At 45.2% G+C, this 287,071-nt stretch overlaps 4 protein-coding genes, 1 non-coding gene and 2 pseudogenes across 14 annotated transcripts; 4 read left to right on the top strand and 3 right to left on the bottom strand.

The window, feature by feature from the left end:
• Window positions 1-815: 815 nt before the first annotated feature.
• On the bottom strand, window positions 816-3,668 carry LOC138834940 (lebercilin-like; annotated as a pseudogene).
• An 82,717-nt stretch (window positions 3,669-86,385) lies between these two features.
• Window positions 86,386-87,270, top strand: LOC138834938 (olfactory receptor 10AC1-like). Its single transcript, XM_070033733.1, has one exon. It carries the CDS (start codon window positions 86,386-86,388, stop codon window positions 87,268-87,270), a length of 885 nt encoding a protein of 294 aa, XP_069889834.1.
• A 5,851-nt stretch (window positions 87,271-93,121) lies between these two features.
• Window positions 93,122-107,811, top strand: Rbak (RB associated KRAB zinc finger). 4 transcript variants are annotated; one of them, XM_070033489.1, is made up of 6 exons: window positions 93,154-93,191; window positions 93,465-93,608; window positions 94,772-94,817; window positions 102,211-102,337; window positions 103,555-103,650; window positions 104,803-107,809. In XM_070033489.1, the coding sequence occupies exons 3-6, from the start codon at window positions 94,803-94,805 to the stop codon at window positions 106,671-106,673; spliced, it is 2,109 nt and encodes a 702-aa protein (XP_069889590.1). In that variant the 5' UTR covers window positions 93,154-93,191; window positions 93,465-93,608; window positions 94,772-94,802; the 3' UTR covers window positions 106,674-107,809. The 4 variants fall into 4 exon arrangements, with proteins under 4 accessions (XP_069889591.1, XP_069889590.1, XP_069889592.1 ...); XM_070033490.1 differs by lacking the exon at window positions 93,465-93,608 and having other exon boundaries at window positions 93,122-93,191; window positions 104,803-107,810; XM_070033491.1 differs by lacking the exons at window positions 93,154-93,191; window positions 93,465-93,608 and adding an exon at window positions 93,270-93,401 and having other exon boundaries at window positions 104,803-107,811.
• LOC138834973 (U6 spliceosomal RNA) lies at window positions 101,337-101,443 on the bottom strand. Its single transcript, XR_011374319.1, has one exon. It is a non-coding gene; the product is annotated as a U6 spliceosomal RNA (small nuclear RNA).
• Window positions 107,812-134,061: 26,250 nt separating the features above from the next.
• Rnf216 (ring finger protein 216) lies at window positions 134,062-266,391 on the top strand. Of its 7 annotated transcripts, none has more exons than XM_070033487.1 (18): window positions 134,062-134,170; window positions 140,108-140,213; window positions 157,815-157,980; window positions 165,264-165,397; window positions 167,938-168,786; window positions 172,289-172,365; window positions 174,171-174,273; window positions 175,389-175,553; window positions 179,420-179,534; window positions 184,071-184,210; window positions 189,856-189,906; window positions 191,287-191,424; window positions 196,657-196,805; window positions 197,963-198,041; window positions 250,476-250,573; window positions 255,974-256,196; window positions 263,950-264,019; window positions 265,302-266,391. In XM_070033487.1, exons 3-18 carry the CDS (start codon window positions 157,914-157,916, stop codon window positions 265,424-265,426), a joined length of 2,583 nt encoding a protein of 860 aa, XP_069889588.1. In that variant the 5' UTR covers window positions 134,062-134,170; window positions 140,108-140,213; window positions 157,815-157,913; the 3' UTR covers window positions 265,427-266,391. The 7 variants fall into 7 exon arrangements, with proteins under 7 accessions (XP_069889588.1, XP_069889587.1, XP_069889582.1 ...); XM_070033486.1 differs by having other exon boundaries at window positions 134,063-134,170; window positions 168,106-168,786; window positions 264,518-265,393; XM_070033481.1 differs by having other exon boundaries at window positions 134,063-134,170; window positions 264,518-265,393.
• LOC138834778 (proteolipid protein 2 pseudogene) lies at window positions 204,172-213,817 on the top strand (annotated as a pseudogene).
• Window positions 266,392-275,590: 9,199 nt separating the features above from the next.
• Window positions 275,591-286,549, bottom strand: Fscn1 (fascin actin-bundling protein 1). The gene is made up of 5 exons (XM_070033480.1): window positions 285,596-286,549; window positions 278,240-278,396; window positions 278,025-278,146; window positions 277,642-277,809; window positions 275,591-276,847 (listed from the first exon to the last, which is right to left on the bottom strand). The coding sequence occupies exons 1-5, from the start codon at window positions 286,425-286,427 to the stop codon at window positions 276,645-276,647; spliced, it is 1,482 nt and encodes a 493-aa protein (XP_069889581.1). The 5' UTR covers window positions 286,428-286,549; the 3' UTR covers window positions 275,591-276,644.
• Window positions 286,550-287,071: the final 522 nt, after the last annotated feature.

Raw genomic sequence — 287,071 nt, 5'->3', positions numbered from 1 at the left:
TCTAGTGGTTTATTGGAGATAAGAGTCCCATGGACTTTTCTGCCCGGGATGGCTTTGAACCATGATCCTCAGATCTCAGCCTCCTGAGTAGCTAGGATTACAGGCGTGAGTCACTGGTGCCCGGCTTAAGTTTTTTCTTTATGTCTGGGGCTGACTGAGAAAATGAGAGGCCAAAAAGCTTGCCCCAGCTGGAGAGGTGGGGCCCAAGCAGGTGTATACTTAGTAAGTCTAGCTTGAGTAAGTCTAGTTGAGTAATTTCCCACAGTTTGTCAAAGTTAATAACCTTATGGGAGGCTGCTTGTAATCCAGCCAAAAGGCACGGAATCATCTCTCTGCAAGCGGCCATCGGGACCTTCAGCTGTGTCTATCTGATATTGCCAATGAGGGTCCTGTCTGGGGACTGCCTCAGCTCCCACGGGCATGGTTGTATCTGTAAGGGGGATCTCATCCCCATGAACCTGGGCAGCCTGATAGACTAGCTCATTCTCCTCCCCAGTAAGAGCATGGAGGTCATGCCAAGTGAGATATTAGACCCTCAGCCCAGTGGGGTCAGATGGAGCATCGGGCGGTGGATGCACCACAAGTGGGAAGGATAACTCAGAGTCGAGAGGGTCAGGAGGGGAAGAGAGGGGGAGAGCTTTTGGAGGGATCTGGCCACATGAGCAAGATTTGAAATAGGGGGCAGGAGAGACAGAGGGACAGAAGCATAAGTAGAAGAATCCCTGGACATAAGGAATTTCAGCCCATTTACAGTCCGCTCACAGAAATTGCAGAGATCAGTTAGTATATTGAAATTGAAAGTCCCATTTTTCAGGTCAACACAACTGGTTATTGAGCTGGTACACAAGCCATTCCTGGTTACAGAGGAAGATTAAGGTCAGGTCTTAGGCCTATAGGTTCAGAGTAGCCAATAAGCAACCCAGAGGAGAATGTGGGTTGGGTTTGGGTGGGTTGGATTTGGAATTTTGGTTTCCCACGATGTCCTGGCAGCCGGGGTAAAACTAAGGCTTAAGAAGGTGTCCCTGTCTTAGCCAAATTACCAAATAAAAATGGAAGCGACAGAGGTGTCCCTCGATTGTTCTCAGCATCTAGACCAAAGGCCGGAGGGAGACTGGGACTTGAGTTCGGAATTGTACAGAAACAGAATGGAAGGAGCCGAGTTCCCGGAGAGCAAGCCCGGACACACTGGGAGGGAAGGTGGGGACTCACCCATTCCGAATGTGGTGGATGCAAAGAAGAGAAGGCCGGCCGAGGTCCTGGTCTGGTCCAACGGAGAAGAGAGGAGAGAGGGGAGAGGAGAGAGGAGAGAGGGAAGAGGAGAGAGGGAGAGGGAGGGAGGGAGGGAGGGTGGGAGGGAGGAAGAGAGAGAGAGAGACAGGGAGAGAGAGAGAGAGAGAGAGAGAGAGAGAGAGAGAGAGAGAGAGAGAGAGAGAGAGAACAGTACAAACCCTGTCAGTTTGTAAAGAGCTGTAAAATTATTCTGGCATTCAGCATTCTTTCTTGAAGAAAGTTCTTTTTCTTTCTTTGAAGAGGACTTGGGAAGACAGAAAATAAGTTTTTATATCCAGTTCTCTCTCCTTTTCCTTTCGTTCGTGGTATAGCCATTGTAGCTTCTTTGGTAGAACTTCTTTTGTAGAACATCATGAACCTCATATACCCTTTTCCTCTCAGCAAGCAACTGGACATGGGAAACTATTAGTGCCCAGCTCAAGGTTTTTTGAAAGCATAAGGTATATTAAACAGGTAGGTTTCACTAGGTAGCCAATGAAGAGAATACCACACACTATTCAGGCAGGAAAAGAAGTTTATTTACCAAACTGTTGCTCCGAGGAGACCCATTCCTGGGCCAGGACTTATCTAGGCCAGAGACAGGAAGAGGTGTGGCCAGGTGGGGGAAAGGTGTGGCCACACTGGATCTGGTTAACCTCAGGGTCTGCGACCCTCCTAAGGTCAGATGGGAGGCATGTGACCAGAGGTGGCCCAGGTTGTGACCTAGCAGGAGGGGAAGGTGACTGCTTCCCGGTGTGTCAGTTACCTAGGTAACAGATACTGGGCAGAAACTTAGCCAAGAGGTAGGGAGGTGTCCCTGTGTAGACCTTACAGAAAGTTCCTTAATTCTTCTCTCGGTATCATTTAGTTTTAACTTGGCTGACACTAGCTTCTTTGCCAAATCATCCTGTTCAGTCAGGTGTCTGGCTTCTGAGATCTTTTTCAGTATTCGTAAGGAAAATTTTGTCCTAAATAGTTCACCTTCTGTGTCTTTTACTCTCTTCTACATGGTGTACTTTCTCTTGAGATTATCTTAAGCATTCTTTGAGTACTGTAATCTCATCATTATGACGAAGTATAAGTTGAGCAAGTTCATTTTCTGCATCTTCAAATTTATTCAGGGCTTTCTCCTATGTATACTGAAGCCCTTTCAAAGCCTTATTTTCTCTCTCTTTTTTTGGGGGGGGGGTCCAGTCATGGGGCCTAAACTCTGGGCCTGGGTGCTGTCCCTCAGCTCTTCAGCTCAAGGCTAGCACTCTACCACTTGAGCCACAGCGCCACTTCTGGCTTTTTTCTTTTTGCTTATGTGGTGCTGAGGAATCGAACCCAGGGCCTCAGGCATGAAAGGCAAGCGCTCTACCAGTGAGCCACCTTCCCAGTCCCAAAGCCTTATTTTCTTTTAGCAGCTTAGCTAACTTGACTTGGAGTTTACATGCTTCATTCTGCAACTCACTGATTTTTAGCAGTCTTGCTGAGACTATGTTTTCTAACAAGATCAGGATCTTTCCTGCAGTGGCTCTTCATTGAGATTCTGGAAGCAAAATCTCATTCAGCTGCCCTTTTTGTTTAGTCCAGCCTTAGGGCTTGGTTTCCTAGGGGCTTGCTGATGTACTTGGTTATCTGATAGTAGTTTTTTTTTTTTTTCTTTAATATGTCAGTGCTCCATTGGTGTCACAGGATTGCCTCACATTAATCTAATGAGCTCATCAAGTTGAGAAGCTGCACTGGTAATAGTTGTTCTTGAGGTGATTACTGTGATTTCTTCTTGAGTAGCACCAAATACTTAATTATACCCTCTGAATCATCAATAGAGATTCCTGTCTTCTTTATTGGAGGTTTAGCAAGTGCAGATTCTATATCCTGATCATGTAGTGTTGAGAGAGATTCTTTTGTATTGCGGTAGTCTTTGTAGATATGGTCTAGCCTTCTCTTTCTGGAGTTGGAAACTTTGAACAGGTTTGGATAACCAGCAGCTTCGAGCTCTCACCTCCAGGTAAACACAGCGCTTTGATGTAAGGGAAAAACTTCATGGCTGTGCTTCCGCCGCAAGTCTGCCTCTGCTTCATGGAATTTGAGAATATCACTTCCAACATCTGGGAATGCTGCAGCATGAGACAACCCTGCTTGTATAAACTCATTACTATGTATGGTGTCATTTCCACATAGGCAGAGAACACCTTGACTTGATTGAGAAATGGCTTTGCGGTTGGCTGAAGATCGTCGTAAGTTGAAAGGTCCAGCAGATGATGTCTCAGTATTCCTTATTTATTTTAGCAGTGTTTCCCTAGAATCTGTACGTAAAGGACTGGCCGGAGAGGACTAGCCAGAAGACTGTGGTGTAGTCCCAAAAAATCAGACGAATAGCCAGAGTAATTGTATTTGCCACTTTATATTTCTTGGTCAGTTTATGAACTTTCCACTCTGCTCCATTGTTTGGAAAAATGGTCTTGCTTCATGTAACTTTACAGATTTGTGGCAATACTGAAGAACAGTTTCACAATATGCATGTCTTGACAATAATATCTACTTCTGTACAATTTGTTTTCCCCACAATGTATCCACAAGTCCACAATTCACGTCACTAAGAAGATTCACGTAATTTCTTTTGCCACCAGAGCTCAACATGGTGCTGAGTAGGAGTGGCTCACTGGTAAGACTCTCATAATGTGGAGAATTCTGCAGCCTCTGGTATCAAGATCTGTGGTCAAGTCCCACCAATGGTGCTCACATACAGTATGTGGTAGGAAGACTGGAACTTTTATTCCCCCAGAGATGTTCAAATAAATAACAAAAACACCAATAAACACAAAAACCAAGGATCTACATTTAAAACTAGTACCAATTCTAAAACAGGACAAAACAAGACAAGAACTGAAGGCTGAGTTGGGGACTAATGGGCTCCCAGTTCATTCCTACCAGAACTCTGTGCTGCTCCCACTCAGCAAGCTGAATCCAGAGTCTGCTGAGTGAGCTTCCACTCTCACCCAGAACTTTCCTACCTCAGAAAACATAGAACAGAAAACACACTAAACAAGACAGACAAGTGGCCACAAAGACAAAATCAGGTCTCAGTGAATGGGGCGACATCTCACCACCATTCACTTACCAGGGGACTCAAACTCCCTCTCTTCACCTCTGGAGGATTTTTCTTTTAGATTCCTGCAAACATTGACCAGGGGCCTTCCAAGGCAGAGGAGAATTCCCAGTCATCTTGGGGCAAGGGAAAGAAGTCCCTGGCATCCGTCCCCTCAGACTGACAGGTTCTCCCCCATGCTCAGACCCCCTGAGCCAACGCCTGAGCCTGAGATCTCACTGGGGCCACTTGCAGGTGGTCAGTGGCAGTTTCATAATTGACTAAGAAGCAAGTTACGAAAGCAGAACCAGCCGTTTTTGGGTTTTGGTTTTTTTTTTTTTTTTTTAAATGAACTAGGACAAGGTCTAGGGGTGTCCTGGGAGTGGGCTCACTTTGTCCCATGTTTTTCCTGTAAAGTAAATCCAATTACAAACATGGCAAGCAAAAGCAAAAGCACAATGAGACACAATTATAAACAGAACGAGGAGGGAATCCCAAAACCAAAAGTTACTTTCTTTCTCAAACTATTTTCTCCACAAGCAAGCCCCTGTCCAACTAGGACTGGTGGAATTGAGGGGTCCAGGCGTCCCTGGACCTCCTCAGCCATAGGAGACTCTGCTGCATCCAGCCTCACTCTACTTTTGGCCTCACTCTGGCGCCTTCTCTACCTAGGTCGATCACGCTTCCCTCAAGGCTTTTCTCGGAACTTCTCTCCAACAGCCAAGTGCCTGCACACTATCCTCCCAGCCAGGGACTTCAATCCCCCTCAGGTTGGAGCAGCTAAGAGCTCTATCCTGGACGCCCCATTGAATGTAGTAGGAAGACCCCTACTCAGGCAGGCAAGCCCACCTAGTCGTCCAGAGTGACAGAGCCCACCACAACAAAGTTGTTAATAAAGAAGCAACTTTATTGAGAAGGTTCCTACACTGACCGGCCAGGGCCGCAGCACAGGCTTGGGAGCTGACACTGTGACCCCAAGCGGCCCCCATTCTTTGGTTTTTAAAGGCAAAATCCGTGAGGTCAAGCGCAGGTGACCAATGGGATCGTACCACACAAAAGGATTATATAGTCATCCCAGGCCAAATAGGTGGCCAATAGATGGAGTTTACTGTAAGCATGTGCAAAAGACAGGGTTTACGGTAAGCGGTAAGCACGTAGTGTCGCCAGTTGGAGCCAGATTACAACCTATCTATTTTATGGGTCAGTCCTTAACTGAACAATCAAGGTGGGTTAGCTTGTTAAGGGGAGGGGGACTTAGAGGCATTCTTTCCATTTCAGGAACTGGGCTGGTTGGAGCCAAGGTCTAGTTAACCTTGTTTAAAGGTTTTTTTTTTTTTTTTCTAAAATCCCTAAAACAAAGGCAAAGCCTGGAAAGAAACTGTACCAGCTCAAGTCTCCTCTCAGGGCCCACTTCAAGTAGAGAGTTCTGGATATGGTTGTGTTGTGTGTGTGTGGGGGGGGTCCCCACTCATGGTGGGAGAGGCCCCACCTCAGCCGGCTTTTTTCTGTGTTTGTCTTGGTCTTGAGTGCCTTGTTGTGTTTGGTCTCATGTCTCTATGGGGGAAATCAGAGCCTGCTGTGTGAATTGTCCCTTTCTGCTGGGAAGCAGTTGGGAGCGTTCAAGCAGCTGAGGGCCTGGTTCAAACAACTAGCTAATCTTAAAATTGTGAAGTGCTCCCAGCTAAAATTGACAAAAGAAAGTCAGGCCACCAGGTTGGCTGAGAGATTAGCTTCTAGTAACCTCTCCCTTCTCGCAACTGAAGGTCAATTGATATGTAAAAAGCTCTAGACACAATTGGGACAAATACTAGAGCCAAGTACTGGGTGGGCTCTAGGGAATCCATACCCAGCATTCTTCAGCAATATTTGATATGTAAATATGCTTTGGTAGAATGAGCTAGCCCTGGAAAAATGTTGCCCAGCTAAAGTGATTTATTGAAAAGTTTGTCTTAAATCTTGGTCATCTGCAAGAGTAAGATTGGCAAAAAGATCTCTTGCCACGATAAATTCAGGAAAATGTATGGCTGGTATACATTTTGCCCACTTTAACATGTTTGTGCACAAGAATGTTATATGTATATAAACTTATTAAGATAAAAACTGTCATGATATAAACTGGGCACTGATGGCTCCCATCTGTAATCCTAACTACTCAGGAGGCTGAGATCTGAGGATCGTGGTTCAAAGCCAGCCCGGGCAAGAAAGTCCATGAGATTTTTTATCTCCAATAAAGACCACTAAAAAACCGCAAGTGGCACTGTGGCTCAAGTGGTAGAGCACTCTCCATGAGCTGAAGAAGTGAAGGACAACACCCATGATGGACAAAACAAACAAAAAAACCTGTCATGATGTAAAAAATAGATGTAAAAAATGCCCAAGAAAAGTGAGCAAGTTTGGGTGTTATCAAAAGTCTAAAAGGATTATTACTTTGTTTTAAAGGGACTTCAGTTAAAAGGTTTCCTAAGGATTCTTTCATTTGCAAATGAAAAAGAAAAATATGGTATTTTAATGCATAAAGCTGTTCATATTGTAATCAAATTATCTGATTTAGCAAAAATGCATTGGGAACTTGATTTATTTCCCACCTTTGCTAAAATTTGGGGCTAAGTGTTAGGGATTTGAATGTAAAGATTTGCTTACCACTGCCAAGACATTGCTTGTTCTGGCTGTCTATGCTGCTTGATTTCTCAGTCAGAGAAAAAAAAAGGACAGGAAAAACTTAGGATAGTCCTGTGTGCCTATCTTTGGGGGTGAGGGGTGATCTGGCAAAGGTGCAGTTCAGAAGCTCCATGCGTGGTAGGACAGGCACTGGGGGGGAGTCCACACATGGTGGGACAGGCCCTGGGGGGGAGTCCATGCATGGTAGAAGAGGGTAAGTTGGTACAAAGGCAGTTCATCTAACCTGAAAGAGTTAGATGGGTACATGCCCATTCTGTAGGATATGCCTAGTGGACCATTTTTGTCTTGTCTCTTTTCCTTGCAGATGGACACTGAAAACCTGATGATAAAAATTGATGTTGTGATTAATATTTCTAAAACTGATCCTTAGAATGTATTTAAATTGAAAAGGTTTTAAAGGAGAGTTTAAAAGAGTTTATGTAACATAACTTGATTTCTATGCTATTTTGCATTTGGATGTATTTTTAAAGGTCAAAAAGATGCTAAGTCTAGATTCCTGGTATAGTGCTGGTGCTTGTAATTCTTGCATTAAGGAAAAACTGCTATTTGAGTTCAAAATTTTCTAAAGGTAACTCAGACTACAGAAAAAGAAAATGGTCATTTTAAACAGTAGGCCAAAAGGTAATGGGTGTTGTCCAGTGTTTCAAAGGGCATTTAAATGCAAGTTAAAGTGACTTGGGGAAAAGGTGTTAAAATGGCATCCCCTTTGTAAAAATTTAGGAAGTAGTGGGGAGTGGCTGGCTTCCTAGACAAAATTTAAAAGTAAAATTGTCCTAAATGTTTGTTTCAAAGTGGAAAAAGATAAATTAGGACTACCAAAATGATTGTTTAATTGCTATTCTAGTTTTCCCTTATAGCTTTCCCTTATAGTTTCCAGCAGGCTCACAGCAAAGGACAGATACAAATTTGTCAGATGTAACTTTGGCCCTTGATAGGTTCTAGGTAAGACCATGCTTATAAAACTACTTCCAGGGGCTGGGAAGATGGCTCAGTGGTAGAGTGCTTGCCTTTCATGCACGAGGTCCTGGGTTCAATTCCTCAGGACCATGTAAGCAGAAAAAGCTCGAAGTGGTGCTGTGACTCAAGTGATAGAGTGCTAGCTTTGAGCTGAAGAGCTGAGGGATAGAGCCCAGGCCCAGAGTTCAGGCCCCACAACCAGAAAAACAAAACAAAACAAAAAAAAAACCAAAACAAAAACTACTTCCAGTGACCATCTTTGTTGCTTTCAATTGGAATAAGTGGCCTTTTGTGAAGACTCAATCTGAGAACTGCTGTTTGAAGCCAGCCCGGGCAAAGAAAAGTCATCTTTAATTGGGCCAGCAGAATGCTCAAAAGTGGAGTTGCTTTGAGACTCAAAGTGGCAGAGTGCTAGCTTTGAGCTGGAGAGCTGAGTGACAGTGCTCAAACTCTGAGTTCAAGTCCATTGACTGACCAAGGAAAATGCCAAAGGTGCATTTATCTCAGCATGGAGAAAGACACTCCTGGGACCCTGGCAATGACAGAACATCCAGAGGCAGTTACACGCCAGTGCTCAGATGGCAGAGATGGTGTCAGATCCTGGAGTCACTTGTGCTTGCCTCTTCAAAAATTGATCAGAGCTGCGAGGTCATGAGAAGGTAGTTGATAAGCATGCCTTTCTAATTCTCATGTCTGTCTAATTCATAACTGGACAAGAACTTTCAAGTCATCGGGGATAGTGGGTAGTAAAAAGCTAAGGTTGTAGCCGGGCGCTGGTGGCTCACACCTGTAATCCTAGCTACTCAGGAGGCTGAGATCTGAGGATCGCGGTTCAAAGCCAGCCCGGGCAGGAGAGACCGTGAGACTCCTATCTCCAATAAAACCACCAGAAAACCGGAAGTGGCGCTGTAGCTCAAGTGGTAGAGCGCTCGCCTTGAGCTGAAGAGCTAAGGGACAAACACCCAGGCCCAGAGTTCAAGCCCCACGACCGACAAAAAAAAAAAAAGAAAAAAAAAAAAAGAAAACCCAAAAAGCTAAGGTTGTAAAATGTGGGGGATAGTTAAAATCTCAAAACCCCTTTATCTGCTCAAAGTCCTAATTGGCAGTCACTTTTGGGCTGGCATCAGCCACATAAATTCATTTGTTCAGGAAAAGAAAAGTTCTGTGAACCTAAGATTGTGTCCCTATTGATAGCTGTCTAAAGGCCTGCACAGGTAACTTAGGAACTGTTAAGGTAACTAGAGATCAGGTTCCTCAGCCAGCTAGAAAAATGATTTTACAAACCAGAGTGCTAAACAGGCTACACTGCTCAAACCCAAGGAAAGGTTTGTACACTTGTTAGAAGCTAAATGTTATGTATAATTTCTAGTTTGGAGTAAAATAGTGCTGTTAATGACATCTAATTTTGGCAACCCTTTGGTAAAATAGGCTAAAGTTATATTTGGTTCCTGGTTAGGTAGGGTCAATGCCCCTGAGTCAGCTTAAAGAAGATACAGAAGATGGATTGAAGATCCATCCTCATACTGCTGCCACCCCTTTGGGTAAAGTTCAAGGACATCCTGACACCACCTGGAGGAAACTATGTCATCATTCTGACCACCTCCACAATGGTGAAAGTGGACTGGACTCTTGCCTACTCCATCATATGCAGCTGATTCCTGGTGAAAGACTGCTTTGGATCTGCAAACCTAAGACTTTGGTTATGGGACATTCTTTCTGTGGCACATAGATTTGTAAATCATACCTTACCTGACACTGGAAAGTTCAAAGTCCCCTGACTATATGAGTACCAATCATATGGAGCCAACTTTAATTGCTGGAGACTCCTGAAGTTACAGGAATAAATAGCCCAGACAAAAATTTGGCTCTCCTACAGAGAAATCAGTGATTTGGTTTTATATATATATAAGAAAAAAAAGGAGGAATGAAGTGAGGAGGCTGATACTGTATTGGCCACATGGTGGATGGTAGGGTCTGGCATCTTCATGCTGGGGAAAGGAAATGCTGGCCTCCCAGGTGATGGGTGTGCCTGGAATCCTGGAGGCAGGGCTGGGCACTTGGCTGATAGGTTACTGAACCTGTCAGTCTAGTGCCTGGGACTGGGAATTTCCTGTGGACCTGACCCCTGCTTGGACCCTATTTAGGCCTGGAGTAGCCCAGCAGCCATTACGCCATGCCACATGTGTCTCCATGTCTCCTGTGTCCTGTCTCCTGGCTTGTCTCCAGTCATCATGGCATCCCAATTCAACTCTACATTGGAGCTGAATTGGTTTGTTGATATTGTTTTTGCTCTTTCCTCTCTGGCCTGTTCCCTAGCTGTGTTATGTGTATTTGAGGGCTGCAGGCCTTTTGTAACAGCAGGATTCTTGCAGCCTGCTCACTGTGTAATAAAGACTCCAAAATTCCATCTTCCAAAATGTGGCTTCTAGGATAATTCATGTTACAACAGATAGGCGCTCATCTGGGCTGAAGGGTCGATGCCATGCAGTAGGCTGCAGGTGGACACAGGATGGCTGCGGTGAGCGTGTGAAGTCTGGACAAGGAGCTGGGGATTAGGCAGGGACCGGGACCTTGTTGGAAACTTTTTTCATCGTTTGTTTGCTTATTATTGATCTATTTAGGGTTTTATATATCTTCTTCATTTAATTTTGGTAATTCATATGTGTCTCAGCATTCATCAATTTCTTCTATGCTTTCTAACCTTTTGGAGTGGGAGCTTTCAAAGTATCTCCTAAGGATCCTTTTGACTTCAGTGACAGTTTTTGAAATATCACCCTTTCATCTCTAATCTTTTGTTTTCTTTTGTTGGTCATGGGGCTTGGGGCTTGAATTCAAGGCCTGGGCACTGTCCCTGAGTTTTCTTGATTGAAACTAGTGCTCTACCACTTTGAACCACAGTGCCACTTCCAGTTTTCTGATGGTTAATTGGAGGTAAGAGTCTCACAGACTTTCTGCCCAGACTGGCTTTGAACCAAGATCCTCAAATCTCAGCCTCCTGAATAGCTAGGATTGCAGGTGTAAACCACCGGTGCCTGGCTTTTTTTTTTTTTTTTTTAATGTAGACATTTGGAGCTATAAACTTCTCTCGTAGAACCATTTAAAAATTTTATCTGGCATTGTTAGTAGGGGTTGATGACAGGAATTCCACAAAAGAATTGAAGTGACCAAAAAGCAGGACTTTCAGAACCTCTTTGATGAGAGGAGTTTAGCAATCATTACTGGTTCCTCCAGACTGCTGAGCTTTTCTGAAGTCATACTAGCCCATTACAAACTCACAAAGACCTAGGTTACTATGAAAACATTACCTAGAGGAGAAATCCTCCCATCACATGAAGTTGATTTGAAAACTTTAAGCCATCTGAATGTAGTCAGAGCATTGAACAACTGAAAAATCCTCCTGCTGGCTCCCATGAGGTGAAGAGACCTTAAGGACCATGTCCTGCAGCATGGCCTCCTAGGAGAGGAAGAAGTGCAGATTCACAGGTGTTCCTTCAGATAATGTGTGGCCTTTAGTACTGCCATGCCAAGGAAATTGAGCCCTTACAATGCAGGAATACTATGGTTCTTATGAAAGTGTTGAAGCACACTGATAGAGCCAAAGTCAAGTAGGAGAGTAAGGACAGCTGTGCTTCTGCATTATCTGTGTTATTAATGTCTCTTTCAACCAAAAAAATCATTAATTGCATGTAAATTATGGTCTGCAATGGAAAGTTCAGATGTATCAATATACTATGAGATGAGTCAGTCATTCTCTTTAATATATCCTGAAACCCAGGGCCTCATTCATGTTAGGCAGATATTAAAATAAATATAGCACTAGAAATAATAATGCAAATATAACAGGCACAATATATTTTAAGGTAAAATATACTCTCACAGGATATGGCAATTATAAATTAACTTATGTAATAAAGCATTTCCAAAAAATATGAAGTAAATTAACATTCTTATTTACTCATTCATCTGCTTTTGATTTTTTTGCAGACAAGTTTTCACGATGTTCCTCAGGCTGGCCTTGACCTTGTGATTCCCTTTACTTCCTGAGTGCTAGAATTACTGCTCTATACCACAATTCTTTGATTAACAAGCACACCTACACTTCAATATTCCTAGGAGTGGACTGTGGAGCTGGCTTGGGTTTCAGTTTGAGGTCCCAGGCATAGAATCTAGATGAGGATTGGTGTGAAAGTAAAAGAAAGTATCTTCTGTTTGGCTTGGCATGGGAGTTACAAGATAGGAATGGAAGGAAAGAGGCTCCATCATCAGCTGACACTCATAGCTCATAGGGCCCAGTCAGCAGTAGCAAGGCCTCTGGTACTTGTAAGACCCACATGTCATTCTCTGGATAAGCACTGTTTGTTCCACACATTTCCAGCCCTCCGAGGTCCAGGGAACGGTTCTCTGAAGCTCAGAGAAAAGTGTTGAGATGAAGAGCTTGCAGCTCAGTTGGGCAGGATGGTGGGCAGATGCTCAGACATGGGTAGGGCACCATATTTGCTACAGTTAGAATACTGCAGCAATGTAAGGTTTTATAGAACAAATGGAGACTGTAATTGAGCTGACCCAGACCAGACAAGCTTACTACCTCAGGGTCTCCTCAGCATACTCATACTTAGCATAGGCTACCAGCAACTGGACGTAATGTTTGAATGGCTTTCCTCTAGTAGATACCATTTAAGCACAAACTTTCCCACCCTCAGATACTTTTATTTGGTTCAAAACCTCAGGGAGTCATGCTTGCTAGTCAGGCACTCTCCCACTTGAATCACACTACCAGTTCATTTTTACTTTAGTTATTTTTCAGATAATCTCTTTTTTTAAATGCTGGCTTTTAAACATGAGCTCCCTACCTATGTGTGCTGAGGGGTATGTACCACTATGTTCGGCTTATTGGTTGAAATAGAGTCTTGCTAACATTTTCCTCCTCATGCTGTCCTGGGACTTTGATCCTTTTGATTTCTGCCTCCCAAATAACTGAAAACAAAGGCATGAGCCACCATTCCCCCACTTCCCCAATAGATGAGCCCTTAAAGGATAAGCAGGTTAACAGTGAAAAGTGACCACTGAGCAGGAATCAGGAATGGCTGGCCTAGAGCCACCACACCATTTCCTCTCCCTATATTTCTACTTCACAAAGTTTCCTACATAGTGGGCCAGCTCACTTCTGCATTTGTGAGAAGCCACTTCCCCCACCTGAACTTTGCCTCCATTCAGGCAAAGGCTAGTAGTTGGGTACTACTTGGAGATAAAGGAACTGACAGAACACTTGTTCCCCTTCACACCACATCCTCCAAGATGCAGTTGCTGTAAATGGCCTCTTTACGTGCCCCTACCCACTAGGAGCTGCCACCTAGAGGTTCCCTGTAACTCAAAACAAGATAAAAACTAAAGTATAACTGTACTTAAAGTCTTTTGTTTCCACTCATCTCCTTTCCTACTTGTATTTCACACCCTAATCCCATTGGGAGGTATTTTAGGAAGGGTAAGGAATTGGGCTTAAGGTCATAGGTTTGGTCAAGAGGGCTTACAGAGATGGTGGGAGCAAAGAGGGTGGGTAGGAATCAAATGTTTGGAAATGGTCAGAGAAGTGGAGAGATGTCAGAGAGGTTGAGAGAGGCTCATGGAATTGAGTAGGAGTCACAAAAGTAGAGAGTGTCAGGCGGTGAGTAGAGTGGATGAGAGGTTTGGTAAGTGGGGTCATGGGAGTTGTGTAGTTTAACTACTTTGTTTTTCCACATGGACTTGCTATATCTGCTTTTATTAATCCACTTTTTTTCCTGGTTGCAGCTAGAGTAATAACTCCTTGGACACAGGAACATTTTCAGTCCTGTTGATTCCTAGACCTAGAATCTAGTAAGGGCCTGTCACATAGCAAGTCAACAAAGTGTAGTAACTGAATAATGGATTGCAACATCACACAAGAAACAGGTCTAGCTGGGATCAAATCCCAAATCCCACCTTCGCACAGCAAGTTTCACTATTTTGGGAGGGGAAATGGTGCCTGGGAAGGGGAGAACTGCCATGAATACTGTGAACAAAGGATAGTGGGGTACATGGTGTGGACATAAGCAGGCACACCCAAAGAAATGAGACAACACTTAATTATCCCTGTCCTCTCAGGCATCACAAGATTCCTTACCAAGAAGCAGAGCACAGGCCACCCTGGAGAAGGAGGGCATGTGACTGACACCTAGACAATTAGCAGAGACTATCTTCTCTGCCCAGTGTGATTGGCTAAGACTTAGCCATGTGACCAGTCAGGTCTTATAGATGAGAACTGTCTTGGAACCCTTCTAAGCCAGTTGTTGAGGCAGTTGGTGTCTCTCGCAGTTGCTGACAGGTAGTGTTATCTTATAACCTGAAACACAGAGCCCAGGAGAGACATGAGGTCAGCAGGGGTACTCTAATGTAATACTCTAATGTAGGGCTGAAGCCCACCCCTCACTGACATCCTCACCCCACAGGCCAGGCCACTGGAAGGGGCATGGCATTGAGCAGTTAGACAGTGGGTGTCTGGGGGGGGGGCATGAGTGGTGGTTGAAACCACTACAGGTGTTGGAATGAGGGGGGCGTTCCACCTATACATAGGCTGCATGTTCCAAGGAGCAGTGGGTGGAGAGAGAGATGGTGGAGAGAAAGACGGCAAGAGGTAGCTACAGAGCAGAGTAGGGCAGGCCTGCGGAGAAGCCTGAGGTCTGCGGAGAGGCCTGCGGTTTGCAGAGAGGCCTAGGGAGAGGCCTGTGAAGAGTGGAGAGGACTGCAGAGAAGGAGGAAGGAAGGAAAAGGAAAAGCCTTCCCCTTTGGAGCTTTGGAACTTTGGAGGTCTGAGGTTTGAAGGTTTACAGATCTACTAATTGGAGGTTTGTAGACCAATTAATAAAAGTCTGCCCTTTGGAGGCTTGGAGGCTTGGAGGTCGAGGCTACTCTTGGTTCTGGGTAGCTAGCCCATGACAAGGCCCCCTTGCCTGGTGTAAATAGAGTAAATAAAACTCATTTGTCACTTCTTTTTTTGTCAGTCATGGGTCTTGAACTCTGGGCCTGACACTGTCCCTGAGCTCTTCAGCTCAAGGTAAGCACTACCACTTGAGCCACAATTTCACTTCCAATTTTCTGATGGTTAATTGGAGATCAGAGTCTCATGGACTTACTTGCCTGGGCTGGCTTTGAACTACGATCCTCAGACCTCAGCCTCCTGAGTAGCTAGGATTACAGTCATGAGCCACCGGAGTCAGACTTCCTTTATCACTTTTAACTGTGCCTCCAAGGATGGTCTACTCCCAGGTCATAATACTTTCTGGTACCATCATCCATCACCCAGGTACAGCTTGACGCACCTGACATTAAATTCCTTAGTCTCTTTTTTTTTTCAGTACTGGAGATTAAACTCCATAGCTTGAGCTTGTTAGGCTTTACCAAGTGCTTTACCACTTGTCCCACACCCTCAGTCATTTTTATTTTAGTTTTGCTTTTCATATAAGGTCTCCTGCTAATTGTTCCCAGGATGACCTCAAATTTTTGATCTGCCTGTCTCTCCCTCTCAAGTAGCCATCATCACAAGGCTAACACTACCACGTCCACCAAACTTCTTAGTTTGATCAGTTCTTCCTACTTCATTTGGTGGTTTAGTTCTTTGGGTTTTATTCCAATAGCCAACCAAGGTCAGCCAGTTCCTCCAGCTGTCTAAGGGGTTGAGCCAGGGGCTGCAGGAGCATGGACTTAGGCTAGATACCAGGATGGGCATCCTGGGCTGCCTGTCCGGTGCAGGGTGGGACTGCCAGCACTCATGCCCATAAAGCTCTAATCTGGAGGATTCGAGCAATGTCAGTGATGGGAGACAGAGGTCCACTCACCCAAGTTTCCCTGAGAATTCTCTGAGGATGAACCCAACCTGGACTTACTGAGAGGACAAAAGTGAGGCTCATGGAAGGAAGAGCAGAGAGGTCAGAAAGAGTAACGAAAGTTCTAGAGGTAGCAACAGGAAAGACACATGCAGACATACTGGATAGAGGGAAGACAGTGACCTCTGAACCCTTCTCAGCTGGCTATTGCTTGTCATGTTGAACATGGGGGCCGTAAACCCTAAAGTATGAATGGACCTTATGTGCAGAAGCACTATTTTTTTTTTTTGGTCAGTCGTGTGGCCTGAACTCTGGGCCTGGCCGCTGTCCCTCAGTTCTTCAGCTCAAGGCTAGCGCTCTACCACTTGAGCCACAGCACCACTTTGGGCCTTTTTGAGCAGAAGCATTTTAACCATTAATGAGGCAGGTACCCAAATGACAGTCCCATTTGTCAGATGAATAAACTGAGCCACAGAGGGGTCAAATACTGGGGGTTAGAACTTCAACAAACTCACTTGGGAAGAAAAATGGAGAAAGAATATTGGAATAAACTGAAAAACATTGATCATATCCAGACAGAGTCAGGCATGGTGGTACATGCCTGTAATGTCAGCTATGCCTGAGGGAGGGTCAACATTGAAGACAACCTAGAGGAAAAAAGTGAAACCCCAACAAACTAGGTAAGTATGATTCTGCACCTCTATAATCCCAGTTATATGGAGGTAAGAGTAGGAGGATCCAGCCCTAGGCCAGTATAGGGGACAAAAACTCACGAAAAAGCACACGAAAGGGATGGAGTTGTGCCTCAAGTAGTATTTCACTTGCCTAGCAAGGGTAAAGCCCTGAGATTAAACCTCAATACTGCCAAAATTAAGACAATGTCACAGAGATGTATACAAAAATACATCTTAGTACAGAAGTTAATTAGCTATTCCAAAAGTTAAAAGCAAAATCATGGAACTAATAAGTGGGAAACTTCCATAGCCAGATGAAAAAAAAAATCACCAGAAAAAAACGAATGACAGCTTTCAAAAGTGATAAGAATTCACTAAAAGAAACTCACCCTGCTGGTGGCTCATACCTGTAATCCTAGCTGCTTAGGAGGCTGAGATCTGAGATTGCAATTCAAAGCCAGCCTGGACAGGAATATCTGTGAGACTCTTATCTCCAATCAACCACCAGAAAACTGGAAGTGGTGTTGTGGCTCAAGTAGTAGAGTACTAGCCTTGAGCTGAAGAACTGAGGGACAGTGCCCATGCCTAGAGTTCAAGCCCAACTACCAACAACAACAAAAAAAGAGCCGGGTGCCAGTGGCACAACTGCCAAAATTGTCCCCATTAGCAGCATCACTCTGAACAGAACTGGGTTTGGTACCAGTAATCACTTCAAGCAAAATTTAGCAAATCCTAACATATCAGAGTCCAACCACCTTTGCTGGGCTTCATGCTAATAGTTACCAGGAAGGGTCTAGGGATGCCTGCTTGAGGGAAAGAGCAATATGGTTCTAGTGTGGAAAGCTCTCTAAGAGCCTGTTTATTCATGTCATGAGATCTAAAAATGTGCTTCCTTCTGCTACTCCACCAGATGTGCAACTGGCCAAAGGTGGAAGCAACAGCTACTTCCTTGCATGTGGCCAGGCTAAGATCACTCTGATTAGCAAGTTCCTATCATGTAAAAAAAAAGTAGCCTGAGGTTTAATATAGTCATCTGCCATCCTGGTACTTAGCAGCTCATTCACAGCTTCCAGGAAGCCGGGAAGCAGGTATCCTGCCAAGCTGCAGCAGACTGTTGCCTTCAATGCTCTGATGGTCTCTTGCTTGAGGCCTTTGTCAGCTTTCATCTGTGGTCTCCTTGCTCCTTGAAATTGTGACCTTGGGTTTTCCAGTAAACAAATCACCTGAGATGCGTCCACAAAGCCTGCACTGAATGCTCACAGAGCCATGCTTTTCCCATTATAGTTGCAGCTCTAGGTTCTGCTCATTCATCTATATTCTTAACTAAAATAGTACTCTAAGGTAGAAATGAGTATAACTTGTTCATTTATTTTTTATTAGAAAACATTAGTTGTACAGAGGGGAGTTTCATTGTGACATTTCCACACATGAGTGTAGCTTGTTTGTTGCTGTAGCCCCTAGAAGCACACTGAAGAGTGGCTAAGAAAGCCATTCTCTCAGGCTAACCTTCTCCCTCCCATCACACTCGGTGTGCTCTTCACTCTAAGTCCCCTGACCCAATTTCCTGTTTTCCCAGCCTAGCTAATATCCCTGGCAGAATCCTGAAAGTCCTTCTAGATTTCTCTCACCCCAGTCTCTCTTGGCCTCTGTCACTTGCTTTGTAATTGTCTTCCTGCCTTTGCTCTCAGTTTCTTCAGTCTGTACTTCAAAGTATCCTGAAGTATAGCCCAGTGCTTTGCCCTGTCTACACCCCTGTCCTCAACCTTCCAGTCTCCCTAGCAGCAATTTAAAAGTTGCTTACCGTACTAGACAGTCCTATGGAGCACAACATACCCCAATATCTATGCTTATTTATAAATTAGATGCATGAGCTGGGCGCCGGTGGCTCATGCCTGTAATCCTAGCTTCTCAGGAGGCTGAGATCTGAGGATCACAGTTCAAAGCCAACCCGGGCAGGAAACTCCGAGAGACTCTTATCTCCAATACACCACCAGAAAACTGGAAGTGGTGCTGTGGCTCAAGTGGTAGAGCGCTTACCTTGAGCTGAAGAGCACAGGGACAGGCCCAGGCCCAGAGTTCAAGCCCCACAACCTACAAAAACCAACAAAAAAAAAAAAAAGGAAAGGAAAGAAAGAAACTCACCCTATTCTCTGTTTCTGAGAACTGCTACTTTATCTGGATAGTAAGAATAGATGACAAGCCATTTTGTGTGTGTTCCTATATTGGGGCTTGAACTCAAGGCCTCACATCCTTGCTTAACTTTTTCACTCAAGGCTGGTGGCACTCTACCACTTAAGCCACACCTCCTCTTTCAGCTTTTTGCTGGCTCATTGGAGATAAGAGTCTTACTGACTTTCATGCCTGGGCTGGCTTTGCACGTCAATCCTTAGATTCCCAGTCTCTTGAGTAGCTAGGGTTGTAGGCATGAGGCACCAGCGCCTACCAGTGGTGATTTTATTATTTCTTTCCTTCATTGTTTCTTTCCTTCTTTTGGGTTTGGTTTAGTTCTTGTTTTTCTAAGACCTTGAGGTAGATCATTAGGTGGTTTATTTGAGGTGTCTCTGATATTTTTTTTTCCAGATAGATACTTTTGGTTACACACGTCCCTTTTCTAACCACTATTAATTTTCAACTTATCTCCCACTGTTGGCTGGCAGTGATGACACAGTCTGCCAAACAGGAGGCTTGGTGACATATACCTGGAGCATACATCATCTATTGAGGAAGAACCCGACAAACATTACAACGGTCCTGTAGACTACAGGAAAGAGAAATTGGCCCATGGTAGACTGAGGGACAACCAGGTGGAGGATGAAATCCTGAGCAAGTTAGAGTATACCCCCATCTCGCGTGAGGCTGATATACTGAAATCCTTATTCTACCCTGATATGGTGAGGTTATTTTATGTCCCTGAAATAACTGAGACAATCTGAATAGTGTTGGAATATACTGGCCTGGGTGACCTGTAAGATCACCTCATAGAGTCTGCTGCCGAGGGCAGGTCCTGTGTGCCTTGCAGTACGGCCATGGGGGTAGGGGGAGTCTCTAAGACCGGAAGCAGGAGAACATCCTGCAGCCACAATCTTAGGCTCAGCAGCTTTGCCCTGAGTTTCTGTTTTACAGGTGGACAACCACTCAATATCCCAATACCATCCACAGCACAGAGTGCCTGGCCCCCACCTGTTGGAGGGAGAGCCCTTTTCTTAGCTGAAGCTGCAGTTCCTACAGCTAAGCAACAGCCTACCAGATGACCTCTCTGTCCAATCACTAAAAAACATCATCTGTGACATTTGAAAGATGACCCCAGGGAGAGACCCACAATGGAACAGGCCAGAGTGACAAAAGCAGGTAGGTGGGAAAGCCAGCTCTGCTTTTGCATTTTTCTTTTCTCTAGGCTATCATTAAGGGACCGATGAAATATATATTGTGTGGTTTGCCAAAACAAGTTTAGATCTCTCTATAAGCTGTGAAATGGTGACATGATTCTACGCATCTGTCACTTCAGACAAATCCTGCTACATCCCACTTAATGGAGATGGTTAGGCATATAAGTAAATTGTTGGGTGGCATACGAGTGCATACAGAAGTATTCACTGAACTACTGTGTAATTCCTTAGAAAGACAAAGTCATCATTCAAAATAAACAGCAGGAAGCTGGTGATTGAAAGGGAGGGGTGGGGTGGCGTCAAAGGGAGAAGGGTAGAATGAAGAGAAGTGGGAGAGAACGCACTCAAGAATTCAATCCATAGCCTACAAAATTGAGAAAAGTGGGAGAAGAGGAGGTGCATTGGGGGGATGGGTGGAATGTTGAAAGGGGTGACATTGATCAAGATCCGTTGTATTCACAAACTGCCTTGCTTAATGGCAGCTCCTTTGTACAGCTACTTAAAGATAATAAAGTGATCACAATAAAAGAGAAGTAGACAGTGGAATGATGCTTTCTAGGGACTGGGAGGGGGAAGAGATGGATTAGGAGGGGTAAATTGTAGGTCAAAGGAAATAAGAGTTTCAGACAGGAGGACTCAGTGACCACAGTCAAGAATAATGTCCCTTATATTTATTTCAAAGTCTCTGAGACAGTCAATTTTATGTCTCTCTCTGCATTGTAGTGATGAATGAAAGAACCCTGTGTTCTGGGGATCCCGACTCCACGACGTGTGGGTTTGGTCAGGTGTGTACTCGAACACCAGCAGGAGGAAGGCAAGCATGGAGTTTACACTGCCATGTGCTGTGTGTCAGAGGACTGCTCCAGATAGTCCAGGCAGAATTCTTGCCAAGAGTGCACTGGGAAATCTGCTGGCCTTACAAGTCTTCCAATGCAGAGGTGAGCTGAGCTAGGCTGAGCTGAGGCTAGCAACATTACCTGGACTTGAGAAGCCCTTCTGTCCTACCCACGGGAAAGCCAGAGATCAACATTTCTGGGACACCTGCTCCTGACTTTTTCTTGGTTGTACTATGCATGTGTTTCTTGGGAAAGAAATTGGTCCTTCTCAAGTGGTGGGGCAGACATGTGACATCACTTCTTGTCACCAAGGAGACTAGTCCACTTGGCCCAAGGCAGGTTTAGCCAGATGGAGTGTGCAGCCTCAAGGTGCCAGCAAAGTCCCTGGGTCAGGTCATCTTTTGCAGAGGCCTCAAAAGGTGTGTATGGCTTGGGTGTCGGAGAGGGCTGGATTGCAGTGTGAGGCAGAGCTGGAAAGGCACAGCTGGGCACTGTCCCCTGGTAGGGACATATTTCCCTTCTCCACCCATGCTGTTCATTAGCTGCCTTCCTTCCTCATTCCCCATAGAGGCAGACTCTCCCCAAACACTGGATCTGACTCCACAGCATCTAACAATGACCAAGGGTCCGGGCCCAGGGTCAATGCCATACTTATGGCTGTTCTTTTAGCTTAGCATGGTTGTGAGGGTGGCGTGGCAGACCTGTCTACTGAGAGAAACTGAGACTCCAAGGGCCGAGGACTTTAACCCAAGTCCCAAAGAGGGCATAGGACCTCGGTCAGCACGCCTGCAGTGATGGCCCCAGAGAGCAGAGCGTCTCTTAGGGAGATAGGCTGAAGGAGGAAATTGCCATCAGCTGAGGTCAGCTGAGCGAGGAAGAGGAGGGTGCTGCACTGGCCAGCGGAAGCAGGGGCAGGAGCAACTGTCCTTGAAGATCAGGGTCTAGAAGCTTCAAGAACAATGGACAACTGATGAGAGAGGTGGAGGCTGTTCCTGATGGAGGACCAGCTTGTGCAAACAGTGACACTATTTCATGCCTTCATTCCTTCCTTCCTTCCTTCACTCATCCATCCATTCATTCACACATTCATTCCTTCATTCACTTGCTCCTCAGACCAAACCTTTGGAAGCACCCAAACTTAGGACTGTCTAGAGGGACCAGTGGTGTTGGACATGAGACCTTTGACCTCCTTTCAGGCAGCCAGCCTCACAATGACATGACCCAGTATCCCAACCTTCCTGAAAACAGTCACCTCTTATTGTCTGCATCCCTCTCCAAACCATCTGTCTGTCTTTTATATTCTCTTTTAGCAGTACTGGGGTTTGTAAGTCAGGGCCTCCCACTTTCGAGGCAGGTGCTATACCACCTAAGCCATACAGCCAGCACGTTTTTGACATTGGGGTGAGAAGGCGGGACAGCACTGCAGAGACTTTACACCATCAATGGAGAGTCACAGCTCCCAGCAACAGCAGCAGGGGGTGTGTGTGACTGGCTATTCTAGGCATTTCCAGAGCTTCAAGGAAGCTCTGAGACTCAAGAGTCAGGTGTTTGGATGATAGAGCTGTGGCTTGGGTGGGCAGGGGGGTGGACGGATGATCAGACCAGAACAGGCTCACTAGCTCAGTCTCCTGCTCGCCATGGCTGGGAGCTAGCATCAGCCTCCAGCAACCAAGCTAGGAGTAGTGAGTATCTTCTCTTCATAGGTGTCATGAACTTTCTCCCACCTCTTGGTATTAGTGTGTTTTATACTGAAGCCCTCTTGTTAACATTCTTCTTCTACTACTACCACTTTGAACCACACCTCTGGGGCATTTTCAGTTGGGGTTCCCCTCCCCTTTTTTTGCACAAGGCCACTTTAATATTGTCCTAGCCATGTCTGACTTGTTAGTGGTTGAGGTGGGGGAATCTCTTAGATTGCCACATACCATGATCCTGCGGGTCTTAGATTACAAGAGTGAACCAGCTCACTGGGTCAGATACTGTTAATAAGTAGAACAGTAAACGTGGAATGCTGGCCGCCAACCACTATGCAGGTTGTCCCCCCCCCCACATCCCTCCTCCTCCTAGGCCTCCACTGTACTTCCAGCCAATTGGATGGGATGGGTCACTTCTGTACCCTGGGAGATGCTGCCTCCTCCCCCTGAACTAGGGGCTCATCTACGACAAAGGCTTCTGGCTGTATGGAGGGCTCTTGGCCAGTCAAGAGACTGGCAGAACACTTGTTTCCTTTTCTTCAAGTTCCCAAGATGCAGTGACCCTTCTGAAGGTCCCTGTTTGCCTGGTTGGCAAACAGCTCCTTTCTGTTTTGTCTCTGAATATTGCAAAACAGGGAAACCATGACCCTTATACACATTCTTTCACTTGGTGGCTGCCTCCAGCAAACCTGATCCCTAGCCGTTCTCTTCCAGCTGAATCAGCAGGGTCAGGCACCTCCTGCCAGCCCAAGCCAGAGTCACTCACTGGGTCATCTCAGCTGCATCCACCTTTGTGGGGTGACCTCCGTGCCAGTCACTCTTTCTCCAGCCCCCTCCACACACACACACACCGATGTCTCTTCCAGGTTGAATCATCTGCATGTCAGTTTCTGTAAGGTAGCCATTTAAACTCTTCATTCTGTCCATCACCACAGTCAGAATGTCTTTATGAATGGGGAGGCGTGGGAAGGTGGAGAGGGGGAGATGGAGGGGGGACTGGCAAGGATCAGAACAAATTCCCAACTGCCAAGAAGGATGAAGCTTGGCTGGCGGTGGCTGCGCCTGGAGGTCGGAGGTGCATTGCCTGCCACCGGGAGAGCAGGATTCCTTTTGAAGTTCCGTTTCGGGTGCCCTTCACTCTGATTGCGAATCCACAAATCCTCTCCTTCGACTGGAAGTGGAAAGGTGCCTGGCTCCATGGGCAAGCGCACATCCTCATGCCTCCGTGGAACAGTCTCTCCTTAGCAGCTAGGATTATAGGCATGAGCCACTGGCTCATGCCCCAACCTGAATTTTTTTTTTTTTTTGTCGGTCATGGGGCTTGAACTCCGGGCCTGGGCGCTGTCCCTCAGCTCTTCAGCTCAAGGCGAGCGCTCTACCACTTGAGCTACAGCGCCACTTCCGGTTTTCTGGTGGTTTATTGGAGATAGGAGTCTCACGGTCTCTCCTGCCCGGGCTGGCTTTGAACCGCGATCCTCAGATCTCAGCCTCCTGAGTAGCTAGGATTACAGGCGTGAGCCACCAGCGCCCGGCTCCCAACCTGAATTTTTAAAGTGGGTATTGTAGACATAAACGTTCCTCTTAGAATCACTTTTCATTTTTATTATCTAGAATTGTTATTTGATGTTGTTACTGAATAAAAAAGTAAGGTGGTAACAGTAAGGCAAGACCCTCACAAATACTTTATCTTGGGAGGGAAAACAGACTTTTATTGGGTCCTTCCATATTAATGGAAAAGGATGGCATTTTGTCAAGTGAAAATGGACTGGCACAAATTCAGGACCCCAGCTGCCTTTGAGAACCCCACCAAAAGAAGAGCAGAATTCCTTCTGTATTTCATATGAAGTTGACCTTACAAAATATTTAGTATCTCCTAAGATACTAAAAACATCTTTCTAATCATGGAATGTGCAAGCTACGGAGTTGGACCTACAGAGGGGGGAGTTTTCCAGCAATCCTGGAAATATGAGCTGATGGCTCTCTCCCTCCCATTCCTACTCATGGCCGTGCACCTCTGCAGGCTCCAGTGAGGATGACAGGCAAAATGATGGTGCTTCCGGCATCCTCCGTCCCTGACTTCTTCCCATCTTCAGGTGCCTGTGTCCTGAGGCCAAAAAGATGGAGGGCTGGGAAGGTGGCTCAGTGGTAGAGCGCTTGCCTTGCATGCCTGAGGCCCTGGGTTCGATAAGCAAAAAGAAAAAAGCCGGAAGTGGCGCTGTGGCTCAAGTGGTAAAGCACTAGCCTTGAGCTGAAGAGCTGAGGGACAGTGCCCAGGCCTGGAGTTCAGGCCCCATGACCGGACCAAAAAAAAAAAACAAAAACAACAAGATGGAGTGGTGAAGGAGGAGAGGTTAGCTGGCCCCTCATGTTTGTAAAGTAGAAGAACATTTGGGGGCAGAGGCATGGCCTATCCCTAGATGCCCAGCCTTGACCCGGTTGGTATATCTGTTCCCTTGCATACCTGGTTTTGGAGCATTAGGTGCAGAGCCATCACCCCATTAATCTTACCTTTCTCACAGCTTATACTAGAGAACTAGGAAGGAGATCGCAGACGGTTCAGGATATACAAAGCTGGGCACACACTGAGAAAGAGATGCGTGTCACACAGCCTTCCCAGAATCAAAACACAGCCTTCCCAGAATCAATCTGGAACCATAAGGGCCATTGCTGGAATGAGCTTGAACCAGAACTCGGATGAAATTTGCCCCCCACCCCACTCCTCCCCCGACAGCACCAGGGCCCAGCTTCTCCCTCTGTGCTTTGCCTCTACAGCTCGCTGGCCCTGTTTAAAGGCCACTTACTTTGTGAGTGCACAGGTGTGCTTTGTAAGTGCATCTTCCTTATTGGAGCATAGAAGTTCGGTGTCCACTAAGGAGGTGGGCTGAGTGAGCTGGTGTGGGACACCTCACCCAACAGCTGGAGAAGGAACCAGGTGGCTCTGGTTCTCCCCCTCCAGCCAAGTAATGAGGGTAGGCAGAGAAGCAAGGAGGGAGATATGGGTTAGGTTAGGTGTGTGCAGCAGCCTGCACCTGATGGACGCGCAAGATGGAGGGAGTAGGGCTGCGTGCTGTGACCTTGTGCTCTTGGACTTGACAATCGCATTCACGCTATTGTACAACTCATGTCCATGAAATACCACCATTACTGAATAAATCTCCAGTGCTCTGAGTATTGCCAAGCATGTTCCCTATTGTGGAGTCTCTTACCAATGGGGCACTAGAGCCTGAGAGATGTCACAGGACATCCACAAGAGAGAGCCCCTCAAAGTTCCCCAAGACAGGTTCAGGTGTTCTATGTAACCTGGACCCACAGCCCAGTTGGAGATCCCAGGTAGATACTGTGGGGAATCTGTCGGCCTGTGAGCTCAGCTGCTCACCTGAGTCAGCACCTGGGGAGGAGCAGGCATGGAGGTATCCTGGCCCTGGACAGGTGGGGAGAATGTTCTGTAGATTCAAGCCTGACCTAAGTTAAGATAGGTTTCCATGTAGACAGACACACCCCATAAGGACTGGGTTGAACATTGTCCGTGGTCAAGCACACGTCCACCTGGCTCTTGGGAATAGAATGAATGGAAACAAGATCTGTGGCTGGGGACCAGTAGCTCATATCTATAATTCTAGTTACTCAGCCACCTAAGGATTGCACTTCAAAGCTATGAAATTCTGAGACTCATATCTCCACGTAACCACCAAAAAGCTAGAAGTGGAAGTGTGTCTCGAGTAGTAGAGCACCAGCCTTGAGCAAAAAAGCTAAGACCCTGAGTACACACACACACACACACACACACACACACACACACACACACACACACACACACACACACACACACACACACACACACACACACACACACACACACACACCCCTGAAGTATCCACAAAATCCTTAACCTTCATCTGAAAGCTGGGCTGCCTTCCTGCCTTCCTGGATTTACTGACCCCACCACTCACCTGTCAGAAAGGTAAACAGGTAGATTTTACCCCAGAGTTACATTTATCCCTGCTCAGTGCAAAAAAAGACCGTAGGGCCCATTGCTGGACAGAGGCCTCCTGGCACCCCCTTAAATGCCATGATAGAAAAAGCCCTGGAGATCCTGAGGCTGTCTTCAGCTACTATCATGGCATGCTTTGTGTGTACTTCTTGCAGGGAGCCGGGGCGAACGCCATTACAAGGCGCCGCCCACTCCCTTGCAGCTTTGAGGTCCATATTAGACAGTGCTTGGCGGGACGGTGGGTCCTGGGCTTTGCGCATGCGCGAGCCACGTAGAGTCCCCAGCCAATCCCGTGGCACCTGGTGACGGTGAAAGGCAGACGACCAATGATAGAACGACCCGTGTTCCTATTCCCTATATAAGCGGCCATGTTTTTGGTGCACGCTCTCTCGCGCTCAAGTTCTCCTACAAGTAAGAAGGCTCTCCAATAAAGTGTGATCTGAGAAGACTCCTGGTGTGGTGGTCGTTCTTCCTCGCTGGTCAAGAAGGCGTTCGCCGCACTTCTCTCTCTCTGCTACAGTGAAAAGGACCCATGAGGAGAGTCTAAACCAGGTCAGACTTTGCTGTCCAAGCAAATGATGGAGAGCATTAATGATTGAGATGCATTCATTCATTGAGTATGCCTCAGATTGCTGCTCCCCTACGCAATACTGCTGGCAGAGATTGCTCTTCAAGAAGCCATGAGTGGTAGGGCATTGAGCCTGGCCCCTGACCCTCAGTCACTGTGAGATGCTATTGGTGCCAACCCTGGAGTCTGGGACCCTGTGTTTCTGGGGTGTGTGTGGCAGGGAGTGGTCTACCTTTATGGGGAGAATGGATGGGGAGCAGTTAGTGAGTAGCATGTGGTTGGGGGTAGAGGAGGAAGCATGGCCCTCCTGGGGGACAGCATCCAGCTGTGCCTTTCCCAACCCAGGCCTCTCCCAGCCACGCCCTTTTCTGCTGCCTTTGAGTCCTCTGAACAGGATGGCAGGAGGGGGCCTTACAGGGACCTTTCTGGGCATCTTTGGCCTGCATGCTCTACTGAACCACCTGCCTTAGGATGAGTCAGAAGTCATCCCCATGGCAATGGGAGTGACTTCACATGCCTGCATCACACCTTCAGGCAGGCCAAACATGAAGGAGAGATGGAGTGTCATGGTGACATGTCCTAGGTAAACAGACATTGATGTTTCCTGCATGAAGGGGAAGAGAATCAGCACCAGACAGGATTCTCATCCTGGCCACTTTTTGGCATCCTTTGGTCACCCTGCCTCTACATAGGACAACTTGGGAGATGGGCAGAGTGTCAGATCCTCTTGGCTGAAAGTTCACATGGAAAGGTGTTGAGAAGTTTGTAGACCTCTCTCCAGAGCTGGGCAGAGCCTCTGGTCTGGATTACTGGCATATACTTCATGCCTGGCTTCCTTCTGTTTTGAGTGTCTACCCCTGGATGATTTCCCAATACCATGAAGTCAGGGTCCCCTTACCCCTGGGTTGAATCTTTCCATTGAAACATAGGGACACATGTCAAACACAATATCTAAGTGATTCTGAAATAAATATACAGGATATTATTGAGTGTGGTCACTCTGCTTGGTGATAGATCTCTAAGAAGATTATACCTCCTATAAAATAGTGTCCTTTTCTTTTGCCAGTCCTGGGGCTTGAACTCAGGGCCTGGGCACTGTCCCTAAGCATCTTTTGCTCAAGGCTAGCACTCTACCACTTGGGTCACAGCACCACTTCCAGCTTTTTTCTGAGGAACTGAACCCAGCAAGCACTCTACCACTAAGCCACATTCCCAGCCTAATAGTGCCCCTTTTGACTCTCAACTCCCTCTTTTCTTCTCTCCTCTTCTACCTCCAGGCCCTACTAGTCATCATTCTACTGTCTACTTGTCATTCAATGTTTTAAAACTTTCTACTGAGATCTAACAGGGTAACTCTTTCTGAAGTCCTAGATACCTTTTTTGTGTGTATGCCGGTTCTGGGGCTGAACTCAGGGCTTAAACATTGTCCCTGAGCTTTTTTGCTCAAGACTTAAGCTCTACTACTTGAGCCACAGCTCATCTTCCAGCTTTTGGGTGGTTCATTGGAGGTAGGAGTTGCACAAACTTTTGTGCCTGGGCTGGCTTCAAACTACAATCCTCAGACCTCAGCCTCCTGAGTAGCTAGGATTACAGGCGTAAGCCATTGGCATGAAGTCATACTTTCAGAAGAATTATTTAATCATCCCAGGGTATAGAAACATATCTCTACTTTGCATTTCACCCTTTAATTTATACAATTATGATTTGTCAGATGAAAAAGACATTAGTAAGGACAATCAAAGGAATACGCTACAGAAGCATAACAGGCCTATTTGGCCAACTTGGGTTTGGCAACTGCGATGCTGTTTTCCCCTTTCATTGGAAGCACTTGTTTCTGAATTGGTGTTTATTTGGGGGTGGTTAGACAGCGGCACAATGTTAGAACACTTAAGGCCATTTTTCCAGTCTCCTCCTTCTACCTCTTGTCTTGTCTTCAACAGAGGTGGCAACTCACCACCCAGTTGCCGTCTTGTGCCGAGACTCACCAGGTCTGGTTGCTCTCCGGGTCCCTTGTAGAGGGAACAGTCACACCATGGTGTTTCCCAGTGAGGAAGGACTTCTCTTCTCTGTACTTGTACTGGAAAGCCTGTCGGCTCTGTGGGGTCATGATTCAGAGGCTCAATCATGGGAGAAATGTACCTGGGGGAGGAGAAGTCCCTGAGGATACTCTTACAAATTAAGTGTGCCCTGCACTGCTGCTGGGAGAATTGAAGCTCCTGCACGCCACCCAGAGCTGGCCCAAACTGGGTGCCTCAGAGTCTGCAATGTTGGCCTGGGTGCCCTGCTCGGAATAGGGCTGAAACTAGATCAATTCAATGCCGTTGTTCCATTAATGGCACCTGAACTTCTAAAGAGTAAAGAGAATGATGGCCTTGGGATTTATCCTCTATCTTATGGTAACTGGAAGCATTCCATTCGAAGTCCAGCCCGATGAAGCCAGAGCACAACTTGGAGATTAGAGAAGCAGAAGGTATCTTGCATCCATTATTCACCCAAGTTGACCCCAGGCAGAGGCCCAAGTCAGAGCACAACAGTGCTCACCAATTCCTTGTTAGTGACATTCTCACTAAGTGTTTCTAGAACAAGATCGTAGCCCAAGATGTGTGACCTGAGTTGCCATGGACATGAGACCCAGCAGTCTAAGAAAGATAAAATTGAATGTCATCCTGACTCCATACCTAATGCTCCAACATCAGATACTTGGGGGAGTCCAGGCCAGGCATCTGGTAGGATAGAGCTTTGTCTATTTCCCAAAAGTTCTTCCAATGTTTCCAAATGGTCAGAGCTACTGAACCTGTCCTATACTTTTCCATCATTTTTGCCCTCGGAATCTCAGGTGTCTGAGATTGTCTAGTTGTGATGCTGAGGTTGCACCTTGTGGTAGTGACTGCAGACAGACAAGTCAGCTCAACCAATCTCCTAGTACACCTGGTTGGAAAATTCTCTCTTCTTTAGTCAGCCCCCACAACTTCCATATTATGTAACTAGACAGATGCTTCTAGAATCTTCTAGAACATGGTCCAAAGGTCATAGGCCATGATAATAAGGCCAACTTCAGGTGAAAACCCAAGAGGCGTTCTATTCTTCCTTTGGCAGAATTTTCACAACAGGTTGGGTCCTGAGCTTGTGCCAAGCCATTTTAAGTTTGCAAAACTCCATCTTTTCCTATGTGGAGAAGGGCCCAATAGTAGTCTGTGAACTCATCCTCAAATGACAATGAGGTTCTACTCATTGCCACCTTATTTTTTTATTTTTATTTATTTTTGCTCAGTAGCAACACCCAATAGCAAAGCCAGGTCAATACAAAAAAATGCTTCTAAAAGAGAAGTTTATATACATAAGCCTACATGAAAACATCAGAGCTGAGGATTCAAATGGAAGAGCACCTGCCTAGCAAGCCTGAGGTCCTGAGTTCAAATTATTGTACCACTGAAACAAAACTAAAACCTAAATCAAGAAAGAGATCTATTCAAATAACCTAATGATGCATCACAATGTCTTAGAAAAACAACAAGAAATCAAACTCAAAAGTAGAAGGAAAGAAATAATGTTAGAGTTGAAATGAAACAGAAACTAAAAGAATACAAAAAAGGAAACAAAGAGTTGAACCATTAAATGTATAAGTAAAAACAACAAATGTGTGGCAAAACTAACCAGGAAATAAAAAGTATGCAAAAATGTTAGAGACATAAAGGGTGTTATTACAAAGGATGCAACTGAAATCTAGAGACTCATTAGAAGATTTTGAATACTTATACTGCAAGAAATTGCAAAATCTAGAAGAAATGGATGAATTTGGAGGACACTTTTGAAGAGTTGTTTAAAATAAAACAAAACGGTAATGACCAACAATATTGAAGGGGAATGGAAGTCTCCCCACAAGGAAAAGCCTTGGTCTGGAGGAATACACTGGTATTTAAAAAAGGGCTAACACTAACCATCTTCAAACTCTTCCACAAAATACAGAAGGACAAATATTGTCCTAAAATCAAAAGCACATTAAAACAGGACAAAAGAGAAAGAAATTTACAGGCTAATATTCTTCATGAACACCTAGAGGAAAAATCCTCAATAAGATGAAGTGGAAGGAAAGGATACAAATAGAAAATGAAAAGATCAAGTTATCCATGTTATGATTTCATAATTGGGAGATGCTATGGAATTAAAAAAAAATCGAGGGCTGGGAAGGTGGCTCAGTGGTAGAGCGCTTGCCTCGCATGCACGAGGTCCTGGGTTCGATTCCTCAACACCACATAAGCAGAAAACTGGAAGTGGCGCTGTGGCTCAAGTGGTAGAGCACTAGCCTTGAGCTGAAGAGCTGAGGTACAGTGCCCAGGCCCAGAGTTCAGGCCCCATGACTGACCACAAAATACAAAATAAAAACGCTCAAACTCTTATTTAAAAAAACACTTTCAGCAAAGTAGCAGGATACAAAATCCACAAACAAATATCAGAACCTCACTATATACACACATAGACACATGCAGATACATACACATTAAAAACAAACAACAAAAAGACAAAATTCATTCCATTCACAATAATGTCAAATTGCTAAGAATAAAGAAAGTCTATACGAAAAAGTATGTAACATAAAACAAATATAATAAAAGATGGCAGAAGATGGACAGACTTTCTGATTATTAGGAATGACTCAGTGTTAAATGGCCAAATTACAAAAAAGTGACACACAGGGGACTTGGCCTAAAGGAGAGAGTGGTTTAGACTGATCTGGCTAAGAGGAGAGCAGTTCCAGTTGATTTGGCTTCAAGGAGATGAAGCTGACTTGGCCCAAAGGAGATTGGGTTGAGCTGAGTTGGCCTGGAAGAGAGGAATTCCAGTGGACTTGGCCTGGGGAGAGGGTGGTGTCTGCTAAGGTGGCCCAGAGGAGACCAGTTTGAACTGCATAGGCCACGAAGAGAGAGGGTTTAAGCTGACTTGATCCAAGGGGAGTTGGATGTGAGCTGACTTGGCTAGAGGAAAAGGGTTCCAACTGAAGTGTCCTGGAAGAGAGCAATTCCAGCTGAGGTGTCTCTGGGGGGAGAAAGGTCTTGAGCTGACTTGGCCAGAAGAAGAGTGACTTGGCTGGAAGTAGAGGGCTTAAGCTGTTATAAGCCAGGAATAGGTAAGTTTGGTCTGACTTAGCCCAGGGGTGTTTGGCTAGAGCCGAGTTGGCTCATTAGGGAAGGGTTAGAGACAGGTTCTAGCCGATTTGATCCAGAAGAGAGCAGTTCCAGATGACTTGGCCCACCAGAGAGGGTTTCCAGTTGAGCTGGCCTAGAGTAGACCAGTTTGAACTGTGCAGGCCAGGAAGAAAGAGGTTTGAGCTGCGTGGCCCAGAGGCATTTTGTTGGATCTGAGTTGGCCCACAGGAGAGCAGTCGGGAGTCAACTTGGCCCAGAGAAGAGGGCTTCCAGCCGCGTTGGCCTGAGGGAAGGAGGATTCGTGGTGAGTTGGTCCAGCAGACAGAAAGTCCCACTGACTGGGCCTGGAGGAGAAGTGTTCAAGCCCCAATGATCTGGAGGAGCCTAGTTTCAGCCGAGTTGATCCAGAGGTGAGCAGCTGGAGTTGAGTCTCCTCAGGGCGGGGCCTGGTTCCAGCCAACATGGCCCAGTTAAGAGTGGTTTGAGTTGAGTTTGGCTCACAGGAGAGCAGCTGCAGAGGTCTTGGCCTAAAGGAAAGAGGTTTTGAGCTGAGAGGGCCACAGGGCAGCAGTCCGAGCTGAGGGGGGCAGAGGAGATGATGATTCAAGAGGAGATAGGCTAAAGAAGGTGGACTCAGCTGAGCTGACCCAAAAGAGTGTGCCCCGAGCTGAGACGACAGAGAAAGGGAATCTACTTTGGGTTGTCTGGGAGGTGCCTGCCTACAATTAACATGCCCATGTGCATGGAACCTGGGACAAATTGGCTGTAGGTGAAATGTGCTGGATACAACCACCGAATATATGATAGATACAATATCGTGGTTTTATTGTTTTGCCATATCTGAGACTCAACAGGAAAGAGCTGCTTGGCACCTACGGAGGGGCCTTCAGAGAGGCCATTGCATCTTAGTGACTTGAAGGAAATAAATATTCTGCTAAGTCACTTGCTGGCCAAGAGCCCTCTCCACTCAGCCACTGGCCTGGGCTTAACAGAACCTCTAGTTCAGGTGGGAGAAAGCAGTGACTCCTAGAGGACAGGAGTGGCCTGTTCGGAAACACAGCAGGGGATAACCTGTATAGTGGCTGTTAGCGAAACGAAACGAGCTCCCTTCCCATAGCTTAGTCCACTCCTTCCCCTCTCCACAGCTTAGCATGCTCCCTTCCTAGGCAACACTTGGTCCCTGTAGGAAAGGCAGTAAATAATCAACTTCCAACCCCCTTTACCTTGGGATGGCACTTCTCTAGGTGCAGCTACCACTATGTAAGGCAACAAGAGCCCCTTAGACTGACCTTCAGGTCTGGGCAGCTGCAGGATCCCTTATCTATTATTTGGACAGCAGCCATAAATCCTAGTCTGCCATGATGAAGCCCCTGGCCCACATGTCCACACCATGGTCTCTGCCTCCTAGCCCTTCCTAAACCTCCTAGGTTATATAGATCACCTCAGACTATAGCCTGTGCTTCTTCTCATTTCTCCCTTGTGAGAAGGGGTCTTACCAGCCCCCTTTCCCAGCAATAAACCTTTCTTTGTTCTCTATACCCGGATGTCTGCGTGGTTTTCTGGCAAAGCCCAAATAATCTAACAGTGACTGTTGGCGGACTGGTCAATTTCCACTTATTTCCAAGTGAGCTAGTTCACTTTTTTTTTTTTTTTTGTCTGGTCGTGGGGCCTGAACTCTGGGCCTGGGTGCTGTCCCTCAGCTCTTCAGCTCAAGGCTAGCGCTCTACCACTTGAGCCACAGCATCACTTCTGGCCTTTTTTTCCTGCTTATGTGGTGCTGAGGAATCGAACCCAGAGCCTCACATGCATGCAAGGCAAGCGCTCTACCACTGAGCCACCATCCCAGCCCGAGGTAGTTCATTCTTATAATCTGAGCTACTGGGAGAATGGGGGAAGGTGAGGGAAGGTAGTACTTAGGGGAATCATTGTCTGTGACCATCCAGGTAAAAAAAAATTATGACACACTGGGCGCCAGTGGCTCACGCCTGTGGTTCACTCCTGTAATCCTAGCTACTCAGGAGGCTGAAATCTGAGGATCGAGGTTCAAAGCCAGCCCGGGCAGGAAAGTCCATGACATGCTTATCTCCAATAAACCACCAGAAAACCAGAAGTGGCACTGTACCTCAAGTGGTAGAGCACTCACCTTGAGCTGAAGAGCTGAGGGACAGCACTCAGACCCAGAGTTCAAGCCCCATGACCGACAAAAAAAAAAAAATTATGACACACCTCATCTCAACCACCAAAAATCCAGGCACAGCGAAGCATGCCTCCAGTCCCAAGTTACTTGCACACCACAGCCAGGAAAATCTTGATAAGGCTGGCCTTTGACGGGGGAACCCAAAAAACAGGAGATGCCCTATCTGAAAATTGATTATTAAGGCAAAAGTGTCCTGAAGGTGTGTGTTGATAGTAGAGTTACCTGTCTAGCAGGAGTTCAAACCCCAGTGGTTCCAATAAAATAAGTGTAGGGGAAAGGCTGACATCTAATTGAGAGAAGCTGTTCAGTTTAGTTGCTGGTGGCTTTACACCAGGGTCCCGCTGTAGTAGTGTGACAGACAGACAGCGAGCTTGTTTTGGTCAGTATTAGCTGACCTCAAGTCTCCTCTTGTTCTAGATATACTGCCAGGCTTGTGACTGAACATCTTCCAACCATCTTATCCAACCAAACTACCAGCTCTTCCTCCAAGCATCCTTCCTCAGAGCCTCAGAGAACCTTCTCCAAGTGTCTGGAGGCTGGAAATGCCCAGAATAGACAGTCAATTTGCAGAGAATGACATGTGGGTCATACAAGTGGGCCAGACCCTTTGCTGCCCCTGGCCTGGCCCAGTGCACTGTGACTCTCAGCTGGCAGTAGAGCTGAGTTCCTTCATATAGGACCCCTGGCTTGGGTCCTGTCTTCTCATTCCCATGATATAAAGAGCTGAGGGTGTGGCTCCAGTGGTACAGCACCTGTCTAGAAACTGAATGCAAACCCTAGTACTACCAAAAGAGAACATAAAAGATGAGTTTGAGTGGGATAATGGTTGCACGCATAGATCGGCTAAGAGGTAAACATCCTCAGGAAGGCAAGAAGCTTGGATGATAGGCACTGGGTTGGGCCATTGTGGTAGTGACCAATCCTGAGAGAGATCAAAGGTCCCAGGACAAGACCACGGGCCCCTAGACTGTACTAGTAACTATAGACATGTCCAAAGGTTTGTGGAATTAATGCACAAGTAAATGAATGAATATGTGAGTGAATGAATGAATGAATGCACTGTTAAATGCTATTCTTCACACAAACTGGAAATGCCATTCTTTATACAAACTGGGCCACTACCAGGAGCAGTCTCCCTGTTCCTACACACACACACACACACACACACACTCATTGTCTCTCTCGCTCTATCTCATTCTCTTTCTATATATCTCTCTCTTTCTCTCTCTCTCTTCTCTGATCACCTCAATTTCCTCACTCAGCTTATCTCCCTAGAAGATGCTTTGCTTCTGGAGGACAACATCATAGGTGGGTTGACCTAGATTCAAAGTCCTCTTTATAGCTTTGGTCTAAGCCCTTGTCTCTTAGAGCCTCAGTTTCTCCCAGTACTTAGCTGTGACAAGGCCTCGTCACAGCCATGCTTAACTTAAAAGAGCAACCTTTAAGTGAGCCTCGGCAAGTAGCCCTCATCACCACGAGATGCTATAGGACCCAATATATCGGGGAGCGATGGTTCCCTTCCGCGGGGAGGAAGGCAGGCAGGCAGTTAGGGGACAGCATGGGACGACAAATAAAATGGGACTTTCCTCGAGAGAGCATTGAGGCCTCTGCAAAGGATTGGCAAGGGGCAGCCTGGCAGTTAGGCCTCACTGGGGACATTGGTGGTTCACACTCAGCCTGGCTAACCTACCTGAGATAGGGTTTCCAGTATGAGTAATCCTCATCTTTATGATGACAGACAGATTAAGGGGTCAAGGGGAAGTGTCCCAGAGAATCAGTTACCTCTAACTTTTTCCCCAGGGAGAGCAGAAGGACATCTCAGAGTAACCTTGGCATCCCCAGCTTACCTCACTTCACTTCTGTATTGGACAACTTGGAAAGCTGGCAGGTTTCCCAATGTACTCTTAAAAAAAAAAAAGATTAAGTAGTTGTGCAAACAAACTACCATTTAACAACGCACTACGAATACAATGCATCTTGATCAGCATCACCCTTTGCAACACTTGTCTACCCCTCTCGCCCCACCCCTTCCCTTTTCTTAATTTGTAGTATATAGATTGAATTATTTTTTTTTTGCCAGTCCTGGGGCTTGAACTCAGGGCCTGGGCACTGTCCCTGAGCTCCTTCTGCTCAGGGCTAGACCTCTACCACTTGAGCCACAGTGCCACTTCTGGCTTTTTCTGTTTGTGTGGTGCTGAGGAATTGAGCCCAGGATGTAATGCATGCTAGGCAAGCACTCTACCACTGAGCCACATTCCTAGCCCTAGATTGATTGCATTCTCCCCACTTCTCTTCATTCATCTACCCCTCTCCCCTTGGCCCCATCCCTCCTCTTCTAAGTACCTGTCTCTTGGTACTTATTTTGCCAATGCACTCAGCAAGAATTCTGCATGGAGTATCTGGAGCAGTCCTCTGACACACAGCACACAGCAGTGTAAACTCCATGCTTGCCTTCCTCCTGCTGGTGTTCGAGTACACACCTGACCAAACCCACACATCGTGGAGTCAGGATCCCCAGAACACAGGGTTCTTTCATTCATCACTACAAGGCAGAGAGAGACATAAAATTGACTGTCTCAGAGACTTTGAAATAAATATAAGGGACATTATTCTTGACTGTGGTCACGGAGTCCTCCTGTCTGAAACTTTTATTTCCTTTGACCTACAACTTATCCCTCCCAATCCATCTCTTCCCCTCCCAGCCTCTGAAAGCACTTTTCTATTGTCTACTTCTAATTCAAAACTTGTATAAGTGGGATGCAGCAGAATCTGGCTTTCTGAGGTGACAGAATCTCATAGAATGATTTAATCATCTCAGTGTATATATAGGTCTAAACTTTGCAAACTGGCCAATATATATTTAATTGGCCAACTTGTAAGTGGCATTATTGACACCCTAGATAAAATAAAATGCAGAAACAGAGGTGGCTACTGTTAGGTTTTTAAAAAGAGGTAGTCGAGTAAGAACTGCACCACGCATGTGGTATTCAGGTAAGGGGTAGGTTTATTCAGTAGACCTGCTGGGACCAGGCAAGGTTGGCACTCTACGGGGCTGGCAAAACAAAGAGAGCGTCTGGCCCCGATTAGGCCTTATATGGGGGGGGGGGGGTGTGTCCAGGTAAAGGGAAGTGGGATCAGGTGGGAGAAAGGTGTGGCCACATCAGGTTAAGATGTGACCTCAGCGGATGCGGATGTGACCTCTTCCAGGTGTCCCAGTTGCTTAGGTAACACAGGTACTGGGCGAGGTCTGTTCGACGTCCAGGAATGGACCTTACAGCTACCACACCTATCTACTCTTGTCATTCTTCTTGTTAAACATCTCAGAGGATACACTTCCATATATGACTTTTGGGGATTTCTTTTCAGCCATTGGACAAGAGCACAGTTTATGAAAGTAAGATGAAGGCCTCCTTGGGACACGTTTCCAGGTTGTTGGTTTTTAACCCAGGGTACAGTGTATGGTCTGTACACCAATGGGTTCACCCATTTTTTCCATTGACAAACCCTGAATAGGCTTGATGCTTGCTATATCTTGAATGTCAGCTATGTAATTCAGTGGCATTGACCACTGAAGTCATCTTCCAGGCATATTCTGTAATTGCCAATATGGTTTATATCTAAGCCATGTAAGAACATGACCCAAAAATACTACAGGATAACTTTTGATGACTAGAGATAGAAACTTCTCAAAATATAAAAAAAATAAATAAAAGGGCTCCAAATAGAGAAGGAAGAGGTCATATTGTCCCTCTTTGCAAATGATATAATCCAATGCTTGAAAGGTATTTAAGATACCAGAAAACTCTGAAATCTGATAAAGACAACCAGCAAAGCAGCAGGATACAAAATCCTTAACTAACCTCACCTCCTTATTGGACATTAACAGCAAACTCACTGAAAAGAAGTCAGACAACAATTTCATACCCCAAAATGTGAAAACTCTCTAGTAAGGAGGCAAAAGACCTCTGTAATAAAAATCATAAAGCATAGAAGAAAGAAATTGTAAAAAAACAAAAGAGGATGGAAAGGTCTATATTCAGGATCAACAGAACTAATGGTATCAAAATGGCTACATTATTGATAGTGAAATAAAGGTGCCATGCAATCTCCACTAAACTTCTAATGTCACTCTTCATAGAAAATCCAAACAGGAATCCCAATATTTATATGGAAGCAGTGGTGGCTCCTGTAGCCCTAGCTACTCAGAAAGCTGAGATCTGAGGATTGTAGTTCAAAGCCAGCCCAGCAATAAATTATCTCCAATTTACCACCACGAAATCAGAAGTAGAGCGGTGGCTCAAAGTGGTAGAGTACTAGATAGCTATGAGCAGAAAAGCTCAGGGAAAGCACCCAGGCCCTGAGTTCAAGCCCTGTGACACAGTAAATAAATAAATAAGAGCAATGCTGGAATTATCACAATATCTGACTTTAGATTATACCACAGAGCCATTGTAAAAGAGCAGCATGATACTAGCACAAAAACCCACACATAAAGTGAGTGGAAAAACAGAGAAGACTGAGAAATAGACCTCCCACAGCTACAGTTATGTGATTCTTGACAAAGATGATAGAAAACATACATTGGGAAATGATATCTCAGCAAATTGTGCTCCACTTGGATATCTACCTACAGAGGACTAAAACTAGACACCTATCCTCACCTTGTGCTCAAGAGAAAATTATGTTAATATCTTAAAAATATATGTAATAAAACATATCAATTGTCAATGTTTCAATGTTACATATATGCCATGAAAAATTCCCCAGCCATAAAAAATGAAATTATGTAATTTGCAAAAAAAAAAAAAAATAGATGGGACAGAAGATCATCATGTTGAGTGAGATGAGTCAAGCTCAAAAAGTCATTTGAGCTTTTACAATTCCTGAGAAAAATAAAATGATAGGAAGTGGTGATCCTGTTTCATAAGTGGGTGTGGGCAAGAAAGTTGCCAGTGTGGCCGGGCGCTGGTGGCTCTCGCCTGTAATCCTAGCTACTCAGGAGGCTAAGATCTGAGGATCACGGTTCAAAGCCAGCCCGGGCAGGAGAGACCGTGAGACTCCTATCTCCAATAAACCACCAGAAAACCAGAAGTGGTGCTGTAGCTCAAGTGGTAGAGCGCTCACCTTGAGCTGAAGAGCTGAGGGACAGCGCCCAGGCCCAGAGTTCAAGCCCCACGACCAACAAAAAAAAAAAAAAAAAAAAGAAAGTTGCCAGTGTGGAGATTGGGAGCACCAGCAAAGCAACCTGGGAAATGGGAGCCTAGAAAAGCATCCTGGGAAATGGGAGCACCAGAAAACTATTCTGAGAAATGGAAGCCCAGAAATAGGCCCGATTTCTCCACTTGTATAACCTAAACCTGAAGTGATGGTGATGGTGGTGGTGATGTTGAGAATGAGGATGACAATGACAATGATGATGATGAGATCATTGGCTTGTCTAGGAGAGTCAGCAGAGGAAGAGGTAAAAAAAGGAATTTGGGGTGTGAGGAGGACTGATGTATGTTACATAAGTATATGTGTATGTATGTGTGTTATATAAGCACATATATACATATCTGTGAAGACAAAATGGCGAAACTAGTCAAATATTGACGGGACAGTGGCAGAGTGTGCAAATAGAATGGAGGGGTGACTGTGTTCAAAGTGCACTGTGCATATCTTTGGAATTACCAAAATGAGATGCCCTATTGATATATACTCATTCAAAAATAGAATAAAAGTGAAATAACAAATTCTGGTTTTAAAAAGATATTATTTTTGTATTGTACTGGTAGATCCATTATAGCAAGAAGTAATACCCCAAAATTCTTGGGAATATATATATATATATATATATGTATACACACATATATATATACACACATTTATATTTGATGTCTAGCCTTCATTATTGGATAATGAACCTTGAGCTACATTTCTTTAATTTGCCTGGACCAATTTGTATGCCATTTAAAGGACATTTATTTTGAAAGGGCAAGCATGTCTCAGGTTATTAAAGAGGACAAGGTCACACTTCCCTTAGGAGGAGTACAATAAAAATTGAATGTCTACTCACCTCATAAACAGATGACCATGACAGTCTCCGTAACTTCCTTGCTGTCAAATGTTACTGTTGTACAGTAACATACACAATTGTGTATGTTTGACCAAATTCCCAGCTCTGAAAAGGGACCATAGATTATTTCTTTACATGGAAAAATAAACAAAAGGTAGCAGAGTTTGAAGTAGCAGAATTTGAAGCCAACAACAAATGGGAGATACAGAAGAGGAAAACATCAGGAAAACTAGAAAAAAAATTCCATGGCTAGCAAATACTCCTAACTCCTAAAATAAAGGTGGATCTACAGAGACATCTACCAGGAAAGGGTCCAGGAGAGGGAAGACACAGAGAGAGACACAGCTGCTGTTTTAGTCAGACTAAGAGTCTTCCTCACAAACTCTCAGCCAGTCTTACCTAACACAAGGAAAATCTAGAAGTTGTGATGAAATTGAAAACAGTCATGTGTATTGGTACACTTCCTGAGTGTAGTGGTGCAATTCCTGAGAAAAATAAAGTAATAAGTGATGGTGCTGCATCGGTGGGTATAGACAGCAAAGAACTGCAAGTGTGGAGGTTGACTGCAGAAAAGCATCTCGGGAAATGGGAGCATCAGCAAAGCATCCTGGGAAATGGGAAGCACTGTCAGATATGGGAGCAGCTGGGAAAAGCAGCAGGCAGAAGCCAAGTGTGAGATGGAAGCAAAGACACGTAAAGAGGCAGACAACAGGGCCACCAGCTTTCGAGGGGAAAGGGTCGCTGATGAGAGGGGGGGGTTGGCTCAAGATAAAAAGGGGGCACAATTTTCAGGGACAGGGCTAACAGAGAAAAATGAGTTTGAGGAGTGATGGTGGGCTCATTACAGAGGTAGCTGGAATCTCAGCTATCCCAGAGGCACAGGCAAGAGGTTTACAGTCCCAAGGCTAGCCCCCAGACAACAAATGAAAAACACTGCCTGAAAAACAACTAAAGCAAAAAAAAAAAAAAAAAAAAAGAGCTGGGGCAGGGCTCCAGATCACCTGCCTAGGAAGAGTGTGGCTCCAAGTTCAAACACCAGTCTCACCACCAAAGAAAAGTCACAAATGATTTAGAGAAGGATGGTGGTGTAGTGAAGAGGCGAGTGTTCCTGGGGAAAAAAGGCTCATTACAGATATGCACCGTGCAATAAGGTACTAAGAACCCCACTAGCCAGCTTGGAAGTTCCCAGTCTACATAAGAATGAACAGAAAAGCCAGAAGTGGCGCTGTGGCTCAAGTGGTAGAGTGCTAGCCTTGAGCTGAAGAGCTGAGGGACAGCGCCCAGGCCCAGAGTTCAGGCCCCACGACCGGACCCCACCCCTCAAAAAAAAGAATGAACAGAAGTAGAATTATGAGAGAACTGACTGCATTTACTTACACAACTGCTGGATGAATAGTCCAATTTGGTCATCTGCGTGCTAGAGAGACAGAACCTGGGAACTGATCCGTTTCAGAACCTGGACACCTCCAACAAAGGACAACCAATGAGGACGCACTGTTCCATGGCTGAAGTCTTGCGAGATCCCTGGAGTGAAGGGTGTTGAGTCCAAGGGGAAAGGCTAAAGAAGCTGGGATCTCATGTCCACGCAGGATGGCGGCAGGAACAGACATACCCACTCTGGGAAAGTGTCCTCTTTCTCCACTTGTGTCTCATCCAGGTGTCAGGAAGTCAAGGAATGAACTTAGAATGGAGGAGCTGGGGAAGGGTCAGGATTTTAGGCAACAGGTGATAGTGCAAGTGGACAGGGTCCAATGAGGGGGACAGACATGGGATGCGGGCAGTGATCGAGGTTCAGGGAGCTCAGTAGAGGTCAGGCAGGTGGGAGAGGTCAAGCAGATGAGTCTCACCGAGGTGAAAAGGGGTCAAGGAGACACCGAAGGACACAAGCATGTGGGGAGGATTTCAGGAGATGGAGAAGTCAGTAGGGCTCCTAGAGGTAGATGGAGGGGTATGGAAGGAGGTAGGGTAAAGAGGTTAAGATCCAGGTCAAGGATGGAGGATAGAAAGGGTGGGTAAGAAGTGGTCAGGGGGCAGGGAGGTGAGATGGTGAGATTGGTCAGGAAGAGGAAAAAGGGGTCAGGACAGGCAATCGAGAGGTTGGAGGGGTGTATGGAAGGGTCACGGAGATGTGGAAATATCAAGAGGACAATCAGGAGACTGGGAAAGTGGGAAGTTGGGAGAGATCAGGCACATGGGAATAGGGGTGGTAGAGATGGAAAGATGGTGGGGAGGTGAGGGTCAGGCAGATGGGAATATGTGTATAAAGAAGTGGAGAGCCGGGCACCGGTGGCTCACGCCTGTAATCCTGGCTACTCAGGAGGCTGAAATCTGAGGATCCCGGTTTAAAGCCAGCCAGGGTAGGAAAGTCTGTGAGACTCTTATCTCCAATAAACCACTCAGAAAACCAGAAGTGGTGTTGTGGCTCAAGTGGTAGAGCACTAGCCTTGAGCTGAAGAGTTGAGGGACAGCGCCCAGGCCCAGAGTTCAAGACCCATGACCAACAACAAAAAAAAAGGAGGTGGAGAGAAATAGAAATGTGGGGGAGGGGGTCAGGAAGAAGGTGGCAGGGGAGATGGAGAGGTATGGTGGGGTCTAAGAGTTGGGAATCGGGTGGTAGGGATGTCAGGCTTAGGAGGGTGAGTGAAATGGGGATGGGGTGAGGATGATGGGGCAGGGTGGGGAAGTATGGAGATTAGATTAAGGGAAGGGTATGGGTGTTCAGGGCTCTGGGTCAGGGTTCTGGAGACGGAAAGGGGTTTGGAGAGTTGTGCATGGTCAGAACACTGAGCATGCACCCTCAGGGAGGAGGGTGGTGGTATGGGGAGAGAGCTGAGGATAGGAAAGGAAAAATGTTCACCTGGGTTTTAGTGGTTCACACCTGTCATCCTAGCTACTCAGAAGGCTGGGATCTGAGGAGAATCATGGTTCAAACCAGCCCGGGCAGGAAAGCCCCATGTCTCTAATTAACCACCAGAAAATGGGAAATGGTGCTTTGGTTCAAAGTAGTAGAGCACTCGCCTTGAGCTGAAGAGTTTAGGGACAGTGGCCAGGCCCTGAGATCAAGTCCCAGGACTGATAAAATAAAGGAGGGGGAGGGAAGAAAAATGTTCCAGAAGCAGATAAGACTCAAGGGGTATCAATCAGGTGATGGTCAGACAGGTAAGGAGGCATGAGGAGGGAAAAATCATGGAAGAGGAGAGGATTCAGAGAAACTGGTAGAGCTCAGGTGGGTACTCCTGGGTGAAGGAAGTGGCTATGGCTTTGGGGTTGCAGAGGATTCTGGGAAGAACACAGCAGTCAAGAGGGGAGATCAGACAAGTGGGTAGGGGGAAATAATGTGGTTTGGGGAAAGCAGAGGGGCCAGGGAGAAAGGGAAGCATCAGAGCAGGGGAGGAAGAATGAATGTGGGAAGGTGTCATGAAGGTTCCAAGGGACAGGGGTGTGAGGAAGATGTGGAGAAGACAGAGAAGTTGGGAATGCCTTGAATATTGGAGCCCACAGAAGGTAACAATGATTTGCCAAGACACAGTACTAGGAAAGCAAGGGTTTATTCTGTGAAGGGAGGCTACGAATATAGCAACGCTCCTGGGTTGACAATAGCTGGCAGGAGACAGGCATGGGTGGGGTCACTGGGGAATTGGCTGCTGACTGTGTCCTTTCTCTTGGGTCTTGTGGATGGCTTCTTTCTTCTTTGGACCATGGTCTGAGTTTCTCAGGGGCAGGAACGTGTCACCTACTTGGCACTTACTTCCTCATCCCTCCTGGCCATTGGCATTTTATTTCTACCATGTCCCTAAAAGAGGGACTGTCCTCCATACTCCCCACCCCCTGACAGAGCAACAAAACTAGTCCTGGTTCCAGTGGGACGGAGGTCTCTTCTTCTTGGAACTGCTTCAAGCTGGGCAGGGCCGTAGAGATGTCCCTACCTATTTATTTGTTGTTCTGGCAGAGGGGTCTGGGGTAGTCTGGGAGGCCATGGCAGGGCTAACGGGGCTCTAGAATAAGACTGGACAGAGCCTTGGTCCAGGTGGATGAGGGGCACCAGGCAATGGATGGCACTGCATGGAATCCATGCTGTAACATGCTTTGTAGTTGTGTGGCCTGGAAATGAGAGGAAAGTACAGTGAGAAAATGGAGGAGGCACAGTCCAGTAAGGAAGAGTAAGAGGGCAATGAAAGGTCCTGAGGAAGAGTAGCCAGGAAACCCATGGACAGGAGCTTTCCCATGAGGTCTATCGTGGAGAGATGATTGAGAGGCCAGGTAGGATAACGAGTGAGTGTTAGACTGACTGCACCTTCCCAATCAGCCACCTCCCCCAAGCATTGCACTGGCTCCCCTGAAAACCCTCTTGTTCTGTAGGATCATGTCTGCTAGGGCATCGATGTGTGCCTGGATATGGGTGCGGGTTTGGGCTATGGTGTCTAGGGCACTGGTTACCTCTAGGGACAGGTGTTCATAGACCAAGGAAGAAGACACATTGCCACACGTGTCCCTGTGCCCGATCTCCTTGCCAGGCATTGTATGAGCAGGGGATTCCGCTGGACAGCCCTCCTGTTTCTAAGAGGCTGCCAATGCCCAGGCACTGGGAGGGCACAGGGTTTCTCCTGGTGCTACAAGGAACAGCAGATGCTAGAGAAGCAAGGTGGGAATCCCTCACCAGATGCAGGGGAGAATACATACATAACATGGGCTTTAGCACCAGGCAGCTTGATAACAACTCAGCCTTAGTGACTTCAGGAAGGGCTGGCAGACAACTGCCTCTTATGTAGAAGACTTCTGGTGCACATTGTCTGTCTCTAAATGGTGTCGTCTGAAGGTATCTTGGCCGGTCAGCCTGAGGTGGCCTTTCATGACCCCCACACACTGGGATGAGATTTGTCCTAGTGGGTCTTTCCTCATTGCCAGGAAAACACGTCTTCCTTGCTCTGCTGTGATCCTCTGTCACAGAGGAAGGACACACTGGTCATGTGAGAATCTGCCAGGAAGACTTGTGTTCTGGCCAAATTTAAGCAGCAAAGAGGCTTAGGAGAACAGTCTCTTAGCCTGAGCTTACCTGGCGCACATCCCTGGGTCTAATTGTGTCTGCTTTATAGGTGATGTCTGAGCAGGTCAAAAATGCGGTTCTGGTGGCTGTTGGTAGAAGCTGTACATTTGCAGAATGTCAGCAGACATCACTTACAGAGCTGTATAAGGACACTACAAACAAAGTTTCCACAAAAGGAGATGACTTGAAAGGATAACTGTTTCCTAACAAGTACTTTCTAGAGGCGTCCACTGTAATTCTGACAATACACTCCAGAGAAGAATCACAACTGAAATGACAAACAGCTCAGACCAGCCATGATCACAATGCCAGAGAAAACCAAAACACGTTAGAAATCGGCAAACAGCCAGGTATTTTGTTGCAGTCAAATGAAACATCTATAATTATGATTGGCAGAATTAGTTCAGAACCACCAAGTTATCCTCATTACAACAAGAGCTTCAACCAAACTGCAAAGCCTCTTATCACTATTTTAACAGGAATAACGCCCCAAAAAAAGTAAAGCATGTGATTTAAGTGTTCTATGGAGTTCCCATTTTCCTGAAGTTTTACATAGTGTTGGTAAGGAGGATTAAAAGGAAAGAAGACAGGAGGGAGCAATGAGGCAGGAACCCAAGAACATATCTTCTGACAAGGAGAAATCGCAGATCGGTACAGGATCCTCCAGACTACAGGGAGAACACTGTCCCCAAAGTCAACCTGGCCCACTACAAAGTCATCAAGGCCGGGGTGACCCTGAAAAGCTTGACAGAGGTAGAGCAGAATCCCTCCACCCACCCCACATCTGAAAGGAACATCAGGAACTATTTGGAGCACTCCAAGGTGACTTTGGTCACATTTGTGGATCAATAGAATTGAATCAAGAGGAGACTATTTCTCATCAAAGGAAATTGGAGTCCTCGAGACCAGCTCCCCATACCCCGGTGGAAGTGTCTGGGCCAGTGTCCCTGCAGCTCACATGTGCCTGGCGGTACTGCCCTGAGAAAGGCATAGGAAAATACAATGCTGAAACAAGACAGCATTTTGTTCGACACTGAGGCAATGCCAAGGTTAGTGACTTTGGCTTAGTAGTGAGTGTAGAGACAAGCAGAAACTAGACAAGGAACCATTGGCTGCCCCCAAATTATTCCAAGGCACAGTGTGTGATGGGCCTGTGGCTGCTCCCTGTGGCCTGTGGGCTATCTTATGTAACAGGGTCACACAGGACCTTCTGTTTTCTGGAGGCAGCTCTCGACAGCTGGAACAGAGGTTTCCAACATGGAAACTTTCAGATTCCATTTCTGCAGGAATTCAAACATCATTCATCAGTTACTAACCGAAGACACCAAGGAGAAGCCCGTGTGACAGCCCAAGATGTGTGGCACCCGTGGGTCCCACAAGAGGAGAAATAGTCACAGGCAATGCTGGAGACAGTGGCCGTGACATGGGGCATGCGTCATCCTGCACAAGAGACACGGACTCTCTGAAGGAAGAAAACTTGATTAGGCGATGGCACCATGGCGCCTGGCTGAAGCCAGACACTGGGGTCACAGGAGAGCCTCTCGTGTCCAGGTCAGGCATCAGCTGGCTGACAGCGCACCTTTGGCAGAATCTCTTACTTCCAGGAAGGTGATGATGCCTTTCCCCACCTTTGATTTCTCAGATCAGGAGCCACCTGAGAATGAAAAGCAGTCAAGGCCAAAGAGTAGGAAAACAGCCACCACGAGGGCAAAACTTCAATGGAGTCTAAAGATGAGGACACCAGCTTCCAGCACACTCTCCTCTCTCTGTGTGGTCATCCACATTGCCCCCTGCGTCCCAGGGACAGCCCAGCCTGAGTACCAGCCAGAACATCCTGGCTGCTCTCCCTCAGGACCTGCTCAAAAACTCTATCTCCCCTGGGGTAGCTGCTGCTGGCGCCAAGCCAGTCCCCGTGACATAAACCGTAGCCTGAAAACTAACAGGAAATGTGCTCACACAGTCATTCCCTCTGCATGGGAGCCCCACGCTGGGCACCAGAGCTCCACTCTGGGGCACTACAGGGAGTGGCTGAGCCTCCTACTCAAGACCAGACAGCAGCAAGCTCTCCCAATGCCATGCCATCGTCTGAGGTCGTGTGTGTCATGACAAACGCCAGTCCTCAGGGCACAACCCAATTGTGTGAGCCAAGGTTTTGTTCATGACATGACTTGAAACCAGAAAACAGTGACCAGGATGATCAGTGTTATCACTTACTACTGCAGGAATGAAATTGCTACCTCTTCCAACAAAGGAGGAGACAGAGCAAAAACAACCAAAAAGCAGGTAGGAATGTTGGGCCCGCTCTGCTTCTGCATTTGGTTTGATCTTTGCCACCACTAATGTCATTCCAAATGACACCTCATACTGGTAGCTATGTAGGTGGGTGTCAGAGTACAAAGTGGACATACATCTACACACTGTGGGACAATTACATCATTCTCCATAACACATCTATCATACCGGAAAGTCATTGATGTGTCGTGCAAACAGCTGAAGCTGAAGTGAATGTTAAGAAAACCTCCTCTGATTGAGAGGACATGAGGCCAAAACATATTCCTCCAGACCTTTAGGGAGGGGGTTTACGGAAGTATCCTGAGGTCAAACTGACCTGCCACTAACTCACAAAGACCCAAGTTGTCGAGAAAATCATGTTAAAGTTAGAGCAGAATCCTTTAAACCAAGTGAAATAGACATAAAACTTTGGGATCCTTCAACCGCAATGATGCAAAGCATGGCCACGTCTCCTCACATGGAAAATGCAATCATGGAGACCTTATGGACTTTGTCCTACAAGATGGCAGCCTGGGGTTGTTGCAGAACTGGGAGATGAAAGAGCAATGGATCGCTCCTGTCACCACCTCTGGGCCTTCCATCACTCACATGGTCAGGAACAGTACCCGAGACATTTTTGTGATCTTAGCTGCTATGAGAAGAGTTCTCTGATATTTCTGACCAACAGGGTCCTGGGTAAGCCAGCCCTTGAGTCCTAGTCATCAAACCCCTAGCATTTGCCACTTCCCCAGCAGACTTAAGGCTCTGCCCATGTTCTTCCCCTATACCCTCGCCAGGCAGCCGCTTATGCATGCTGACCTGTGGCTAAGGGGGGAGGATGTCCAGGACCTCAGCAGGGCATGCCTCCATCAGTGTTCAATCAGGGCAAGGATGCTGCCTATGGGAGCTGGTGAAGGAAGGACAAGGCAAAGGGAAAGACCTGGCCTCTCTCCCTACCTCCCTTCAGGATGAGTCTGGTCACAACCACACTCTGATCTGGATGCCTCACACACAACTGCCCACTATGGATGGCACCCAATGCCTGAGCTCCTTCACAGGGAGGCAAGAGAAGGACCGTAACTACCAGACACAAACATACACTGGCCATGGTTCACATTTTAAAACACAGTTTAACAACTGTCAGGAGAGGCCGGCTCTTTTCATTGCCTACAGCACTTTAGGTTAATGACCATAGAGAACAGTTGTACATTAGGACCTTCAAGCTCTCCTTGTTAAGGGCGGAAAAATGGACATAAGTCAGAAAGGGGCTGAAACTACTCATCATTCTGATTGGGAATATACCAGTGTCATCAACCAGACCTTTACCTGCTTCTTTTCCTTCCAGTTTCTCTTTACCCGGCATTGTTCTTGGTATTGATGCTGAGGATTTCTAGTGAAAGAAGTGAGGAGTCGACAGAAAAACTGGACACGGAATGAAAAGAGGAAAAGAGTCCCATCGTTAGAGGCTTCTCCACACCACCACCAGACAGGGTCAGCGTGGATAGGTGAATACCTGCCAACTAATCTAAATCTAGGTGTCTAATGCTGAGCAAAATGAGCTCCTTTCCTCTCAAGGGGCATTTGGAAAACCTGGGACCACCCAAATGTGATCAAGTTGCTTCATGTCATCAAAAGCATTGGCAACACATACCTCATCCGGGGAATTGAAAGCCAAGGATCTGCCAGACCATAGCTTGTAGATGGTCACCTAGGGGCGGAGAAACCATGGGCTCGGTCCTGTGGAGCACACGTACCTTGATCTACTGCCCGGCCACAGGCAGAGGAGTGCAGAGATCTGAAGCCACTAAGCATCCTGGTGAACCCAAGAGGAGAGATCAGGCCAGAGACCTGGGCACTGAGTGCCAAGATCTGAGCTGAGCAGTATGGTGACATCTCGTCTGGCACAGCACACTCTGAGCCCCTTATGTTTTTGAGGGTAAAGCACGTAAGAGAGCCAGGCTTGATTTTCAGAACCAAGAGGCCTGGGCTATAGACACGCTCACAGGCTCCTTCCTATCTCCTGTAGGTGGCTTTTTGCCTAGAACAGCAGTCTCCAGCCAGCATGCAGTGTAGACATTCCCTCTCACCTTTTGCACAAGTTCAGCCATCATCTGGGAGTTATTCACTGTGGCTCTCAGGCAGAGGCCCACGTGATAGCATCGCTGCCTCAGCCACGGTGAGAAGCCAATGGGCACCCTCGGGAGGCTGTGATCCTCGCCTGCACCATTGGCTTCACAAGAGAGCCAGATCCTCAGCTACTGAGAAAATCCAGTGAGCTGATAGTCATGCAGGTCGTGGGTCACACCAGACACCCACGGGAGGGAGAGACATCTGTGGGATACACACTATGACGCTCAAAGGGGCCCTTCGTCCTCTGTCTCCCCACTAAGAGGAATGTCAGTTATGGTGCTGGACACACCTTGGTGTTCTCATCCTCAGATCAACATCTGCCTGAAGATGACAAGCAGTCAAGGCAGTAGGCACACGATGGAGCCCACCTTGGTGGTGATAGGCCAGTGCCTCTCCAAGATGAGGATGGCAATTTCCAGCAAAGCCTCTTCATGTGGTCCTAAAGCTGCCCTCTTGTTCCTTGGCCCCCCTGGCTGAGTTGCTGTGGGTGTGGGACACAAGTCGGCACATTTGGCAGAACAAAGGCTCACACAGCAACTCCTCCCACAGCAAACTCCACTCTGGTGGCCACTGCATGTCCCTGTGTCACAGGAACAATGGGTGTGGTTAGAAAATCTACTTGTCCTGACCCAGCAATCACCCCGTCCTGGCAAGGGACCTCAATGGAAGGACAGTCAGTCCTTGCTAGGCAAGTTCATGTTATGATTGTGTCCCTGTCTGAAACCAAGGGAGCAGCAAGTTGTCTCAAATGCCTATCAGGATTACTATTACCCTTATGGGACAACCCCCACCTTGAGATCCAAGGTTCTATTTATGACAAGACCGAAGGCCATAATAGGCATACTGCGACAACTGTGCTTTTTTATTACAAGATCATGTAGCTAGCTATTAAACGGGACGATACCATCCAAATTTAGTAATGAACTTGTTCTGGTGAAAGGAGTGGACAGAAGCAACAGTGACGAGAGCAGGTATGAATGAGTGGTGGGCCAGCAAGAGCTCTGCATTTCACCTGTGTCATAATGAATGTCATTTTCAAATGACAGATCATAACTGCATATGGGCAGAATGCAAGCTTCATGTTTATCTATAAGCTGTGGGATAATGAAATCATTCTCAACTTATCTGCCACTACAACAAGGCAAACCACACTGAATCCTAATGGCTAATGCAAATAGGTTGAACTCATTGTGGACTCCAGGAAAACCTCCTTTAAGGAGAGAAAAATCACAGACCATTACTAGTTCTTCTAAATCATTTGGAAAGGCACCTCTCTGAGGTTAAACTGGCCTATCACAAACTCACAAACACCCATGTTACCATAACTGCATGCCAAAGTTAGACCAGTACCTCTTAACGTTAAGTGAAGTGGAAATAATGAAAAGTTTAGATCATCCAAATGTGACCAGTCTATTTCCTGCTATCAGCACCATGGAAAGTTGCCCTTCATGGAAAATACAAGTCATAGAGACCTTGTGGACAATTTACTGCAGGAGTTGGAGACCTCCTTCACAGAAGGACAGTGTATTCCTGGTGTCCCCATCTGGACCTTTGTCACTCCTGTCATCATGAATACTACACTGAATGCTTTTGTGCTCTAAGCCACTACAAGGAGGGTTCTCTGAAACTTTAGACCAACACCCCCCTAAGTGATCCAGACTTTGGACTTTGTTTACAGATTCTCTGGCCTTCACAAATTCCACAACAGACTTGGCTCTATCCCTATCCCTCACCTTTCACACAGGCTGTAGCTCAGGTGTGTTGTCTGACTTGTGGTGAATGGAGGATATCAGAAGGCTCCCATGGACATGACTCAATCATTGTTATAAACAAGGTGAAGGTAGAGGATGCTGGGTATTGGTATCTGGTGAAGTAAGGACAAGAAAACCATGTCATGGCAAAGACTAGATCACTCTCTTCTGAGTGGTAGATACCTTTGTGAGTCTTATCACAGCCACATGGTGATCACCATATCTTAGACCCCCCATAGACCACTGGGGATGGCATTGAATGCCTGAGCCCATCAGCAAGGAAAGGACCAAAACTCTAATGACAAAAGACTGAGAGTTGTTATGGCTAAAATGTTAAAGGAAAAAATTATCAATTAGTTATTATTGCAGACAGCATTTTAGGATAATAATTATGATTGCTACCTTTCATGTTAGGCTCATATAGCTGTCTTTGTTATAATTGGGAACCCCTGGGCATCAGGTTACAAAGGCTGAATGACTATTTTAAGTCTTCTACATTTTAATACCATTTTTATTTACCTAGCATTGTTACTTGCTTGTAGCATTTGTAGCAAAAGAATTGAGGTGACAATGCAGACCGTGAGTATGATGACAAGGAATCCCATAACATTAGAGATGTCTCCAGACCATGGGACAAGGCAGCATCTTTGTGACTAAATGGCCTGCCCCACCAATCAGGGTGCAAGGGGCTTATCCACATCCTGCCAAAGGTAGAGCATAACTCCTCCCTCATTTTCTCTAAAATGAGCATCAAGAGAAACTTTTGCACCATCCCAGAATGATCAAGAAGTTTGACTGAAATGAAAACATTTTCGTCATCATTGAAAATGGAATTCAAGGTGGCCTTCTGGGCCTATAACTTTGGAGGACAACTACCTAGAGCAGGAATAATCCTAGAAAAGGCTTTGCCGAATACATGTGCTCTGAGGTATTGGCTTCACAGCACAGAGATCTGAGGCTAGAAAGCATATGGGACATGGCAGAGGCATTGCCAAGATGTGTGATCTTGTTTAGTATCAAGATTGTCACTGGGCAGAAACTAGACAGTTTGTATGACAGGATTCTGTTCTGTGTTCCCAGAATCTTTTGGGGGGAGTTGAAAAGTATGATGGATAGATCTGGGGGACTGTCTTAGATGACATGCTCACAGGCTCACTCCCACTTTCCTGGAGGCCACGTTTGAAAGCTGAACAGCAGTCTCCAGTGGACAGTGAACACAATTCGTCTCACCCTTCTGTGTAAGTTCAAACATCATCCGGGAATGATTCCTTCACATTATAACATTATAGCATATGATAGAGAACCCCTGGCTCTACAAAGGGAACAAATGTTCACCAACAGTCATTCTAGGGAGATGGTGGGTTCTACCAATCTCCAGATCCAGGTTCTCCACCATTGCACCCAGTTCCCAGTTATCCAGTCTCTCGGCAATTCCAATGATGTGACAGTCACATTGCCTTCATATCATAAACCCAATACCCACTGGTATAGCTTTATGGCTTTACCACCTATGGCAAGGACAGGCATCTAGGAGATGTACTTTGTTGACCTCCAAGAGATCCCTTCCATTTCTCTCCCTTCCCACACATGAACAAGAGAGCCAGTGTGCCTATCCTGAATGCATCCACATCTTCCTGGGAACGACAAGTCAAGGCAAAAAGGTCACAACGAAAGAGCCGGCTGGCCTGTGATACATCAATGCACTCTGAAGATGAGGGTGGCAATTTCCAGCATCACCTCCAAGTATGGTCCTGAATCTGCCCCAAGTTCCATGAACCCCTTATATGAGTAGCAGTGGATGTGAGACAGAAATTAGCACATTCTCTCAAATACCTTCCCCATTTAGAAAGCCCACAGCCTCTCTGCCAGGTTATGTGGTCAGAGCAACCCCAAAGGCAGTTCAGGGATCACCCCTTGTCTTCCAAGACTCCATCACCAGAAGAAAAATGTCTGCTAAACTGGGAAACTTTGTGAGGGGACAGAGTCCGCTACCAAAGGCCCAGGGAAGTGCAAGTTCTCCTAAATACGTCATCGGGAAAAACATCCACTCCCCGTAGGAAAACCCAAGGGTGTGAGCCAAGGTTGTACCAAGACAAGACTGAAGGCTGGAAGAGGGTAACTAGAATGGTTGCCTCACAGTGTGTTCTAAGACTCAGTTACTACCTGCCAGCTGGAAAGAAACTACAATTCAGAAATGAACTATTTGCAACAAGAGGGAGGAGATCAGAGACTGACACAAAACCAAGTGGGAAGCCCACATGACATCACATAATAGGACAGCCATGGCTAAGTGCAGGTGAGAGGGACTCACCAATATTCATCTAAGGGAGAATGTGGCCAGGATGGAGGACATACATTTTGTGCCCAAGAGATCCAGATTCTCTGCTATCGAGAAAATGTAATTCATGCTCCAAACCCAGACACCTGGTCTGGAGATAGGCAGGGAGGCAAGCTCAACCTTCCAAATTAGGGCCAAGCTTCAGATAGATAGGTCTCACAGAACCTTCACATAGCTTTATTAGCTACCTTCTCTCCATAAGAAGAAAGCCAGGAAGTCTGCCTTTAATCACTTCAGGTTCTCTTCAGTTTGTGAGCTGCTGAGGATGACAGGTAGTCCATACAGAAGATAAGGACGATAATTTATAGCATGGCCTCTTAGTGGGATTCTGAATCTGCCCCCTGAGACTCCTGAACCCCTTCCAGGAATGGTAGCAGTGGGTGTGCTGAGCTATCTTCATGTTTTCCCCAGAAGACACACACACTCCACTGAGAAACCCTCAGTGGGGACACATTCTTACCCTGTTTACATGGAGAATAGCACTGAAACTCACAAGTGGGTAGCCAGAAAACTCCCAGCCTACTGAACAAACACCACCTAAGGGTCCCCAGCCTCTACTCATGACACAATTCCATGGAGTGACCAGGTCCTCACCAGAGTCCCAGGGAGCAGCTAGTTCCCCCAAATATATCACTAGAAGAGGCATCAATCCCCAGGGGGAATAACCCAAAGGGAAAAACCCCTCACGGGCCAACAATCTACTTGTAACAAGTGGCATGTGCTGGGAGGGAGACTGTCTCAATCACTTCCTATAATCTATGTAGTTACCTGTTGTCAGGAAGGAAACCAACACAATTCAAGAATGAAGTGGTTCCAATGAAAAGGGCAGACAGCAGAGACACAAACCAAGTAAATGAGGGCAGGGTGATAATGATGCTATACTTTATAATATGTGTGTGTGTGTGTGTGTGTGTGTGTGTGTGTGTGTGTGTGTGTGTGTGTGCGTGTGTGATCACTGATGTCATTTTCAAGTGCTGAATCTTATTTGTACATACCAGCTGGGCACAACACAAGATTTACATATATCTATACATGTGAGATGATTAAATAATTCTTCTTGACATATCTATCTCATCAAAAAGACAAATTTTGCTGAGTGACATTTATGTGGAATTTAAAAAAAAATTGTAAAAGCTAACCTGCTCTGAGGAGAAGAAATTAGCCCCTTATCGGTTCTTCCAGACAACTGGGAATGCGCCAGTTGGTTCCAGTAAAATTTACAAAGACAGATGAGTCTAGACTATCATACCAAAGTTAGAGCAGAATACCTCATGAGTTTGGTCATCATATAAAGTTGGATCATCAAAATATCTATTTCATATCATCAAAGCCATGGGAATTTTTTCCTGGAGAATGTACATGGCAGAGACCTTGTGACTATTGTCCTGGACAACAGCTTCCTAGAGTAGAAGTTCTGGAAGAAGGAATTCTGTTTCCACTTCTGGACCTCCCATCACTCACCTCATCAAGAACTTTACAACGGAAAATGTTTTGTGGCCTAAGCCGCTCTGAGGAGAGTTCTCTGATATTTCAGGCTAACATGTCCCTAAGTGAGATGGCCCTTGGGGATTGATTAGCAGTTCTCTGGACTCTCTTGACAGTTGTCCCATCTCTTCCCCGTCTGTTACCCTTCACACAGGCATGCTGCCTCTGCGGGGGCATATGGGGACTAGCCAGGAGGTGGGAAGAGTATGTCTCTGTCATAGTCAAGCAAAGTAAGGGAAAGAGATGTTGGGGATTGGGAACTGGTGAAGTAAGGACAAGAAAACCATGTCATGGGAAAAACTAGACCTCTCTCTCCTTCCCTCCTCCTCCAGGGTAGATACCTTTGTGAGTCTCATCATAGCCATATTGTGATCACCTGGCCACACACACACACACACACACACACACACACACACACACACACACACACTCACACACACACACACACACACACACACACACACACACACACACACACACACACACACACACACACACACACACACACTGCCCAAGTGGGGATAGGGCCAAGCGCCTGAGCCCCATCAGAGAGAGAAACAATAGAAGGACCAAAACTGCAATGACAAAAGACTTAGAAGCACCATAGCTAAAATTTTTTAACACATTTGAGCGATTTTTTTTTAAAGAATCTATTTTTTTCATTGCCTACAGCACTTTAAGTTAATCATTTTGACTGAAGGCATTTTTAGGGCAATGAAGCTTCCCCTAGTTACTATTAAATCTGTAAAAGGCCAGAATTGACTAGCCCTGTAATTAGGAAGACAGCAAGGTGATAAAGTATTTAAATATTTATTTAAGTCTAGTGTACCAGGCATTGTTACTTGGTATTGCTACTAAGGAGGCAACAAAGCAGAAGCAGACCAGATGTGAAAGAAAGAATATCGCATATTACTACAAGTTTCTACAGATTATGGACAAGGCAGCATTACCCTGGACAAACAAATTCCCACAAACTGATCAAGGCCCAGAAGACTGCAAAAAAAAAAATCCTACCAAAGATGAAACAAGACCCCTCCCACACACAGAAAAGTGAGTGTTATGAAAACAGAATCACCCAAATGCAGTCAAATTGTTTCATCTGTTTGAAAATACTGAAAACAAAAACACTCTTCCTCATCATGGAAACTCAAAGTCAGGGAGATCTTCTGGACCCTAACCTGAAGGACAGTCACTTAGAGAAGGAAGAGACCCCGAACATGTTCTTGTAAAAATATATGTGCACTGAGTATGCATGTGCCATGGGAATGGCACAGTAGCACAGCGCTGTGAGGCCACCGAGAGGAGATATTAGGGTGAGACACCATGGGTTGAGTGCCAAGATTAGAGCTGAGCTGTGTCTTGTCTGGCACAGTCCTTCTCTGAGCTCCAGAAAGTTTTTGAGGATGAAGACTATAATGGGCCTGCAGTGGCTATCTGGAGCCAAGAGGACTGTCCTATAAACATGCTCAGAGGCTCACTCCTATTTCCTGAGGGCAGCTTTTGCCAGCTGGAGCAGCTGCAACTACGCAGCATGCAGTGTATTTCAACCCTCACAAAAGTTCAACCATCATCTGACAGTTACTCCCTGTCAGTCCCAGGCAGAGGCCCACATGCCAGCCTCCTGTGGCTCAGCCAAGGTGAGAAATATTGGCTAATAATCATCCTAGGGAGTCTGTAGCCATGACATGTGAGATGGGTTACTATGCACAAGGGATCCAGATTCTCAACTATAGACAATATGCAAGAGGTGATAGTCATGTGACTATGACTTTGAACTTGACTCTCATGGGAAGAGCTGACTTGCAAGTCAAGTCTGGGCTTCTGAGGGATATATCTTAAGACCCCTAAGAGGATCCTTCCACCTCTGTCTCCCCACTAAAAGGAAAGCCAGTGATCCGGCTAGGCACACCTTCAAGTTGTTGTCCTCATATGAACATCTGCACGAAAATGACAAGCAGTCAAGGCAGAAGGATCATAAAAGAGTGCATCTTGCCTATGATGTCAGTGTAGCCTGAACCAAAGAGGAAGATATCAATTTCCAGAACTGCTTCTCCCTGTGTTCCTAAAGCTGCCTCCAGGTTCCTATGAACCTCTTGGCTTTGAAGTAACACATTCTTCCAGGTTATGTGATCAGAATACTCCCTCCTCATGAAGAAGCCCATGATAAGGACACAGCTTTTCCCTTTGACACAGAAAGCAGCCTGTGTATTCACAGGGAATGTGGTCAGAAAACTTGCTCCCCATTGGACAATGCCACAGTGAGTCCCCAGCCTCTGTGCATTACCCATTGGTCAGCCTCCAAAGCTCATAATTGGGAGGAAAGCTGCTCTTTGTTGGCAACTCCATAGAATAAACATGTCCTCTCACCAGAGACCCAGGAAACAGCAAATTCTCCCAAGTACATCAACAGGAGATCGCCAAGGTCGCAGGACCCCCCCCCCCCCCCGCAAGAAGACCACCGAGAGTCAGACTCTACAGCTGTTTTATTTAAACGGGCTGCAGCTTGGGCCTCGTCCTACACTCCGACACAGCGGAGCCTAGGAGGAGAGCCCTGAGCTAAGGATTTGCAGGTCTTATAAAGGCACACAATCAACCAGGTGTTTTGATTACCACCACGTGTTGCTTTGCTAGACAGAAACAAGCAACAAGTGGTCACTGCCTCAAACTTTAACCTTTCAATCTGAGCCCCTGGGTAGACCCTACTGTTTATGCCAAGGTTCTAACCAAGACAACACCAAAGTCCTGAGAAGGGTAACAAGGACATTTTTTTCTCTTTTCTCTGAATTTTGTTCTTATCTGCCAGTAGGAAACAGACAATCACAATTCTGAAGTGAACTAGTTTCCATGAAAAGAACAAACCACATAGCCTGACACAAAAACCACGTAAGTGAGATGGGCCAGGTGCCATCATAATACTGTTTGCCAGTAACCAATTTTATTTGCATGTATTTAACGGGTGTACTGTAATCTGCAGATATATAGATAGGCTGTGGACTGATTAAATCATACCACTTAACTTCCCTGTCACCTCAGGAAGACAAAATTTGCTGTCACCCACTTATCTTTAATCCAAACAACTTAACCTAGAAGCCGAAGCCAAAAACATCTCCTCTGATAAGAAGAAATCCCAGGCCATAGATTCCTCCAGATGTTTGGAAAACACATCTTTGCCCAGGTCAAACTGGCTTTCCACAAACTCACAAAACACCCAGACTATTTAGAAAATCATACAAACACTAGAGATTTGGGTCCTGGGCTATTGAGAAAATTCAATGAACTGATAGTCATGCAGCTCGTGTTCCAAACCAGACACCAATGTGTATAGTTTCAACACCCACCTCAGGGACACATTATGAACCCCGAGAGGACCTTCTATGTCTGTCTCTCCACTAAGTGGAGAGCCAGTGAGCCTGTCCTTCACACCTTCATATTCTCATCCTCGGATCAACATCCACCTGAAGATGACAAGCAGTCAAGGCAGAAGGGTTATGAAAGAGCCACCTTGCCTGTGATACTCCCAATGCAGCTTGAAAAGTAAGACCTCAATTTTCAGCCTAGGCTTCTAACATAATCTTGAATCTTTCACCCTCTACCTTGAGGACATTGTCCCCCACTCCCCTGGCTGGCTAGCAGTGGGCAGGGGGCAGAAATCAACAGGTTCCTACGTCTCCCCTGGTACATGCTAGGAAAACCCCTTCCCCACCTACAGCCGGACCTTCTGAGATAGTCACAGGGTATGTCAGAAAACTTCCTCCCTGTTGTACAACCCAACATGACTTCCCAACCTCTTCTCGTGACTCAGTAAGCAGCCATTTCTCCAATTTCATCCTCAGAACATCACTCCTGCATTGCCAGCTGCATACATGTCTATATCCTCTACCTGAGACCCAGGGAACCAGCAAAATTTTCCAAATATACCATCAAGAGAAACACACCATTCCTGTACGACAAACCAATCATGTGATTCATGGTTCTAGCAGTGACAAATACCAAGGTTGGAGGAGGGTGCCTGGGATGGTTGCCTCTTGTATTTTAAGATTATGTTGCTTGAAAGAAACAACCACGATACAGGAAATGAACTGGTTCTGATTTAAGAGGCAGTTGTGTTGGGCCTTATATTTTTATCTTTGCCATCCCTAATGCCATTTTCAAAGGACAAATCATAATTGTGTGTGTGTGTGTGTGTGTGTGTGTGTGTGTGTGTGTGTGTGTGTGTGTGTGTGTGTGTGTGTGTGTAAGGCCAACCACTGGACCTAAAAGCTGACCTGAGGGAATATTTCCTCTGATGAAATCACAGACCATTATAGCTTCCTCAACTTCATTAGGAAAAGGCAGCTTGGGCCTAACAGACTTTCCATCAACTCAAAAGGACATAGATTGCCAAGAAAATCACACCAAGTTAGAGCAGAATCTCCTCGGTCATGTGGAGTGAACATCATGAAAAGTTTACATCATCCAAATGTGATGAGTCTTACTTCATGTCCTCAAAAATGATGGAACTTGTGTCGGAAGATGTCTGCCTGGAAGAGCTGGAGGGACTCCCAGAGGAACAGTGCATCTTTCCTGTGTCCACCTCTGGACTTCCTGTCACTCCCACCATCACGAACACTACAATGAACGCTTTTGTGCTCTAAGCCACTATTCTGGAGGGTTCTTTTGTAGTTCGGGCCAACAAGCTGGCCTTTGCAGCTTGGTAACAAACCCTGTGATCTTCACAACACCACTAATAAACTCAAACCTCTGTTCTGCCCCTCCACTCATCATCCAGGGAACTTTACATATACACCATCTGACATGTGACATATGGAAGACACACAGGAGGTCACAAGAGCATAACTATCATGGTCCAGCCTGGTCCAGTGGGAGAAAGGGGTGCTAGGTATAGGAAACTGGCGAAGTAAGGCCAAGAAAACCAGGTCATGGAAAAAGACTAGGCTTTTCTCTTTTTACCCCACCCCCCAGGGTGGATACCTTTGTCTCATTCAGGGTCACAGAGTGATCACCACATCTCAGATACCCACAGTACATGGAGGATGGCTCAGTGCCTGAGCTCCATCACAGAGAGGAAGACCATAACTGCAATGACAAAAGAAGAAGAATCACTCTATGAAAATTGTTTAAAAAACTTTTTAACAATTTTTCAAAGATGAGAAAACTCCATATGGCATTTTCCCTTAATAATTATGACTGGCTGCATTATGGGAGGGGCCTCAAGTAGGCTCTCCTTTTTATAATTTGGAAGCCAGACTTAATCTGGAAGTGGCTGGATTATCAGCTTTAATTGGGAGGGCAACAACGTGTTAAAGTGTGTCTTGAATTTTATTTTTCTTCACCAGTAAACATTGTTACTGGTTTTTGCTTTGGGGATTTCTAGCAGGATCTAACATGGCCACAGGGTAACAGGGGGAAAAAGAATCACAGATCCTTCTAGAATTCTCCACATCATTAGACAGGACAGTTTCCCCATGGCCAAATTATCTGCCACAGAATCAAGAAGATGGAGATGGCTGTGAATATCCAGTGTGGAGTAGAACTCTTCTCATTTCATCTGAAGGGAGTGTCCTGAAAATTTCAGTCCATCTGATTTTATGTCATCAAAAAAATCAATGAGAGGGGCTGGGAAGGTGGCTCAGTGGTAGAGCGCTTGCCTTGCATGCATGAGGCCCTGGGTTCGATTCCTCAGCACCACATAAGCAAGAAGAAAACAGCCGGAAGTGGCGCTGTGGCTCAAGTGGTAGATCGCTAGCCTTGAGCTGAAGAGCTGAGGGACAGCGCCCAGACCCAGAGTTCAGGCCCCATGACCGGACCAAAAAAAAAAAAAATCAATGGGAAATTTTCACCATAGAAAATGCACCTTGTGGAGACCTTCAGGACCTCATCATGTAAACTTCTGCCTGGCAGAGCTGGAGGACCCCCAGACAGAGGAGCAGAGTATCTGTCCTGTTTCTACTTCTGGGCCTTTCAGCATTCACACCATGCTGAGCTCTACACCTAAGAACTTTAGTGGTCTAAGATGTTACTGGAAGCATTCCCTGATACTTCAGACTAACACCTCCCTAAGTAATGCTGCCTTGGGACTTAGTTACAATGCTCTGGCCTACACAATGTACCCAGAATGTTCCCTTCTCAATCTCTGGCCCTCACCCTCACCCAGGCAGCATGTCACCCATGTTGTCTTGACTTATAGCAAACAGAAGATATCCAGGAAGTTACAAGAGCATGACTCCCATTGTGAAGTGAAGTGAGGGCAAAGAAAGCTGAGTGTGGGGAGGTAGTAAAATAAGGACAAGAAAAACAGGTCATGGGAAAGACCAGCCCACTCCATTTCAGGTGGATACCTTTGAATGTCACCATGACCTCATGGTGATGACCACATACCAGACACCCAGAGAGTGTACAGTTTTCCTGAATTCATACTGGGTCTATACCACAGCTCTGCACCTGTTCTTTCTGACCCCACTCTTCCTTCCATGAGCCTCACTTTTGTCCTCTCAGTGAGTCCAGGTTGTTTTCTGATCTGGGTTCATCCTTAGAGCATTCTTGGGAGAACTTGGGTGAGTTGGCCTCTGCCTCCCATCACTAACATTGCTTGAATCCTCCAAATCAGAGCTCTGGAAGTCTCACCCCACACTGTGACCAGGATGCTCATTCTGGTATCTAGCCTAAGTCCATGCTCCTGTCGCTCCTGGAAGCTCCTTAGACAGCTGGAGGAACCAACCAGCTGACCTTGGTTGACTACTGGAATAAAACCCAACCCAAAGTGGCATAGACCACTAAATGAGCCAACAAAGTACAGTAACGATCTGTAACATTACACTCTTGCCTGGCATTGTCACTCATGCCTGTCTTCTCAACTGCCTCATTGGCAAAGGCAGGAGGATCCCAGGTTTGAGGCCATCCCAGGTACAGTTACACGAGACTCTGAAAAACAAAAGCAAAAAGCAAAATAACAGAGATTTCACAAAAGCGGTTACTAAGGAGATTGAGATCTGAGGATCATGGTTCAAAGCCAGCCCGGGCAGGAAAGTCCATGAGACTCTTATTTTCAATAAACCACCAGAAAACTGAAGTGGTGCTGTGGCTCAAGCGGTAGAGCGCTCACCTTGAGCTGAAGAGCTGAATGACAGTGCCCAGGCCCAGAGTTCAAGCCCCATGATGGACCAAAAAAGGAGGAGGAGGAGGAGGAGGAGGAGGAAGAGGAGGAGGAGGAGGAGGAGGAAGTGGCCTCATCATGACAAAGAAGGAAAGGAAGGAAGGAAGGAAGGAAGGAAGGAAGGAAGGAAGGAAGGAAGGAAAAGAAAGAAAGAAAGAAAGAAAGAAAGAAAGAAAGAAAGAAAGAAAGAAAGAAAGAAAGAAAGAGAGAGAGAGAGAGATAAAGAAACAAAGAAAGAAAGAAAGAAAGAAAGAAAGAAAGAAAGAAAGAAAGAAAGAAAGAAAGAAAGAAAGAAAGAAAGAAATCACCTCTCCTGATTTCACAGCTCTGTTTACTGCCCTCTATGCTAGCTCTGTCCACTTAGGAAGGCATTGGCTCTGCCTTTCAGATAACAAGACCCCAACTGTCGCAGCAACTGCAAGAGGCACCAACTGTCTCAGCAACTGCTTCTCCCAGCATTCCAACATGAAGGACTCACCTACCAGAATCTGATTAGCCATGGGCCTAAACCTTAGCCAATCACACTGAGTAAGTAAGATAGCTTCTGTGGATTGGTCAGGTGTCTGCCAAGTGACCCCTCCTTCCAAGGTGCTCTGGGTTCTGCTTCCAGAAAAGGCATCCTGTGAAAGGGCAGGGTTAAGGGTATGGCCTCTACCTCCAGCAGTGAGGCTGCTTGGGACCACCCCCCTCACATCCCACTACCTTCTGTTCACAAGAGAATTCATAGCAATCATTCTTCCCTTTCTAGCCCCCCATATCTCCAGTATGATGCTGAAGTCCATTATCCAACCAACAAAATGTAATAGGAGCAGACACTAAGTATGTTCACATACAACTATAGCTTCAGTTCAATAACCAAGTTACTTTACAAGGTCTGCATGCCTTCAGTTATGCAAGCCAGAAAGACTATTTTTTTTCCTTTTTCTTGTCCTGTCTCCCCTTTTATCCCATGTGAGAAAACTCAAGAATGTCTTCACAGCCCCAAGAAGTTCACCATACTTCTTATTTGCTTACATTGGAAATAAAATGCTTCTGGGAGGCAGAACTGGTAGATTAATAAGGGAGCACAAAGGTTTTGGCCAGTTATGGTTTGATTGTTTTGAGATGGGTGTTACTGTGTTGCCCTGGCTGATCTCTCCTGGCTCAAATGTTTCTGCCTCAGCCTCAGAGTGACTTGGGCTACAAGTGAGCCTCGTGACAGTCAAATAGTTTTTCATCTTTGAACTGACTTTAAGGATAGGAAATTGTCTCTAGATACTGTTGGTTTAGCCAAAAGGAAACTTCCACATGGTTCAGGCAGAAAAGAGTTCATGAGGGGGTGGGGAGGGGAGCATACTGCCAGCTTACAAGAGAGTTGTTGTCCAGTCTGGAAGAAGACAGTAGTGACTGTTCGTTGGTGGTGAATACACATATGTGTCTTTGGATGAAATCTGAAAGAAATCTTACAAGGCAGGAGCTGAACAGTAAGAAAAAATATTAGAGGGTACACAAATGGCAGAAGGAAGGGTTCAGGAAAGAAAATAAAAGATTGGATGACTTGGCTAGTTCCTATTTTCTGCATTACAGGCAGTCCTGGAGTTGGTGGAAAATGTCCCCATTTACTTCTGACATCTGGCATGGTCCACTGGTTAGGAATAAGCAGTCAGAAGCTGTGGCTGGATTGGAGTGGTTAAGAGCCTGACCAGAGGCCTTGGTAGATGTCTAGATTATAGTGTATGTATTGAGACCCACAAAGCTACCAAGTCTAACTGTCCTGAGTCTAAGACTCATTTTAAGTTCCTGTCCAGTTAGAAGACAGATATGAATATTAGGCATGTTCATTAACTATTTTCTTTTCATTTCCCAGCTCTGGTTAGTTTTGAAAGGGCAGGCACAAAGTGACTTTGATTGGGATATGACACCATCCCTTCTTAACTCTTCTCCATCATCCCTGTTGCCCAGATAGGTTTTGTTCTGGGGGTCTAGGTGCTCACTACTGGGCTGGCTTGTCCCAGTTGACATTTTTGCTCATTGGTCTGGATGCTGTTCCTGAGCACTCAAGGCTAGTGCTCTGCCATCTTTTTTGCCAGTCCTGGGGCTTGAATTCAGGGCCTAGGCACTGTCCTTGACATGCTTTTGCTCAAGGCTAGCACTCTGCCACTTTGAGCTACAGCACCACTTCCAGGTTTTTCTGTTTATGTGGTACTAAGGAATCAAACCCAGGGCATCATGCATGCTAGGTAAGTTCTTTACCACTAACCCACATTCCCAGCTCTGCACTCTACTGCTTTGAGCCACAGTGTCACTTTTGGTTTTTTGAGTAGTTTATTCAAGATAAGAGTCTCAGAGAGATTTTTCTGGCTGGGTTGGCTTTGAACTGCAACCCTCAGATCAAATAAGTCTTTACCACAAAAATACTTTTTATTTCTAATTAAAGCAACAGAAAGATCAAAAGAAAGTTAAGCAAGGCTTACCTGTAACTTGTCAAGAATTGACAGGTACTTGCCAGAATTATTCCTCTGTGGGTCTGGCTAAATCTGCAGAGGGTAAAATCGGCAATGACAAAACTCAGTAGACGTGATGAGAGTTTTAAAATAGCAACTGCTTAACTGAATATAGCACTTCAGGATACTACTGAAGATTGAAACCTTTGTCAACTCTGTATCCAGTGTGGCTTAAATACTTGTAAAACACGTATTAAAAACTTGACAAACTTAATAGTGCACAAACAATTACTTTCATAGATGGACATAAAGAATGAGATGCTGATTTTACATCAATATATTAATCTTGACTTTATTTAAATCACAGCCAACTTAGTAACATACTAACTTTACTCACAAATTCTATTTTATAAAACTTTCCATTTCGCCCCTTTTAGCCTGCAGAGCCAGGTACCAGAAAACCTTTAAAGGATTTTTGTAAAGAGACACATTAGCATACAAACTGACTTTTGAATACTTGCTAGATGGGTGGGAGGCGCATGAAAACTCCACCACTGCGGCCAAAATGGAAAAATTCTGGGTTAGCATACAAATTGGCCGTTGATTACTTGCTAGAAGTGTTGAGGTCATGTGAAAATCACCACATGGCCAAGATGACAAGCAAGTCAGGATGGTAAGACTTGGTGGAATTTTATAAAGTAAGCAAATAAGCAAACAGGAAAGAGGAGGGTGGAAGGAGGGAGAGGGGTAGAGAGAGGAAAGAAGAGGGAGAGAGGGAGAAAGGGAAGGAGGGAGGGAAGAAGGAGATTGAACTCCTACAAGGCAAGTTAAGTTTCTAGAGATGGCTGGAAGGCTTATGAGACAAGAGACAGACAGAGAGAAGGATGGGTCTGAACATACAGATCTTCTGGCCATTTATCATTGTGTTAGCAGAAAGTGTAAGGTGTTTTACAGTCCTTAGTGCAAAGGACATTTAGAGAATGTAGAAGATATCCCAAAGGAATGTCCCAGCTAGGAAGGGAACAAGAAACATGGGGAGGGAGTCTGGTGAGTGTAAAGAGGTTACAGACTAAAGGTGTAGCTGTAAGAAGCCACTGACATGGAGAATCAGAGGGCTCATAGAGTAGACACTTACCAGAAGTGGAGAGTGGTAGGAGCCCAATGTAGTGGATGCAAGGCAAGCAATGTTAATGGTGAGAAGTCTGAGGTGGGATTCTTTCAGCTTTCAGCAGCTTGGTCCGAGGAGGGGCAGTCAAGGAGGCAGATGGTGGATTGACCCTCAGAAAGAAAAGAGGGGAGGATCCAGTGGTTCCTAACTCTTTCCTCTCCTAGGTCTCGACATCATTATGTTAGGTTTCGCCAAAAGAAAATTGCCATATGGTTCCAGCAGAACAAAGAGTTTATTCAGGGGAGGGGGTGATTATGTCAGTCTGAATGAGATGGAGGAATGCAGAGAAAGGAAGGGAAGGGAAAGAAGAAGGAGTGGAGAAGGAAAACAGGGATAACTTCTGGGGAGCTTGGGGTTAATGTAGGCAGAGGGCAGGCCACAGTGGATGCAGACATGACCTCAGAGTCTGGGAACCTCCCATGGTCTGAAGGAGGCATGAGCAGGGCAGTCCAGGATATGACCTCAGAGAAAGGGGAGGTAACTGCCCCCAGGTGGGCTGGCCACCTAAGTAACACAAGTGCTCAGCAGAGACTTCTTGGGAAAGGACATGTGCAGTCCTACATGGAAAACAAAGGGGAAGAGGAAAGATTAGCATGGAAAAAAGCGGCCCTTTTCCCAGGCAAACCTAAACAGGCACATGTGTGTGAAGACAGCTGCATAGAAATCACAAGATACAAGTTGAGGGAATGGTACTGGAAATGGTCTGCAAAAGGAAAAATGGCCACTAAGCACCAGTAACTCATGCCTGTAATCCTATCTACTGAGGAAGCAGAGATCTGAGGACTGAGGTTGGAAGTCAGTCTGTGAAGGAAAGTCCACAAGACCCTTATCTCCAATAAACCACCAGAAAACTGGAAGTAGGGTTGTGGCTCAACTGGTAGAGTGCTAGTCTTGTGCAAAAAAGCTCAGGGACCACACCCAGGCCTTGAGCTCAAGCCCTAGCACCTGTACACACACAACACACACACACACACACACACACACACACACACACACACACACACACACACACACACTTAGTATAAGAACACCAGCATTAAAATTGTCCTTTTAATATGGAGAGTACAGAGAGGTATTAAATGGCTAAAAGCTCACAGTCCATTTTCCTAAACCCTCACAAGGCACTGGAGACTGAAGGACAGGAGGAGGCAAAATACTCATACAGCCAGGAAGAAATGGATTTGCCTAAATATCCAGGCGAAGAGGCCAGCACAGCGGAAATAAGCTATGACCATAGCTAGGAGGTACTGATGGAGACAGAGGAAAAGAGAGGAAAAGAGATGTCACACCTGGAGAGGAGGACTTGGGGACAGAGGAAAGGGAAGCTGAGGCAGGGTTCTTTAATATGAATTAACAAGTTAATTCTAATGTACAAGAGAGCTGTCAAAAAAAAAAAAAACAACCAAAGTAGTCAGGGTTACCTTGTCAAATAGAACAATTTATGGTCCCAGATATTAAGACCTAGAAATTAGGATGATGTGGTCTTGGCACTAAGATAATGAATCAGTGGAACAGAATATAGAGATTCCAGAAACCAACAGGTACATGCGCAGTCAGCTGTCCTCAAAAAGCCATAGTACAGTGGGGAAAAGGATGTTCTTTATAATATATGTAATATGTAATATATTATATATTATATATAATAAAATATATATATATATGTGTGTAATATATAAATGTGTGTCAACCACACTTCCCAGTTGAAAAACTCAGTATAGAATGCACACAGGTACTGGCCTTGAACTCAGGGCCTTGCAGTCTTGTTTGGTCCATCACTCAAGGCTGGTGATCTACCATTTGCATCACAGCTCCACTTCTGGCTTTTGGCTGGCTAATTGGAGATAAGAGTCTCATGGACTTTCCTGCCCAAATTAGTTTTGAACCAGGATCCTCAGATCTCAGCCTCTGGAGTAGCTAGGATTACAGGTGTGAGCCACTGGTGCTGGACTAACTTTTCAGGACCACTTCTTAATAAGACACCATTAAGAAAGTAAATAGAGGAACCACTTTCTCTGCAGAGGTGGAACCTGAGACTGGTAGAAGCTGGGGATTGCTAAGACCATAGTAGAATGATAAACACCAATAATAAACTTCCTAATGAAAGAAAAAGCCCTGATTCATGGCACCTGCTAATTTCCATAGTGTAAATAATCCCACTGTGGCCAATTTGAAGTTGATCCTTCAAATTAAGAATTGACTCTTGGGAGGAAGTATGGGCCAGCTGTGGCACACCTCTGGCTGCCATAGTCACAGATAATGCCAACTTCTATGCTCTGGGGTGATGTCCTCCAGGCATTTCTGCAAACACACAGAGGGGCAGTCATCACTAGAGGGTTGTGAAAATGCTTGTGTTGAAAAAAGCAAGTAGGCTTGAAGTCTGACATTCTCTAGAAATCATAATTCCCATGAACACTAGTCTTTAGAGACCTACTCAGAATCTGTACTTTATATCAGCCATTGCAAGAAGTACTTACGTACTTGATTGAGGAATTCTCAGAGTCTGGAGCTAGACAAGTGTTTTACCTACTGAGCAATGACCCCAGTCCTTTTTTTTTTTTGCCGGTCATGGGGCCTGAACTCTGGGTCTGGGTGCTGTCCCTCAGCTCTTCAGCTCAAGGCTAGCTCTCTACCACTGGAGCCACAGCGCCACTTCCGGCTTTTTCTGCTTATGTGGTGCTGAGGAATCGAACCCAGGGCCTCATGCTTGCAAGGCATGCACTCTACCGCTGAGCTACCTTCCCAGCCCGACCCCAGTCCTTTTGCGTTTAGGAGTTTTGTTTTTTTTTAAGTGGGGGAGGATTGGTTTTGTTTTCTGTTTTTTTAGACAGTATTTCTTGCTTTTACCCAGGTCAGTCTCAGACCATAATCTATTAACTCTTGAGCTGGGAACCACAAGTACCCATCGCCAAGACAGTTCAATTATTTTATTTCTAACGCTAGATTTTTTAGATATAGGAAATGAGTTGGGAAATCAATCAGAATCTGGAACATTTTTATGTTTGGGCTCATGATCCCTTGTCTTTGCAGAAAGGGATTTTCACCCCTTCCAGGAAGTATGTATGGAAGCCTATCTGGTCCCTTTGTCCTCTGCTCACTTGGGCTCCCCCTGCTGGTGAGTCTGGTAAAATCCATGCGGATCCCTGCCTAGCCCTGCCCCCCAGGGCAGCTTGTCCTTAGTCCTGGTTTTTTGTTTTTTTTTTTTTTTTTTTTTCCTAGCAGAAGACAACGGTGGTTTCTCATTCCACCTGGGACTGTCAGTATGGGGAAACCCACCTGGCCCCAGATCTAGTTACCTTTTCCAATCTGTTGTTCTGTTTTGGTTTTGGTTATACTGGGATCTGAGTCACAGACTCTAAAATTGCTAGACAGGTGCTCTACCACATGAGCCACACCTTCAGCCTTTCTTGCTTTAGTTATTTTGCAGATAGGGTTTGTGCTTTTTTTTCAGGGCTGTCCATAGACCATGATCTTTCTATCTCTGCCTCTGGTGTAGCTGGGATTAGAGGCATGAACTACCATACCTGGCCCCAATCGATTATTGTGAAGATTCAACTGATGTTCTGTCTCTCAATGGCCTACAAAATGAGGAATGGGAGGGAGGGAGTATCAACCACCTCCAAATACCCTCTCCCCTACATGTTATAACTGGTCCCCAAACCTGCAAGATGCAACTGCTAACCTTTCCCCCAGACCCCCTACCAACCTCCCAAGGAGCCATTGTCTTGAGGGTAGGCAGACTTTGCTAGAAAGGCCCTCCCACTGCTGAACCCTGGGAGCTAATGACATCCTCAAATATCACCACCACCACCACCACCCAGGCAGAGTGGACAATCCCTGGCCAGAAAAAGGACTCCCCCTTTGGTTGAGATGGAGTCATCCAAGCACCTGCAGCTGTCCCAGAGGACAAATGTGGGTTCTTCTGCCTTCTGATGGCAGCATGCAGAACTGCATCGCAAGCACTCATTACTCCCAGAATGTCAGTGATCTGTCTGGAATCTGAGACACTGATCCATGTAAGTGCTTGTGGCTTTCCAGTATGATAAGGAGAACAGGAAAAGCTTCTGTAGAAAACAATTTGTGCTGTAGGGGAAACAAGGCATGTAGGGAGGCCACAAGAGAGGGACCACCTGAAAACCAGAGTCAGGCTGCTCTATAAGATGGGTAATTGGTAGATTTGAGGGTAGTCTTTGGGCTCTGGACAGGGACTAAACTCACGTGGCTGGGCTTTGTCACTGGTGACTTTCTGAGCTCCAGAACTGAGCTCCTCATTCCAGGGTCCTGCCTCTGCCTTCCGGGCTCTAAGTGGTAGGTTAGAGATTCCAGTCCAACCAGGTAGAACTAGGAGCTTGTGCTGGTCACTGTCAGTAGCCTAGGCTCACCTAGCCTCAAACTCAAGAGTTTGGGTTTGGCTCCTGGGCTCCTGTTTTGTTGATTCTGACCCTAAGGTTAAGACCAGGTTCTAGGCTCAAGTTCTCTCTGGGACTGAGAGGACCTGGGAAGGAAGAGACGGGAACTAAGTGATGGTTTAGATACAACACCATGGGAGATGCTGGGGTGGGCTAGTGTGGCATGTGCTTGATAAGGACAGTTCTCCACTACCGCCAGTCCATCCTGAGGACATTCATCCTTCAAGATCCCAAACTACCTCAGCAGTGTCCGTGCTGAGTGAGAATTGAGTATCCCCAAAGCTACATGGGGAGTTCCTGTGATGGTTCTTCTTCCTCAGGACCTGTCACCAGGATCCATGAGCACCCAGAAAGCAGAGCTGGGGAAAGTAGGATATCATACTCACCAATGCCAGAGCTCAACCCCAACTCAGACAAATTAGAGAGGAATTTGCAGAGTCAAGGACAATATCAAAAAGACCTCCTTTGCCACCCCCAAGCAAGACTGCACTGGAGAGAAGTCCAGGGACCATGAAGGGTTGAGGCTAGGGCTGAAGGGGATGGCTGGTGCCCCCTCCTCTGAGAAGCCTGGCCAGGAACCCACAGATAATGGAAATAACACACAGGTCAGAAGTGACTGCCTAGCAAGAAGTTCAAATCCCAGTAAGTAGGATAACAGGTGTGTACTGCTGCACCCAGCCATTGGTTGAGATGGAGTCACATTAAGTTTATTCCTGAGCTGGACTCGAACCTCACTTTCCCCAATCTCTGCATCTCAAGTAGCTAGGCTTTTTGCTGGTTCATTGGAGATAAGAGTCTCACAGATTTTCCTGCCCACACTGGCTTTGAATTATGAACTTCAGATCTCAGCTCCTGAGTAGCTAGGATTACAGGCATGAGCCACCAGTGCCCACCTTGATTGTGTCATTTTGATCTTTAATTTGGTTGACATTGTGTTTCCTATTTGTTGAGCCACAAATATTGAACTATCTTTGCATTCTGGCCATAAATCCCACTTGATGATGACATGGGATCTTTCCAATATACTGTTGAACATAATTTTTGAGCATTCATTGAGAATTTTGTGGGGGTTTTTGCATCTGTGTTCATCAGGAACATTGGCCTCTAGCTTTCCTTTCCTGTGGTGTCATTGTCTGGCTTAGTGTTGGGATGGTGTTAACCTAATAAAAAAGAGTTTGGAAGTGTTCTTCCTTCTTAAACTTTTGGGAAGACTATAAGAAAGCTCAGTCATAATTCCTTTTTGATTGGTATAATTTGCTGACAAAGCAATCTGGTTCTGGGCTTCTCTCTGTTGTTGGAGGTTTTCAACTACTGAATCTTATTTTTGTTGATCCATTCTGGTTTTCTATTTCTTCTAGATCCAATCTTGGCAGGTCATGTATAGTAATTTAACTACTTCTTGTAGGTTATCCAGCTTATTGGCATAAAATTATTCACAATGTACATCTGAAGTACCATGGTGAAATCTCTTGGTGCCATTAATACAAACTAAAAGAAAAAATAAACAAAATGAAGGACAGGAATATAAAATAGGCCTAGGCTCAGATGAGGTGGATACCAGCAGGAAAAGGAGGACTAACAAAGATTTTGAAAGAGCATGAAAACAGAATAATGGGACCTGGTGACATTGTTTTAAGAAGAATGATGGGGCTGGGCACTGGTGGCTCATACCTATAATCCTAGCTACTCAAGAGCCTGAGATATGAGGATCACAGTTCAAAGCCAGCCCTATCAGGAAAGCTGTGAGACTCTTAGCTCCAATTAACTACCCAAAATGCCAGATGTGGAGCTGTTGACTCAAGTGGTAGAGCATTATCCTTGAGCATAACAGGGATAGTGCTGAGGGCCGTTGAAGTACCAGGACTGGGAAGAAGAAGAAGGAAGGAGAAGGAGGAGGAAGAGGAAGAGAAGGAGGAAAAAAAGGAGGGGAGGGAGAGGAAGAGGAAAGTGTTAGCGGGAGAGGTTGATCAGGACACATTGTTCACCTGTATGGAAATATCACAATGTAACTTATACTACTAGTATATGCTAATAAAGCTGTTTATAATAGTCCTTTGTGATCCTCTTCTAAGGCACATGCAAGGCAAGAGTTCTACCACTGAGCCACCTTCCCAGCCCCCTAAGGCACCTGTTCTAACAATGTCTCCTCTTTTTTTCCTTTTTTAAAAAATGGTTATTATGGACTGGGAAGGTGGCTCAGTGGTAGAGCGCTTGCCTTGCATGCCTGAGGCCTTGGGTTCAATTCTCAGCACCACATAAGCAAAAAGAAAAAAGCCAGAAGTGGCGCTGTGGCTCAAGAGGTAGAGCGCTAGCCTTGAGCTGAAGAGCTGAGGGACAGCACCCAGGCCAGAGTTCAAAACCCACGACTGGCAAAAAAAAAAAGGTTATTATAAAGGTAATATACAGAGGGATTACCATTACAGAGGTCAAGTAATGAGTACATTTCTTTTTGGAGTGTCACCCCTTCGCTCATGTTCTCCTAGTATTTCCCTCCACATTTATGTAATTTATTTTCAGCATAGTGTCTAATGAGTACTACTGCTGTCTCATTGTTCTATTTGTCCCTCCATTTCTGTGCCCCCTTACCTTCCCAAAGACAGATAAATGAACAAACAAGACAAAAGGAAAACAAAAACAGTAACAAAGAAAAAAACCTTCTTGGGGCTGGGAAGGTGGCTCAGTGGTAGAGCACTTGCCTTGCATGCATGAGGCCCTGGGTTCGATTCCTCAGCACCACATAAGCAAAAAGAGAACAGCTGGAAGTGGTGCTGTGGCTCAAAGTGGTAGAGCACTTGCCTTGAGCTGAAGAGCTGAGAGACAGTGCCCAGGCCCAGAGTTCAGGCTCCATGACTGGACCGCCCCCCCAAAAAAAAAGAAAGAAAAAAAAAAAACTTCTTGTTTCCAGTTTGTTTCCTCTTTTTACTTCTGACTTTGAGTCTTCTTTCATTATTCCTAGTTCATTGAGCTAAGGGTTTGTCACAGCCATTTGTCTTTTTAAAAACCCAACTGATTTTTGTTTTTAGTTTTCCATTGTTTTTCTATTCCCTCTTCCTCTTTCCTCTTCTTCCTTGTCCTCCTCCTCCTCTTCCTTCTTGTATTGAGGGTCAAACACTTGCCAGGCAGGTGCTCTATCACTTGAACCTTACCCCTAGTCTTTTTTGTGTTGGTTATTTTCTTTTTTTGGGGGGGGGGGTCCGGTCATGGGGCCTGAACTCTGGGCCTGGGCGCTGTCCCTCAGCTCTTCAGCTCAAGGCTAGCACTCTACCACTTGAGCCACAGCGCCACTTCCAGCTTTTTTCTTTTTTCTTTTTTTTTTTTTCTCATGTGGTGCTGAGGAATCGAACCCAGGGCTTCAGGCATGCAAGGCAAGCACTCTACCACTGAGCCACCTTCCCAGCCCTGTGTTGGTTATTTTCAAGGCAAGGTCTTCCTTTATGCCTGCAATTCTCCTACTTGTGCTTCCTGTGTTGCTGAGTGTTGGGAGCCAACTATCTCATGGGAACATCTTGAGGCTGTTTCACCTTCTCACCCTGCCCTAAGTAACGACCACCTTTTCACTTTGCCCTAAACAAGCACCCTGCAGCTGCTTCGGCCAATGAAAAAGCTTCCTTATTCCAAGCATATAAATACCCTTGTGTGAAAAATAAAAATTGGCAGCTTGATCAGAATCCTTGTCTTGCTGTCATTCTTCGTGTCTCTTGTCCCTTCATTCCTTCTCTCAGGTTCATTGCCCTCGTTGACATCCTGGGGGTAGGGACAGCTGAAGATGTCAGGAATGTGCCATTATATCCAACCATCATGCTGCCCCTTATAGCCGGGCTAATAGGCATGTACCATTGCTCCTGTTTATTGAGATGGAGTCTTTCAAACTTTTCTGCCCAGGTTGGCCTCAAACCAAGATCTCCCAGCTGCTCAGTGTCAGTGCAAAAGAACTTCTGGCCTGTAATCCTAGGTTCTCAGAAGGCTGAGATCTGAGAGATGAGATTCAAAGCCAACTGGGCAGATATGTCTATGAGACTTATCTCCAATCAACCAGGAAAAAAACAAACAAACAGAAGTTTGTGCCAGCCCTGAGTGAAAAAGCCAAGCCAGAGGACTGGGAATGTGGCTTAGTGGTAGAGTGCTTGCCTAGCATGCCTGAAACCCTGGATTCGATTCCTCAAAAAAAAAGCCAGAAGTGGCGCTGTGGCTCAAGTGGTAGAGCACTAGCCTTGAGCACAGAGAAGCTCAGGGACAGATCCCAGGTGCTGAATTCAAGCCCCAGCACTGAAAAAAAAAAAAAAAAAAAAAGCAAGCATGGGACCATGTTCAAGCCCCAATATTATCACATCAAAACAAAACAAACAATATATATTGGTTAGAATTCCTTTTCAAGCAAGTTCATGGATCTCCTTTGGTGTCAATAAGTGGAAATTTATTGTTTTCCTTAACTGGAGTCATTAATCCTTGATTTCTGAGTTTCATGGTCTTATTCTAGGACTATGTAGTCAGGGTTTCCAGATTTTATTGACTGACTTCCAAATGTAAAGACTTTGACCTGCAGGTTACCTGGCAGTGCTAACTGTGTATGTGTCGGGGAGTTGGGGGGGGGGTTCTTTTTGCTGTGGACTTAGGGGTGTGAGGGGGGGAGGCAGTTATGGTAGCTTTGGCTTCTGGAAGATATGGTGGTGTAGACTCTCAGAGACTACAGAAGCTGGAGTCCTAATCAATGACGTCTGTGGGTACTTTGGCCATGAAAAAAGTAGGGCTTGGTGGCTGTAGTGAGGGCTGGTTGGTGTGAGTGCTGTTAGGATCTTCCTGCTCCCTTTGCCCTGTGAAGGAATTTGTAGCTAAGGAGATCCCTTCATCCCTGAGCTCTGCAGTCTTAGAAATCAGATGACATTGGAACAACATAAGTATTCTTCCTGTGCAATTTGATGACGTTATTCTCAGCTTTGGGGTTATATTGGGGCCATCATAGTTAGACTCTCTAGCTCTCCTGGAGCTATTTCAGTCCATGGGTTGCTTCTTGATCATTGCTTTCTGTAGGGGTACAAAGGTCTAAAACCTCTTAATTTATCATCTAAGTGATATGACCCCAAGTCTGAAATCATCATTCTCTTGGCTACTCCATGGTTCAAATTTTGGAAAAATGGTGGATAAAGCAGCCACTGTTCTTTCCTTCCCCCAAGGAGATGCTATCAAAGTGCTTTGGATAACTCAATCCCTGAGTTCAAATTTATCCTTGCTCTTACTACATAGTTTTGGTCTCACTCTAGGAAAATGGTATCCTCTCCTGGTCCTCTCCTCCTGTCCTCCTCCAGGATAGCACGGTTCTGATTTCCCCATGTTGTCCACTCCTTCTTGTCCCTCTACAGCCCTGACCTTCTGAGATAAGGAAACTCCTCAGATGACACAATGAAGTATAGAACTCACTAACAAGACCCTGGGGCTTAGACTCCAGCCAGACCCTTAAGTGGGCCCTGGGAAACCTATTAGCTAACTCTTTCCTTACTGAACAGAAAAATTCCATCCTTATTGGGAAGGGAATCTGGAAACATCAAGGGAGACAAGAGTATAGATGTGGCACAGTCATCCGGTCTCGTTTTCCTCAAAGCCTTTCAGTAATTGACTCTGTGATTTTATTATATTTGTTCAGAAAGGGCTGATATTTACTCTGGACCTTGAAGGAGAAGTATACTAACAGGTGGGCAAAGTTGAGCATTTTGGTATTGGAGATGCATGCGGAAGGGTCAGGGAGAAAATGGGGGACTGCTGTATTGCTGGAGAGTAAACACGAGGCACACTGTAGCCAAGGGAGAGATCTCAGAACTTGGGAGGGTTCACATTATGGTGGATGGTTGGGACTTGAATTTCTAACCAGGATCTAAGGGACCTCCTGAATCCAGACTTGATCTCTTCTTCCACGAGGATTCACTTATTAGAACTTGTTTTCCCTCCAGGGAAAATAATTGGCTTAGCCAGCCAATAATTAAGAGTTCAAAAGGGGGTGGTATTCAGGATATGGTAGTCCAGGGTTTGGATATATTCTTTAATATTCCATACTCCAATGAGTAGAATAGTTTACATCTATAATCCTAGCTACTAAGGAGGTGGATTGTATTTGGGAGGACAAGGGCTCAAGGTGAGCTTAGCTGAAAAATATTAACAAGGCCCCATTTCAACCAATAAAAAGCTGAATGTAATAACGCATGCCTTTCAACCCAGCTACACTGGAAGCATAAATAGGAGGATTGAAGTCCAGCCATCCTGGGCAAAAGGGAAGAGTATTGTAGGGAATGGCTCAAGTGGTGAGCACCAACCTAGAAAGTACAAGGACCTGAGTTGAAGCCCACAACCACCAAAATAATATTCCATATTCTGGTCTATTCCCTCCAAGGAGCAAGAGAAGACATGACTCTTTGTGGGTAGTAGGTGCTGGGGGTTGAAATTCCAAGTTGCTGGAAGAATTTAGCAACTGAAACCGACTTTGTAAGACAAGAGTCTAAGGTTCAGAAGCCAGAGTGGAAGATTTCTAATCTCTGTCTCTGTCTCTCTGTCTCTCTCTGTCTCTCTCTCTTTCTCTCTTTCTCTCTCTCTCCCCTTCCCTCCGAGTCCTTCTGTTCTTCTGTGCCTCCCATCTCCATCCCGCCTCTGTAGCCCAGAGGCTAGAAGCTACCTGAGCTGGAAGTGCTTAGTTAAGTGCAGCAGGCCTCCAGCCATTATGTGTTTGTAGCTTCCTGCCAGCCGGCACACTTCTGCCCAAGCAGACTCTGCTGACTCCTCTCTTGGGTCTTTACCTCTTCATCTCTATGTGTGCTGTGGCATCCGCTTCTGTCTCCTTCATTCCCTTGTGCTTTTCCCCTCCTTAGGTTGAGACAGACAGTTAAGTCCAGAGGGGAGCAAGGTTCCCCGCCTTAGAGTATACACATTGATATCTATCCAATCTGTAGACAGGTGTGACCTCCTTTATTGCTCTCCAGGTCTCAGCTCCTCATCTATAAATCAATGATAATGCCTATTACACAGTTGGTGTGTGTGTGTGTGTGTGTGTGTGTGTGTGTGTGTGTGTGTGTGTGTGTGTGTGTGTGTGTGTGGACTGGGATTATCGATAAGGATTGGGGTTTGAATTCAGGGTTTCATGCTTGCTAAGTAGATGGTCCACTTGAGCTGCATCCCTAGCCCTTGTCTCCTTTAGTTATTTGTGAAATAGGGTCTCTCACATTTTTGACCAGAGCCAGTCTCAGACCACCCATGCCTCCCGTGTAGCTCAGATGATGCTCAGCTTATTTGTTGAGATGGAGTCTTGCTGACATTTTCCCTGGGCTGGCATCAAACTGTCATCTTTCCAATCTCTGCCTCCTGAGTCACTGGGATTACAGGCATGAGCCACTGTGCCAAGTACATATTAAATAATATGCCTGTAGAGTGCTGGAAATAACACTTGCACAGTGGGGGGAAAAAAGATGAGCAAACAAGAATAATAGTAGTGGAGTAATAGCAATGGCAGCAGTTGGAGCTGTTTCCATTCTGTCATGTTTGTAGGGAATGTGAGGACACTGACAATGGTGGGCCAGAAGAGCCTGAACAAGGAGTTAGGGGATGGGTTCAGGATGGGAGACCAGGCTGGGGCTTTAAAGGCTTTCATCTTGACACAAGAGAGCAGCAGGTAAGGGGCTCCTGGTGTATTACAAACCTCTGCCCATCCATGCGCTCTCTCTCTCTCTCTCTCTCTCTCTCTCTCTCTCTCTCTCTCTCTCTCTCTCTCTCTCTCTCTCTCTCTGTCTCTCTCTCTCTCTCTCTCTCTCTCTCTCTCTCTCTCTCTCTCATACACACACACACACACACACACACCATAGTTTCCTCTTCTCTCTCTCCCACTGTATCTATGGATGCTATGGGTATCCATAGATTTCCAGCCATGGAAAGGATTTAGCACGTGGTAAACAGGAAGCAAAGAGAAAGGACTAAACGCATTGTTTATATATTCTCCCACGATATTCTTTTTGAGGTTAAATAATCATATAGCTACCAGATGTTTATATTTATATTATTGCATGTTTGTGTGCCAGTACTGGGGGCTCGAACTCAGAGCCTTGCACCTCACTTGGCTTTTTCACTCACAACTGCCTGTCAGCGTCACTGCCAGCTTTTTGCTTGTTACTTGGAGATAAGAGTTTCTCAGATTTGTCTGTTTGGGCTGGCTTTGAACAGTAATCCTCAGATTCAGCTTCCCAAGTAGCTAGGATTACAGGTGTGAATCACTGTCACCCAGCTAACCATATCTTTGAAAATGAATTAGAAAAGATTATACACTAAAAGAAGATACATTTGTTTTTGTTGGTATTGGGGCTTGAACTTGGCCTCAGCACTGTCCCTTAGCATTTTTTTGCTCAAGGCCGGTGTTGTATCAGTTGAACCACAGCTTTTCTTCTGGCTTCTTTGTGCTGGTTAATAGGAGATAAGAGTCTCATGGAGGAAGTGGCGCTGTAGCTCAAGTGGTAGAGTGCTCACCTTGAGCTGAAGAGCTGAGGGACAGCGCCCAGGCCCAGAGTTCAAGCCCCACGACTGGCAAAAAAAAAAAAAAAGAGTCTCATGGAGTTTCCTGCCTAGGCCAATCTCTGCCTCCTGAGTAGTTAGGATTATAGACATGAGCCACAGGGTGGGTGCTCAGTCTCATTATTCTATTTTCATGCATGCATTTGGATACCTTGTTTATTTACACATACATGCACACACACACACACACACACACACACACACACACACACACACACACACAGAGGAAGGAGTTCTCATCTTGGTATTTGCTCATTTCTTAGTACGTCCTAACTGTAGAGCTCCTTCTGCATTCACTGGCCCAAACCTAGGACTGAAGGACTGACAGCCATTAGTGAAGTGCTGGGACTCCTACTTAGATGCACGTGGACTCAGTTCTCCTGTTTGTTCCATCCGTGTCACCGGCCTCCAAGAACAAAAGGTGGGTTCCTGCTGCCAGCACATGGGAACAACATTAGATTTAGGGGTGCTTTTAGGAACCACAGAGCCTGGAACCTATATCAAAGAGAACAGATGAGAAATCGGAGACCCAAGGAAAAACAGGTGGGGGCTGGGAAGGTGGCACAGTGGTAGAGCGCTTGCCTTGCATGCATGAGGCTCTGAGTTTGATTCCTCAGCACCACATAAGCAAAAACAAGAAAAGCCGGAAATTGTGCTGTGGCTCAAGTGGTAGAGCACTAGCCTTGAGCTGAAGAGCTGAGGGACAGCACCCAGGCCCAGAGTTCAGGCCCTACGACCAGACCCCCCCTCCCCCCAAAAAAAGGAAAAACAGGTGATCTGGGCTATGTCCTCTGCCACAGAAATAAAGCCCAAACCCTGACCCAGTCCCAGATTCCTCTGCTGCCTACAGCTGCTCCAGAGATGATGAAGCAGACCGCATCCCAGGACACAGTACACTGCACACACACACACATGCAAGCACAGTCCCTTCTAAAGTCCATTAGTAGCCTCAGCCATGTTATTTCTGATTTTCTATTGTCTTGCCAACTTCCTATTCTATATGAAACTAGTGTCCTCACGTTCCTTCATGCTCTCTTGAAACATCAAAAGACCATTTGAGCTTATTTTGTTCTGGTTTAGTTTTTGCAGTGCTAGTTTTTGCAAGTACATCTCCAGTACCCACTAAAATGTCTTTTTACATTTTCTGTATGCTAGCACTGGGACTTGAACTCGGGGTCTTGGGGGTTTTTTAATAAGTTTTTTTATTGTGTAAATATTGTACAGAGGGGTTACAATCACATGAGCAAGGTAATGCGTACATTTCTTATCAAGCATTGTTGCTTCTGGGATCTTGGTTTTTTACTCCAGTAGTAGGCTAGTACTCTACCACTTGAGCCACAGCTCCATTTCCAGCTTTGGGGCAGTTAATTAGAGATAAGAATCTCATACTCACAAGACACTATGTTGGAAATGAACTTTACAACTTGGCGGGGGAGGGGATTTGGCGAGGAGGGAAAGTGGGAGAAAATGAAGGAGGGAACAACACTATTCCACAAGAAATATACTCATTACCTTACTTATGTAACTAACCCCTCTGTACATCACCTCTTTAATAAAATAAAATTAAATTTAAAAAAAGAAACGTCAGGGGCTGGGAAGTTGGCTCAGTGGTAGAGCGCTTGCCTTGCATGCCTGAGGCCCTGGGTTCGATTCCTCAGCACCACATAAGCAAAAAGAAAAAAGCCGGAAGTGGCGCTGTGGCTCAAGTGGTAGAGCACTGGCCTTGAGCTGAAGAGCTGAGGGACAGTGCTCAGGCCCAGAGTTCAGGCCCCACAACCGGACCAAAAAAAAAAAAAAAAAAAGAAACGTCACATCTGACATCTAACAGACAGAAAAAAAAAAAATCTCAGCCAGGCATTGGTGGCTCACGCCTGTAATCCTAGCTACTCAGGAGGCTGAGATCTGAGAATCGTGGTTCAAAGCCAGCCTAGGCAGGAAAAATCCATGAGACTCTTTATCTCCAATAAACCACTCACAAAACTGAAAGTGGTGCTATGGCTCAAGTGGTAGAGCCCTAGCCTTGAGCTAAAGTGCTGAGGGACAGTGCCCAGCCCCAGAGTTCAAGCCCCACAACCAACAACAACAAAAGAATCTCACGGACTCATGCCTAGGCTAGCTTTGAACCTTGATCCTCAAGTATCAGCCTCCTGAGTAGCTAGGATTACAGGCATGAGCTACAAGCACCCAGTTATCTTTTATTTATTTTAAGAAACAGTGGATAGTTTGGTTATAAAAACCATAACTACAAACTCCTCGTGTGTGTGTGTGTGTGTGTGTGTGTGTTGGTACTGGGGTTTGAGTAATGAGTAATAGTCCTCACACTACCACTAGGCATTTTCTCTCACAGCTGATGTTCTACCACTTAAGCCATGCCTACAGTCAGGCATTTTGCTGGTTAATTGGAAACAGTCTTGAAGACTTTATCTGCCATTACTGCCCTTGAACCATGATCCTCAGATTACAGACATGATCCACCAGTGCCTGGTTTGGAAACTTCAATTCTGGTCATGCCACAAAAGAGCAGACCTGGAAGACACACAGCTTATCTATTCCTCTCTCCTTCCTCAAGAGATGGAGCACGTAGATGCAGTTCTCTCTTAGTGGATGCTGAAGGTTCTCAGTGCAGGGGCTGATGTTCAAACTCTACACAAGGACCTTCATGTGCTGCAAGCTTCCTGGGAGGAGAGGAACCATAGCTAAACATCAGGAAATGGTTCTGGTGGGGGTAGGATCTCCCCTAAACCTGCTCTGAGGGTCTCATGGGCTGGATGGCAGGTGAAATACTTTGAAGGAGACAATGACCCAGCCTAGCCAGGTGAGGCTGGCTCCCTTCCCCCTTCCCTCCCATACCTCTTCCTCTCTTTCCTCCCCTCCTTCCTTCCCTTCTCACCTTCTCTCCTTCCCTCCTTGCCCTCCCTCCCTCCTTCCCTTCTTTCCTTCCTTCCTTCCTTCCCTCCTTCCTTCCTTCCTTCCTTCCTTCCTTCCTTCCTTCCTTCCTTCCTTCCTTCCTTCCTTCCTTCCTTCCTTTTTCCCTCCCTCCCTCTTTTCTTTCCCTCAGTACTGAGGCTCAAGCCCAGGACTTTGAGCTTCCTGGACAGGCACTCTAGTGCTGAACCACGCCCCTAGCCCTTTTTGCTTTTAATTCTTTTCTTGGATAGGGTGCTATGTTTTTGTCCTTGAACCAGAGAAAGATCAAAGCCCAGGCAAGCTGGTGTATAAAGTGAGACTACTTTGAAAATAACCAATGCGGAAAAAGAGCTGGAGGCATAATTCAAGAGGTAAAGCACATATATGCCTAGAAAGTTCAGTGTCCTGAGTTTAATCCCAGTCCTGCCAAAAACGAAAGGGTGGAACAGGGGACTTTTCTCCTTGGAAATCTAATTCAAGCTGAGTGTAATGGCACATACCTATGTTCCCAGGTACCAAGAGGCAGAGGAAGGAGGATCAAAATCTGAGGCTTGTCCAAGGATAAAAACATAAGATCCAGGGGCTGGGAAGGTAGCTCAGTGGTAGAGTGCATGCCTTGCAAGCATGAGGCCCTGGGTTCACTTCCTCAGCACCACATAAACAGAAAAAGCCAGAAGTGGCGCTGTGGCTCCAGTGGTAGAGCGCTAGCCTTGAGCTGAAGAGCTGAGGGACAGCGCCCAGGCCCAGAGTTCAGGCCCCATGACCAGCAAAAAAAAAAAAAAAAGTAAGATCCAATCCAAGAAGAAAAAGAAAAAGACAATTTTTAAAAGGGCTAGAGGTGTGGTTCAGCACTAGAGTGCCTACCTTGAAAGCTCAAGGTGGTTTGCAAACAATGAAGACAAATATCTTTGATTCCAGGAGACTGAGTTTCGTGGCCTTGCGGTAAAACAGTGGAATCAGAAGGTGACACCACGCCTGCCTGGAGGGACAGGATTCTTTACACAGGAAGTGGTAATCAGAGCACCACATTGGAGAGAATGAAGAGAATGTTTCCAGGTAGATAATTGGTGACTGCAGAGAATTCCAGGAAACAGGAACAGCATGTGCAAAGATAAGGTGCATAGGAAAAGGGCATCCCAACTACTTAAAGATAATAATAATGATGATGATGATGATGATGATGATATTTTTAAAAAAGAAAGAAAAGAGCATCCCTCATTCCCAGTGGGGTTGTGGTACATTGAGGAAGCCAAAGGTATTTGTCTTTATTTTATTTTATTATTATTATTATTTTTTTGTCAGTCGTGGGGCTTGAACTCTGGGCTTGGGCGCTGTCTTTGTGCTCTTCAGCTCAAGGTGAGCACTCTACCACTTGAGCCACAGCACCACTTCTGGTTTTCTAGCTGTTTATTGGAGATAAGAGTCTCACGAACTTTCCTGCCTGGGCTGGCTTTGAACCATGATCCTCAGATCTCAGCCTCCTGAGTAGCTAGGATTACAGGCGTAAGCCACCGGCGCCCGGCTAGGTACTTGGCTTTCTGAGCCTGGCTTCTTCACTTATAATGTTCTTTGGTTATATCCATGTTGTCACAAATGACTGGAGTTCATTTTTGTTTAAAAATTTTATTATAAAGATGTTGTACAGAGGGGTTACAGTTACATAAGTAAAGTAATGAGTACATCTTGTTGAGCATTGTTACCCCCTCCTTTGTTGTTCTCCCACTATCCCTTCCCTCCCCCACGAGTTCATCCTTTTTTATGGCTATATAGTGTTCCACTGCATACACATATCACATTGCCTTTACCCACTCATCAGTTGATGGACACTTAAGGTTGTTTCCATTCATTGGCTCTTATAAACAGTACTGTAATGAACATGGTAGTATGTTTCTTCACCATGATTTCATTTCTATTTTGGTAGGACTGTAGTTTGAACTCAGTAGGCAGGCACTCTACCACTTGAGCCACTCCTTCAGTCCTTTTTGCTTTTAGTTTTGTTTTTCAGATAGGATCTTGTGTTAACTTGATTTGGACTGACTTGTACTATGGTTGAACTGCTTCTGCCTCCTAAATAGCTGGGAGTAACAGGCATGTGTTGCCACCTAAGCCCTGATTTTATTTTTTTTGGAAATACACTATAGATAACATATTAGCTCTGCCTATAATAGCAAAAGAGGAGAATGGAATGAAAGAAAACTTTGAAGGACCCCAATTGGGATACTGAGCAGTGTTGACTAATCTTAATAGCCAACAGGAAATAGTTATGTGAAAAACTGTCCTTGGGAAAAAAGGTCAATGTAGTTGGTGGCTTGCAAAATAGAAGAGTCAAATATGGTTATAAATGCCTATAATCCCATCCCTTGGGAGGTTGAAGCCAGAGGATTGTAAACTCAAGCCCAGCCTTGCAACAGAGTATAACCCCTTCTCTCTCTCTTTTTTCCTCCAAGATGGGTACTCAAATTCAGTATCTGACACTTGCTTTTGCTCATTGGCTGGCACTCTATGACCTGAGCCACTCCTCCAATCCCAAGGGTTGGTTATTTCTTTCTTCTTCTTCTTCTTCTTCTTCTTCTTCTTCTTCTTCTTCTTCTTCTTCTTCTTCTTCTTCTTCTTCTTCTTCTTCTTCTTCTTCTTCTTCTTCTTCTTCTTCTTCTTCTTCTTCTTCTTCTTCTTCTTCTTCTTCTTCTTCTTCTTCTTCTTCTTCTTCTTCTTCTTCTTCTTTCTTTTTTTTTTTTTAATGAAACACCTTCTCACCAAAAGAAAAATGATTAGAAAGAGACTGAGTAAGAAGCAGAGGGCCGGGGGTTTATACCTACACACCTAACTACTCAGGAAGCTGAGATCTGAGGATCTCAATTTGAAGCCCAGACAGACAAGTCCAAGAGAGTCTCATCTCCAATTAACCAGCAAAAAGGGCTGGAGGTGTGGCTCAAGTGGTAGAACATCACCCTTTAGCAAAAGAAAAAGAAAACTAAAAGAGAGCATCCTGACCCTGAGTTCAAACCCCAGTACTGGCACCAAAAGAAAGTGGGGTGGGGAGAATGAAAGAGAACAAAATATCAAAGATCGATGAAACAAAGCAGCCTAGGGAAGGTGAGGAGGGAGATGATCTATTTGCACAGAGCTGAGAAGTTGTGTGTGTCTTCCTGCAGGGACAACAGGGGCAGAGGGAGTCGGGCAGACTTTTGTGAACAGAAGAATCTTGCTCTATTCTATATGTGCCACTTCATCTTCATGATTTTATCTATAGGAATGCCCAGCTCTCTCTCTAAGAACCTGCTGACTCTATGTGGCAGTCATCGAGAAGAAACCTGAACCCCTCCAGCTATCTTCCCACCCTAGGAAGGTCCCTGGTCCTCAGAGCTAAGAGTTGGAAAGAGGATGCCTGTCTCCTTAGGTATGGATCATGGGGGACTGAAAAAGGAAAGAAGCAGGCCAAGTATAGAGGCATATACTTGTAACCCCAGCTACTCAAGAGGTAGAAATTGTGAGGATTGTGTTTTAATGCTAGCTCAGGCAGAAAGTTGTTGAGACTACCCCCATCCCAACCAATAAAAGCTATGCAGGGTAGCATGTGCCTGTCATACCAGCTACACAGGATGTGTAAATAGGAGGATCACTTTCCAAGCAAAAAACATGAAAGTCTATCTAACAGAAAAAAAAAAAAAAACTGAAACAACTAGGGCTGAAGGCATAGTTCAGCTGGTAGAGTGAGGCCCTGAGTTCAAATCCCAGTACCAAAAATAAAAGAAAAAAGAAAGCTCAAGAAGAAAAACCAGCCAGGTACTGGTAGCTCACGCTTATAATCCTAGCTACCCAGGAGGCTGAGATCTGAGGATCACATTTCAAAGCCAGCCCAGGCAGGAAAATCTGTCAGACTCTTATCTCCAATTAACCAGGAGAAAACCGGAAGTGGCACTGTGGCTCAGGTGGCAGAGCACTCACCTTGAGCTGAAAAGTTCAGGGACAGTGCCCAGGCCCAGAGTTCAAGGCCCAAAACTGACACAAAAAAAAAAAAAAAAAAAAAAAAAAGAAAAGAAAAGAAGAAGAAGAAAATCCAGGGATACTGAAGAACCCAGGTCTGAAGCAGACATGGAGTTCCTAGAAGCACACATGACCAGCAGGAAGGGTAGATAGTGGTAGCGTGTCAATTCCTAGAAGACTTTGGAACTTTCTCCTGAAGGGACTCCAAGACCCTGGAGGCGGGGTGGTGCATAGATAAGCATGTAGAAAGCCCGACAAAGACTTCAGATGGCTGATGTCATGTTCTGGGGCCCCAAGGTGGGGGGGGGGTAATACCATGCTACCTCTCTTCTAGGCCCCAACACAAGCTACTGGCCTGAGTCTAACTGGACATCCCCACAGGAGTTTGTTATCTTGGGCTTCTCTGGGTGGCCACAGGGCCTTCGCATGCTGCTCTTTGCCCTCCTGCTGCCACTCTACCTGGCCACCCTGGCAGGGAACCTGCTCATCCTGGGCCTAGCCCTGGCAGAGCCCAGCCTCCACACACCCATGTACTTCTTCCTGGCCTCACTGTCCACAGTGGAGGTGGCTTACACCCTGGTCCTCACCCCACGAATGTTGGCTGGCTTCCTCCTGCCTCCAGGAGGCCAGGCCGTGTCTCCCTCCACTTGCGCTGCCCAGATGGGCCTTTTTGTAGCTCTGGGAGGTTCTGAGTGCCTATTGCTGGCAGCCATGGCCTTGGACCGCTACCTGGCCATCTGCCACCCACTCTATTACCCCCAGCTCATGACCACAGGACTCTGCTGGGGCCTCCTGGCCTCCTGCTGCGTGGGTGGCTCTGTGTTAGCCTTAGGTCTCACAACTGCCATATTCCGGCTGCCCTTCTGCCGAGGTGGTCTTGTCAACCATGTCTTCTGTGACCTCCCCGCGGTGCTGGTGCTGGCCTGTGGGAACAGAGACCTGCAAGAGCACGTGCTCCTGGCGGCCTGCCTGCTGCTGCTGGTGCTCCCGCTCATCCTCATCCTGCTATCCTACACCAGGGTGCTGGTGGTGATCCTGGGAGTAGGGGACACAGCTGGACGCCGCAAAGCCTTCAACACAGTAGCATCCCACCTTACCGTGGCCGTCCTCCACTACGGCTGCGCCACGGCCATGTATGCCAGACCCCTAAGGAGCCGCTCCTTGGAGGAGGACAAATTGGTGTCGCTCATCTACATCAACCTCACACCATTGCTCTACCCAGCCATCTACACGCTTCGCAATCGGGACATTCAGGGCGCCCTGCAACGGGTAGTTGGCCATAGGATGGGCCATGACACAGATCTCACCTAACTTGGGTTGCCAGGCAATGGACGCCATGAAGTTGCCCCCTTCAGATGGATGTTGCAAAGCCATCCAGGGCTCCCCAAACCTGCAGAAGGTAAACTGACTGTGGCACCCACACCTCGAAATCAGACTCCAGCCCTGCCCAGCTTCTATAGATACGCCGAGTAGATAGTCCCTTCCTTCCTTCCTTCTTTCCTTTCTTCTTTCTTTCTTCCCTACCTCCCTTTCTTCCTTCTTCCCTTCTTTCCTTTCCTCCCTTCCTTTTCCCTTCCTTCTTTCTTTCCTTCTTCCTCCCTCTATTTTTCTTCCTCCCTCCTCTTTCTCTTTCTTTCTTTCTTTTTTCCTGCCTTCCTTCCTTCCCTCCCTCCCCCATCTTCATTCTCTTCCTCATTCTCTACCCCCCCTCTTTCCCTCTCCCTCCCTCTCTCCCTCTCTTTCTTCTTTCCGTTTCCCCTCCCCAGTTCTTCCTTCATGTAGTACTGAACACTGAACTCAGGGCCTCATGCCTGCTAGGCAAGCACTCTACCACTTAATCCAGGCCCCAAACCCCCCCAGAGCTTTTGCTCTGAGTTTATTTTCCAGATTAAGGTCTCAGAAGAACTCTGCCCCAGCTGGCTTTGAACAGAGATCTACCTAAGAAGCTGGGACCATAGGTGTGTCCCACCATCCTCACTTTGTTTTTAAGATAGAGTCTCATTAACTTTTGCCTAGACTGGACTCAAACAATGATTCTTCTGTCTCTGCCCCCCAAGTAGAGGCAGGGTTATATAGTCTTGAGCCACCCTTGCCTAGCATTCTTTTTGGATACAAATGGCCACAGTTAGAGACTAGATAAACAGCCTGTTATTTACACAATGAAATTCTATGTGCTAACAGAAAAGAATGAACTACTGATATTAGCTTCTCCCCACCAAAACCAAGTAAAGACAACATGGATATCACATGAAGGTCTAAGAAGAAGTAACCAGACTGTAAATACCATGGTGTTCCCTCTAGACAAAGGACAATGACAAACTGATCAATGGTGTCTGATGGTTAGTGTCCTAAAAGTGGTTGGCTGGGTTAATGACTCTGGTAGGCCCAGCACAGGGGAGACTGCCTGGGTGTTGGAAAGGTGCTATATCTTGGTCTGGGTGGTAATTCTAGAGGCATGTTGACATACAAAACATGATCAAGATGCACACTGAATATCTGGGTTCCTCACAATGTGTAAAATAAACTACAGCTTATTCCAGCTACTTCTAAGGCACAGTAAGACTACACATATTCTCATAGCCTCTGCCCCAGTTTCAGTGTCCCTTCTCTTTCTTCCTGTGTAAACCCCTGTGTGATTCAAAGATCCACCAAAGTACTTTTTCCTCTGTGAAGCCTTCCTTCCCCTTCCTCCTCTGTAAGGGGAATCTGCAATCCCAAAAATGTGAAAGTCTACTCTCTGCCCCCCACCCAGGTAACAGACACCTGAATTCCCCCAAGCAAGCCAGGGCCTGCTGAACCAGGGCCTGCTCAGTGGCTTTGCCCTACAGCTTCCTGGAACCAGGCATGCATAAATTATTTCAGGCCAGAACCACAAACTTGCAAAACTCCATCCCAAAACGCTGTACCTTCCAGCCACCCACCTTTACCCAGGACCCTACTTAAGTCCCTTCACCCCTGGCCCCCCAGCATACCTCATGTCTCCGTCTCTCCTCAGGTCACTATAGTGTCCATCTTCAATTTTCCATTAAAGTTGATCTGGTCTGTTGAGGTTGGTGTCTCTGCCTGCTTTCAGTCTTCTTGTCCTTTCAAATTCACCCTTTTACCTAACACTCCCTAATGACACCTAAAATGAATTGTAGCATCTGCCCCAGTCCCTCACCGCCAGCACCTTTAATATCTATCTATCTATCTATCTATCTATCTATCTATCTATCTATCTATCTATCTATCTATCTATCTGTCTGTCTGTCTGTCTGTCTGTCTGTCTGTCTGTCTGTCTGTCTGTCTGTCTGTCTGCCTGCCTGCCTGTCTGTCTATCTATCTATTTCCATTCCTGGGGCTTGAGCTCTGGGCCTGGGTGCTGTCCCTGAGCCTTTGTGCTCAAGAATAATGCTCTGCCATAGCTCCATTTCTGGGGTTTTTTTTGTAGTTTAGTGGAAATAAGAGTCTCACCAACTTTCCTGCCTGAGCTGGTTTTGAACCATGATCCTCAGATCTCAGCCTCCTGAGTAGCTAGGATTACAGATGTGAACTGTCAGCACTTGGCTCAGCTTTTGTGTTTGTGTGTGTGTGTGTGCGTGTGTGTGTGTGTGTGATTGGATTGAACACAGTACCACATGTGTCCTTGAGTGCAGGATGAGGCAGGAGGTCTGGAAGAAGGCTTTCCCACATTCACTAGCCTTATGGCTTGTCCCCTGTTTGCATTCTCCAGTGCAGGAAGAGGTGGGACTTCTGGAAAAAGACTTTACCACATTACTGCACCTATATGGCTTCTCTGCTCTCCAGTGTAGGATAAGGTGAGACTTCTAGGAGAAGGCTTTCCCACACTCACCACACATGGAGTGCTTCTCATCCATGAGGATGTGGTGATATTCCATGAAACAGGACTTATGCAAGATGCTTTTCCCACACTCTGAACAACTGCCAGGCTTCTCCCCAGCAAGTACTAGCTCAAGCCCAGATACCATATCTGCAATAGATTTCCCTCTCATGTAACTGTCCTCTTTATGGGAGTTGAAGCAAGATAGATTAGGAAAAATGAGACTCGGTGGTAAATTGCAGCCAGAAACTCCAAAATAAACAAGGTATTTGAAAACATAGATGCACTCCTTATCTCAAGGATTAGCACCTGTTTGGTGGCAGGATGCATTCCTTCCTGAGAGAAATGCCCAAGCATTAAACAGAGTCACAGAACAGGAACAGAAAGAATAATACCAACTCTCCCTTTGAGAGCACCCGCCCTCCCTTAGAGTGTGCTTTTTGCCTTTGTGCTTGTCTGCTTGGTCACTTACTCAAGATCTGCCAAATTTTCTTACAATTATAACTTGTTTGGAAATTCTTATTTTGTGATTGAAGTCAAGGACCCTAAATGGAGAGTCCCTACTTCTAAAGAGAAACTTCACAAACCCTCATCTAGACCCAGTAACAGAGTGAGTCTTCCTCCTAACTCCTCTTCCCTGAATATTGGCCCTGCAGGAACTGTCACCTCTGTACACCCAGTAATAGACAATGAATTCTGATCTGCACGAGATTTTTCCCACACTGGGGACATTTGTGAGGTTTCTCAGCACCATTGGGTCCCCACTCAACAATCATAGCTACCTGCATTTTGACTTAAAGTTCTTCTGCACTGGGGACACTCCCAAGGGATTAGTGTGGATGATGGAATCTCAAGCTTAAAGTAGAGAAGTAAGATCCAATGGATATCACACTCAAATCTCCTTCTGACAAGGTAGGCATTGGTAGTGAACTCTACACTCAGCTTCAAACTCTACCCACTTAAACCACGTGTGTGGGCCGGCTGCATGGGTGGAGTAAGGAATATGGTCAGAGATTTGTATTCCAAATATTTCCATTTACTGAGCACTTTGTTGGTTAGTTTTTTTTTTCTCATCTGCAACTTGCCCACCATATTTGTCTCAATGTTTCTGACCCCTGTCTACTTGGGTATCAACTTGCCAAACTTCCAGAAAAAAATAGTTCAGATTTTTACATCTTTCTAGTGTTGTATCATAGATTTATTTCAGAAATGTTTTGAGAGAGGATTTATTTGGAGATTTCAAGCTCATTTGCCCAGACTGAAAATACAAACTGTGCATGGTGCCTTACACCTATAATACCATCTACATAGAAGGTAGAGATTGGGAAGATCATGGTTCAAAGACAATCCAACTAAGTAATATCCCAACAAACAAGATAGGTATAGTGATTGACACCTGTAGTCACAGCTACTAGGAATGAGACATAGGTAGTAAGATCATGGTCCTGGACCAGCCCTGGGTAAAAATGTGAAACCTGATCCAAAAAAAATAGCTAAAGCCAGAAAGAGCTGGAGGTGTACAGCTCAGCAACAACTAGCAAGTGAAAGCTTTGAGTTTAAAGTCCCAGTACCACCAAAATTAAAAAGCCCTCCTCACTCCTCCCTCATCTACAAACAGGAGATGATGACCATGTATTAGGAGAACAAAGTAGGCATTGGCAGTGAACTCTATACTCAGTTTCAAACTCTCCACATAAACCACATGTGGGCCTGCTGCATGAGTACAGTAAGGTATGTGGTCAGAGAGATTTGTATTCCAAATCTTTCCATTCACTGAGCACTTTGTTGGTTAATTTTTTTTCCCATCTGCAACTTGCCCACCATGTTTGTCTCAATGTTTCTGATCCCTGTCTACTTAAGTATCAACTTGCCAAACTTCTAGAAAAAATAATAGTTCAAAATTATTGAACTATAAGCAACCTGCTAAAGCCAGAACATTCCTAAGCAGATACTTGGTAAAGTGGGAGGAGTCGGAAAATCTGGGAGGAGCCATGGAATCCGGAATTATCATCTGGAATGTAAATGGGCCCTTCTGAACCAAACTTCTCCCTTATACCCTGAAAACCTTTACTGAGCTTTGATTTGGATTGGATGGATTATATATTTACTATAATCAATAAAAGTTTGTCAACTATACCAGAATGCAGTCAAGGGAATAGCCAAGCAATTTGATGCTACCAGCTGCATGGCCTAGAAGAACAAGCTAGCATTAGACATGATACTGGTGAAAAGTAGGGGTAGGAGAGGTCTATGTGATGATTTGGGTGCGATGTTGGACCTTTATACCCAACACTACCACTCCCGACAAGACTATAACTAAGACACTGCAAGGCTTGATCACTTTGGCCAATGAGTTGGCCAAAAATTCAGGGATAGATGATCCCTTAACCAACCTTATAGAACAGTGGTTCCGGAGGTGGAAAGGACACCTAGCCTCTATGGTGACCTCGCTAGTCTGATAATCTATGTATTCTAACAACCGGATGTTGCCTAATCCCAGGTCTTGTCCAAAGGCTCATAGAAACTGCCTTACTAAACAGTTACCCCCACCCTATAGCAATAACGCCTTCCTCCTAGAGAACGACCCCCCTTCTACCCCAGCACCAAAGCCAGCTACTCCTCACGGAATTTTAAGAAAAGAATAGGGATGTGTAAAGAAGAGGGGGGAATTGTGAGAGGAAAGTAATCTTTTCTGCCATTTTGTACTTATCTTTTCTGTTTGCTCCTTTGCGGTTAGGGACTTTTCATTTATGGTTTTTTGGGGTTTTGTTTTGTTTTTTGTTTGTTTGTTTGTTTGTTTTTCCCAACTTCCTTGCATTGTTAACTGTCAGTTCGGCGATCTGGAGCCTTCCCAGTCCAAAAAAAAAAAAAAAAAAAAGTGAGCCTTTGCCTCCGCCAATGAAATTAAATGAGAATGGACCCTCCCCTCCCCCAGTAGGGAACCTTTGATTGATGGTCAGAGCACTTTCCATAGAAACCAAGCGGACCCCCCTCCCGGTGTGCCTACAGACAGCGCATAGAACGGTTATGCACCCCTCTACCCAGAAATAAATAGCCTTGAGAGCTCCTTGGCCTCTCCAGTGTTGAATTCCCAACCCTAGTAACAACACAGAGACCTGGGAGTAAGGACATGAGTGTGATTGCCGGCGTCCAGCAGTTCCGTGCAGCCGAATGAGGTATGAATTTGCAGGACGGTCCCTAAACTTAATGTCGCATAGACTTTTGGGAAATAGAGTTCTTGTGGTGGTTCTGAGCATCGCTGGCAACCTCGAATGCTAACTTCCGGTGTGCTGCTGCGCAAGCGCAGGTTGCCCTGCGTGCGTGTCTGCGCTTGCGCGCCTCTGACGCCCTACCAGCTTTCCTGTCCGTGCGGCGGTCAGCTCAGCCCTCAACTCCCGGGCTCTGGCCTCCGGTAGGCGAGCGTCGCAGAGCCTGCGAGACTGAGGGGCGAGCGGCCGGGCCGGCACTAGGCGAGCGTGACCGCACGGACCAGGGCTGGCCTGCCCGGCTCGCCGGGAGCGCGAACGCCGAGCCCGCGGCAGAGGCCTGAGCCCCGGCCGTCAGTGGCAGCGGGGACGGCGGGCGGCAGGGTCCGGGGCGGGCGCGGCGTCTCAGCGGGTCGGTGAGTCCCCTGAGGCTCAGGCCAGATCCGGGGAGGGACGCCCGCCTCGAACTCATTCCCCAGGCTCAGATCCGCCGCTCTGGAGGTGGAGGACCGGCGGCGGCCACGAGGACGTACCCTCGGGAGCCCCTGGAAGGGCGGGAAGTCGTAGCCCCGAGGACGGGGTGCGCAGGGCCTGCGTGCAGCTAGCGCCCGGCGAGCACACAGGTGCGGGGAGCGGGCGGCCCGCGTCCCCAGAAGGCAGGTGGGGTGAAGGCGGAGCGGCTGCGCGGGCCTGGATGCTTTGTTGGGGTCTGACCGGGCCGGGTTCCACTCCTCCCTCCTCTCCTTGACGCCGCTTCTGTCTGCGCCTTTCCCCAGGGGTGTGTAGGTGCACCTCGGTTCTTTCTGCTGGTTCCCCCAGTTCTGCCTTTACTAATAGTCCCTGTGTGGGGCAAGAGAAGTCTATTGTGTTACCTGTGTTGATGGATGGAGGTGATGGATGACAGTGCTGGAGTGGTCGGCCAGAGGATTAAAGTCTGAAGGCACTGTTCCTCTGTCCATTGTAGTCTAGTTTTTCTTTCTTCCTTCCTTCCTTTCTTTCCTTTCTTTGTGTGTGTGTCGGTCGGTCTTGGGCTTGATCTCAGGGTCTGGGAGCTTTCCCCCTGAGCTTTTGTTTTGTTTTGCTCAAGGCTAGTGCTCTACACTTGAGTCATAGCTCCACTTAAGGCTTTTTGCACATCAGTTGGAAGTACGAGTCTCATGGACTTTCCTGTCCGGGATGGCTTCGCACCATGATCCTTAGATCATGGTTAACAGGCATGAGCCACAGGCGCCCAGATTCAGTCTAGTTTTCTTAAGCGCGAAAAAACAAATTTAGGCGAATAATTTGAGAAATAAGCTAAAATATACCGTTCCTTATGCCCAGCCTAGCCAGTAGAATGCAGAGATCACAGAACGGCACTACCATACCAGCCATTAAATTGATTTCTGAGCTATCAAATTCTCTGTTCATATGGATTGTTTGATTATAAGCAATTTGAAAAGAGGATAAACTAGAGGTCTACTCTGTAGTCTAGCTTGTGCAAAGCCCAAGTTTAATATTCAGCACTACAAAACAGAATGGAAAATAGGAATATTCTAAGGGAACTTTATTCTTTATTTTGTGCCTTGCATTTAATAGTGGCTGAATACCGTGTTTAGAAAGGAGTTCTTTGTTTATATTCATCTTTAAGAGCCTAAGCCATCTATTATCACCTGCTGGTGTTGGAATTAGAAAGGTGTATGCTTCCTCTGGCTCATATGTTTGGCCCTTTCTGAGAATTGCCTGGGTATTTCATGTGGTTGGGATACTTAGCTCCTGACCCAGTGATCTGCTTCTCCTCCAATAGGTTCACCATCAACTTCCAAGACCAGTGGAAAATGAACAAATTGAAGGTAAGTTGTCCTGTGGATTGCCTCTCACTGTCCTTTGTAATGAATTTGATGAAGCTTATGAAGATCTGTTCTTTGGACTAGAAATTAGAAATAGAAGAAAGACGGTGCATAAAATTCAGTCAAAGGATTTACACTGAAGCTTTTGTCAGTGTCTTTTGTAGGTGAGGGATAATGTTAGGTCTTACATAGTTCAGTTGCCAAGATGATGTGATGTTCTTGACAATCGTAAAAAAAGGAAAAATAATATCCATTACATCATCTGCATCAACTGTATGTTTGGAAGATTTCCCAGGACTTGGATCATTTTCTCTATTAAAGTTGATCAGATTGTGAATAGCTGCCTGATAACCATTATATCAACAGCTTGTGTTTATGATTCATTTTGTGGTCCTGGGGATTGAACTCCTTGTTGCCAACTCCCCAGAGCAAACTTGATGCCTGTAGAAAATGAGCATTTTCTTTGTTGACTTATGAAATCTAGAGGTAAAATCAAAAGCAAGGGAGAATGACCAAATGTTTCTTGTCTGTCTGGGGTTGCGCAAAAACAGAACAAAAATATATATTCTTGGAAAGATTTCACTACGTATTCACATTTCATTTCTTAGCATTTTAGTTCCCACTTAGCACTTTTCTGATGCTGTCAGTAACTTTTTTTTAACTTCTGGGCCTGGGCGCTGTCCTTGCGCTCTTCAGCTCAAGGTGAACGCTCTATGTCTTGAGCCACAGAGCCACTTCTGGTTTTCTAGTGGTTTGTTGGAGATCAGAGTCTCACGGACTTTTCTGCCCGGGCTGGCTTTGAACTATGATCCTCAGATCTCAGCCCCCTGAGTAGCTAGGATTACAGGCGTGAGCCACCTGCGCCCAGCTTGCTGTCAGTAACTTAAATACAATCAAATCCAGTTGATAATCTCACATGACCTTTCACACCTGTGACTTTTAAGCTCATAACCTTTATCATAGCATCTTTTTCTCTCCTCTTTTTTTTTGACCTTAAAAAAATTCACTCTGAGGTTGGGGCTGTAGCTCAGTGGTAATGTCAATGAAAAACCAGTCCTTGTATCCAGCAAGAGATAATGAAAGATAATAAACATGATAGGAAATTTTATTAGGAAAGAAATAAGATGGAGAAAGGAAATTATTATTACATGACATGATACCAGCAGAAGGTAGCACTTTAGTTTATTTTTAGCTATCTTTAAGATACGAACAAGCTGCCAGGCACTGGTGGCTCACACCTGTAATCCTAGCTACTCAGGAGGCTGAGATCTGAGGATCATGGTTCAAATCCAGCCCAGGCAGGAAAGACCATGAGACTCCTATCTCCAATAAACCACCAGAAAACCGGAAGTGGTAGAGTGCTGGCCTTGAGCTGAAGAGCTGAGGGACAGCACCCAGGCCCAGAATTCAAGCCCCACTACCAAAAAAAAAAAAAAAAAAAAAGATACAAACAAGCATAAGTGTTACTATTAATGCTAGTGAGGCTCTCAAGGATGGGTTTCCCATCTAGGTTTTGGTTGCAGGCCCTCAATTCCTAAAAGAATTGAGCAGGATACAGGCAGGCAGCATCAAAATATCAGTTGAAAGCAAAAGTACATGCCTAAGAAAGATCAAGGATGGACTGAGCTAGACTACTGCAGCCTGGAGCAGGACATTCCCTCTTGCCCTTATGGGGTAGAGGAGGTGAATCAACAAAAGTAGGTTTGCAATTGGATGGATCTAAGGCAGTCTTGTTTAGCATGAGCCCTGATGAACAAGTTGATTGACAAGTGAAATTTAGCTAACAGATGGCCTGATAGAGATTGGGAAGTCTCTAACTAGGATTCTGGGCATCATTGGGCCATTATGTGTTGAACTACTGTTGTTGGACCGCTGTCCTTGTCCCTGTACATGTGTCCTAGTAAGGACTCTCCTTTGCTGGGTAAACATACTAATTAACAGCCACAGGAATTTTATCATCACCTTATTTATGGTAGTCTTCAGGCAGTCCTTCCTTGTAAGTAATCTTGGGGTTGTTTCTTAGGCAGGAGCAGATCTATGGCTCCATCCCTGTGCCAGTCTTGTAAGCTGCCCTGGAAACCATGGGCCCTATTCTATGTGTCTGTCTCTGTAGAACATGCAGTTGACTTAGCAGCACCCATAGACACACACCTGTGTAGCTGGAGGAAGGGAAGGTGGAGAGTCTCTCAGCTTTCCAGTTTTCCACATAAAGCAGAGGAACTTAAAAACTACAATGAAAAGCACTTCAGAGGGTCTTACAAGGTGAAGTGTAGCAAGATTATGGAGAAATTAACTTGTGGTTTTTTTTGTTTTTTAACTTTAGCTTACTGAGCAGTTGGAGTTTACTCTTTTGTAGTACAAGGTGTAGGTATATGGGTATAGCCCAAATGGTTATCACTTGCTTTTACACCATTTATATTCGCCTATAATAAAATACTGGAGGCAGCCCATTTATGAAGAAGAAAAGTTTATTTAGCTCCTAGTTTTGGAGGTTCAAGGGCATGACTTATAACAGCTTCATTCTCCCCCCCACCCCACCCCCAAGTCAATTATGGGACTTGAAGCCTAGCTCTTGTACCTGAGTCTCTTTGTGCTCAGGCTAATGCTCTACCACTTGAGCCACAGCATTACTTCCCATGTTCTGGTGGTTAATTGGAGATAAGAGTCTCAAGGGCACTTTTCTGCCCGGGCTGGCTTTGAACCGTGAGCCTCAGATCTCAGTCTCCTGAGGGCTAATATTACAGGTGTGAGCCACCAGCACCCTGCATAACAGCTTCATTCTTATATCTTCATTCTTCATTCACATTACAGTTGAGGGTCATGTGTGTAAGAGCTTCCTTATATTACTAAATAGAACATCAGAGACAGGCATCCTGGCATCCTACAGTCCCATCTTAGGACATATCCCTAGGGATTTAAGGTCTTGCCAGGTCCCACCTCCCCAAGTTTCCACCAACAGTGCCACCCTGGGGATCAAGAACTTATTCTTGACTCCTGAGGACTCTTGGTTTATTTATTGACTTATTATTTCTGTTGCTTGTGAGGCTTGAACTCAGGGCCTGAGTACCATCTCTGAGCTTTTTCTGCTCAAGGGTAGGGCTTTACTGCTTTGAGCCACAACTGCTTACTGAGCAGTTGGAGTTTACTCTTTTGTAGTACAAGGTGTAGGTATATGGGTATAGCCCAAATGGTTATCACTTGCTTTTACACCATTTATATTCGCCTATAATAAAATACTGGAGGCAGCCCATTTATGAAGAAGAAAAGTTTATTTAGCTCCTAGTTTTGGAGGTTCAAGGGCATGACTTATAACAGCTTCATTCTCCCCCCCACCCCACCCCCAAGTCAATTATGGGACTTGAAGCCTAGCTCTTGTACCTGAGTCTCTTTGTGCTCAGGCTAATGCTCTACCACTTGAGCCACAACACCACTTCCCATGCTCTGGTGGTTAATTGGAGATAAGAGTCTCATGGACTTTTCTGCCCAGGCTGGCTTTGAACCATAATTCTCAGATCTCAGCTTCCTGAGTAGCTAGAATTACAGTAGCTAGAGTTAGCATGAGCTACCAGTGCCTGGCTCATGAGGGAAAACTTTGGCGATACCCAAACCATAGCACCATTTATTAGAATTCAGTTTTGCTTCAGTGGTTTGTAATATCCCCATTATCCTTTAGTCATAATTCTTTCTAGTTTAACACTGGTCTGTCTATATTCATAATATTATTACCAAACCTATATAAAATGGGAGTTTGGAGGGAGGAGGATAGATATTGAATCTGAGTCTTAAAGCATGTTAAGCATATACTCTGCCACTGAGCTGTACTCCCAACTACTTTAATCATAGTTAAAATCCAATCAGACAAAGGCCTAATATCCAAGAAATTTAGCTGTCCCAAACTTAATACCCCAATTACTAAATGGGCAAGGGAGCTAAGAAGAAACTTCTCAGAAGTAAGAATGGCAAAAAAACACATGAGGAAATGCTCATCATCCCTAGCCATAAAGGAAGTGCAAATCAAAACAACCGAGATAACATCTTACTCCAGTTAGATTGGCCCGTGTTGTGAATTCAAACAATAACAAATGCTGGTGGGCATGTGGAGAAAAAGGAACCCTACTGCACTGCTGATGGGAATGTAAACTAGTACAGCCACTCTGGAAAGCATAGATCTACCCTACGACCCATACTACTCCTAGGCTTCTATCTACCCTGAGCATTATGAGACCAGATATAATAAGGACACCTGCACATCCATGTTCATTGCTGCACTGTTCACAATAGCCAAGATGTGGAAACAGCCTAGATGCTCCACAACAAATGAATGGATAATAAAAATGTGGTACCTATATACAATTTTACACAGCCATTAGGAGGATTAAAATAATGTCATTTGCAGGGAAATGGATGGAACTAGAACAAATCATGTTAAATGAGGTAAACCAAGATCAGAGAGAGAAACAGCACAGGTTCTCCCTGTTATGCGGAAGTTAGATATAAAATGCACTGGGGTAAATTACACAGGATTCTAGATACGCACAGAAACACTAAAAGAGGATCATCTCGGGAGAGATAATCACAAAGGTGAAATACCCAAGCACCTCTCCATATATATAAAATAATATACATAAATAATATACATACTGAAACAAACTCCAAAGATATGGAAACAAAGGACTTTTTTCTTTTCTTTTTTTTTTTTGGGGGGGGGGTTCAGGCATGGGGACTGAACTCTGGGCCTGGGCGCTGTCCCTCAGCTCTTCAGCTCAAGGCTAGCGCTCTACCACTTGAGCCACAGTGCCACTTCTGGCTTTTTTCTTTTTGCTTATGTGGTGCTGAGGAATCGAACCCAGGGCCTCAGGCATGCAAGGCAAGCGCTCTACCACTGAGCCACCTTCCCAGCCCAGGACTTTTTTCTTAATTTGTTTTTTCTTTCTCTGATGACTGTATTCTTTACCTTCTATATGTATTCATGTGAACCTGAATCTGCACATGTGGGAGAGTGGAAAGAGGGCACAGAATCCTAGGAGAAAGGGTGAAAAAGTACAGCAGTAGAGTGTGCTGGACATTGATGAAAGTGAACTATGCAACTTGCAGGTAGAGATGGGAGGGAGGGAATTGGAGAGGATAAGGGAACAGATGACACTACAAAAGGAAATGTACTTATTACCTGACATATGTAAATGTAGTCCCACTGTATATAACTTTTTAATGCAGTAATATTAGGTTACCTTCATAGCTTATTTTTCTTTATGAAGTTTTCTTAGGGTAACTGACATCTTTGTGATAAGAGCTTATCTTTGTGTTGTTATTATAAACCCAACATACACCTGCATTCTATATTTTTACTTCTTTTTAGGTAAAAAGGGCTATTAATTTGTATGTGCCACCAGGTGCTGGCATCTAATGCCTATAATTGTAGCTACTCAGGAGACTTAAGACCTGAGGATCGGGGCTGGGAAGGTGGCTCAGTGGTAGAGCGCTTGCCTTTATGCTTGAGGTCCTGGGTTTGATTCCTCAGCACCACATAAGCAAAAAGAAAAAAGCCAGAAGTGGCACTGTGGCTCAACTGGTAGAGCGCTAGTTTTGAGCTGAAGAGCTGAGGGACAGTGCCCAGGCCCAGAATTCAGACCCCATGACAGGACCCAAAAAAAAAAAAAAACCTGAGGATCATAATTTGAAGTCAGCCCAGGCAGGAAATTCCATGAGACTCCTATCTCCAGTTAAGAAAACTAGACGTGGTACTGTGGCTCAAACTGGTAGAGTAAGAGCCTTGAGCAAAAACAGCTTGGTGACAGTGAGTGCCCAGGCCTCAGGTCAAGCCCATGGCCAACAAAAATAATAAATTAATAAATTTATGTGTACCAATTTTATATCCTATTGCATAACAATTACTCTACTGAGTTGGATTTGTCATCAGTTCTATGGATTTCATCATCTGCACATGGGAATAGTTTTATACCTGTAACTATGTTTTCATCCTTTATTAAAGATAATTAGCATTATACCTATTTCTGATTTTGATGAGGTTGTATGTCATTTTCCTTCTGCTGTCTCCAATATACTTTGAAAGCCAGGGGGTTCTCATCTAGCTCCTCTGTTTGCTAAACCCAGCTCATCATGTATGCCCTGGGTTCATTTCTCTGTACCCAATCTTGGAAGAGCCCCAGGAAATATTCAGGGTCTTGTCTGGAGTCTGGCAGCTTTGCCTGCCATACTGCAGCCCCTATATAAAGCATGGTCCATGGCTCTTGCTTCTTTTGTCTTCTACTCTTCACTATTACCTTGGATGTTCATTGAGAAATTCCTGCTGTGGAACCTTTGCATTCTAGTGCTCTTAGAAAAATGGAGTTCATTTTTTCAGTGTATTTGAATTGACCTTTCTTCATAAGGCAGGAAAATAACTATGTGTGTTTGACTTACCTTCTTGAGTTAGAATTGATCCTTGTCAATGGTTAGAATCTGTCCTTAGGAAAGTGCCTTCTTGGTGTGTTTTGGCCTATTTTCTTTTTTTTTTTTTTTTTTTTAAATATGGAACGCTTCACGAATTTGCGTGTCATCCTTGCGCAGGGGCCATGCTAATCTTCTCTGTATCGTTCCAATTTTAGTATATGTGCTGCCGAAGCGAACACTTGGCCTATTTTCTGAACCAACCTCTTAAACATTCACACTGCTTCAGTTTTAACCATCAGTACTTTCCTCTTTTGATCCTGTAGAATAGCCAGTTCATCTTTAGGAACATTTAGAAGCTTAATTAGAGCATAAAATTAAAAGAATTGAAGCCTCTTTTGTTAGTCTTCTCTTCACTGCATGCATCACTCATAGCACCTGTGGGTGTTCATTCAGTCAAACATGTTGCAGCAAGAAGGGAATGTTTGAGGTAAGATGTTTATAGTGAACATTGAAAGAAGTAAGAAATTCAGCCAGAGGTAGCAGTAGCTATCCATCTGCAAGAATGAAAGAAGCAGAATGATTCAAAGAGCTGACAGGGTGAGAGCAGTGATGGAGAGGAAAGACACAAGACCTCAGTTGGGTGCTCAATCATGAAGGGACCTGAAAGGGGAGGCAGTGGCCAACAAAGGAGACCAAAGAAACTAACTAGGAGTAAAACATGCATGTTTGTTTATACATGCATCTCCTCATTTGGCTATCTACTTTTCAAGAACAAAGAACAGTGCTATATATCTCCAAAACTCCTAATTCTCGGAGAAAATGGAAACTAGATTGGGTTTTAGTCTTGTTGTTTTTATTGTATATTAAAATTTTCAAAGGTAGTGTGCTTCCTCTGTGGTTTGTTTTCCTTCCACAGTCTTTACATACAGTGAGATATACAATATTCATGCCTGTTAGCTTGGGAAAATCTTGTCTTTTCCATGTTACCCAACTGTAATCATGACAGGGAGCAGTGTCTTTCAACGATGTGGCTGTGGACTTCACCCAAGAGGAGTGGCAGCAGCTGGACGCCGATGAGAAGGCAATGTACAGGGATGTGATGCTGGAGAATTACAGCCACCTTGTCTCCCTAGGTAAGGACAGCTTGCATTCTGTGAAGTACTTTCAATTTTCTTCCTAAGCTTGAAGAAACAAACGATAAGAGCCTTTAGTTCCTTTGGGGTGGAGAATGAATGAATACTTCTCCTTTGAAAGGCTCTAATTTTGATAAGATTAAAAAATGGGGCCTTAAGCCAAACACCAGTGGCACATGCATGTAATCCTAGCTACTCAGGAGGCTGAGATCTGAGGATCACAGTTCAAAGCAGTCCAAGCAGGAAAGTTTGTAAGACTCTTATCTCCATTAAACCACTCAGAAAACCCATGGTAGAGTGCTAGCCTTGAGCTGAGGATCACCTAAGAGACAGTGCCCAGGCCCAGAATTCAAGCCCCATGGCCAAAAAAAAAAAAAAAAAGAAAAAGAAAAGAAAAAAAAAATGGGGGGTGGGGGCTGGGAAGGTGGCTCAGTGGTAGAGCGATTGCCTTGCATGTATGAGGTCCTGGGTTCGATTCCTCAGCACCACATAAGCAAAATAAAAAAGCCAGAAGTGGTACTGTGGCTCAAATGGTAGAGTGCTAGCCTTGAGCTGAAGAGCTGAGGGACAGCGCCCAGGCCCAGAGTTCAGGCCCCACGACCAGACCCAAAAAAAAAAAAAAAAAAATGGGGCTTTAGTTGCTGGGCACCGGTGGCTCATGCCTATAATCCTAGCTGCTCAGGAGGCTGAGATCTGAGGATCAAGGTTCCAAGCCAGTCCAGGCAGGAAAAACTGTGAGAGTCTAATCTCCAATAAGCCACTCAGAAAACCAGAAGTGGTGTTGGGGCTCAAGTGGTAGAGCACTAGCCTTGAGCTGAAGAGCTGAAGGACAGTGCCCAGGCCCAGAGTTCAAGCCCTATGATCAACCAAAAAAAAAAAAGAGGCCTTAGCTTGGCACTAGTGGCTCATGCCTCTAATCAGCTACTCAGGAGGCTGAGATCTGAGGATCAAGGTTCAAAGCCAGTCCAGACAGGAAAGTCCATGAGACTTGTGTGTCCAGTTAATCACCAAAAAAACAAGTAGAGCTGTGGCTTAATTGGTTGACTGTCTGCCCTGAACAAAAGGAGTTCAGGGTATACATTCAAGCCCGAGGACCAGCAGCAAAAAAAAATAACAGAGGACCTTTATTGTACAGTCTGTAAAGCAGCACCCTCCACACCACAGAGATTCCAAAGCAAGCCGGCTGACTCAAGCACTTACCTACTTTTTGTTAACAGGGTATGACTTTATCAAACCAAACATGATTATTAAGTTGGAGCAGGGTGAAGAACCATGGATTATAGAAGATGACTTTCCCTGCCAAAATCACCCAGGTAAGTGAATAGAGTGTCATTAAGAAAAAAAAAAAAAGTATTATCCCAGTTCCTTTAGGAGCTTGATGTTTAAGGTTTTACACCAAATATAACCCACTAGTATGGTAACTCTTGTATGTATTCAGAATGAATAATTATTATGCTAAGAATATATCTAGTTTGGAGAGCTTTAAATCAGCATATTCAAACAAAATTAATGCCTGACATAGTAAGTATTATATCAGGGCTGGGAAGGTGGCTCTGTGGTAGAGCGCTTGCCTTGCATGCATGAGGCCCTGGGTTCGATTCCTCAGCACCACATAAGCAAAAAGAAAAAAGCTGACAGTGCCCAGACCCAGAGTTCAGGCCCCACCACCAGGACCCCCCCTCCCCGCAAAAAAAAAAAAGTATTAGAAAAATTTTCTAAGCCTGGTTGCTATCTAAATAGAAACAAATGTGAGGTTTTAGACTTTGAATTTCTGTGTACAGTAGAAATGCAAAGGTTTCTGAAGACTACACTTGAATATCTATCATCTTTGCATATATGACCAATAACTGTTCTCCCACTTGATCCCCATTTGCTCTGAGTCCGTCTTCGTCTTCCTGAAATTAGCACCTTTCAGTAACTTCTCTGTTCATTTTCTAGGTTTGTTTCACCTTTTCTAAAAAGTTTAAAAGTAATATTTTTAAAGTAATAAAGGTGTTTGTATTAATGTGAATTTATTCTTTGTGTGTGTGTGTATATATATACTAGTCCTAGGGCTTGAACTTAGGGCCTAGGCACTGTACCTGAGTTTTTTTGCACAAGGCAGGTACTCGACCACTTGAGCCAAAGCTCCACTTCTACTGCTTGGTTAATTATAAAGCCACAGACTTTCCTACCTTATCTAGCTTTGAGCCATCATCTTCAGTTCTCAGCCTCCTGGGTAGCTAGGATTACCATATGAATCACTGGCACCCAGCTACTTGCACTTTTTCACTACTGTCCCACATTCTTCCTCCTCCACAGTCATAACTCAAGTCTTTTACAAAGCAAAGAGAAAAAAGAGATCTGTAGACTTAGTTATTCTTATTTGTGAAGATTGATCCTAAAGCCAGAGACTGCCCCACAAATAAGGCTTTCAACTACCTGTCCCATTTTATAGCTTGTATATTCATCTTATTTCTTTTCAGAAGACATCTGGAAAGTTGAGGACCTGATAGAGGGAATCCAAGAAAATAAAGACCAATATTCAAGGCACATGGTTACTATCAACAACCAAACGTATGGTATAGAAGCACATTGTGTTTCTTCAAGCACAGCAGCTCACAACTGTGTCTCTTGTGGGAAGAATGTAGAATCTGTTTCAGAATTAATTAGCACTGATGGAAGCTACACAAAAAAACTGGATGAGTGTCTTGAATGTGGAAAAATATGTCAGGAAGAGAAACCCTATGAGTTTAATGAGAATGGAGACACCTGTCCTCAAAGTGAAGAAAGTGCTCTGCAGAAAATTAGCATATTGAAGAGACCTTTGAAGTATGAGTGTGTGCAAGCTTTAGACACTGAAGCTGTTCTCATTGTTCATGAAAGAGCTTTTATGGAGGAGAAACCCTATGAATGGAATGAATCCAGACCAGACTTTATCCAGATGTCAAATTTTAATGCATACCAGAGATCACAAATAGAAATGAAGCCCTTTCAATGCACAGAATGTGGAAAGTCCTTCTGTAAAAAGTCAAAATTCATCATACATCAGAGGGCTCACACGGGAGAAAAACCCTATGAATGCAGTGTGTGTGGGAAGTCCTTTAGTCAAAAGGGCACCCTCACTGTACACCGCAGATCACACTTAGAAGAGAAGCCCTATAAATGTAATGAATGTGGGAAAACCTTCTGTCAGAAGTTACACCTCACACAACATTTGAGAACTCATTCAGGAGAGAAGCCCTATGAATGTAGCGAGTGTGGGAAAACCTTCTGCCAAAAGACGCATCTCACCCTACACCAGAGAAATCATTCAGGAGAGAGACCCTATCCATGTAACGAATGTGGGAAGTCCTTCTCCCGCAAGTCAGCCCTGAGTGACCATCAGAGAACACACACAGGAGAGAAACTTTATAAGTGTACCGAGTGTGGAAAATCCTACTACCGCAAATCTACACTGATTACACATCAGCGAACACACACAGGAGAGAAGCCTTATCAGTGTAGTGAGTGTGGGAAATTCTTTTCCCGGGTATCGTACCTTACTATACATTATAGAAGTCATTTAGAAGAGAAACCTTATGAGTGTACTGAATGTGGCAAAACCTTCCATCTAAATTCAGCCTTCATCAGGCATCGGAAAGTACATGCAGAAGAGAAACTCCGTGAATGCAATGAATGTGGGAAATTCTCTCAGTTGCCATATATTCCTGACAGTGATCCAGCCCATGTAGGAGAGAAACCTTATGAATGTAATGAGTGTGGGGAAAACTTCCTTGAAAATTCAGCTTTCAGTGAGCACCAGTCACTTCCAGAGGAGGAGAAAACCTATGAATGTAATATATGTGGAAAATCATTCTCCGAGTTGTCATGTTACACTGTCCATTACAGAGGGCATTCAGAAGAGAAACCCTTTGGATGTAACGAATGTGGGAAAACCTTCTCCCATAATTCATCCCTGTTTAGACATCAACGAGTACACACAAGTGAAAAGCCGTATGAATGTTATGAATGTGGAAAATTCTTCTCTCAGAAGTCATATCTCACTATTCATCATCGGATTCATTCAGGTGAGAAACCCTATGAATGCAGTAAGTGTGGGAAAGTCTTCTCCCGGATGTCAAACCTCACTGTGCACTATAGAAGCCATTCAGGAGAGAAGCCCTATGAATGTAATGAATGTGGGAAGGTCTTTTCTCAGAAGTCATACCTCACTGTGCATTATAGAACTCATTCGGGAGAGAAGCCTTATGAATGTACTGAATGTGGGAAAAAGTTCCATCACCCATCAGCCTTTACTAGCCATCAGAGAATTCATAAAAGAGGGAATCTGAATGTACTCAATGTGGTAAATTAAGACTGAAGTCAGTATAAAAACTCATCTGACTATTACAAATAGGGAAAATCAACCAGTGAGTCAAGAGAATTTTTTGTTGTTGAGTCAAACCCATGCCTTGTGCATGCTAGCAAGCATTCTACCACTGAATTACATCCCCACCCTGGGGATCAAACATCTGAGCACTGTGCTCCTAGATGGGGAGAAGCATTGAGGAAGAGATCCATTTTCATCTGAATTTTCAGAGAAGAGTTCCTAAGAGTGCAACAAGAAGCAAAGCCTTCAGCAAGACCATATATCTCACAGGACACTAGATAATTTATTCAGGAACAAATTTTATAAATATTTAATATTTATTTTAGATTCAAATTGTATTGACATCAGGGAATCATACTAAACAAAATCTGTCAACATGACAAATGTGGAAAACATCTTAGAAATTACTATACTTAAAGCCATATTTCCAATGTAAACAGGTATTTATAGGAAAGATACAAGAAGCTATCAGTTTTGAATAAACCTTTATTGTGTAAAGTCTTAAAATCGTCAGGAGTTGGTTGTGAGGACTGTACTTAAGTGTGTGACATTTCCTATTGTATTTTAAAAATGCAATCAAATGCTATGCAATTTTATCAAGCTTAGATTTGAGTAACTCATAAAAAGACAATTTGTATCAGAGTAGGAGAATGCCAGCAGGATGTATTATTGGTGGGTTGTGATTAATAGCCAATAAATCTTCCTACTGAGGGAATCTCACAAGTGGGTTTTTGTGAAGGCCTCTTCTGTAGAGGAAGGATTGATTTTTTTTTTTTAATCACCTGAACTGGAGCAAAAAATATTTTCAAAAATACTATTACGAAAAACTACATAGATAATCTGGAGTTGTTTTTAAGTGTTCATTGGTGAAAAAGAGTTGCACAGTTCGTAATCCAAAGTACACACCTATTACGTACTCCTGTTTTCTGATCCACAGATGTCTAGAGCACCAGTACTAATTTAGAAGATATCTGAATATGTCATTTAATGTGTCATTTTGTCTTTTGCCCTTTTTCTCACTGTTTTGGAATTAATTAGTATATTTCTAACAGTTATTTTCTGGTGTATTGGTGTCTCTTCTCTCATCCCTTTCTGGAAGACTTTGGCTACATACCTTTCTCCATATGACATAGTAAATCCTGTATGGTAATTCCACCTGATTGATAATATAGTATACCCCATTCTTCACCGGGGATACAGCCCAAGACCTCAGTAGATGCCTGAAACTGCAGGTAGTGTTACTACCCAGTAGGTACTATGGCTCTGCAGTAGCCAAGGCTGTGAATGCAGTGTGCCTGTGGGGAAAGAAGTCAGGTATGAAAGATCTCAACACTACTCAGAATAGTGTGTGATATAAGATTTACAAATTATCTATTTAATGTCTGGATCATGGTTGACCCCAGAAAGCTAAAACTACTGGAAGTGAAGCTTCAGATAAGGGACTACTATATCATCTGACTGTTTTGATCATATGACCCAGTCCTAGACAAATCAAATAGACATGTACTTGTTCTGGAAAATGGCCATCAAATGGGTCTTGTTCTAAGAATGCATGGGATAGTTAGATATTCAGAAGTCAGGTGGCTGGGTGCCCGTGGCTCATGCCTATAATCCTAGCTATTCAGGGTGTTGAAATCTGAGGATCAGGATTCAAAGCCAGCCCGGGCAGGAAAGTCCATGAGACTCTTTATCTCCAATAAACCAGTAGAAAACCGGAAGTGGTGCTGTAGCTCAAGCAGTAGAGTGCTCGCCTTGAGCTGAAGAGCTGAGGAATAGTGTTCAAGCCCCACAACCAACCAAAAAAAAAAAAAAAAGAGAGAGAGAAAAGGTGAATTTTAAGGAAAGTATAGAGTAAAACTCATGTTCGTTTTTTATTTCTGCAAACTACAGAAGGGAACTTCCTTAATTGGGTGGAGAGTAAAAGTAGAATACCTTTTAAAGCATTACTATCATTAGTAGCATTGTGCAAAAAAAAAAAAAAATAACAGGAAAGTCACAAGGAAAGGCAAAGTCAAATTGTTTTTGCAGGTGAAATGAATTTGCACATACTGAGGCGTATACTGGCAGTTAACTGGTATTGAGTAGAGGGAGCAAGTTCTGTACCTATAGGTCATTTTACAAACAAACCAAAAACAACAACAACAACAAAAAAAAAAAAAAAAAACGGTTTTCAGGTGCCTGTGGCTTACACCAGTAATCCTAGATACTCAAGATGTTCAGATCTGAGGATCAAGTTTGGAAGCCAGCATGGGCAGAAAAGTCCATGAGAGTCTAATCTCCAATTAAGCACCAAAAGCCATAAGTGCAACTGTGGAGCAGAAAAGCCAAGTGCTAGCACCAAAAAAAAAAGTTTAAACTGTCACCCACCTGCTCTCCTCCAATCAGCAAACCAAGGTGCTCACTAGTGTCCCACCTGCACTGCCTTTCTAGATTTTACACCCACCTCTGACTCAAATTCTCATTGCCGTAACCCAGCCTTCATTTGTGCAACCTGCTGCAGCCCTAGGGTGACCAGACCCCAAATTCAGCTTCCTAGTGCACTGCAGCATTGACAGCTGGACTGGGAGACCACTTCCTCATCCCAGTATACCCTCTCTGGTCCTCAGTTTCACCTGTGCTTCGCCTTCACATAGCACCAGGTTCCTTGGCATTAACTCCATTGTCAGACACCTTATCAAAAGCCTTTTCCCCAGGCTAGGAAGTTTGCTCAGTGGTATAGTGCTTGCCTCGCATGCATGAGGCCCTGGTTTTGATTCCTCAGCACCACATTGGCAGAAAAAAGCCAGAAGTGGTGCTGTGGCTCAAGTGGTAGGGCACTAGCCTTGAGCTGAAGAGCTGAGGGACAGCACCCAGGCCTAGAGTTCAGGCCCCACGACCGACCAAAAAAAAAAGACGAAGAAAAGCCTGTAACCTTGGTCTGTGGTCCCCTGAGACTCCTTTCCACCTGCACAGACTATGGAATCTAATTTGTAGTTAGCGCTGCTGGAGTGGGAGCTGGCCTTCTTCCCCTTGGGAGCCCCCTTCATCCATCACTGGCAGTGGTCGCAATGCCTCCTAGCCTTGGTCACCCTTCCTTGTTAACCCAGGTAAGGAGGGGACCCACACTGGATCAGAATGCTGCACTCTAGTGTTTCAATGAGCCCAGACCCCTGAGGTAACTACTGAATGTCTATTGCTGTCTCAAAATGGGGTCAGCAGGGGCAAGGGAAAGACAGGAGGGGTCTCCCCACAAGAAAAGTGGCTTTGCTCTGCAGTCCCCCCCATCCATAAAAAAACCAGCCTCTGAAATAGGAGTAGCATTCATGGACCTGAGCTACGGGGGCCCTGCAGGTCACTGTTCGGGAGTGAACAGTATCTTCAGGGAAGGACAACAGCCACTAGTCAGCTCATGGGGTCCACAGGGAGTTAGTGAGCTTGGGTGAAGCAGAACTTCTGAAGGACAGGGTCTGTGAGCTGCCATACCTACTACCTTGGGTGTCCCCACACCAGTGGGACAGCACCTCAACACTCCTTGCTGGATGTCCCAAACCCCTGGCTGTCCCAAACCACTGCCAAACTCCTCTTCATCAAGTAGATGCCAGTCCCATCACACTCCCACACAGCCCTGGAGCAAATGCAAACTTCTGCTGAGGTACAGCCTTGGGGGATGGGTGTACACCTGAGTCTAGCACCTCCAAACACTCCACAGGAACCCCTCCCACCAGGATGGGCAGGACTAGAACTACAATTCCTGTGCTAAGGATTTAGGGCCAGCCATGATGCACATATTGCCATGGCTCTGGCCTGATGGACTTGGCAGCTGTTTATCCAGGCTGGGTGACTATCTTCCCCATCTTCCTTGTCCCACGCATATCTGACCTGAGATCTCAGCACTGACCCATCTTGTGGAGTATGGCTGCTCAAATTTGAAGTCCAACCCGTAACTGTTGTATTTGGGGTAAGTTTTATTGCTGGAGAGAGTCGCTTTTAACCAAGGGACTCTGTGTGTGTGTGTGTGTGTGTGTTTGTGTGTGTGTGTGTGTGTTTGTGTGTGTGTGTGTGTGTGTGTGTGTGTGTGTGTGTGTGTGTGTGTTTGGGTCCGGTCATGGGGCCTGAACTCTGAGTCTGGGCACTGTCTCTCAGCTCTTCAGCTCAAGGCTAGCGCCCTAACACTTGAGCCACAGCGCCACTTCTGGCTTTTTTCTTTTTGCTTATGTGGTGCTGAGGAATCGAACCCAGGGCCTCAGGCATGCAAGGCAAGAGCTCTACCACTGAGCCACCTTCCCAGCCGTGTGTGTGTGTGTGTGTGTGTATGTGTGTGTGTGTGTGTGTGTGTGTATGCTGAGCCTGGGGTTTCAACTCAGGTCAGGGCCTGGGTGCTGAGCGCTCTACCACTGAGCCACCTTCCCAGCCCCGTGTGTGTGTGTGTGTGTGTGTGTGTGTGTGTGTGTGTGTGTGTGTGTGTGTGTGTGTGTGTGTGTGTGTGTGTGCGCACGCGCGCCTGGGTGCTGTCCCTGAGCTTTGTCACTCAAAGCTGGCACTTTACCACTTGAGCCACAGCTCTACTTCTGACTTTTTGGTGGTTAATTGGCAATAAGAGTCTCAGACTTTTCAGCCCAGGCTAGTTTTAAATCACAATCCTCAGATCTCAGCCTCCTGAGTAGCTAGGATATCAGGTGTGAGCCACTGGCACCAGGCTTTAAACATACTTTTAATTAAAACCTATCCTCATCCCTCACAATAAAAGCCAATTTTTGACCAAGCAAGCATACAAGACCAAGCTCAAATCCCAGTACCATTCCCTACAAAATGTACAGAATGACTATGTAGAAAGAGCAAAATGAAAGTATAATCTATAAAAGTATTTTTGAAGTAGAATAAATCTTTGAAATTATCTAATTTAAAAAAGAACCAATTTTATAGAGGTATCAGAGGCAGTCTGATTTTATGTAACTTAGAGGAACCCTTGGATAAAGATTATATCCATTGGGAATGTGACTTAGTGGTAGAGTGCTTGCCTGGCATGCATGAAGCCCTAGGTTCAATTCCTCAGGACTACATAAACAGAAAAAGCTGGAAGAGGTGCTGTGGCTCAAGTGGTAGAGCACTAGCCTTAAGCAAAAGAAGCTCAAGGACAGTGCCCATTCCCTGAGTTCAAGCCCCAGAACTGGCAAAAATAAAATAAAATTAAAAAAGCAATACAAATTAAAAAGATTATATCTGTGATTATAAAGTTATACATGAGACACTGAGTGGACAAACCATCTGGACAGACAAGTCCAAGAAATTCTTTTATCTCCTATTCAGCAAAAAGCCAGAAGTGGAGGCACAGCTCAAATGGTTGAGGACCAGCCATGTACAGCCATGTGTATGTGTGCATGATGAGCACATGCTGTAATTTCAGCACTGGAGAGACTGAGGCAGGAGGATGTAGAGTTGGAGACCAGCCTGGGCTGTATAGCCAGACCCTGGCTCAAACCAAAAAGGAAAGAAGGGAGATTTAAAAAGACAAAAGATGGGGCTGGGAAGGTGGCTCAGTGGTAGAGTGCTTGCTTCCCATGCATGAGGCCCTGGGTTTGATTCCTCAGTACCACATAAGCAGAAAAAGCCAGAAGTGACACTGTGGCTCAAGTGGTAGAGTGCTAGCCTTGAGCTGAAGAGCTCAGGGACAATGCCCAGGCTCAAAGTTCAGGCCCCATGACTGACCAAAAAAAAAAAAAGACAAAAGATGACCACTATTCCCTATAAAACTAATGTAGCAATACCTTCAGGGCTTTTTTACATGCATGTGCCTTCAGTTAGTTAAATCTAACAAATACCTATTAGAAATTATATAGATGGGTTGGGGGTGGAAGGAGAGAGCTCAAATGATAGAGCTTTTCCTAGCATGTGGGAGGCCCTGAGTTCAATCTAACTCCAGTATTTACTTACCCTATAAGTAAATAGACAGATAAAAATATCCAGGAAGTAAATGGACAAATGAGAAACTGACCAAAACAGAAATTTAACAAAACTAGAAGGTACTATTTTATCCAACTTTATAAAAATAACTCCCACTCCCACTATATAAAGTCTACCTAGTATCATAAAAGAAGTTATAAAAAAACTTTGAAATATCATATAATGAATGCCAACCTGTTTTCAAACTGTTCCAAACATAGAAAAACAAATAGAATTTGCAAAATATGTCCATGGAACAAGAGTGTCATTTATGTCAAGTGATAAAAGATTTTGTACACACAAAAAAATCACCCTTCCAAACCAAGTGTCTGTGGCTCAGATTTGTAATCTTAGCTATTTAGGAGGCTGAGATCCCATCACAGTTCAGTCAGACCAGTTGGAAAAGTCAGAGGAACTCCAGCTTCAAAATAACAAGCAAAAAGCTGGACTAGGGGCATGGTACAAATGGTAGAGCATCAGCTGTGAGCAATCAAGCTAAGCAAAAGCATGAGGTACTCAGTTCAAGCTACAATACAAGCACAAAACAGGAAATTTTCAGATTAATTTTAGAGGATATTTATGTAAAAATTTCAAGGTATTAGTCAACAGAATCCTATTTTAAAGATAAAACATGGGGGCTGGTAAGGTGGCTCAGTGGTAGAGCGCTTGCCTTGCATGCCTGAGGCCCTGGGTTCGATTCCTCAGCACCACATAAGCAGGAAAAAAAAGCCAGAAGTGGCGTTGTGGCTCAAGTGGTAGAGCGCTAGCTTTGAGCTGAAGTGCTGAGGGACAGCGCCCAGGCTGAGTTAAGGCCCACAACTGGACCCAAAAAAAAAAAAAAGATAAAACATGGGAACTAAGCTGAGTTTCCTTGGGTTGGCTAAATATTGGGCAAGTTAATAATATGATGCACCAAGTGAACAGAACTAAGGAAAATAGGTGGGATTGGAGGCATGGATCAGTTGGCAGAGCCCCAACCAGTGAGCAAAAAGTATCAAGTACAGAGTTCGATGTGAGTGGCCCTTAACCTAGAGGCAAAAGAGGCTTGAACTCAATGCCTTGCCACTGTCCCTGACCTGCTTTTGGTTCAGGCCAGCACTACCACTTGAGCCACAATCACTTCCAGCTTTTTCTGAGTAGTTTATTGGAGATAAGAGTCTCATGGACTTTCCTCCCCAGAATGGCTTGGAACTGCTCAGACCTCAGCCTTCTGAGTATCCAGGATTATAGGCCTGAGTCTAACATTCCTTTTTTCTTTTCTTTCTTTTTTTTTTTTTTTTTTTCAGTTGTAGGGCTTGAACTCAAGGTCTAAGTGTTGTCCCTGAGCCTCTTTGTGCTCAAGGCTAGCACTCTACCACTTGAGCCACAGCACCACTTTCAGTTTTTGAGTGGCTAATTGGAGATAAGAGTCTCACAAGGACTTTTCTGCTTCAAACTAAAATTTTCAGATCTCAGCTTCCTGAGTGGCTGGGATTACAGGCTAAGATCCCTAATTTTTAAAAGGCCTTGTAAATAAGGTTAATGGCTATTTCCTTGAGAAGATGAAGTATGTATATATATCAGCCCAAAGCCAACATGTGTCACTTAATGAGGAAAATCTAAAGGCTTTCTCACTAAGGTAAGGAATGATACAAGCTAGCCACTTTACTACACTTCATTGGATTTATTCTACTATCATGTTAATTTCTTTGTTTTTTCCATTGCACTGTAGAAGACAACCAAATACTTTTAGGTATATTCATACCTGCGAGAGAGACAGAGAGACAGATGTGGGGGGGGAGGGGAAATCCACTACTATCCCTTTGAATAACTGGTAAGTGTCCTCTACATTGTTTCATTTTTGTTTCAGGTATGGCTCCTAGAAGAAACCTATAAGGAACCAACTAAAAGGTGAGTCAAAGCCGGGCTCTGGTGGCTCATGCCTGTAATCCTAGCTACTCAGGAGGCTGAGAACTGAGGATTGCGGTTCAAAGCCAGTCCGGGCAGGAAAGTCCATGAGACTCTTATCTCTAGTAAACCTTAGAAAATGGGAAGTGGGGGCTGGGAAGGTGGCTCAGTGGTAGAGCGCTTGCCTTGCATGCCTGAGGCCCTGGGTTCGATTCCCCAGCACCACATATGCAAAAAGAAAAAAGCCGGAAGTGGCACTGTGGCTCAAGTGGTAGAGCACTAGCCTTGAGCTGAAGAGCTGAGGGACAGTGCCCAGGCCCAGAGTTCAGGCCCCACGACTGGACCCAAAAAAAAAAAAGAAAAGAAAATGGGAAGTGGCGCTGTCGCTCAAGCGGTAAGAGTGTTGGCCTTGAGCTGAAGAGCACAGGGACATCACCCAAGCCCAGAGTTCAAGCCCTGGGACAATAAATAAATAAATAAATAAATAAATAAATAAATAAATAAATAAATAAATAAATAAATAAAAAGTGAGTCAACATGACTCACTTCTAGCTTGACCTAGAATCCATTTTGCTCCTTATAATAATACTAAATTCTTCACCCAGAAGGCTCCATTCCCAGCCACCAGTTTTGAACTGGCAATGTAGGAGGCAGCTCCAACTGAGAAAGCTCAGGAATGTGCCCAGCTCAGCTGCTGGTGACATGAGTCATTCCAAGTAGAATATGCATGAATGTCTCCTTGGAAGTTAGCTCCTGTGTTCCTCTTTCTTGCTGCAGGCAATAGCTTTACTCTTCTTTTCTTTAACTATATTTCTTTTTCTTTTTTTCTTTTTCTGGTACTAGGGGTTAAACCCAGGATTTTGCACTTGCTAGGTCAAGTGCTTTGCCACTGAGCTATATCCCAGCTCTTCTTTGCTCTTCTTTCTGTCTGGTTGTGCCATTGTACAACCTTTTGCACCCAAGGGAAAACTCTATATGTTGGGTTGCAAAGTGATCCTCCTGTTTCAGCCTCCTGAGTAGTTGAAACTACAGTCATATACCACTACACCCTTTAAAAATAAACCCACATGGGGCTGGGAAGGTAGCTCAGTGATAGAGTGCTTGCCTTGCATGCATGAGGCCCTGGGTTCAATTCCTCAGCACCACATAAGTAGAAAAAGCCGGAAGTTACAGCCGGTGCTGTAACTCAAGTGGTAGAGCGCTAGCCTTGATCTGAAGAGCTGAGGGACAGCGCCCAGGCCCAGAGTTCAAGCTCCAAGACTGGCAAAAATAAATAAATAAATAAACCCACAGTGTCACCATGCACTAACATCAACTCAAAATGGATAAGACCTTAATCAAACCTGAAACTCTGAAACTACTGCAGGACAGAGTAGGAGAGACACTTGAACTTATAGGCACAGGCAGGAACTTCCTGAACAGGGTCACAACAAATTGGAGAGAGACTTGACAAATGGGACTACCTTAAAAAGTTTCTACACAGACAAAAACATAGATGCCAAACTAGAAAGACAGTCAACCAATTGGGAAAAAATATTTACCAGAAATATATTAGACAAGGGCCTAATATCCATTATAAACAAGGAACCCAAAAACTAATCCCTCCCAATTCTAACAAACCAATCATTAAATGGGCAAGGAACTAAAGAGAGACTTCTCAGAAGAAGAGATAAAAATAGCAAAGAAACACATGAGGAAATGTTCGATATCCCCAGCTTTAAGGAAATGCAAATTAAAAACAATCCTGAGATACCACCTTACCCCAGTCAGAATGGCCCACATTCTAAATTCAGCCAATGATAAATGCTGGCAGGGATGTAGAGAAAGAGGAACACTATTGCATTGTTGGTAGGAATGTACACTAATACAAACACTTTGGAAAGTAGTCTGGAGTTACCTCAGAAAGATAAATATAGACCTCCCCTATGATCCAGCCATACCACTCAGGCATCCACCCTGAGCAACAGGAATCAGGATACCAGGATACAAGGACACAGGCTCCTCCATGTTCATTGCTGCCCTTTTCACAATAGCCAAGATATGGAAACAACCCAGATGCCCCACTACTGATGAATGGATCCAAAAATTGTGGTATCTATATACAATGGAATATTATGCAGCCATTAGAAAGGACAAAATAATAGCATTCACAGGGAAATGGATGGAACTAGAACAAATCATTTTGAGCAAGGTAAGTCAAGAGCAGAGAGGCAAATGGCACATGGTCAGCTGATATGTGGATGTGAAATCCAAAATGCAAGGAGATATGACAAAGTAAACAGGACTCAAGAAACAAAGGACCTTTACTTAATTTGTCATATCATTTCTAAATGACGCCATATTCTTGACCACATTGTATGTTTCCTCTAAATCATGGTCTGTTTCCAAGGACAAAATGAAACAAACTTATTGAAGGATTGACTCCTGCCCAATCTAGTAAAGCACCAAATGCATGTTCATGTGCTTGTCCACAAGCAGGTCATTCTGACCTTGGCCCCCAGGAGACAAGAGCCTCTTACCATAGATAGAGCATTCATTCTGGGCCACCCTTGGCCCCAAAGAAACCATAGGTCATTTTAAATTTTTTTTCCTACAAGCCCACCCCAAAATCCAGTCCCTCACATACCATGGAAAGGTCTGTGCCCTCGCTGGCAATAAACAGTCCTCACTTGTTGACGATTGAGTCCAGTCTATTCCTTTTCCATTCTGCATTTTCCTAACATTTGGTGCTAAAACCCAGGAAAGGAAAAGCTCCAGGAGTAACTGGGTCCCCTCCACTGAGGGGCTACTGGCCTCCTTACCACCTCTCATCAAGCCTTTCTGTTACCTCCTTCTCCTTCCCAGGCCTTTCTCCATCAGGAGCGCAGAGCACTCTGAGCTTACTTTGGGCTAAATAGCTGCCTGAATGACCTTGTGGCCTTTGTCTATGTAAGTGGTACATGCTTCATGGACAGTCACCCCATGTGGCTTGAGGTATTATTGGCTCCTGCGTAAACTCAGAAAAGGCCTTTTCTCTCCCCCTATTCTCTCTCCCTCACCCTGTCCCCTGGACTCTTGATCTCTAGGCAGGAGGCTCTTTGTATTTGGTAACCGACTCCACCCACCATCTAAAAGCCTTCAGAAAAAGGGCAAGCAGCCACAGTCTGTGGCAGATGTGCCATAGACACAGACCTGGGGATGCCAGGAATCCCCAGAGATTTCAAGAGTTTCTCCCTTGCTGACCCCCTGACACTCTTTACTTTTTTTTTTTTTCAAAATTTTTATTGTGATTAAGTGGTTACATAATTTCCCAAATTTCACAGTATTGTGGGATAGTGATGCTCAGTTAAAGTCACAAACACCTTCTAACTTTTCTGGAGCCTGACACTCTTTAATTAGGACTTTGGGTGATACCCTCTCCTAATTATTGGGATCCATCATCCCAATATGGGATGCATCCATTTGTCTTCCCAAAGCCTTGGGGATGCCTGAAAGTGGCAGGACAGGTCATTCTGTAGTACTACCAAATTTTCAAAATGGGCTCCAAATTATGTGTTTCCAGAGACATCCCATTGGCTTGCCTCCAGTCTTAAGACTTGGACTGACTGGGCTGGGAAGGTGGCTCAGTGGTAGAGTGCTTGCCTTGCATGCATGAAGCCCTGGGTTCGATTCCTTAGCACCACATAAACAGAAAAAGCCGGAAGTGGCGCTGTGGGCTCAAGCGGTCTAGTGCTCGCCTTGAGCTGAAGAGCTGAGGGACAGCGCGTAAGCCCAGAGTTCAGGTCCACGACTGGCAAAAAAAAAAAAAAAAAAAAAAAAAAAAAAAAAAAAAAGACTTGGACTGACTGATTTATAGTTAAAAAAAAAAAAGTTGGGGGGGGGGCTGGGAATGTGGCTCAGTGGTAGAGTGCTTGCCTTGTATGCATGAAGCCTGGGGTTCAATTCCTCAGTACCTCATACACTGAAAAAGCCAGAAGTGGCGCTGTGGCTTAAGGGGTAGAGTGCTAGCCTGGAGCCAAAGCAGCTCAGGGACAGTGCCCAGGCCCTGAGTTCAAGTGCCAGGACTGGTCCCCCCCCCAAAAAAAAAGGACTCGTTTGTCTACCAAAATCTGGTCCCACTATCCTTTAGACAATGGCCACTACTGGCCTGTATTCTGAACCTTCCATATTAATATTCTTACTGATTTAAACAACTTTCTCTGACAAAAAGGTAGGGAGTCCAAGGTACCATATGTTCGCGCCTTTGTCCTCTATTTGTTGGGTCCTCCCTCCTAAACTCTCCTTTGTGGCTTGCCCTCCTCAAAGGATAAAATACTGCCCAAATGGCCTCTACCTTCACCTAGCCTTCTGAATTTCAACCCTGCCAACTCACCTCCTCCTTACTCATCCCATCCTTCCCCTTCCACTCACTCTGCCCCCATTCCTGAGGCCCACCAACCTCCAGAGCCTCCATCCTCCACCTCCCAATTACCCTCCATTTCAGCTCCTCCCTCCACCCTGCTCCACCCTCCTCTACCCCCTTCCATTCCATTGCCACCTGTCACTCTCTCTAAAATGGCTCGTTTCCCCTCTGTGAGGTAGCAGGACAGGACAGACCTCTCTGAGTCCATGTTCCTTTCACCCTAAACGAGATGGATTCTATTGAACAAAGATCGGAGTCATTTTCAAGCAGTCCTCTCCATTATAAAGAACAGTTTACCAGGATTGCCCAATTGTACTCTCTCACCTAATGTGATATTTTAACACATTCTTAACTGGACCCTAACACCAGATGAGAAAGAGCACATTTTTAAGTCAACCAGGACTTATGCCAATAGGCTAAATGAGGAAAATGCCCACTCCCCATCGGGAATAGACACTGTCCCTACAATTGACCACCACTGGAATTATCAGAACAATGCCAGTAGTTCTGAATGCCTTGAGTTCATGGTAACCTGTCTGGCAGAGGGCATGCATCAAAATGCTCACTTAGGGGCTGGGTGTTTAGCCCAGCGGAAGGGCGCCCGCCCTGTGCACGCAAGGCCCTGGGTTCGTTTCTCAGCCCTGGGGTGTGTGTGGGGGGGGAAGCTACAAAATGCTCACTTGAGAGTTAATTATCAAAAACTTAATGCAATCACTAAAGGCCCCGGTGAAAACCCTGCCCTCTTCCTCAACTGCCTCTCAGAAGCCATCACTCAGTATGCTAATGTTAATATTGAGTGCACACAGGACACCCTATTCCTTCATCTCCTTTTATGAGCCAGTGCATACCTAACATAAGAAAAAAAATTACAACACCTGGAAAAGGGGCCTTTTACCCCACCCACCCCCAGAATGAGCTTCTAGACTTGCCTTTAAGGTTTTTAACATCAGGGAGGAAGATGCCCTCCCTTTTTTCATCAAAACAGCAACTTCCCTTACCTTCCTCTTGGGACTAATCCCAACCATTACGGGTCTGGGGCGGAAAGAGCTTTTCACATCACCTTCCCAAAGCTCTCCTAAAGCTTTCTGCCTCTAAGATCCCCTGCCCTTGAGCCTTATCACCATAACCTTTGCAACCACTTTTTTATTCTTTGGATTCCACACTCTAACACAGCCTATGTTCCACAGAAACTGGTTTGGTCAGGCACTCTGACCTCGGGACTCACTGTCCTGGGCTAGAAGAAATGCCACCAAGGCAACCTTCCCCCCTTCCCCCCCCCCCCCACCACTGGGACTCTGTACTTTTCCTTCTAACATTGTAGGTCCAGTGCAGGGGCTTGTCTAGAGGAAAGGTTCAGATTCATCCCTCCCTCTCCAGCATCAGGACAAGCGGTTTCTTCTCTAGAGAGACAGAAGGGAGATACAACTAAAGGAGGCATACTGTGGGAACTGATCATTTCCTCCTCAAGTACATGGGGAAAGCGGAGTTTCAGGATCGGCTGGTGGCTTAACTGTACCTATTACCATCTATCTTTGCCCTCCCTTCAAATCCTTCAACTATTATCCCTACCAATGTTGCTGTAAGCAAAAATCACCCTTTAGATCCTTGGAACCCACAGCCAAAGCATCTAGATCTCCACCCTCAACTGCCTACATCACCCTCCAACTTTGCCCATACTACAACTCCTAGCACTAGCAAACTCCAGCTATGTGCTTTTTAAAACAGGCAAGCCCAGACTTAGCCAAAAACTGCTGGATGTGTGTATGGGCAAACTATCCAACATGAGAGTAGGGCTCACCAAACTCATACTTTCCAATGCCACCACCAGTAGCCCACGTACCTCGGGACCTCTAGTCCAAGTAACTGGGCAGAGACACACACCCTGGGGCCCTGGCCCCCAATGGCACATACTTTGCCTGCCCTAAAGGGGTCCACACTTGTTATCCAAGAGAATAGTATAACATGGTTTTCTAACCCCAGACCTAAACGTCTGGTCCAGTACAGAGGTTGGTGATTATCTCACACAACGCCCAAGGCAAAAACAGGTCCTAGTTCTTTCTCTTGCCTGTACTTCTAGGTATGGCTCTGAACAACTCCATAGCTCTGGGAGGCCTGGCTATAGGATTACAACAAATCCAGCATAGTCACTTATCAGCCCAGATAAGCAAGGACTCCTCTTTAGTCCAGGAAAACCTTGAAGTCTACCAAAACCAATTAGACTCTCTGGCTGAAATGGTTCTCCAAACCTGGAGAGGACTAGACCTAATAGCAGCTGAAAAGGGAGGGATTTGTGCCTTCCTGGGGGAAGAGTGCTATTTTCATGCTAACCAATCGGGCCTTGTAAGAGAAAAATAATAAATAACTATTAGAAAATATAAAGGGGCTGGGAAGGTGGCTCAGTGGTAGAGTGCTTGCCTTACACACATGAGGCCCTAGGTTCTATTCCTTAGCACCACATAAGCAGGAAGAGCTGGAAGTGGCACTGTGGCTAAAGTAGTAGAGCACTAGCCTTGAACTGAAGAGCTGAGGGACAGTGCCCAGGCCCAGAGTTAAAGCTCCACAACTGACAAAAAAAGAGAAAGAGCCGGGCGCTGGTGGCTCACGCCTGTAATCCTAGCTACTCAGGAGGCTGAGATCTGAGGATCGCGGTTCAAAGCCAGCCCGGGCAGGAGAGACCGTGAGACTCCTATCTCCAATAAACCACCAGAAAACAGGAAGTGGCGCTGTAGCTCAAGTGGTAGAGCGCTCGCCTTGAGCTGAAGAGCTGAGGGACAGCGCCCAGGCCCAGAGTTCAAGCCCCACGACCGACAAAAAAAAAAAAAAAAAAAAAAAAAAGAGAAAGAAAGAAAGAAAGAAAGAAAGAAAGAAAGGAAAGAAAGAAAGAAAGAAAGAAAGAAAGAAAGAAAGAAAGAAAGAAAGGAAAGAAAGAAAGAAAGAAAGAAAGAAAGGAAAGAAAGAAAGAAAGAAAGAAAGAAAGGAAAGAAAGAAAGAAAGAAAGGAAAGAAAGAAAGAAAGAAAGAAAGGAAAGAAAGAAAGAAAGAAAGAAAGGAAAGAAAGAAAGAAAGAAAGAAAGGAAAAAAGAAAGAAAGAAGAAAGAAAGAAAGAAAGAAAGAAAGAAAGAAAATATAAAAACCCAGGGCTGGGAAGGTGGCTCAGTGGTAGAGTGCTTACCTTCCATGCATGAGGCCCTGGGTTCGATTCCTCAGCACCACATAAGCAGAAAGAGCCAGAAGTGGTGCTGTGGCTCAAAGTGGTAGAGTACTAGCTTTGAGCTGAAGAGCTGAGGGACAGCGCCCAGGCCCAGAGTTCAGGCCCTAGGACCAACCCCCCAAAAAAAGAAAGAAAAGAAAAGAAAATATAAAAACCCACTACAAGACTTCCCATTCCTCCTCCTCCTCATGGAAGGACTCCTGCATGTCCTGGAGTCCCTGGCTAACCACCCCCTCCCCCTCGCCCCCACCACCGGCCAACTTACGATCCTACTAGTAATTCTGTAGGATACTGTCTTGTCAAATGACTCTTATTTTCACATCCCAGAGGGTGACTGAGTTGTTCATGGCCACAGGATACAAACTCAATGGAGAAGAGATGCCCACAGAGCTCCTGCCCCTCAACAGAGAGGAGACCTAACCCACATGCAACCTGATGAAAGACAAACACCTAAAATGATGCCCGCATGTCAACAGGAAGTAGCTAGAAAAGACAACCGATGACCCCTTTCCCAGTCTCTCCTCATGGCCCAATACCAAAGACCCTATAGGAAGGACTTGCCCCAATCTTTTTATGTATCTAAAGATGGAATATGAAGGATTGAGTCCTGCCTAGTCAAGCAAAATACCGGGTGTGAGCTTTATCTGCTTGCTCCCAGGAAGGTCATTCTGACCTTGGCCCCCAGGTGACAATAGCCCCTTATCCCAGGTGGAACATTCCACTCTGGACCTGGCCAAGGGCACTGCACTTGACCCCAAAGAAACCATAGCCCATTTTTCATTTCTTCTGATTTGTTGTTAAGACCTATATAAGCCCACCCCCAAAATCCAGTCTCTTGTACAACCTCCAAACCTGTGGGTAGGTCTATACCCTTCACTAGCAATAAGTCCTTGCCTGTTGACAATCAAGTCCAGCCTGTTCCTTCCATTCTCCTGATGCTTATATTTTTGTCAGGACCATGTTCTGGGAAAATCCTTAAAGTTAGAATAAGACCCAGCCACTGACCTTTGACACGACAGCCTCCAAGATGGCAGACCAACATTCCAGATCCCCTTCCTTCATCGTCTAGTCTTATCAGCTCACACCTCCTCTGTCAGCTAGAGAAGCAGTGTCAGAGCCCAAGTTAGTGCAGCTGGCTCTAAGGTACAGGGTGAGAGGGGGCTTCTCCAATTTTTGGGCTCATGAAGCCTCCACCAACTCCTGCCTTTTGTTCTTTTCCTTGTGGGGTTGTAGATGTGTGGTTTCTCCCTTCTGAAAACTCCAATACATGGAAAATCCCCAACATTTATCCTTGCCCACATTCATGCTGAACATAGAATTGAAGCTTGGTTTCTTGAGGAAGGCCTCTGGCTTAAATGGGCTCCTCTACTTCTCTCTTTTGTCCCAGTGACTTGGCACTTTTACCTCTACATCAATCTATGATTCAGTCCAAGGCTTTAATTGAAGGAGCATAGTCCCCCCCACAAGCCCCACCTGTGAACTCTGAATGAGGCTACAAAGGAAGTACAGTACAAATCACAAACTGGACACCAGTGGCTCATGCCTATAATCCTAGCTGATACTCAGGAGGTTGAGATCTGAGGATCATCATTGTTAGGAAAATGGAAGAGAATGGAAAAGGAATAGGCCAGATTTGATCCTCAACAGGCAAGGACTGTTTATTGCCAGCGAGGGGCACAGATCTTCCCACAGATTTGGAGGTTATTATGAGGGACTGGATTTTGGGGTGGGCTTGTAAAGATCTTAACAAGGAAGCAGAAAATAAAAAATGGGCTATGATGTCTTGGAGGCCAAGGGCAGTGTCCTTGGCCAGGCCCAGAGTGGAATGCTCCACCTGGGGTGAGGGACTACTGTCCCCTGGGGGCTAACACTGAAATGACCTTCCTGTGGACAAGCAGGTGAGCATGCACCTGGTGCTTTGCTTGACCTGGGGAACAAGGTAGGAGTCAATCCTTTAATCATGGTTCAAAGCCAGCCAGGGTAGTCCATGAGACTCTTCTCCAATTAACCACCAAAAAGTTGCAAATGGAAATATAGCTCAAATGGTAGCATGTCAGCCTTGAGCAAAAGAAGCTTAGGAACAGTGCCTAAGCCCTGAGTTCAAGTCCTGGGACTTGAAGTCAGGGAAGAGGCTCATGAGTTCAAGGTTAGCCTGGGCTAAATACCAAGAATGACAAGAAACTCCAGAGATACTCAGACGTCCTGGACTGAGGCTGACACTTGTTAGGTCCAAGTGGCCAGATATCTTGGGGCCCCAGAACAGTGCCCTGATTCACTAACACATCTGCCTTGCCCTCTTTCCCAGGCCAGATAAAATCAGGCACCAGTCCAAAATCTACTCCCAGCTTGGACCTTGAGCAGATACTGGGGCTCCCTTCCTGCCTCCACTTGTGACCTATTTCCACCATTTGTCCCTTTTGTTCCACCATTAGTTACTTTCAAACCACCTCCACTAGACAATGCTAAAGTTCTTTCAAACCCACAATAAATGCTTGAGATTGTGAGCAAGGAGTGAGTCTCTAGCTGTGGCTGGAGGCTTCCCCTCCCCGGTTTTTACCTCTAATAAACCTGTACTGGTGTTGAGCTGTCTTTTTGTACTCTTTCTCTTGCTTTTTCTTTTGCCTTTCTTTTCCTCTTTTTGAACCTGTCTCTCTCAGAGGCGTGAAATAAGCCAAATTTTGGGCTCTGCCTTGAAAAATCACAGGCAAGAGTCCCATATGCCATTGCCAAACCATCTCTGTAAATGTAAAACCTTTGAAAGAAACATTCTAGGGCTTTTCTCTGTTCTTCAATGGTGTCTTCCTGCCAGTACAAAGGATTTCTTTTAAGGTAAAAATGTAAATACATGAATGCACACATTATGAAAGTACAGTTGGGTGAATTTTGACTAATATTTGCATCCATGTAACTAAAACCCAAACAAGACACAAACTTACCCATCATTTCAGAATGTTCCTTTGAGTCACCTTTCATGACCTCCCCCTTCCACTTTGGCTACAAGTCTGGAAGGTTCTGGTACCTTCTAGAATATCCAACCACTCACTGGTGGTTCAGAGCTACTAGTTATCTATATATCAGGCCACCAAGCTGCAGAGAAATGACAGCCACAAGTGACTGTGTTATCCAATTTTGCTGGCTGTCATTTATGAAGTCATGTAGGGACAAGCAGTAAGCATTTTTTTCTACTTATTCTAAAGCTTTCCATAAAGCTGATTTTTTTCTTCTTCTCTCTCTTGGTCTCTGAGACCACCAATTCATTTCCTCTACAGCTAAACTCTAACAAGACAGCCCTTGATGGAAAAAGGGTGAAAAAGCTTATAGAATTCCCTTAGCAACTGATTGTGCACTCAAATCTCTTGTAATCTCAGCCCCATAGCAAGGCAGAATCAGGGTCTTCTTGACACCCACTTAGTCCACCTTCTTAGATTAAAACAACAAACCAAGCAAGTCATTTACTGCTGACCTGACTTTCATAGCCCTGTGGGAATTCTCTGTTTGGAAAGACAACAAGTTATTGGTATAAATAAGGATGGGTATGGGAAGGTTCACTTTTGGCTTGCTGAAGCTCAGGCTGATTTAAATCTGAGGTTTGGATATTATTAGAAACAAATAAATATATATGTATACATACACTCACATACATACAAATATATATGTGTGTGTGTGTGTGTGTGTGTGTGTGTGTGTGTGTGTGTGTGTGTGTGTGTGATCCTTTGGGCTTGAAATCAGAGCCTGGGCACTGTGCCTGAGTTTCTTTTGCTCAAAGCTAGCACTCTACTGTAAGGTCCGCTCCTGGATGACGGGCAGACTCCACTCTCCGGCAGCAACGTCTCCACCCAGTACCTGCATTACCTAGGCAACTGGCACACCTGGAAAAGGTCCCATGTGCATCCGCTGAGGTCACATCTGAATTTGATGTGGCCACACCTTTCTCCACTCATACCCTAGATAAGGCGTAGCCCAGGCCCAGTCACCCTCTTTTCCCAGCTCTTTCCTAGGTCTTTCCCAGGCCTTTCCCAGCCATATGGAGGACCAAGATGGCCCGGTGCCAGCCAGAACGATGACTAAATCTACCCCTTACCTGAATACCACGTGTGTGGTGTGATTCTTACTTGGCTACCTCTTTTTAAAAACCTAACATCTACCACTTGAGCCACAGTGCCACTTCCAGGCCTTTTCTGTTTATGTGGTACTAAGGAATCAAACTCAGTGCTTCATGCATACTAGGCAAGAACTCTACCACTAAGCCACTTTCACAGCCCATACACACACACACACAATTAAGCAAGCTTGCTAGTGATGTTAATATTGGAGGTCACAGAGCAGTAGCAGCAAGGATGTCCCAATTTATTCATCCCTTGATGTGTTCCCCATAAATAAGAATGCATCCACCTCTGCTTTGGAGGACTGTCAGTAGGAAATTTAGTTCCTTTTTTATTAGCTCCAGCTGCAGATTATAATAAGAAATATTTGTTCTATAGTCAAACAGCATTTTCTGGTCTCAAAACAACTCTAGAGCAGAGGGTAACCTTGGGGTTATAAATGTGAAATCTGAGAGTGAAGACACACTTCTTCCTGATACTCATTCTACCTTGTTGTTGTTTTTTTTGTTGTTGTTGCACCTGGGTGCTGTCCCTGAGCTCTTTTGCTCAAGACTAGCATTCTACCACTTGGAGCCATAGCTCCACTTCTGGTTTTCTAGTGGTTAATTGGAAATAAGAGTCTCATGGACTTTCCTGCCTGGGCTGGCTTTGAGCCTCAGTCCTCAGATCTCAGCCTCCTGAGTAGCCAGGATTATAGGTGTGAACCACTAGCACCTGGCTTATCCTACCTTTTGGATGCATAGTGATCTAATTCTCTGCCTGGAGTGGGGGGAAGGGAGAAGGCAGAGATTGGGAAGATTATGCCTAAGACTAGTCCAAGCAAAAAGTTAGCAAGACCCCATTTTAATCAATAAAGTTAGGCATGGTAGATGAAGGATTGACTCTCCTTATTTCTCCAGGTCAAGCACAACACCAGGTACACGCTCCCATGCTGGTCCTCAGGCAGGTCACTCTGACCTTGGTTTAGCTGAAACCTTCCTCATCCCAGAAGAGCATTCCACTCTTGGCCTGGCCAAGGACACCATCCTTGGCCAAGAGACCATAGCCTATTTTTTTCATTTCCTGCTTCCTTGTTAAGACCTACATAAACCCAGTGGAAAATCCAGTCCCTAGCACAACCTCCAGACCCACAGGAAGGCCTGTGCCCCTCGCTAGTAATAAACAGTCCTAGCCTGTTGAGAATCAAGTCCCATTTATTCCTTTTCTGTTCTCCTCCATTTTCCTAGCATTGGTGCTGAAACCCAGGAGAGGAAAAGCACCAGAGTAACTGGGTCCCCTTTGCTGAGGGGCCACCTGACTCCTGGCAGCGAGTCTTCCTGTTACCCTCCCTCTCTTTCTGAGGCCTTTCTCCACCAGGAGCACAGAGCCCTCAGAGCCTTCACTTTGGGATAAACAGCTGCCTGAAATGACCTTGTGGCCTCAGGCCTACATAAGTAATGCATGCCTCCTGGATGGCCACTTCACGTGGCCTGAAGTAGTATTGGCCCCCTGGTATAAACACAGGGAAGCTTTATCTCTTTGCATATTCTTTCTCCCCCATCCTGTCCCAAGACTCTTGAATTCACAGTAGGAGACTCTTTGCCATTTGATAACCGATTCCACCCATCCAAAAGCCTTCAGGACAAGGTGACCAGCTGAGGTCCATGGTAGAGGTGCCCCAACCCAGACTTAGGGACTCCCAGAGTACTTCCTTTCCTGTCTGTGGGGTCCCCAGAGACTTCAGGAGTCTCTCTTTTTTTTTTTTTTTTCTTTTCTGCCAGTCCTATGGCTAGAACTTGGGTCCTGGGCACTGTCCATGAGCTTCTTTTGCTAGCGTTCTACCACTTGAGCCACAGCGCCACTTCCTACTTTTTCTTTTTTTTTCTTTTTTTTTTTTTTCCAGTCGTGAGGCCTGAACTCTGGGCCTCAGCGCTGTCCCTAAGCTCTTCAGCTCAAGGCTAGTGCTCTAGCACTTGAGCCACAGCGCCACTTCTGGCTTTTTTCTTTTTGCTTATGTGGAGCTGAGGAATCGAACCCAGGGCCTCAGGCATGCAAAGCAAGCGTTCTACTACTGAGCCACCTTCCCAGCCCACTTCCCACTTTTTCTGTACTGAGGAATCTAACCCAGGGCTTCATGCACTCTACCACTAAGCCACAGTCCCAGCCCCTAGGAGTCTCCTCTTTGCTGACCCCCTGACACTCTTTAATTAGGACCTTTGGGAAGGCCCTCCCCTAATTATTGAGATGTAGTTGTTTGCCTTCCCAACGTCTTGGGAATGCCTGAAGCAGTGGGACAGGTCCCATAGTCCTACCAAATTTCCAAATTGTCCCCCATAGACACCCCATTGGCTTGCTCATAGTCTAATCTTAAGGCTCTCTGGCCGACTGGTTTACAGTCAAAGAAAACTGGCTTGTTTGCCTACCAAAATCTGGCCTCACTAAACAATGGCTACCATTGGCCTGAATTCAGAACCTTCTATTTTACTCTTACTGGTTTAAATAATTCTCCAATGAAACGGAAAGGAGTCCATGGTCCCCCTCACCCAAGCCCTCCTCCATCTCTACTCCAGAGCACCCCTCCCCTCTACTGGTCCTGCCCTGCTCACCAAGTTCTTCTCTGCCATAAAACTCCCAGTCATCTGCTCTAACTTTCCTTGTCTTGTAGCAGGTCAATCTGTCTCTCTCTCCCCTTTTGTCTAAGCCTTTTTCCACTTTGCTCTAGTAGCTACCTTCTTTCCCTCTGCAGTCAGTAAACTGTCCTCTCTAAGCAAACTCCCTCTGTGCCAGTTTGTCATATCTGAGTGGCTGATACACAGGTGTGGGGTGGGTGCAAGCCTCCAAAGGTAGAGCAACTTTCTTTGTCTTGTAAATGCAGTCACAGTAACAATCTAACAGCCTTGCTTGAACTTGAGCACTTCAGTGGCTGGCCAACAAAACACACTGGGACTAGCTTCTCCCTCTTACTTCTCTTTCCTTTTCCCACTCAAAACTCCCATAATAGGAGCAGTTAAAACAGTATTATGCCCTGCCCCCCCCCAAAAAAATAAACAACTTGTCTTCAGGACTCATATACTAATCTATTCCTTTTCTCTTTCCTGAGTCTACTCACTTCAAAATGTGGTTTCCTAATTTCTCCCTTAAAAATGAACTCCTCTTGGAGACTGATAAATGCCCCCAGGAAGAACACCTTCCTACTCCAGTTCTCTAAAGACCCTGGAGGTTGACACCTACCTAGGAAGAGACCAAGGCTACGTGGGGGTGTTCCATCTCAATGTATTCAGTCCCTCCCTCAAAACCAATTGATCTAACCAGGCCTAAACACAACTGGCTATCCTGTCCTGTTGTTCCTCCCACTTCACTTCCCAGAGCCACATGTTATCTCTAGCCTCCAGCTGCAATCATAATAATAGACCCATCACAATGCTCAGGTCTCCTGTATTCCACAACTCACATGAACCAGAATACAGGTTACTCTTGCCCCCAGTGAAACTTTCCTGCTTCTAGATCCCCTTACACAAAGACAGGCTGCTACTCTCTATCCCATGAGATCTAGCCTGTCAGCCTCTACTGACAATAAACTCCTTTGTTGGAGGTGACTTGACGTCCATGTGGTTTTTCTGGACTGAGGCTTTCACAGTGGATTTTCATCTGACCTCCACTCTCTCACCAAATAATACCAAAATTGCCTTGAAGGTTTTCTGTTCTGGTCATTTTGTTTGGTTTAGCCTGTTTTTCTATCATTGACCATGTGGTTCTAAACTTATGGGCAATTTTCTTTTAAAAAACAAAAACAAAAACTGAAGTGCACTTTAAAACCTTTGGGCAGAAGTGTATGTGTGAGATCATGTTCAAAGTAATCATGTTGTAATACATAAATGCTCATCATGGTATAAAAAGTAATCTTTTCAATTTTTGGTACTGATATCTCCTGAAATTAGTTGTTTCTTGACTGAAATTGTAAATCTTCTGTTAACAGAGTTAATTGTCAGTTGTGCTGCTTGTTAAAAGGAGAAATCTTCATCAACAGAAGTAGTAAAAGGAATGAGACAAAGATCTGCTCCTAACCAGCTGTGATGAAGATAATCAGTAATGAGAAACATAAAGAAAGAGGGACGTTAGTAAAGAAATCCTTGAGAAAAGAATTTAGGAAATAAAAAATAGTTTTCTCTGGATAAGAAAGGACTTGGAAAGTAAGAATTGTCTTAAATGGTTGTTCCAAAAAGGGAGGAAGACAAATCCCAGAAGGTTCAAGTTTGTAGCAGATGGAATAGTTTGTTGTTTAATTAAGCTGGCTGTGGTTTAAATAAGGTCAAAATTAATACACATGTAAAATCAGCATCTCATTCTTTATAAGTAACTGTTTGTGCGAACCAAAGTTCACTTAAGTGTTTGTTTATGTCAGTGTCCTTCAAATGAACACCTTTTAACTTGAATGCCATTTTCCTTGCTTAATATGTAAGCTGCCTTGGATATAGAGATATAAAAGGACATTAACTCCTGCATTCCTCATTGTAATCACAAAGGCTTAGTGACACCTACAATGTCTTTTTTTTTTATTTAATTTTATTTTATTTGTGAACATACTGTACAGAGGGGTTACAATTACATGGGCAGGATAATGCGTACATTTCTTACCAAGCATTGCACCCTCCTCCTTTGGTTTACCCTTCACATCCCTTCCTAGCCTCCCCCCTCCCCTTGAGCCACTATCTTACCTTCAAGCTTTATTCTGGATAATTCTGGATAATGAGTCTCAGATTTGTCTGCCTTGGTTGGCTGAGATTCTCAGGTGTCAGCCTCCTGTTTAGCTAGGATTACAACTGTGATCTATCAGTGCCCTGCTTCTTTTAGTTATTTATTTATTTTTTTAACTTAAAAAAAACTTTATTACCTAGGGATAATTGATTCTCATCAGCCATTAGGAATTAAATTGGACTTTCTAAAGATGTGAGTTTTGCTACTTTAGCTCCCACCTTTGGAAAGTGACTTGTTGCAAATGATGAACTACATTTCTTCAAGGACAGAAAACAAACGCAAATGTATCTTAACAAAAGATCCAATCCTAGCAGGGTTGATGGCTAAAGCCTGTCAACCTAGCTACCCAGGAGGCTGAGATCTGAGGTTCAAGGTTCAAAGCCAATACAGGCTGAAAAGACCCCATGAGACTCTTAGCTCCAATTCACCACCACCACCACCACAACAGAAGTGGCGCTATGGCTCAAAGTGATAGAGTGCTAGCCTTGGGCAAAAGAGCTCAGGGACAGCACCCAGGCCATGAGTTCAAGCCACACAATGGACCAAAAAAGAAAAAAAATCCAATCCTCCTTACGTCTCAGGAGGGTTTTGAGAGGTCTGGCTAGGCTAGAAGACCAAGATACTTCTTATTCTGTCACCATTGATCAAGCAGCTTTTCTAACATCAGAAAAATCACAGCCATTTCTGTCATTAGCCATCTTCACAGCAAAGTTATCAAGTAATTAGAAACTGTCAAGTTAACAGGGGTGGACATAAATCTTCTCAAATTCTATCTTCTCTTGAAAGCATGAATGTTATCTCTGGCAGCAAAATACATAGTTATTTCCCTACAAGGAGAGTTATACTTTGTTTCATTTTGAGAAAATGTTTGCAACATCCCCAAGTCTAAATTAGCAAGTTATTCTTTCTAGACCCTTCTTGCACAAAGACAGGGGCCAATTCCACTCACTGAACACAGACAATTACACAGGGCTTTTCCTTGACCTTTCCTGCATGCCTCCATCTCATTATTAAAAAAAATAAATAGATGTGTACTTGGGGCTCTAGATTTCATAAAATTGATACATCTTACAGCTTAATAGAGGGTTTTTTTGGCTTTGTTTTGTGCTGGTCATGGGACTTGAACTCAAGGCCTAGGCACTGTACTTGAGGTTTGTGCTCAAGGCTAGTAAAGGATTGAGTCCCAGCTAGGTCAAGCAAAGCACCAGGCAAGCACTCACCTGCTTGTCCGCAGGCAGGCCATAAGGACCTGAACTTAGCTGAAAACCAGGGTGGACATTCCACTCTGGACCTAACCGAAAGTACTCATCACTAGCCCCAGAGTAATTACAGCCTGATTTTTTTTTTACTCCTTTATTTCCTTGTTAAGACCCATATAAGCAGGACCCCAAATCTAGCCCCTATACAACCTCCAAATCCTTCACTGGCAATAAACAGTCCTAGCCTGTTGAGAACTGAGTCTGGTCTATTCCTTTTCCGTTCTCCTCCATTTTCCTAACGGCTAGCTGTTTGCTATTTAAGCCACAGCTCCACTTCTAGCTTTTTGCTAGCTAATTGGACATAAGAGTCTCATGGACTGGGGGGCTGGGAAGGTGGCTCAATGGTAGAGCGCGTGCCTGGCATGCATAGGTTCGATTCCTCAGCACCACATAAGCAGAAAAAGCCAGAAGTGGTGTGGGGAAATCTGTGGGGAACACAGGTAGCAAAGATGGCCCTGAGAGGAAGTTGAGTGGGCAGAGCTGGATTTGTTCAGGTTCAGTGTGTAAACAACTCATGGAAGCCTAGGTGCATGTTAAGGTGTGGCCTTTCAGTGATTGGTTGATCCCATTTCCTCTCCTCCCACACAGTCTTTTGCTTTAAAAAGGGGATGCTCCCTGTTAATAAACGAGTTCCTGCTTGGTTTGACTCCCGGCTGCATCTGATTGTCTCCTGGGCTAAGGGAGGCTGCACTTCGCACTTACCTCTCCTCGGACCCCGTCTGTCCAAAGACAGACAAAGACCCAACAAAGTGGTGCTGTGGCTCAAGTGGTAGAGCACTAGCCTTGAGCTGAATTGCTGAGGGACAGCGCCCAGGCCCAGAATTCAGGCCCCATTACCAACCAAAAAAAAAAAAAAAAAAAAAAAAGTCTCATGGTTCCCTATCAGAGCTGGTTTCACACCACAATCCTCAGATCTCAGCCTCCTGAGTAGCTAAGGTTACAGGCATGAGCTACCGGTGCCCAGCTTCCAGTTCATTTTTTTGTTTTGTTGAATTAGAGACCACTGGGTCTATAAACGCTAGAGGGGAGCTCAGAGAGGCAGCTGCAGGTTGATATCATGGGTGCAAAAGTCACCCAAAAGTCAAAGGATGGGAAGGTTGCACAGTGGTAGAGTGCTTGCCTCCAATGCATGAGGCCCTGCGTTCGATTCCTCAGCACCACATAAGCAGAAAAAGCCGGAAGTGGTGCTGTGACTCAATTGGTAGAGCACTAGCCTTGAGCTGAAGAGCTGAGGAACAGCGCCCAGGCCCAGAGTTCAAACCCCACGACCAACCAAAAAAAAAAAATTAATAAAAACTTTTTAAGCCCAAGGGTGACCAGCTGTCTGGTGTCACACATTTTTCTTTATTTTCTGTCACTCATGGGGCTTGAACTCTGGGCTTGGGTGTTGTCCCTGCGCTCTGCAGCTCAAGAGGAGTGCTCTATTGCTTGAGCCACAGCACTACTTCCAGTTTTCTGGAAGTAGTTATTGGAGCTAAATGTCTCATGGACTTTCCTGCCCAGGCTGGCTTTGAACCGCGATCCTCAGATCTCAGCCTCCTGAGTACTTAGGATTACAGGCGTGAGCCACCAGCGCCTGGCTTGGCACACATTTTTCTACCACTATAAAGGTATTACACACACATGCGATCGCGTGTTTTGTTTCCCTTGAGTGTTAAGGAGGACCTTCCGGCCCTTGGTTCCTTTCGACCTCCGACCTCATGGGGAAGTCAAGTTTCCGAGACGGTGAGCCGAGCTAGCCGCCTTCTCTATGGTCTCGCTCCCAGGGCCCCTCCTCCCCCGCACCCTGCGTGCCTCTATGGTTCTTCCTGTCATTAGTCGGGAGGGGGCGCTACGCGCAGGCGCGAGTTGACGCCGGAAGGAGCGCGGCGGCGGTGGCTGCGGCGGCAGTGCTGCGAGGCGGCGGCGGCGGCACCTTCCGGGGGGGCCGCTTGAGGTGCTTAAACGGCCGGTTGAGGAGGTGGCGTCGCTCGGCTCGCTGAGCGGCGAGTAGGTGTCGGCCATAGGCGGGCTGCTTTGCGGACCCCGGGTCGCAAGGGGAGGGGGGAGGCCTCTGGTCTGAGGAGGTGGGCGCGGGGCCGGGCCGTGAGGCCGCTGGGGGCTCCGAGCTGAGGGGCACGGGCCGGGGTCCGGGACTGAGGTGGGAGCGGGGTGCGGAGGAGCGGGGCGGAGAGAACAGCGAGGCGGGAGCGGCCGAGGCGCCGGGGGTCCGGCCGGAACCCGTACTTGGGGAAGTTTGGCGGGTCAGTTTCCCGAGAGACCGAGTCCCTTTCGGCTGCCGCTAGGTCGCTTTCTGTGTCCGGGCCCGAAGGCGCCCGGTGTCGGCGGCCTGGACGCGGAAGAGGTGGACTCCGCGGACTGAACTCCGGCCCGGGCTGAGTAACGGCCGCCGCTCGCTCGGTATCTCCCTCCCCCCCCCCCCCCCGCCCTGTCTCGCCTTAAGCATTTGGGACTGAGTTGGCGTCTGTCACTCTCGATCCTTGCCTCGGTGTCAGTCCCTGGTGCAGCGCCCAGAGTGCTGGTGCTGCCGGCGTTCACGCGGGGCCTGGCACGTGCTGGAGCGTGGGGTGGCTGGCTCGCGAGGTCTGGGACCCCCCCCCCCTCCCCCGAACGCTGGGTCATCGGAAACTTCTAGAAACTTCGGACCCGTGTCCGCGAGTTTCCTAGCTGCCGGGGGAGGGGGGGGGGCGCTTACAAACCTAGTAGACTTTGTGATGAGTGTGTGCGTATTTTGATCGTTACAAAGATCAAAGAGCTGTAGAATCTCTACCAATTGAGCCATATCCCAGTCCCTGCCCCCTCTCCCTCCGACCAGTTTGGTAATCTTGGGAATCATATCCAGGACTGAGCTACATCACCAGCCAACCCACCTCAGGTTAGTAAGGGAAAACGGCTAAGTAGCCTGGCTTTCCGTTGCAATGCAAAATTTATGGTGCCTGAGGATAAAAGAAGTGAATTTGGAGAATGGGAGAACACCGAGCCTAGATATTAGAACCTTGTAAATTTCCTTAGAGGCTTTAGATTTGTAACGTGAAGGTTAGCAGCGGCTAATAAAAGAAACCGCTGAAAGCCCCTGTAGAAGTACCTAATATAGAAGTTGAAGGGCTGGGAAGGTGGCTCAGTGGTAGAGCGCTTGCCTTGCATGCCTGAGGCCCTGGGTTCTATTCCTCAGCACCACATAAGCAAAAAGAAAAAAGCCGGAAGTGGCACTGTGGCAGAGCCACAAGTGGTAGAGCGCTAGTCTTGAGCTGAAGAGCTGAGGGACAGCTCCCAGGCCCAGAGTTCAGGCCCCACGACCGGACACTCCCCCCCCCCCCCGACACTCCCCCCCCCCCAAAAAAAAAAGGTTGAAGCCGGCTGCTAGTGGCTCATGCCTGTGAACATAGCTACTAAGGAGGCTGAAATCTGAGGGTCAAGGTTCAAAGCAGCCTGGGCAGGAAAGTGCCCAAGACTCTTGAATCTCCAGTTAACCACCAGAAAACCAGAAGTGGAACTGTGGCTCTACGTGGTAGAGCACTAGCTGTGAGGACAGTGCCCAAACCCTGAGATGAAGCCCCACAACCGACCAAAAAAAACACAGCACACAACTCAGGGAAGACACCCAGGCCCTGGGTTCAAGCCCAGAAGCAGCACACACACACACACACACACACACACACACACACACCATGCACACACACACACACACACACCATGAATCAGAGGGACTGAAAGTTTATGAAGTAGGAGATAGAAGAGCATGATGATAACTACAGTATGGAGCTTACTATATTTACTTTTTGTGTGTGCCAGTAATGGGGCTTGAGCTCAGGTCCTGGGTGCTGTCACTGAGCTTTTTCACTCAAGGCTGGCACTTTACCAATTGAGCCACAGCTCTACTTTGGCTTTTTTATTAATTAATTTTTTATTTAATTATTTAGGTGGTTGACTTATGATGAGAGTTTCATAGACCTTTCTAATGGGACTTGTCTTCAAGATTCTTAGATCTCAATCTGGATATATAGGTGTGAGCCACCTGCACCTAGCATGTTTACTGTCTTCGTGGTTTTGCTATATTCTAATTTTTTGTAGGGGGTTCTGGGTATTGAACCCTATGCCTTGGGCATACTAAACAAGCTCTTCCCCACTTGCACCACACTTTTTTTTTTTTTTTTTTGAGATCTCACTAACTTCCCTCTGCTGGCCACAAACTCAGTATCCTCCTACATCCACCTTTTCAGTACTACTACGCCTAACTTTCCAGACATCAAAGCTATTCCATATATTAATTTTTTCTTTTCTAAAATTGTTATTATAAAGGCAATATACAGAAGGGTTACAGTTACATAAATCAAGTAAAAAATACATTTTTTACCCACACGTAATAATAACTATAAATCTTGTTCAATGTTGTGGGCTCTCTTACTCACTTTTATCTTAAAAGGGATAACAATGAGATGCTTAAAAAGAACATACCTAGTCACAAAGCTTGTAAGCCGTAGATCTGTGACTGACTGAAGCTCAGCTTGAGTGCACAGTTCTTGCTCTTAATTATCCTGCTACATTTGTGCATGTTATTTATTCAGAAAGTACTTGTGATCCTCTGTTTTGTGTCTGGTTTTAACCTGGGTTCCAAGGCTGTGGAAATGAATAAGGTACATGGTCCTATGTTCTTCAACTTAAGTTGTAGCAGAGGAGACAAATATTCAGCATGGTTTTCTAAATAACTGTGATATTAGTGCACAGTAAGTACTTTTCACGAAATGAGGGATGTGTGAATTAATCTGGTAAAGGGCATCTAAATATAGACTCAGGAAAGGTTTTCCTCTCAGGAATGAAGAACTTAAGGATGAATAGAGGTAATTGGGTCAGTGAGAGGGAGTGAAGAAGAGTAATCCAGCCAGAGAATAACTTGATCAAAGATTCAAGCCATTGTCACTGGAGAATGGTGGATGAGGGATGAAATATGAAGTTACTCTGCCTGTATCAGCGAGGGTCAGCTAATACAGCAACTTGCTGACCACATAAAAACATTTATGTGAGGCCTTGAGTTCAATTCCCCCACCACACACAAAGAAAGTATTATACCTGCTGTGAATTAAAATATGCTTACTTACCTGTCTCATTTCTAGATCAGTTTTCAAAATCCTCAACCAGTCTTAAAATCGTTAACCAGCTTAAAGATTGTGGATTTAATTTCTGGTTTAAATCCTTTCCTATTGTAGAAAGCCACCAATATAGGATTTTTAGTGCTGTTTAAACTTTGCTTAAATTTCAGTAAATTCCAGACTAATAATATGTAGTTATATCTAATTATAGATGTTTCTAAACATTACTTATTTTGTCTTTACATAAAATTAACACACTGCATTGTCTTATTCTGAAGTCATGCTTCGCGTGTCCTTCTCTAAGTCACCTGATTTCAGCATCTAGGTCAGCTTGGACTCCTTTTTTCCTCTTGCATATGATGACTAATTATATACAAAATCACACTGAAACTAATTCTGTCAGTATCCTGCACTTTTTTTCTCCACTTGTTCAGGCTTTGCTAGATTCTGTTTCCTGGCTCCAAATATCTTCTATAGACTTATTACATATTGCAACTAATGTACAACTTTTTATATTGCTTCCCATTGGCTAGAAAAGAAAATTTGACCTCTACGTCAGTTATCCATCAATATATTCCAAACTATCCCAAAACTTAACTGGCTTCATAAAGCAGTTTTTTTTCTTGGTTGGTCATGGAGCTTTAACTCTGGGCACTGTCCCTGAGCTTTTTTGCTCAAAGCTCTAGTACTCTACTATTTTGAGTGACAACTCCACTTCTGGTTTTCTGGGGATTAATTGAAGATAAGAGTCTTTTCTGCGTGAGCTAGCTTTGAACCACAATCCTTAAATCTCAGCCTCCTGAATAGCTAGGATTACAGCGCCTGGCCATACAGCAATTTTATTTGTTAACAGATTTATGGATATTTTTGTTATATTTTTGCCAATCCAGGGGCTTGAACTATAGGCTTGGGTGTGCTGTCCCAGAGCTTTTGTACTCAAGGCTATCCCTCTTGCTTAAGCCACAGCTCCACTTCTGGCTTTTTGTGGTTAATTGGAGATAAGAGTCTCATGCACTTCCTGCCAGGCTGGCTTCCAATTGCCATCCTCAGCTCTCAGCCTCCTGAGTTGCTAGGATTATAGGCATAAACCAGTGGTGCCCAACTTAACAGATTTATGAATCAGGAGATTGAAAAAGGTTCCCTTGATTATTTTTCTCTGATACATACATACTGTTTGCTGGTAGCCAAGAAGAAAATGAGATTTAAAAAGATCGTTAGGACAATTGTAAGAGTTTGAAGAGGGGCTGGGAAGGTGGCTCAGGGGTAGAGTGCTTGCCCTGCGTGCCTGAGGCCCTGGGTTGATTCCTTAGCACCACATAAGCAGAAAAAGCCGGAAGAGAAGTTATGGCTCAAGTGGTAGAGCACTAGCCTTGAGCTGAAGAGCTGAGAAGCAGCACCCAGGCCCAGAGTTCAGGCCCCATGGTCGACGAGGGGGAAAAAAAAAGTTTGAATAGAACATGGGACTGTCAGCTGATTTTGTTAAAATTTGACACCAGCATGAGGTGATAGAGCATTATCCACTGTATGCTCCAACTGAGATACTTTGTCACCTTAGATCTAGAGCCTTTTAAGTTGTTTTTTTTTCTTGGGTATTTTGTTGGTGGTGATGGTCGTGGGGCTTGAACTTGGCCTTGGTACTGTCCTGAACTCATTTTGCTCAAGGCTAGTGTTCTACCACTTTGAGCCACAGCATCACTTCCTGTTTTCAGGTGTTTATCTGGGGATGAGTCTCACAGACTGCCAGGGCTGGCTTTGAACCTTGATCCTCAGATCTCAGCCTCTGAATAAATAGGATTACAGGTGTGAGCCACCAGTACCAGATTTCTCTTGGGTGTTTCATCACAATGATGGGTTAGTCCAAAAGGGAAAAGAAAGAAGTGAAACATTTTTTTCATGAGAAGCATTTCTGGTTTCTATACTCCACTTCTTAATTTTAACTGTCCGATCATGAAACAAATGATAAGACTTGAATATTACTTTTTGCTCCTTCTATAGGGAAAATGAAGTTAATAGTAGGAAGTAAAATTTTTCCTGTATGTAGTTATTTGTAGTAGTGACAAGTAACTTAAAAGGCATAAGATTGGCAGGTGCCGCCAGACACCAATGGCTCATGCCTATAATCCTAGCTACTCCGGAGGTTGAGATCTGAGGATTTCGGTTCAAAGCCAGCCTGGGCAAGAATGTTCGTGAGACTCTTATCTCCAGTAAACCACTAGAAAACTGGAAGTGGCACTGTAGCTCAAGGGGTAGAGTGCTCACCTTGAGCTGAAGAGCTGAGGGATAGTGCCCAGGCCCACAGTTCAAGCCCCACTACTGACAAAAAAAAAAAAAAAAAAAGATTGGCAGGTGCTGGTGGCTCCCACCTTACAGCTACTTAGGAGGCTGAGATCTGAGGATCACAGTTTGAAGCTAGCGGGGGCAGGAAAGGCTGTGGGACTTCTTTTTGCCAATTAATCATAGAAAAAGCCAGAAGTGGAGCTGTGGCTCAAGTGGTAGAATGCTAGCCTTGAGCAAAGGGAGCTCAGGGACAGCTCCCAGGTCCCAGAGTTAAAGCCCCAGGACCAGGAAAAAGAAAAGACAGATTTCTTTCCTATTTGACTGCTGAGAAATTGTAACAAAACTCCTTATTATGATGGCATTTACCATACGTAAAGTGGTTTCTCACATTTAGTCATCAACTGACTTCACAAGGTAAGAAGACAGCTTGCATTTCAGTGGGAGAAATAGCCATGATGTCTTGCTTGCTGTGTGCCAGGTGCCTTGCTAGGTATTTATGCAACTTAATTATTTTTAAACAACTTAATTATTTTTAAACAACCATGTTATTCTTGTTTTATAGGTGAGGGAACTAGGTTCTGAAGAATTTAACCGACTTACCCAAAGGTACTGATATATTAAGCAGCGAGGCCAGAATTCAGACTGAGGCCATCTGATCTGAAGTCCAGGTGAGAGGACCAAATGTTGAGAGATTAACTGCCCTGATACAGAGACTTTCCAGGCAGGAGAAGAAATACCTTCACCATACTATTTCTTACCACGGTATAGGAGCTCTGATGTGTATTCAGGAAGACTTTTATATTGCCACTAGAACTGTTTACAGCTTGGCTTTTTTTTGGGGGGGGGTCTGGTTAGGGGGCCTGAACTCTGGGCCTGGGCACTGTCCTTCAGCTCAAGGCTAACGCTCTACCACTTGAGCCACAGTGCCACTTCCGGCTTTTTTCTTTTTTCTTATGTGGTGCTGAGGAATCGAACCCAGGGCCTCAGGCATGCAAGACAAGTGCTCTACCACTGAGCCACCTTCCCAGCCCGACAGCTTGGCATTTTAACCAATGGAAATGACCTGTTTTTCTTTGCTTCCTAGTGAAAAATTGAAGGAAGCTAGTTTTAGTGAATTTTTAAAAAACACAAATTTGGCTATTGTAATTAGTGCTCAAAATAATTCCTAAAAACCTAATTGGAACTGGGTGCTGGTGTCTCACACCTGTAATCCTAGCTACTTGAAAGGCTGAGATCTGAGGATTACGATTTGAAGCCAGCCCAGGCAGGAAAGTTTTTGAGACTAACCTCCAATAAACTACTCAGAAAAGCCTCAGGCAAAAAGAAGCTCAGGGATAGCACCCAGATCCTGAGTTTTTTTTGACAAAAAGCAATGCCTAATTTTTATTTTTTATGGTGCTAGGAAACACAGGACTGCACCTGCGCACATGCATATTCTACTGCAGAGCTTCATCTTTCATTTCCTCAAGGGTCCTCTCACATAAAAACAATTGAATAAATTTGTATTGGTTTTTTCTGTTAATATAACAGTTTAATTTTTAGGCCCTCAGAGAATATATGTAAAATTTTGCTTCCCTTAAAGAATTTCATGCTGGGGGCTGGGAAGGTGGCTCAGTGGTAGAGCGCTTGCCTTGCATGCCAGAGGCCCTGGGTTCGATTCCTCAGCACCACATAAGCAAAAAGAAAAAAGCCGGAAGTGGCGCTATGGCTCAAGTGGTAGAGCGCTAGCCTTGAGCTGAAGAGCTGAGGGACAGCGCCCAGGCCCAGAGTTCAGGCCCCACGACCGGATCCAAAAAAAAAAGAATTTCATGCTGCTGGTCAGAGGTGGCTCACCCCTGTAATCCTAAGGGGCTGAGATCTAAGGATCGCAGTTCAAAGTCAGCCTGGGTGGGAAAGTCTGTGAAACTCATATCTCTAGTCATAGAAGAAAAATGGAAGTGGTGTGATAGCCTTTTTTTTTTTTTTTTGCCATGCTGATTTTTTGGGTAACTATCATATGCACCATATAGGAATGTCAAATTTTCAAAAGCAAAACATTTGAGTATTTTAAAAGATACTATGGTCTTAATTAAATCTTTGATTCAGAAGTAACTTTCAGTTAAAGTTTTTTTGCCAGTCCTGGAGCTTGAACTGAGGGCCTGAGCACTGTCCCTAAGCTTGTTTTGCTCAAGGCTAGCACTCTACCACCACTTGAGCCACAGTGCCCCTTCTGGCTTTTTCTGTTTATGTGATGCTGAGGAATCAAACCCAGGACTGTGTACATGCGAGGCAAGCATCTACCACTAAACCACATTCCCAGCCAGGAACAGTATTCTGTTTTATACACTTCTGTATGGACAACTTTATTAACTTACAATGAAAATTAGAATTTTTCTGAGTTCTCCTGACAAGATTTTTTTTTTAAATCTTACTTTCTCATCAGTGAAGCCATCTTTGGAGTTAAGCACTCTTACCATATCTGCCAGCTTGATTACAGTTCTGATATATTTCTCTTCATTTCGTCTAAACCCTCAGACTTTAAGAAGCCCCCAAGTTGAGGAAAGGTCTTTTTTCTACAGTTCTATGAAAAACTTCCATCTACCACTTGAAAGTCATAGTCCAGGAGTGACACTATCACATGGTAGAACTTCAGAGCCAATTGGAAAGTCTTTGATTGATTGATTGTACCTAAAATCGTAGTCTTGAAAAATGTGGCCTCTCTGTGCACCATCATTTTTAAAAATGAGAGGGCAGTGTGAAGGGAGCTGAGGTTTGACCATCAAAAATCAGCACAATGAAAACAAGTGATAGTGAATAATGAACAGTAGAATTCATATTAACAGATATTTTAAAGAGAATAGAGTGCCAGTATTGAGTTCCATTTTAAACACCACATTACAAAAGAACTATTTTTAAAAATAAAATATCTAGGGAAAAGAAAAAGAATACCTAGACCATTGAATGACTTTTAAGTTTAATGTATTTTCCTTCTTTGTTATCCCCCAAGTCCTCAGTTGGAAGTTTTGCCTTCTGGTCAGACATGCTGACAGTAGCTTCACCTGAAAGTCTCCACACAGCAGCAGTCTCAGGCAGACAGAAACTCCAGAAATTGCCTTCTCTTTGTTAGAACTGAACTGGACAGATACAAAGGAAAATAGTAATATTTGCTTGAAACTGGTGCTCTACCACTGGTGCTCTACCTTCACTTCCAGCTTTTTGGTGGTTAACTAGAGATAAGAATCTCACATTCTGTTGGGGGCTGGTTTTGAACATTGATCTTCATATCTCAGCCTCCTCAGTAGCTGATGTTGTCTTTTTTGGGGGGGGGGGGTTCAGTCATGGGGCCTGAACTCTGGGCCTAGGCGCTGTCCTCAGCTCTTCAGCTCAAGGCTAGCGCTCTACTACTTGAGCCACAGCACCACTTCTGGCTTTTTTTTTTTGTTTATGTGGTGCTGAGGAATTGAACCCAGGGCCTCAGGCATGCAAGGCAAAGCGCTCTATTACTGAGCCACCTTCCCAGCCCGAGTAGCTGATATTGTCTACTTTGTGTTATCGTCACCAAAATGCACACTTGGTACAGCCAGATTAGATGGCAGTTTGTCCTTTTCTGAATTATTTTGAGTGAAAAGACCTAAACTCACCATTGCTTAATAGTTGTTAATTACAAAAGATTCCAAATAAATCAAGGTGCCCCTATTTTATTGTTTCCTGTTGATAGGCTTCATAAGATTTTACAAAGACGAATATCATCGTGAAGGGAAAGCAAAGAGCAGGACAAGGAATAGGTTACCAGTAGACTGGAGAAGAGGTGGATTATTTATGATTTGATTTTTTTTATTTTTAATCCTTGGGCTTGAATTTAGGGCCTGGGTGCTGTCTCTGAGCTTTTTTTGCTAAAGGCTAGCACTCTACCACTGAGCCACCTTCCTAGCCCCTTTTTCTCAACTTTTTTGTTTAAGTCAAGGCTGGCACTCTACTATTTAAAGTCACACCTCCATTTCTAGTATTTTGGTGTTTAATTGGAGATAAGAGTCTCTTGAATTTGTCTGGGCTGGGGCTTTGAACCTTGATCCTCAGATCTCAGCCTCCTGAGTAGCTAGGATTATAGGCATAAGCCATGGTTAACAGCTTCATTTCTCCTAATTTTTAGTCAAAGTAAGAAAATATCTCAAAAATCAAATCATACACATTTAACAAAAAATTTTGTTGGTCCCTATTGTTTTACAGTAATTTTTTCTTACATTGACATTTTCTCCTAATTTTTGTTTTGCAATACACAGATTTATTCCATGTAACTAAGTATTATGCTGCCTACTGCCTAAACTTTATGTAAAGAACATCATTTAGTTTATATATTTTTATGTCTGGATTCCTTCATTCAACCATTATTTTAAGGTCCAGTGGTATCCTGGTGTCTCACACTTATAATCTTAGTTGCTCAAGAGGCTGAGATTTCAGGATCATGATTTAAAGCCAGCCCCAAAAGGGAAATCCATGAGACTCATCACCAGTTAATTACAAAAAAGAATAAGTCAGAAGTGGAGCTATGATTCAAATGGTAGACTGCTAGTCTTGAGAGAAAAAGCTCATGCCCAGGCCCTGAGTTCAAGCTCCAGGTCTGGCACACACACACAAAATCCATCAATATTATTTGTTTGTATGAGTATAATTGCTTCTATTTTATTTCTATATGGATAGTGTATGAATGTAACAGTAATATTGTTTATTTCATCTTGATTGGCTTTAGTTTTGGCTATTATAAATAATGTTGCTCTGAGCACTCTTTACACATATACATGGTGTAAACAAGCACACATTTGTATAGAATAGACAAAGCAGTAGAGTTGATCTTTTCACTAGAATTGATAAGCATCAAGCATTTTTTGTCCATATATACTAGTGTATTCTCCCACTGACAGTATATGAAAGTCCCCGTTGCTTTATATACTTAACAATATTTAGTATGATCAGTTTCTAGACTGAATGTGTAATATTTTTGGCTTTTACTGTTTTGAAATAAAATACCAATATTTAAAATCTCACAAAACAGGCTGGGAAGGCGGCTCAGTGGTAGAGCGCTTGCCTTGAGCTGAAGACTGAGGGACAGTGCCCGGGCCTAGAGTTCAAGCCTCAAGACCGACCAAAAGAAAAAAAAAATCACATGGATAGTTTAGTAAATTATAAGTTATATCTACCACCTTGGTCAAGAAATAGCTAACTGTTGGAACTGGGAAGGTGGCTCAGTGGTAGAACGCTTGCCTTGCATGCCTGAGGCCCTGGGTTCGATTCCTCAGCACCACATAAGCAAAAAGAAAAAAGCCGGAAGTGGCGCTATGGCTCAAGTGGTAGAGCGCTAGCCTTGAGCTGAAGAGCTGATGGATGGCGCCCAGGCCCAGAGTTCAGGCCCTACGACCAGACCCCCCCAAAAAAAAGAAAATAAAAAATAAAAAAAAGAAATAGCTAACTGTTGTCAAGACTTCAACCTCATCATAATCAGTGGAACTCTGGGCCTGGGTGCTGACCCTAAGCACCTTTTACTCAAGGCTAGCACTCTACCACTTGAGCCATTTCCAGCTTTTTCTATGATTAATTGGAGATAAGAATCTCAGGGACTTTTCCTTCCCCGGGCTGGATTTGAACTGCAATCCACAGATCTCAGCCACTGGCACCTGGCTACTCTGATTTTTATAATTGTTTTTTAGTGTTGATGGTTTTATCACCTAAGTATTTCCCTAGGTACAGTAGTTTACCCGCACTCATTAAAAAAATAGTTTTCAAGTCTCCTGAGGTTCCTTGTCCATTTTTTCTTATAGTTTATCTGTTACTGAACTTGTATCTATTGACCTATAGTTTCTCAGTGATTATGTTTATCAGCCTCTTAAAAATATATTCCCCTTACAGAGCTTAAGACAGTTTTGTTCTAACTGCATCACTTCCATTAAATACTGAGGAATAAAATTTTTCTTTGACTTCTGTCTGAGAATTTGTCTCCTGGGCCTGGTATTGGTGGTTTAAGCCTGTAATCCTAGCTATTCAGGAGGCTGAGACCTTGGGATCACACACAGTTCAAAGCCAGCCTTGGCAGGAAAGTCTGTGAGACTGTTACTTCCAATTAACCACCATAAACCAGAATTGGAGCTGTGACTCTGGTGGTAGAGCACTAGCCTCGAGCAAAAGAGCTTAGGGATAGTTCCCAAGCTCCGAATTTAAGCCCCATGACCCACAAAAAAAAAAAAAAAAAAAAAAGTCTCCTGGGTTTAGCTCCTTCAGGCTCAGATTTTGGTGAGACCCTCCATAGTTTTTTCTTTAGAAGGCATTGAGTATGTCTCTGATGTTAAAGACTGATTAGACTTTAGTGTCTGGATGTTGTAATTGATTGAGGGTTGGGAAATGATATTTTCATTGTGATCTTCTTGATTTTTTTTTTTTTTTTAGTTAGAATACCTATATAAACAAACCATTCCTTGGGGTTAGAGATATGGCTCAGGTGGTAGAACACCAGCCAGTAAGCAAAAGTGTCAGGTTCTGAGTCTGAGTTCTGGTGTTAGACAAAAAAAAAAAAGGAAAAGAGCCATTCCTTGTCTATTTAGTTACTCCATGATACAATTCATATAGAAAAGGCAAGAAAATGCTTTTAACATTATTTACCAATTAAAAAAAATTTATTGTGAAAATACTGTACAGAGGGGTTACAATTACATGGGCAAAATTTACCAATTTTTTTAAAGATAATGTATTTGTTACCTTGAACATGCCTTTTTAAAAAAAAGTTATGAACCAGGTACTGGTGGATCTTTCCTGTAATCCTACCTAACCAGGAGGCTGAGGTCTGAGAATCCTGGTTTGAAGCCAGCCCTGTCAGGAAAGGCAATAAAACTCTTATCTCCAATGAACTACCAAAAAGCTGGAAGTAGCGCTGGCCTAAGTTTAAGTCCCAACAATGCCCAGTAATTAAAAATTTCTAGGGCTGGGAAGGTGGCTCAGCGGTAGAGTGCTTGCCTTGCATGCATGAGGCCCTGGGTTCGATTCCTCAGCACCACATAAGCAGAAAAAATAAAAAAGCCGGAAGTGGAGCTGTGCCTCAAGCCTTGAACTGAAGAGCTGAGGGACAGCGCCCAGACCCAGAGTTCAGACCCCACGACTGGACCAAAAAAAATTAACTAAATAAAAAATAAAAATTTCTAGCTGGTGCCAGTAGCTCACATGGGAGGCTGAGATCTGAGGATTGTGATTCAAAGCCAGCCCAGGCAGGAAAGTCTGTGTGACTTCATTTTCTTAGTTGTAGGTCCTAGCTGCAAGGGAGCTCTGTTTCACCAGTTATAACAGTTCTGTCTTAGATCAGTGTATCTCTCTGTCCTATTGTAAAGACTTGCACTTTTTTTTTTCTTTTGTCGGTCTTGGGACTTGAACTCTGGGCTTGGACGCTGTCTCTGCGCTCTTCAAGCACTCTACTGCTTGAGCCACAGTGCCACTTTTGGTTTTCTAGTGGTTTATTGGAGATAAGAGTCTCACAGATTTTCCTGACCATGCCGGCTTTGAACCATGCTCCTCAGATCTTAGCCTCCTGAGTAGCAAGGGTTCCAGGCATGAGCCACCCGCTTGTACTTTTGAATTGGACTGCTGTATATTTTGTCAAAACAAAAGCCCATCTGGCCTTTACTTTCTTAGATTGGTCTGTTAGTTATTTCAGATTTCTCATTCTTAGATCCAAATGGTGTTCTGTGCTTTCTAAGGCACAAACACAAGTACTTTAGTGATCTTGTAATTCAGGAGTATCACCTGCTTACATTTATGAGTGTGTGGAAACTAATTAGGTTAAGTTTTTTTGTTTGTTAGTGTTTGCTGTTGTTGTTTGTTTAGGTCCTAGGGCTTGAACTCAAGGCCTGGGCACTGTCCTTGAGCTTTTTTGCTCAAGACTAGTGATCTTCTACTTGAGCCACACTTCTGGCTGTTTTTGGTGCTTAATTAGAGATAAGAGTCTCAGAGACTTTCCTGACTTTAAAATCCTCAGATCTCAGCCTTCCTGAGTAGCTAGGATTGCAGGTATGAGCCACTAGCACTTGGCTTGTTTTTTTTTTTAATTTAATTTAATTTATTTGTGAACATACTGTACAGAGGGGTTACAATTACATGGACAGGATAATGTGTACATTTCTTATGTTTGTTTACTCTTCACATCCCTTCCCAGCCTCCCCCCCTACCCCCCTTGTTTTGTTTTTGAAACTGATGGTTGCTGAGTTTTTTCTGCTTTTATGTAAGAATGGAAAGGTTCAAAGATTATGCTGCTGCCACTATTGCCATCTTTCAGAATTCCCTTGTGGATTTAGTTTGTATGTTTCTGCTATCTCAAAATAGTGAACACACCAGGCTCTAGTGGTTCACATCTAGTCTGTGTCACCCCTTTCATCACCCCCCCCATCTATCCCATCTCATCCCTCTCAAGTTTCCTAGTTCCATTTTCACATATGTACATTATTATGACTGTAATTGCCCACTGTTCCTCTTTCTATTTATCTGCTCCCCTTCCAGTAGTTCCCCACCTCCAGTCAAGACATATTTTAGCTTCTTGATACTTATGCTGTTAAACTGTTAATTGTCCAAAGGTAACTTGTAGGTGTTTTCAAATGTGTGTTTATTTTAGGTCTAAACATACACATTGAAGGAAGGTATTCTTTGTCTCTCAGCCTGACTTCACTTGGTATGGTATTTTGTCAGGTCCATCCATTTCCCTGCAAATGACAATATTCTTATTCTTAATGATATTCAGTTTTATACACACACATTTTCTTGATACTTTCATTGATATAGGCCATCTGGGATGTTTCCATAACTTGGCTCTTGTGAGCAGAAATATTCTTTTGAAATATTTTTAAAATTATTTCTTACTGGTGTACTGTTCATGTTTGTATATTAGCCTTGTGTCTAGAGACCTCTTGATTCATTTATTCATTTGTTTATTCATTCTAGTGGTATCTCTATACAGTTAAATATATAAAATGCACAGTTGGGGCTGGAGCTGTGTTTCATGTGGTATGGAATGAGGCCTTGAGTTCAAATACCAGTACTGAAAAAATAATTGTACCTACAGATATACACAGTTGTGTCCCATAAGAACAGTTGAGTTCTCATATAAAAGTTTAAAGAAATTTTGCTGTTTTTGTCTTTCTTTGTTAATCTATCAAGAATTGACTTTTTTTTTTTTTTTTTTTTTTGGGTCCAGTTGAGGGGCCTGAACTCTGGGCCTGGGCGCTGTCCTTCAGCTCTTCAGCTCAAGGCTAAGCGCTCTACCACTGAGCCAACTTCCCAGCCCCAAGAATTGACTTTTATGTGCCATCTCAAGAATAAATCCAGGCTCATTTTTTCCCCATGTGGATTCCTTCCACTCCTACACGGCAGTGCATCTTTGATTAATGTTGATAAATGAATATATGTGGGCCTTTATCAGAGCCTTCTATTCTGCTTTTCAGTCTTTGTGTCTTTGCTTTTGCAGTGACATTTTTATCATCTGCTTCAATAATTGATGACACTTTTATGTCTTCCTTTTTACCTGATATTGTATTTTTTTTCATTCAATCTTGGAGAGAAAGGTATTTGTCCCAGAATAGGGATGACATCTGCTGGAGGGTTTTTGAATTGCCTTTAATCAGATAAAAGATGGTCCCTTTTATGGGGGGGGGGGGGGGGGCGGTCCGGTCGTGGGGCCTGAACTCTGGGCCTGGGCGCTGTCCCTCAGCTCTTCAGCTCAAGGCTAGCACTCTACCACTTGAGCCACAGTGCCACTCACGGCTTTTTTCTTTTTGCTTATGTGGTGCTGAGGAATCGAACCCAGGGCCTCGAGCATGCAAGGCAAGCGCTCTACCACTGAGCCACCTTCCCAGCCTCCCTTCCTTTTTTTTGCCAGTCCTGGAGCTAGAACTCAGGGCCTGGGCACTGTCTCTGAGCACCTCTGTCCTCCAGGCTAGCACTCTACCATGGGCCACAGCGCCACTTCCAGCTTTTCTGTTTATGTGGTACTGAGGAGTTGAACCCAGAGCTTCATGCATGCTGGGCAAGCACTCTACCACTAAGCTACATTCCCAGCCAAAAGATGTTCCCTTCTAATACTGATTTGCTAAGCATTTTTACTTCACCAATTTTACATTTTTTTCTCTTTCATTAAAATAACATAAGTTGCCTTCCTTTGGTTTTGAGTTTTATATATTTGTTCATAAACCATATATCCTTTCTAATAATGTAGCCATACTTTGTTAAAAACATTTTGTCGGTTGTGGGGCTTGAACTCTGGGCCTGGGCACTGTCCTTGAGCTCTTCGGCTCAAGGCTAGCGCTCTACCACTTGAACCACTGGTGCCCAACTCTTCTGTATTTTTTATATTACGCTGGCCTACTTTGAGAAATTTTATTTCTTCTATTTTTTGGAAAGTTTTTGTAATACTAGTTTTATTCCTCAAATGTGTGAAAGAGGGTTGAAGGCATGGCTCAGGTGTTAGAGTGCCCATCAATGAATGAAAGTGTCAGATACCCAGTATAAATGTGTAAAAGACTTCATTGGGAGCTGAGTGCTGGCAGCTCACACCTGTAATCCTAACTACTCAGGATACCTTAATGCCAGCCTGGGCATTAAAGCTTGTGAGACTCTCATCTCCAATAAAACTCAGAAAAAGCCATAAATGGATTTGTGGCTCGAGTGGTAGAGCACTAGCCGTCAGCAGAAGAAGCTTAGGGACAGCCAGGCCCCAAGTTCAAGCCCCAGAGCTGGCCAAAAAAAAAAAAGACTTCATTGAGGAAGTTTGAGGGCTTGGCATATTTTTTCTGGGAAGGTTCTTTATTACTGATCTAAGTTCTTTATTTGTTAGAGAACTTTCCACATATCAAAATGTGGCAGTTACAGCAAACCATGTCTCAAGGATTGTGCCCATTTCACCCAAAATTCCAAACTGGTTAGCACAGTTGTTCATAATACTACTTTACCTTTGTTACACCTGTAGCAATTGTAATGATACCTTCATCTACATTCCTGATAATGGCAACTGATGTTCTCTCACCCTGTTTTCTTAATCTTGATAGAGGCTTATTTTATTAATATTTCTGTTAGTAATAATTGCATCTCGGATAAATCTCAGTAGGTACGATAATGCCACTGTGGAAAGCTTAAGTTTATTAATCCTTAACTTTTTTTTTTTTTTTGTCAGTCATGGGGCTTGAACTCTGGGCCTGGGCGCTATTCCTGAGCTCTTCAACTTAAGGCTAGTGCTCTACCACTTTAGCCACAGCACCACTTCCAGTTTTCTGGTGGTTAATTGGAGATAAGAGTCTCACAGACTTTCCTGCTCGGGCTGGCTTTGATCACAATCCTCAGATTTCAGCCTATTGAGTAGCTAGAATTATAGGCGTGAGCCACCAGTATCTGACAACTTTTTTTTTTTAAACTAGGGTTTGGAATTAGGGCTTTTGCTTGCTAGTCAAACTCTCTACCACTTGAGCCATGCCTGTATCCCTTTTGCTTTAGGTTAGTTTTCAGAGAGTATCTTGTACTTGCCTAGGCAGCTTTGGATTGTGATCCTCCTCCCTACACCTCCCACATACTAGGATTACAGGTGTGAATCACCATGCTTGTCTTGTTTGTTGAGATGGAATCTCACTTTCTTTACCAACTGGCTTTAAATTATGGTCCTCCCAGTCTCTACCTCCCAAATAACTGGGATGAGCCATTGTGCCTGAGGGGGGAAAAACATTTTGCTCTTAATTTTGTTATAATGGAGTTTAATATTACAGAAAAGTCACATTTCTTCTACTCTGCAACATGAGGGCACATTAAAGTGTATATATACTTGTAAACACTTACAGCCCTCATCTTGCTTGGTTGGGGATATGGAGACCAGCAGCATCTGAAATACTGTGAAGGCATAATTTTACCAATAGCTTTGAAAGCTTATACGTGGTACTGTGGCTCAAAGAGATAAAGTACCAGCCTTGAGTAAAAAAGCTCAGAGACAGTGCCCAGTCCCTAAGTTCAAGCCCCACTACTGACAAAAGGATCTGTTATTTGGGTGGTGGGAAAGTGGCTTAGTGTTAGAGTGCTTGCCTAGCACGCATGAGGCCCTGGGTTCAATTCCTTGCTCTCACATAAACAAAAAATAAGTAACAGTGTTAGAAAAAAATAAAAAAGCTTATAGAACTTGCCTTAGTTAAGGTAGTATGCTCAATAAGCCCAGCACCTAGACAATTTAATGAACTTCTAAAAACCTAGATGAAACATACAAACTATGCAGTATAAATTACAACCTTAGGAAAAATTCCTGTTATTCCAAATAAATTTTTCCACATTAATATCCAGTAGTTCCTAGTGTATGAGAAAGTAATGTTTGTTAAAGTTGCCTTAAAGTTTGGCTTTGCAAACAGTTTAAGATCAGTAACAGGCACCGTGCAGCATTACAGTAGGTCTCATTCCCATTGGAAGTGGAGGAGGCCCACCTTGATAAGAGGGTAGGTACCATTGCTAGTGCCTGCCCAGGCAGCAGCAGAGCCCAGGAATGCCTTGATGATTGACTTCCACATACGGATGGTGAGGTGGTGTGCTGCTGTGGGATCCTAGCTTTGATGTCCCCAGTTAATTCTCAGGTGGATTAGCAATTGGGCCTGTCTGAGTCAAGGAAGATTATGTTGATATTTAGGTAACTGCCCTTCTCTCCTTCATTGATGCAGCACCATCTAGATGAATCAGCTTACTGGTTACATGGGTGGTTATAAATATAGCAGGTTTACTTGTTAAGGACATTTCTGGTTTTGCTGTAGCACTACTTGTGGTAATAGTGGTTGAACCTGATGACTGTATAAGCAGGAATGTAGGCTTTCCGAGTTCTGTAGTGTTAGCTGCTGTTTAAGGGCTTGAGATCTGTACTGACAGATCCTTAGACAGCTGTCTGAATCTGTCCAGCACTAGAAAAATAGGATGTGGGCAGGTACTGTTGCTCTTGGTACAGGTGGTCTAGTGAGAATACTTTGTTCTGAGACAGCCTGTGGTGGCTCATTGGAGGGATTGCAGGATATGCTGAGTCATACCTAGTGATGGCTGAATGTATTGTCATTGATAACACCATCCAGGTGCATGCCTAGCATCAGAAGAGAGCATCTGGCATTAATGAAGTTATGCCTGGAGGCATTCCTGTTGCTTCTGGAGCTGGCTATACCATTCATGGTCTATAAACTTATTGAAGTTGAGTAGGCTGTGCCTGAAATGAAGTTGAAGCTTATAGCATCATTATCATACTCATCAGAATCAGAATCATCTTTTGCTTTTTTGGGGGGAGGGGGTCCGGTCATGGGGCCTGAACTCTGGGCCTGGGCGCTGTCCCTCAGCTCAAGGCTAGCGCTCTACCACTTGAACCATAGAGCCACTTCCTGCTTTTTTCTTTTTGCTTATGTGGTGCTGAGGAATCGAACTCAGGGCCTCAGGCATGCAAGGCAAGCACTCTACCACTGAGCCACCTTCCCAGCCCCATCTTTTGCTTTATTTATTTATTTTTTTGCCGGTCATGGGGCCTGAACTCTGGGTCTGGGTGCTGACCCTCAGCTCTTCAGCTCAAGGCTAGTGCTCTACCACTGGAGCCACAGCTCCACTTCCGGCTTTTTCTGTTTATGTGGTGCTGAGGAATCCAACCCAGGGCCCCATGCTTGCAAGGCATGCACTCTACCGCTGAGCTATCTTCCCAGCCCCCATCTTTTGCTTTTTTGACGCCAGAGAATTTATCATCTTTTATTCCTCCCCCCCCCCGAATTCGTTCTATACTGTATTTTCTGTTGGAAATATGTATCTGTGTCTCTTCTCCCAAGTAACTTGGTCTGAATCATAGCTAAGTTGATTTCAGTTTTTAGTCTTGCCTTTGTGCTTTGTCCTTGTTCCTTTTAGATGTGAGTGTGTTGCTATATGTGTGCCTAACTGCATTCTTTTGGTCTTATGTGACCTTGTGATTTTTTTAAAAATCAGAACCTGGAAATTATGATTGAAAAGTGTAGAGTCCCTTAAAAAACTAAGCATAAAATTACCCCATGTTGCAGCTATACCATTCTTGGATATCTACCCAAAGCATTACAATTCAGGATAAAGACACTTGCACATTCATGCTTATTGTACTTTGTCATCTCTTTTATTCTTTCTAACAAGAATGAAATTGAAGACATTATCACAATTGAACTGTTTGGTAAATGTCACCCCCTCGATATAACATCTTTCCCTGACAACTGTATGGAATTTTAACTTCACCTATTCAGAAACTTTATTTAGTGCCAGTCATTGGTTACTTTGTTTTTTTTCTTTGTTTTTGGTCAGTCTTGGGGCTTGAACTCTGGGCTTGGGCACTGTCCCTGCACTCTTCAACTCAAGATGAGCACTCTACCGCTTGAGCCACAGCACCACTTCTGGTTTTCTAGTGGTTTATTGGAGATAAGAGTCTCACAGGCTTTCCTGCTCCTGCTTGGCTTTGAACTGCGATCCTCAGAACTCAGCCTCCTGAGTAGCTAGGATTACAGGTGTGAGCCACCAGCACCCGGCTCATTGGTTACTTAAAATTAAGACTGATCATTTTCTGTGCTGTAGGTAGATTGTATAGTTCTACGTGTATTAGCTTGTTGGCATTTAACAGAGATTTGCTTTCTCACAGTTTGGAGACTGGATGCCTAAGAACAGGATCCAGTATGGCCAGGTTAAGCTCTGAGAGCTATTCTCCAAAATGGCCCACAGCTGCCTTTTCCTTTGTCCTCAAACAGTAAAGACAAAGAAGGATCTCTGCTGCCACTTCTTCTAAAGGTGCTAGTCTGTAATGGGGCCCCACTCCATGGCTTCTTCTGTATCTAGTTACCTTCCAGAAGCCTCACCTGCAGCAACCATCACTTTGCCCTGTTAAGGTTTCAACATAGGAATTTCCAGACAGGGGACATAGTTCAGTCTACAGCACTAATTTCCCCTCTAAATATATGCTTCTTTTTAGTGAAGTTGGGGTTTGGGTTTGTTTGTTTTGGTTTTGGTCTCTCATGGGGCTTGAACGCAGGGCCCAAGTACTGTCCCTGAGCTCTTTAGCTAAAGGCTAGCGCTTTACCACTTTGAGCCACAGCACCACTTCCTGTTTTCTGGTGGTTAATTGGCAGTAGGAGTTTCATGGACTTTCTTGCTCAGACTGGCTTTTGAACTGTGGTCCTCAGATCTCAGTCTCCTGAGTAGCTAGAATTACAGGTATGAGCCACCACACCCAGTTTGGTATAGCTATTTTAGGGATAGGGTTTCATTTCTTGCTTGGCCTAGACCATAGTCATCCTGTGAGTCTCAGCATAATCTGAGAGCCAGCTTTGAATGCTACCTTGGCTAAATCTGTGTGGGAAAGAGTTTGAATTCTGAGGCTTGAATTCAGTGTTTCCAAGTCTCAATCCACCTTTTCCTTCATAACTGGTGCTCTACCACTGGCTCTACCAGTTCAAGCCTTTAACTAGTTAATTGGAGATATTCTGGCTGGCTTCAAACCATGACTTAGATCTCAGCCTCCTAAGTAGCTAGGATTAGAGGCATGAGCCAGTAGCACCCGGCAAATACTCCTGTGTGTGTGTGTGTGTGTGTGTGTGCGCGCCTGTGTGTGCGCATACATGTGCATGTGTATGCGAGCTTGTATGTATGTGTACATGCATGCATGTGTATGTGTGTGGTACTTGTACACATACGTATATACGTACCAGTACAAGGGCTTGAACTCAGGGCTTAGACACTATTCCTTAGCTTTTCTACTCAAGGCTGACACTACCACTTTAGTCATACTTTTCTTGTGGCTTTTTGGTGGTTAATTGGAAATGAGAGTCTCATGGACTTTCCTGCCTGGGCTGTCTTCTAACTGTGATCATCAGATTATAGGCATAAGCCACCAGCACCTAACAAATATTCTCACTCTTTTTTAAAAATAATTTTTATTGAGATTACATAAATTTCACAGTATTGTAGAATAGTGATACTTAAAGTCACATACACATTTTAACCTTCACAAGGCAAATTGTCATTATAATGATCTATAAAGTTAGTTAATTCTATAAGCTTTGACAATACAACTATTTCTTTCTTTCTTTTTTTTTTAAACAGACTTGCGCTGTCCCTCAGCTCTTCAGCTCAAGGCTAGCGCTCTACCACTTGAGCCACAGCGCCACTTCCGGCTTTTTTCTTTTTGCTTATGTGGTGCTGAGGAATCGAACCCAGGGCCTCAGGCATGCAAGGCAAGCGCTCTACCACTGAGCCACCTTCCCAGCCCAAAATACTGTAGATTTCTTTTTTTTGGGGGGGGGGGGAGAGGGGGGTGTTGGTCATGGGGCTTGAACTCTGGGACTGGGCGCTGTCCCTGTGCTCTTCAGCTCAAGGTGAGCGCTCTACCACTTCAGCCACAGCGCCACTTCCTACAACTATTTCTTCTACATGGAGTGATATGTACATTTCTTTCTTTTTGCTTAGTGTAAGCTGTTTCCTCTTTCTCTCTCATTCCTTCCCTCCCATTGTTGTCCTTGAGTTGCTTAGTTCATTTTCATCAATGTCCAGTGCAGCTGATGGGCCCCTCTGTTGTTTGTTTGTTTGTTTTTTCCCGTTTTCCTCTGATTCTTTGTCTTCCTCCTAGCTTCTCTCAGATGTGCACATATATATATATATATATATATATATATATATATATATATATATATATATATATATATACACACCATATATAAGGTCAAGAACAGGAAGTCAGCCGGGTGCCAGTGGCTTACTCCTGTAATCCTAGCTAATCGGGACTGAGATCTGAGGATCGTAGTTCAAAGCCAGCCCAGACAAGAAGTCCATGAGGCTCTTATCTCCAATTAACCACCATAAAACCAGAAGTGGCACTGTGGCTCAAGTGGTAGAGTGCTAGCCTTGAGCTGAAGAACTGAGGGACAGTGCCCAGGCCCAGAGTTCAAACCCACAACCAACAACAACAGCAAAAAAAAAAAGGGGGGGGTCATTTAGAAATGATACAACAAATTAAGTAGAAATCCTTTGTTTCTTGAGTCCTGTTTATTTTGTCATATCTCCTTGCATTTTGGATTTCACATTCATATAGCAGGGAGACCATGAGCCATTTACCTCTCTGTTCTTGGCTTACCTTGCTCAAAATGATTTGTTCTAGTTCCGTCCATTTCCCTGCGAATGCTATTATTTTGTTCTTTCTAATGGCTGCATAATACTCCATTGTATATAGGTAACACAATTTTTGGATCCATTCATCTGTAATGGGGCATCTGGGTTGTTTCCATATCTTGGCTATTGTGAAAAGGGCAGCAATGAACATGGAGGAGCCTGTGTCCTTGTATCCTGGTATCCTGGTTCCTGTTGCTCAGGGTGGATGCCTGAGTGGTATGGCCGGATCATAGGGGAGGTCTATATTTATCTTTCTGAGGTAACTCCAGACTACTTTCCAAAGTGTTTGTATTAGTGTTCATTCCCACCAGCAATGCAATAGGGTTCCTCTTTCTCCACATCCCTGCCAGCATTTATCATTGGCTGAATTTAGGATGTGGGCCATTCTGACTGGGATAAGGTGGTATCTCAGGATTGTTTTTATTTGCATTTCCTTTACAGCTGGAGATAACGAACATGTGTTTCTTTGCTATTTTTATCTCTTCTTCTGAGAAGTCTCTCTTTAGTTCCTTGCCCATTTAATGATTGGTTTGTTAGAATTGGGAGGGATTAGTTTTTGGGTTCCTTGTATATAATGGATATTAGGCCCTTATCTTAATATATTGCTGGTAAATATTTTTTCCCAGGGATAGGAAGGTGGCTCAGTGGTAGAGCGCTTGCCTTGCATGCCTGACACCCTGGGTTTGATTCCTCAGCACCACATAAGCAAAAAAAAAAAAAAAAAACCGGAAGTGGCACTGTGGCTCAAGTGATAGAGTGCTAGCCATGAGCTGAAGAGCTGAGGGACAGCGCCCAGGCCCAGAGTTCAGGCCCCACGACTGGACCCAAAAAAAACAATTTTTTTTTCCCAATTGGTTGATTGTCTTTCTAGTTTGGCATCTATGTTTTTGGGTGTCTAGGAACTTTTTATTTTAAGGTAGTCCCATTTGTCAAGTCTATCTCCAATTTGTTGTGACCCTGGGACTCTAAGTTCCTGCCTGTGCCTATAAGTTCAAGTGTCTCTCCTACTCTGTCCTGCAGTAGTTTCAGAGGTTCAGGTTTGATGTTAAGGTCTTTAATCCATTTTGATACTCTTAATGCTCTTTTCTTCTTTTTCATATACTTTGGAACAGATGGTCATCATGTCTCGATACTAAAAGTCACATATATATATATGTATATATGTATATATATATATGTATATATGTATATATGTATGACTACATTTGAAAATGGCAGAGGGAAACAATAATGAAGAGGTAATTCACTTGAACAACTTTCACTGCCACCGGAGACAAGGTAAGTTGTTTATTCTACTTGGTCATGAATCTGTTTTGCCCCATTTAGAATCCAGAAGTATTCCATTTTTAGATTTGAGAATATCAGACATAAAAAGTATTTGTCAGGGCTGAGAAGGTGGCTTAGTGATAGAGCGCTTGCCTTGCATGCATGAGGCCCTGGGTTCGATTCCTCAGCACCACATAAGCAAAAAGAAAAAAGCCGGAAGTGGCGCTGTGGCTCAAGTGGTAGAGCATTAGCCTTGAGCTGAAGAGCTGAGGGACAGTGCCCAGGCCAAGAGTTCAGGCCCCACGACTGGACCCCCCCCCAAAAAAAAAAAGTAAATAAATAAAAGTATTTGTCAGACTAGGATTATGCCAAATGATGATGCATATAGTCATGAGTGAAGTTCATGAATTCTCCATTACCAAGCATAGTGGCATAAACCTAAAATCCCAGCTAATCAGGAGGCAGAGATGGGAGAACAGTGTTTTGAGGCTAGCCTGGAAGAAGTTAAAACCCCCAAAAAAGGCTGAAGCATGTTATTATTTATTGTATGCTTATAATTTCAGCTACGCAAGAGGTAAAAGTAAAATCACGACCCCAGACATCCTGAGCAAAAGTGTTAGATCCTTTCTAAAAACAAACTAAATAAAGCAAAAAGGGCTGGAGCTTGGCTCAGGTACTCCACTTGCCTAGGAAGCAAGAAGTGCTTTGTACCAGCCAAAAAGAACAAAGGAAATACTTATCACAAGTAGATTAATATGTTAGTAATCAAACTTGTGAGTAAAATCCTTGGATCTACAGAGATGGGATTAAGAAGACAGCAAAGGAATATTCCTCTGGGTTTATTATATCTAAAACATGATAGGTACTGGTAAGCTTGCTTGCTCTCACATGATACTTAATTTCTTGTCTCTTTGTTTGGATCTCTCCTCTCCTTTCCCTCCCTCCCTTCCTTCCTTTCCCTTCCTTTCTTTCCTTTTGTTCCTTTCTTTTCCTTCCTTTCCCCATACCAAGGCTTGAACACCAGGCCTCCGTTTTTGCTTATCTGTTCAAGCCTTGTACTCTTACCATTGAGCCACACCTTTAGCCTGGCTTTTTTTTTTGGGGGGGGGGGGTCCGGTCGTGGGGCCTGAACTCTGGGCCTGGGCAGTGTCCCTCAGCTCTTCAGCTCAAGGCTAGCGCTCTACCACTTAAGCCACAGCGTCACTTCCGGCTTTTTCTTTTTGCTTATGTGGTGCTGAGGAATCGAACCGAGGGCGTCAGGCATGCAAGGCAAGCGCTCTACCACTGAGCCACCTTCCTAGCCCTAGCCTGGCTTTTTGCTGTAAATGGAATGCCATGGACTTTCTGTACTGGACTAACTTCAAATTTTGATCCTCCAGATCTCAGTTTCCTACATAGCTAGAATTACAGGTGTCAACCACTGTCACCTAGCTAGTTTGGTTTTTTTTGAGACAGGGTCTCACTATGAAGGGTAGATTGGCCTGCATAACCCAGCAAGTTCTGGCTTCTTTATTATCCTGCCTCATTCTCCAGAGTGATGTGCTATAAGTATGTGCTACCACACCTGGCTCTGAATTTTTTTTGCCTGCTTTTTAGCCTCATGGAGAATCTGAGGACACAATTTTTTTTTTTCTTAGCAATGTTTAAATTTTTGGCAAGTCATTTATTCATCAAGGGAAAAGTGCATATATTTTGGTAACATTCCTAAATATGTTTGAAATTTCTTGTAAAATTCACTTTTTCACTTAGAAAAAAATGCTGATGAGTAGGAAAAGATCTTAGTATATTCATTTCTTTTTTTTTTTCCTGTTTTCTCCAAGTCAACCAATATATAGTTTTTTGTTTTTGTATTCATTTCTTTGTAAATACAAATTTAATGGAAGAGCTATACTAGTTTTGCTTTTTCTCTCTCTTTTTTTTTTGTGTCAGTTATGGGGCTTGAACTTTGGGCGTGGGTGCTTTTCTCCACTCTTCAGCTCAAGGCTAGCACTCTACCACTTGAGCTACAGTGCCACTTCCGGCCTTTTCTGCTTATGTGGTGCTGAGGAATTGAACCCAGGGCCTCAATGCATGCAATGCAAGCACTCTACTACTGAGCCACCTTCTCAGCCATGTGTGCCCCCCCCCCCCCCCCGCCTTTTTAAAATCTTTTTTTTTTGTCAGTCCTGGGGCTTGAACTCAAGGCCTTGCCTGGACACTGTCTTTGAGTTTCTTTTTTTTTTTGGGGGGGGTCCGGTCGTGGGGCCTGAACTCTGGGCCTAGGCACTGTCCCTCAGCTCTTCAGCTCAAGGCTAGCGCTTTACCACTTGAGCCACAGCACCACTTCTGGCTTTTTTCTTATGTGGTGCTGAGGAATCGAACCCAGGGCCTCAGGCATGCAAGGCAAGCGCTCTACCACTGAGCCAACTTCCCAGCCCCTGTCCTTGAGTTTCTTCTGCTCAAGCTAGCTCTCTACCACTTGAGCCACAGCACCATTTCTGGCCTTTTCTGTTTATGTGGTACTGAGGAATCGAACCCAGGGCTTCATGCATGCTAGGCAAGCACTTTACCACTAAGCCATATTCCCAGCTCTAGTTTTGCTTTCTTTGATTAATAATATATTGTGGTTCTGATCCTGAGATCCTAGGAATATACCATTGTTTTGTTGTTTACTTTTTCTTGTGCTGGTCCTGGGGCTTGAACTCAGGGCCTAGAAGCTGTGTCTGAGTTTTTTTTTTTTTTTTTTGGTCCTGGGGCTTGAACTCTAGGCCTGGGCGCTGTCCCTGAGCTCTTCAGCTCAAGGCAAGCACTCTACCACTTGAGCCACAGCACCACTTCTGGTTTTCTGGTGATTTATTGGAGATAAGAGTCTCATAGACTTTCCTGCCCAGGCTGGCTTTGAACTGTGATCCTCATATTTCAGCCTCCTGAGTAGCTAGGATAATACACATTAAGCCACCTGCACCCCGCTGAGCTTCTTTTTTTTTTTTTCCTCAAGGCTATTGCTCTGCCATTTGATCCACAGCTCTACTTACTGCTTTTTGGTAGTTAATTGGAGATAAGAGTCTCACAGACTTTCCTGTTTAGGCTAGCTTTAAACTGCAATCCTCTGATTTCAGCCTCTTGAGTAGCTAGGATTACAGGTATGAGCCACCAGTGCCCCACTTCATTTTTCTTAATTAAAACTTTATTCTTAGTTATCAACTTTGGAAAGAAACATTCATGTCAGACTCAAAGCAAGACATAGACCTCACATCTGTTTGTTGTTGTTGTTTTTTCTAATTGCTGTCCCTGGAATCTTTGCATCTCATGAAGTAAGATCATTGATTTATTTTTGCCGGTCCTGGGGCTTGAACTCGGCCTGGGCACTGTCTCTGAGTCTCTCTGTGCTCCAGGCTAGCACTCTACCACTTGAGCTACAGTGCCACTTTAGGCTTTTCTATTTAGTGATACTGAGGAACTGAACCCGGAGCTTCATTCATGCTAGGCAAGCACTCTACCACTAAGCCACATTCCCAGTTCTTGTTGATTTTTTAAATTGTTTTTCTAATTGTGCCAAAAATGTATGAGCCTTAACCTTGAGAGAGACAGTCCAGCTTCAGTCAGTGTGAGTTTCAGACATGATGGTGATGATGCCACTTTGCTTTCTTGATGCTGCTTCAGCCTGTCTTTCTGGATGTATCATGCATTAGATTCTTTACCTTTCAGCATTCTTATGGAAGCAGACATGAAAAGTACAGGTTTTTAAATTTTCTTTTATCAAACATGATCTGTCTCATACAGATAAAAAGAAGTAGAAACCTTGAACAGAATTTGAAAAGTTCAAGCCAGGCGCTGGTGGCTCATGCCTGTAATCCTAGCTACTCAGGAGGCTGAGTTTGAGGATCACGGTTCATAGCCAGCCCTGGCAGGAAAGGCTGTAAGACTCTTATCTCCAATAAACCACTAGAAAACCAGAAGTGGCGCTGTGGCTTACTCGGTAGAACTCTTGCCTTGAGCTGAAGAGCACAGGGACAGCACCCAAGCCCAGAGTTGAAGCCCCACGACAGACTAAAAAAAAAAATATTTTTTTTTTTGGGGGGGTCCAGTCATGGGGCCTGAACTCTGGGCCTAGGTGCTATCCCTCAGCTCTTCAACTCAAGGCTAGCGCTCTACCACTTGAGCCACAGCGCCACTTCCAGCTTTTTTTTCTTTTTTTTTATGTGGTGCTGAGGAATCGAACCCAGGGCCTCTGGCATGCAAGGCATGCGCTATACCACTGAGCCACCTTCCCAGCCCCCCCAATTTTTTTTTTGAACAGTTCATTAATTAATCATAGTTCCATTTAAAAGGAAACAAGTGAAATTTCTTAATGACATAATGCTAAATGAGTTCTCTTTTTTTTTTTTTTTTTTTGGATCTGGTTGTGGGGCCTGAACTCTGGGCCTGGGCGCTGTCCCTCAGCTCTTCAGCTCAAGGGTAGAGCTCTACCACTTGAGCCACAGCGCCACTTCCGGCTTTTTTCTTTTTGCTTATGTGGTGCTGAGGAATCGAACCCAGGGCGTCAGGCATGCAAGGCAAGCGCTCTACTACTGAGCCACCTTCCCAGCCCGCTAAATGAGTTCTTGAGTGATGCTAAATGGGTGCTTGACTAAATACTGAAATATGTTTGGTTAGAGTTTGTCTCTTGTAAAAAAAAAAAAAACTTAAATGTTTTAAATCTTAAGAGAATTTTTTAGGTGTTGTTCTTGTTGTTGTTCTTTGTTTGTTTTTTTCCAGTCCTGAACCTTGAACTCAGAGCCTGGACACTGCCTCTGAGCTTCTTTTGCTCAAGGCTAACACTACCACTTGAGACACAGCGCCACTTCCGGCCTTTTCTGTGTATGTGGTACTGAGAACTTCATGCATGCTATGAATGCCACTAAACCACATTCTCAGCCCAAATTTTTAGTTTTTGAGTGTTTTGGGTTTTTTGGTTGTTTTTGTCAGCATTGGAATTGAACTCTGGGCCTGGGTGCTGTTCCTCAACTCTTCAGCTCAAGGCGAGCACTCTACCACTTGAGCCACAGCATCACTTTCCTTTTTCTGGTGGTTTATTTGAGTTAAGAGTCTCACGGAGCCAGTGGCTCATGCCTGTAATCCTAGCTACTCTGGAGGCTGAGATCTGAGGATCATGGTTCAACGCCAGCCCAGGCAGGAAAGGCTGTGAGACTCTTATTTCCAATAAACCACAGAAAATTGGAAGTGGCGCTGTGGCTCACGCGGTAGAGCTCTTGCTGAAGAGTGCAGGGACAGTGCCCAAGCCCAGAGTTCAAGCCCCACAACCGACAAAAACAAACACACAAAAAAAGTCTCACAGACTTTCTGCCCAGGCTGGCTTTGAACCTCAATCCTCAGATCTCAGCCCCTGAGTAGTTAGGATTGCAGGTGTGAGCTACTGGGCCGGGTTCAAAGTCAGCCTGGGCAGGAAAGTCCATGAGATTCTTATCTCCAGAAAACCAGAAGTGGTGCTGTGGCTCAAGCTGTTGAGTGCTAGCCTTGAGCTGAAGAGGGCAGGGACATCACCCAGGCCCAGAGTTCAAGCCCCACACCCAACAAAAAGCCCCACAGCCAACAACAACAAAAGGATTGGTTGGTGGAGGTAGGGAGTGGTTATGGTTTAAAACCTTGCACTTACTAGGCAGATGCCTTACCTCTTGAGCCATACCTTGTCATTTTTGCTTTCATTGTATTTTATAGAGTCTCTGGTTTATGCCTGAGCCTAATAGACCATCCAGTATATATTTATACTTTTTAAAGTAGTTGGGATGACAAAGTTCATGACCAACTTTATAGTATGAGATGGGTCTCATGACCTTGCCTGGGCTCACCTTGAACTGTGCTCCTGCCTATCTGCCTTCTGAGTAACTAAGATTTAGGCATTAACCACTATTCCAGCAAAGATTTTTATCCACATAGTTTTCCAATTTAATACAAGAAAAAAGTTGATATAGCCAGTTTTATGAAATAAAACAAGTCTTCTCCCTCTTCTCTTCTTCTCCTCTTCTTTCTCTTCTTCCTTTTTCTTTTCTCTTCCTCCTCCCTAAAATAAAGATGAATGAAAGGTTATGACTTCTTTCTAAAGAAATTGGTAATTAAGGGCTGGGAAGGTGGCTCAGTGGTAGAGCGCTTGCCTTGGCATGCTTGAGGCCCTGGGTTCAATTCCTCAGCACCACATAAGCAGAGACTAAAAAGCCGGAAGTGGTGCTGTGGCTCAAGTAGTAGAGCGCTAGCCTTGAGCTGAAGAGCTGAGGGACAGCACCCAGGCCCAGAGATCAGGCCCACGACCGGACCCCCCCCTCACCAAAAAAAAAGGAAAAGAAATTGGTAATTAAGAAGATTGGTGGGGCCCGGTGCCAGTGGCACACGCCTATAATCCTAGATCTGAGGACAAAAGTTCCAAGCTAGCCTGGGCAGGAAAGACCATGAGACTCTTATCTCCAGTTAAGCAACAAAAAAGCCAGTAATGGCAGAACACTAGCTTGGGCAAAAAAGAGCTCAAGGACAGCAACCAGTCCCTGAGTTCAAGCCCTGGTGCCAGCACCAAAAAAAAGAGAAAGAAAAGAAAAAGTTGATAATCTTCAGCATTTTTTTTAGCACTATTGGGAAAAAAAAAGTCAGCATGGAAACATAAGTGTTATTGCTTGAGTGCATATGCTTTGAGGAGTTAACAGTAGTTGTAGCCGTCGCTGGTAGATCACGCCTGTAATCCTAGCTGTGCAGAAGGTTGATATCTGAGGATTGCAGTTCAAAGCCAGCCCGAGCAGGAACTCCGTGAGACTCTTTTTTTTTTTGGTCGGTCATGGGGCTTGAACTCTGTGCTTGGGCGCTGTCCCTGCACACTTCAGCTCAAGGCAAGTGCTCTACCACTTGAGCCACAGCGTCACTTCGGTTTTCTAGTGGTTTATTGGAGGTAAGAGTCTCACAGACTTTCCTGCCTGGGCTAGCTTTCAACCACGATCCTCAGATCTCAGCCTCCTGAGTAGCTAGGATTACAGGCAGGAGCCACCGGCGCCTGTCACCTGGCTTGCATGAAACTTCTTATCTCCAATACACCACCAGAAAACGGGAAGTGGTGCTGTGGCTCAAGTGGTAGTGCACGCTAGCCTTGATCAGAAGAGCACAAGAACAGCGCCCAGGACTAGAGTTAAAGCCCCATGACCGACAAAAATAAATAAATAAACCAGTAGCTGCCATGAACCTTAGGCTATTAACACTGTTTGGGCCAACATTGAATTTATGAGACTGAATGTGATTGTGCCAATCTCCCAGTAACAATGTTCTTTGCCTCCTTTTAGACTGGATCAGTCTTAGAGATGGGCCTATCACCATATCTGACTCTTCTGATGAAGAAGGGATTCCAATGCTGGTCACCCCAGCTCCTCAGCAGCATGAAGAGGAGGACCTCGATGATGATATCATCCTGACAGAAGTAAGTTTTGTTATATTTTCCATAACATTTCCAAAACAGCTCCAAGTTCTCTTTATCCTGCCTCCCTGACAGCTTACCCTCCACAGAGATAAGTCATTCAGTCTAACCACAGAACCTCCCTGATGCCAGTGAGTATAGCTAGCAATCTCCTATTCCCTTTTCCCAAAATGAGGTTGTTAGCATTGCCTGCAGAGTGTATCAGAACTTGCCTGCTGTCTAGCTTCTTATACAAAATGTAATTTGGAATTAGAAATGTCTACTTGTTCATCAAAAATTTTTCATTCTATGACACATTGCCATCCCTCAGTTATAAAAGAAGGGTCAGACATACCCTTATTGTATTCTTTTCAAATGAGACATCCATTTCAATTTTTTAAAATTCATATGATTGTAATCTGTATAGAAATGGAAGCAGTACTAACAAAGCTACAGTTCCTCTTTACTAGTACTTTGTTCCCAAGGAATTGTTGTCAGTAGTCTAATGTGTCCTCCCAGCTCTTTTCTATTGAGTTTACATAGGTATGTTTCTATAGATTATATCCTTTGGAAATGGTTGTGTTTGTCTTTTACATTTTTATATTATAAATAGAGTCAGTCTGTATATGTATTGTTCTACAACTTGGTTTTCACCTAATGGCATTTTCTTGGTAAGCGTTCCATAAAAACCCCTAGAACATTGGGCTGCAGTCTCTTAGGGACATGTTTGAAATTGTTTCTAGTTTTATTTATTTGTTTACTTACTTACTTACTGATTGCCGATCATGGGGCCTGAACTCTGGGCCTGGGCACTGTCCCTCAGCTCCTCAGCTCAAGGCTAGTGCTCTATCACTTGAGCCACAGCACCACTTCTAGCTTTTTCTGCTTATGTGGTGCTGAGGAATAGAACCCAGGGCTCATGCATGCAAGGCAAGCACTTTCCCACTGAGCCATCTTCCAAGCCCCTGTTTTTTGTTTTTATTGGTGATAGTGCTGAGGACTTGTGTGTGTTTTTTTCTTTGGGGGGGGGGGGGTTGTTTGTTTTTTAATAGTACCAACAGTGCAGTAGTGAATTTTCTTTTTACTTTTTTTTTGGGGGGGGGGGGGTTGGTCATAGGGCCTGAACTGCTCTGAGCCTGGGCGCTGTTCCTCAGCTCTTCAGCTCAAGGCTAGAGCTCTACCACTTGAGCCACAGCGCCACTTCCGGCTTTTTTTTTTCTGCTTATGTGGTACTGAGGAATCGAACCCAGGACCTCAAGCATGCAAGGCAAGCGCTCTACCACTGAGCCACCTTCCCAGCCCTCTCTTTACTTTTTATTTTAGTTATGCCAAATTGCTCTCCTTAATAGTAGCAGTAATGGAAAGAAGTTCCTTGTCTTTTTTTTCTTTTGGTGGGGTCAAGGGGAGAGGAACTGCCTTGCTTTAGTTTTAATTTTGCTGATTACTTTAGAGATTTAGATTTTTTTTGTTATTGTTAACTAATACACAATACATTTATTAATGATACCCATTATTATGTAATGATTGATACATATTTATGCATGAAATGTTTGAGTTAAACTTACCTATTTCCCTAAATATCATTTCTTAGTGGTGAAAGCTTTCAAAATTCTTTTTCTTGCCAAGTGCTCATAGCTCACGCCTGTAATCCTAGTTACTCAGGAGGCTGAGCTCTGAGGATCGCAGTTCAAACCCAGCCTGGGCAGAAAAGTCTGTAAGACTCTTATCTCCAATTAACTACTAGAAAACCAGAAGTGGTGCTGTGGCTGAAGTGGTAGAGGTGCTAGTCTTGAGCTTAAGAGCTCAGGGACAGGGTCCAGGCCCAGAGTTTAAGTCCCACAACAAACCAAAAAAAAAATTTTTTTTTCTTTTTCTTTTCTTGGGAGGCAGAGGATTTGAACTTAAGACCTAAATGCTGTCCCTGAGCTCTTTTGCTCAAAGCTAGCGTTCTTTGAGCCTCAGCTCCACTTCGGCGATTTTCTGGTGGTTAGTTGGAGATTAAAAGTCTCACAGACATTCTTGGCAAGGCACCTTTGAACCACAATCCTCAGATCTCAGCCTCCTAAGTAGCTAGCATGAGCCACCAGCATCTAGCTCAAAATTCTTTCTTCCAGTTTTTTGAAATGTGAAGTATGTAATAGTTACCTCATCAATATCTAGTACCCCCAGAACTTGTTGCTCCTATCAACTTTCCTAGTTTTCTAATTTTTTTCTGACTTCTTGCTCGTATCATATTCTTGTCGCATTTGTACATTTCCTTTTCTTCTTTGTTCTTTCATTAGGTCTTCTGCCACTAATTTTATTTTAATCGTCTCAGATATTAAATTATAATTCACGTTGTAACGCAAGCTTCTATCCATGAATAGCTACATTGATTTTTTAATAGATGGCATAGCATGATCAAATTTCAGTGTTAATGCAAAGAGCACATTTTATTAAGGGGAAGGATGTTTTGGGTTTTGTTTTGCTTCCTGTCCTATTGGAAGCTCAGTTTAAGTATATAAGGAGTTACAGACATAGGAAAGAAATTTAGTCATTATTATTAAATTTTCCTTTTTCCTTAGAGAAATAGACCTCAGGCATCCCGATCCAATCTCATCAAACCAGCTGCCCAGTGGCAAGATCTGAAAATATTGAGAGAAGAGAGGCCTAAAAAATCTAGAACAGCATGTGAATCAGATAACAGCTATTTTTCATTATGTAACAACTCATTGTTTAATTCTGGGACACAGGATGATTCTGAAGATGACTATGGTGAATTTCTGGATCTTGAGCCTCCTGAAGTCTCCAAATTTACCAAGTCAAATGGCCACAGAGAAAGAGAACCCAAACCTGGACCAAGTCATAACCAAGTAGCAAACGATATCATCAACCCCAGATCAAAGCAAAAAGTCATTATATTGGAAGAAAGTAGCCTTCATTTCCCTAAGGATGATCATTTGGAAATTCAGAATCAGTCATCTGATGACTCAGAGTCAGAGTTCTTACCAAATTTGGGAGAGTCAGCTGCCTCAGTAGACGATCAGGCCATCGAAGACTACTGGATAGGCCATCCTTACTTTCAAGCTCTTAACCAACCCCCCCTGGAGATAACAAACCAGGTTGTCCCACAGGATCGACACCCTAAAACAGAGTTGGGTCCCTTGTTTCAGCATGAACTCCCAGAGCCAGCTTTTCCAAGGCCAGTTTTTCCAAGACCAGAGCCCCAACAGGACAGCATTCCAGGCCCTGATTCTCCTCAGCCTGCCCATCCTCTTGAAGGGCTGGAAGACCAACAGTTAGCAATTGACAATGAAGAACCAGGACCAGCATTCCCTCTACAAGAATCTCAGGAGGCCAATTTGGAAAACCTCTGGGGGCAAGAACCTGTTGAAGTTGATCAAGAACTCATTGCACTACTAGTGAAAGAAACAGTAAGTTTTATTTATTTTTATTATGATTTAGATAATTATAGGCACTATTGTGATTTTTTTCTTTTCAAAAATAAGTTTGTTTTTCCTAAGAAATATATATTTAGATGAATAGAATAAAAGAAGAGAAACCAAAAGGGAAATGGAATCAGGATTCCTCAATCTGTATCCTCTGGAAAGTCCCCTGGGTACTAAGCTACACATCATGTCACTGAAATCACTACAAACCCCATAATTTTCTCAAAGGCTTTGAGTTCTGGGTTGAGAAGGTGGCTCAATGGGAGAGCGCTTGTCTTGCATGCTCAAGGTCCTGGGTTCGATTCCTCAGCACCACATAAGCAAAAAGAAAAAAGCCGGAAGTGGCGCTGTGGCTCAAGTGGTAGAGCGCTAGCCTTGAGCTGAAGAGCTGAGGGACAGCGCTCAGGCCCAGAGTTCAGGCCCCACGACCGGACCCCAAAAAAAAAAAAAAAAAAAAAGGCTTTGAGTTCTTTCCAAATTCAAAACATAAAAGCAGGTTTATTAGGTGTGACCTAGACCTGTGCTGTCAATTGTGGCAGCCAGTATCCCCTTTGGGTATTTACATTTAAATGTCTGACAAAATCACAAAATTCTGTTTCCAGCCTATCAGTCACACTTTAGTGTCAGTACACACATGTGGCTAACAAGCACAGAATAGAGCATTTCCATCAACACAACAAATTTATGTTGGATAACTGCTGTGAGGAGTGAAGCAGGCCACAATATCCAAGGTAATTGTGATCTGCCTTTCAAGAAATCAGTTTTACTGGCTGGGAAGGTAGCTCATTGGTAGAGCACTTGCCTTGCATGCATGAGGCCCTGGGTTCGATTCCTCAGCACCACATAAACAAAAACAAAAAAGCCGGGAAGTGGTGCTGTGGCTCAAGTGGTAGAGTGCTAGCCTTGAGCTGAAGAGCTGAGGGACAGTGCCCAGGGCCAGAGTTCAGGCCCCATGACCGGACCCCCCCCCCAAAAAAAAAAAAAAAGAAATCTGTTTTACTAACCAACTAGGAAAAGATATTTACCAGCAATATATCTGACAAAGGCCTAATATCCAATATATACAAGATGCTCAAGAAATTAAGTCCCAGATCTAATAAACCAATCACTAAATGGGCAAGGGAACTAAGGAGAGACTTCTCAGAAGAAGAGATAAGAATGGCAAAGAAACACTTGAGGAAATGCTCATCACCCCTGGCCATAAATGCAAATCAAAACAACTCTTGAGATTCCATCCCACCCCAGTAAGATTGGCCAACATTGTGAATTCAAGCAACAAATGTTGGTGGGGATGTGGGGGAAAAAGGAGCCCTACTGCACTGCTAATGGGAATGTAAACTAGTAGAAACACTCTGGATAGCAATCTGGAGGTTCCGCAAAAAACTAAATATAAATCTTCCCTACAACCCAGCCATACCACTCCTAGGCATCTACCCTGAACATCATGAGACAGGTTATGATAAGGACACCTTAACATCCATCTTCATTGCTGAACTATTCACAACAGCCAAGATACGGAAACAGCCTGGATACCCCACAATAGATGAGTAGATCCCAAAAATGTGATACCTATCCACAATGGAATTATACACATAGCCATTAGAAAGAATAATGTAATTTGCAAGAAAATGGATGGAACTAGAACAAATCATGTTAGGTGAGTTAAGCCAATATCAGGGAGGTAAACACCACATGTTCGGGGCTGGGAAGGTGGCTGGTAGAACGCTTGCCTTGCATGCATGAGGCCCTGGGTTTGATTCCTCAGCACCACATAAGCAAAAAAAGAAAAAAGCCGGAAGTGGCGCTGTGGCTCAAGTGATAGAGCGCTAGCCTTGAGCTGAAGAGCTGAGGGACAGCGCCCAGGCCCAGAGTTCAGGCCCCATGACCAGACCCCCCAAAAACAAAAAAAAATACAATCCAGTGGGATGTGACAAATTCTAGATACACACAGTGAGACCAAAAGAGGATACTCTTAGGAGAGAAACACAAGGTGCAATGCCTAAGTGCCTCTGCATATGTATATAAAATAATATGAATACTGAAACAAACTCCAAGATATGGAAACAAAAGACTTTTTAAAAAATTTAGTCTTTGAGCCGGGTGCCAGTGGCTCACACCTATAATCCTAGCTACTCAGGAGGCTGAGATCTGAAGATCACGGTTCAAATCCAGCCCGGGCAGGAAGGTTCATGAGATTCTTCTCTCCAATAAACCACTAGAAAAAAACTGGAAGTGGTGCTGTGGCTCAAGTGGTAGAGCGCTCGCCTTGAGCTGAAGAGCACAAGGACAACACCCAAGCCCAGAGTTCAAGCCCCATGACAAAAAAAAAAATTTTAGTCTTTGGGCTGGGAAGGTGGCTCAGTGGTAGAGTGCTTGCCTTGCATGCCTGAGGCCCTGGGTTCAATTCCTCAGTACCACATAAGAAAAAAGCCAGAAGTGGCGCTGTGGCTCAAGTGGTAGAGCACTAGCCTTGAGCTGAAGAGCTGAGGGACAGAGCCCAGGCCCAGAGTTCAGGCCCCACAACCGGGCTCCCCCCCCCAAAAAAAAAAAATTTAGTCTTTGATGATTCTGTCTTCTTTACCTTATGTTGTATTCACATATAAATCTTCCGGAGAGTTGAGGGAACACACAGAACTCAAGGGATAAAGGGTGAAAAAGCAGTAATGGAACTCATTGGACATTGATCAGAGTGAACTATACAACTTACGAATGGAGGTAGATGGGAGGGACTGGAAGAGAATGAGGGAACAGAAGACAATATACAAAAGGAAATAAACTTATTACCTGACTTATATAATTATAATCCCTCTGTATATCACCTCTATAATAACAAGTAAGTTAATTAAAAAAAACAAAATTGGAAGTAGAGCTGTGGCTTAAAAGTGGTCGGACATTAGCCTTGAGCAAAAGAACTCAGGGACAATACCCAGACCCTGAGTTCAAGCCTCACAACCAACAAAAAGGAGAAAAAAAAGGTAGAAGGTACATTTCATGATATATTCACCTTGTACCTTTTGATTTTTGTTTATGTGCAATACCTATTAAAAACTAAAAAAACAAAATCTATTTTAGAAAATGGTGCTGTGATTCAAGTGGTAGAGTGCTTGCCTTGAGCTAAAGAGCTCAGGGATAGCGCCCAGGCCAGAGTTCAAGCCCCACGGCTGACAGAAGAAAAAAAATCTGTTTTAACTCTGCTCTACCCAGGTTTATTCATCTGGCACAGTAAGTTCTGAGCTTTCCGAGAAGCAAGCAGGGAATTGCACCTTATCTGTCTACACAGGGGTGCTCAGTATTTGTTGAAAGCATGAAAAATGGGTATGTAGAATGTGACCAAAGGCCAGATGACCTCTAGCACCTTTACCTTCTGTATAGACTGAATCTGGAGTCCAGACACAGCTACTTTACAGCCTTTTGCAGTCTTTATGTACTTTTCCATTTGAATTCTCATTGTAAAAGGAGAATGATGTATGATGTTATATCTTCCTAGGAAGCAAGATTTCCAGATGTAGCAAATGGGTATATTGAAGAGATAATTCATTCGAAAAATTACTATGATTTAAATGTGTAAGTATCCTATGCTTTTTAAATTTTGTCATTTTAACCATTTTTATTAGTACATGGTTCAAAGCACATTCACATGATTGTGCAGCCATCCCTACCATCCATCTCAGACTAAAACTCTGTCCCCATTAAATACTAAGTTCCCATTCTCTACTCTCCCAACCCCTGGAACCCACTATTTTTTTGTCTCAATTTGACTGTTCTAGGTATCTGACGTAAGTGGAATCATATAGCATTTGTCCTTTTCTGACTGGCTTGTTTCACATAGCACCATGTCCTAATAATGATACTGTTAGTCCTAGAGTTATGTGTAGATTTCTTTTGGTTCTAAAGGAATCATGTGTTATTATGGAATTAAGATGTTTAGTTGTTTTTGCCCTTCAATACTGCCTGTGTTTAGTCAAGATGTTGAAAACATTTTCTTGCCATAATTTTAACAGAAAGTGTTCTTTACCTACCCTGCCTGTATAAATGTAATAAATATTTTTTTTTATTTTTTTTATTTTTTTTTTATTTTTGTTGGTCGTGGGGCTTGAACTCCGGGCCTGGGCGCTGTCCCTCAGCTCTTCAGCTCAAAGCGAGCGCTCTACCACTTGAGCTACAGCGCCACTTCCGGTTTTCTGGTGGTTTATTGGAGATAGGAGTCTCATGGTCTCTCCTGCCCGGGCTGGCTTTGAACCACGATCCTCAGATCTCAGCCTCCTGAGTAGCTAGGATTACAGGCGTGAGCCACCAGCGCCCGGCTAAATGTAATAAATATTTTTAATGTACAAATATCCTAAAGAATAAAAATGAAAAATTAGCCAAGCGGGAGCCTAGGCAGAAGAATCATGAGTTCAAGGCCAGTCTGGGTTATATATTGAGCTAGCCTAGGTTATACATTGAGACCCTCTCAAACAAAAACAAAATAAGAAAACTCAGAGTTAATGTAGCGTTGGGGGGTTTTTTGTTTTTTTTGTTTTAATGCCCATACTCGGGCTTGAGCTCAGGGCCTGTGTACTGTCCTTGAGCTTTTTTTTGCTCAAGGCTAGAACTCTACCACTTGAGCTACAGCTCTGCTTGCAGGTAGTTAATTTGAGATAAGAGTTTCAGACTTGGGCTGGGAAGGTGGCTCAGTGGTAGAGCGCTTGCCTTGCATGCATGAGGCCCTGGGTTCTATTCCTCAGCACCACATAAGCAAAAAGAAAAAAGCCGGAAGTGGCGCTTTGGCTCAAGTGGTAGAGCGCTAGTCTTGAGCTAAAGAGCTGAGGGACAGTGCCCAAGCCCAGAGTTCAGGCCCCATGACCAGACCCCAAAAAATAAAAAAAATTAAAAAAAAAGAGTTTCACAGACTTTCTTGCCCAAGCCAACTTTAAGCCACAGCCTCCTGAGTAGCTAGGATTACAGGTGTAAGTCTCAGGCATCTTGCAAGAATAGCTACTTTTGAATTCTCTAGTTCAAAAGTTTAACCAGTAGTATGTCAGTGATTCCCTTGCATGAACAACCAACAAATAAACTTTCATCAGCATGTTCATTGCTACTTAAACTATCAAACAAAAATTGATTATTTGGTTTTGTTTTTTCTTCCATTTTTGTTTTATTTGAGACAGTCTCACTGTGTAACCCAGCCAGACCTCAAACTCGAAATTTTCTAGCCTTTGCCTCGCAAGTGCTGGGATTAGAAGAGGGCACTACCACTCCCAGTGCATCCTTGATGGACTAGTTGTCCTGTGTATCTAGGGACTTTATTTTCAAAACAGTGCATTTGAATCAGTGGGCAGTTTTGGGATTTGAAAGCAGTTCAAAAGTAACACCATGTGTTTTTGCAGACTTTGCAATTTTCTTCTGGAAAATCCAGATTATCCAAAGAGAGAAGATAGAATCATTATCAACCCCAGCAGTAGTCTGCTCGCCAGCCAAGATGATATAAAGGCAAGTGTCCTGTATGGGTTTGCCATCTGTACCTGGAACTGCTCTGCCTTTTTCGTCATCTTTATCAAAGGAAGTACATAGTTAGGATATGATTTTAAAGACTGGAAAGGAAAATGAGATTTCAGAATGTAGTGTTTAAATGGAATCCCTCTCCCTATACCTCTTTGAACTCTAGATTTGACTCAAAGGAGTCTTGTTTCACTGTTACTCTTTTCCCTTGCCCACAAGTAAGTCTCGGCTTAGATCCAACAAAGCTGGTTCCTAAAGTGGAACAGAATTGTCCATGATTCTTTGTCTCAGAACTATCCTTAACATTTTATTATGAAATTTTCAAACATACACAAAAAATGAATTTTTTTTACATTAACACCTTTATACCTACCACTCATGCTAATAAAAAATATATAAATTTCACTTTATCACACCTCTATTGTCTGTCTTCCCAGCAGCACATCTTTGTATTTCATTTCATTATGTTTTTCATGGTAAATTGCAAAAGCATTTGTATACCTCCTTGTAAATACTTCAGTGTGCAAATCAGTACCAGGAGTTTAATATCTACTTAAAGTATTTTTGTCTTGGTGTAAGATTTGCATAGAATGCTTATGCCTGTTTAACCAAGTCCATGTCAAATGTGAAGTCTGGTTCTTTAGACCTTTGATCATTGTCTTCATTTGTGATGAAAACTAGCATGCAGTATGCTGTGCAGTAGGGATGGTTCTGACCTATGATATTAAGGTCTAGCACTTGATCCTCCTATTCCCCACAGATTGTTTTAACTTTCTCTGTTATATGTTCTGGGGAGGAGAAAGTTTGTATTTATATTTTGAAGAAAATGGCTGAAAGTTTGAGTTCAAGACCCAGTAATAATTCTTTACTACTAGTAAAACTAGTCTGTAGACTCCAGACAGGTAGTTTATCCTCTGTGACCACCATTTCTTTGTCTGTGTTACAGAATTACAGAGTAATTACAGAGAATTACAGAGTAATTCTGAGATGAAACAAAATTATTATTTTCTGTAATATTTAATTTTGAAAATGATTCTTCCTGGGGGCATGGACTGTCATGGGGACATGAACTATTGGCCTCTAACTTTGTGCTTCTCTTATTCTAGCTGCCTAAGGTAGACTTCTTTGACTTCTCCACGTTGACTCCTCTTGATCAGCGTTGCTTCATCCAGGCTGCTGACCTCCTGATGGCTGATTTCAAGATGCTCAGCAGTCAAGACATCAAGTGGGCCCTGCATGAGCTCAAAGGACACTATGCAATAACCCGAAAGGTGCACTCTGGTCTTTCCATTGGGTCACACCTCTTCTTTCTGGGACAACAGTGGAGATTGGGACCATTTTGTGATAGCAAAGAGCTAAGAAGTTTTTCAGGGTAAAGATAAACAGACAAATATGTTTGCTGGTCAAATAGAACCAAATGAGTAAAAATTCTACATTAAAGCCAGTTGCCAGTATCTCACACATGTAATCCCAGCAATTCAAGAGATTTGAGAATTGAGCTTCCTTAGCCAGCCCTGGCAGGAAAGTCTGTGAGACTCTTATCTCTAGTTAGCAAAAAGCCGGAACTGGGGGGTGTGGTTTGAGTGGTAGAGTGCCAGCTTTGAATGGAAGAAACTAAGGGATAGTGTCATGGACCTGAGTTCAAACCCCACTATTAGCACCAAAACAAAAACTGCATTAGAATCAGGGAAGTTCCAATTTGATCATAAGACCTTTGGAGTGGTAAGCTGTATTGTGGAATGCAGGATGACTAGAGTCTGAAAGATGTCTCAATCCTGCTCCTCCCTGACTTGCTTTAATTTGGGACAGTGACATACCATGCCCCAGGTAGTTTAGTTTTCTGTTACCTGAGGGAAAGTGTGTAAGGAGACAGAAACACAGTTGTGCCCCAGTGAGGATGCTTTACCAGAAGAAAATAGTCCCCTCCTGAAAGCTCCTATGCTTTCCCTAAAGGTTTCAGGAAAGATAGCATGTGAAGGCCCCGGTTCTGGTGCTTAGGCAGGTATTGCGGTTAGTGGATTGCAGAGACATACTTGTTTAACAAAGCTGTCTGTGCAGCTCCTGCTAATTGTGACTCAGCTTGGACAGTATGAGTAGTGATATTTGCTGACACCTCTTGCTCCCTCTGTTGCCTTCAACTCTTCCTACTGCTCAAGTGGTTGTGATGCTCAGCTAACACTGTTATTTTCCCCAGATGACAAGTGTAGAGTTATTTTAATGATTAAAATGTGCACCAGGTATTTTAAGTGAGGATATTTCAAGTGAGGCCCAGGTGAAGGTGGCTTGTGCTGAGCCTAGGCCAAGCCCCTTCTTTCAGATTGCTGATTTAGGCAATTGTCAGAAAATTCCTAATTGATTGATTTGGGGTAAAATCCCTCTGAAGGAATAATTCTATGTCTTACTCTTATTCTTCATTCTATATAATAGAGAATGTCTGTCCTTTCATTAAAAAGTGGAATATCCCCCAAAGTAATGACTACAAGGCAGAAAGGGCTCTTTGGTGTCTAGTGTTTATACTCTGCCTTGTCCTTCACTGCCCTGGGATTTTATTTATACTTTTTCTGAGCTCCAGAAGGGCTCAAATGAAAAATAAGGGGCAGAGGTTAGCATCATAGCTAAGTGATAGAGCATGTGCTTAGCATGTAGGAGGCTCTCAGTTCCATCTCCAGCATCCCAGCCCCTCACTCCCAGAGATCAGCATCCTTGTCCTGGGAAGGTAGGAGGAACTGCATGGCAAGGTCTGGTCATTCCACAGCCTCTTCACTTGAGAGGTTGTAGGGTTTTGTGGCTCATCTTGAGTCCATTGTGGTCCTGAGGCAGCTTAAAGATGGGGATTTTAATCTAAATGATCTCCTGAGCTCTTTTCTGCAGCTTTACCTATGTGATTTTTAATAACTTTTTTTTAAAAGAGCTCTTCCTTCTTGTCCCTTTCTTCATGTTTCTCTTTACTATTTTTGTTTATAAAGGCATCTTCTTGTTTCAGTGGGTAGTTAGTTTGGAAAATTCAGCATACTTTGAAATAAGATGATTCCAGACTGTTTGAACTGAAGAGGAGTGTTTAGACAGAGCTAAAACATGATGTGGCCAGTTCAGATGGATGATCTTTCTTTGTTGTATGTGAGTGGTGCATACAAGTTCTGTCCAAAGGATAGGACTACTATGTGGACAGGGTTTTGGAAAACATATCCAGGGATGATTTTGAATTATGTCAATAGCACTGTCTAACACTGCCCTGCCACTCAGGAGTTTGTTTTCACTGCAGCTGAATCTCATTTTCACTTTTTATTGTAATCATCGTACGCATGAAAAGTAAAGGTTGGAAGGCACTGGTGGCTCACACCTGTAATCCTAGCTACTCAGGAGGCTGAGATCTGAGGATCACGGTTCAAAGCCAGTCCGGGCAGGAAAGTCCGGGCAGGAAAGTCCGTGAGACTCTTATCTCCAATAAACCACCAGAAAACCAGAAGTGGCGCTGTGGCTCATGGATAGAGCACTTGCCTTGAGCTGAAGAGCTGAGGGACAGCACCCAGACCCAGATTTCAAGCCCCACAACTGACAAAAACAAAAAGGTGAAGGTTGTTCCCTCTCCACAACAAGAAAACTGAAGCTCAGCAGATTCTCTTAAAAATACCTCGTCTTGGGCTGGGAACCAGGCTTAGTGGTAGAATGCTTGCCTAGCATTCATGAAGCCCTGGGTTTGATTCCTCAGTACCACATAAACAGAAAAAGGCAGAAGTGGTGCTTCTAGCACTCTACAAGTGGTAGAGTGTTAGTTAGTTAGCCTTGAGCAAACTCTGGGACAGAGGCCCTGAGTTCAAGCCCCAGGACTGGCAAAAAAACTAGTCATCAATAATCTTTTAAATTTCATCATAACATTTCTCAATATAATTCTAATGCAAAGAATATATATATAGAAAGGACAAACCTGGAAGATAACAGTTGTCAATTTGTGTACCCCATGAAGCTACTCTTCATAATTAAAGAAGAAATAAAAACCTTCCTTTTGAAAGGGTGATAGCCAGCCATCCCCTCTCACTAGAATATCTTTCCTCACTATGGCTAGTCTTCCACACTGAGAGAGTTGCTGCCTCACAAATCCTCCTACTGTGATTAAGGCCTGTGCATTATGTGAGCTTTTCCACAGCTCATGTTGGCAGTCCAACATCAGGGCCTTCTGTTTACACTTTGTATTACAGTTCTCAGTCTCCCTTTCCCAATTGAAGTAGCCAGAGACTAGCTTAGAACTCCTAGCTGCCTTCTGGGTTTATTTCTTTCTAGTTTTCTGCTAACTGCTACCTCCTTCAGACTTTTTTATTTTCTTCCTCAATCTCTCCTTAGCTCCAATTAATTAACCACTAGAAAATCAGAAGTGGTATTGTGATTCAAAGTGGTAGAGCACTAACCTTGAGCAAAAGAGCTCAGGGACCATGCCCAGGCCCTGAGTCCCCCACAACTAACAGTAACAACAAAAATATGTCAGCTAGCCAACTAGACAGCTGCACAGAATTTACCACTATGTCCATCTGAGGATACTTAGGCAGTATTTATTTCCTTTTGTTGTCCTTTTTTGTTATCTGTCGGTCATGGGGCTTGAACTCTGGGCTTGGGCACTGCTCCTCAGCTCTTCAGCTTAAGGCTAGTGCTCTACCACTTCACAGCGCCACTTCCAGTTTTCTAGTGGTTTATTGGAGATAAGTGTTTCATGGACTTTCCTGCCCAGGTTGGCCTTGAACTGCGATCCTCAGATCTCAGGATCCTGAGTAGCTAGGATTACAGGCATGAGCCACTGGCACCTAACCCTTTTGTTGTCCTCTAACCTGTTATTAAGCATTTTGGTTCTGAGGCTATTACTGAAAGTACTAGGAAATGAAGATAGCAGAATGCTATCTGTCTTTCCACTGCCTACTACTGGAGAGACACGCAAGGAAGGGAGCTGATAATGAGTGAAGATGACATTTAAAAACTGACTATGTGTTACTTTTTTTTTTCTCCCTCATGGTACTGGGGATATAATTCAGGGCCTTTTTCTTGGTAGGCCGGTACTCTATCACTTGAGCCATGACCCCCAACTCTATGTTTTACTTATACTTATTTTCTATTTGCAGCAGTAAATAACCTTTTCCTTTCTCAATTTTAGGCCTTTTCTGACGCCATTAAAAAATGGCAGGAGCTTTCACCAGAAACTAGTGGAAAAAGGAAAAAGAGGAAAGAAATGAATCAGTATTCCTACATAGATTTCAGATTTGAACAAGGTAATGAGCTGAGTGTGGCTGACAATGCTTCAAGCTCTAGGCTGAGCCTTTCCCTTCCGCATGGTCATTGAGGGGGTTTACAGCTCTTATTAGAGGGCCATGCTATATCAGACATGACTGACAAGGACTAAGTTTGTTTTTTGTTTGTTTGCTTGTTTGGGCAATACTGGAGTTTGAACTCAGGACTTGTGCTCCATACACATTCTATTACTTGATCCATGCCTCTCACCCCTGCAAGGCATTGTTTTTTTGTCAGCACATCATACATTCCATAAAAATGGAGTCAAAGGGCTGGGAAGGTGGCTCAGTGGTAGAGTGCTTGCCTCACATGCATGAGGCCCTTGGTTCAATTCCTCAGCACCACATAAACAGAAAAAGCTGGAAGTGATGCAGTGGCTAAGTGGTAAAGTGTGCTAGACTTGAGCTGAAGAGCTCAGGGACAGTGCCCAGTCCAAGAGTTCAGGCCCCACAACTGACCAAAAAAAAAAAAAAGGAATGTAAATGTACTCTTTTTTTTTTTAATTGTGAAAATACTGTACAGAGGGGTTTGAGGGGTTGCAATTACATGATGTAAATGTAGTCTTAAGTAACTGGTATCCTAGCAAAATGTTTTCAAAGTCTATCTATGCAGAATGTGTTTGTTTTATTCTTTTTGTTGACATTACCTTTTTTATTATGTAAACTGACTGAATTTTTGTCTTATTTGTTTATTAATTGATAGATATTTGATTGATTGCCCAACTCATTTTTTTGTGTATGTATCTTGTCTGTGTGCCAGTACTTGGACTTGAACTTGGGGCCTCATGATCTCATTTGGCTTTTTCACTCTACCACTTGAGCCATACTTTTAACTGTCCACGTTGCTTTTTTTTTTTTGCCTAGAATTTCTTTGGCTATTCTAGGTCTTTTGTTGTTCAATATGAATTTTTTGATTGTTTTCTCTATATTGGTAAAGAGTATCATTGGGATTTTGATGGGGATTACATTGAATTTGTATGTCATTTTTGGCAGTATGGCCATTTTCACGATATTGATTCTACCTATCCATGAACATGGAAGTTCTTTCCATTTCCTGGTCTCCTCTTTGATTTCTTTCTTCAGATTCTTATAGTTTGTGCTATAAAGATCTTTTATATCTTTAGTTAGGTTAATTCCTAGGCGTTTTTTAGGTTTCTGTTGTTGTTGTTGTTTTGAGGCTATTGCAAATGAAGTTGTTTTCAAGATTTCCCCTTTTTTTTTTTTGGTTGGTCGCGGGGCTTGAACTCTGAGCTTGGGTGCTGTCCCTCAGCTCTTCAGCTCAAGGCGAGCGCTCTACCACTTGAGCTACAGCACCACTTCCAGTTTTCTAGTGGTTTATTGGAGGTAAGAGTCTCACGGACTTTCCTGCCTGGACTGGCTTTGAACCGTGATCCTCAGATCTCAGCCTCCTGAGTAGCTAGGGTTACAGGCATGAGCCACCGGCTCCTGGATAAGATTTCCCTTTTTGCTTGTACATTATTGGCGTACAGAAAGGCTACTGATTTTTGTGAGTTAATTTTGTGAGCTGCTACTTTGTCAAAATGGTTGATCAGCTCTAGGACTTGGGGAAGGAGTTTTTTGGATCCTTTAGGTATAATGTCATCTGCAAATAGGAATAGTTTAATTTCTTCTTTCCCTATGTGAATCCCTTTTATGTTCTTTTCTTGCCATATTGCTCTGGGTAGGAATCCCAGAACTATATGGAAGAGGAGAGAGTGTAGAAATCTTTGCCTTGTTCTAATTTTAAGGGAAACGGATTAAATTTTTCCCCATTCAGTATTATGTTGGCTGTTGGTCTTTTATATATAGCCTTTATTATTTCAAGGAATGTTCCTTCTATTCCTAGTTTCTCCAAATTTTGGGGGTTTGGGGGTGTTGCACTTGCTAGGCAAGCGCTTTACCACTAAGCTACATCCCAGCCCTACTCCAAAACTTTTAACATGAATGGATGTTGTATATTGTTGAAGACTTTTTCTGAATCTATTGAGATGACCCTGTGGTTCTTGTCATTGGCTCTGTTGACGTGATAAATTACATTTATTAATTTGTGCATGTTAAACCAGACTTGTATCTATGGGATGAAGCTTAATTGGTCATAATGGGTTTTTTGTTTGTTTGTTTGTTTTGTTTTTACTTGTTTCTGGATTCTCTTGGCAAGTATTTTCTTTTTTTTTTTTTTTTTTGGTCCGGTCATGGGCCTGCACTCAGCCTGGGCACTGTCCCTCAGCTCTTCAGCTCAAGGCTAGCACTCTACCACTTGAGCCACAGCGCCACTTCCGGCTTTTTTCTTTTTGCTTATGTGGTACTGAGGAATCGAACCCAGGACCTCAGGCATGCAAGGCAAGCGCTCTACCACTGAGCCACCTTCCCAGCCCATCTTGGCAAGTATTTTATTAAAGAGCTTTGTTCATCAGAGAAATTGGTCTATAATTCCCTTTTTTTGTTGGATCCCTACCTGGTTTGGGGATGAATGTAATACTGGTTTCATAGAATGAATTTGGAATTGCTCCCTCTGTTTCTGTTTCATGGAAAAACTTGAGGAGTATTGATGTTAATTCATCTTTAAAATTCTTACAGAATTCAGCCATGAGGGCTGGGAAGGTGGCTCAGTGGTAGAGTGCTTGCCTTGCACACATGAAGCCTTGGGTTCGATTCCTTAGCACGACATAAGCAGAAAAAGCCAGAAGTGGCACTGTGGCTCAAGTGGTAGAGTACTAGCCTTGAGCTGAAGAGCTGAGGGACAGCACCAGGCCCCATGACTGACCAAAAAAAAAAAAAATAGAATTCAGTGGTGAATCTATTGGGACCTGGACTTTTCCTTGTGGGAAAACTTGTTTTTTTGCTAGTCCTAGGGCTTAAACTCAGGGCCTAGGCACTGTCCATGAGTTTCTTTACTCAAGGCTAGCACTCGTAGCACTTGAGCCACAGCACAACTTCTGGCTTTTTCTGTTTATGTGGTACTGAGGAATCAAACCCAGGGCTTCATGAATGCTAGGCAAGCACTCTACCACTAACCCACATTCCCAGCCCTTTCATTACATGTTATTGGCCTGTTTGTCTAGTTTGTATCTTTTTGGTTCAGTTTAGACACTTTGTACGTCTCTAGAAATTTGTCCATTTCTGCTAGATTTTCCTTCTTTTTTGGGTTTCGATTTTGAAAGTAATCCTTTATAATTGTTTGGATTTCTTGGATGTTTATTGTAATGTTTTTGTGGCATCTCTGATTTTATTGATTTGAATCTCATCTCTTCTTAGTAGGAGTCAGTCAATTTTAGTAACTTTTTCAAAGAACTAGCTTGTTGTAGGAAACAACCTTTTAAACAAACAGTTCTAAAGTAATTACACATCTGGAGGCCTAAAACAAAAGACCTTATCTCAGGTCTCACACCCTATCTCAAAATCAAAGTAAGGCATAAAATTATAAAACTTCTAGGGAAACAACAGAAAAAAAAATCTTTATGATTTGGGGCTAGGCAAAGAATTCTTAGACTGGGCACCATCAGAATGCAAACCTTGGGATAGTATCGTGACTCAAGTGGTAAAGGGCCTACCTAGAAAATACAAGGCTCTGCGTTCGTACTCCCGAATGAGAGAACAAACAGTGAGTAAATTGAAATTTTTCAGTGGAAAATACAGTTTTCTAGAAGACAACCAAATCTACACAAGTTATATAAAATCTGAACAGAAATAGTATATGTCTGGTATTTTCTCTTCTGCTATCTTCAATTCTGAATGTTATTTTTGCCTGGCATGATTGTGCAGAATTCAGGATGCAGAAGCCAGGCATGCTTTTTCACCCCTGTAATACAGAACTTATCAATTCAAGGCTGGCCTGACATGCATAATAAGCTCTAAGCAATGCTTTCAGCTTTTTTATATATGTGAAGATTTTCAAATGGAAATTTAAAGGAAAATAGATACAGAGCTTTAGCCTACCAGAATGGCTAAAATTAAAAAAAAAACTGATCATATCAGATGTTGGCAAGCATGTGGAGCAACTAGAACCTACACATTGCTGGTAGAAGGATATAAATCGAAACAACTACTTTGGAAATCTGGAATTATTTTCTGTAGAAAACATCCCATTATTTGACACTTCCTTGTCTCCCTATATACCCAACTGAATTGCAGGTTGGTCAATAAGCAGTTATAGGTCACTCTGTTCATAATAATCCAAAGCTGTAAAATAGAACAGTAATCCAAAGCTATAAAATAGAACAGTTGAGGTAGCAAAGGTTTCAGTTGGTATACACAAAGGAAGGCCAGAAGGTAGGTCACTCTGTTCATAATAATCCAAAGCTGTAAAATAGAACAGTTGAGGTAGCAAAGGTTTCAGTTGGTATACACAAAGGAAGGCCAGAAGGTGAAAAGGGTTAGGATTGGTGAAAGGCACAGTTTCTAGCAGCAGTGTGTTATGGAAACTCGTAAGGGGGCGGAGCTGCAGGAGACAGGGAATGGCTAACCTGGCTCCTAGCACCCAGTTATATACATGATTTTGAATTCTTATGTGTCTTATAGGTGACATAAAAATAGAAAAGCGGATGTTCTTTCTGGAAAATAAGCGGCGACATTGTAGGTCCTATGACCAGAGAGCCCTCCTTCCAGCTGTGCAGCAAGAGCAAGAATTCTATGAGCAGAAAATCAAAGAAATGGCAGAGGTAGGAAGCTATGCTTTGGGCTTACAGTATGTTTCTGTGGTTTTCATTTGCTCCGTGTTGAGCTTGATATGAATCTGTAATTTAAGATTTACCTTTTTGGGGGTCTGGGAAGGTGGCTCAGTGGTAGAGTGCTTGCCTCACAGGCATGAGGCCCTGAGTTCGATTCCTCAACACCACATAAACAGAAAAATCCAGAAGTGACACTGTAGCTCACGTGGTAGAGCGCTAGCCTTGAGCTGAAGAGCTGAGGGACAGCGCCCAGGCCCAGAGTTCAAGCCCTATAACACGCACGCACGCACGCACACACATGCACACACGATTTTTTAGGCTGGGAATGTGGCTTAGTGGTAGAGTGCTTGCCTAGCATACATGAAGCCCTGGGTTCAATTCCTCAGTACCACATACACAGAAAGAAAAAAAAAAAAGATCTACTTTTTTAAGCTGGGTAGACAAGAAGAACATAAGTTCAAGATCTGCCTAGGCTATAGCAAAACCCTAACCTGTGTGTGTATGCATGCCTGCTTTTTGGTGGTCAATTGGAGTTAAGAGTCTCATGGACTTTTCTGCCAGAGTTGGCTTGGAACCTCAGTCCTCGGCCTCCTGAGTAGCTAGGATTGCAGCAGGAATGGGCCTAGTGTTTGGCTTACATGACAGATTTTTTTTTTTTTTAATGTGTGGTCCTTGAACTCAGGGCCTGAGTACTGCCTCTGAGCTTCTTGTGCTCAAAGCTAGCACTCTACCATTTGAGGCATAGCTCCACTTCCAGCTTTTTCTGAATGATTTGTTGGAGATAAAGGTCTCATGGACTTTACTGCCCAAGCTGGCTTCAAACTGTAATCCTTAGATCTCAGTCTTCTGAGTAGCTAGGATTGCAGGCATGAGCCACCAGTGCCAACCATGACAGATTTTTTTTTTTCTGCATTAAATTTTTTTACTATAAAGGTAATATAGAAAGGACTTAACAGTTACATAAGTAAGGTAATGAGTACATTTCTTTTTGGACAATGCATGACAGATTTTTTTTTTTTCTGCCGGTCCTGGGGCCTGAACTCGGTCTGGGCGCTGTCCCTCAGCTCTTCAGCTCAAGGCTAGCGCTCTACCACTGGAGCCACAGCGCCACTCCCGGCTTTTTCTGTTTATGTGGTGCTGAGGAATCGAACCCAGGGCCTCATGCTTGCAAGGCATGCACTTTCCCGCTGAGCTACCTTCCCAGCCCCCCAGATTTTTTTTTTTTTTTTAACTGAGAATTGAACCCTGGAATTTGTACATGATAGGCAAATGCTTTTTTTTTTTTTTTTTGTCAGTCATGGGGCTTGAACTCTGGGCCTGAGTGCTGCCCCTCAGCTCTTCAGCTCAAGGCTAACGCTCTCCCACTTGAGCTACAGCACCACTTCTGGTTTTCTGGTGGTTTATTGGAGATAAGAGTTTCACGGATTTTCCTGCCTGGGCTGGCTTTGAACCGCGATCCTCAGATCTCAGCCTCCTGAGGAGCTAGGATTACAGGCGTGAGCCACTGGCACCCGGCCATGACAGATTTTTTTTTTTTTGCTGGTCATGGAGCTTGAACTCTGGGCCTGGGCACTGTTCTGAGCTCTTCAGCTCAAGGCTAGCACTTTACCACTTGAGCCATAGCACCCCACTTCCAGCTTTTTCTGTGTATGTGGTACTGAGGAATCGAACCCAGGGCCTCATGCATGCAAGGCAAGCACTCTACCACTGAGCCACCTTCCCAGCCCTATGACAGATTTTTAAACAAGAAACAAAACTGGATTTTATAATGATTTAGACTAAAGTTTTCTAACAATTAGCTTGTTAGAGAATTTGAATTGAAACTTTGTAATATATATTTCACCTCTCTGAGGTTTTAGTGATGGAAAAACAGCTATTTAGCTAAGATATTCTCAAATGGAGTGTCAAATGGTCAATAAGAATATATATATATTAGCCAGGCACCAGTGGTTCAAACCCAGAGTTCAAACCCCACGACCAACAAAAAAAAAAGTATATACGTATATTGTTTATTTAAGCATTTTCTGGAGCAGTGGCTCTAGAGTAGCACCAGGTCCCTGGGTTCCCTAAGACTTTTTAGAGGATCTGTGAGGTCATATGTCTTACAGTAGTACTAAGACAAATTAGTATCAACAGAACAGAAGTAATGGTGCCTTGGTGTGAATCAAGCTTATAGTACAAAACAATACTACTGAATGTTATCTTCATCACACAACTTTTTTTGTTGTTGTTTTTAATTGTGCTGGTCCTAGGGCTTGAACTCAGGGCCTGGGCATTGTCCCTGGGATCCTGTCCTTGAGCCATAGCTCCATTTCCAGCTTTTTTATGCTTAATTGTAGATAAAGAGTCTCATGAAATTTACTGCCTAGGCTTGCTTTGAACCGTGGTCCTCAGGTTTCAGACTCTTGAGTAACTAGGTTTATAGGCATGACCCACCAGTGTTCAGCATGCAGTCACATTTTTAAAAACTAGTTTGAGATGGGTATGATAGATATCTGTATTTCCAACACTTGGGACACTAAAGCAAGAGAATCAAGAATCTGAGGCCAGCTCAGGCTACATAGTCTTTTTTTTTAAGACAACATATGTTGGGCTGGGAAGATGGCTCAGTGGTAGAGTGCTTGCCTTGCATATCTGAGGCCCTGGGTTCGATTCCTCAGCACCACATAAGCAAAAAGAAAAAAAGCCAGAAGTGGCGCTGTGGCTCAAGTGGTAGAGCGCTAGCCTTGAGCTGAAGAGCTGAGGGACAGCGCCCAGGCCCAGAGTTCAGGCCCCACAACTGGACCCCCCCAAAAAAACAAAAAACATTATGTTTTTAAAAAAATACTATATTGGGCTGGGAAGGTGGCTCAGTGGTAGAGCGCTTGCCTTGCATGCCTGAGGCCCTGGGTTCGATTCCTCAGCACCACATAAGCAAAAAGAAAAAAGCCGGAAGTGGTGCTGTGGCTCAAGTGGTAGAGCGCTAGCCTTGAGCTGAAGAGCTGAGGGACAGCGCCCAGGCCCAGAGTTCAGGCCCCATGACCGGACCCAAAAAAAAAAATACTATATTATAAAGTGACTTGAAATTCTCTGGTTTGCTTATTTCATTTATTTAATGAACAGTTAAGTCATTAATTTCTGCTTATTTTGAGCTTTGGAGGAATTGCCCCCACCCCCACGCCATGGGACTTGAAATCAGGGCCTGAGCTTTTTTGCTCAAGGTTAGGCTAGCACTTTACCACTTTGAGTCTCAGCTCCATTTCAGACTTCTGAGTAGCTATGATTAAAGGCTGGAGCCACCAGCACCCCTAGGGGAATTAGCTTTTCATTTGTTTTTATCTTTATTTTACATAAAAACAAGTATATTTCTGGATTTTTAATTTACCACTCTTATCTAGAAGGTAATAAGATTTACAGTCCTCTGCCCTGCCTTTTTATTTTATTTTATTTTTTTTTTGTCGGTTGTGGGCCTGAACTCTGGGCCTGGGCGTTATCCCTCAGCTCTTCAGCTCAAGGCTAGCGCTCTACAACTTGAGCCACAGCGCCACTTCTGGCTTTTTTTCTTTTTGGTTATGTGGAACCCAGGGCCTCAGATATGCAAGGCAAGCACTCTACCACTGAGCCACCTTCCCAGCCCTGCCCTGCCTTTTTAAAACCCAACAGTGTGATGGGCTTCAGTGGCTCATGCCTGTAATCCTAGCTACTTAGGAGGTTGAGATCTAAGGATCATGGTTCAAAGCCAGCCAGGCAGGAAAGACTCTTATCTCCAATAAACCACTAGAAAACCGGAAGTGGCTCTGTGGCTCAAGCAGTAGAGCACTCACCTTGAGCTGAAGAACATAGGGACAGCACCCAAGCCCAGAGTTCAAGCCCCACAACCGACCAAAAAAACAACAAAAAAAAAAATGTGTTCTAGTGATGACTTTATAGCCATTGAAAGATAATTTTCTCTCCTTTTTTCCTTTGAGGGGTGGGGTTGGTAGAAGCAGGGCATGGCAGTACTTACCGAAAATGTCCTCAGGACCTTGATGCTTTGGCTTTCTTGCTCAGTTGACCCCCTACCACTCAAGCCAGCCCTGCTTTTTGCTAATTAATTGGAAATAGAGTCTCACAGAATTACCTGCCAGAGCTAGCTTCAGAGATCCTCTAGATTTCAGTCCCCTGAACAGCTAAGGTTGCCAGGTGTGAGACACCAGCATCTGTTCTCTCTTTCCTTTGTAAAACTGCCTCATGTATCTGTAATATTAGAGCATACTCAGTCTTTTTTTTTGGGGGGGGGGTCTGGTCGTGGGGCCTGAACTCTGGGCCTGGGCGCTGTCCCTCAGCTCTTCAGCTCAAGGCTAGCGCTCTACCATTAGAGCCACAGCGCCACTTCCGGCTTTTTTCTTTTTGCTTATGTGGTGCTGAGGAATCGAACCCAGGGCCTCATGCATGCAAGGCAAGCGGTCTACCACTGAGCCACCTTCCCAGCCCCTCAGTCATTTTTCTTTTGGCCAAATCTTCAGGGTTGTTTTGAAGTTTCAGGAATGGGAGAGTTTTGTTGTTTTGTTTTTAAATTCTTGTTTGTTTAGTGGTGGGCAATAGGGTCTTGCTGTGTAGCTCAGTCTGGCCTCAAACTCTTCATCATCCTCCCTCAACCTCCAAGTGTTGAGATTACAGGTACTTGCTACCACCATACCTGGCTCTGGGTTTTTGCTTTTATAAATAGGACCTTGGCTCTAGGCATTCACACACAGTGAAACAAAGGAGGATATTCTTAGGAGAAGAGTTGAAAGATACAATGCCTGTGTACATCTGATCATACAAAATAATATTTATCAACATGTACTCCAGAAAATAAAAACAAGAGAGTTTTTCTTTTTTGCTGTTTTTTGTTTTCTCTTTGTTCTGCTTGTTACATGTCTTTGGAAGTATAAGAGAAAACACATGTGAAGGGACAAAGGGTGAACAAATGCAGCAATGGTACTCACTGGACACTATGTTGAAAATGAACTCTACAACCTTCAGAACCTCTAGCAGGAACCAGCCCTTCTGACACTTTGATTTTGAGCTTCTGGCTTCCATATTGTGAGAGAATAAATTTATGTTGCTGTTTTGCTACCAAAAAAAAGAATCGTGGTAAATTAAGTTTGTGCATATATTGCTTCATCTTTCTAGCCCAAGACATCTTTGGGCCAGATTCCTAAAAGTAGATGAGCATACCTTCCTGGCTCTGCTGTTTTGCATTCTCAGCACTGTTGTCTCACAGGCTCACCTGCACATTGTGTAGTCATACTTGGTTTTTATTCATTTACCTTACTCAACAAGTTGTTCTAGGTATCTTTTTTTTTTTTGTTGGTCATGGGGGTTGAACTCTGGTCCTGGGTGCTGTCCCTCAGCTCTTCAGCTCAAGGCTAGCACTCTACTACTTGAGCAACAGCGCCATTTCCAGCTTTTTTCTGCTTATGTGGTGCTGAGGAATCAAACCCAGGGCCTCATGCTTGCAAGGCAAGCATTCTACTGAGCCAACTTCCTAGCCCTCTCGGTATCTTTTTTAATGACTAAATTATGTATAGATGCATGGTAACAATAGAGTAACATTCACAGAAATAAATACTGTTGTATTACCTTTACTATTTAACTTGTATCTGAATGTATGACTTTTTCCCCCCCCTCAGCATGAAGACTTTTTGCTTGCCCTGCAGATGAATGAAGAACAATATCAAAAGGTATTTTGAGCCCGGTGCTGGTGGCGCATGCCTGTAATCCTAGCTACTCAGGAGGCTAAGATCTGAGGATTGTGGTTCAAAGCCAGCCCAGGCAGTAAAATTTATGACTCCTATCTCTAATTAACCACAAAAATCTGGAAGTGGAGCAGTGGCTCAAGTAATGGAGCAAAGCTCAGAGACAGTGCTCAGGCCCTGAGTTCAAGCCCCAGTACCAGCAAAAACAAAAAAGGCAGGGTGGTGGTGGGAGGTAATTTGAAATCTCATCTAATTCATTTATTCTGAGTGATCTCATGGGCTTCCCTTCTTTTTTCTTTTTTTTTTCCTTTTTTTGCTTATGTGGTACTGAGGAATCGAACCCAGGGCCTCAGGCATGCAAGGCAAGCACTCTACCACTGAGCCACCTTCCCAGCCCTGGGCTTCCCTTCTTAAATCACATTTCCTTGACATCTTGAAAGCAAACTTCTCCTAATTAACCTCCTCTTCATTTGCTGAGTTTACCTAGGTTACAACCAGCTTACAGGAACTAGCATAGTCATTCTAACTACCACACGGAATCAGAACTGCAGTGGGGAGTTAGTGATAGCTGGAATATGCTACATAGACTATTTGCTGCTGCCTTTAATCAGCTAAAAGTCAGAAGTAGAGTTATGACTCATGGTAGATATAGAGCACCAGCCTTGCACAAGAAAGCTAAGCAAGAGTGAGAGCCCTGAGTTCAAACTCCATTACTGGTACACACAAAAAAGGGTTGAAGGCATGGTGCAATTAGTAGTTCACCAACCAGGGACATAAAGCCCTGAATTCAAGTCCCCGTACAGGCAAAAGAAAACTCAGGCTGAGTTATGATACCTTCATATTCCTTGTCTGAAAACACACACAAAAAACAAATACAACTTTTGGAACTTATCCTTTTTATAGTCATATTAGCATCTGAGTACAAATACAATTCCCCTAGAGCCAGGAATTGATGGTCTATCATAGCTTTATACAAAGAATTAGTCCAAAGAGAAGGGAAAAAGCTTGCTCTCTTTAGCTGTGAATTAATGTTGCACTTGCTACCCTGAGCTGCTTTTACTTATTCACTCCCTTTTTCAGACTACATCTTGCTGGATAGCCAGCCCAGCTTGGTCTCAAACTCATAATCCTAATGTCTCAGTCTCCCAAATTCTGGGATTATAGGCAGGTGCCACCATACCTAGTTTTTCTGAACTGTGGATAGATAGCAGGAAACAACTCATTTAGTATCTTCTAGGTATCCCTTTGGGCCTCAGAATATGTGTCTGGTGCAGGGAGGTATATGGCTAGGAGACAAGGTCTCTCTCTATATCTATATTAAGTGAGCATTTAAGCTAATTCACATGTGTGTCTGTTGGCCTACAGGACGGCCAGCTGATTGAATGCCGCTGTTGCTATGGAGAATTTCCATTTGAGGAGCTGACACAGTGTGCTGATGCTCACCTATTCTGCAAAGAGTGTCTTATCAGATATGCCCAAGAAGCAGTCTTTGGATCTGGAAAGGTAAGATCTGCTTAATATTCTACATTATGTAGGAAACATTCACAGTCTAAAGTAACTATGCAGATAGGCAAGGGCCACTTGTAGAATTCTGATGATAGGTGGTATTTGTGTGACCTGACGTATGGGATTGTTGGTTCTGAGTTTAGCAGTTTCTTTTCTGTGAATGGTAGAAGTGTTCTGTGTCCCCACACCTAACCCCACAGGGCATTCCTGAACACTGTTTCCTGTTCATCATTAGATTGAGGATGAACTTAGAACTTTCAGCTTATTTGAACATAGGAGAGTGCATTAGTAAGTTTCACACATATTTAAAAGGATTTTATAGTTGGATTAAAGTGCATATTAGACTTTCATGCAAGATCTCTCTTTTTTTTTTTTTTTTTTATGTCCCACAACTGGGGCTTAAACTTGGAACCCTGCACTCTCAGTTGGCTGTTTCACACCAAGCTAGCATTCTACCACTTGAGGCATACCTACTTCTGGTTTTTGCTGGTTAATTGGAGAATGTTTTACTCGTCTGTGGGCTGGTGGCTCATGCCTGTAATCCTAGAGCTACTCAGGAGGTTGAGGTTGGAGGATCACAGGTCAAAGTCAGCCCTGACAGGAAAGTCAGAGACTCATCTCCAATTAATCACCAGAAAACAGGAAGTGAGGCTATGGCTTAAAGTGGTAGAATGCTAGCCTTGAGTGAAAAAGCTCAGGGACAGCACCCAAGCCCTTAGTTCAAGCCTCACTACCAATCAAAGAAAAAAAGTTCCATTGACTTTTCTGCCTGGGCTAGCTTTAAACTATGTATGATTCTTAGATCTCTGACTTCTGAGTAGCTAAGATTTCAGCTGTGAGCTTGCCAGTGTGGCTTATGAAAGATTTTACTACTCTTTCCAAAGTCAGTTTCTCTTAAACAATGTAAACAATATGGAAAGAAAATTTTTACACCATTATATTTTTGGTATTTTATTTCAACAACAATAGAAAACTTCTAATATGTTCCAAGAGCAGTAGTTCATGCCTGAAATTCCAGCTGTTTACAAAGGAGAGAAAGGAGGATCACAGCTCAAAGCCAAGCAAAAGTTAGCCAGACTCTATCTGAAAAATACACTAGCAGCAAAAGAACTAGGGTTATTTGTACTACCATCATGACATCACCTGTCAACAGATGAATTGGCATCATATACTTCCTGTTGGTACACTGAAACGTTGCTGTAAATAATCAGGTACTGGTTATCTACTTTAGAGGTTGAGATCTGGAGAATGAAAATTCAAATAAAGCCTGAGTAGAAAAATTTGTGAGACTTCATCTTCAAAATAGCCATCAAAAAGCAGGCCTCAAGCCAGGCATTGGTGGCTTATGCCTGTAATCCTAGTTATTCAAGAGGTTGGGATCTTAGGATTACAGTACAAAGCCAGCCTAGGGAGGGCAGTCCAATGGACTCTTATCTCCAATTAACCACCAGAAAACCAGAAGTGGTACTGTGGTTCAAAGGGTAGAGTGCTAGACTTATGCAAAAGAGCTCAGGGACAGTGCTGAGTCCCTGACTTCAAGCCCCACAACAAAAACGAAAAATTCAAGAGGAATACCATGTCTCCTATTTCCATGTTCATGTCTCTGTGTCTACTGGAGTTCCTCCTGGTCAACATGGTGTCTCACTTCAGCTCTCCATTGGAGCTGATATGATTTGTTGGTGTTTTTCTGCTCTTTCTTTCCTCTCCAGCTCTCATGGCTCAGTTTTCTAACAATGTTAAGTGTATTCACTGGGCTGCAGATGTGACAGGAGGCCATCTGTAGACCACCAGCACTCCAGTAAAGGCTCCAAATTCAACCTCTCAAAAAATAAATAAATAAATTCAAGCCGGGCACCGGTGGCTCACACCTGTAATCCTAGCTACTCAGGAGGTTCAGATCTGAGGATCACAGTTCAAAGCCAGCCCAGGTAGGAGAGTCCCTAAGACTTTATCTCCAATAAACCACTAGAAAACCAGAAATGGGTTATGGCTCAAGTGGTAAAGTGCTCACCTTGAGCTGAAGGGTGCAAGGACAACTCCCAAGCCCAGAGTTCAAGCCCCATAACTGACCCTTCCCCCAAAAAAAATTCAAGAGGAGGTCCTGAGTTACACCCCCTAATATCTAGTACTTTCACACACCAAAAAAAGAAAAAAAAATTAGACTTCAAATTTAAGTAATTTGAGCCGGGCGCTGGTGGCTCACGCCTGTAATCCTAGCTACTCAGGAGGCTGAGATCTGAGAATCGCGGTTCAAAGCCAGCCCGGGCAGGAAAGACTGTGAGACTCCTATCTCCAATAAACCACCAGAAAAGCGGAAGTGGCGCTGTAGCTCAAGTGGTAGAGCACTCGCCTTGAGCTGAAGAGCTGAGGGACAGCGCCCAGGCCCAGAGTTCAAGCCCCGCGACCGACAAAAAAAAAAAAAATTTAAGTAATTTGAAATCCAATTAAGAAACATAAGGAATTACTGACCAGTATTCTTTTATTATCATAAATGATTATAAAGTAACTAAGAAACTATTTCTGCAAACCTAAAGGAAAAACAAACTAAGCCTCAGTCACAGCACAGCTCACTTCTGTAACCCTAAATGTGAGGGTGTCTCTCCATCAGCAAGCAAGACAGTTCCGACACTGTTTACCTAGAGGAATTAGGATTAGCCCCTTGAACAAGTGCAAATCTCTGGAACTTCTAACTGTTTGACTAAAAATTGGGGTTCATGCAACCTACTCGGTGTCAGTTCTCTAGAAGAGTTCTCAGAAGTCAAGAAAGCACTTAAATGTACAGGTTTATTACAGTGGGTACCAATAAATAGATAGAGACATAGGGTGAAGTCTCAAGCACAGAAGCTGTCTGAATGGTGTTGGAGTGTGCCCCTTTTCAACATGTGAATAAGTAACCATGTGTTCAGTGTCTAGAAGCTGTTTAAACTCAAGACTTAATATTTTCTAGGTGAGTCCTCTGCCACTCAAAACATACCACTGGTCCTCATAGACATAACTGGAGCATGAATGCTTCTATAGAAATGTAATTGGAGGGCTGGAAAGGTGACTCAGTGGTAGAATGCTTGCCTTGCATGCATGAGAGGCCCTGGGTTCGATTCCTCAGCACCACATAAGCAGAAAAAGCCAGAAGTAGCACTGTGGCTCAAGTGGTAAAGCTCTAGCCTTGAGCTGAAGAGCTGAGGGACAGCACCCAGGCCCAGAGTTCAGGCCCCACAACCGACAAAAAAAAAAAGTAGAAATGTAATTGGATAGAAAGAGTATGATATGAGGCTAATAGATGGGAAACTTGAGAAAGAACTGTCAGTTCACATGGTTCTTGACCTTTGTGCAGCATTCTTTCCCCTGGGTGTAGGGCAGGACCTTCTGAAATGGTCATAAGCTATACTATTAGATAAGATAGGTCAAAGAATTGCTTTTTGGCCAGATCCAAGACCAAAAGGCAGGAAAAATTGGAGTTTATTTTTAACTTCATGACAAGCCTTGAAGAAGAGGAATTACAGTTTTTATGGTTGCCTTAAGGAGAAAAGAAGAGGAGATGAAAGAAGGGAATGTGAAGGTCAATGAGGGACAGTTTGCTTTCTGAAGCCTAAAGAGCCCTAAGGTAGAGTTACTACCTAGAAAGTACAAGGCCCTGAGTTCAAACCCCAGTACCATTAAAAAAAAAATGTAATTGAAAAACATAAGCATAATACAAAATGTCTTTGCCAGGTACTGGCAGTTCACAACTATAATTCTAGCTACTCAGGAGGCTGAGATATGAGGATTGTGATTTGAAGCCAATCAAGGCAAGAAAGGCTAGGAGACTCTTAGCTCCAATTAACCTCTAAAAGGCAAGAAAGAAAGCTGTGACTCAAGTATTAGAGTGCTAACCTTGAGCCAAAAAGGTAAGGGACAGTGCCCAAGCCCTGAGTTCAAGCTTTAGGAAGAATTATGTTTTCCAAAAGTATGACCTTTGGAATCTGGCAAAGAATATTGGGCTTTTGGCTTTCCACTTGGCTTTGTATCTTAAACAGATTTGTCAAATTCTAGGTCTCAGCTTTTTCCTCTCTACAAAGGAGATGCTCATAATATTGTTAGGAACATTAAGTGAGGTATCATGTGTTTAACGCATATATTTTCTGACACATGATACTTAATAGATTTTAGCTGTTGTTAATGTCTGTGTGTGTATGTGTGTGCATGCGTGCATGCATGTACGAGTGTGTACCATGCATGTGCCAGTTCTGGGGCTTAAATTCAAGACCTGGGTGCTATCCCTGAGCTTTTTTGGTCTAGGCTAGAGCTCTGCCACTTGAGCCACACGACACAACTTCTACCTTTTTGGTGGCTAAATGGAAATATGAATGTCATAGACTTTCCTGCCTGGACTGGCTTTAAACCACAATACCTCAAATCTCAGCCTCCTAACTGGCACCCAGCTTTATTGTTAACTTTAATAAATGTTTTTCTGGTAGTTGCTTTGGTGTCTGCTAATCTGAAGAAGTGTTCCTTAGATGTCTGACACTTTTTGCTCATATTGAAAGCTTTTGGAGAGTATAGGCTAGTGAGGTTGATTTAGGTGCCTGTTAATACAATTTTATATGGTGAACTTCAAATGGCATTCTGTTATATTTTCTCATTGGTTTTGGGTGTGAATCCTGTCTCCAGAAGTCTGGAGCTGAATGGAAGGAAGGAGTTGGAGAATGTTCTTCTCAGTGTGCATAGTTCACTTGAGGGCACTCCTCAGCTCTGCCCTCCTCTATCACTGCTGCTCCTTCTGTCCCTGAGCCTTTTTCCTTTGTCCTGGGAGCTGATTCTGTCTGAAGGGAGTAGGAACTAAAGGCCCAAACAACTCACCAATGAGTGATTAATTTCTAGCCCTCCTCACACTAAACTGCCTTCCTAGGGGGGTCTACAGCTTTGCAGATTCATTGAGGGAAGCAGCTTGCTACTCTCTTCTGACTCTTTTTCATACACTGAACCAGGGCTTTCTGATCTACTAAGTCAGGTGCTCTTCCTCCATCCCCTTTTCATCTTTATGGACTGTAATTTGGGCTGCTACTAGTATCAAAGTTGGGTTTCTTGTTCTCATGGGTTTTTTTGTTTGAAGTGTGATTTCTCAGGAAAGAGGACAAAGATGCTTGCTCTGACACCTCAGGGTCTGTTCTTCATATTCATTGAAAAATGCAGTTCAGCTCTGAAACCTTGGTTGACTTTTCTTTTTTCTGTTTGCTTACCTTACCATTCTAGTCAGATCTCAGCTGCATGGAAGGCAGCTGCACATGTTCATTCCCAGCCAGTGAACTGGAGAAAGTGCTTCCCCAGACCATTCTGTATAAATACTATGAGAGAAAAGCTGAAGAAGAAGTTGCTGCAGCCTATGCTGACGAGCTTGTCAGGTGAGTTCTCTAACACTACTCCTGCCTGAATGTGAGGACTGCCTGAGAACTCTCTCCAAGTGAGAAAATTCTATAACAAAGCTGTATCTACCAGGGTTTTGTACATTTCTTGCTCAGAAATATAGTAGTCAGTTTTAAGTGAAAAACTCATCTGCATTACTTGAGCTCCCTAATCTTCTGGCCTGTAGGTACAATTGCTGAGAAGAAATGTGTACAAGAGATTATGTTTGCTGGACGCCAGTGGCTCACAAGGCTAAGATCTGAGGATCATGGTTCAAAGCCAACCCGGGCAAGGAAAGTCCATGAGACTCTTATCTCCAATAAACCACTAGAAAACTGGAAGTGGCACTGTGGCTCAAGCGGTAGAGTGCTCCCTTGAGCTGAAGAGCTGAGGGATAGCGCCCAAGCCCAGAGTTCAAGCCCCATGACCAGCCAAAAAAAAAAGAAAGAAATTATGTTTACTGAGTGGTTAACACTGAGCCAGGACTTAGCTGACACCTGTATATTCTGGAAGGGCCAGGACAGAAAAAAGGCTCAGTCCACGTTTTCTTTTTTCTTTCTATTCTTTCTTTTTTTTTTGGGTCCGGTTGTGGGGCCTGAACTCTGGGCCTGGGCGCTGTCCCTCAGCTCTTCAGCTCAAGGCTAGCACTCTACCACTTGAGCCACAGCGCCACTTCCGGCTTTTTTTCTTATGTGGTGTTGAGGAATCGAACCCAGAGCCTCGAGCATGCAAGGCAAGTGCTCTACCACTGAGCCACCTTCCCAGCCCATCAGTCCATGTTTTAATGTAAAGTAATGAGTATAAAAACACTGTAGCTACTGGCATTGGTGGCTCAAGCCTGTAATCCTAGCTGCTCAGGAGACTGAGATCTGAGGATCACAGTTTGAAGCAGGCCTAGGCATGAAAGTCCAGGAGACCCTTATTTCTAATAACTACCTAAAAACCAGAAGTGTAGCTGTGGCTCAAAGTAGTATAGTGCCTTGAGCACAAAAGCTCATGGAAAATGCCAAGGTGTCCTGAGTTCAAGCCCCTGGACTGATGAGAAAAAAAACACTGTAGCTGTCCAGCTCAAGATTAACTTTCCATATGAACAGTCCCTTGAACCTCTTCAGGCTGTCACCTTTTGCATAATACCATTTATGCTCTCTGATTCCAGGTGCCCCTCCTGCAGCTTTCCTGCTCTGTTGGACAGTGATGTGAAAAGGTTCAGCTGTCCTAATCCTCGGTGCCGAAAGGTAAGGAAGCAAGATTTTTCCTACACTTGTACTGAGTTTTGGTATTGTCAGTTTCCCTGATGGTTCACCCAGAGTGTACTGTGTGACTACATGCGGCTATTTGAGAAGTATGAGTGCCATCTTTTAGTAAAATCATGCGAAGAAGAGTACTGCGTGCTGGTGGTTGTCATGGTTACAAAGTAGGAGCCACTTGTAGGATTCCAGTTACAGAGCTCTCTGAGTCCCTGCTCTATGACATTTTGTAAGGACAAATGTATACTAATATAAGATAGGAACTTCGTTTTTTTTCCTGTGTCATATTTCTCGCTTGCCCTTTTTCTTACCCTGTGCTCAAATACTACCCATATACACAACACTTCTTATTGCCTCCAAAATTCCAATAGCACTTGGGTATTATATTGACATCTCTGAGATGTCTGGTAGGTTTTTCAGTTCTGTTCTAAGGTGAGGCCAAATCTGTATAGTCACCCTTGTGCTGCAAATCTTTCTTTTCTCTAACTAGGCTTCTACTCTAAACTGACAATCTTCAAATATGCCTGCTATTTATAAGTCACTTAAGAGTTTTTAGTGAATATTGATATCCACCCAGACAAATGTGTTTAGGGTCATTTTTCTAAAACCACATAACGAGAGTTGAATATTACAATGTCTTGGGGAGAGCAGTAGAATTGAGGTAGAGGTGGTAGAAGAAACTAAACTAATAGTGTGAAACTTTGCAGCTTTTGTGTTCACCATTAATATTTCTGTATAAAACTTGTGTGTATTCTTATAACTGACTGATGTAGCTATTTAATAATTTATCCCCACCCTAGGTTGTTACTATAAAACTTGTCCTAGCAGGGCACCAGTGGCTCATGCCTGTAATCCTGGCTACTCAGGAGGCTGAGATCTGAGGATCAAAGCCAGCCCAGGAGATTCTTATTGGAGATTCTTATCTCCAATAAACCACTAGAAAACCAGATGTGGCGCTGTGGTTCAAGTGATAGAGTGCTCGCCTTGAACTGAAGAGTGCAGGGACAGTGCCCAAGCCCAGAGTTCAAGCCCCACAACCAGCAACAACCAAAAAAAAATCCTAATTAATCTCTGGAATCTTGGAACTAAGAAAGCATACTAACTGACTGTCCTTGTGTGTGTCTAGTATGTCAAACACTGGAATGCCTGGGAAGACAATACCTGAGCTATAAGATACAGAGCACAAAGAGAACAGAGCTGGCCGAGCACTGGTAGCCTGTAATCCTACCTACTCATGAGCCGAGATCTAAGGATCATTTGTTCAAAGCCAGCCCAGGCAGGATAAAGTCTGTGAGACTTATGTCCACCTTACCACCAGAAAACTGGAAGTAGTGCTGTGGCTTTTAAAGTGGTAGAGCGCTATCTTTGAGTAAAAAAGCTCAGGGAAGCCAGGCACCGCTGGCTCATTCCTGCAATCCTAGCTACTCAGGAGGCTGAGATCTGAGGGTCACGGTTCAAAGTTCAAAGCCAGCCAGGGCAGGAAAGTCTGTGAGACTCTTATCTCCAATAAACCACACAGAAAACCAGAAGTAGTGTGGCTCAAATGGTAGAGCACTAGCCTTGAGCTGGAGCTGAGGGACAGCGCCCAGGCCCAGAGTTCAAGCCCCACAGCCACCAACAACAACAAAAAGCTCAGAGACAGTGCCTGGGCCCTGAGTTTAAGCCCTGCAACTGACGGGGGGTGGGGGAGTGGGGGTGGGGTCCTGCTTAGGGAGCAGTGGGAACAGAGCAAAGGAAAGAAAGGGAACAGTTAGAATGAAACTGGAAGAGTATTCAAGGCTTCCAAAGTAGAAGCAGCCAGGACATTGACTGATACCAGGAATATAAAGCTGACTAATAAGCTAGATAGTATCAGACCTTCAGGACTTTGAGTACCCATCTGATGTCAGGAAAGAAAAAGCAGAAAGAGTAAAGTTAAGCTCTAAACCTCTGTTTTCTGACAGGCTGTTGTGTTGAGTATTTCAAGTAAATACATATCAAGAAATATGTATGCAAAGAGCTGGATCTCCATTTCCTTCTATGATTCCAAATAGCTACTGAAAATGCTTATATACAATTTGGAAGGCTAAGGAGAAACAGAGGCCATTATTCTCCAAGGACATTTAGAAATAGACTAATGGCCCACATTAATGTAAAACTCCGTCCACTGAATGTCTTTAGAACTTAATCTTTGGATATTTGTGGAGCTTAAGATCCCAAATAGGAACAACAAATATTCTGTTTCCTGTCTATGGAAGGACTATACTACACTGTTGTTGAACTTGGAGATGGCCCTTTTGTTTCATTTAGCCAATGAAATGTGAGTGTGAGCACACTGATCACTTGCAGAAAAAGCCACTGAGATTAATGAGACTAAAATATGCTCACTTACATTATCCTCCCCAGCTCGGTGTAGAAGCAAGTAATGGGAAGTTCTTTCTGCTCCTCCCTGAGGAGGGAAAGAGTTTGAATAGAAACCCAACATTTTGGCCCACCCAGGACAGTTAATTTTTGTGTCACCCAATTGAGTGCTGTTATGATCTGGCATGAGCTAGGTGTCTGGGGTCATTGAGAACAAAAATCTGCAATACACAATAGTTATATATAAACAGTTTTTAACTTTAGGAAGCAAACAAAAGTTCTTTTAATATATACAAAATATTAAGCTAGGCACAGTAGTTCAAGCCTGTAGCCTAGCTGCGTAAGAGATGGAAATCAGAGGATCATGGTTGGAGGCCAGCCTGGATAAAAAGATATTCCTAACCAGTGGCTGGGCATCATAGCACACACCTGTTTTCCTAGCTAGGGGCAAAGCACAAAGGCTGGAAGCAGTGACACACACTTATACCCACCAATATGAGGAAGTACAAGTAGGAAGGATCACAGCCCAGAACAGCCCAGGCATAAAGCAAACCACATCTTGAAAATAACAAAGCAAAAAGGGGCTTAGAGGCATGACTCAAATGGTAACATGCCTACCTAGCAAGCCTGAAAGCCAAGTTTGATTTCCAGATTTGAAAAAGTAATAATGGATCCACACTTAAAATGTGTGATTTTTATTTTGATATTAGTCATAGTAGGGGTGGGGGGAGAGATACAAAAGAAGTAGCATGCATACAATTTGAATTATCACCTTAAAAGCTGTTATTAAAATATAGGATGTTTTGGCCAGGCGCTGGTAGCTCACACCTGTAATCCTAGCTACTCAGAAGGCTGAGGTTGGAGGATCACAGTTCAAAGCCAGCCCGGGCAGTGAAGTCCATGAGACTCTTATCTCCAATAAACCACCAGAAAACAGGAAGTGATGCTGTGGCTCAAGTGATAGAGTGCTCATCTTGAGCTGAATACTCAGGGACAGTGGCCAGGCCCAGAGTTCAAGCCATATGACCAACAAAAAAAAAGAAAGAAAATGAGGGGCTGGGAAGGTGGCTCAGTGGTAGAGCGCTTGCCTTGCATGCTTGAGGCCCTGGGTTCGATTCCTCAGCACCACATAAGAAAAAAGCCGGAAGTGACGCTGTGGCTCACGTGGTAGAGCGCTAGCCTTGAGCTGAAGAGCTGAGGGACAGCGCCCAGGCCCAGAGTTCAGGCCCCACGACCAGACCCTCCTCCCCAAAACAAAACAAAACAAAACAAAAAAATATGAGATGGATGGATAGAAAACAAAACAAAAGACTATGTAAGTTCTTTTTTTACATAATTGCTTTAAATGCACATGGCCTAAACTCCAATCAAAAGACAGAGTAGGTGATTTGATTTTTTTTTTTTTTTAATTTTTGGTCAATTGTGGGGCAGAAAGCAAGTAGCCATACTTAAGTCATTTACTGTCATACAAGGAAGAAATTATGATGAAAGGGTTGATTCAGCTGAAATACACACCAACTGTAAATATAAAACAGTTGATCTCCATATTCATATGTTCTGCATTCATGGACTCAATGACAGATTAAAAATAGTCAAGGGAGGGGCTAGGAATGTGGCTTAGTGGTACAGTGCTTGCCTAACATGCATGAAGCCCTGAGTTCAGTTCCTTAGTACTACATAAACAGAAAAGGCCAGAAGTGGTGCTGTGGCTCAAGTGGTTATGCATTAGCCTCTCTGAGCACAGAGAGGCTCAGAGATAGAGCGCAGGCCCTAAGTTCATATATTTGGAAAAAGTACTTGTGTATCAAATACATGCAGACTTTTTTTTCTTGTAATTATTCCTAAACAGTATAGTGTATCACCTATTTACATAGCATCTGCATTGTACTGGGTATTAGAAATAATCTAGAGATGATATAAAGTGTATGGGAGGATGTGCATGGGTCATGTGTGAATACTGTATTATTTCATATAAAGGACTAAAACATCTACAGATGTTTGTATCCAATACAGGTTCTTGGACCCATTCACCTATGACATCCAAGGAATGATTTGAATATACACCAGACATCACTGTGCCCAAGTACATGAGGCAGACAGAACTGAAAGGGAAAAAAAACAAATTTCAGTACTGCACTTTCAATAATGGACAGAAAACTTGGATTAATACAGAAACAGTAGGCTTCAATAACCTTATACTCCAAATGGACCTAATAGACAATACAGAGCATTCTACCTAAACAAGAGCAGAAAATACATTTCTCAAGTGTATAAGGAACATTCTCCAGGATAGAGAATATTAGTCTATAACATGTTAAAATCATAGTACAAGTCCTAACACATTTGAGATCAACCTCATACCAAGTATCTCTTCTGATCACAATGGAATGAAATGGGTATCACTAGCAGCAAGAAAACAGGTAAAATCACAAATGTATGTAACTGTACTAGAGACCTCTACTAAGATTAGGAATGAGGTAAAAGTGCCCACTATGTTAGCTTTCCATTACTGTGCCAAATACCTGAGGGTAGTCAATTTATACATGTAATGCAGTCTTTTTTTTTTTTTTTGTAATGCAGTCTTTAGCTAAATTTTGCCCAGTGGCAATTGGTATTTTGTGCAGAAGTAGAAAAAAGCAATCCTAAAATTTGTATGGAATTTGAGAAGACTCCAAAGGACAGAAACACCTTTGAAAAAGAACAAAACTAGAGGCCTCATTCTTGCTAACATCTAAATCTTTTACAAAGCTATAGTAATCAAAACAGTATGCACTAGCCTTGAAAAAAAGAAGCTCAGGGACAGTGCCCAGGCCCTGAGTTCAAGCCCTAGGACAACATACATACCAGTGGAACATGGTAGAAAATTTAGAAGTAAATCTATTGTGATTAGATAATCTTTGACAGGAATGCCCAGTATACACAAAAGGGAAAGAACAACACAGTTTGTAATTAGTGTTAGGGAAACTGGATATGCACATACAAAAAACAGAATGAAATTGGATTACCCATCTCATACCACATACAAACAGCAACTCAAGCTGGGCATTGGTCCCTCATGCCTATAATCCTATGTACTTAGGAGGCTGAGATCTGAGGATAATGGTTTAAAGCTAACCTAGGCAGGAAAGTAGCAAAAAGTCAGAAGTGGCTGGGTACTGGTGGCTTACACCTGTAATCCTAGCTACTCAGAAGGCTGAGATCTGAGAATCAAGGTTTAAAGCCAGCCTGGGCAGAAAAGTCCCTGCAAGACTCTTATCTCCAATTAACTACTTGAAACCTGAAAGTGGTGCTGTGGCTCAAGTGGATAGAGCACTAGCCTTGAAAAAAAGAAGCTCAGGGACAGTGCCCAGGCCCTGAGTTCAAGCCCTAGGACCAGCAACAACAACAAAAAAAAGTACTATATATAATAGGATATTACTCACCCTTTTAAAAAAAAATAAAAAGGGGCCAGGTGCCGGTGGCTCACACCTGTAACCCTAGCTACTCAGGAGGCTGAGATCTCAGGATCACAATTCAAAGCCAGCCCAGGCAGGAAAGTCCATAAGACTCTTATCTCCAATTAACCACCAGAAAACCAGAGGTGGTAGAGCACTTGCCTCGAGCTGAAGAGCTCAGGGAAAACACCCAGGTCCAGAGTTCAAACCTCACGATGGAAAAAAAAATTTTTTTAATAAAAAAGGGGAAATGCTACAATGACATTGCATAGATGAACATTATATGAAATTAGCCACAGAAGGCTAGATCCTACATGATATCACTTATGTACAGTATCCAAAGTTGTCACACTCCAGAAGCAGAAAGCATTATGGTGATTTTAGTAGCCACTGTGCTATGGGTAGTTTCAATCAGGTATGATGACATCTGTACAGATTTTGTTTATAGTTAATCTTAGAAGTTTTTCAATAGGGTAGATTTCATATTGTGTTTTCTATACAACTGGGTGGGGGGGAAGGAATATACAGTCCACTTTCTGTTCCTCTACCAAGATATTCACTATGAGCAAGAAATGCTTTTAGTGAGCCGAGTGCCGGTGGCTCACACCTGTAATCCTAGCTACTCAGGAGGCTGAGATTTGAAGATCACGGTTCAAAGCCAGCCTGGGCAGGAACGTATGTAAGACTCTTATCTCTAATAAACCACTAGAAAACGGAAAGTGGCTCTGTGGCTCAAGTGGTTAGAGCGCTCACCTTGAGCTGAAGAGTGTAGGTTCAGTGCCCAAGCCCAGAGTTCAAGCCCCACAACTGACAAAAAGAAAAAAAAAAATGCTTTTAGCACTACGCAGGCTCAACCTTGTCCCACAGCATAGCCTAGCAGAGTCCATTAGATACAGATTCAGAGAAACAGAAGCAGCTTTGAGACTAGAGAAGGAATAGACTTGGAGGATCACAGATAAGAGGCGGAGAGAGACTGCATGTGAGTGAGACAAGGTACAAATGACTCCTTTGCTTTGGGTCACCACATACATGGTGGTGTTCACAAAACTGGAGATAAAATCCAGAAGAGGATTTGGAAATTAACATTTTGTTTTGGACATGTTGAAACTCCAAGGTGGCATTATCCAGTCTATTTTTCCAGTGTGTGACAGAGGTTCTCAGAGAATAAATACTCACTGGCTATTGTCCATGGTCTGAGACACTTAGGTTGAAAAAGAACTTGGAGTCTGGTCTGGGAATGTGGCTTAGTGGTAGAGTGCTTGCCTAACATGCATGAAGCCCTGGGTTCCAGTCCTTAATACCACATAAACAAAAAAGGCTGGAAGTGGCACTGTGACTCAAGTGGTAGAGTGCTAGCCTTGTGAGGGACAGTGCCCAGCCCCTGAATTCAAGCCCCAGGATTGGTAGAAAACAACAAGAAGTACTTCCTTTTATTCTCATCTTCTACCCTTTAGGACTGTCAGCAAAGAAAATGTAATGGCATTATGAGCAACAGGGCCATGTGTTTTATAATTTTGCCTTTACCTGCTGATGACACTCACTTTCTAGGCTTCCTTTCTGCTGTCAGGGAAAGTCTGTGTTGAGGATTAAATGAAAACCAAGACCCTAACAGCCCCAGTGATGCAGGATTGCAGAGAATTGAACGCTGTCCTGCATAAGCTATATAACCAGTCACCATTAGGTGGCACTGATGCTCCACAACAAAAGTTCCTTCTCAGATATTTCAATAGTTTCTGCATCACCACAACTGTCTTGGAAGCAAAATTGACAATGTATTCAAGCTTAGAGATAAAGCAAACCACTATATGGATTGAGAATTTAACATTAAAGATGACAAGGTTGTTAGCAGCTGCTTTTTGCTGCTTTTTCTGTTTCACTTGTACCAATTCTCTGTGTAACAATCAGCAAGGTGACTAACCCAGCTAATTAATCCATGAGGAATCTTCACATTTAAGAAATGATCCGGGCTGGGAAGGTGGCTCCGTGGTAGAGTGCTTGCCTTGCATGCATGAGGCCCTGGGTTCCATTCCTCAGCACCACATAAGCAGAAAAAGCCAGAAGTGGCACTTGGCTCAAGTGGTAGAGTGCTGGCCTTGAACTGAGGGACAGCACCCAGACCCAAAGCTCAGACCCCATGACTGGCAAAAAAAAAGAAGAAAAATAAAAGAAATGAAATGAGCCTCTCTAGGCACTGGTGACTCACACCTGTAATCCTAGCTACTCAAGAGGCTGAGATCTAAGGACAGTGATTTTGGGGGTGGGGCGGTTGTGGGGGCTGAACTCTGGGCCTGGGTGCTGTCCCTTAGCTATTCAGCTCAAGACTAGCGCCCTGTCACTAGAGCCACAGCACCACTTAGGCTTATGTGGTGCTGAGGAATCAAACCCAGGGCCTAATGCATGCCAGGCAAGCACTCTACCATTGAGCCAACTTCCCAGCGCAGGACTGTGATTTTAAGCCAACTCATGCAGGAAAGTCTGTGACTCATCTCCAAGTAACCATTAAAAAAGCCAGAAGGGGAGCTGTGGCTCAGTTGATAGAGCACTAGCTTTGAGCACAAAAGCTCAGGAACAGCACCCAAACTCTGAGTTCAAGATTGACACATATGGGGCTGGGAAGGTGGCTCAGTGGTAGAGTCTTGCTCTGCATGCATGAGGCTCTGGGTTCAATTCCTCAGCACCACATAAGCAGAAAAGGCTGGAAGTGGTGCTGTGCCTCAAGTGGTAGAGCACTAGCCTTGTGCTGAAGAGCTGAGGGACAGCACCCAGGCCCAGAGTTCAAGCCCCACTAGCAACAACAACAAAAAAAGATTGGCGCACACACACAAAAAGAAATGATTCTCAAGCTGATTTTGGCCCATGTAAGACTAAGGCATTTACAGTCTCTACCAGTAGCCAGAAGCTGAAATAAGGTGTATATTAATGTATTATCTGGAAGAGGACTTGGCGCCCACAGTTCTCAGGGTAAGATACTGTCTCTCCTGAGATACAACACAGCTTTGTTTCTTGTACATGTTGGGATGCTTTGTTGAGACCCTCCTCTTATGTGTTCTCAGATAAAGCATTTCTCAGTTTGTTTTTCATTCTGCAGTGAACAAATTGGCTCTCTTTTGGTTTGGGGATGGAAGAATGGTAGGTTTGAGAGATTTTAGGGAGATTTGGAAGTGATAATTCCAGAATATTTATTCTTAGGGTCAGACATTTTTCTATTTTCCTGGAATCATCACTTTGCTTATGAATTCAGCAATATGCATAGAACTTTCTGGAAAGTTAGCCAGGGCCATGAGGTAGAGTTTTGGGAACTCTCACGATGCAAATCTGAGAAAGAGACCATCAGACAGTGACAGTATAACCAGAGTAACTGAAGAATGTCTGTCTTAAAGTCTTAATGGAAACTGAGAATGTGAATGTGATTTTTGTAATCACCCATGGCTCCCCCAGGTCATTTGTATTTGCTTTTTTTGTCCTTTTCCACACATAGACTATCCCTGATCATTTTTCTTCTGGGACTAGGTCCTTTATATCCTCTGTGACATTCAGTGTTGCTAGCTTTCCGCTAGTGAAATATAACCAAAATTCACATCTGTAACAAACTGGTTTATTACTTAAAAAAAAAAAAAAGGAAAAAAAAGGCATCTGCAGCCGCCTGCAGTATCTGAAGGGATGTGTGAGGGGAATATAAATGAACTGGACCAGCTGTCAGTGCCAAGGCAGCTCCAGCTGTGATGGCAGATAGTTGGCACTTTATAAGCCACACTCTAATCGGGGGCCCAGCCAGTTAACTGGCTCCTGGGTGGAGCCAGGCCTCCACATTATCTAGAGATGAATGAAGCTTGGTTTTCTTGTTCCCATTATTAGGGAGGGCCTTTGTTCAGGAAGTGCTGTTGACAGGAACCAAATGTCTGGGTGACAAAAAGATTTTTAAGCCCAAGGATGAGGGCTCATTCACTGGAGTGGAAGTCCACGCTGGGTTGTTGAAGTCCAAAAAGAGGAGAGGAGGGGAGAAATCCTCTCCTCCACATGTAGTGTGACATGCTCTTTGCAAGGGGGTCTCTTGTTCCAAGAGAGGTTCTTGTTGAGATGCTTTGGGTTGTACCTCTATCAGTCCATCTTGGAGAGTGCCTGCCAGAGAGCCCTTGGCTCCTGCTGATCCTCACAGAGACCATACAAAGTAGATACTGATGCCAGTCTCCGGTGGCTCACATCTATAAATCCTAGCTGCTCAGGATTGTGATTCAAAGCCAGCCCGGGCTGGCAGAAAAGTCCATGTGAGACTCATAGAGGTAAGAGTCTTAACCACCAGAAAATTGGAAGTGGAACTCATAGTAGTAGAGCACCAGCCTTGAACAAAAGAGCTCAGGAACAGCACCCAGGCTCAGAGTTCAAGCCCCACAACCCAGGGGAGGGGTGGCACAGGGGAGTAGGCACTGAAGTTTAATGTTAGGTAATTGCCAACAGTGGTACTTGCCTCGTTATGGCCCCAAGGTGGATCCCAAGCACCACGTCTGCAGTCCATCCTTCCTTCCATGAGCTATTGAGCAGAACTTACATTGAGCACAATGGTTTCAGAATCTCAGTTTTTATCTAGTATTTTCATCAGTTTTCTCTTTTTTAAGTTTTTCTGTAGTAAAAAGCACCATATTTCGGTCTGCAATGGGTTTCTTAATCTTAGAAGTGGTTTGACTAATAACTATACACATGAGCACACCCTTATCCAATATCTTAGTGCCCACCTCCATGCATACCCAGAACAGAGAACCTAGTCACTTCAGCAGATGTTTATTTCCAAAAGGATAGAAGGCTACAGTGGGCAATATTGCTTCTCTCTCTTCCCATTCTACTTACCCATTAAAATTGAATTAATACTATATTTTCTGCTGTTTACAGTGACTTTTTTTTCTCGCTACTGAAGTTTGAACTCAGAGCTGGGCACTTGCTAGATAGATACCCTGCCACTTGAGCCATACCTCTAGCCCTATAGTGACTAAAAGGGAGGGATCTAACTACCCAAATAAAAAGTTGATTGAATCCCTTCATACTAAAGAAACACTTTTGTAGGCTGTGAATGTGGCTTAGTGATAGAGTGCTTGCTTACATGCATGAAGCCCTGGGTTTGGTTCCTCAGTACCATATAAACAGAAAAAGCTAGAAATGGCCCTGTGGCTCAAGTGATAAGAGTACTAGCCTTAAGCAAAAGAAGCTCAGGAGCCAGAAGCTGGTGGCTCACACCTGTAATCCTAGCTGCTCAGGAGGCTGAGATCTGAGGATCAAGGTTCAAAGTCAGCCTGGGCAGGAAAGTCCATCAGACTCTTATCTCAAATTAACTACCAGAAAACCAGAAGTAGCTCTGTGGCTCAAGCGGTAGAGCGCTAGCCTTGAGCTGAAGAACTGAGGGACAGTGCCCAGGCCCAGAGTTCAGGCTCCACGACCAACCAAAAAAAAAAGGTTTGTTTTCTATTTTATCTACTTCATCCCATGATAGGAAACACTGAGTAGAAAAGCAACTATTACTGGGCACCTGTAGTCCTAGCTAGCTACTCAGGAAGTTGAGATCTGAGGTTCATGGTTCAAAGTCAATCCAGGCAGGAAAATGAGACTCTTATCTACAATTACCTACCAAAAAAAAGCCAGAAGTGGAGTAGTGGCTCAAGTGGTAGAGTACTATCCTTGAGCTCAGGAACAGTGCCTAGTCCCTGAGTTCAAACCTCTGGACCTCCCCAAGAAAAGAAAAGGAATAAAACAAAAAAAACTATCTCACTCTGTTGGCCTGCTGTTAAGGAGGCTAGAAGCTGGTCAATGGCCTCTGCAGAGCTGCTATAGCTCTTGAGTTTCTCTCCTTAAAGAACTTAGAGGCTGACTTTGTGGCAGAGCGCATGTCAACCTGATCAAATTTCTGAGCCATGGCTGTCTAAACAGGCTCAGTGGTCAGCGGGGACTCTGAGAAATCTAAGGACCTAGTAGCAACTGGTCTGGGCCTCAGCTGTTTTCTCACCTTCCTGATCTCCAGGAATTTGGCATTACTCTGCCTTGTCCTCAAGAGAATGTTCTGGTACTTCTCTCATGCTCAGGAAGCTGGGTGATGGTTAAAATATATCATTTACCAGGAGACAAATTACATAATCTTCTGTTGTGTTCAGATGAGATCTTGTTTTTCTCTTTGTCAACATTGCTTGGGACTGGGCTTTATTGTGAGTTCTCTTTGATATGGGGAGTTGTATTTAAGACCAGTGGTGAGCAGTGGTCTGGGCATTGATGTGCTTGCTGCTCTGTGTCCAGCTTTGTGCTGAGTACTGTGCAGTCATAATCATTAGTGAAGTACATGGCAGTCACCTACCTGCAGCCTTGAAAATAACAGCATGGTGGTTAACCTGAGATGCTTTTACATTTTAGCCTGTTTATGCTTTAACTCTAGCTTCTTTAGTAGCATGACCTAAAAATTCCCCCAGCTATATGAGAACAGTCATACTTACCTTTGAGTAGTGCCAGGTGTGGTGGCTCACACTTGTAGTCTTAGGTACTTGGAAGACTAAGATAAGAATAGAAGGATTTACAGTTTGAGGCTAGCCTGAGCATATAAGTTGATAAGACCTCTTCTAAAACCATAATTGGGTTTAGTGGCATGCACCTGTCACTCAATACTACCTAGGAGGCTAAGGTTGGCAGGATCATGATTCCAAAAAAGAACAACAAAAAGGGGGAAAAAAAAAAAAGCTGGAAGCTGGTGGCTCATTCCTGTAGTTCCAGCTACTCTGGAGGCTGAGATCTGAGGATCACAGTTCAAAGCCAACCTAGGCTCTTAACTTCCAATTACCCACCAGAAAATCAGAAGTGGTGCTGTTGCTCAAAGTGGTAGAGCACTAGCTTTGAGCAAAAGAGCTTAGGGACAGCTTCCAGGGCCTGAGTTCAAGCCCCATGACTGACCAAAAAAAAACAACAAGATCTCATTGGAAGGAAACTGAACAACCTAGCAGCTATGGAAAGCCTAAATAGGTAGATTGAGGTCCAGGACCACACCCAGGCAGGAAACAAGTTCCTGTCTCAAAAATAACCATACAATGAGCCAACGAGCAGCTCCTCTGCGCTCCTAGGGACACCAGTCCACACCATGGCGGGTTCCGAGTGCTACTTGGCCCCTGGCTGCTGGACAGCCTGCACCAACTACTGGCATACTCGAAAGAGACTTCTTTTGTTCGCTGAGATTTTATTCTGCCTGGTGATTCTGATTTGCTTCAGTGCTTCTACATCAGCATATTCCTCCCTGTCGGTGATTGAGATTATCATTGCTGCTGTCCTGTTTGTCATCTATATGTTTGACTGGCACACCAAGATACCATTCATCAACTGGCCCTGGAGTGATTTCTTCTGAGCCCCCATATCTGCCATCCTCTACCTGGTCACCTCCATTGTGGTTCTTGTTGAGAGGGAAGGCTATTCCAAAATCACTGCTGCAGTACTGGGCCTAATAGCTACTTTACTTTTTGGCTATGATGCCTACTTCGCCTTCCTTCTTTGGCAGCAAAGACACACAGCAGCCCCCACAGACCCCACAGATGGTCCCATGTAAGCGAACTTCACTCACTGCGCTCTGCAAATCACTCCTCTATAGGAAAAACTCCTCTCAGCCCACAACACTCCCAGCCAAGCAACTCTCCAGCCCCCTGTTATGATAAAAGTGCCTTTATTGGGAGGATTTTTTTCTACAAGTCGGATAATCAATCTTCCTGGGTGTAATCACCTTTATGGGTATGCCCAGGACCTCCTCCCTTCTGCCAGCATCCAGAAGGAGACACCAGCTCTGCCCACATAAGCTACAAAATGAGGGAGGTGGGTATCTGATTACTGAGTGACCCACTTCAAATAACCTCAGTGTGAGAGATGGGCTGTAGAGGGACAAATAAATAATAAATGATTATTAAATATCTGTAAAAAAAAAAATAACCATACAACAGAGCTAGGGCCACACATTGTTCAGTACCTGACAGCAAGCCTGAAACCCTCAGTTCAAATCCCAATAACATGGCTGGGAAGGTGGTTCAGTGGTAGTGTTTTCCTTACATTCATGAGGCACTTGGGTTTGATTCCTCAGCACCACATAAGCAGGAAAAGCCAGAAGTGGTGCTGTGTAGCTCAAGTGGAAGAGTGCTAGCCTTGAGCTGAAGAGCTCAGGGACAGTGCCCAGGCCCAGAGTTCAAGCCCCACAACCGACAAAAAAAAAAAATCCCAATAACAGTTATAAAAAGTAAAAGGCAGGGCTGGGAAGGTGGCTCAGTGGTAGAGTGCTTGCCTTGCATGCATGAGTCCCTGGGTTCAATTCCTCAGTACCACATAAGCAAAAAGAAAAAAGCAGGAAGTGGCGCTGTGGCTCAAGTGGTATAGTGCTAGCCTTGAGCTGAAGAGCTGAGGGACAGCACCCAGGCCCAGAGTTTAGGCCCCACGACCGGACCCCCAAAAAAAAAAAAAAAAAAAAAGTAAAAGGCTTCAGTGGCTCACACCTGTAATCCTAGCTACTCAGGAGGCGAAGATCTGAGGGTCACAGTTCAAAGCCAGCCCAGGCAGGAAAGTCCATGAGCTTATCTATAGTTAACCACCAGAAAACTAGAAGTGGCACAGTGGCTCACATGGTAGAGCACTTGCCTTGAGCAGAAGAGCTCAGGGGCAGCCCAGGTCCAGAGTTCAAGTCCCATGAAAGTAAAAAGCACAGTGTAAGTGCAACATAGTCCAGTGCCTTGTGCTTCATGTCACTAAACAAAAAATAACTGAAGAGACTGATGCTGACCCCAAATTCAGGATGGGCAGAAGCAGGTGATAAAGGACTTCCTAAAGCTGCTATGATACCACAGAATTCTTCTAAACTAAGTAGATATAAAACCCCTTTGGGGAACAAAATAACACATCATGTCATGTACTCGAAACGTTCATTTCTTACCAGCACTCCAGTGTGATATAAAGTATAAGGGATCAGCTTTTTGTTGTTGTTGTTTGGTTTTTTGTTTGTTTGTTTTTTGAGATTAAGGTCCTGTATCCCCAGGCTGGCATTGAACTCAAAATCTTACTGCCTCAGCTGGGATTTCAGGTGTGCACCACCACACCTGATGGGGATACTTTTGCAGCTCATTTTTTGCCAACAAATACATGAAATGGTCTCTGTGTTCTAAAAATGGTTGCATATGAGTTGCTCTCTGCTGGTTTTTTGGCGTCGGTACTTCTGACATCAGCTTGACTATGCCCCTCCTCAAAGTTCTCAGGAGTTTTTCATCCATACTCAGGACTGGAATCTCAGGGAATAATAGTTTTTAAAATGATATAGGAATGACCTCAAAACAAAATCAGTGGCACATTTTGTTAGAGAAATAACAATTAGTCACAGAGTAGTGATTAAAATGTGTGATTTGTCTCTATGACTCATTTGTAATGGCTTTTTGACTTACTGGCCCTGACCTTTGTTTACTCAGTCCTAGCTACCACACTTGCCCTAACAGGAGCTAGTGATAAGAGCAATGTGCTCACCTCTTACTGTCCCTGGAGTGTTGGGACATACTCGCCTCTCAGTACCTAAAAATATTGTGGATTTTTTTTAAGGTTTTGCTTTATTAAAACAGATTTTCTGCTGACGCCGGTGGCTCATGCCTGTAATCCTAGCTACTCAGGAGGCTGAGATCTGAGGATCCCAGTTCAAAGCCAGCCCAGGCAGGAAAGTCCGAGAGACTGTTATCTCCAATTAACCACCAGAAAACTGGAAGTGGCACTGTGGCTCAAGCGGTAGAGCACTCACCTTGAGCTGAAGAGCTCAGGGACAGCACCCAGACCAAGAGTTCAAGCCCCATAACAAACCCAGAAAAAAAAAAAAACATTCTGACTTGTTCCATACTTTTTGTGATCTCCAGTTAGCATCACTCATCAGACTCATTGCAGCCTCATCTTATTGGCAAGTTCTATGGGGCTCATAAGCTTTCAGGGGCTCTTTCTAGAAACCACTCACCATTTGTTTAGCCCTTTTATATGTTTTGCTAAAATAACTTGATGGCATTTTTTTATGCCTGTGTTCTCCCTAGAGAAAAGATATATTTTGATTCTGCTTTTTAAAATCTCACATTAAAAATCCCTCAAGAATTGATATCTACAAAATATCTTTTTATAAGAGGGTTTATCCTTCCTTTCATCTTTACTCTAATTGTGTATTTCTGTTGTCAGCATTTACTTTGTTTTAGTGATCTCATTGGGATGTCCTTGAGAAAAGGCACTGTGTGAGATAGTACGCATGCGCATGCAGGCGTCTTGTGCTTGTATGTTGAAGTGCTGGGTGATCATGTCCCCTCTTTGCATTCCTAGCACAGAGCACTGCAGGGTTTCTAGCCTTGCCAGGTAGAAGAGAAATTGTTGCTAGGGCAACACCACCAGCATGAAAACTCCCCATCCTGTGGGTGTCTGTCAAGACACAGCAATGTAGAAGGAGAATACGTAGCAAAGGGGAATGTTCAGAGCATTGAGCAGAATGAGAGCAAAGCCAGGCCAGAGCTGTTGAGTGCTATTTCTTGTGTTTTCTGTTGAATTCAAGGTCCTTTCCCAATTGCAGTGTGGTAGCCAAGAAATAGAAATGGCCTTTTACTCCTTAGTATCCTCTCTGACTTTTGAAACAAGGGAACCAAGAATAAGGAAGACTTTGTTACCTCTTTAATCCCCAGAGGTAGCTTGCCCACAGACCACAGTTTAAAATGAGAGTCTGTGTCAGCGGCCACAACATTCTATCACCTAGTTTCAGAAAACCCCCGCTGCCTGTCACAGCAGGCAAAGGCACCAATTCCTGCTGCCTCTTTGAAATTAGATTACATTTGTGTGCTCTGTGTCTGTACTACATGCTAATGTCCTCTGAGAAAATAGACTCAAAGTAACCTTGGTAACTCAGAGGAGTAAAGAGAAACAAAATCCAATGGGCTGAGGTCAGTCCTGAAGGAGCTCAGTGAAACAGCTAGTGGCAGCACCTCAGATAATCAAAGTAAATGCTGTCAGAATTCCTGGTGTAAGGGATTTGGCATCATCCTTAGCACAGGCTGAAGTCCAGGGACCTGGTAATTGTACCTAACTGGGTGGTTCCTAGGGTCCTTGTACTCTTATCTGCTCAGAGTCATACACCAGCAGGTGCCAGATCTTGGACCTGAGTTACTTGCGTGTTTTTAGGTGTGGTGTTGGTATGCTGGGATACTTTTCAGAGGCCTTATCTTTTGGAGATAAAAACTAAAATGTTTATAAATGAAAGAATTAATCTGGAATTTGCTTCAAAATTATGCCAAGGTAGGGGGATAGAGGAGGCTGAAAGATGGACTAGGATTGGCTTTGAGTTGATCATTGTTACATATGAATGATGGGTACATGGGATTCCTAACATACCTTCTTTTGTATATGCCTAAAGCTTACCATAATAACAAAAAAGTTTAAAAAAAAAACACAAAAACAAGAGGCTTTAGAGGTGTAGCTCAGGATTTATTTACCATGTCCAAAACTAAATAATACCAAGTCTTCTGGTATTAGCTGTCTCTGCCCTTGTACCTGCTTTGCTTTGCTGATGTGAGGAGGGTGTATTATTCCTGGGAATTAAAAATGTCCTTTTGGAAGGCTGTATTGATTTTTTTTAAGAAGTGAGAAAATTTGTAACATAACAGGAAAATACCAGTGGAAAAGTAAAGGACTGTCATCCTCATAGAAGGAAGGTTCTGTGTGTATCGTTTCTGTTTGTAAAGAACCTTCTATACGAGGAGACCTAGTATTCTCTGACACCCCTCCCCCTAGGGAAACTAACAAAAATGACATTTGAATCTGTGATGGCTGTTTAGGTCTTAATGTAGCCAGTGAAAGATGGCACTAAGTGCAGTCTGCAGTCCATTACGACATCTCTTCCCCCCAGCAGCTGCAACAGCTGCTGCTGCTGCTCCTGCTCCTGATCCTGATCCTCTGGTACCAACTCCAACAGACTGTCGTGGGGACAACTTGCATGAAGCCATCCCACTTCAAGGTTAGAAGAGAGACCAAATGACCTATCAGTGTCCTTCCAACCTAAATTTGTTGATTTCTAGAAAACTGAAGATTTTCAGCCTGAGATTGGCATTTGATTTTCAAAAAAGAAATAGACTAAGAGATTCTCAGATCAAATCCCTATAGCCTCATAAAAGCACTTTTTTCTTTTTAGTTTTATTTCCCATCAGAGGCTCTTGAAAAGCATTTTAAATTTCAAAAGCTTTCTATGTCTAAGAAGCTGATCCGGGTTCTAGCTGAAAGCAAATGAAATAGATCACAATTTTTTCTTCTCTTTGACTACAGCTAGTCCTGTGGTCTTCTTCCAAGTTCTTTCACCTCCATGAAAATCTCCCCTTCACCCTCAAGACCAGTACCTGCTCTTTATTAACACTCTTTCTCTCTCTAATATTCTCTCTCTGTGTCTCTCTCCTCTGTCCCCTCTCTGTCTCTCTGACTGTCTCTCTCTCTCTGTCTCTCTGACTGACTCTCTCTCTCTCTCTCTCTCTCTCTCTCACTCTCTCTCTCTCTCTCTCTCTCTCTCTCTCTCTCTCTCTCTCTCTCTCTCTCTCTCTCTCTCTCTCTCTCTCTCTCTTTTTCTCTGTCTCCAGCCTGTAACTCTCCTCCAGGTGAGCACCTCCCTTCTTCCTAACCCTTGGGCCTTGATCACTACTACTACCACTTTGCCCTGCTATCAATTCTTAATCTTTCTCTGGACCCATTCTTCCTTAGGACTTTTGCCCAGCCATAAAAGTAAGCAAGGCTCCTGCCTCTCTACTTCTTAGCCTTTTTCTCATCTTAACACAGACATCCACTGCTCCCTCAGTATAGGCTTTATGAGTCTCTGTTCTGCTTTCAATTTGGTCATTCATTCAGCAGCTACTTAATTAGAGAAGCTGTTCCAGAAGTAATATAGAAAGGGCAACCTTGGCCCTAACTTAGTCTAGGAAAATGCCAACTCATCCAGACAGTTAAACGATGAAGGATAGGAGGCAGAATCTGAGGAAGAAAGGATTACTTGGATTCAGCTGAGGAATAGATTACTGCAAATGAGATGGCCTTGGCCTGATCTAATGGGTGGAGACAGGGAGAATTTTACTTTGGGGCCAGAGAATGACATAAGTCAAACTGTGTACAGGGTCAGCCAGTGGACATATAACCAGAGCAGATAGAAGGAAGAATAGGAAAATAAATCATCCCCAGATTGTAGAGGACTTCACAATGCAGAACAAAGAGGGTGAATTTGACTCTGGAGAACCCAAGGTGCTGGTATGGGCCTAACACAGTGACCGTGAGCTCACCTGCTGCTTTGAGGGATAATCCTGGCCAATCCATGAAAGGGAAGGGGCATTGGGAGAAGCAGAATGAGAACAGTGGGAGCTACCATACCTTCTTAGTGTAGTTACTACCATTCAAACCATTTCTAGTAACCTGGGGTCCACAGTTCTCCTGCAGTCCCCCATGAGCCAATCCTCATTCTGAAGTCCACTCATACAAAGCTGTAACTATTTGCAGCTACTCTACCATTTCCCAGAAGGCTGAAGTGGGATTAGAAGCTTCAGCCTTTGAGAGCTGGCCTAAGAATGGTCAAGATGGACTCTAGAGATGGACAGAAAAGAAAGCTTTAAGGACAAACAAGTGAACAAGCCAGTCCATGGCTGTCAGAGCCAAGTTCTCAAGACACATATGTCCAGTACCTCCTCCCACCCTTCTCTGCCATTGCTCCTCCTTTTTATGGCTTCCTGTGGCTTACTGTTCCAGGAGCAGATCATTTGGCAGTTGGTGCTTTGCTGTAATTCCACAGCCCAGCATATTTTTTTAGTCCTTGGGTGCTTTAAATATGAAAGAAACTGTGTTAATCATCACAAGTTTTTCCCCCACTCATTTAAAAAGGCTTGTTTTCCAGCCGAAAGTATGTTGGATAAGCTTAATTTCTCTCACTCAGATAAGCTTAATTTCTCTAACTCTTGATGTGCATACAGAGAATTGCTTAATTCTCCTTTTGCAACATGTTTCCCCAGCTGCTGGGAAGCCTGCTTTTTCTCCATGGGCCTCCCAACAGAAATGCAAACAATTTAAGGCACTGTGATAGAAACTGCTGTCCTACTGACAAACACATGGGTGACAGACATCCATATGTTTTCTTGGGATAGGCTTATCTGAAGTTAGTAGTTGTTTTCTGAGCCCTCCATGCCTCATTACAGACAGGGAATAAGACTGTACTGGTCATGTGAGTGACCTCCCTGCCCAGCTCCAGCCCCTATACCCTTTGACAAGGAATCAAGGGTCTGTTCCTCTAGCACAGTGCCTGGAATTGGGTTTGGGGGGTACCTCTGTCTTCTAAAAAGAGCATTTCCACAAAACTAAGGCTCACTGCTCCTCCTTAACAGCATGTCCACTTGCAGGCAGGGCAGGAAGGATGCATCTGGGAGCAATTGGCCAGGTTTGTTTTCTCCTGTCCAAGAGTGACAGAGGGGAAAACACTCTCTACTGTGGCTGCCAAAACCACAACAAATGACAACTTTCCGTTCTGTCATCTCTCTCAGCTCCACTGCTGGGCACGCAATTCATTTTTCTACCATAAAAGGGCAACAAGACTTGTCTATAGCCACTGAGCCTTCTGCACTGCAGGGAGAAAGCAGAAGACCAACAGTAAGAGCCACTTTCACAGGAATCAAGCCTCAATCAATCTGGGCTCCAGGGCAACAGGTAACCATAGTGCAAAAGGAGAGCAGGGTATACCCTTGGTCCAGGCCCTCAGACTGGGGCATTTGGGCCAAAGACAGGCAGCAGTGTCATTCTCAGCTTCCATTCATCTAGTGGGACACATATGGATATGTGAAGCCTCCCCAGGTCGTTCTATAATGTTGACACTTGGTTCTCTATAATTATAATGTGGACTTACATTATACCCCACTGTTGAGATCAGTGAGCTCAGAGATAATTCAACTTTGGTCTTTTGATTATTTGTGAATTTAGGTTCGGCATTGGCCCTCTTAATTTGTCCCCATTAATGTACAGTTTGACTCATTTAAAGGTGAGTACTGGGAACTTTGACTAATAGAATTCCAAGTCTTAATTTATGGACCTTAATTGGTGTTGCTCAAACCAGGGTATTTAAGGAAGTACATAATCTTTGTAGTGTTACCTACAAAACCCACAGGTCCTTTAGGTGATTGTAAATAGCTGTTCGAACTGTTCAGAATCAACACAGGAGTAATAAGGGAAAAAAAGCTTACCTTTTTAACATTAGAATATTGAGACAGTAGCTACATAATTCCTACCCTATGTACCCTGATAACGTGGCCAGGATGATATTCCAACACAAACTGGGCAGGTGTCTGAAAGGGAAAGTGTTTCAGCAGGTTCTTGCTGTGTCTGCATCGTGCAAATGTTTTCCTATAAAGAAATGAAATTTAATCTCCAATGACACCAGAAAAGGATTGGGAGGGGGGATGGAGAGGAAGGAAGGAAGGAAGGAAGGAAGGAAGGAAGGAAGGAAGGAAGGAAGGAAGGAAGGAGTTTACTTTGTCATTTAAACTTACCTTTATTTTAACTGCAAATCTGATTTCATAGTTGAAGCTGAAACTGTGTGGAGCACATTCCTGAGGGAATAAAAATCCTATCCAATAATCTTGCTGATCTGGAAAGTTGGGAGAGAAAGCAGGACTCTTCAAGGTTGTATGTTTGAATGTTGGTACCAGGCAGTGCTGGTTGGAAGAGCTCTAGGCTCACAAGCTCAGATTCAGCAATAACTCACACGTCATTCCTGAAAGAAAGATCATTGAATGAAAGCAGCTGAAGCAGGCTTAGTGGAGTGAGGCCTGTGGAAGTGCATGTCTGGACCTTCTGTCCACACTGCAGAACCATGCCAAAGCCTTGCTACACTAGGTAAGAAAGCCACTATGCAAGCAGCCTTACGATGTGAAGTTTACAAAGCTCTTTTTTTAGTAAGACGTCTTGATTTCTTTCTTACTTGTCTAAAAGTGAATTTTCCAATCGATGGAAGAACTGATTGGCATGACCCTTGGCCTTTTTGGGAGCTGTTGTGGAATGTAAGGGTTGTACCTATAGATAGTCATCTCACTGCTTCCCAAGCCCTCTTTGCTTGTGGAAATCTGGGAAGCACTTTTTGTCAGGGACAAGTACATCTGTTGCAGAATAATTATTAATTGTAATTAGTTTTAATCTTTAAGGCTAATTTCTCAAGCACATAGCATTTCCGTCTTGGTCAGAGAATCTATTCTTGCCCATCTATCACTGTCTTTGCATGCCTGGGCATCCTGGCCATGTGTCCAGCTTAAGAGACATCAGTCGACTTGCTTCCTAATTTGGTCACAGCATGCTTCAGGCAGTCTTGCCTAACTTGAGAAAAACACAAACACTGGGAGTATCTCCCACATAGCAAAGGGGAAATTCCTCTTATCAAAAGATCTACAGTTCCCTTCTTACTTCCTCTAAAAAGAGGAAGTGACTCTTAGAGAGGTTGTAGCTTGCTTTGAAGTTCCCTCTAAGGTTGGCTGTTGCCTAACTAGTTCCTGCTTTTCCCTTTCTTATCCTTCTTAATGCCTACAACATGTGAAGAGCTCATTTTATACTTAGAAATATCCAATTGGAGCCAGGCCCCTGTAATCCTAGCTACTTAGAAAGCCAAGATCTAAGGATCAGAGTTAGAAGCCAGCCCAGGCAAGAAAATCTGTGAGACTCTTCAAGTAACCACCAGAAAACCAGAAGTAGCACTGTAGCTCAAGTGTTAGAGCGTTCACCTTGAGCAAAAAAAGCCCAGGAGCCGGGTGCTGTTGGTTCCTAGCTACTCAGGAGGCTGAGATCTAAGGATCGAGGTTCAAAGCCAGTCGGGGCAGGAAAGTCCGTGAGACTCTTATCTCCAATAAACCACTAGAAAACTGGAAGTGGTGCTGTGGCTCAAGCGGTAGAGCGCTCACCTTGAGCTGAAGAGCTGAGGGACAGTGCCCAGGACCAGAGTTCAAGCCCCACGACTGACAAAAAAAAAGAAAGAGAGAGAGAGAGAGAGAAAAGCAAAGGTTACTGTATTTACTTTCCACCTTGACAGTCAAGGAACAATTAAATACAGTTAGGTACATTGATACTACAGCTTATATCAGGGGTCAGCAAAAAAAAGGCAAGAGAATCAGTTGAGGTTTCCCAACCCATGCATTCTCTTTCCCAGCTGTTCACTTCTGCCTTTAGCATGAAAGAAGCTATAGACAACATGTAAACAAGTGAATGTGGCTGTATTCCCATATAATTATATTTATAAAAATTGGCAACAGAGGAAAGGAAAAACTAGGAGGAAAGAAAGGGTGTCTAAAAAGAAATGTACTCATTACCTGATTTATGAAACAGTACCTCTTTGTATATTACCTTATAATAACAATTTTTAAAATATTGAATAATAAAAATAGGCAACAAGATTAGTTATTGCTTCTGAACTAGTATGCCAATGTGGAGCTGGCTGCAGAACATCTTAAGTAATAAAAGCAAAATGTAGAATGGTGGACACAGTAAGTTCACATCTGACTTGTTTGGCTTGGTATTGTTTTGTTTGTTTGTTTGTCTGTCTGTCGGTTGTAGGGCTTGAACTCCGGGCCTGAGTGCTGTCCCTTAGCTCCTCAGCTCAAGGCTAGCGCTCTACCACTTGAGCTACAGCACCACTTCCAGTTTTCTGGCAGTTTCTTGGAGATAAGAGTTTCACAGACTTTCTTGCCCGGGCTGGCTTTGAACAGTGATTCTCAGATCTCAGCCTCCTGAATAGCTAGGGTTACAGGCATGAGCCACCGGCGCACAGCTTGGTTTGGTTTTTTAGACTGGTTGTATTTGTATAGTCCAGATTGTTCTCAAACCCTCAATCCTTCTGCCTCATGCTCTTAAGTGTTAGGCTTGCAGGTATGCACTACTACACCCAGCTCCACATGTGGGTCTTAAGTAGAAAAAAGGGTAAGTTTTTTGATATACATAAAATTGTTTAGGAAGATGACAAAGAATTCTCTATTGTCTCAGAGCAAAAGGGTTTTTTTAAAACATAATTATTAAAACATGTTTGTGTGTTATGGACTTGTGTTGTCTTGGGTTGTTCCCAACGAAGGCCTATATAAGCACCCAAAAAGGGTCACTGGGTCTGATTTGAAGGTAGGATTATGAGGTGCCATGAGCAGGAAGAACAGTGTTGCTTTTCCTCCTGCTGTTCTTACTGCACAAGCCCTATTTCCCATCCCCACTCCAGAGCCACTGGACAGAATATAGCCAGAGGAACTGTAGCCCAGAAGTCAGTCCCATGGGAATCAATACAGCTTTTAGTAATTAGGATTCAAGGCTGCTTCCAACTGCTTTCTTTTCCCACAGAGGCTCTCTCTGACTAACAAGTAAGGAGGGTTCTGATTCACTGAGCACTGCCATGACTGGTTCTTAAATGTCTGGTTTGAGTGGTAGAACCAGCCGATGGGGTCATTGCTTTTCTAGTATGTAAAGCAATTCACTTTTGGTATGTGAAGAACCAGCAAGAGATTAGTAGCAAATCCCTCTCTACTTAGGAGGCAGTGTGGAGATAAACAACTGAGGAATTCACGGGTGCCTGTCAGCCTCATCCGTGGCATCCTCCCCCATCTCCCAAGCAGATACTCTTCAAATAACCAAACTAAGCTTTTTCTGGGCATAATTCACAAGCTTATTTGCCATCATTCAGTTTCTCTACAAAGCTCCATGTAGGAATGTCAGAGATGGTAGCTTTCAAAATCCTTTCTTGAAAAACAGGCAGTTACAATACATTCTCTCTTCTCCCATAAAGGAGGGAGCCTGGCTGCCAAGCCCAGCTTGCTCGGCATTGCTTCCTTGCCTTGGCTGTAAAAAGCCTTCGGTGAACAAGTTATGCTGAACAAGCAGGCCTCGCCTTTTATGAGAAATCATTTAGAACATCAGAAATATGTTTGAAAGATGCTGCTCTAGTTTCCTCTGTCCAGTGTCATGGAGTCTGTGCTGGTCAGACTCTCAGGTGCCAGGGACATGTGTCCACTTCTCTCACATGGAAAAAAGGCTGGGCATGGCCATACAAGTTACCCCTAAAGGGAAAGTGGGCATTTTAAAGATTAAAGTTAAAACTAGTATTCTCTTTCTGTAACACAGTCATACTCACACTTCTCCTTGCCTCCCATCACCAGCAACACATCTCCCACCCCAGCTCTCTCCTTTGATGCTTTTAACCTTGAAACCTCTGTTGTGCACGCCTGCATTCATCCTGCTCCTGCTCTTGCATTATTAATGGTCTGGAGCAATCCAGTCAGAGCTTTGACACTACTAATTACTGCTTCTAGCCAAGAAATGAGGAGCAGGGAGCAGAGTGGGGCATGAGATACTATTTTGACAATAAAACCCTGCTCTTGGCCAGAGTGGCAGAGTCTCTCTTCTGTGTGTATGGAGTATAACTGGGTTTTCCCCCTCAGCACAGGAAGACCCAGCAGAGCACCCTACAGGCAGGAGTGAAGCACCCCTCAGACATGGTTAGAGAAGGAGATGTACTTCTATTAGAACTTGCAGCATCAAGACCATACTAAAGCTACCAGCACAACTATGTTTATTGCAGCATTATTTACCATAGCTAAGATATGGAACCAACTCAGATGCCCCTCAGTAGATGAATGGATCAAGAAAATGTAGCATATATACACAATGAAATTCTACCCCTCCATCAGAAAGAATGACATTGCCCCATTTGTTAGGAAATGGAAAGTCTTGGAAAAAATTATATTAAGTCAAGTAAGCCAGGCACAAAGAAACATAGGTCCCATGGTTTCTCTTACTTGCAACAACTAGTATATGTCTAAGACAAGCAGAAACGGTCAGATAAGTTGATGTTAGGTGAAATGAACCCCAAGATAAGGACTCACATGTTTTTTCTTTCTTGCTATTGTTTCTAACATAAATATAAGATGATTTCTTTGTTGCTTTGTATGTCCCTCTCCCACAGTATAACCCCTGTTTTGACTATATTTGATGTTGGTATAATTTGCGGAGGGGAAGGGAAAAAAACAAATTGTTTAAATAGGGATACAGGTGGACCCATTGCAACAATGAGATGTACAAGACATTATGTTGAAAAACAAATCTACAACTTAGGCGTGGGGCGGGGGAGGGGGGAGGAGAGGTAGGGGATGGAGGGATGTAAGGGATGGGAAAGGGAAACAAAGGAGGAGGCAAAAATGCTTGATAAGAAATGTACTCATTACCTTGCTCATGTAATGTAACCCCTCTGTATGGTATTTTCATAATAAAAATAATAATAAAAGAACCTGCAGCATCACAGAACAGCCCATGAGGACTGAGTTCTGTGCCAAGAGGAAAGTAGCAAGCCAGGTATGACAGTCAGGGCACAATGAAGCTGTATACCTTTGCTGATTTGGGTGCTTGGATAAGCCTGTGAGCTCCAGAGCTGAGTTGATTCATTGCAAGTTTGGTTTCCACTAGCCCTCAAATCATAGTTCTTTGATTAATTTGTACATTTTTCATTTGTGCACATACGTGATTAGGAGGGCTGAGGTTACTGTGACAGAAGTATGCTTGGAGAATAGCAGATAGCTACTGAGGAGTATAGTCAGGAGAGGACTCTAATCACTAGTCTGCCTCTCTAGCCAACCCCCCTTCAGTTGATTTTTGGTTTGGGTTTTGATTGTTTGACATACAGTCTCCTGTGTATCCCAGACTAGCCTCAATTTCGTGATTCTCCTGCCTCAGCCTCCTCAGTGCTGAAATTACAGTCATTTTACCACCATGTCCAATCTAAAGGAATACATTTAACTGGGGCTCAAGTGAGTGAGAGAATCCTGGTACAGTGGAAGCAAACTCCCAAAATTCAGTGGCCACAAATAAAAGAATGAAAGGAGATAAAAGCTGCTCTACTAGGTTAAATTATATAGGGTCTTAAAAGTGAAGCTGTTAGCTTACACTAAGCAAAAAGAAAGAGATGTAAACGCCACCTGAAGTGGAAGAAATAATTGTATTGTCAAAGCTCATAGAATTCACAAACTTTATAGACCATGATAATGACAATTTGCCTTATGAAGGTTAAAATGTGTTTGTGACTTTATCACTATTCCACAATATTGTGTAATATGTGAAGTTTATGTAATCACCTAATCTCAATTTTTTTAAAAAAACGTGAGAGAAGGAATAGGTTAGGAGCAGTGTGTGACAATATAGTCATATATTGTTTTGTAGAATGGGAACTTCTTTGTACAACTATTTAAAGATAATAAAAAAATTTTAAGGGGCTGGAAGGTGGCTCAGTGGTAGAGCACTTGCCTTGCATGCCTGAGGCTCTGGGTTCGATTCCTCAGCACCACATAAGCAAACAGAAAAAAGCCGGAAGTGGCGCTGTGGCTCAAGTGGTAGAGCGCTAGCCTTGAGCTGAAGAGCTGAGGGACAGTGCCCAGGCCCAGAGTTCAGGCCCCACGACTGGACCAAAAAAAAAAAAAATTTTTTTTAAGTGAAGCTGTTAGAGCTAAGGGTGTAGCTCAGCAGTAGTGAGTTTGTCTGAAAGCATGAAGCTATTGGCTTAGTCCCTAATACAGTGCAAAAAAAAAGCTGTTTATGCAGGCACATTTTAAAGTTTAATATGGGCTAAGATTGTCTCTGTATTCTTCCTACTATTTTTTATAGTGTGTGCTTCATGGGATTTTTTTACATAGTTTTCTACAAGGTCAGAACTGAGAAATGTATCATAATGCTATAAATGTAAATAATGCACATTTTGAAAATGTTTTACTTTTGTCCAAGCCTTCTTAGCATACATATTTAATTATAAGGCATGAGGATTAATGGGGCTTTGAATATTTAAAGCTCTTCTCCAAAGATTAATTTGATTTAATTATTCCTGAGCTAGGTGGTTGTAGCCTTGGTGACTTGCCATTTGGATATGTGAGAGGAGAGGAGGTGAAACCGTAACTTCTGACAGGCTCAGCATTTGACTTTTTACTTCCTTCCTTTGCCTCTTCCCTGTGGCTTTTAGCTCATCTCTTTGTCTTTCCAGTCTGGGGAGGAAAGAGGAAAGATAATAGGATGTGACTTGGTGTGATCTATCTTGTAGCTTGCTCTGTGTTCACAGTAGTCATGTTTAACATGTGATCTCTGGCATTCAAGAAAACAAGGCAAGCTGGGTGCCAGTGGCTCATGCCTGTAATCCTAGCTATTCAGGAGGCTGAGATCTGAAGATCACCGTTCAAAGTCAGCCCAGGCAGAAAAGGCCATGAAACTCTTATCTCCAATAAGCCACCAGAAAACCAGAAGTGGTGCTCTAGCTCAAGTGGTAGAGTGCCAACCTTGAGCTGAAGAGCTGAGGGACAGTACTCAGGCCCAGAGTTCAAGGCCCATGACCAACAAAAAGAAGAAAACAAGGCAGCAGAAGTTTCTGTATCCCTGAGTCTGTTCCAAAAGACTCAGAAATCCTCTTGTACCCTGGCTTGAGTCCTGTGGCCCTGTGTGGAGGGCAGGAGAGCAGCAGGCCTAACCCCACTCACCCATCTCATTCTGAGTACAAAGAAGTCTAGAACCCTGTGAGCATAGGAAGGGTTTGCTGGAGCTTGCTTTTTTTTCCCCTCTCTGTCCATATGTCTATAGTCATTGGTGATCATGTGCAGCATGTGTGCTGATGGTTAGGTTCAGAATTTGTGAGCCATGTCTCTGCATCAAGGGAAGAACTCAGAGGTACAGACTTCCATAGGAAGCCAGTTTAAGCATGTGGGGGGTCTGCTGCCCCTGTATCAGCCAGGCTTAGCTTCTAGAAACGCTAGGGTCTGGAATTGCCCTTGCTCCAGTCCTGGATCCCATGGAAGTCTGAACCTCTGAGTTCTTTCATGGGTGCAGAGACATGGCTCAGAAATTCTGAACCTAAGCCAGGACCAGGACAAACCAAATTGCTATGCTGCCTGCTATCCATCATGTTTTTCACACACCACCATCTACTCTGACCTTGTCCCTGATTCAGCCCTCACATCTGAACTAACTAGTCACAGAATAGTACTATTTCCCTGTAAACAAAAGCATCTTGTACCCTCATCAGTGCACAAACCATAAAGGCCTGTCTTTGTCTCTTCTCTTAAGTGGTGAGCACAGTAACAGTCGAGAGACTTTGTGGCTTATCCAGAGACACCAGTTGGCTTTCACTACCTCATAGCTCCATGATAATATGGCTCATTGATTGCTGCTGTGCCATCGTCTCTGTCCTCATACTCTTCCATGAGACCTTGCGGCTGGGGCAGAGCTGGGATTGAGGAATGAGTATGCTTTGCACACTCACAAGTTAAGAGGTTAAACTGGGAGTATACTGGGCCCACAGTCTTACTTGGTCTGTCCTCAAGGAGAAGGGGACATGGGAACCTACCTCACATGTCTGGCAGTGCTACTAGTTGGGTTCTTGTTGGATAAAAACTGCAGCTATTGTTGACTGAACAAGCATTTTCCCACTTAGTCTTTACAAGAGTCCCACCAGCTCTTAATTTTCTCTATTGTTTCTTATTGAGAGGTAGGATAGAGTTTTGTTGGTGTGGTTTAGTTTGTGAATGAAACAGGCCAGGCCCTACCCAGGTTCACAGATTCCTCTGGGAAAGACCCCAGTCTAAGCTCATTGTGGTCCAGGCCAGACATGGTATGGGTTCTGGTTCTGGACAAGAGTGAAGAATCTGAGGCATATGCAGAGGTAGAACAAAAAGGACAATCTGAGGTGAACACAGAGGTAGGATGAAAGGGACTGGCCGGCTGGGTGTTGGTGGCTCATGCCTGTAATTCTAGCTACTCAGGAAGCTTGAGGTCTGAGGATCAAGGTTTGAAGCCAACCTAGGCAAGAAAGTCTGTGACACTCTTATCTCAGAACTGTGACTCAAATGATAGAAAGTTAGCTTTGAGGAAAAGAATCTGGAGAAAAAGAATCTCATGAACTGTGCCCAGGCCTCCAGGACAGATATTTAAAAAAAAAAAAAAAAGGATTAGCTAGTACAGTAGGAGGAGGAGGAGGGAGGTTTTCAGGTGTTTGCTTGAGCAGCTAGTAGGTGGTTGTGTCCTTTGAGAATCCAAAGGAGATGAAGGGCAACTTGCTGGGAAGGCCAGAGGATCAGAGATGGGTTTCAGACATGTATCTGTAACATGTTTTAAACATCTTCCTGGAATCATTGTTTGACCTCTTCAGAGAAAAGCAAACACAGCTCCTTGGCCTGAGCTGATGTAGCCTGTGGAAAGAGAAAAGAGAAAACTAATGGTCTGTCTGCTCCAATCTGGCCTACCTCAGGCAATTCTAAAGCTGCCCTTATTCCCATGAGACCAGTTAAGACTGCCAATGCTTACCGATACCAGCCTTCTGTCAGCACTATACACCACTTGTGTATGTGTCCTCCCTTCTTCTCTTTCCTTCTTTCTCCTTCCCCATCCTCCCCTCCCTATAGCCACACATTCCAGGGGCAGATTCGATGACTAGGATGTTCCCTCCCTTGCTTGCTGGATTTCAGCGGTTTGATTTTGTGGTCCGTTGCCATAGTGCTGGAGTTCAGGCCTTATCAAATAATTACAGATCCAGTGAACACTTAAGACTCCAGAAGCAGGAGGCAGAAAGGACTCTCAAGGGGCTCCCTGGGCAGCTTTGCTGCTACAGTAGGCTTTACCCAGGTTCTCTTTGTGCCCCAGCAGCCATATGCTTACTCTGTCTCCTCACATGTGGCTGCATGCTCTAACCTGCCCTTCGTGTTGGGCTGGCCAGGCCACATTCTGGTTCCATGCTGTTCTAGGATGATGGATTTACTCCAACTCATGTCACCAGGTGGGACAGAACAGGGCCATCATCCTGAGTCCTCACCAAGGGCTGGTCGGGGCCCTATTGCCCATGTTGAATACACTGTTGACCCTTGTCAGCTCAATAACTGTCTCCAGCACTTAACCTCTCTACCTCAGTTCCTCCCTGTGACCACAGAGTACCTCCTGAAGGAGGCCTGCGTATCAGGGTACTCATTGAGTGGGGTATATAGCCCCTAAGCACCCCTCAGAAGTTACAGTTACACTCTTACCATTCTTCCTGATCTTTCCTTCTTCTGAATTCCCACAATATTCTGTTTCTGTGGTTTCCATATACTTGCTTGTTGATCTCTGAAAGCCAACAATAAACCAGGCCTGCTCTTGCTGAATTTATGGGCTGGGCCCTCAGTCTGCAGAACTGGCCTCAGTTCCTTAGCATTCTCACTATGCCTACCCTTCTTTAAATTTTTCTCTCCCTTTCCAGGCCAGCTCTGACATCTTCCAGAATGATGCTTTGTGCCAAGTGGCCAATCTAGCTCCACCTACAGGGCAAGATTTTGGTTTATATCCCCATAGTTGGAGGATAAGAGGGCCAATAGCTCAGGCTAGCTATGATAACAGTAGCAGTGGCTAACTTGGGGGGCAAAGGGGGAAGGGGCAGTACTAGGGTTTGAACTCTGGTCTTTGTGTTTTCTGCTCTGGCTCTACCACTTGAGCTATGCCTCCAGTGCTGTTTTTACTATTTTTTAGATAAGGTCTCATGGACTTCTCTCTTCCTTGAGTTAACCATGATCCTTCCACGTTAAGCCTTTTAAGTAGCTGCTATTACAAGCATGAGCCACTGGTGCCTGGTAGCAGCTAACTTCCTGCTAGCCTTACTGCCTGAATATCAGCCATTCAGCCTCAAAAATTGCCCAGGAGGCAATTTTATGCCTGGAGCCAGCTTACTGACCACAACACTGTGGGGCTCAGAAGTGTCTTTAGGCCGCAGTCGCTAGTATGCTTGGCAAAGTTGTATATATTCATTCCTGACAATTTCGAAGCCTGTCACAGCTTTCATGTTCTGTGGCTCTTATTTACAAAATGTGGATACATTTATTATTATTGTAACTGTTCTTGCTGTTTCTGGCCACCTGAACAAAGTTGAAAGCCTAATAAATAGCAAAATAATAATAATTATATATATATGAATATTTTAATAGTCTAGTGAAGAGCTAATAGAACTAGCAGCCAGCAGAGGGCCCCAGAGCCTCACAAATAAACCTAAGTACTGGCTGAAGCTTGCGTTTTGGCAAATCCCTGCTCCTACAGCCCTTCAATTCTACAGAGTGTGTTCCCTGAGCTAAGAGAAAAGGCCAGCAGAAGGTAAGTATGTCAAAAGAAGGTAGAAATCGCTGGGCACTGGTGGCTCACACCTGTAATCCTAGCTACTCAGGAGGCTGAGATCTGAGGATTCAAAGCCAATCCAGGCAGGAAAGTCCATGAGACTCTTTTTTTTCTTTTCTTTTCTTTTTTTCCATGAGACTCCTATCTCCAATTAACCACTAGAAAACCAGAAGTGGCGCTGTGGTTCCAATGGTAGAGCACTTACCTTGAGCTGAAGAGCTCAGGGACAGCGCCCAGGCCCAGAGATCAAGCTCCATGACTGACAAAAAAAAAAAAAGAGGAGGGGGTAGAGGAGGAGGTGGTAGAAATCACCTAGTAAAGGGTGTAGGTGTGTGAAGGCGAGACAAATTCCAGAACTGTTCATAATAACTTCTTCCCCATCCTAGGATGCTGACTATAGATGTGAAAGACAGGCAAACACAAAAATGTCATTTCTCTTTTTTCTAAATTTCCTTTCTTTTTTTTTTTTTTTACCTGTTTTATAGAGGAGAGTGTAAGAAAATGCACACACACACACACACACACACACACACACACACACAAATAACTAGTTTAGCAGTCACATTCTGCAATGGGTGAGATTTGTCTCATGCCCACTTTTATAGTAAATGTGTATGACATCGCCTGTGCTGTCTCCAAGCAGGATGGCAGAAGAATGCCTCCCTTACTAAGGCTGATCAGTCCCCAAGTTGTGCATATTTACTCTGGAATTAACGCCCTGACTGTTTAGAAATAATGCCAGTACAAAATGAAATAGTTAAACCAAGCACTATGCTACATGCTTGTAATCCCCTCCTTAGGAGGAGGATGAATTCAAGGCCAGCCTGGACGACATAACAAGATCCTGTGTTGAATCACTTCTGCTTTCCATACCATGTATCTTAAAAACACATAGTCTGTAGCATTATCTTAAATTATGTCCCTACTTAAGTCTCCTAAGCAGGTCATTTCAGGCAGCTGATCTGTCTTGGTTTGGTTTTGTTATTAAGAAACAGTACCTTTTACCTACAGGAAATAGTGACCTTGGATGAGGTTATTATGTCCATACCCACTATTTCCCAGCAGGACTCACACCTGGTCATGAGCTAGGACCAGCCTGGAATTCACAGTGTGGGACTCTGACTGGAGAGGAAGTGTGTGTGTGAACCTGAGACCAGTTCTTTTTGTATATGTCATGGCTCATGCTGTTCCAGATGTTTGTGTCTTTTCTTTCTCTACCATTTGTTAGTCCTGCAATGCCATTCTTGCATAAAAATGGGGTAGGTAGGCCGGGCGCTGGTGGCTCACGCCTGTAATCCTAGCTACTCAGGAGGCTGAGATCTGAGGATCGCGGTTCAAAGCCAGCCCGGGCAGGAGAGACTGTGAGACTCCTATCTCCAATAAACCACCAGAAAACCGGAAGTGGCGCTGTAGCTCAAGTGGTAGAGCGCTCGCCTTGAGCTGAAGAGCTGAGGGACAGCGCCCAGGCCCAGAGTTCAAGCCCCACGGCCGACAAAAAAAAAAAAAAAAAAAACAAAAAAAAAATGGGGTAGGTAGAACCTACTTTTTTCCAGTTCTGCTACTTTTTTCCAGTGGAGCTTGTATTCACCCTCCCCACTTTGGCCAGATGTGTAATGTTCCAAGAGCTCTAGGGGATCATTGGTGACATAGGAGAGGAGGTGGTGAAAAAGTCAAATCTAGCAGGTTGACCTTAGTCACCCACGTAAGTGCTTCTGAGAGGTTCCCCAGCAACTGTCCTGATAGGTAATACCTTGCTTTGTTCCATCCTTGATCATTCTCACTTTGGTTGGGCCATACTTAACTTTGAACTTAAGACCTCGTGCTTCTTAGGCAGGCATTCATCCTACCACTTGAGCTGTACCACCAGTCCTTCTTGCTTTGGCTGTTTTTTCTTTGAGATAGCACCTACTAGTTGCTGGTGACTCACACCTGTAATTCTAGCTACTCAGGAGTCTGAGATCTGAGAATTGAAGTTCAAAGCCAGCCTTGGCAGAAAGTCCATGAGACTTACCTCTAACCACCAAAAAGCCAGAAGTGAAGCTGTGGCTCTAGAGCGCTAGCCTTGACCAAATAAAGTTCAAGAAGAGCACCTAAGCCCCAAGTCCAAGTCCCAGAACTAACATACACACATACAAATTTAAGATAAGTTCTCAATTTTTCCAGCCTTAGCAAAAAGAATTAAGTGGAGGTGGGGCTGGGAAGGTGGCTCAGTGGTAGAGCGCTTGCCTTGCATGCCTGAGGCCCTGGGTTCGATTCCTCAGCACCACATAAGCAAACAGAAAAAAGCCGGAAGTGGCGCTGTGGCTCAAGTGGTAGAGTGCTAGCCTTGAGCTGAAGAGCTGAGGGACAGCGCCCAGGCCCAGAGTTCAGGCCCCACGACCGGACCCAAAAAAAAAGAATTAAGTGGAGGTATATGGTCAGGAACAGGACAGCTGACTTATCCCATGCCACATCTGACTTATCCCCTGCTACAGTCTCTCCCTCCTAAAGCCCATTTATGCAAGGGAACAGGCTACCACTGGAAAAAGCAGAGAGGGAATGCAGGATGTATGCACAGCTGTCTGTTGAAGGTACAGAAAGACAGCAGCCACCTGGGAAGAATACTCTGGGGAATGTGTTCGTGCCTTACACCTCTTTTAAGAGCTCATTGTTCTGCCCCCAGGTTTTCCAGAAAACATTAGCTAGTCTGCCAGTTGTACAGCTACATGGAATCTGTGTTCCTCCTGTGTATAACACTAGGACCAGGTGCCAGTGGCTCATGCCTGTAATCTTAGCAACCCAAGAGACTGAGATCTGAAGGTCTTGACCTTCTACTTGAGCCACAGCGCCACTTCCAGCTCTTTCTATTTATGTGGTGCTGAAGAATTGAACCCAGGGCCTCATGCATGCAAGGCAAGCATTCTACCACTGAGTCACTTTCCCAGCCCCCCATTCCTGCTTTACAAACACACTTTGGGCTGGGTGCTGGTGGCTCATGCCTATAATCCTAGCTACTCAGGAGGCTGAGATCCAACGATCATGGTTCAAAGCCAGCCTGGGCAGGAAAGTCCATGAGACTCTTATCTCCAATTAGCCACCAGAAAACCAGAAGTGGTGCTGTGGCTTAAGTGGTAGAATGTTTGCCTTGAGCCGAAGAGCTGAGGGACAGCACCCAGGCCCAGAGTTCAAGCCCCACAACCAACAAGGGAGAGAGAGACAGTCAGACAGACATTTTGGGACCTTACAGACTCAGCACCCTCTCAGAAGTTTCTCCTCTCTCTTTCTCCTTTGTTCCCTTATATTTGTCCCCCACCCATCCAGGTGATCTTGTGCAGGCCTCGTACTACGAACGCTTTTTTACTACTAAGCCTCTAGCCCTGACACACACTCCCCCAACCTACATGGCCAGATTTTCAAGAATATTTTTTGTCTACCCTGGATGATAAGGTGAGGAAGGGGCTTCTCTCTCTCTCTCGCTCTCTCTCTCTCTCTCTCTCTCTCTCTCTCTCTCTCTCTCTCTCTCTCTCTCTCTGTCTCACTCTGTCTCACTCTGTCTCACTCTCTCTCTCTTTACAGTCCTTGGGGCTTTAACTCTGGGCTTAGGTGCTGTTCTTGAGCTCCTTTTGCTCAAAGCTAGCATTCTACCACTTGAGCCACAGCACCTCTTCTGGCTTTTTCTGTGATTAATTGGAGATAAAAATCTCATGGAGGGGCTAGGAAGGTGGCTTAGTGGTAGAGCACTTGCCTTGCATGCAGGAGGCCCTGGGTTCAATTCCTCAGCACCACATAAGCAGAAAAAGCCAGAAGTGGAGCTATGGCTCAAGTGGTAGAGTGCTAGTTTTGAGCTGAAGAGCTGAGGGACAGTGCCCAGGCCCAGAGTTCAGGCCCCATGACTGACCAAAAAAAAAAAAAAAGTCTCATGGAATTTGCTTCCTGGCTGGCTTTGAACTGTGATCTTCTGATCTCAGCCTCCTGAGTAGCTAGGATTACAAGCATGAGCCACCTGTGTCTGGCAGTAAGGTGTTTCTTGAAAGCTCAGTGAGATGAGCTTGAGCCGTAGGAAAGAAGGGTGTATCTGACAAAACCTGGTCACAACATAAGAGAACTGATGTGCCCACCTCCTACCGCATGCCTTGTGGCTGGTGCTGAGAGAAGAGCTGGTGGAGTATACTATACTCTCAGCAGAAAATTGTCCGGTTTCCTCGTGTCCAGCTAAAGGACAGTGTCCAACTGCACACTGTTCTGCTTGGGCTGAAAGATGTACCCCAGAGTATCTGCACACAAGACTAGGAAATAGAGCAGATTGGGCCAACACCATCATTTCTGGAGAGACTATCTCACTCCATACTGCACAAGTGTAAACAACCTTTGAAGCCTCAGATGGTTAACCTCATAGGGCCTGGTGTAAGCTGGAGCTGTTATCATGTTAGCCCCATTCTGACACGCTCAGCTATCTAGTTTCCCAATCCTCCGCAGATAATGAGAAGAAAGCAAGGGTGTATAGTCATGCAGGCACAGCAGCCACAGTAAGCCACTTGTAAGTGGGAAAGGGAACAGTTTTGTTGAAACAGTCATGAGAACACAAGGCCCAATAGCCTGCAGATAAGCAGGGTGGGGACAGACTGCCCCAAACATCAGGATGGATTGCAACAGCTGCCCCAGGTCACAGCTGGGAGGATTCATCAGCTTGTACTGACACCAAAGCCCTGAGACTTTGGGAAAAGATACGATTGTAGGGCCCACCCTAAAAGAATTTCATCCCAAATGGTTTTTAAAAAATGAACAGTCCTAATACCTATAATGCATGTATAGCCACCAAATAAATGTACATCACATGTTCCTAAGACCACGAGCTTCTCTTGCAGTTAGCAGGAACCATCCTTTTGAGCATGTTCTATTGTTTAATTATTTTCAAGTGTTTCTGAATATCCTGAAGTTGTGTAACCTTTAGACATTCAGTAAAACCAATCCAGAACTGGCAGCATGACTCAAGTAGTAGAGTGCCAGCTGTGAGTGAAAAGGTAAATGACAGTATTAGGCCCTGAGTTCAAGACCCAGTACTATTTAGAATGAATCAATCAATCAAATACAACCAGTTTATAAACATAGCCAGAATAGAAGTATTAGGGAAAGCTGTACCCCCAGAGTACACACTCCTGTGAGCATATCCTAGGTAGTGCTTTTCTTTCTGACCCCCCCCTTTTTTTTTTTAATTCTTGGGAGGAAGTAGTAGCAACAGCTGTTTTTGAGCCTGGGGCTTATGGGCAGTGTGTTTCTTGTTGGGGTGTAGGCTAGACCCAAACCTGTAAATCTAAGCTAATCTTGCTCTCCACCTCAAGACCCCAGCTTGCACAGTAGCTTACACCTGTAATCCTAGCTACTCAGGAGGCTGAGATCTGAGGATCATGCCAGCCCAGAGAGAAAAATCCCTGTGAGACTCTTATCTCCAATTAACCACTCAAAAACTGGATATGATGCTGTGGCTCAAGTAATAGAGTGCTAGCCTTGAGCACAAAGAGGCTCAGGGACAGCGCCCAGGCCCTGAGTTCAAGTGACCAAAAAAAAAAAAAAAAGACCCCTACTCACTCCTTTTTGTTTCAGATCCCACCCCCTATGCCCCTCCCCTTAGGACCACTTTAGCACTCTACTTGGTATGGCGAGGCAGAAAAGGAAGGAAAAAGGAGCCTCTGTACTTTTTAAAGAAACTCTCATTTTCAAATGAATGAATCCTAAATTGGATTTTGAACTTCTTCGTTTACAATACAAAACAAAAAGTAAAAAGTAAACCACATGGCTGAGAATGTGGCTTAGTGGTAGAGTGCTTGCCTAGCACTCAGTACCACATAAAGAGAAAAAGCTGGCAGTGGTGTGTGGCTAGCCTTGAGCTAAAAGAAGCTCATGAGACAGTGCCCAGGCCCTGAATTCAAAGCCTCAAAACTGGCACACACACAAAAAAAGTATGTGTAACTGAAACAATAAGTTCGGCAAAACAATTATTACATATGTGGAATGTACCCCAATATTTTCAGTTCTAATTTTTAAAAAAATTGACTGGGGAACCAATGACTCAGGATGCTGAGATCTGAGGATCGCAAGTTCAAAGCCAGCCTGTTCAAGTAAGTCTGTGATATTCTTGTTTTTTGTTTTTTGGTTTTTTTGGGGTCCGTTCGTGGGGCCTGAACTCTGGGCCTGGGCACTGTCCCTCAGCTCTTCAGCTCAAGGCTAGCACTCTACCACTTGAGCCACAATGCCACTTCCGGCTTTTTTCTGTTTGCTTATGTGGTGCTGAGGAATCGAACCCAGGGCCTCATGCATGCAAGGCAAGCGCTCTACCACTGAGCCACCTTCCCAGCCCAAGTCTGTGATATTCTTATCTCCAATTAACTGGCAAAAAGCCAGAAGTAGAGCTATGGCTCAAGTGGGTAGAGTACTAGCATTGAGCAAAGAAACTCAGGGACAACGGCCAGGACCTGAATGAATTCAAGCCCCACAAACAGCAACCTCCCCCTCCCTAATCTGGTTATAACCTGTTTAAATGATTTCACAATCCACCAAAGGCTATCGATTCATAGTTTCAAAGTCATGGCTCTAGTGATTTTGGCTCAACAAGCTGTGTTATATGGAACATCTGTAGTGAGCAGACACCTTAGGAAGGGCTGACTCACAGCCTCTGCCCTCAGGCCCTTTCAAGGCTCTGAGAACTAAACCCTGAGTGCTTGTGGAGGTGGATGAGACCTCAGCCTGTGGAGGTATGGCTCGAAGGGAGGCCTGAGAGCATCCCATGAAAGGGGAGTCAGCAATAGAGTTCTTTGGAATTAGCTCATGTAGAACCAAGTCAGAACCATGTGGGGAGATTTTTCACCCTTCGCCCACTCTGGGTGCCAGTCAGGCCTTTTCATCACCTTCCAGGCAAATCTCTCACCCACACAGCACCGTGCTTAAATCCCTAACTAGTCTCTCACCTCCATCTTGCTGTTCCCTTTGCTGGAATTCTTTTCCCCAGACATCATAAGGCTCTTCGGTGAATCTTTACTTAAATACATTTTCTCATGCATTCCCTGACCACCCACCTCATGACTGAACTTTTGCCCTCTTCTCCCTCTTTTCCCCCCTGCCCCAAGTACAGACATTCTTCATCCTTATATTTTTCTCCTTAGTACTTACAATCCTAGTTTCCTATGTGTTTTATTTATTCAACCTAGTCACCATTCTCCTCCTATGTGTTTCTGGCCTGCAAGGGTTTGGTTGCATTTATTTTGTTCTCTAAGCAGGATTCAGAGTCCCTAGTAGGAACTTAGATGTTAAGTCTTCGAGTTTTATATAAATGTGCATCTCCTGGTATAGTCAGGATCTTGCTGTTATAGCCCAGTGATCTGTTAAAAGGGCTTGGAGAACAGTCATCACTGTTGAATAAGTGATGTGAGGAAATTGGGATTATTGTTTTTTAATTTCTCTGACATACATATATATATATATATTTGTTATGGTATATATAATAATATTATCTTTTAAGTAGTTGTACAAAGGAGTTGCCATTTAAAAAAGCAGTTTATTAATACAGTGCTTTTTTCTTTTTTTTTTTTTTTTCCAGGTCTTGGGGATTGAACTCAGAGCCTAGGTGCTGCTGTCCCTGAACCTCTTTGTGCTTAAGGCTAGTGTTCTACCATTTGAGCTACAGCAGCACTTCCAGCTTTTTCTGAGTAGTTCATTAGAAAAAAAAATCTCATGGACTTGGAGCTGGGAAGGTTGCTCAGTGGTAAAGTGCTTGCCTTATGCATGAGGCCCTGGGTTCAATTCCTCAGTACCACATAAACAGAAAAAAGCCAGAAGTGGTAGCACGGCTCAAGTGGTAAAGCGCTAACCTTGAGCTGAAGAGCTGAGGGACAGTGTCCAGGCCCTATAGTTCAAGCCCCATGACCTACAAAAACAATAATCAGGGCTGGGAAGGGGGCTCAGTGGTAGAGTGCTTGCCTTGCATGCCTGAGGCCCTGGGTTCGATTCCTCAGCACCACATAAGCAAAAAAGAAAAAAGCCAGAAGTGGTGCTGTAGCTCAAGTGGTAGAGCGCGAGCCTTGAGCGAAGAGCTGAGGGACAGCGCCCAGGCCCAGAGTTCAGGCCCCACGACCGGACCCAAAAAAAAAAAAATAATCATGATCATCATCATCATCTCATGGACTTTCCTGAGTGAGCTGGCTTCAAACCTTGATCCTCAAATATCAGCCTCCTGAGTAGCTAGGATTGTAGGTGTGAGCCACTAGTGCCCTGCTGAATACAGTACATCTTGATTAGTGTCACCCTTTTCAGGCTTCTCACCTAAACCTCCAAACGTACTCCTCTCACTTTTCTTAATTTTGTAAGATATACATTGAATTGGTGACTGCCTTCTCCCCAGACTGGTGGCTTTGTCCATAGTCATTCTGATCAAAATATGCTATACCTAATAGGGAAGGACTGGGGCCATTCTAGAAGAGACTGTTGGGTGCCAGTGGCTCATTCCTGTAATCCTAGCTATTCAAGAGACTTAAGACCTAAGGATCAAAAAGTTCAAGGACAGCTCAGGCAGAAAAGTCCATGAGACTCTTACGTATCTCTAGTTAACCAGCAAAAAGCTAGAAGTGGAGCTAGAGTGGTAGAACACCAGCCTCAAGTGAAAAGCAAGAGCTCCAGGCCCTGAGTTCAAGCCCTAGTACGTACACGCGCGCACGCGCACACACACAGTAAAAGTAATAAGCTAAACCTTAATTTATTCCAGAAAAACTTTACCTCCCACTTTACTTTACAAGCCAAGGCCAACTATACCTCTAGAGAGCCCTGGAGAGGTTGGGTCAGAGCAGACAGGTTCTACAGGTTCTGTTCTGTTTTTTTTGTTTTTTTTTTTGGTCCAGTCGTGGGGCCTGAACTCTGGGCCTGAGCGCTGTCCCTCAGCTCTTCAGCTCAAGGCTAGCGCTCTACCACTTGAGCCACAGCGCCACTTCCGGCTTTTTTCTTTTTGCTTATGTGGTGCTGAGGAATCGAACCCAGGGCCTCAGGCATGCAAGGCAAACGCTCTACCACTGAGCCACCTTCCCAGCCCCTACAGGTTCTGTTCTGACCTCTATAAACTAGTGCTTCTCTCCAGCTCACAGTCCCCCATTACCAGAGCTGTCTCTGACGGGCTGTCTCTGTCTCCTTTCTTCATAAGGGGTGCACACCTTACAAGTCAGCAAAAAATATCTTGCCCTTTTTTTTTTTTTTTTTTAATATCTTGCCATGTCGCTGTGCCTGAAACAGACCATAGTGCTCTTGTAACTTTCAGTCCCTAGAGGGCAGCATTAGCACAAAAACCAAATTAAAAGCCACCCTCTCCAATTGGTCACCAGTGATCTCCCTAAAAGAAGTATCTGACTTTTACTGCAGGAGAAAAGTAGCAAGAGGCATTCATTCAGACCTCTATGAGGATAGGAGGAGTGTGCATCCAAGTGTATACATTTGTAAAATATAGTGCATGCACATGTGTGTGAAAATAAAAAGAATATGAAATCTTTCCCCAAAGAAACCTTTTCCTTTGGGCTTTGGAGAGGACTAGGTTCTCTTGCTTAGCCGCACCCACATTGAAGTTTCTGCATTCAAATACAAAAAGTTTCTCTTGCCTCTGAGGGATGGTTCTTTTTTTTTTTTTTTTTTTGTCGGCCGTGGGGCTTGAACTCTGGTCCTGGGCGCTATCCCTCAGCTCTTCAGCTCAAGGCTAGCGCTCTACCACTTGAGCTACAGCGCCACTTCCTGTTTTGTGATGGTCTATTGGAGATAGGAGTCTCACAGTCTCTCCTGCCCGGGCTGGCTTTGAACCGCGATCCTCAGATCTCAGCCTCCTGAGTAGCTAGGATTACAGGCGTGAGCCACCAGTGCCCGGCGGGATGGTTCTTTTTGAGGGCAAAAGCCAAACTCCCTGTAAGCTAAGAGAGCTTAGCATCTCTAAAAGATAGGAGCTGGGGCTGGGAAGGCGGCTCAGTGATAGAGCGCTTGCCTTGCATGCATGAGGGCCTGGGTTCGATTCCTCAGCACATAGCAGGAAAAAAAAAGCCGGAAGTGGCGCTGTGGCTCAAGTGGTAGAGCACTAGCCTTGAGCTGAAGAGCTGAGGGACAGGCCCAGAGTTCAAGCCCACGACCGGAACTAAATAAATAAATAAATAAATGACATGAGCTAAGCAACAGATTGCCTGGCAGCATTTAAAACTCATACTGGACTTGCCTAGCAAATGGGAGGCCCTGGGTCCAACCCTCAGCACTGCAAAAACTGGGAGCCAGGAAGACTGTACTGTAATGGAACCTGTGGAGAATGCTAGAGGGGCCAAGCCAGAGCAGCAGGCCAGCTAGTTTTAGCTTTCCTGTCCTGACCTTTGCACCAAAGTTTCTCTGGCTCTTCTCACCAGAGCTATGACTATGAAGCTCCTTTTTTTTTCATTATCTGCAGCTGTGCAGAAGTCAGCAAAGAAAACCTTCAGCCTCAAAATCCTGTGCTAGAGAGATCCTCCTACCTCAGCCTTCTGAGTAGCTGGGCCCACGGGTACCTGTGCATATCTTAATTGGAATAATATGCAGTACTTTCTTTTTTTTTTTAATTTTATTTTATTTTATTTGAGAACATACTGTGCAGTACTTTCTTTTCTGGTGCTAGGGCTTGAACTTGGCCTGAGCTGCTTTTTGCTCAAAGCTAACACTGTACCATTTGAATCACACCTCCAACACTTAAGAGTCTCACAGACTTCCTTGCCTGGGCAGACTTCAAACCAAAGTCCTCAGATCTCAGCCTCCTGAGTAACTAGGATTACAGGAGTGTCTGAATTACAGTTCTTGTTTTTGTTTTTGTTTTTTTTATTTTGATCCGGTCGTGGGGCCTGAACTCCGGGCCTGGTCACTGTCCCTCAGCTCTTCAGCTCAAGGCTAGCACTCTACCACTTGAGCCACAGCGCCACACTTTTTTTTTTTCTTCTGCTTATGTGGTGCTGAGGAATCGAACCCAGGGCCTCATGCATGCAAGGCAAGCGCTCTACCACTGAGCCAACTTCCCAGCCCTGTTTTTTTTTTTTTTTTTTTTGAGGGAGGGGGACAGCTCTTATACTTGCTATAGCCATTTAGTCATCAGCTACACTATAGCCATTTAGTCATCAGCTACACAACAAATGAATGCTGTTTCCGTTTAACTCATTTTAGACCATGGAAAGGACCCAGCCTCATTTTTCTATGAAATACACTGTAATTACAAACATGAAGACCTGACAGGAAAGAAATAATGTTCTTGGGGGAAGAGGTTGGGATGAAAGGTCTTGTGTGCTTTTGTTACCATGTAAAATGCTGAAGTGTCCAGCTCTTGACTACTTGAAGAAAGATGCATTTTGTCTTGTCAGCTCTCATCTCTCTGCCATTTTTCAGTCCTATGTGTGGGTCAGGCCTAGTACTAGGACAAAGGTAGCTAATACTGACACAGTATGGCTCCTTGAGGTCAGGAATTTTGCTGGCTTTTTCACCAGTACATCTATCTGCATGTGGTAAAAACAGATCCTTAGAACTATTGTTTAAACAGATGAATGAGCCAGGCTCATACCTGTAATCCAAGCAACTCAGGAGGCTGAGATATGAGGATCACAGTTCAAAGCCAGCTTTGGCAAGAAGGTCTATGAGAATTTTTTTTTTTTTTAATCGGTCATGGGGCTTGAATTCTGGGCCTGGGGACTAGTGCTCTGCCACTTGCACTGTGCCATTTCCGGTTTTCTGGTGGTTAACTGGAAATTAAGAGTCTCATGGAGACCAAGAGTCTCACGGACTTTCCTGCCTGTTGATCCTCAGATCTCAGCCACTTGAGTAGCTAGGATTACAGATGTGAGCCACCAGTGCCCAGCAATCTGAGAGATTCTTATCTCTAATTAACCACAAAAAGTTGGAAGTAGAGCTATAGCTCATGTGATAGATCACTAGCCTTGAGCACAAAAATTCAGGGACATCACCCAGGCCCAGACCAGAGTTCCAAGTTCCAGAACTGGCAAAAAATAATAATAATAATAATGATAAAATAGGGGCTGGGACGGTGGCTCAGTGGTAGAGTGTTTGCCTTGCATGTATGAGGCCCTGGGTTCGATTCCTCACACCACATAAGCAGAAAAGGCTGGAAATGGCACTGTGGCCTAAGTGGTAGAGCAGTAGCCTTGAGCTGAAGAGCTGAGAGACAGCACCCAGGCCCAGAGTTCAGCTCCCACAACCGACCAAAAAAATAAAATGATTTTGAAAAACAGATCAGGGCCTGGGAATGTGGCTTAGTGGTAGTGTGCTTGCCTAGCATGCATGAAGCCCGGGCTCGATTCTTCAGTGCCACATACAAAGAAAAAGCCAGAAGTGTCACTGGCTCAAGTGGTAGTATGCTAGCCTTGAGCAAAAGAAGCCCAAGGGGGCTGGGGAGGTGGCTCAATGGTAGAGTGCTTGCCTTGCATACATGAGGCCCTCAGTTCGATTCCTCAGCACCACATAAGCAGAAAAAGCCAGAAGTGGTGCTGAAGCTCAAGAGGTAGAGCACTAGTGTACAGCTGAAGAGCTGGGGGACAGTGCCCAGGCCCAGAGTTCAGGCCCCACAACCACAAAAAAAAAAAAAAGCCCAGGAGCAATGCCCAGGTTCTGAGTTCAAGCCCCAAGTCTGGCAAAAAAAAAAAAAAAAGATGAATAGAACCCTTAATGGCAGGGTATAGTCTCTACCCTTGAAGAGTGTTTGGCTTGTTGGAGAGGTATAGTGAAACCAGATGATTACAAGACACCACCATTAAATGTGAGTGTGAGCCGGATGTCCCAGAGTTCAGTGAAAGAACACCAGCTTTCACCTAAGGCATCAGGGTTTCTCAGGGCCCCTGGTATTTGAAACTAGCACTAGCACTGATGATGAGCAGTCATTGCCACAGGGGAAAAGAAGTCTAGGAAGAATGCTCTAGGGTGAGCATTTTGCTATTCAGAGAGTAGGAGTTGTGGTCTCTGGCAGGGCACATGGAACTGGCACTGGGTGCCAGCTGGTTCTCCAAGCAGCTTGTTCCTCCCTCTTCCAGATCACTCCAATACCCCAGTCACATTTCCTCTACCTGTGATATATCTCAACACGAACCCCAACCTTTTCCACACACCCTGTCCTCCCTTAACTTTAATTCACTCAGAATACACCAAAGCCTATGAGTGGGTCCACTGCCTGGAAGAACAACTGCCAAAATTGTCCCCATTAGCAGCATTACTCTGAACAGAACTAGGTTTGGTACCAGTAATCACTTCAAGCAAAATTTAGCAAATCCTAACATATCAGAGTCCAACCACCTTTGCTGGGCTTCATGCTAATAGTTACCAGGAAGGGTCTAGGGATGCCTGCTTGAGGGAAAGAGCAATACTTGGTTCTAGTGTGGAAAGCTCTCTAAGAGCCTGTTTATTCATGTCATGAGATCTAAAAATGTGCTTCCTTCTGCTACTCCACCAGATGTGCAACTGGCCAAAGGTGGAAGCAACAGCTACTTCCTTGCATGTGGCCAGGCTAAGATCACTCTGATTAGCAAGTTCCTATCATGTAAAAAAAAAGTAGCCTGAGGTTTAATATAGTCATCTGCCATCCTGGTACTTAGCAGCTCATTCACAGCTTCCAGGAAGCCGGGAAGCAGGTATCCTGCCAAGCTGCAGCAGACTGTTGCCTTCAATGCTCTGATGTCTCTTGCTTGAGGCCTTTGTCAGCTTTCATCTGTGGTCTCCTTGCTCCTTGAAATTGTGACCTTGGGTTTTCCAGTAAACAAATCACCTGAGATGCGTCCACAAAGCCTGCACTGCATGCTCACAGAGCCATGCTTTTCCCATTATAGTTGCAGCTCTAGGTTCTGCTCATTCATCTACATTCTTAACTAAAATAGTACTCTAAGGTAGAAATGAGTATAACTTGTTCTTTTTTTTTTTTTTTTTTTTTTGTCGGTCGTGGGGCTTGAACTCCAGGCCTGGGCACTGTCCCTCAGCTCTTCAGCTCAAGGCTCAAGCTCTACCATTTGAGCTACAGCACCACTTCCGGTTTTCTGGTGGTTTATTGGAGATAGGAGTCTCACGGTCTTTCCTGCCCGGGCTGGCTTTGAACCTCAATCCTCAGATCTCAGCCTCCTGAGTAGCTAGGATTACAGGCGTGAGCCACCAGTGCCCAGCATGTTCATTTATTTTTTATTAGAAAACATTAGTTGTACAGAGGGGGGTTTCATTGTGACATTTCCACACATGAGTGTAGCTTGTTTGTTGCTCTAGCCCCTAAAAGCACACTGAAGAGTGGCTAAGAAAGCCATCTCTCAGGCTAACCTTCTCCCTCCCATCACACTCGGTGTGCTCTTCACTCTAAGCCCCCTGACCCAATTTCCTGTTTTCCCAGCCTAGCTAATATCCCTGGCAGAATCCTGAAAGTCCTTCTAGATTTTTCTCACCCCAGTCTCTCTTGGCCTCTGTCACTTGCTTTGTAATGGTCTTCCTGCGTTTGCTCTCAGCTGTACTTCAAAGTATCTTGAAGTATAGCCCAGTGCTTTGCCCTGTCTACACCCCTGTCCTCAACCTTCCAGTCTCCCTAGCAGCAATTTAAAAGTTGCTCACCGTACTAGACAGTCCTGTGGAGCACAACATACCCCAATATCTATGCTTATTTATAAATTAGATGTATGTGCTGGGCACTGGTGGCTCATGCCTATAATCCTAGCTGCTCAGGAGGCTGAGATCTGAGGATCGAGGTTCAAAGCCAACCCAGGCAGGAAACTCCATGAGACTCTTATTTCCAATACACCACCAGAAAACTGGAAGTGGAGCTGTGGCTCAAGTGATAGAGCGCTCACCTTGAGCTAAAGAGTGCAGGGACAAGGCCCAGGCCCAGAGTTCAAGCTCCACAACCCACAAAAAAAAAAAAAAATAGATGTATGTACTAGTGTCTTAACATACATTACAAATGTGCATACGTACATAAAATGTAAAAGGGGAGGTGACAAAAATCCTACTGGGTTTTGTGTTACTTTGAGTTTGGGCTGTTTTTTGTTTTTATTTTTGTTTTTTGTTGGTTGTAGGGCTTGAACTCTGGGCCTGGGTGCTGTCCCTCAGCTCTTTAGCTCAAGGCTTGAGCTACAGTGCCATTTGCGGTTTTCTGAGTGATTTATTGGAGATATGAGTCTCATGTACTTTCCTGCCTGGGCTGGCTTTGAACAGTGATCCTCAGATCTCAGCCTCCTGAGTAGGATTACAGGCACAGAGCCACTGGCACCCACCTCTTTTTTTGTTGTTGTTGGTAGTAGGGCTTGAACTCTGGGCCTGGGCGCTGTCCCTCAGCTCTTCAGCTCAAGGCTAGCGCTCTACCACTTGAGCCACAGCACCACTTCTGGTATTCTAGTGGTTTATTAGAGATAAAAGTCTCACAGACTTTCCTGCCTGACCTGGCTTTGCACACTGAGCCTCAGATCTCAGCCTCCTGAGTACCTAGGATTACAGGTGTGAGCCACCAGCGCCCAGCTAATACTTTTATTTAATGATGAAACCTTTTGTTGTTGTTGTTTTTGTTTGTCAGTCATTGGGCTTTAACTCTGGGCCTGGACTCTGCCCCTCAGCTCTTTGTCTCAAGGTTAGCACTCTATCACCTGAGCCACAGCACCACTTCCAATTTTCTGGTGGTTTATTGGAGATAACCAGTCTCACAGGGGCTGGGAAGGTGGCTCAGTGGTAGAGCACTTGCCTTGCATGCTTGAGGCCTTGGGTTCAATTTAGCACCAGCAGGAAAAAAAAAAGCCAGAAGTGGCACTGTGGCTCAAGTGGTAGAGCCCTATTCTTGAGCTGAAGAGCTGAGGGATAGCATTCAGGCCCAGAGTTTAAGCCCCATGACCGACCAAAAAAAAAAAAACTGAGAAAGGTACTCAGAAGAATAGGGCAAGTACATGATTGATTGCATGGATGTGCTCATTGCTCATGAGTCTTGCTAGAATTCTTGTCTCACCTGGCCCCCACACTTGTATGTGTATACATGCCATTTCCCTCCACTGTGCTATAATTTGTTTGTTGGAGTATTCAGCCCCTCCCTCAATAGACCAAGCTCCTTGAGGACAAGAATCAGTCTCCTTGGCTGGCCTAGAAGAAAGGAAGCCTTGTGTTCTTGGTGAGGGAAAGAGATCACATCAAATCTGCCCAGGCTTTGGTTTTTGCAGAGCTCAGTTGATTCTCAGGACTTCCAGCATCTGTTTTAGTGCTTTAAAATCAGTGCTTTTGTGTACTTTCTAGCTGGTGTTCACATATTATTTGGGCCTGGAGCAGGGAAGACTAGCAACTTGGACAGCCAGAGAACACAGATGGCCTGAAAGCCTGAGGCCCTGTGGTCCCTGGAGAGTTTGTTAAGCAATTGTGAACAGTTGGGTGCTTCATCTGTCCCCTAGAGGTCTTTGGACATTTGCAGCCACACCATTATATTTTATTTATTTATATTTGTATTATTTTAAGTGAGGTGAGGGAGCAGAAAGCTGGAATTCCTGAAGTTAGATCTGGGTCAACCATTATCTTATACCCTATCAGTGTCTCAGCAACTTCTATCCCTCTAGAGAGTAAGTTAAGATTTTGCTGGAGGGAGGATTAGTTGAAAAGAAAGCAGCAGAAGAGAAAAGGGAATGTCGGAGTAAATGTAGTCAGGTATACATGTATGGAAATATCACACAGTGAAACCCTCTGCTATACCTAGTATGTGCCTGTAAAAAGAGATTAAAAATAAGTAAGGCAGCAGTTTCTACTGTGTTTGGTCTTGGAAGTAAGCTGGACATCAGGCAGGTAAATCTGAATGCCAAGGAACAAGCAGCATCAGTGCATGGCCTCCACTTAATCATCTTTGCCAGCAACTCACAGGCCTCGAGACCCTTGTGAGACACATTTGTCTGCTGAGGATTTGTTGTTTTGTTGGTGATGGAGGGCATTTAGGTTTGTGTGAGACGATCTCATAACCCACACTGGCCTAGAACTCAGAATCCTCAGCATCCTTCTATGTGCATCTTCCAAGTACTGGAACACAATACCACACCCAGCTGTACTGGTTTTTGTGCAAGTTGTAGTTATGTGAAGAAATTTCAACTCCTTGGTTTGGTCATCCAAATTTGACCTAAATTTAACTTCCTACTTTGCCCATTGAACACTGTTTAGGCAGGAAAAACATGGATAAATGGCTTGCATTTAGCTATCCAGGTTAACCAGCTGGTTAACCTTTCCCCTGACCTGAAGTGATGGAAAGTGTGGGCCCGGCAGGATTGGGGAATCAGGATGCAATGTCTTCCTCATGTCAGGAAGTTCCAGGGTGCTCTACCCTCCATAATGGCTCTTTTACACATTAACTTCTGTTGGAGGGATATGGCTATCTGCATGTAATAGAAGCACTTGGAACATTTCTGCTTAATACTGTTGTGTTGGAACAAAGCCTAACAGTGCTTAAAAGGAAAGAATTTCAATTTAGTAAAACACATACCACGTTTAGAATATAGAAACAACAACAGAGAGCTCCATGTGTTAACTTTTCCCCGCCTGCTATTTGCTTGCATTGTTTCAGTTGTGGGTTTCAATAATCTAGCTACATCATCTTTTCAGAAGACAGATGGGGTTTGTTCTCTGGGACCCTTAGGCCCTTCAGTGAGAAGGAAATTACCATGGCTGAAAAACCATGTGCTGAGCACTGTGATGTAGAAAGAACTGGAATTTTCCCTATGCCTTTGTGCACCATGGACACCAGCTTAGCCAGATCATTCTTCCCTGGTGGGGTTGGCCCTCACTAGAGTACAGAGCTTCTTTCCTTAGGAGGAAGGGCCTATGAATTAACGACTAAGTCACCAAGAATGCAAAAAAAGCACTACCTCAAGGCAGAGTATTGTTTCCAAGCTGCCTTTCCTGGTGGGTGGCTAGGGTAGCATTGTTTGGAAGGGTTAGAATCCAAACACCAGCTCATCTATTCTCCAGCTGTTGTTTATCCACCAGCTTCCTGGAATAGTCAGGCACAAGGCCTTTTAAGAAAAGTTCTGTGCTGCTCTACTTTTCTGGTAGCTAATAATTAAGTACAATGGTGGTCTAGCCTCTGTTTACTGAACGGGATGCCAGTAGTAGACCAAAGAACATCTGTGTCCCTTGGAAGCAATGGCATTGAAGTGCAGATTCCCATGAGCTCATCTCTATCCCACCCCTCCTACACCATTGATTGGAGCCTTTGTACAACTACTCATTAACTCCCTAAGCAGTCCTTCTAGTTTTCTCTTTTTAAACTTTCTTTATGTTTTTGTTAAATAGCACATATATGTGTTATATAAAGGTTAGAGTACAAAATATTGACTCTTGCATCTACCTTTCAGCTCTTTGAGGTCATGAATCCTGCCAGTGCCTTGGTGTCCTTGCAGGCAGACTGCATCCTGCTCTGTCTCACCCACTCTCTAGTACCTTGCTTAGAGAGAATGAGAGCACTGTGCTTTACCAACTGCCCCTGACTCCTCAGACTCACCTCAGCTGCATGCAGAACCGATAGTGGACAGTTTAGCTAGGGGACCCATTTCTAAAATTGCTGCCCCGCATGGAGAGGCCTCTAGCCTGCCCTCTCCTACCTTAAAACCTTTCCTCCTCTTCCTTCCTATCCCCAAAGGTGTCTTCGCAACCTTGTCAGATGAGATCCTCACACCTGCCTCCCTCCACCCAGAGTTCTACCCTTACCACTCTTAAGTTGCACAAACCAATGCCCAAGGCCTCATCTTTGGCCCCTTCTCCCCACACTCAAGCTTGCCAGGCTTGCTTCCTCAGTTTCTCCCAAGCCAGTTAGCCTCTCTTCAAGTCCTTGCTCTCTTTCCTAGTCTGAACCTCTTTGATCCCTCTCCTGGATGTTTCTACCAGCTCCCAGCTATCTACTCTTAATTTGCTCTTTCTTTCTTCCACTGTTTCCCACCCAGAAATCACAAAGCTGATGCCATTTCCATGTTTTTGGAGGCATTCTGATCAGATATCTTTTGATGCTCTGGGACCAAGTTGAAACTGACAGACTCCACAAGGCCCAAGTAGCCTCAAGGCCCTGAACAAGCAGTACCTGTTTGCACTATGTATAGGCCAATTGCAGGACCCTGCTTGCCCAATTCTGTCTGCTAGCATCTCATACGTTGGTCTCTGCGTTGAATGAGTGTTCTTTACCAACTCATCATTCAGACCTAGTTTACCTTATCATCTTTCCCTCCTCCCCTCTCCTCCTCTCTACTCTGTTCCCCTTCCTCTTCTCTTTGATAGTACTGGAGTTTGAACTGCAAGGTCTCTTAACTTGTTAGATCAGGTGCTCTGCCATTGAGCCATAGCCCCAACCCTTTCTTTTTTTTTTTTTTTTTTTTTTTTTTTGTCAGTCATGGGGCTTAAACTCTGGGCTTGGGTGCTGTCCCTGTGCTCTTCAGCTCAAGGTGAACGCTCTACTGCTTGAGCCACAGCACTACTTCTGGTTTTCTAGTGGTTTATTGGAAATGAGAGTCTCATGCCTTTCCTGCCCGGGCTGGCTTTGAACCGTGATCCTCACATCTCAGTCTCCTAAGCAGCTAGGATTACGGGCGTGAGCCACCAGCACCTGGCTAACCCTTTCCTTTTTATTTACTTTTCAGATATACCCTAATGTTTTTTGCATAGGGTCAACCTTGAACCTCAGTTCTCCTGTCTATACCTCTTATGTAATTGGGCTCACAGGCGCATGCCACTATGCCTGACCTGTTGAGATAGGGTTCTCACTTTTTACCTAGGCGGGCCTCAAACCATAATATACTTATCTCTCCCTCCCAAACAGCTGGGATTACAGGTATGAGTCACCTGCCTGACTTGCTGTCCTTTCTGAAGTTGCCATTTCCATTTGTATCCATGATTATTGAATTGTTTCTTTATATTCTTATTGATATGGGATGGATTCTGGCACCTATGAAAATATTCACAGTCTAGATTAAAAGTGGTGATTATTTTTCATTTCTATTTGTATAAATGAAGCTCAAGTTTGGAGGATGACATCCATGTTTATCATTGATGGGTTACAGTCTCCCTCAGGGCCCATGGTGATACTGATCTAAACCTCAACTCCTTTCCAAGGATTGGGAAATAGAGCTGGCAAAGTAAGATCTTGACAGATTCTGCCCTCAAGCAGCCTACACTTCCGTCACTTTTTAAAGACTCCATATCAATCTCCTGTGCTGTTTCCAGGTGTCCTATAGCATTGCAGAAAGCTTTATACTGATAGGGAATGCAATACTGATAGGGAGCAAGCAGGTTCTTTTGGTCTAAAGAGAGAAAACTGTCCTATACCACCATCTGATGCTTCTTCTCTCTGCTATTGCAATATTCTTTAGAAACAGGGTGCTGAAGAGAAATTGGTCCTCTGAGAGATTCCAAGCCCTGTGAAGTGTATTTCATAGGCCTTTGGTGAATAGAAACTTGAGTGCTATCTACTCACCAAGAGCTCTGATTTTTCATTTGTCACCAGGAGACTTGTAGGAAATGTCAGGGACTCTGGAAAGAACACAATGGCCTCACCTGTGAAGAGCTGGCTGAAAAGGATGACATCAAGTACCGAACATCTATGTGAGTAGTATGACTCCAGGCATGTATGGCTGACTCTCAGCTGCCTTTGGCAGAGGGGACAAGGGGTTAAGCCTCTCCAGTCCAGAGTGATCTTAGGAAAGGAACCAAACCCTTGGCCTGTTTCCTCTTCTCCACAGCCTCATGAGCCATTCTGGAAGTGAAATGGTGCATAGAAAATGCCTGCCCCACATGCATTCAATAAATGTTGGCCCCCTTCTCCTTATTGTCTAAATAAATAAGCATTCATAACACATTTTAATTAGGTTAGATTGCACTAATGTTACTTCTATTTGTGTTAGAGAATTCTGGTGGCCTGAAACATTAAGTAGAACTTCAAAGCCTCCAGAGTGCAAAATGATCCATCAGTAATAATGGTAACCATTACTTTTATAATATTTCTCTGTGTGGTTGAATACTTTACATGCATTAACTTAGTAAAATATAGTGGCTTAAATATGTAGAAGTCGGGGCTGGGAAGGTGGCCCAGTGGTAGAGTGCTTGCCTTGCATGCATGAGGCCCTGGGTTCGATTCCTCAGCACCACATAAGCAAAAAGCCGGAAGTGGCACTGTGGCTCAAGTGGTAGAGCGCTAGCCTTGAGCTGAAGAGCTGAGGGACAGCGCCCAGGCCCAGGGTTCAGGCCCCACAACCGGACCCAAAAAAAAAAAAAAAAAAATATGTAGAAGTCTATTTCTCTCTCATGTAGCAGTCTAGCCTTGCTGAACTCATTTAGCTGATCTGTCCCAGGAAGTCACTCAGAAATCCAGGTTCCCTGGGACTGGGAAGGTGGCTCAGTGGTAGAGTGCTTGCCTTGCATGCATGAGGCCCTGGGTTCAATTCCTCAGCACCACATACACAGAAAAAGCTGGAAGTGGGTGCTATGGCTCAAGTGGTAGAGTGCTAGCCTTGAGCTGAAGAGCTCAGAACAGTGCCCAGGCCCAGAGTTCAAGCTCTACAACCAGCAAAAAAAAAAAAAAAAAATTATTAGAAATACAGGTTCCTTTATCCTGTTGCCTGCCTCACCATTTCCTGAGTGTGATATTCTTGCCCACATAATTGTTCCTGGGGCATGGCCACATTTATACTCCAGCAAAAAAAAGTAGAAAGTTATAAGTGATTCAGAAATTATGTTTATCATATGAATACAACCTAGCTCCAAGGCAAGGCAGGTACTATGGAAGTCTCTAGCCAAGGGACTTTATGTTCAGTTTAAATAAGATGGGTAAGGAAGGAAGTTTGTTACACAGGCGATGAACCAGAGAATGGTGTCTGGGTTCTTTGGCCATCTCTGAATCTCCAGCACAGGTAGGTACTAGCATCCTCACTTCATAAATGAGGCAGGTGAGACCCAGAGAGTGAGCCCAAGTAGTTTGCCCAGGGTCACCCAGGCACTGGGCTTCCTGACTATGCTCTGTGCCTCAATTTCAGTGAACAGAATAATGGCTCCCGAAGATGTCTATCTTATATAACAAAAGAGACTCTGCAGATGTTTTTAAGGTTCTGGACCTTGATGGGGAAAATTATCAAAGTAGACCCAATCTAGTAAAAACTAAAGCCTTTTCTAGCTAGATGTTATAGAGAAAAGTGACAATGATAAGTGAGAAAAACATGAGAAGAACCAGGCACCTCACACCTATAATCCAGCTACTTGGAACACTAAGGTCAAGAGGATTACAGTTGGAGGCCAACCTGGGCAAAAAGTTTACCAGGCCTTTCTTATTCACCAGTAACTGACTAGTGGGAGACTGAGATCAAATCAAGAAAATTGACATGCCAAGCCAGCCTGGGTGGAAAAGTCTACCAGGCGCCGGTGGCTCACACCTATAATCCTAGCTACTCAGAAGGCTGGGATCTGAGGATCGAGGTTCAAAGCCAGCCCAGGCAGGAAAGTCCATGCAACTCTTATCTCCAATAAACCACTAGAAAACCGGAAGTGGTGCTGTAGCTCAAGTGGTAGAGCGCTCGCCTTGAGCTGAAGAGCTGAGGGACAGCGCCCAGGCCCAGAGTTCAAGCCCCACAACTGACCAAAAAAAAGAAAAATCTATAACACTCTGTCTCAACAGAAGAAGCTGGGCATAATGACATGTGCCTGTTATCCCAGGTACATAGGATCACAGTTCAGACAGGAAGTGAGATGCTATCTCAAAAATAACCAGTGTGAGCCAGGTGCTGGTGGCTCAGGCCTGTAATCCCAGCTACTCAGGAGGCTGAGATTTGAGGATTGCAGTTCAAAGCCAGCCTGGGCAGGAAAGTCCATGAGACTGTTATCTCCACACAGAAAACTGGAAGTGGTACTATGGCTCAAGTGGTAGAGCACTCCCCTTGAGCTGAATTGCTGAGGGACACTGCCCAGGCCCAGAGTTTAGTTCCCACAACAGACCAAAAAAAGGAAAGGATAATCTAGGCCACCTAAAATTGAGAGATAATAAACTCCTATATTTTCACACAGAGATTTTTCACACTTCGTGTATTCTTCTTTTTGTTGGTGGTGGTGGTGGTGGTGGTGGTTATAGAACTTGAACTCAGGGCCTAGCACTGTCCCTGAGGTCTTTTACTCAAGGCTAGAGCTCTTCCACTTGGAACCACAGCTCTACTTCCAGTTTTCTGTTGGTTAATTGAAGATCAGAGTCTCATGGACTTTCCTACCAGAGTTGGCTTTAAACTGTGATCCTCAGATCTCAGCCTTCTGAGTGATAGGATTACAGGTGTGAGCCACTAGCTCCCACCTCCACTTTGTGTATTCATATTTCACATTCATGCATTCTAGAGCACTTGCTGCTTCTGTTCACAAGGTCAGATCTATCTATCTGCATACATTTGAATAGTAGACTATTGTCCTGGTGGACAGACAAGATCCTTGTCAACTGCTAATAGTCTCTGGCGTTGGACAGAGAACAAAAGCATGTTACAGATCAGTAGTTACATGCCAATTGCCAGGAGCTATGTTGTTGCTCTGAGAAGGAGCAGCATCTGGAACAGTAGCTCCAATTAGTCAGCACCTGCTCAGTAATTAACTGTTCTCCAGGACACCATCTTCTGTACTGGTCAAACAGAAGTGAAAAAAGATGGGCAGAGACAGCATTGTAGACTCTGGGTACCTGTAGCTCATGCCTATAATCCTTTGCAGTTCAAAGCCAGCCATGCAGGAAAATCCTTGAGACTCCTTGCTCCAGTTAATCACCAAAAAGCCAGAAGTGGAGCTGTGGCTCAAGTGCTAGAACTCTAGCCTTGAGGGAAAAAAAAGGAAAATTTCCTTGAACTTGGATTGGGTAGCTGAAGTAGTAATGGACTCATGGGATGTCAGCTGGTTACCTGGGGGAGGGCCATGAGCTTTCCTGTTGGAACACAAGGTTAGCAGACGCACAGCTCAGGCTTCCCTTCCTGCCTTATCCCTAGGAACACATCCAGTGGGCTATTTCCTGCCTAGTTTAGATGTTGTTTGCCAGACACCCTCTCCACTCCCTTCCTTCAAAAGCCCAACTGTGCTCTTCTCAGTCCCGGTGTTTACATTTGAGTTACTACAGCAGTGGCCCCCCACAATCCTTTTTTTTTTTTTTTTTTTTTTTTTGGTACAAGACCATTTGGCCCCTGTCTGGTAATGTTTTTAGCTCTTCATGCTGTATTGAACAGCTGTTTGAACATTATGAACTGTAAGCATTCTTCATCGGTTTTAGGGGAGAACCTTTTCTTTTTCCGCCACACCCATTATTATTTCACATAGTGACAGACAATTTATTGAATAGAGTAAGCAAATACATCCTGTCATCAAACCTTCGGGAAAGGACTGCATAACCTCAATTCTCCATCCCATTCTTTGTCATGCTGAGCCCTAGGTAGCTGCCCAAGGAAAAAGCCAGACAGTCCTATCTCAAAGGGCTCTTACATAGTTTGTGCTATTCAGAATTGCAGCAAAGTTTTGGAAATGGCTTTTAAAATTGGAAGTTTAGTCATCAGAACCTTGAGGTTCAGGTTTTTACTTTGTGCCAATAACTAAAATTGTCAGCGTAAGTTGACTGTACTAAATTCACTTTAAACTCTGACTTTCTGATGGTGTTTCCTATTCAGACTGTCTGTAACTTGAATGAAGTATAAATTCTTTTCAGGCCAAAGTTGTACTTTCCTTTATTTCAAGCTACTCACAGATGAGACCTAAATAAATAGCTTTCTAATGCAATTACTTATTTTTAGATATGTGATCTGGATTCTAAGAAGCACACTGTAGCCATCTCTGAAATATCAGTAGTCTAAGCACTTCCCTGTCCTCACTCACCTCCAGGCCACAGCAGTTCCTCCTAGTTGCTGACACTGGGGGCTGCTGCTTGGGGGGAGGGATAGAAGTCCAGCTTGCAGCTGGCACCTATTAGATCCTCTGCGCTCCTCCACAGGTATCTGTAGCAAACCTCTAGAATCATTTCCTGTTACAACCATACTTAGGGGCGAGGGTACAATGCACAGCCCTTGTCTTCTACCCTTAGTGCCTCCTGCCTAAAGAAGAAGATGAAAAATGTTACTCTGTAGGCTGGAGCAGAGCACTGTGGAAGTGCCTAGCATCGCAGGCAGTTCCTGGCAAACAGCCATCTGTCATTCTGTTCAAGTTGTCTGCCCTTCAAATCAGGTCAGATGATTCTAGAAACAGCCTCACTGTGAGGAGTTCTGGAAGTGTGGGACTCTGACAGAGGACATAAAGATTGGCTAATGAGTCACCTACCCACAGGCCAAGTTTTCAAAACCAAGTTCTCTATATGTAAAACCCATAGTTTTGTTTTGGAAGACACCAGGTTTTGTCTCTCCATTTCAAGCTTTTGGGGTTCCATAACAGGGAAGTTATTTATCTAAATGCTAGATGCTGTGCCAATGGTTTTTATATCTTGTATCTGTAATCTGTAAAAAACCATGAGGAAGTTATGTTTTCCCAATTTCAAAAATGGGAAAGACTGGGGGAAGGTGACTCAGTGGTAGAGCGCTTGCCTTGCATGCCTGAGGCCCTGGGTTCGATTCTTCAGCACCACATAAGCAAAAAGAAAAATGCCGGAAGTAGCACTGTGGCTCAAGTGGTAGAGCGCTAGCCTTAAGCTGAAGAGCTGAGGGACAGCGCCCAGGCCCAGAGTTTAAGCCCCACGACTGGACCCAAAAAAAAAAAAAAAAAAAATGGAAAAACTAAAATTAATTAATAATAAATAAAATGATGAAACTGAGTCTTAAAGTAGCTAGGAACTTTGCCAAGATCATATAATCAACACACTTTGAACTCAGACTCTGAAAGGTAGGCTCTTCCCTTTAATGTCACCAAAAGCCACAGGCAATTGTTACATAGGGAAAGAAAAAAGTATTTAATGACTACAATGTTTGCCTGTCTTCTCCATTTCCCCTCCCGACTCCAATCATATGTTCTTATTTTCAGTGAAGAAAAAATGACTGCCGCCCGCATTAGAAAGTGCCACAAGTGTGGGACTGGCCTCATCAAGTCCGAAGGCTGCAACCGCATGTCCTGCCGCTGTGGTGCCCAAATGTGCTACCTCTGTCGGGTATCTATAAATGGATATGACCATTTCTGCCAGCATCCTCGCTCACCAGGAGCCCCTTGCCAGGAGTGCTCACGATGCTCCCTCTGGACTGACCCCACTGTGAGTGCACACAAGGGACAGAGAGCCATGGTTTCCCATAGTGAAAAATGTTTTGTATATACATGACAAACTCTTGACTCATGAAAAAATGCAGGAAATTACATAGACCAAAAACCACAGGAAAAATGGAGAAAGCAAGGGCTGGGAAGTTGGCTTAGTGGTAGAGTGCTTGCCTCGTATGCTTGAAGCCCTGGGTTCAATTCCTCAGCACCACATAAGCAGAAAAAGCCGGAAGTGGCGCTGTGTCTCAAGTGGTAGGGCGCTAGCCTTGAGCTGAAGAGCTGAGGGATAGCGCCCAGGCCCAGAGTTCAGCCCCTAGAACCAACCAAAAAAAAAAAAAAAAAAAAATGGAGAAAGCAAACAAAAGACGTGTGATTAGGGCATGCTTTTAGTCTCAGCTACTTAAGAGTTTCTCAGGATCACTTGAGCCCACAATTTGAGATCAGCATGAGCAACACAGTGAGACCCCATCTCAAAAGAAAAGGAGATTTAGAAAGGCAAATTCTTCTCATGCTTTAGGGAGTAAACTTTCTATGCCATCTGAAGTATTTCAGAGCATAAAACAGTGAGGAGAGTTGCCCAACATAATGCTCCCACCAGTACCTGACATATTGTCCTGACAAAGAAGCTGCAAGCTTCTCATGACTCTCACATACAGATATGGATATCAATATTAGCACAGGCTGGGCACTGGTGGCTCACGCCTGTAATCCTATCAACTCAGGAGGCTGAGATCTGAGGGTCCTGGGTTCAAAACCAGCCAGGGCAGGAAAGTCTGTGAGACTCTTAATTTCTAATTAACTCCAGAAAACTGAAAGTGGAGCTGTGGCTCAAAATGGTAGAATACTAGCCTGGAGCACAAAATCTCAGGGACAGTGCCTAAGCCCTAAACTCAAGACCCATGTCAGACACCCCCCCCCCAAAAAAAAAAGAAAAGAAAAAAGAACAAGGAACATAAGCTGGATGCTGTTGGCTCACACCTCTAATCGTAGCTACTCAGGAGGCTGAGATCTGAAAATTGTGCTAGCTGTGAGTAAAAAAGCTCAAGAATATCACGCAGGCCCCAAGCCCTTAGGACCTGCACACAAAGAAAAAGGATTATTATGGCTGCAAACAAGAGCAAGCCTAAAAATAGTAGCTAAGGCTGGCTTAGAAATAGAACACTTTTGTGTGTAAGAGGCCCTCAGTTCCATCTTCAACATACATACACAAAAGGCAAAAGGATCAGTGTAAACAAGGCAGAAATGCTTTTTTCCCATGGGTGAATGCAGAGATGGCAGCCCAAGCATGGGATAGTAGGTCTTCCAGGAACCTAGTTGCTTCCAGCATTCTACCCAACCCCACTATCCATGGAAACCATGCCTCTAGGAGCCCATGTACCAATTATCTAGAAAGAGTCCTGGCTGTTAGGAGCAGAAGAGACAAAGAAAGCCCAGCTTTTTGCTGCCATACTCCATATCTCAGCCTCACAATTTGCTGAGATTGCAGTACTTTTTAAGCCAAAGAAAAGGTCTCTACCTCTGGTATGGAAATCTCTAGCATGCTTGCTATAAGAAGATGAAAAGGTCACAGGTTGGCAGGTCTAGTACCCAGATCTGGTGGGGCTCCTTAGAAATGGATCTCAGTCATTGTTAAAGTGTCATCCATCCTCAGATGGATCCATCCTTTTCTCAGTGGAAAAGGAGTGAGCCTGCTGCAGGCCAGGCAGCCATGTTAGGACTGTTTTTCAATAAAGGTTCCTCACTGGATGAGAAGCTGCCTAAAGGGACCTATGGGCTGACTCTGATGGCACAACTGGCAGTCCATTGAGACCCTCAACCATCCTGCCCTCTTGTATGGCCAGGGAAAATATAGCCCCCACTTGGACATACTTGTCAGGTATCAAGCAGTTCTGTAGGACTTAGCCGTTCTCTTCCCTTCTACGTTCTATCCAGCCAGCACCTCCAGAACTGCCTTTTCCTTCAGCTCGGGCTCCCATGTCTTCCCAAACTGTCTTTATCCACAGAAACAAAGAGCAAGGTGATATGAGCACAGGAGGCATTGGCTAGCCCGCGAGAGCACTGTCTCTCCCTCTGCTCCCTGCTGTCCTGTCCTTGGACACCTCATACCTCACTTTCTCACTCACGTGGAATCGACTATAAAACTTTCTTACTACTGCCTCTTTGTCTGGTTGCCACAGTATGCACTTGCCCCTTTTTCTTTCCGAATGGTTCATTTCTATCCTGATGAAGGGTCTGTGGTGGCTCAAATGAAGTTAGAAAGGAAGGTCAGGCAAACAGATCCCTTCAATTTCCTCTGGTCACTATAGCCCAAGATTTTGTTCCATTTGTCCTGTTCCCATCAAACCAGGGATCAGCCCAGTCTCCTTGATTCTCACCAGGAGGCCAATTGAATTGCACCCCAGCATCTGCTGGGGCTTCTGAGAACACAAAGCTATTCAGCAGAGCTGGGAAACAAAGCTCGCCCTGTCCTGCCTGCTCTTCATTAATGGGCTGGCCGGGAAGGGAAGAATCTCCCATTGTCAGCAAAGAAGGGAGGTGTCATCATCGGTGTGAGAAGAAGTGTGCTTAGTCCTTAATAACTGAGACTGCTGGGAGCTTCAGCTAACTCTGTACTGAGCCTCAAATGGTGAATAGTAACTTTCTCTGTTCCTTACCAAAAATAAACCAAAACCAAGTCTTATGAAACAGGCTAACTTCTTTAGGAAGGAAAAAGAAAAAACAGAAGCAAATGCAGACAGAGCAAACCACAGTTTTCTGGATCAGGGGACAGAATGCAGTGCTGAGTCTCAGCATATAAAGGAACAGACCTTCTTCTGCGGTAGGCTGAGTCTCTAACCCCAATATGTTGGCGCCTGTGCACATGTGGCCACTGATGGGCAGCTAAGGGGCTATGTCACTGTTGGGGCTCATAGAAATTTACCTAGGCTGTATTCTGGAAATGTGTACATGACAGCATGTGCTTTTTACATACAAAACAAGCCAGTGTTTGTCTTAGGTTTGGGCTATGAGAAAACAGAATTGTTTTCTTCAACTTGTTTGTGACTGTAAGAGTCTGAAGCTGTTCTGTTGAAAGGAAGTATGGCTTCATACAGCCCACTCTCAATGGCACCCTTTGCACTTCACCCTTCGGTTAGGAGGTGCACTCTTTTCTCCCAGTGTTTTACACGTGCTCAGTTCTGTGATGGTCTCCAGCAGCTGGTTCTCCTGCTCCATCAATGAAGACACTTGGTGGAAATTGAGGCCAGTAAACTGTAGCTGGGCATCTGTACCCTAGAAAGTCTGGCACTACTGGGAGGCAGTTGAGGCTGCAGTGTTGGAGGAAGACTGCTACGGAAAGACCTAGAAACCCAGCCAAGAAGGCTAGAAATTAATGTTCAGCTTCAGCCATTTTACCTAACTTCTTAACTTTTCTACAAAAAAGAGTATAAAGACATGGGCTGTAACCCAGACATGTGGCCTTAACCCAGCTTCCACACTCAGCCCTGGCTTTGTATAGAAATAGTCACTATTTTGAATACAATTAGTTCTGAGGAGGGGCAAGTGTCATCTCTGAATTATCCTTGAAATTGACCTTGGTTTTCTCACCCACACACACTGGATAATGAAACTGTTGGAGGACTTTGGCAGCATGGGATGAAGGGCATCATTTTGTTAATTTTTCCTATAAAAACAACAATATCTGGGTCACTTGTCCAGGATTCTAGGCTTGATAAAACCCAAGCACAAATCCAGGTCTTCTAACCAACATCAGGCTCCTTCTCCAGATACAGGAGTGGCCTAGAGGTGCCTACAGGGTCCTAGAGCCTTGGGAACCAGGTAGGCCTTGTAATGTGGGGGTGTGGGGACCCTGGCCGGGTTCCTTCCCCATTGGGCAAATTGCAAATGGTAGAAGGAGCCATCACAACTCCATTGCCTTAACTGTGTGCCAGGGGGGATTCCCAGTCACTTAAGGGTTTAACCAAGGAGGTCAGGCAGTAGACCAGTAATTGGAACTGTTGGTACAGATCATCTTTAGATCCTAGCTGGCCCTGGCCTGAGCACTTGACCTTGACCAGAGTCAAAACATGGCCACATTCCACTCTATCATGGTCACATTCCACTCTATCTCCAGTGCCTCGTGAAGGAGGCACTCTGAACAGAAAAAAAGCATTTGCTGGGCTTTCATAACCCAAGGAGACAGCTGCAGAAACCAGAGGTTTCTGGTGCTTCACAGCTACTCAGGAAGCTGAGATTCGTGAATCAGGATTCAAAGCCAGCCTGGGCAGAAAAATCTGTGAGATTCTTACCTCCAATAAATTAGCAAAAAGTCAGAAGTGGAAGTATGGCTCAAGTGATACAACATCAGCTGTGACTGAAGAAGCAGAACAAGAATGTGAGGCCCTTAGTTCAAGCTCTAGTACCAGCCAACATACATGCACACACATGAAAGAAAGAGAGAAGGGAAGGAAGGAAGGAAGGAAAAAAGATGAAACCACAGGCCAGCCTGGGGCCTATGGAATCTTTGCTCCTCCCCTGCATATTGTCCATCCCCCTCTGGCCAGTCCACCAGCTGCACAGCATGTGCCTCTCTCAGAGTTGGCTTCCTCCACCTCCTCAAGCTCCCCCCACCCCCCCCACCCCAATTTCCTGTTGCAGACAGACAGCTGGGAGTGGAGGTTAGGGTCGTTGTTGCTTGGGCAATCTGCAACTGAGCTGGGAATAATTTGAAACTAAATCTTCAGCCCTTTGGAAGCCTTTCATGAAATCATTGCAAGTTTATTAACAACAGCTGTGGCCATACATGACCTGGATCCCAGCCCCAGCCCCACCCCCAGAATCACAAGAGAGGGAGCAGCAGGCAACTTGCCATTCCCTGTCGCCTATCCCCCTCCCTCCCCTCCCATGCCACAGGGGGCAGGCAAGCAAGACCACTAGCCAGTGACTAGTAATGTTAGGATATGGGGTTGAGGAAGACTTAGGAAGCTTTGGCAAGAACAGCTCTGTGCCAAGTGCCCAAACCCCCATCTTGGGAGAATTCGAGCTGTGGCTGCTGATTGCTGTTAATAGCTGACCTACAGAACAGGCTTTCTCCCCTTTAGTCACTTGCAGTTTCTCTTTCTACATTTTCTCCAATGCAGACTCTGCTATGTAACAGAGCTGTGGAGCTTTGTGGTTGAGGGACAAATGAAGGATTGCTTTTGCTTTTTCATTCTTAATTAAATCCACTCTGGTTAATTTCTACCTCACTTCCTACCAGTCTCTGGAGCAGCTGGGCCCTTGCTTCCTCCTCTCCCTCTCCCCTTCCCCCCCTCTCCCCCACTTGCTGGTGAAGTGAGCCTGCCAGGACCTTCTTTGTCAGCCAGGGCTCTCTGTATCCTGCTGAGCTCAAAGGAATTCGAGGGAGGAAATCACCCTCTCCTTTATTTAAATCACTCTTCCAGATCTGCAGGATGGTCAGACTCTGTATTCTGCTTTGATCCTCTGTCCTTGACACTTGTCCAGACCTCCTACATTTGAGGTACCCTGGCCCATTGGGGGAGCTTCATGCCCTTCCTTCCCAGTTCTCAGTGAATGCCATGTGGTCCTGTGGTTCCTGGCCTAGACTGCTCTGAGTACAGAAGGAGGTGATTCACCTCCACTCCAGTCTGATGGATGGGTTGTTATCCTCAGTCTCTGAAGACATACTGTGTGGTGAGATACATTAGTCACTGACCAGTTTCTAACTCCCTCTCATCTCAGTCTGACCCTGTTCATTGGAAGGAACTGTAATCTGTCAAAGTTCTTCCTGAGCTTGCAAGGGTAGGAGATGGTATGCAGAAAGAGCAGTCTAAAGAACTCCTGAGGGGCCTGGTGCTGGTGGCTCACGCCTGTAATCCTAACTACTCAGGAGGCTGAGATCTGAGGATCGCGGTTCAAAGCCAGCCCGGGCAGGAGAGACTGTGAGACTCCTATCTCCAATAAACCACCAGAAAACCGGAAGTGGCACTGTAGCTCAAGTGGTAGAGCACTCACCTTGAGCTGAAGAGCTGAGGGACAGCGCCCAGGCCCAGAGTTCAAGCCCTACGACCGACAAAAAAAAAAAAAAAAAAAAAACTCCTGAGGGCTGGGAATGAGGCTTAGTAGTAGAGTGCTTGCCTAGCATGCATGAAGCCCTGGGTTCAATTCCTCAGTACCATAATCACAGAAAAACCTGGAAGTGGTGCTGTGGCTCAAGTGGTAGAGTGCTAGCCTTGAGCAAAAGAAGCTCAGGGACAGTGCCCAGGATCTGAGTTCAAGCCCCAGGACTGACAAAAAAAAAAAAAAAAAAAAAAAAGACTCCTTATCCTTCTTGTAGCCTAGAGGCCAGAGAGATGATGCCTACCATCACCTGTTTGAGAACATGTCTGTCTTGGTCCATGCATTCATTCACTGTGGCCCAATCTGGCTTGATACGAAGGCATCATATAGCTCCTACAACAAACAGTACCCTGCAGTTGAGGCCCCAGGCTGTGCAGGGGCCCACGGCTTAGGTGGGTTCCAGTTAGCCTACACCTTTATTGAGAGCAGAGCCTGACAGCCTGCCTGGTGTCCGAGTCCAGCTCTGGTCAGTTTCTTCTCAGCCTCATGTGTGAACTTGAGCCTTGGGGGGCAGCAAGTACAGAGGATAAGATTTTGGTGGCTTTTAAATGTGAAATGTAGTCAAAACAACCTTCGGGAGATACACAAAAATGTTTCCAGTTCTCTTCTAGTGAGGAGCTAGCAGTAATTTATTTTTAGATAGTTTTTGTTTGTTTGCTTGTGATACTAGGGATTGAACTAAGGCCCTATGCATGCTGGGCAAGTGCTCTACCACAGAACTGTACCTGTGAAAATCTCAGTGTGTAGTTGGTTTGCTTCGTTTTGTTTTTGGTCAGTTTGGGACTTGAACTCATGGCCTGAGCACTTTTGCTTAAGGCTAGTGCTCTACCACTTGGAGCCACAGTGCCACTTCTGGTTTTCTGGTGATTAATTGGAGATCAAAGTCTCACAGACATTCCTGCTTAGGCTGACTTTGAACTGCAGTTCTCAGATCACAACTTCCTGAGTAGCTAGGATTACAGGTGTGAGCCACCAGCTTGCTCTTATTAACTCTTGAAGAAGCTTCTGGAAGACCCCAGGAAAAAGGCCTTCACAGTGGTCTGTTTAGTCTCTGACAGGGCTGCCCTGACCTGAGGTGACCCCCAGCCCTGGAAGGTGTCTACTTCCTTGAGTCCTGTCGCCCTATGTTGCAAAGAAGACCAGCCAGGCAGCTGGCCATCCTAGGCTTACCAGTCTCAGTCATTCTTGCAGTCAGTAGCATAGAAAGACTGCGTGCTGCTGAGGAGCAGAGGAAAAGCCAGTGGCACGGGTGGGGTGGGGTAGTCTTTCCTGACCAAGGACTGAAGTGCAGTCATCCCTTCAAACCTAGATTTTTTGTTGGGTCCATGCCTTCCACTGTCCTGTTCAACCTCAGGGCTGCCATTCCACCTCTGCAGCCCAGCAGGCCCACATGACACTTGTCACCTTTCCTGTGCCCAGAACTTGCAGACTAGGTCCAAAAGTTTCTCGGACCCTGCTCACCCCTGCCACACAGGCAGCCTCTGTTAGCTGGCTTGGCCAGGTCCCTCCCCAAGGTTTCCCCAGGGGGCAACCAACAAATGATGGAGGGAGAGCTGATGAACTAAGCAGGAGTGCTCCGCTGGTGGCAATGCCTCCAGCCTCCCTGTCCTGCAGGTCTCACTGCAGGCTCACCCTTGCCATTGCTTTTCCTCTAGGAAGATGACGAGAAGCTAATCGAGGAAATCCAGAAGGAGGCTGAGGAAGAGCAGAAGAGAAAGAATGGAGGCAAGTGTTCTCCCCACCCTGGTCCTGCACACAGGCCCCAAAAAGCCATTCGTACCCTGGTTAGCTTGGGCCCCTGTTGATAGCCAGGAGGTCCCAAAGTGAGTTCGGGCTCTGGAAGCAAAGAGAAGCCAAATGTGACTAAATAGACATTGGCTGCTGGCCCACTGAAGTGACCAAGAATGGACTGGACTTCGTGTGAGCCGCCCCTCAGGCTCTGGCTGCGAAGGGAAGTTGACAGTGGTGTCCCTTGCCAAGCTGTGGAGGGACGCTCACGGGGAGGTGTAGTTTTGACCCTGTCTGCTCCATGTGAGGGTTGTGAATGTTTCACTGTTGAAGTTTTATTCATCCTTCTGTGAAACAACCCCTTCTGGATCCAGAAGAAAGAGGCTGGGAGAGGGCAGAGGGTGCCCATGCCTAACCAGCCTTAGCCTCCCAACTCTGGCAGGGACCAGGTGATGTGTACAGCCTATTTTCACTTACACCCCATCTTCCTTATAGAGAGCACCTACAAGCGCATCGGGCCCCCACTGGAGAAGCCCCCTGAGAAGGTGCAGCGGATGGAAGGCCTCCCTCGGCCTGTCCCCCAGAATCTCCATCCCCCACACATGCCACCCTATGCCTTCGTGCACCCGCCTTTTCCCCTGCCTCCTGTGCGGCCAGTGTTCAACAACTTCCCGCTCAACTTGGGCCCCGTCCCGGCACCCTACGTGCCCCCGCTGCCCAATGTGAGGGTCAACTTTGATTTCGGCCCCGTGCACATGCCACTGGAGCACAATTTGCCCATGCACTTTGGCCCCCAGCCACGGCGGCGCTTCTGACAGGGCCCATTGGCCACACCAAGCCTGTATGGGACAGTGGGACACGGGACCTCACGCTGCCCTGCCTTCTCCGTTAAGAGGTGGTTCCCTGGGACCCCGTGGAGGAGGGCTAGTCCTCCTCCTGTGGGTTTCTCAGGAAGGGCTCCTGCCTGGAAGGCTCGTGCCCTCTGGGTGACTGTGAGGGGACCCGTCTGGCTCTTCCTGGGTAATAGGTCAGGGCAGCAGAACTCCAATTTCTGCAAATGTTTGTTGCTGTTCACATACTTTGAACTGACAGTTTCTCAGTCTCTGCAAACTGCACTGATGGTGGTTTTCCCACACCAGGCTCCTGTTGAGGCTGGGTGGGTCTGTCACCTGGGCCAAATGAGGTTCTTTCTCATAGCCGTCACAGGTCCCCTGTGCTGCCCTATCGCTGGGGAGATTTCATTACTACCACACAGGTGAACAGCTTTTTTTTTCCCTAGGTGTTCTGGAGGGTTACTTCCCTGGGGATACAGATGCCTCAAGAAGCTGCCCCTGTTGCGGCAGCCCTCCTCTGCACCTGCCCACGTTTCTCTTAGTAATGAGTAGTAGGTTGTGGCCAGGGTAAAGGCGACTGACCCCCTGCTATCTAATGAGAGTCAGCTCCAGGCCTGTGTGCTGGGTCCCCACCATGACCCCAGCCCAGGTCTTTGTACAGTGATGTCAATCCCCCATTTGCCAAGCGGAGGCCCACAGCTTTCCCCTGCTGAGCTGGGACCCAGCCTGGCAGAGGCTCATCTTGGCCATGTAGCTACGGGACGGGGAGACAACTGCCCGTATTTGGTGGATGCACAGGTACTGTTACCCACTGCCATATGCTTCTCAGATGTCTTTCAGGGATTCAAGCAGGAGAGAAGATCACCAGGTATGGGTGGGACACAGTGGTGGCAAGCTGTGCTACTATCCTGAATGACAGTGCCTTGGAAAGGCGGGCCACATGCCTTTGTGACAAGACCCCCTAAGTACCTTAAATAGTAGCAAACTCCCGTTCTCTGCACCTCCCCTGAGAGCAGAGGGCAGCGGTGAGCCTGCAGATGGTAAGGTGGCACCAGACATAACATACTGGGGGGGCTGAGGCCAGATGAAGGAGCCTGTTGCCCATGCCCAGCATGTGGCTTGAAACTCCAGCACAGGAAAAGGCGCTCCATCCTTCAAGAATCTCTAACAATCTGGCCACACGTGTCTGTGGGAGGGACTGCTTCCCGTCGGGTGTCCTGTTGGTTTCTCAGAGGCAGCTGGCACTTCACCCCGGGCCCAGGCTGCTCCTGGGGCATGGCTGCCCAGCCACTGTCCCAATTTATTTGCCTTAAAACTGGAGAGTGGGTCTCGTGTTTGCACTTAGCTGAAGGTTTCAAGCTGAAGAAGATGCGCATGACTGTCACTTCATATGACTAAGTAGTTTCCTTAAACGTTTTTTCTTTACCGTATGGTAGTGGAAATAGATGGAGTAAATCTGTTTAAACTACTGTATGTAAAAAGCCTGTATCATATGTAACTTCACTTTTTGTAAATAAATGTTTGTGTACTCTCCTGGCTTCCCTTCTGGTGAGCAGAACCACACAAGGCCCTTGAGAGGGTTAGATCCAGACCACCTCATCCACCTCTAAAGAAGAAGGATGTGAGAATGTGCACATGTACAAGCAGTGGGAAGCAGGGAAGAGCCAGGTTGCACTCTCACCTGCAGGGCCTCTGAGGTGCCGATCCTGCTAAGACCCAGACACAGTGGACTTTTTTTTTTTTTGCCTGTCCTGGGGCTTGAACTCATGCAAGCTAGGCAAGCACTCTACCACTAAGTAACCTTCCCAGTCCCACAAAGGGCTTTGATGGGAGTTTTAGATTTTTTGGCACAATTCCATGCAGAGCAACCTGAAGAACCTTGCCTAGCACAGGCAGAGCCAGGGGGCCTCTCACTGATAGCACACAAACTTGCTAGCTAGGCTAGGCAGTCATTGGCCTTAAGAGCTGGAAGAGTCAAAGCATAGAGGAACTGGGATCCCCAAGTATCAATGGACCACACAGCACCCTTTAATAACAACTCTTGCTGAATTTTTTCATGCAGAAAAAATACATTATTAAAGTAGAACATTCAAGAGGAAAGGTGTGTATACAGTACCTTGATTCTGGGTTTGTCAGTGGGCAGATTAGTGAATTGGCCCAGGCCAGCAGGCCTCATTCCTGTTCATGTTCCACTGCCCATTGTCATGACACTTAGGCAACCAGAGTGGCCTCCCAACCCACCCCAGGCAACAGCAGATGTCTCCCAGGTCCTGCACATAAACATGTCTGCCCGCTGTTGGGACGTTAGGCCTTGGCTTTCATAGAAGGTCCTCAACAGTCCTGACCTAACCCAGGTGTGTGCCCAGCGGCCCTAGCCCCACAGAGCACAGGAACATGGACAGAGGGTGGCAGCTGCTCCCACACGCTTGGACAGTTCTGTCTCTCTGGCTACCGGTGTCTGCTTTTCTCACTCTCCCTCCACGACAGGTGGCCTTGCTTGTCATTCTTCATAGTCGTTAGATTGCTCTCCTCAGCCGCAGTGAAGAAGTGGGTTCTGTCATGCCTTCCTTTTAACTTCCAGCTGTATACTGCACTTCTGGTTTTCCCAAGCCTCCCATGAGGCCTTGTGTAGATTTACTCAGGGTTATTTGAGCTTTGCTCTAATAAGGGAAATCAAAGGCTTCCAGTGTTTCTTGGTGTTTGTTGTTGTTATTGTTTTGTCATTTTGTATGTGTGCCAGTCCTGGGGTTTGAACTCAGGGTTGGGCACTGGCTTTTTTGCTCAAGCCTAGCACTCTGTTGGTGGTTAATTGGAGATGATAGTTTCATGAACTTTCTCACCTGGGCTGGCTTCAAACTATGATCCTCAGATCTCAGCCTCCTCAGTAGACTCAGAATCAAGATTGAAAGCTAGACTGCATCTCCAATTAACCAGCAAAACAAAGTGGAGGTGTGGTTCAAATGGCAGAGCACCTCTAAATCCAAAGGGAGGTCCTCACGCCAGGTTGAGGCGGCCCAAGGTAAAGGCCAAATGACTGCCCCATCCCTGTCACCTTGGATATGTCCCTAAGACCTGCACCCTGGCCTACACCAAAGCCAGCTGTGGTGGCCTCTGGTCCCACACAGGATGTGGGTGATGCCCTCAAGGAGTTAGGGAATTGGGCACAGAGTGGCATTGCCCAAATGGCTCCAAGCAGGCCCCCAAGCAGTATTTGGGCGACCTTGGCCTATGTGGCCACCCAGCCTAGGATCAGACATCTCACAGTGCTCCCTTCTGATGGCCAACAGGGCAAAGGGCCAGCCAGGAAGCCCAGAGCTTCCTCAGAGTTGAAGGAGCAACAGGAAGCATGGAGTCTTGGTTTCCATCCCTGGGGGCACAGTTCCTGTCTCAAGAGCCTGCCCTGACCTCCTCTTCCCTTACCCGAGCCTTTGGCCAGCCCCCACTAATCTCAGTTATTTTCCAGTATGCCCTCCTTCCTAATGGACCAGAAGTACTATTTGACTCTGTGATAGACCCTCAGAACCAAATAGAGGCCTGAGTGCTCACAACTACTTTGAAGAAAGAATCTGATCCAAAGCTAAGAACAAGGCCTGTAACTGGGTGCCAGTGGCTCACATCTGTAGTCCTAGATTCTCAAGAGTCTGAGATCTGAGGCTATCGGCCTGAAGCCAACCTGGGTAGACAAATCTAGCAGCAGATAGACGGGAGAAACAGGGTTTGAACCTGACTGAACCAGCATCTGCTTGTCCCCCATTTGGCCTCAGTGGTGGGATAGAAAGACTAACAGAGTCAGCTAGGCTGGTGAGCCATTCTTAGCCCTAGCCGCACCACAGTAACACATCCCATGGGTTATGGACCTGCCTCCGTGGTGAGCGCTTGCCATAACCTTCATCTAATCAATAAGCTAGGTTGTATGGGGTATATTATTTAATCCAACTCGGTAGGAGGCAGAGGTAGGAGAGATCCAAGGTTGGCCGTGGGCAAAAACTTGAAACTATATCTGAAAGAAAGGGCTTGAGGCTGTGGTTCAAGTGGTAAAGCACTTGCCTAGCAGGAGCAAAGGCCTGAGTTCAGACCCTCGTACTTAAAAAAGCAGGGGAGCTGGGCACCAGTAGCTCACACCTGTAATCCTAGCTACTCAGGAGGCTGAGATCTGAGGATCGCAGTTCAAAGCCAGCCCGGGCAGGAAAGTCTGTGAGACTCTTATCTCCAATAAACCACTCAGAAAACCAGAAGTGGTGCTGTGGCTCAAGCGATAGAGCGCTCGCCTTGAGCTGAAGAGCACAGGGACAGCGTCCAAGCCCAGAGTTCAAGCCCTACGACCAACCAAAAAAAAAGAGCTGGGGAGCTGGGAAGGTGGCTCAGTGGTAGAGTGCTTGCCTTGCATGCATGAGGCCCTGGGTTCGATTCCTAAGTAGCACATAAGCAAAAAAAGCCAGAAGTGTCACTGTGGCTCAAGTGGTAGACTGCTAGCCTTGAGCTGAAGAGCTAAGGGACAGCACCCAGGCCCAGAGTTTAGGCCCCACATCCAATTAAAAAAAAAAAAAAACAGGTGCCAGTGGCTCATGCCTGTAATCTACTCCTGAGGCTGAGATCTGAGGATCATGGTTCAAAGCCATCCGAAGCAGGAAAATTCATGAGACTCTTATCTCTAATGAACCACCAGAAAACCAGAAGTGGTGCTGTGGCTCAAGTGGTAGAGCACTCACCTTAAGCTGAAGAGCTCAGGGACAGCGCCCAGGCCCAGAGGTCAAGCCCCACAAGTGACTAAAGAAAAAGTTGAGACATGGGACATATTCCTAGGCAAAGGGCACCATGTGCCATAGGCTCTAGCAGGAAGAAATTGGACCACATAGCCTGCCCCAGTCAGCACCCCTGACAATCTCATGGCTACCCTTTCTGAATGAGTTCGGGCCATGCTAAGTAGAGAGACAACCTAGCCAAGCTTAAGCTCCCATTCCAGAGCAGACATGCCACACCTGGGCAGTGAGCCCCTGCCATAGGACTGTGACAGCACCCACCTCACCAGCACACCACTCACACAGGCAGGAAGCTCACTTTTCCAACTTGAAGCAACAAAGTCAAGTTTACACACACACAATAACACAAAATGTTGGAACAAGCATAGAGAACCACGCATGCGTGGCCGGGGCAGGGCCTTTCTGCAGGGGATCTAGCCACATCTATCAGGCCTTCAGTAACCAGGGAATTGCCCTCCAGGGATTTATGCAGACACTTGGACAAAGGCTCTGTCCCGTGCAGCCACCATGGCTTTTGCGACAAATGAAAAACGGCATGAATGACCTGAATCGGGAAGGAAGAGATATGATGGGACATTCACCCAGGGGGATCTGTCTGCAGATAAGGAAAAGGCCCTTGCCGGGTGAGGACGGGGCTGGGACAGTGGGGCACACGCTGTCCCAGGAGATGGAGCACAGGAGCTATCCTTCAGAATCCTCAACACGAAGTCCGCTGTGATTATACTGCCCTGTACTCCCAGCATTTGGGAGGCCAGGCAGGAGGATCACAAACTTGAGGCCATCCTGGGTCTCCAGGGTAAGAAGAATGCCTCCAAAGCAAAAAGTAAAGGGGCCACAGCTAGTGGCTCACATCTAGAATCCTAGCTACTCAGAAGGTTGAGATCTGAGGATCACAGAAGCTAGCCAGGCAGGAAAGTCCATAAAACCACCAAAAAAGCCAGAAATAAAGCTGTGGCTCAAGTAGTAGAGTGCTAGCCTTGAACAAAAAAACTCAGGGACAGTATCCTAGAACCTGAGATCAAGCCCTAGGACTGGCCCTCCCAAAAAAGGAGAAAGTTCTAGAAGAAAATGTCATAGCAATTTGTCATGAGCCATAAGAATATGCAATGAAAACCTAAAATGGAAAATTTAAGGCCTCTAGTTCTGAAAGGAAAACAAAAAACTTTTTACATAGCAAACATGAGAGGGAAGAAAAGATCACAAGGTGGGAAGAAAAGACCACAAAGCCTCAAGAGAAAATAGTGCCCAGTAATCAAAACTCACAGCCTTGGGGCTGGGAATGTGGCTTAGTGATAGAGTGCTTGCCTAGCATTCATGAAGCCCTGGGTTTGATTCCTCAGTACCATATAAACAGAAAAGGCCAGAAGTGGCACTGTGGTAGATGCTAGCCTTGAACAAAAGAAGCTAAGGGAAGGAATCCTTATCCCCTCCCCCTCCCCCTCCCCCTCCCGGCATCTCACTGACATAAATGAGTCTTCAAACCCTAAAGGCTGACACACAATTTGGTTCTCACCCTGGAAACAACTCCATTTCTTTTTTTCTTTTTTTTTTTTGAATTCAGAACCTGAGTTGGCACTTACCACTTGAGCCACAACTCCAATTCCAGCATTTGGTGGTTAATTGGAGATAAAAGTCTTACTTGCCCAGGCTGTTTAGCAAGAGCTCAGTGTCCTGAGTAGCTAGGGTTGTAAATGTGAACCACTAGAGCCTGGCTTAATTTCTTAAAATAATAATGATCACTCAATATATTATCATGATTAACTAGAGCTTTAGGTAAGGGGGGGGGTCCCTGAAGGGTTCCTGCCCGTCCCACAATGGGGAGAAAGGACAGACCCTCTCCCAAAATCTCCCTGTGGGAAAGAATTTTGTCTTCATTGTCCACAGATCAGAAGGGGCCACTAAGGGTCTTAGGTTTCAGGCCTAATATACGGCCCAGCCCCCCACAGACTTTCCTCTGTCAAGGAGACCTCATCTGTTCTAAGAGACTCAGAGCCCTTCCCCTAGGTAGGCTCTACTGAGACCCCTCCCACCCTTTCCTACCTACAACGCCCCCTAGAACTCATCATCCGAGAGACAACCATTAGAACACAAGTAAGGTCACAGCTGGGGTATGGTAGTATAGCCTGTAAACCCAGAAGCAGACAGGAGGATGGAGGTCCAAGGACAGTCCTAGGCAAAACTGCAAGACTTATCCATAAACCTAGCTATTCAGGAGGCTAAGTTCTGAGGATCATGGTTGAAAGCCAGCCTGGGCATGAAAGTCCATAAGACTCATCTTTGATTAACCACCAGAAAACAGGAAGTGGTGCTGTGGCTCAAGTGGTAGAGTGCTCGCCTTGAGCTGAAGAGCTCAGAGACAGCACCCAGGTCCAGTTCAAGCCTCATGACAAAAAAAAAAAAAAAAAGACTAAAACAGAAAAGGGCTAGGGATGTGGCTCAAGGGGTAGAACACTGCCTGCCTAGCATATTGGAGGCCCTGACTTCAAATTCTACCACTGACCAAAAAAAAAGGTGTGGTCACTGGACCCTGGAGGAAATGGAACTGTGGGGTCTGAGAGGTCCTTCCTAGAAGTCACTAAAAGAAGGAATAGGGTCCCAGACCCCCATAGGCTCAGAACTGCTTTGAAGTGTACTAAGGCCCAGGCCTGCAGAGCAAAATAGAGAGGCCAGGATTTGAATGTGACACTGTAGAGCTGCCCCGTTCCTAGTTGGCAGGGTGAGACCCAGGCAGGACAGAAAAACCCCATGCGTTTCATTAAGCCTTTCTCTTCAGTGAGGATTTTATTTTTGTCAGCTGTGATGCTTGAACTCTTTTTTTTTTTTTTTTTTTTTTGGGTCCGGTCGTGGGGCCTGAACTCTGGGCCTGGGCGCTGTCCCTTAGCTCTTCAGCTCAAGGCTAGTGCTCTACCACTTGAGCCACAGCGCCACTGCCGGCTTTTTTCTTTTTGCCTATGTGGTGCTGAGGAATCGAACCCAGGGCCTCAGGCATGCAAGGCAAGCACTCTACCACTGAGCCACCTTCCCAGCCCGATGCTTGAACTCTTATCCCTGAGCTCTTTTGCTCAAGGCTAGGGCTCTACTACTTTGAGCTATAGTGCCATTTCTGGTTTTTCTGGTGGCCTAATGGTAGAGTGTTTGTCTAGAATGCATGAAGCCCCAGGTTTGATTTCCCAGTACCACATACACAGAAAAAGCCGGAAGTGGTGCTGTGGCTCAAGTGGTAGATGCTAGCCTTGAGCTGAAGAGCTCAGGGATAGTGCCCAGGCCCAGAGTTCAAGCCCCATAAACGACAAAAAAAAGTCTCACAACGGGCTGGGAAGTTGGCTCAGTGGTACAGTGCTTGCCTCTCATGCATGAAGCCTTGGGTTCAATTCCTCAGCACCACATAAGCAAAAAAATACACAAAACAAAAGCTGGAAGTGGCGCTGTGGCTCTAGTGGTAGAACACTAGCCTTAAGTTGAAGAGCTGAGGAACAGTGCCCAGGCCCAGAGTTCAGACCCCAGGACCGTCAAAAAAAATAAACTTCAAAAAAAAAAAAAGTCTCAGCTTTCCTGCCTGGACTGGGTTTGAACAGTGATCCTCATATTTCAGCCTCCTGAGTAGCTAGGATTATAGATGTGAGCCTCCAGCACCCAGCCGAATGGAGATCTTTTTTTTTTTTTTTTTTGGGGGGGGTCCGGTTGTGGGGCCTGAACTCTGGGCCTGGTGCTGTCCCTCAGCTCTTCAGCTCAAGGCTAGCACTCTACCACTTGAGCCACAGCACCACTTCTGGCTTTTTCTGCTTATGTTGTATTGAGGAATTGAACCCAGGGCCTCAGGCATGCAAGGCAAGCGCTCTACCACTGAGCCACCTTCCCAGCCCCATCAAATGGAGATCTTTTAGGGTCACAGTTAACCCTGACCAGTTGCCTGGAGGCTGAGCTGGTCTAGGATCCCCAAGTGTATCCAGCCTGTCTTTACCTCTTCTAATGGGGAGTTGGACTCATGTACCCCCACACCGCAGACATAGTGGTGATTCCCAACCTGGCTGGGGGAAACTAGGGCACAGGGCGCAGGTTGGTAATAAGTCAGCGGCACATCGGCATGTGTGCACACGCACATGGTCTCCCTGCTCTTATCTACATGAGGGTGCATTCTTTTCAATGTGTGCACTCCAGTCTATGTGCGTGTAAGTTCCCCAAAGCCATCCCCCGCCCCTGTGGGCGTGTACCTTGGGGACAGGGAACAGCTGAGGGACCATGTAACCCAGCAGGGGCTCCAACTGCCCAGTCTGTCCAGGAAAACTCCAGGAAATGGGGAACCTTGTCCAGGAGCTTGTTTGGTGGTACCCCCTGAACCTAGGAGCTCTGAAAGTGGCCCCCCTTGGCCCCGTGCCCGTGCCCGTGCCCTAGAATCCATGCTGCCTGGAGGGTTCTCTTCTGCCCTCCAAACCCGGGCAGATCACATACCTCCAGCCCACTGTCCCTGTAATTGAGTTAGAGCCCACCTATCCCGCTTCTATCGACCTTGAAATAGCCTTTCCTCACCACTGCCTCCGGCATTGAGCCTCCTCCATCAGACTGCCTTCCTCATCACAAGGTTCCGCCTCTTCCACCAAACCCTAGGCCTACGCAGCAGCATAGCCTGCGCCTCCTCGGTGGGACCTAGTGCCTCTCAGGTCACAGCCTGCACAAGACTGTGTTCTCCACCGAATCCAGTCTGCCCCTCCCCCATCAGTCTCAGTCTGCCACATGGCAGACTCCAGAATCAACAGAGGATCCCTGACTCGAGTCAACCCAGACCAGGCCTGGTGGGGGGTTGGAAAGAGCAGGTCCCTTTCCACCCCTAAACCCTCAGCTGGCCCCCAGCTTGGCTCGGAGGGTCCATCTTTCCCCCCATGATCACCAAGACTTTTCTGACACCAGGCCTGGCTTCCACCAGGCAGGGTCCTGGGGACCTCGCTGGGATCAACTTTCCTTTGTGGCCATCTGCCACTTGTCAATCTCTGCTCTCACTCGCAGAGCATTCCTCACCAGCAGCCAATCAGCGCCTCCACTGCTGGCTCCACGGAGCCGCAGCCTGGTGTGGCCAGGGACTCCAAGAACCCAAGCTCTGTTGCCAAAGGGCCGGTGGCCATATGCTGGGTCCGGGTCCTCACCCCATCCGTTTGGCCTCAGTTTCCCCATCCGTAAAATGGGACTGGAGAGGACTTGGTGGCTCTGACGTCTAGCTGCAGCCAGCCTCCTTGTGGAGCCAGGAGACCTGTTCATCCCCCACTCCCTATTTGTGCTTCCAGAACATGCTGTCAAGGGATGTGGATAGACGGGGCCCCTGTGAGCAGGGAAAGGGTGGCCCTTAGGACCCATGTGTCCTGTGGGATGAGGGTTGCTGCAGCTGGGTGCCCTGACTTCCACTTACTTCCAAATATCCGGCTACAGGACTCAAGCCCACCATGCCCCCATCTTCTCTCCAAATGATGGATGGCCTGCTACGGTGCAGTGCAAATTTGCCCAAGTCTAGACAGATGCCCCAGTGACTCAACACACCTGTAATCCTAGCTACTCAGGAGGCTGAAACCTGAGAATTGAGGTTCAAGGCCAACCTGGGCAGGAAAGTCTGTGAGACTGTTATCTGATTAACCACCAAAAAGCCCAAGATGAACCTGTGGCTCAAATGGAAGAGCACTAGCCTTCAGCAAAGAAAGTTAAGGGACAGTGCTCAGCCCTTGAGTTCAAGCCCCATAACCACCACCAACAACAACAAAGACTGACAGCCTTGATCTAAGAGAAAAAGCCAAGTGAGAATACAATGGCCCAAGATGAAGGCCCAGCATGGGCACACATACTGTCCAGCTCTTGGCCAAACCCATATGAGCCCTGGGGCTGAATTCCGGCTCATCTCAGTCTGGCTGCCACCTCCCCTGCACACCCCCACCCTCCTTATGCCACCCAGCCTGCCCACACAACGCTCTCCAAGACACACACTGACACCTCTAGGGGCTGCAGACTTGCATTATTTTATTTTGCTCTTTCCAGTTCAAAGCTACTATTATGGGCGTTTATAGTTATACAAATGACACTTACAAAAAATAAAAGACCAAGACACCCAGAGTGAGAGGCATGATGGGAGGTTGGGGCCCTGCCAAGGAAACACATGGCTTCTTCCTGCCCAGAAGACCCGAGATGTCAGTCAGACATGGAGCACCAATCACAGCAGGGCTCTGGCTGAGAAGGGTGGGCCCAGGGCTGCGGGTGGGCAGAACCAGGGATGACCAGCTAGGGAAGCAGGTGCAGGTGACAAGACCAAGACCCCTCCTCCCACACACACATCCACCAAGACCCCTCAGAACTACAACCAAGCTATCCTGGGATGCCTTCCACCCGTACATTGAAGAAAAAAAAAAATACTGATTTGGTCATTTTCTGTTTCCAGTCAGGCCAGGGTGAAAGGAATGAGATGGGGACAGGGTACCCCAACTGAGACCACAATGTGCAGGGAAGACCCTATGGCTGTCCAGTGGCTCCCCCTACCCCCCCCTCCCACTTCCAGCCAGGGAGCCGCTGGGTCATTGCAAGGTTGGATACAAGCAGCAGTCCAACCACACCCAAAAAACACACCTGTGGACAATATCTCAGGCCAGGTGTAGTTTCAATATCACCCAAGACTTCCCCCCCCACTTGATGGGGGGTGGGAGGGGGGTGTGGAAGAGCTAGGCTGGGGACAAGGGTCTGGCTCCAGGGGGGGGCTGAGGCAACTTCCCAGCCCCCCTACTTCTGGGCTACTTTCCAGGAAAATAAGGCTCACAGTTATCTGAGGTCAGAAAGAGGTGCCAGCCTTGCCCCATGGCAGAGGAGGGGGACAGAGGGACCTGAGGCTGCAGCCACTGACCCATGGAGGAAAGCAGGGAAAGGGGAATGGGGGCACCATATTCTCTGGGGTTTCCAGTTTGAAAGGCAAGGGGCTCACCACCTGCCACAGGGCCACCTAGAGAGCAGGGTGAGCAGGAAGGCCTGGAGGATCCCACCCCCCCCCCATGGGACCGGTGACCCTCAGTACTCCCAGAGCGAGGCAGGGTCAATGGTCTCCGCGCACGCCTTCAGGACCCCCGCATGGTCCCCTTTCAGGTAGCGCCCGCCCACCTTGATGGCCACTTTATTGTAGTCACAAAACTCAAAGAAGAAATCCACCGGGGTGTCGCTGCTGCTGGTGACGGAGGAGTCGCTGCCCACTGTCCAGTACTTGCCCGTGGAGTCTAGGGAGGGAGACCCCGTCAGGCTGGGCCCTCCCCATCCTCCCGCCCACCACCCCTTCTTCCTCTTGCCAGGATTTGTTCCAAGGTCATGGTCCCCCTGTCTCCTTCTCATCAGCTCCCGTGGGGAGGGTCCCTTCCCTGGATTTCATCTTCATTATTTTATGTCAGTACTGGGACTTCAACTCAGGGCCTGAATGTTGCCCCTGAGCATTTTTTCCTCTCAAGGCTGGTGCTCTACCACTTGAGCCAGCCACAGTTCCACTTTCTGTTTTCTGGTGGTTGACTGAGGATAAGAGTCTCACGGGGACTTTTCTACCTGGGCTGGCTTCAAATTCCATCCTTAGATTTCAGCCTGTTGAGGGCTGGGAAGGTGGCTTAGTGGTAGAGCACTTGCCTTGCATGCCTGAGGCCCTGGGTTCGATTCCTCAGCACCACATAAGCAAAAAGAAAAAAAAGCTGGAAGTGGCGTTGTGGCTCAAGAGGCAGAGCACTAGCCTTGAGCTGAAGAGCTGAGGAACAGTGCCCAGGCCCAGAGTTCAGGCCCCACAACCGGACCAAAAAAAAAAAAAAAACAAGATTTAGCCTGTTGAGTAGCTAAGATTACAGGCTTGAGTCACCACTGCCAGTTTTCCCTGGATTTCTGATGTCTGCTTATCCCTCACCTTCTCTGCCTGCCTAAGCTGGGCAGGTAAAAGTGACCCATACAGACAAGAGGAAGAAAAGGGGCTGCTCCCAGTGCCCAACCAAGACACACCAAAGCCAGAGCCAGGCAGGAGCGGGGCCGGAGAACTTGCCTTTGATGTTGTAGGCGCCGTTGTTGAATTCAAGCTGGAAGACATCATAGCTGGAGCGGTTGGCGTCCAGGGTGCCGGTGACCTTGCGGCAGCCGATGAATCCATGCTCCCCGCGAAACACGATGATGGGGCGGTTGATGAGCTTCATGAGGAACAGCTCCGAGTCCCCTGCCACAGGACAGGAAGGGACAGTGAGCCCCATGGCAGAGGGCAGGGTGGGGACTGGGACAGCCAGAGTTAGGGGCCACACAGCAGGTCAGTAAGCCTGGGTAGGGACCATTTAGAGAGTACTGTGTAGGGGTGACTGGCCCTACCCCCCAGGGTACAAGAACAGCATTAGGGAACTGCAAGTGTGAACACATCCCCCCAAGGCAGCAAATTACCTGCCATCTCCACCGAAGCGGCCAGCTGCCCGTTCTTCTTGGCTGTCACAAATTTCCCATTGGAGGCGCGCAGTGTGATGCGCCGATCACGCCACTCAATGTCAAAATAGCAGCTGGCATTTCTGAGGAGTGGAGACAGCATCAAGAGGGGGAGCTCTCTCTCACAGAATGGGGGTGGGCGGGACCTGGGCAGGCAAGTCGTGGGGGCAACTCACTTGGTGGACGCAGTGGACTGCACGCCCCCTGTGGCCGTCAGCATCCAATACTTGCCGGTGTGGGTGCGGAAGGCGCACTTCTTTGTGTCCCTGTCGATCTCCAGCTGGAAGGTCTCCTGGTCAGTCTCTTCATCCTGATTGGCTGATAGGTCCATACCTGCCGAGGAGCCCCAGGCTGGTCAGGTCGGCCCATGGCCATGTCCCTGTCCCCTAATGCGGGATGACCCACAACCTCATCACAATACCCACACACAGGGGTAAAGCACTGCTGAGACCCTGAGTGTGGCTCAGATCCTCTCAGCCAGTACATCAAGGCCAGCAGCTGGCAGGACTGGAGCACATGGGCAGGGCCAGAGAGCCAAAGCCAGCTAGGCTATTTCAGCTCACTTCCTGACTACAGAAGGAAGTGGTTCAGTAATCCCAGTACTCTGGAGACTGAAGTTCCAGGCCAGCCTGGCTACATTTTGAGCCTCTGTCTCATTTAAAAAAAAAAAAAAAAAACAGGCCCTAGACATGGTAGCTCAAGCCTGTCCACTTAGCTACTTGAAAGGCAGAGATCAGGAGGATTCTAAGGCCAGGCAAGTAAAAAAGTTCTTGGGACTCCAACCAAAGAATGGGTGTGGTGATACATGCAGGTCATCCCAGCCACACAGAGAAGCACAAATAGGAGGATCACAGTCCAACCAGCCTGGACTATGAGAACTTATGAAAATAACTTATGAAAATAACTAGCTGACCTTAACCCTAAACTACTCAGGAGGATGATCCTTGAAGGCTGTGGTTTAATACCAGCCCGAGCAGATAAATCCAAGAGACTTTTTTTCTCCAACTAACAAAGAGCAAAGTCAGCTAGGTACCAGTGGCTAATACCTATAATCCTAGTTACTCAGGAAGCCAAGATGCACAGGATAGAGGTTCAAAACCAACTAGGGTATGAAAAAGGCCATGAGACTCCCATGTTCAATTGACAAGCAAAAAGCCAACTGGAAGTGTGATTCAAGTGGCAGAGTACCAGACAAACAAGCAAGCTGAGCAAACACAGCCTTGAGTTCAAACCTCAGTGAAAGAAAGAAAAAAATAGGAAAAAAAAGAGAGAAAAAGAGAAAGGGGAGGAGGAAATAACACAGAAGAATTCCTGCCTAACAAGTGTGAAGCCTTAAATTCAATCCCGCAGTACCACAAATTACAAAAAAAGAAAAAGGCAAGAACAATAGTAATATTTTTGGCGCTGGGAAGGTGGCTCAGTGGTAGAGCGCTTGCCTTGCATGCCTGAGGCCCTGGGTTCCACTCCTCAGCAACACATAAGCAAAAAGAAAAAAGCCGGAAGTGGCGCTGTGGCTCAAGTGGTAGAGTGCTAGCCTTGAGCTGAAGAGCTGAGGGACAGCGCCCAGGCCCAGAGTTCAGGCCCCACAACTGGACCCAAAAAAAAAAAAAAAGTAATATTTTCAAACATTGTGCAAACAGACATTTTAGAGCCAAGGAGAAGAAACTCAAACATGTCCTGGGATTCGATTTTCAAGACTGGTTTTTCTAAGTTCTGTTGTGGTTATGTAAGAAATGGCCTCTTTCTTTTTTGGTTACAGATGGAAGTATTTCAGGATCAAACGCCCTGGTGTCAGAGATTTGCTTTAAATACAACCTAAACCAGGGAGAAGGGCACCAGTACAGATGGTGCTAGTTCGCAGAACAGGGCAGGGAGGGGTGCGGATTTGTGAAAGTGAAAATGGTTAAATAAAACAAGAGCTTGGCCTGGGTGCTCAGCTACTCCGGAAGCTGAGATCTGAAGATGGTGGTTCAAAGCCAGCCCAGACAGGAAAGCCCATGAGATTCTTCTAATTAACCACCAAAATGCCAGAAGTGGAGCTGTTAACTCAAGTGGTAGCATGCCAGTCTTAAAAAAACTAAAAAACAAAAATTCAGGAACAGTGCCCAGGCCTTGAGTTCAAGCCTGATGACCAGCAAAAAATTAAATTTAAAAAAAAAAGCTTTGGGGCTGGGAAGGTGGCTCAGTGGTAGAGCGGCTTGCCTTGCATGCCTGAGGCCCTGGGTTTGATTCCCCAGAACCGCATAAAAAAAAAAAAAAAAGCTGGAAGTGGAGCTATGGCTCAAGTGGTAGAGCGCTAGCCTAGAAAAGCTTTAAGACAAAGTCATACTTAACCCTGCCCTCTCTAGCCACACCCTGCCAGCTCAAGCTTCAAGAATATGCGTGTGTCTACCCACATGTGCCCAGCTTGGGGAGGTGGCAGACAGCTTTCTGCCTCACATCTGTCTGTGCACAGGTTTCTAAGAGATAATCCGACTGAACTGCACAGACCTCAGCCACTGACCCCACCCACCAATGGGGGGAGGGAACTCTGCTCCCCACCCCCACCCTGCATATCTGCGGGTTTTGTTGTTGTTGTTTTGTGGGGTTTGGGTTGTTTTTTTTTTCCAGTTGGTCATGAGGCCTGAACTCTGGGCCTGGGCACTGTCCCTCAGCTCTTCAGCTTAAGGCTAGCACTTGAGCCACAGAGCCACTTCCGGCTTTTTCTGCTTATGTGGTGCTGAGGAATTGAACCCAGGGCCTCAGGCATGCAAGGCAAGCGCTCTACCACTGAGCCACCTTCCCAGCCCCCACCCTGCATATCTGAGCTGATGCCTCAAGCCAAAACCTGCAGTGAGATTTTTTTTACAACAGGAAAAAAAAGAGTCCCATTCATCCATTCAACAAAGTACCTAGATTCGTGTGTGTATGCCATGTCATCCATTCAACAAAGTACCTAGATTCGTGCGCGCGTGCGCGTGCGTGCACGCACACGCGCACCAGCCCTGGGGCTCAAAGTCAGGGCCTGAACGCTATCCTTCAGCTCTTTTCTGCAAGGCTGTTTACACTACCACTTGAGCCATAGTTCTACTTTTAGAGAGCTGAATGTCACCCACCTTCCTGTCTGGGCTGGCTTTAAACCTTGATCATCAGGTTTTAGCCTCCCGAGTAGCTAGGATGACAGGCCTGAGCTCCTGGTACCTTGCTGGAATGGCCCTGGATTCTAAAACAGCAGCCCAGAGCCATGGGGCACTCTCTGTGATGTTTGCAAGCCTCTGGGCTCCATTCTGAAGCAGGGACCCAGGGGTGGGTGTGGCCAGTACACCCCATGGTAGGACCCATCCTTATCTTTAGTTCATGTCTGTGATGGAAGGTGGTTTGGGTTCCAGCCCCATTCTAACCAACCATGTTTATGTGCCACTCAATGGAGAATCTACTTCCCAGAGTGAAGTGAAGCAAAGTAGCCTGTCCTTGGTCAAGGTCACATGACCAAAAAAGAAGAGAAAAAATTATAGGAATAATGTTGTCTTAACCAGATGCAGTAGTTCACACCTGTAATCCCAGCCACTTGGGAGGCAGAGATCAAGATTGAGGTTTATGGGCAGCTTGAGTAATAAGATGCTGTCTTGCCGGGTGCCTCAGGCCTGTAATCCTAGATACTCAGGAGGCTGAGATCTGAGGATCGAGGTTCAAAGCCAGCCGGGGCAGGAAAGTCCGTGAAGCTCTTATCTCCAATAAACCACCAGAAAACCAGAAGTGGCGTTGTAGCTCAAGTAGTGAAGCTCTAGCCTTGAGCTGAAGAGCTGAGGGACAGCGCTCAAGTCCAGAGTTCAAGCCCCACGACCGACAAAAAAAGAAAAAAAAAAAAAAAGATGCCATCTCAACCAATAGCTAGATATAAGCGGCATGGGGCTGTAACCTTAGCTCTAGGAAAGGCTTAGGTAGGAGGATCTGGATTCGAGGGCAATCTGGGGCAAAACTCTGAGACCTTATCTAATTCTGACTTGAGCAGACACCCCCACAGCCGCACCCAAGAGCACAGCTCTGGGCTGGGGTCCCCTCCTTTCATCTCCCCAAACCAGAGGCCTCGCAAACCAAGCTGAGTTGCCTCACACCCACCACAAATGAAAAATGAAACACCGAGACAGGCAGCTATCCCCACGCAGCCACGCCCAGCCCTGGCCACATGTTGGCATCTGTCCAATACACGTCCATCCAGAGGCCAGCGGGGGCCAGTGAGCTAGGAGAGCCCCTGCAGGCGGCACTCGGTGAACAGAAGGGGCCACGCTGCAGCTGAGCCCTGCACCACCCCAGGCAGCCTCTGCGTCGCCCAAATGCCCAGCGCCAACACCAAGCTGGACAGAGGAAGAAGCATTATTTGCCCAGAGCCACACAGCTCTGTCCATCAGTTTGGTGAAAGGCCCAGACCAGCCAGTGAGCCACCCATGCCCGGCTGAGTACCCTTAGGCAGATGCTTTCAACTTCACTCTGCCTCAGTTTCCCTACCTGCCATAAAGGTCCAGTTTCTTTCTGGAATGCTGGAAGGACAAGGGGAAGGGGGACCTGGTGCCTGCAGACTCCTCTCCCCCCCCCAACCTCCTCTGGGTGGGGGGGGGGGGGAGGCTCCACCCTGGCGGGAAAGACCACATTTGGCCTTGGAGTCTCTAATTGGAGCCCTGTTGCTATGGCAACAGATTTTCTGCGGGGATTTGTCTTTTGATCAACTGCAGCACAGAAAACCTGAGTCAGACTCACAGGAACCTGGGGGCCGGGAAATGGGGGTGCTCCTGGCTGAGCCAAGCCAGGGGCCTGGCTCCCCACCAGAGCCCTGTAGCCCATGGCTTCCTGCTTCCGCCTCTCAGCCAGTCTGCCTGCCTTCCCCCTCCTAGAGCCCCATCTCCCACCTTTCACTTAAACCCAGTGGTTCCCAGATCCCCTCAATTTGTTCAAAATGGAGACTTTGTCTACCCCATCTCATCTACAGAGAAGCTTAGAATCCCAGACTAGTGAGTTCTTACAGCTCTCCCACCCCTTCAGATCCCTCCATCCTCACCCTAGCCAGGCCTCCTCCGGCAAAGCCCAACCTGGTGGCATAAGCCTATCATCTCAGCTACTCAAGAGAGAGAGGATCTCCATTTGAGGCTAGTCTAGACAAAGTGAGACCCTACCTCAAATAACAAGCTGGGCATGGTGGAACACGCCTGTAACTCCGTAGGAGTGGGAGGAAAAAGGACCAAGTACAGCCCTCAGCCATAAGATTCACACCCTTCCCTCCCAATAATGAAGGCCCCCCCCCTCCCTTTCCCCCACTCTGGCAGCAGTTCCCAGCCACATTTGGGAAGCACAGACCTGAGCCTCTAGAAAGCCTGCCCAGAATAGCCTCAAAGACACGCCCACCCCTATGGCTCACAGTCCTTGAGTCACCCACATCCCACCCCAGGGAGCTCTGCTGACACAAGGACCCCAAGATCTGAAGGTAGTGGAGGCCCACCCTCAGCCTCCCAAGTCCCCTCCCCCAGTTTTGAGTCTCTTCAGACTCAAAGATGAGCCAACTCTGCCTGGCTCCAAGGTCTGGCTCCTCCTGCCCCATCATCTTGAATCATAACCATGACACCCCAGTGAACTAGCTCAGGCTGGCAAAACACTTTCAGGCTCTCTGCTCCCCAAGGGCCTTGGCCACTTGCTCCAGCCTCATCTTCCCCAGGGCAGAAGGCGCTGGACACTGCCCCACACGTAGAGCCTTGGAGAATCAGCACCTATCAGGTGCTAGGGCCTTGCAGGTCCTTCCATTCTCATCTCCCAATTTTCTGGGCCACATTGGGCTTTCTCAGTGCTCTACCTCAGGACCTTTGCACAGACTGCACCATTTGCTTTGTAACCACATTCCACACATCCAGTGTGTGTTACCTTCTATATACCTCTAGCTCAGCTCAAGTACCCTCTAAAAAAGGATCTCCTTCATCTAATCTGGGACCCTGGTCCTGTTCCTCTTGTGTATGTCCCCAAGAGAATATGGAACTTAGCACTGGATCTCAGCATGTCCTCATGTCTGCAAAACGGGGTAATTCTGCCCTCCACCCAGCAGTGGGACACAGAGAGAGGGAAAACAACAGGTTCAGCTCCTATTTAGGGCGTCCAATCTACCCAGTTTTGCATACTTGCTGACTGGCTGTGTGTCCTGGAGCAAGTGGCTCCACTTCTCCGGGCCTCAACTCAGCAAACTCAGGCCCCACCTAGTCCTCCACCTTCAACCCCACCCCGTGGGGGGTCTGGCAGCTCTCGGACAGGGCTCTCATCCAGCTATCTCCAAGGCCTGGGGTCCAATTTCCCATCCAGGGAAACAAGAACTTCACAGCATCCCTCCCAACTCCCCCAATCTCTCCAGGAGACTTTTTGCTGCAAACAGCCTCTAGGCAAAGGAGGACCATACGCAGAAGGCCGAGACACCGGCGATGGGGAGAACCTGAGAAAGTAGGCCAAGAAAGGGGCTCATTTCTGGCGTCCAGGCCTGTCGGAAATGGCCCAGCTTGTGGGAGGCCCTGGAGGGGACGGATCGAGTTGCAGCCAACTGTTCCCCGCAGGGCCCTTGGGGACGGGTTCACTCCAGGGTAGGGGCTTCCCGAGGGAGCCCGGCCGGGGTCTCCCGGCGCGCGCCGAGGCCGCCCTCCGTCGCCCGGCCCGGCGCGGCGGGCGCAGGGCGGGGTGGCTGGCGCGCGGCCATCCGCGCCACGCTGCTAGCGGGCCGCGGTGCGAGGAGCGAGGCCAGCTCCGGGGCGCCCCCGGGACGGAGATCGGGCCGTGGGGCGGCTCCCGGGGCCGCGCGGGGGGCTCCGCCGCAGGGGGGAGCCGCCAGGGCCGCTCCCCTCCCCCGCCCCGCCGCATCTGGTTTTCCCATCTGCAGAGCCCGAGCAGGACAAAGGGGGCGAGGGAGGGCCCAGCCGCGGCGACCCGCCCCCTGCTCACAAAGGCCGCGGCCCCGAGCGCGGGGCCGGCGGGGGAGGCGGGGCCCGGGGGACGGGCCGACACGGCGGGCACCCCCCCCCAGCAGGGCGCGACCCCACCCGGCAGCGGGAGGAGGGACGGAAAGACCGGGCGCCCCCCCCGGAGGGGGGAAACCAGCACCCCGCCGAGATCAAACACCCACCCAGCCTCCCCCCCAGCCCAGCCCGGGAGGGAACCGGTGGAGACGCTCGCCCGGGCCGGGGCCTGGGGACGCGGAGAGGGCCCAGGGGCGCGCCCTCCCCAGGAGCTGTGGGGCGCCGATCGTCAGACTCCGCGCGCGTTGGCGAGGGGAGCCAGGTCGGGCGGGGGCCTGGCACGTACCTAGGTCGGGCCTAGGGCGCCTCGTGACCCCCGCCCGGGGTGGGAGTTGTGCAAGCGGCGCCCCAGGAGGGGGCCGGACCTCACGTCCCGCGGCGGGGCGGGGGTGGCCTGTGCGCCGAGCGGGGGGGTGCACAGGGGCGAGGCGGGCGAAAAAGGGCGGGAGTCTGGGCAGGATGCGGAGGGCGCTTTGTGCGGGGACGCGGGACACGGAGGGCGACGTCCCCACTCACCCTGGCGCGTGGACACGTTCCTCTCGTTGGCCGCCTGCAGCACCACCTGGGCGCAGCTCTGCTCCAGCACGAAGAGCTCGTCCTTGCCCACCTTGGTGGCCTTGCCCGCCTTGAGCGTGCCGCTGGGCCCCGACGGTGCCAGGTAGCGGCCTTCGCAGTCGCGGAAGGCCACCTTGCCGGAGCGGAACTCCAGCGTGTAGCCGGTGGCGGGCTCGGGCTGGGCCACCAGGCGCCCGTCGTGGCGCAGGAAGCGGTGGTCGGCCGTCTGCACGCTGTAGCGCTGGTCCTGGAAGGCGAGCGTGATGAGCGAGTCGACGCCCCAGGGCACGTCCCGGTCCACGGCGATCTCGTCGGCCGGCCGGGCGCCCAGGTGAGCGTAGCGCTTACGGGTCAGGCTGTAGATGTTGACCTGGGGGTGCATGGCGATGTGCACGCTCCACTTCTCGGCCGGTGACACGGTCTGGGCGAAGCACGACAGGCGGTCCTCGGTGCCCCCGAAGTAGCGTCGGTGCGCCTCGGACTGCAGCGACCAGCGGCCGTCGTCGTGCGCCACGATTAGGAAGCGGCAGTCGGCGCCGGGCACCTCGCGCTCGCAGGTCACGTTGCCGTCCTTGTCGGCCGCCAGGTAGCGACCCAGGTGACTGCGCAGGCACACGGCCGCGCTGCCCGCCTCGTCGGGCGGCTGCTCCAGCGTCCAGATCTGCTTCTTCTTCAGGCTGCTGGCCGACGCGTTCACCTTGAACCCGAATGCCTCAGCCGTCAGGTACTTGTTGCTGCAGTTGATCAGGCCGAATTGGATCTGCACAGCCTCGGCCGTGCCGTTGGCGGTCATGGTGGCGGGTGGACGCAGGCCCCGAGAGCTCGGGGATGGGGAGGGAAGATGGGTGGCAGTGGTCCCCGCGGCGTTGTCCCGGCTCCTTTGTCTGGCGGACGACGCCCGCACGCACCCTCCGCAGCGCTCCACAAAGCCGGCCCGCGGCCCCCCAGCGGCTTTATATAGGCGCGGTGACGTCAGCGCTGCCACGCCCACGCCCCGCCCCCGGGTTCGGCGGGGAGGGGGCTCTGCCGCTCCTCGGCCCCCGAGCGGAACGCGCGCAGGGCGCGGCTTGGCTTTCCGGGTCTTCTCCCACTGCACCACCCGCTTCCCATCCGGGTGCCTTCACCCCGCCCTCTGCTCCCGCGTGAACACATCCCCACCCCCGGACGCCCCTCACCCCGAAGCTGCCGAAGCAGCTGAGACCACTGTGCAGATCGGCTCTGGGTGGAGGCGGGGCAGGCCCCCCCCTCCCCAGGTGGCCTCAGAGCCAGGCCTGGCTGGAGCCGGGTCCGGGAGCAGCTTGTGGACCTGAGGAGGGGCCTGCACACCCCAATCCGCCCCCAACCAAGCGTGTCTCCTTGCAGCCTGGCCCTTGTGCGCCTTGGCTGAGATTCCCCAGGTTCTGCCGGCCCCGTAGGTCGCAGTGATGGTGACAGTGA

Source organism: Dipodomys merriami, unplaced genomic scaffold (assembly GCF_024711535.1).
Source record: "Dipodomys merriami isolate MVZ:Mamm:240054 unplaced genomic scaffold, mDipMer1.0.p SCAF_22, whole genome shotgun sequence".
NCBI classification, from domain to species: Eukaryota; Metazoa; Chordata; class Mammalia; order Rodentia; family Heteromyidae; genus Dipodomys; species Dipodomys merriami.
The sequence above is the reverse complement of the archived record's forward strand: the minus strand, read 5'-3'. Positions and strand labels throughout refer to the sequence as shown.

Excerpts from the sequence above, each read along its gene's own strand:
- LOC138834938 (XM_070033733.1), top strand. The coding sequence starts at position 86,386 with ATGCTGCTCTTTGCCCTCCTGCTGCCACTCTACCTGGCCACCCTGGCA.
- Rbak (XM_070033491.1), top strand. Across the intron at positions 102,338-103,554 it reads CAGCCACCTTGTCTCCCTAG|GGTATGACTTTATCAAACCA; the intron begins GTAAGGACAGCT and ends TTTTGTTAACAG. Across the intron at positions 103,651-104,802 it reads TCCCTGCCAAAATCACCCAG|AAGACATCTGGAAAGTTGAG; the intron begins GTAAGTGAATAG and ends ATTTCTTTTCAG.
- Rnf216 (XM_070033485.1), top strand. The coding sequence starts at position 157,914 with ATGGCAGAGGGAAACAATAATGAAGAGGTAATTCACTTGAACAACTTT. Across the intron at positions 168,787-172,288 it reads CACTACTAGTGAAAGAAACA|GAAGCAAGATTTCCAGATGT; the intron begins GTAAGTTTTATT and ends ATATCTTCCTAG. Across the intron at positions 175,554-179,419 it reads ACTATGCAATAACCCGAAAG|GCCTTTTCTGACGCCATTAA; the intron begins GTGCACTCTGGT and ends TCTCAATTTTAG.
- Fscn1 (XM_070033480.1), bottom strand. The coding sequence starts at position 286,427 with ATGACCGCCAACGGCACGGCCGAGGCTGTGCAGATCCAATTCGGCCTG. Across the intron at positions 277,810-278,024 it reads CGCTTCGGTGGAGATGGCAG|GGGACTCGGAGCTGTTCCTC; the intron begins GTAATTTGCTGC and ends GTCCTGTGGCAG. Across the intron at positions 276,848-277,641 it reads CGGCGCCTACAACATCAAAG|ACTCCACGGGCAAGTACTGG; the intron begins GCAAGTTCTCCG and ends CTCCCTCCCTAG.